The sequence below is a fragment of the Micropterus salmoides genome, unplaced genomic scaffold, assembly GCF_014851395.1.
Source record: "Micropterus salmoides isolate LMB-PRFRI ecotype aquatic unplaced genomic scaffold, ASM1485139v1 Ms_hic_scaffold_7, whole genome shotgun sequence".
NCBI classification, from domain to species: Eukaryota; Metazoa; Chordata; class Actinopteri; order Centrarchiformes; family Centrarchidae; genus Micropterus; species Micropterus salmoides.
Window position 1 is genome coordinate 32,109,822 of NW_024044459.1, and position 221,989 is coordinate 32,331,810.

The following is a 221,989-nucleotide window of genomic DNA, read 5'->3' on the forward strand; positions in this document are numbered from 1 at the left end:
TCACTGCCTTTACGCCGGATGCTTATATAACCCATTGTACAGTTTTTCACCTCGACCGGAGTGGATATACAACTTTATTTTAGTCCACTCTCTTCCTCTCCCTCTCGCTGTGTTGCATGTGTCGGTGCGTATCAATGAAGGGGTTATACAATAATCCAGCTCTCATTCAGGACAGGATTAGACTATTTGAAGGGTTTGACTTTGAAAAGAGGATCGCTGCAAACCAAAAATACAGATTATCTGTCATCTCTTCTCTTCTTATCAGCAAGGCATAGTGACATTTCTAAAGGCACATCTGGCCTGGATTTGAAGTAGTTACACATTGACTGAAGTAGCAAACTAAATACATTGTGTGGTATCCTGAGATGTTTGGTGTTAAACGGTCCTGACATTGTCAACAGTTTTCAGGTGCATGCTCTTGAGAGCCACAAGTCTAGTCTTGAATCTAAGCAGCGGCAATTGACATTTGTCTTGACAGTGCTGTCAGAACAACAGGAAAACATGGAGACTTGAAAGCCATTGACTGCATATACAAATATGTAAACCATTTAAGGCATACATATCTGGAATATTGATAGATAAGGAAGCATAAGAAGCATGAAGTTATCAATTTTAATATTTGGCGGGGGGGGGGATTCAAATTGAATTACAAGACCTTTTCTATTTGCCTCACTTTCAAATCATTTTTGAGAGTTTAAAACCTATGGTAGAGAGTCCTCTCTGGTCTCATAAATTTTCAGAAGTGTAGTAATGCTTTATCCCGGAGGGCATTCAAGTTCCAGCGTCAACCCAACCAGTTTTAACAGTCAAAAGCACATGACTCACAACCTTTATGTGGCTGAACCAAAGTCAGTCAGTGTCTATTGATACTCTGAGTTGCAAAAAAGGTGTGAGTGCTTCTGAGAGCTTCAACAGAGGCCACCTGGATAACAGCCCCCGAGGTGTCTGGGAAGGCTGTAAATATAAATGACAGTTACCACTCCCCTCCAGGGCTTCTTCAGCCAAGCAGCCTTCACTTCTCTTCTTCTCCTCTCTTCAAAGGAAAAAAATCCTGCTCAGAGCAAGGGCAAAGTATTGCTGGCAAGATAGTTGTTTTTTGGAAAAAACAACACCCAACTGTATGTATCGCTAGATTTAGGCTTTCAAAAGTATAGATCTTATTTCATTAGATCGCAGTGAGGAGCGTCTCTCAGCAGAGTTAAACATCTTCCACCTGGTGTTGTGCTGATCATTAAATGTTGTTCCTTGTGATCACACATTTTATTTGGCAAAAATGGGGAACGCTGCCACAACCATGTGACTAAGGATCATGAATCTCAGACCCGCATATATCTTTAAATTCCACCAGGACGTATGCCGTCACCCCACACTCATCCACTTCCTGCCTCTTATTCTTTCTGCTGTGTTGGGTTACGATGTGTTGACAAAAAAACAGCGTCTGCTTGCGATCAGTGCTGTTGAAACGGCATCAAACCATTGATAATTCCTCGCATTTAATTTAATCTGACTGGTTTTGCCAGCAATCCAGGATTTTCAGTTTGACGTACTCTGTAACTGAGCTGTGTCTTTGTGGAACAGAGCAGTATTACAAAGATAAAGTTAAAATGACAGAATAATTAAGCCTCCTCTGCATGTCAAAGGCGGATTTGGGTTCAGTGGCGGCAAGTAAACTCATTACCACAGTCAAAACCTTGAAACTATGCTTCTGTGTCAATAAATTACTACACATTCTTCTCTATGCCGTGTTGTTATATGCGAGGCTGTGGAGGAACCTGTGCACCTTCACTTTGTCTGCTGTTTTTGTAAGCAGTCCTCTGACACAGTGACATAAATCAAGTTGCTGGGATGACTGGCGGCTGAGGCAGCGTCTCTTTGATCAGGCTTTGTGGAGACGCCCCATGTCTTCATCCTCAGCTGCTCCAGCAGCACCTGTTTACTAGTTCAGGCCTGTCTATTTGGAAAGCAGTGTTTAGCCTCTCAGTGTCACAGACTCATACATGACGCACACACACAACATCCACACAAAGGAATTTGGCTGATGCTCGGGGCAGGGTGGGTTTCAACCAACATGGATGCTCCTAATGCGCTAGACCCATACTGACTCTTGGCACTTGTTTCTCATATTCGACAGCTGCTCTAAATGTAAATCTGTTGCCTTTTGGAGAGTTCTGCCTCCTCTGGCTGTACCAGAGAAGAAAAATAGTTGGTGCATCATGACAAATGAAACAGCTTTGTTTCCCTGCTGAAGAAGTAACTTGGAGTAAGAGGGTTACTGAAGAAAAAAAACTTTCCAGAGAGAGCTGCAAGTTTCATAGACCAAAGTGTTATCAGAGGATGCAATGAAAGCACCTTTTCATCCCTCAAGTTTTTCTGGTACATAAATCCAGAGTTCTGAGGATTATGGTTGAAGGAGGTGTGGGTGGGCTTCATGTTCAGAATTTATCTCTATAGCAAAGAATCTAGGGCAATGTAAGAGTACAGTATATGTGCCCAATCTGCGATAACAAGCCACGCTAACAGCTCGCAGACGCACACACACACACACACCTCTGTCTGCTGTGGAGGCAGTTGTTCCCAGCCTCCACTGAAGGTGAGAGTAATTACATAAAAACCTGGCAACAATGAGTTCTCTGCCTGCGAGGCGGGGGCAGGGCACTTTTTCAAATGCATAATGAACTGCCTTGCAGGCCCTCTACTGATCAAACGAGTGTTTGATAGTGGCTTTGGTTTGAAAGAGGACTGAATATGTTTATTTGCATGTGGAGAAGTGAGTGACTTTGAGGTGGAGATCAGGCAGATTAGTGTTAACTGACATAGACCTGTGCAAACAGACACTCCCCCTGCATACAAGCAGGGCAGCGGCGCACTTCCTCGGAGCACTGGTTAGACCGAATGCAACATCAGACAGACCAGAGCGTGCCAACTCCTGCTACTTTTCAGATATTGTTCTCTCTCTCTCCTGCTAAGAGTTAATTGAGAAGATCGATACCCCTCTCATGTCTGTAAGCTAAATACGAAGATACATCCAACAGCTGGCTAATTTAGCTTAGCATAAAGGGGGAAAAACTAGCCTGGCTCTGTCCAAAGGTAACAAAATTTGTCAACCAGCACAGCTAAAGTGAGGATTTTGATACTTTGAAACAAAGCCAGGCTACACATATTTGTGTTGTAATATTGCTAAGCTAAGCTAACCATCTACTGGCATTAGCCTTATATTTAATGAACAGATTCAAGAGTGGTATCTAGCTCCCTGTCAATGGTAGCAAGTAGAACATGATGCACAGGTTCTCGACCATCACAGTGAAAGATATGCAAAATTCACAACAATTAGGAAGTGGGGTAGCGTTGGTACCCATGTGCTGCAAAGTGATGGAGAAGACAAGAGATTGTGTGGTTAGGGGGATGTGAATAGTCTGGTGTCAGCTGGAATCACAGGTTTACACTGTGGTAATTTTAAAAGCAGACTCTAATCTGCCCACCTTCCTTATCCACACTGCAAAGAGCTCTGATGGTTTTAAAACACAGCAGAATTACAGGAATGGTGGGTGGGCTTTCCTTTGTCAGTGGATATTCTCATATAGTTTGTGTGTCTTGTTTGTGACATATATATTGCTTTTATCTTGTATTGTTTTTGTATTATTGTCTTTACACTTGTTAAAGCACTTTTTAACTTGTTTTTGAAAAGTGCTCTACAAATAAAGATTATTATTATTATTATTATTATATACAGACGCACAAACTATTTTGTTCGTGTTGATGGTGATGTGTTTTTCAGGAAGGAAAATCATAAATTAAATCACATTAAGCACATACATGTATTTAACTGCATGTATGTGTGAGTGTATGTGTGTGAACCATACTCCTGTTTTGTCACTTGTAAGTGCCGTTTTCAGAGAAGCTATAAAGGCAGTGACAGGATTGATGGTGTTGTGGAGAGAGCAAGCATGACAGGATACTGTCTACATGTTTATATATTTTCATGTGCGTGAGTTTACAGACAGTATATGAGCTATAGAGACATAGACAGAGGGAGAGGGATGATGATGGATCTGGCAGGGCTCGTGAACACCGCTGGGAGAAAATGCCTGTGGTTCAAAGACACTCTCAGAAAACTTAACAAAGAAAGATGGCACAGAGGGGGAGAACATGAAAGGAAACTACACAATCATCTCTCACATAAACTTGGAGAAAACATCCTGGCCCTGCTGGCAGAATATACTGGATGCAGACATTGGACTATATTTACATAAACTCAGTGCAATGGACAGCAAAATACAAAATAACACGACTGCTACCCATTTAGTAATGATTTACTAACATAACTTTGGTTACAACTGTAAATTCTCCAAAACCTCACAACTGTCTTTTTTCACTCATAACCCACTTGCTATGCATACCAAATAAAACAAAACCTTAATTGTGGGCATCTAACTGGGCAACCAGAAAAGAAAACTATACATTATACTGTATTTAATGACTCATCTCTTTCGAGAACACTTTCTCTTATAACACCTCAGCACCATTTGCAAAGCAACAAGTGCTAGAATAGGTATGAAGATCCTTGACTTAAAAATAAAGTAAGTAAAGTAAAATAAATGCTGGCAGGTGTATTTTGCTACCTTTGGACAGAGCCAGTCTAACTGTCTCCCCCTGTTTGCAGTCTTTGTGCTAAGCACATACTGTATGAATCAATTTGCATATTTACAATTTAGACATGGACAGTGGTATCAGTCCTCTATGAACTCTCTGCAAGAAAGTGAATAAGCAAATTTCTCAACACACAATGACAGCAGGAAGAAGCATGCAAAAATGATAGTGTCTGTTTTTGCATCTGGCTTGCACACATGTACTGTAAGTATTTGCGATTCAGAGTCTTGTTTTTAAAAAGTTGTAAAACACAAACTGCTATTACTGCTCACGTGGCCAAATATTCTTTGGTATATGTCAAAATATACAGAGAAAATATGTTTCTTTTTTTCTTGCGGCATCAAGTTAATATGAATGGGCAAGCAGAACACATACCATGTGTTGGTCATCAGCAGTCCAAGACAATGTCCCATTTTGCTCACAGCTTGCTTTATGTACTGATAGGACTGGAAGCAATTTGGGATAAGTATCGAGGAACAGTTGAGGAGATGATGAATTACTTTATTGTTGCGACTGTATCTGATACCAGCGCTTGTATTCCTTTGAGTAATCAAGCTATGGCATAGCAAAAGAATCTCGGTTTCCTGGTCAGTGGTGGGGGGCCAGATTGTCTGGTCCTGATAATATTAATGAGAGTGATGGCAACAGCAGCTAATCTACACAGAGCAGGGGTCAGGACCCACTTATCTGGACAGAGTGGAAAATAATGGCCTGCTTATAGGGCCAATCTGTGATTACAGTATGACAACCCATACACTGTTGCCCCACCGTCTTTGTTTACATAGTAACTTACTGGCTTGGTGACATTTTTTTCACACTGAAATGTTTTTTAAACTGTCAACACTTGGATAAAATGTACTTGTATTTATCGTTGCTGTGGGTTAGAAAAGTTTCCAAAAGATTTACTTTCTTGTACATGTCAGCATCTTGAAGAACAGATGTGCGCGTAGCCAGGATTTAAATGGCCAAATAAAAAAACAACTGACTGTAGTCCATAAAACGGCTTTCATAAGTACAAGAGAGGCCCACGCCAAGGGCATGCCATCGCACTCTGTGGTAAAGGATGTTCCACCAAAGCAGGTGAACTGCACAACACCTGCACAGTGGGCTTATGAATGCTCACAATGTAGTGACTTTTAAGCAAGAATGGCGGATATGGAAATGAAGAACTAAATTTAGCACTCGATTTGATCATTGCCTTGGGTCACAGACAACACTTTGAACCAACTACGCTAGATTCCCAAAACAACACAAAGACAAGCCTCTATTCTTCTGCTCTTCAGAGGAGAGAAAGGAGCACTGCTGCAGACAACAACATGTTCTATTAAGCAGGAAACACATGACTTGATGTGGATGTGAACTGAATTGATGGGTGGCGCTGCTGTAGGAATGCCTCTCTGGTTGCAGCCAGTTTGCTTGTGTGCCTGAAAAATGTGTTTTGTCTGCTATCAAAAATATTTCTAGGACAGTTGTTGTCAACCTTTTTTCATCTGATGTACTCAGATCAATATCAAGAATCCCTTCACTGACCCCACCCGTCATGCTCCAAATGAAGTTGTCATTAGTTTGCATGCTACTGGAACCATTTACCCTTTATTTTTAGGTGATTAGTTCAACAACTTATCCATTAACTTTAGATAATTATTTCAACTGTTTATCATTCTAACTAACTATTTCAAACATTGATCAGTTACTTTTAGATTACTATTTTGACATTTCTTCTTGCTTGCTAACTAGTTTTCATGAAGTAAATATATTAACGATCAACATCACACCAAGTCGAAATGCTATTTGGATGTTTATTTTTCTCCTAAACACAAATTTGTGGATATATTTCTTTGATTACATTCTCTACCCCCTGGCAGCTGCAGAGGTATCCCCTGGGGTACAAGTGCCTCTGGCTGGGAATCACTGCTCGAGCAGGCAAGAAATTAACTGAGTCGACTTTAAACTGGAAGCAGTAATGCGTGTGCACTCATTAAGTGTTGTTTAACCCTGAGGAATCAGTCTTTCTGGTCTGAATGCAGCAAGAGGCTGGAAGCAGGTCGGGAGAGGTCAGAAAGGACAGCGAGAGCTTCTTATGTGAGTCGGACACTTTTGAGGACCACTGCAAGGGGCACTGAGTCACTTCATTGATATTCAAGGATTTGACCTGCCGACAACAGGGATGTCACTGAGGTTAAGACAGCCGTGCCTCTCTGTATTGTGCCGGGCCGAAAAGCCAGGGGGTCCCCAGCCCCCCCACCCCCCTCTGCGCGGTTGTCATGGTGAGCAAATCAGTCCGGCAGCACTATGTCACACTCATGTGGGCACATTCTCTCTTTCTTCCTCTCTTTCTTTTCTTTCTCTGACTTTTTATCATGCTGCTTCACCGAGGTGATTGCCAAAGAGAGCTTTATGTACACTGACAATCCCTTGTGTGTCACAAGCATCCCCATACATCTACAGAGCAAAGAAGAGAAGGATCTGAAAATCCAAGGGCTTCCCTTCCCAAAACGCATGGCAACAGACATATTTCCTCACTGTTGTGGGATCTGAGTGGGTGTTAAGTATCCAAGGACACATCGGGTCAGGTGGTGAATCCAAGCTGCTTGTCACCAAGTCCACAAAACAACAGCTGGAGCGGAGGACTGTTGCACCAGTTACACCTCATGTCAAGTGAGCATTATTACTTTGAGCTACTATTGTATCCTTACATTAGTCTGTTTAATAGTAAGGGACCACAGTAAAATGAAGTAAAGCTCACTGATGAGAGCAACGATCAATCAACAGAAATTCATTTGATTCACTCGCAGAGCACACGTTCTTCATAACCTTACTGTGTCTTATAATGGAAAACAATTGACTGATGTCTGGCGCTGCGCTGTCTTGTTGTCACACAAATATGTTCCTAGAGCCAATGTCAAGGAGATTAGGCTGAAGGGAAAATTGCAGTAGAGCTGGCGAGTTGTTGCTCTCAGGTGATGGGGCATGTCTGTGCTTCACCCTATCTGAACCTGACGGCTGCTGCGGTTGGCACTGTAATTATAGAGGATAGGCATAAATCACAGAGCAAGAGATTGGCGAGAGGGGGGGGGGGGGGGGGGGGGAGACATACAGAAAAAGTCCATAATAGCCTCAGGGCCACAGGAGGCCCTGAAACATACTGTTCCCTCCTAAATGCTCTCCCCCTCAGTCTCCTCAGTCCCTTCTTTTACTTTCTTTTCTTTCTTTCAGAGCTCTCACACACTCAAACACAAACACACACTTGCAGCCTGTCTCTCAGAGTTCACATCCGTCCTATGGCAGTTGGACAATAGTCGGCCCTTTACTGGTCCTGTGGGTTGCTGATTACACCATGCTCCTTCATCCAGCACACATTAAAGCAGTACGCACCAGACCACAGGAAATAATGGTTGCGACTGCTGATGTGGACCTATGCCACCCTTCTTGTTTCCACATCCCCCTGCAGGGAAATTTTATATTCTCTACAAAACGTGTCACAACCAGCATCATAAAGCAAATACCAGATTTAACCACATTTTACTTGGGGAATATACTCCTCTCATGTTTTTGGCAGACAGATGAGAGAGAAATAGTACATGGTATGCTGTACACCACTGTGGTTTTATAATTGGTAAGTGTTAGTGTAAAACAATTTAGTAGTCAGCACAGTGATTTAATAAAAAAAATAACTCTACTGAGTGCCACTCTTTAACCTCCTTTATATTTTAATTATTTTAGCTGTTAAACCACATTGGTTATATTTTAATAAGTCCCAGCCAGAATCAAGCTGGTGATGTTGCAATCAGCCCATGGTGTGCTTTTTAACCACTAGGTCCCAACATCAGTTTTATTATTGGGTGAAATGGGCACTTCAGCACATCCATAAAGTTGAGAGACAGATTTAAAAACAAGTCCTCCAAACTGAAAGACAAAAAACTGTACATAGTTGGTTCACAACATAAAGACATACAATAAAACAGACATAGACAAACACCCACTAAAAAATACAACTGAAAACAACAAAAGGGAAAGAAAGTACAGTATGTATGCTATAAACCCATGTATCTCAGTGTTTACAGATTTGCCTTTGTTTTGCCGTAGTATTGACAGCTTAGGAATCAGACAATTAACGCTGGGTTAGGCAATTTATTCCAGAAGCATTTTTTGTTATATTTGTTGATTCTTTTTACATCTCGACAGTAATAAATCAATCAAATGCATTGACACACAAAATTTTAAATCCGGTATCTGTGGCTGACGCAGGACTGTAATAAGCACTACATTCGGCCCAAATCTGCCTGCCTACCTGTGTGCACTCTGCCCACGCACTCATTGTGCATGAAAATATATTTTGGGGGAGTGGCTTTGGAGGGAGGGCTGTAGGTGGGATTTTTTTCAGTTGGATACTTTCAGAATCTGTCTCTAGCTAGTTCTAGCTAGGCCTTGCACTAAAAAAGAGCGAATGTTGTTTCGCGTTTTGCTGGTTTTCAGTCTCCACTAATTGCTCCCCTTGTAGTGCAATTATATAGTATCATTTCCCTTGACCAGTTCTGGGGCAAGGCCATTCACACACTTAAAAATCAATTTTAGAAATGAGAGACTGATAAAATTGTAAAAGCTTAATAAACTCAACTTTTTCTGACATTTACTACTACTATTGGCTAATTGGCTATAAGTTAGGGAACGCATGCAAAATCCACGCTGACTGCCATTATGAAACGGTAAACAAACAGTGGATTCACATGTTAAAGTCAAATATTTTATTGACCCAAACTTCCACCCCTACCTCCTCCTTCTGGACTTAGTCTCTATAACAAAGTGACACTACTTGCGTCTTTGAGAGTCATAATTTATACAGCCATTTCACTGTTAGGCATTTGTTAGATGACAAATGCTCTTGTTAAGTCAGGAGGACGGTCTGCCTCATGACAAGCAAACTGAACTTCATCTCTAAAGTCAGTGGAGTGCCCCTTTAAACAAAACAAAGCAACAAAAAAATGTTTCACAAATTGTTATAATCACCAGGGGGAAAGCACTTTTATTCATGCATACATGCGTAGTAAAGATAACCAGCATATAATCCTCATTGTATTCACAAAGGAAAATACCTCTTTTGAATACATCCCATAAAAGCAGCAAAAATGCTTAATCAGTCAAATACTGTAGCATTAAAGAAATGTCTAGAGAAAGTCTTTGATCTCGATTTCTTCATGCCTCCCATAGGGGAAAAGACTTCTTCCAAAAAATGAGAAAGAAGAAAATACATATCCTGACAAGCTCTAAATGTGATAGTAGCAAAGAAGCACACTGCAGGTCTCAAACAATTACTGAACCGTTTGCTTTTAATATAGCGTAATTGGTAATATTTTTATTTGCCTGACATTAGATCTTTATGGATATTTACAGTCAACAATAAACAATATCCAGTCAGCTGTTATTGAAGAACATATCAAGATATCAGGAGAACCAAATCTTTCTGATTGGCATTGTCAGTGGTACTATACCTATATGTATATATATGTATGTATCATTAAATCTGACATTACACTTCTGTTCAACAAGCAGTATTCAACACTGAAGGGAAAATCTACAAAATCAAGTGAGTCTGAATGATTTCATCCTTTGAGCTGTGACAGAGTGAATTGTGGAGTCTGCAGCCACTCGAATTAGGACATGTGGAAATGAACATATCTCTGCCGCAGCTGCAATACGCTTTTACTATATCAGACAGAGATGTAGACACTGCACTCAAGGTCAGTGCTTTTCATGTAAAGATAAGGTTGCTAAGAAGACAATCAACACTTCCCATTGCATTTAGAGCCAAATACTATAATGTGGCTTCCACTGATCCATAAAATCATTAACAAGTAGCTTTTAACAGGTTCCAAGGACCACAGCTTACTTTTTGAATAAAATATAAACAAGGGAAAATATCAAACCCATTAATCTTTCATTAAGCTCGCCGGATAAAAAAGAATCGCTTAAAGTATCATTCGTTACCATCACTGCAAGTGCAAAAGCCCCCTGCTAACATCAAAGGCTTCTCAAAGAAACAGAGTGGGAGAGAGTCAGTTAGCTGAATTTGGCTGAGAACCAGCTTGTGGTTTGGTTTTAATTTCGACTGACTCATATTGGCACTGAGGAGGAAATGAGGACCCGGCCCATAATGGTTTTTGTGGCATCAAGGCCTTTTTGAGCAAACACTTGCATAAACAATGCACTGCCGTTATTAAAAGAGCCACGGAGTCAGACTGGATGTTGACAAAGGTTGAAAGCTCATCCTCGTCTTTGTGTCATGGAAAGATCAGAGGCTTCTCACGGCCAAAGAATCGGGAGACTCCATTTCAAATACATGTACAACACACACACACACACACATGCATGCACTCACACTTGTGCAGCAGGAGTATCGGGGAGTGGCTGGCAGGTTTGTGAGGGCGATCTAACATCACTCTTTGGAAGAAGACTTCTCCTGCTTTGTATGTTTGGGCAGGGCATCTTTGCACTGCAACTATTTTGTAACAGTGGATGATCGTAAAGCACCACAATTGTGGTTCATGACACATTCAACACTTGTACTTTAGAACTGGCCATTGACAGACAGATAAGCCACTGTTTACCTGAAAATAACACAATGATGTTCTTGCTGGCACCCTGTCTTTTCCATTAGCTCTCTTGCTGTCGTTTGAAAGCACACAAACAGCCTGGCAGTAATGCCAAGTAGGTTAATAACATGCAGTGGATTAAGGTTTTAGTATAGCTCTGCACTGCTACTATACTAAAGAACTGATTTACCAGGAAATAAAATAAACCTATCCCAGTGTTTTCTCCTGACCTGCATCCTCATGCTGAGGTACACAACCGTCGAAATGCAGTGAAACATTTATTTTCGTCTACAGTACACAAAGCCTTCAATTGATTTCAGAGGCCCAATGTATTACATGAGTTAGTCATGGCTCATACTGAATTAAACATGGGAAGAAGAGTTTCTTTTTATCTACAGCCAAAGTGCTAAATATGACCACTGCAACTGATACTCGCCTACTTCAAATCCTCCCTTTGATAGTGAAAGCGTAGGAGCTTCAAATGTATCAGTTTGTCTTCATTTTCTAATGGGTTTTAGTCGCAAACACTGGTTGATGTTTGCAACTGGAAACTAAATTTTACAAAGCACTCTTTTCTGCCTTGTTCCCTGCAGAGCAAACATGTCATAGTTACATTTTGGTTAGTCTTTCATTTCTGCATTTATTCTTTGTTTCCTGCGCAGGTAGATTTAATCAACCAACAGCAGGGTGACAGTTTCCCTCCAAATCATCTCTGTTAGGTGCAATAATAATTACACTGGACATGAAGAGACAGGCTTTTGTGATCTCCCACTGTTCTTTGGAGTTAGATGATAGTTAGATAATGCTCTGTTCATCTCAGAGATGTCACAGACGTGTGTTTCTGGTTGTGTGGGACTCATCTTTGCTGGTGTGGAGTTGTGATATTTTTGGACAAGCAAGGATGAAAGCCCGGGGTCCTGTGGCTAATGAGATACCGAGGCAGTGGGAATGATGGTTTTAATTACTGCCCAGGCCTGGTCTAAAGGGGGTGATTGCTGAAGAGCATGCTGAGTGTCCTAGGTTGGGAGTTCAGACCGATGCCAGTCATGCTGTGCCTGGCTGCCTTTGATGCTCACTCCCCTCTGCTTTATTCCCACATTGTGCTTATTAGAGTCTTTGCTGCTGATGCTTCACTGCACCTTTGTTTAAACCAATGCTTCGGACAAAGAGAGGCATAACCACCGAGATTTCAACTTCAAACCCCCAGAAAGTTTCAGTGATGCAGAAGACAACTTAATCTTTTGGGGAAATTAAATCTGCAGCAACTCCCATTGTGCGGTGGCTCCCTGGCACACAGGAGATAGATTGTGAGTTTGCTCGCCGGAGATGGTGGGAGATTTGCTGTTGAATAATCAAAAGGAAGGTGTCCGAGGGTTAGCATCCAACAAAACATGCAAACTAAAGCCGCTAAAACTAGGAATTGCTTCTGAAATGATGAAAATGAGAATATTCATCTCAGCTATCTGCTCACATTTCAGGTGGAGAAATCTACAGTATATTCACAGGCAGGCTGTGAGTCCTCCATCTCCTTGGCTGCTCCCAGCAGGAGGGTGTTGCTACGTGTTTGCTCTCTGTTCTCCGGTAGCCCAGCTGTGGACCAACCCTTGTTGACTTTGCAGAGATCACATGGCATCCTCACTGTGGCCGGCTCCAAGGGGGCGCTGCCTCTGTAGGATCCTTATATGGTCAGCACAGGTCTCCTGCTCCTTCTCCTGCTGTCTTCCTTTACCCTCAGCCTCTCCCAAAAAAGGGGGGGGGGGAGGCTTGGGCTGGCTAGCAGAGCATATTCACAAACAAAACATTATTTTTTTTATTCTTTCATGCAACAGCTAAATGTTGCCATTTCTTCCTCTTAGCAAACTGAAAAATGATTGTTCTCTTCTTTACTTCACTGTTGCAGTTGTTTACTTTAGCAGACAAATTCAAGCCCATTGAATCAAAATCTTTTCTGCCCAGATTTCCTGTATCTGTAGACACAAATAATCTTAAACAAGTCAAGGCCACCAGCCAAAGGTTTTTGTTATCAAATGAACAGGAAATGGTATTTGCCAAACAAATGAAACCTGAATGGCATATGTCCTTGGTGCTCAAGCTTGCAGAAAGTGTAGATAAGAGGTTGAATCATGATGATGTGTGAACCCAGTTGATGTTTTGGTTTTGTAACAATTCAGCCATAGTGTGTGTATATTTTTAAGGATTATTTTTGGCTGTGTAGTTTACAAGAATGCGTTCCTGAAAGACTTGGAAGAGAAAGAAGCCATCATATGTGACAATGATTATGAGTCTGATTCAAACCCTTAACATCACATGTACATTCTGTTCTCTGGTCCTGGCCTGTAGCCCCTGTTCAGTGTCAGTCTGACCCACAAGCCCTTATCATCTTTGCTGCTCGTAGTTTCAGCTTCCTCATCAAATACATGCGGGGGAAAAAACAGTCATTAGTAAAGCAAGAAATCTGAGAGCTGAGCCAACATTACTTTGCCACTTAGATTACAATATTAAGCTTCCTTGTAAATATAAATATACCAGGACTTCAAAATGCAAAGAATATACTGTTTACAATGTGTATAAAATGTGACAAATGAAATACTTGATTTACGTATTGGTGATCATAGTGTTAAGATTAAGATTAAAAACAGCAAATTAACTGAAATCTGTTAGTTTTGTGCACAAAAATAAAACATTTTACTTAAATTGTGATAGAATAGAAAAATAAATTTTCCTCTTTACATTGGACGGGAAGATGGTGGAAGAATTAGAGACTGTGCCAAAAAATGTTTAGCATGAAAGTTCATTCTCTGACTTGGAAACAAAATAAAAACCCAAACTCAAGGTCCACTTACAAGCTTTTTTTGGAGCTTTCAATTGCATCTTCCTTAGTGAATGGAACTTACTTAGCTGCTTGGTTGATAACTTCTTCTTCATATGTCATAACTGTTGGCAGCATCAGATGTATCCACTTAATACTATTTTATATTACAACCATACCGTATTATTAAATTAAATTTATTTATTAATTAATCATTTAGTCATCAGTGAAACTTGAATGTTTTGGGGAAGAAAATCATGTCTTGTGCTATTTTTAGAATCTGCTTGGAAGTTTTCTTCTCCTTCTGATGCCAGACTGCTATTGGAAGTGAACCTCAGTGATTTTGACAATACCAACTGTGCGCCGTCGCTAACAAAGCAGGAAACCGTTGTGGTGTTTTCAGTATAAATAGAACACCAGTTTGTTTGAGATTGAACGTACTTTATGCTTGGTTTGACTGATTATTCTGCATGGGCTTAGAAACTCCATGGTGCAAGTGTGTGTGTGTTTGTCAGTGAGATGCAGTGCCTGTGTCTTTTTTAAGGGGAACACGCTGATGCAGAGCAGATTAGGTTCCACGGCAGGCGGGAGAATAATCTAATTTTCCTAACCCGCTTACTGATATCATGGCATGGTAGATCCATATTATTTAGAATCCCCTCTTGTTCTAGTTTTCAGTTCAAGCTAAATAGAAATCCTGTGATTTGTGTAGAACTGAAGCTTTCATCATGTTTTGCCTTTAACATTTCAAACGGGAAGTGAGGTTGAATGCTATGGATATTTACCAAACTGTATTAATACAGGCACATGTTCCTGACAGCGATGGAGGCGACGATGATGACATACTTGGTCATGATGATAATAATGTAAGAATGAAGGGTGTGTATTTTGTGAAAGTGCAGCCAGTTTGATATACTAACTGTGATGCATGTTTCCTTTCATCAGCTTTGGGCTGCAGTATCTCACAGAGCGTGATTAGCGTAAGCGTGGAATCCACACCACTGGGGGCTGCAGGGCAAGCTTGAAGCCTGAAGCGTATTCATCAACGTCCCCGGCAGGGTGCACCTTTCTCAGCCTCACACCGCTCAGCTTGCGGCCCTCTCCCTGGCCACATTTTCGTCTTTTTCTTTCATTTTTACTATTTTTTTCTAAGGCCTTTGTTGTTTTTTTAAGAGATAGCATGATTTTTGAAGAAAACTTTTTTATTATTACAGCTTTTACCGTAATATGCCATTTGTGTCAGGTGCATATTGTTCAACATTTTGACAACATAATAGTACTATGTGTGTATGTGTTAAATTGCATCTGTAACTGTTCACATGCTCAATGACAGATACGCCCTAGTGGACTTCTGTGTCTTATGCGACTCTCTGTGTGACTTTCCCTTTTTACCCCACAATCAGGCTTGATGACACTGATGTCCCTGCCTTTTTCTTCTTCTCCCCTCAGTCTTCTTCCAGCAGGTAAACAGTGACTGAAGCAGGTCCTCCTGGTCCCTCAGGTCTGAATCTGTAATCACTCTTAGATCTCAGACATGAAAGACTTGCGTACATCTTCCCAAAATGCCCTTTGAGGTGCCAAGCTCTGTTTCAAATGGTAGAATGTGGAGAAGAGAGGAAAAGTTTAGGAAGAAATAATAGCTCGTGATCAGGTACCTCTTAAAAGGAGTGCATAAGAGGACTTTCACATCTGAATCATTCATTTTTCATCATGGTCATATATTAAACTCGACAAAAAAGAAATTGAATGATCAACTCCACACACAAGGCCATCTTTCAGAAAGCCATCGTGCTTTAATTAATTGTAGACATCATCATAAAAGACATACATAATCTATTTTGGTCTGTCAGTCAATAAAAAATCATGGTGATACTTTATATTCATTCATACCTTCAGCCTGAATCCATTTAGGCCTAACTTACAGGCCCGTGGGCCCCCTTAGGCTAATTTCTTATCTTACCATTTATACCTTCACTTGGTTTACACATTGTTTAAACCTGACAGACACTGTTATGATGTAGATTTACTATATTATTTTTCAAAGAATTGACATTTGATGTTCAGTAACCAGAAGTTATCCTTAATCCAGTCAGTTGTCTTCTTCATTACTAATTATGATTAATGACAAGAAGTCAAAGTGATATTTTAGCTCAAAGTTCCTGCTTTTATTGTAGTTCATTCGTCATTTTGCTGTTGATTTATAAAAATATATATATGTGTGTGTGTGTGTATCAGAGTCCTGAGTTTCATCAGAGACTCGGTGAAGTAGGTGTTGGTAACCCAGACAGCCCGAGTCTGTACGAGCTTTGCTGCCATCTAGTGGTCACAATTGAGACCACTGTTAAAAAGCCCACACAAGCACTAGGTCAAACGGATCACTGCGCTTAGAAAAGTAGTCCTGAGGCTTTTCTGATTAAAATGTTCTGCAACCTTTCGGTAAGGTCGTTATTAGTGTCACTATCTATTACCACGGCACTTGTGATAAATACTGATGCTTAATGTAAACGACAAAAATGGCTAATGAGAGGGCGGGGAATTGAAGCGTATTAATTTTCTCAGTGAAGAGGCCTATAACTAAATTACCGCAAGTCTTGCTCAGTAGCTGTCACCTGTGGTATTTCTTTCGGCGTGAATAGTGAGTTATAAGAAACTTTCTTCAAAAGTGAGTATGTTTGTTAAAATGTATAAAACATATGTTGAATTAAAAATCTATGCGAGAATCTAATTTACAGTTTAGATGTAACCAAAATGAGTCCTTAACCAACATTATGTTAAGTTGTAGTTATTTAATTAACGTTAGCTTTTTATTTAGCTAGCAAATCAGTTAACGTTACTCACTCGGAGGTACTGTAAATTAATCTCGAGTTTAACAGATTTAATTAACTCTTGTAACACTTAAAATGTAATATCTTAGTGGCAGTAAGGAGAAAATGGGTTTTATTTGGCGGCAGCTATTGTTAGCTTGGTAGCATCCGCTAGCTAAACTAGCTTGACGCAGGGTCAGCATAGGCTCTGTTAGAGGAAACCACTGGCTGTTAAAAGCACGTGGAACTTAAAAAATGTTATGTAATTTTTGATATCTAGAAAAGTTTTAATTAAAAAAAAGTCTGTAGAAAAAAAATCTGAATAATTGATAAATACTTTGGTTATAAAAGGTTTTAATTTAGTTTTTTTTGTTTTAGCTGTACCATTTGAAACTGTGCTAAAATGACTGGTCGGGCACGATCTCGATCAAGAGGCCGAGCACGTGGTCAAGAGACTGCAGCACCTGGAGCGGTAAGAGCAGCCTTTACTGTAATCAGTTAACCTTTTTATATCTCCTTGATCCTCCTTTTGATGCAGAAATATGTAGAGCCATGTTCAGGTTAGATATCATTACCGTAATTGAATCAATTACTTCTATATTTAACCGTAGTGTAACTTGGATGTTTTTTAGTTGTATTTGTGCAGGCTTAGATATGTCTATGCGATTTTTGTTTCCATCCAAATTAATTGGAGGTGAATGCAATTTTGGTGCTTTTGCAATGACATGTGAATAGTCCCTGTTCCAGTGTTTTTACTTACAAGGCCTTGTTGCCTGTGCCTTTTTTGAAGACCTCAATTGGCACCAAATGGCAATCAATAACACACCTCCAGAGGTTCATATTTATAAAACCTTTTCAGATACTTTTTCTTGTTGTTCCTATGTAAAATATTTGAGAGGAGACTCTAATACCAAGAGAAAAAAAAGACTACTTTTGTTGGGTGAGCAACCTTTACCTTTTTAATTACCAGTTATCTTGATACATTGATGCCTTAATTCTGCTTGGAAGAGACTCTTGCAATGAAACCATTCAAGGGAGGACACAACACTGTATTGGAAATATGTTGTGCAAAATGTAAATGGACAATTAAAATTTGGCATATTGCGTCCGAACAGCCCCTCTTCATATATGCAACTACAAAGAAGAGAGATGAGTAATTGAAGATACTGAAAATGGGTCAACAGCTTTCTTCCCTTCCAAAGAAAGAGAGAGACAATAAAGCTATATTGTATCTCCCAACATTTATTTATTTTTTTTTTTTTTGAAGAGCCAGGCTCGAGAGCCTGCACCAGCAGCTGCCCCAGCCACTGAGGGGGAGCTGGTTGGTAGAGGGAGACAGAAAGGTGCTCCAGGACCCTTTTCGGCAGAAGGTACAGTCAAACACAAAATCAGGATATATTAGTTTATTATTTTAATGATCTCTGCTATTTCTGGCCTTTGAAAGTATATATGGAATATGGTATATTTAATGCTAGCCAGTAATGGTTGTAGTCATTTAGGATGATATGTCTGCTTCGTGAGTGCAGGTATCGGCTGGTGGTGATTTATCTCGAAATGTCAGACCGGTTTTTAGCACATTGTCTGCATCTTCCCACGGGTCATGAGTCCTGGCGGCAGCTTTTGGTATCAGGGTACCCGCGGGGTCTTAAAAGTATTAGTCTTAAATCTCATATTCCAAAAATAAGGCCTTAAAAGTATAAAATTTTGTTTAGCAATGTCTTAAATTTGTTCTTGTCCTTTTTAGTAGGATTAAATAAATACTGTAATGTCAAACAGTTTTTGTGTGACTTTATAATTTAGTCCGTTTGGTGTGACTCTGATGTTATACGGCAGTACAGGTAACGTTACGGTTTACGTCAGTGTTCAGCTTTACGCTCTGGACTGAAGTATTCGCGGTGCATGAGCTCTGGCATCCAAGCTCTGCGCGAATCAGTTAGTAAAGAAAACAAAAGATCTCTGACGGGCTGCTAACAAGCTAACGCTAGCTCGTTGCCGGAGAATGGCAAAGTGTCTGAAATTCAGCCGGAGACACGGATAAGTGGTAGTTGAGGCCGAGGACAGTGGTGTTGGTATCCTAGGTAGTATTTAAAAAGGTCTTAAATTTATCCCATATGATACACCGTTTGAAAGCTAAAATCCTTGTGATTCGACCAATGCAAACCATTTCCAGATACAATCACCACAGCGGGTACAATCAGCACTTCCGTCAGACCAACCAGTACAAGCAAAATTGACGCGACTCACCTATGAAGCCTCATAGTAATCCACTGATATTTTTTATTATTTTTATATTCCAACAAAAACAGTCTTGTGAAAGGTCCAGATGATCCAATCCAGTAAAAACATTTAGTCCAAAACGCACTATTCCATCAATAAATCCCCAGGGACTGCTGCGGCATCGTTTCATATCTGCTGGCAGACGTGGCTCGTATGTCATTATAACCGTAATAACGCTGATTTGAATGTAAACAACTACGATAGCTTAAAATTTGCTGCTAAACTTTCGAGTGACACCAAATCCAACCCAATAGGAGCTCACATGTCCGTTTCAATAGCCAATGAGAGCCCGCGCTGTAAGGAAGGGTCAGCCCCTATTTCGTGGGTAGGCCGAGCCAATTGCAAGCAATTGTGCCGATGACTGGCACTTTGAGTAGCCATTGAAATTCTGAAAATAACGATATCCAACTTTAAAATGGAATTTCATGATCTACCAGCAAAAAAACACGTCGAGCTACTGGCTAATACAGAGTGAGGCAGCCGCCTGCTACAAAGGGGCAGTGCTGTTTTTAAAAAAGAAATATGCTAAGACATACACTTAGTCATTTTTCATGGTATTGGTATGAAATTTAAACTTGGACTAAGTAAGGCTTTATGCATTGTTTACCAGCTAATAAGTCTCAGCTGTGGTTGTCTGCATGGATTTGTTAGCAAGCATTTTCAAGCGGAAATGAAAAATTAGTTTTAGTGTTTAAACTTATTAATCAATTCCAGTAGCACTTACAATCATTTTGGGTTAGAAACTCCAGGGATTCTCTTTCAGAGAAGCCCAAAACCATGCATATTCTCCAAATGGTTCAAGAACTACATTCAATTTACTTAGGAAATGCCTTGAATAGGTGTTTTGCATGAATATTACAGGAATGTTTAGAGGTTAAACCAATAGCAAAGTTAACTTGCAAAGGACTGCAGTGCAGGTGAACTGGGAATTTCAAACCAAGAGATGTTTAAAAAAAAAAACATACAAAAGTAAGCGTGCACTGGGCTTGGAGAATGAACACCATCTGCACTGTGGTGATTAGGTAATTTTACTTGCCAGTCAATTAAACATTTCCTATGCCAATGGTAGTTTGATTTTGTTTATTTTTTTTCTCATCGCAATGTACGCAACCCTGTCCTGACAGTCTAAAATCTTTTTATTTTTTTAAGCTGTTATACAGATTTCAGCTGGATTTCAGCAGGTGAAGCTGGGGGAGAGAGGTGGACGCCGCCGGGATTTTCACGATGCAGGGATTAACACCAGGCAGGCTATGGAGCATGTTAAGGAATCGAAGTCTGGTTGGTCCTGATTTGAAATTGACACATACTCAGCATATATACCTCTTTTATAATTTGTGTAGAGAATAATCCTAAAAATTTTGTGTACTTTCGCAGGAATATCCGGTTCTGTTATTCAGTTAACAGCGAACTTCTTTCGTATCCTGTCCCGCCCTCAGTGGGTTCTGTATCAGTACCATGTGGACTTCAATCCACCAATGGAGTCTCGTCGCCTGAGATCTGCCCTCCTCTTCCATCATGAGGAAGTTCTTGGCGCAGCGCGAAGCTTTGATGGAGCTCTGCTTTTTCTGCCTCACAGATTGCACAGCAAGGTGATTTGCTTGGTACTTAGCGAAAAAATGGGTCGCCTGCGTGATTTGTACAGATCCGATGAGAAATATTTGGGGGGGGGGGGCATTGAGCCCTACCAGTTAAATCTACACTAGAGTCCACTGTGGACCAATTGTCACCCCTAATGCCACAGCCAGCAACAGCCGATCAGAGGCAGAGTAGGGCTACACTGCAGTCTAGCTGAACACGTTAGGACGCTGAGAAACTGCCGAACGAACAGTCCGACAGAAAGCAAGCCTAATTTTGGACAGTAGTAAGCTAGCTTACAATGCTAACTGTCCTGTCTAATTTAATAATGTTGCAAAGTTTATACACTAGCTCACTGTTATTAACCAATAATGTTAATTGTTCATTTATGGAGAGCCGTAGCAACAACCTGGATGTAATGTAGGCTAAAGTCAACAGGACAAAATGTGTTGACATTGGTGTCATTTACATCACTTTTTGAAAGAATTTCTTAAAAATGCAACAAGAAAACAAACAACTTGTTTCTTTTTGTTCAAGTTTTCCATTCTCTCCCTGTGAACATAACAAAAGAGGGAAGACTAAATCATTGCTGCATGTGTGCTGACTCAGCAGGGATGATATAACATGAGAAGTTTATCTACAGGAGAAACCTATTTGAAAGCAACACAGAATGTCTGAGCTTTACTGCATTATTAAAAGTTGCCCTGTTTATCATCAGCTTTTCTCTGCTTGCATATCCTTCTCACCTCTTTACCCCTGACCAGTTTGCATGCCTGCTAACAAATTTAAGACCCACAACTGTCAAGAGTGAAAAATTTAACAAAGTACAAGAAAGGATGCAGCTAATCCCACTGTTGAATGGTTACCAATGTATTGTAATTCCTAGAACTTTTTATTGTAACTTCATAGGGAGGAAAATCTTGATTGGTACATTTTGTAATTGTTTCCTTCCTTGTACTGCAATGTCTAATCTTGCGTTTAGGAGACTGTGCTCCACAGCAAAACAAGGAATGGAGAGAAGGTTCAGATAACCATCACCCTGACAAATGAACTGCCACCCACATCACCAGTGTGCATTCAGTTTTACAACATCATATTCAGAAGGTACATTTTCCAGTTTTCAGGTCTCCTTAAAAACGGAAACCACAGTAAGGATTGAAATATGTGATGCATCAGACAAATTAAATGAAATGTCCTCCAATAATTGGATTTGCTTGTGACTGGTGTCCTTGCAGTTGTGCGTGTTACACGTTCAAATAGAAGTAAATCATTATATCTGATTACAAAAGCTTAAATTCCATCAATATTTTCTACAAAATTTTGGATATTTATAAAACTTCTCACTAACATATTTCATTTTTACAGGATCTTGAGAATGCTCAATATGCAGCAGATTGGACGCAACTACTACAACCCCGATGATCCACTCAACATCCCACAGCACAAGTATTTCCTTTTGCTTCAGTATTGTTTTCGTTTATGCAGCTCTAAGTATGTAGATTTATAAAGTGTATTTAGCACGAAATGTCCGATCAACTCAAAATTGTTGCTGTGCAGTCTAATCCTATTGACGATTAAAAGTTGTACAAAAAAATCTAAATCGACGATTTGCTATTGAACAGGAAGTGTACGTGCTCACATCGGTACCAAATTTGAGATGTACATTTACACACCCGTCCTGACCATACATGTTTTCGGTAAACCGCATTTCCCTGGGGCAGCGGCGAAGTTCTATGCTTTGCTAAGACACAGGAAGATGTAACTTTACATGTTTGAGAGTCCCAGCCTGAACACATCTACGTGCAAATAGGTGTTTGACTTCATGCGTCACTGCGCAGCGCTGAATTAACATGATGCATGCTGGAGGTTTTAATGTCATGTGACAAGATACCATGTTAAGTCCAGCGTGCATCACGAAAGTCAGCGCTGTGAAGTGCCGAATGAAGTCAAATGCACCTGTTGTTCAGTTCATTCCAACAATCGTTATGATTTACATGAAATTTTCACAACGTGTTCTACACTTAACGTACTAATTACCGGGTTCTCTCTAGCACCACATAGGGGACACAGGAAGTGATGTTGAAGTCATTCGCGTGGTTCCCTGAGTGCTTGATCATTTTGAGCCGCGTCACCGGAGCTGTGGCATCTGCTGTGTGCCCAGGGCACACCCTGACACACTTTACATGCAAGGAATAATATAAACAAATTGCAGGGGTATATTAAAAACAAGTAAATGCAGATCATTCATATTTTTAAATTCACACTGCATTAGCCATAAGTTGTTCCTCATTATTTATGATTGTGTAAAGAAAACCTTGACAAATACAAAAGTATTTTTTTAAATTTACGCTACTCTCAATACAGTCTGACCTTCTTTTTTTTTTTTTTTTTTGCCAGTTTTATCAGGTACATTTTTGCTTTCTTACAGGGTTGAAGTTAAGGCCTGCTTTTGTAAATGTTAATTGTTTTAATAAATCAGGTTTACAGTATACTAGTTCTCCTGGTTTAAAGGCTAAAATTAGGGATGCACCGAAATGATGATTCTTGGCAGAAGTGAATATAACAAACTTTTGCGGAAGACTGAACAAGTACATTAACTTTTTTCTTCATTATTTTGCCTTTTCTTTTTTTTACCATTGCATAAATTAAATGGTCAAAATGTGCTTTTTACTCAATCTGACAGGATTTGGAGAGAATATGGTGGGTGGGTCCGAGGCCTGAGGGTCTGGTAAAGTAAATTACATGTCCATTCACTTTTAATGTACACATGTAATTTGTTTTATACTTTCTGTAAATATAATCCAATTACTCTTATTTCCATCCTGAATAGACACCTTTATTTTGAAAACTGGACGTTGTCACATGTGTATCCTCGCGCTAAATTCATTAAGTCCGACCCAATTGGAGAAATGTGGTTCTCGTATTGTGTAACATGAAGACTTCACAGCCTCTCATCAGGTAGGACTCATACTGCAGCACTTGTCTTTGTAAAGAGAGAAAATGACAGGATAAAATTGCCTGTCAGCTCACTCTGGTCAGTTTCAGTGGATTTAACATCAAGGTGTAGGTGCGACTATCGAGGGACAGAAACACTCAAAGCGGGTCAGACCGTTTTGTTGCCTTTTGTAAGAAGTCAGCCACAGATGGAGTGGATGTGCTAGGAGACAATTCAGCAGAACAGTGTCAGAGTTTTGTCTAAAATGCTTCCACACTGCTGACATGTCAACGTACTTGTTCAGTAAAATTTCTTCTGCCTTTTGACGCATTAGGCCAAACACCGAAAGTGCTATTTTTTTCAATTTTTTTTTGGTTGCAGTTTTTAGCCAATTTCGGTGGCCAAACAATTGGTGCATCTCTAACTAAAATCATTCTCCAAATAGGAGAGGCTGCAGAGGTCACTTAGCTAGAGTTGTGTTAATGGGCAGTCTTCAATGATTGAAACCAAGTTTTTTTTATTAAGTTTATAAAATTTATATCCTAGGCTGACCATCTGGCCGGGCTACACCACCACCATCTTGAAGTATGAGTCTGCCATCATGCTGTGTACTGACGTGAGCCACAGGGTGCTGCGCAGTGAGACAGTCCTTGACTTTATGATAAACCTGAGGCAACAGTGTGGAGAGCAACGCTTCCCAGAGATCTGTTCCAAGGAGCTTGTTGGACTCATAGTCCTCACCAAGTAAGATCAACATTACACACACGTTCTTGGAAAAATATGCAGCACTTTTGCAGCTTTATAGTACTGGGCTTGAAAGTGATGTTTATCTGCCCCACAAATGCATCCGTATGTAAATTGAACTCTTCTCTTTCTGCCTCCCTTTTTTAGGTACAACAACAGAACCTACAGGATCGATGATATTGCATGGGATCACACTCCCAACAACACATTCAAGAGAGGAGACACAGATATTTCCTTTAAGAACTACTACAAGACAGTAAGTGTCATGCACCCAGCACAAGTATTTGTGTAACTGGGCCTGTTTGACTTGCATTGAACTCTGTATTGGCACGTACTCTTGGGAAGGAAATGAGGTTTAAGGGGAATACTTGTGATGCCGTATAGAAGGAATTTTTGTTAAATCTGGTTTGGCACTCAAATATGCATGCCGTCTCTTATAAGCAATACGGCCTGGACATCACTGATGGGAGCCAGGTGCTGCTGATAAGCCATGTGAAGAAGATGGGTGCTGCTGGAGAACCACCTCCTGGCCCGGCTATGCTCATCCCAGAGCTGTGCTACCTCACAGGTTACTTATTTTCCTCTGTTTTTTCCTCTGTGTTCAGACATAGGTCAACAATTTAGGCATTTAGTGCTTCACCTATAGCATTGCTATCGTGTGTATCTTCATCCAAGAGTTTGCACAGACATAATCTTTGATCACATGACTAAAGTCAAGAGCAGAAAAGTGTTGACAGACTGTTCAAAACCTGTGTGGTTATTGACGGCAATTCCTGCCAAATGTCTGTCTGGATGTCATCCACGAAATTTGAAACAACTTAAAATGAAAATTCATTTGTGTTGGACAGGCTTGACTGACAAGATGCGAGCTGACTTCAACATCATGAGGGACTTGAGCGGCCACACCAGATTGACCCCAGAGCAGAGGGAGGGACGCCTCAACAGATTTGTCACTAACATACGGAAGTAGGTGATAATCAGTGGGTCCCAGCTACGTCAGTTAGAGCCGTGTTTTATCTGTCTACTTTGGCCACACTGACACAGACGGGACGTTGTAGCAGATCATTGCCATCGCGCAGAATAGGTCTAATCAAGACCTTGAAAATCCCGATTGCTCCTAATTTGCTCCTACTTGTGGTGGAGAAGTTGTCATCACAGAAGTGATTTGTCACATGTTAACCCTAATCCTGTCACCTACTTTCCATGCTTGATAAAATAAATGTTTGTAAATATTTATATTAATCTTTTAATCAATCACGAAGGCTCTTTACTGTCATTTGCCCTCATCTCAGCAGGTTGTGTAATTAGTCTGTTTATATGCACAGAAGTTAATATAGCAAATTTCCCTGTCAACATCTTCAGGCACCATAATCCCAGGCTTTGATTTTGAATGAATTTCAAATTATTTCATAGGAATGCTGAAGCACAGGCGGAGTTGGATAAGTGGGGACTCAACTTTGATGAGAAACTCCTAAATTTCACTGGCAGAGTTCTCCCAGGGGAAAAGATTTTCCAGGGACCAAGATCGGTATAGTGCTTGTGGTTACATAAATTTGCTTTTTTTAATTCATTAAATGGATTGATTCATGACCTTAATTGTGAGATTAATGTAACTATTTGTGTCACCTAGTATGATTACAACCCCATGTCAGCTGACTGGTCCAGAGAGATGCGTGGGGTTCCTCTGATCAGCTCATATCCCCTGACTAACTGGCTCATGTTTCACACCCGTCGTAACGGCAACGAAGCCCAGTCCCTCCTGCAGACTCTCAACAAAGTCTCAGGTCCACTTGGGATACGCATACAGAGAGCTGTCATGTGAGTCTGAGCATAAGAACAATGTATCCTACAGTCAAAGAGAGGGTTTCTGCACCACCCACCCAGTGATGGGAAATGATTGCAACATGAGTTATGATGCTCAGGTGCCTGAAATTAGTTGGGGAAAATGTGAGTAGAATACATTATAATGCACTTTGTTCCCAGTTTTATAGCTACAGCTCATGCAGACTAGTACATGAAGGTTATAATATTCAGTTATTGTTGAAACGGTTTGAGAGGTGTTGAATTAACTTTGATTAGTATATTAACTCTACACTCATTGTTATAAATGGTGTGGACAAAACCATAGAAACAATTTAAACACCATGAAACATTTTTCCCCGCAGGTCCTTAGAATATTGTTTTCGAATTGTTTGTTTAGTAATGAGATTTCAATATTAAGGATTTCCTAACCTTAGTCGTCCTTAAGCGTATTATGGTTATGTTTAGTCAAACATAACCATGTTTGTGGTTATGTAATTTAATTTTTGTAAACTGTCCTTTCATTCAGGATCGAGTATGAGGATCACCAGGAATCTCTCCTCAGAGCCCTGCAGCACAATGTTGGACCCCAAACACAGATGGTGAGTTACTGAAAGGAAGGAACAAAACCCTCACCTTCTCAAGATTGACTTTTGCTTATTACTTGTGCTTTGACATGTCTTGTGAACAATGTATGAACTTTAATGGTTGCATTGTAGCTGTTTACATTTGGGGTGTGTGTTTGTGAGGCAAAGAGATGGGTCCCGTTAACAAAACAGTATGAGACCTTCCACTCATTTGTATTTCTTAGGTGGTGGTGGTCCTCCCCAACAACAGAAAGGACAAGTACGACAGTGTCAAGAAGTACCTTTGTGTGGACTGCCCCACTCCCAGCCAGTGTGTGATTTCCCGTACCCTCAGCCGACCCCAGGCACTAATGACTGTGGCTACAAAGATTGCACTGCAGATGGCTTGCAAGATGGGAGGAGAACTGTGGAGTGTGGAGATCCCTGTAAGTCACGTTCACACTAATTAGTTTGTATGTCACAGAAGTTAAAAGTTAAGGTGTGCTATGGGAGAACAAGAATTGTAGTAGTCATTTTGTAACAATGAAAATGGTACTGTGTGTAATGTGTTGTGTAATTTTAATCACGGCACATTTGAACATGACACTAAACAGCATTTTGCAAGTGGATGAATATCTTTTGGAGTCTCTGCAAATCAAACCTGATTCAAAGACTTCGACTAACAAATGGCAAACAAAACATTCTTCTTGTTTGCCATCTTTGCTTTATCTTGTTTTGGAGGCTTTATTGGCTGGAGATGTACAAATGTCATTCTCTTTGTCTTTGTGTATTGTGGGTATTAATCAATGACCCCTGTACACATTGCATTGAAATTTGTCTTTTATCCAGATTGTTTCTAGATATGATTTTAATCTGATTACAGAAGTTTACAGTGGGATACAAACGGATGCATTAAGTTCACCAAAAACACAAGTGTTCAATGAACAGCATGTTCACTATGGACACACTGTCTGGATGCACAGTCATGCATTTGGCGAGTGCTACTTTCATTCTCTGTGTGACACTAAAGTTTCTGTCATGTCAGCTTCTGTCAAGCTTAAGGCCATTGTACAACAAGTCAAGGTACAGCGTAACGTGCAGTGTAATTGCAGCCTTTGGGATGACAAAATCTCATTTTATTTTATCACGATAATTAGCCCCACTGCTAATTAACCTGAGATCACAAATTATTGCCAGTTAGCAGAACATGAAAAAAGACTGGAGGTGACCACACTCGCATGATCTTGATGTTGAAGAGAACAGCATATGGCCAAAAAACTTGAGCCCTGTTACAGTGTGCCTTTACAGGTACAGTTGATCAGTCTTTTCTGGCTGCCCTGTATAAACACATGCAAGCTGCAGATCAGAAATTATCAACAAATCAGTTAATGATGGAGCATTACTGATTGTCTTTTTTTCTCTTTCACATCACACCAGTATTTGAGTGCCTTAACTCTCAGTAAGACTTAGGAGGGAAAAAAATGTGTATAGAAATAAAAAAACATTGATGCATCCAGATGCATGATCTCATCGCAACCCTCAGAATCAACTTGTGAGGTGCCTAAATTTTCACTATTAGTTTCCATGATAGTTTGAGCCCATTCAAAGGTTTGGGGTAAAAACACAAGTTTACAAATAGGAAGTAACATAAAACTGATGCATACTTGCTACTTGTCCCATCTTTGCGCAGCTCAAACAGCTGATGATTGTGGGCATTGACTGCTACCATGACAGTGCTGCAGGGAAAAGGTCCATTGGCGCTCTAGTGGCCAGCCTCAACCAGAGCATGAGCAGGTTAGTTTCTACAACATAGCTGTAGAAACTTTGTGCCTTGAACTGTACAGTTATCTTCCACACCGTCTGATTTAGGCTTCACATGTGCACAGGTCTGCTTTACGGCAGTAAAGTCGTAGTACAGCTAATAAGTTGTGTGATGCTTCTAATTTCTTTCAGGTGGTTCTCAAGGTGTGTACTGCAGCACAGAGGCCAGGAAATCATGGACGGACTAAAGAAGGCTTTAAGTGGCACGTTACTTTCCTAAATTTTGCAATTATCTAATTTATGTAAATTTTTATATTGACAATCTGAGCATAACTGTTTTAACTCTGTTTTCCAGCTGCACTGAAAGACTATCTGAAGATAAACGGCTGCCTGCCTTCGCGCATCATTGTGTACCGAGATGGAGTGGGAGACGGCCAGCTGCACAGCGTGGTCAACTATGAGGTTTCACAGATCATGGACTCCATCAAGTCCATGGGGGAAGACTACTCGTGAGTTGCTTGTTCAGAGTTTATATCTTTAAAAGCATTAGTTGCTTAGTGGTGGAACATCATACACCAAAATAATTTAAACAAAGCTCCTATTAATAAAGTAAATTTCCCATTTTTCATGGAGCCTCTCAATCTGCTCATCATAGGCCCAAGCTGAGTGTGGTGGTGGTGAAGAAGCGCATCAGCAGCAGATTCTTCGCACACATGCAAGGCAAGGTGACCAACCCTCCCCCAGGAACCGTCGTTGACTCGGAAGTCACCCGTCCAGAGTGGTATGTTGGGGTTTTTGGTGTGTGTGCTGTTCATGCATCTTTTCATTCATTAATTTATTTAGTTGTAGTTAACTGTTGCAACCTTCGCTCGCCAGGTATGACTTCTTCATCGTGAGCCAGGCTGTCCGCAGTGGAAGTGTCTCCCCAACCCACTACAATGTTGTGTACGACACCAGTGGATTGAAGCCTGATCACATGCAGCGGCTTACCTACAAGCTGTGCCACATGTACTACAACTGGCAGGTAGGCTGGATTTGAATCACTGTGTTTATGTCCTCCCGGATGGTCGTACTCGTGCAGTACTTTGTGCTGTAAAAGTTGTAACTGCGGTTGCATTGAATGTGTTTCAGTACAGGAGTAGGCTTTTTATTACAGTTAGGCACAACCTGTTAAGTTACTGAGTGTTTCCCATCAATTATGAGACCATGGAGCCTGTAATTTGTTCCGAAATGAACCGAAAATATTTTAACACATCTCACAATAACATTACAGACCTGTGTTTGTGTGAGCTGCTCCGTGCTGCGCTAATGTTGCGTTCAGACCAAACGTGAATTTAATCCTTTCACACTTTCCTCACGTCAGTACATGGGCTGCAAGTGTTCACACACAACGCAAGAAGACTATTAGAACCCGCGCAAATTCGCTCGAGTTGGAAATTTTCAACTCGCGCGAAGTCCTTCGCATCGCCCGACAGGAAATCGGGGCTCTACCCGTCTTTGCATTGACTTTGTATGTAAACTCACCGCCCCAAACGCTCGCTTCACTTTTGGTCTGAAAACACAGTAAACTGGCAAGCTCACAGACTTTGGCATCCGATCAAGAAAACCAATTTTATTTTAAGGTAACTACGGTAATGTTGCCAGTCTGATCCGCTTTGAGTGTTTCTGTCTCACGTTTGTGAGGTGGTGATTAAGCTAGCTGCACCTAAATTAGGAGTGCACACGTATTCAAGCCTTCCGTGTAGGGATGAAACGGTATGAAAATTTCATATCACGATTATAGTGACCAAGATTATCAGTATCATCACGGTATTGTTAAAATGTACTGATACACACAGTGAAACCATTTGAACAAGTTTTTATATTGGAAACTACAAACACAATTGCCATTTTTGTTTGCATAAAAAAAATTAAATAACAGCAACAGATTTTATATTAAATGGGTAATACAATGACTCTGTGGACAATTACATGAAAACAAATGAGTCTTTAGAAGATGGTGACTGCAATGATCCGAAAAACTGACAGGAGTCTGTAGCATTTCTAGATATGCTGGTTGGTTGACTGAACTGCATAACGTGTTATCATGTGCAGAGAACGAATAGAATCTGCCTATATAAACAGAATTTAGCGTGCAGATACACGTGACAACGGCAGGTTTTCAAAATAAGGTGTCTATACAGGATAGAAATTAGATTAATTGGATTATATTCACAGAAAGTATTAAGCATATTACATGTGTCCATTAAAAGTAAAAACAAATTTTGGGAAATCACTTATCCTATTTTCTATTCTTTGATTTCAGGTTGCTAGATAAAACATGAAATTTGTTGCCTTTTTTTGCAGTTTCATCACAACTTATAGCTAAACAATGGTTTATGATCAAATAGTTTACTAGAGCACAACATTGTTAACGAGTGCAACTAGGGATTAAACGAATAACGGTTAACCATGGTAAAATTCCCGGTGGTTATTGCCGTACACATTTTAATTACTATGATAACCGGGTATGGTTACCCGTGCTGTTATAATCTCACGGCAAACACTGTCCAGCGTGTCTCAGAAGCAGGCGCGGATGTGCAGAATGCAACATGGGTTTGTTTGGGTCAATGACGGCGGAGATTTTTCAGTCACTCTGAAGTCTGGTCGTATTTTAGTTTTTGAGTGCTGAGGGAAACTTGATTGAAGAAAATAACCTTTTATAGTGAAGCAGGGTGAGTTAACTTTAAGCTTTGGTTTGTCTCTCTGACTTGCTAACAGTGTGTAAACTGAAGCTCAGTGTTGCTGCTCTTGTAAAAACGCTACACGTTGTTCTACTGCTGTTTGTCGGCAGAGTCTATTTGTGCACTGATAATACTGATAACCGTGATAATTTTGGTCACTATAATCGTGATATGAAATTTTCATACAGTTTCATCCCGAAGTGCAAGATTCTTCATAGATAGCCTCTTAATCTTGCACCAAATTAATGCATTTAATTTTAAAATGTACAAATCTTGTGGGAAATACTGAATCACTGATATTAGAATAACAGATTTAGCCCAATAAAGTAGTAGTAAAGGCCAGAGTGATCATGGAATTGATGGGCTCGAGTTAACTTTCTCCATCTGTGCTCTAGGGGATCATCAGAGTACCTGCTCCCTGCCAGTACGCCCACAAGTTGGCTTTCCTTGTGGGTCAGAGCATCCACAAGGAGCCCAATATCAAACTAGACGACTTCCTCTACTACCTATAAGGATGAAAAGACATGCGATTTGTTTGGCTCTGACTTACAAACTGTATGTTAACTCGTTATACTCGTTAAAAGTTCTCTTAAGTTTTAAATTAAGTTTTGATGATGCCAAGAGTGACTTTGCATTTCTGGCATCAGATTGAGACATGTAGCCTTGTGTGTTGAGTTAGGCAGTTTAAGAGGTTTATATTGCATATTGGAGTTTAATGAAAAGACAAACTCACTTTTTCAGAGGTCAAATACAAGCGCACATGATAAAATATCAATATGCACCCTGACTATTGTTGGAAATGCACTTAAAGTTTGAAAGGTCATGTGGGTGAAGATGTTGAGAGTTTGTGAATTCACATATATAAAAGACTACATGTTTTTCATGCTCCCCCCCCTCCCCCTGTTGTTTTGAGATGGCTCATTAAACATTTCTTTGAGCAGTATGTTATTCCTGGGGTTTAAGTTAAGTCACACATGCAACCATTACAAAATATCAAATTTATTTTTTTTATATAGAAAAGATTGCACATGCACACCCACACAATAATTTGTAACCATCAATATAGGCTGATAATTCTTATCATAAAGCTAGCACACAATTGCAGACTTTTAAACAATATGGTCTTCCAAGACACCATGGGGAAAGCTTGCACTGTTTGATTATAAAGTTAATGTACAAAAAAGGCAGTTTGAAAATCAAGTATAAACATTTAAAAACAATTTTACAAATGGACAAAGTACAAAAAGAGCAACAGTCACTCGAAATGAATAGAAGCAATGTCTGAAGACATGGTCCAGAAATAGGAAAAGATGTACAGTTTACAGTTAACCATAGGTTAACATGGCTGTTCGGCCGAGAATTGTACAGAAAGTATTACAGAATGTTTTGCATACATTCTTTTTTGGCAGTTTCAGTTTAACTCTTGTGTGTGTGTGTGTGTGTGTGTGTGTGTGTGTGTGTGTATATAGAAAAAATAGGCTAGATCTCAAGATACATGAGGATGAAATGGAAAACAGAATGGTGTGAGGAAATAAAAGGTGGACTGTCTCATTTCACGCACAAAGACGGACATCTGCACAATCCTTTTGGGCAGCTTTGAAAATACATTGGCTTTCAATTCATCATACATTCACTACTCTACATTAAGGTGTAGATATATAGATACACACAGATATACAGTACTTGTATCCTGCACCAACATAACTTGGGACACACTAAACAGGCATTGATGACAGATTGGCTTGAATAAACATTTCAGATCTAAGATTTTGGGTTAGAAGGGTAGAGGTAGCCTTGTGTCTCACTGTGAACAATAAAAGGGCTGAATTTGCTGATATCACACAGTAACTACTTCTATTTGTTCTTTAATCTGTTCATGTAATATTTTTCTTTGTAGAATATTCATTGTTTTAAATCATGTGCATCTGTGTGGCATCAAAAACAGTGAACTCAAGTAAAAAATAAAATCCCTTTATTTTACTCCGTAGCCCCAAACAGTACAGGGAGAATTTTTGTCCTAGTCATCTATTTTCCAAGATATACTTCTAAAATAAAAATATTTTGGGGACATGAATATGCATGATTTTGTCAACACAGGAGTCTTGGACAGATGTTTGTAAGCTCTGGTCTTACGGAAATCACGACAGTCATACAATACCCTGCACATCACAAGTCAGGATTAACAACTGCAAACATTTCTGGTTTTATGAAGTAACAACAAATGAATAGTAGGCATGGAACTGCATGCTCTACTGGACATAGTATTTACCATTGTGCGATTATAAGGCAAAATACATGGAGGTTGGATCTACTAGGCATTTCCATTCAGGCTGATTTTACTGCAGAGACCCTGTTGCAGGTACAGTATGTGCTTATTTAGTATAGTAAGTGTGAAATGTTTGTTGTGGTGATGGGGGGGGCTCTTGCCTCTATCAGGTGTTGAGATAGGGCAGAAGAGTAGGAGTTAATTTTGCTGATTTGACACAGTAATACTGCACAGCAAGTCAGCCACGCTGTGTTAAAGTACTGCTCTAGGTTCCATACTGAGCCCATCACAATGCATGCACTCTTGAGGGGGTCAAGAGGGAATGTGCTGAAGTAAAGCATGCAGACCTCTCATACTATTTATGCGACAGGCTGTTTCGAACAAGCTCAAGTCGAGGCCCTCCAGTCCATCTCTTTCTTCGGACTCAAACTGGTCTAACTGAGCCCTCGGCGTTTGAATGACATTCAGTTTTTTGTACACTGGTCGGACTTGTAATGTGGTGTATTAAGTGCCATCAGACTTGATCAAGTGCAAAATGGAGAATGCCCTGGGCCCTCTTGGAGGTAAGATACTCAATACTACGTTGGCCGACACCATTAGGTCTCGGGACCATAATATGAAATGTGTTATTGAATAAAAGAAGTTCATACTGTTAACAAAATACAAATATTCTAGTATACAACAGATGTACAAGAATAAAGCATTTGCTAAGCTCACAAATGCCACCTGTCTGCTGTTGTATTTTTTTTTTTTACATGACAGAAGTAGATGACTCTCCAAGTATGTCAAATTATTTTACAGTGCCAAGTCTTTGCAATAGTTTCTTCCCTTTGGAGAGCAGTCCCTTTTTCTTTTTGGAGGAGTACATGTCCAGCGGGACCCTGATGGGACTCCCGGGCCCCACGGTGGCAGGGCCAGAGCCAGGGATGTGTGGACGCACTGTGGGAGAGGCTGCTCTTCTGGGCGGACCCGATTTTTCCAATGGAACCTAATGGGAGACCCGTAAGGGACAGTTGAGGGTGTTAAAAAGCCAGCGGTCTCTCACACCTCAGTCACTACTCCCCTCCTTCTCTTAAGTCCTTTCTGTCTCAGAAGGGCCACCATAGCTTTGAAGTCTACCTCCCTGGATGTCCTGTGCACTCAGGTATCGATACACACTCCCTCCCTCCACCCCTCCCCATCTCAGGTAGAAACAGTTGGGTTTTTTTAAACTATGAATAAGCTACAACAACACAGAATTTAAGCATGACATTGACTAACTTCCACATCAACATAAAGGTGACAACATTTCCCAACAATGAATATCAAAGGCAGGGCAGTTTCTCTCACAAACATACATTTGCATTTCAGGACATTAATATCACGTTCACTTTCCTTCCTCTTAAATATATGTAGATATTTACTGATACACTTAGTTACAGAGAAACTACTAGTCACTACTCCTTTTCTGTAATCATGAGCTAAAAGGCTCCTTTAAATTGCACTTTAGGAAGACAGATGGTTAAAGATTCCATTCATGAGGCTATATTTATAGATATAGTATGTGTGTGTTAATATAATTTAAACACCAGGATGTGTAACATATCAAAATCATTGTGCAGCATATGGTATTTGATTATACTGATTTTAAAGCCAGACTATGTAACTTTTGAGAGAACAAATGAATCATTCTTCTAATTACAAATTAAAGGTTAAAATCTTAAGAAACAAAACGCACCATTGCTCAGTTCAGTTCACTCGGGCTTTGCTGCTACAGCCTTGTCTGGTTTGACAAGTAGCTTATGGTGGACATTGTTGGCAAACCTTGCGTAAATATTGCTGTATAATGGACATTACTGAGTGAGTTCACTGACTCTTCACCACTTGTGCTACTGTTACAATAACTTGGCATTTTTGTTGATGCTAAAACATAGTGTAGCAACTTAGCATTATCCAATAATTGTCATTTGTAGCCATACTTTCCACTTCTTAGCAAAAGTTACATAGTCTCACTTTAAATAACTATTAGTTGGTAATGTAATCAGTAGTTCTTGGTTCACTAAATTAGTACTGATTTGAAAACCAAAATGCTAAATGATTTGACCAAAACATTTGTTGTATTTCATAAATGTATATCTTTTTACCATTTCACATTATTCTTTGAATACAAGAAAACCGGTCCCAAAGTTTGCAATAGCAAAAAGCAACTAGCTACATTAGAACTGTAAAACCAAATGAGAACTTTTTTAAAGCTTTATGCTTTTCTTTGGGTTTTTGCATAGAATTGGTGGGTTTTCTGGATTTCTTTCTAGGATGTCAGCATGTCATACTGCACTGAAAGACGTTAATTTTAACTGAACGTTTTTGATAATCGAGGGTTATTGTACATCAATGGCCTTTTAGCTTACCATGAGTTACAGCAGGAGACTTATTGCAGGAGACGGACATTGTCATGTACAACACTCAGAGAAACAACTGAAGATACCATACTTCTTGTCTAATGCATTGGCTAGGGTTTCTATCTCCTACCAGCACACAGTATTGAGTGTTTTGGTGGAACAAAGTAGATTCCTAAAACTACCTGAAGGCATAGCAGCACTAAAGGAAAGTCATATAAAGTATACATGTTTCATACCAGAAACTAAGGGTACCCATGTCATCTGCATTAGACGAGGGGAGCGTAATCTTGGTATCCTCAGTTGCTCACTTACGTGACGGAAACAGAGCCTTTAAGGTGTGAAATGAACACTCTTCTTCTGTTTTTCCAAGCGGGTGAGGAAAAGAAATAAAAAAAAATATATATGGTGATGGCATTTCAATATTTTGCACTATGACAATGGCAAATTAGAACACAAGGAAATAAATATCTGATGACACCTATTTATATTAACAATTGCATTATTTGTTAAACACAAACATCACATATTTACATTTAGTAAATAATTTACTTCTGAAATTATTCTGATTGCAACATAGGCTAAGTGACCTTTGCGTGCTACTTTACAAGAAAGCAATATACAAAACAAGGCGTTCAGGAGCAGATACAAAAGTTACTACACTAGACTTATCTTTATATAAAATGTTCAAGAATTCATGCATCTGGACTATAGAACATGCTGAGCTACAGACTACATAGTTCATCTTTCAGTACAACAAAACTATTTACTCTATTAGAAATTATTTTTGAGTTCAAACACAGAATATATTCATAAAGCATCTGTTAGAATGCTAAATATGCATGTGCAAAACGTGTTAACTGCTGTTTTTCAAGACATGACAGAACAGGTAAAAAGTCACAGGAGCTCCCCCTCCATTTTACTCTCATTGAGAATGCTTTATGAATACAATAGATCCATGTATTATACAATGCAGAACGTCCCCCCTTTCACAGCAGTAAACATGAAAAATAAAAATACCTCTGTCAAATATTAGTCTTAGTTTTATTTTCATAGATCTTCTAGACATCTATTTATTTACAGTGTAATGCTCCAAAGTCAGAAATCCCATTGTACTTCAATGAGAGACACGCCCGCACACACACGCACAGACACAAAACTAAGGAGATAGCGGGAACTGAAAAGAGTAAATGGATGACAGAGGGCTAGTACTGCGAAGGAGCATGTACCCTTTTGGTCTTTATCCGTGCTGGAGTGTCCTGGGGGTATCGAGATGGTGAGTCAGTGAGAAAAACCTCTACATCATCAGGCACTTCTTCTAGAAAGTTGGAAGGAACAAGTCCCTTGTGTCCATTGAGCTCACCCTAAGGAGGACACAAGGACAGTGAGACTCCCTGACATGCTGTATTGAACTCTAACTGCCATAGTTGTGAAATTACCCACATTTGACCCAGAATTTAAAAGTGAATTGATTTAAACTCCTGCTGTTTTCAGTTTTCGCAACACCATCATCTTTAGCTTCCACTCGCCATTAGCAGTGACTGAATGTCTCTTGGCAAATTTACCTCTCAAAATTCTCCAGTTATTTTAAAGAATAAGATTGGGGCTTTCATTTGAGACAGAGGTAGGCAAAGACAGGCTTGTCATTTTCTAGCTGGCGACCATTGATTTTGCTGGCTGGAATGACGTCTGTCGCTAACATCAGCTTCATGAGTTGGGTAACTTTCAACCAGCTAACTCATTTTAAAATGAGAAACCTGTAACTGAGTCTTAAGTATGCAGTTGATGCTACATACATGATAGACTGAGGCTAAAGCTATCGCAAGTGAATTCAGCATCTTCACAGCTGATGATCCATGTATGACATGACATTGAAATACTGTAAATAAATAACATTGTTTCAGTGTACAGTCAGTCTTATATTATATGTAATGTGGGGAAAATGTAAAATTAAATGATTTCATTCTAACAAGACCCTGTTTAGCTGCTTAAAGAGTTTCACTTTTGACATTACAGGAGAAACAACTTTGAGGACTAGCCAATGTGTTTGGCAAAATAGCCGTTTCTCATGCAAGAACATAATGCTTGATAGGCATAGTGCAAAAGTTTCTTTTAATGAAATCCTCAAGCTTCCTCAACTGGAGCAGTTTTAATTACTTCTACTTTGTTTCTGAGATATACATGTTTTATAATTGTTATATAGTTGCCAAACTTAACCCAGAATTTGAAAACTGCTGAATGTATTAGCAGAATTCTACAAAGCATAATTCAGCGTGCTGTCACCGGGAGCACACAGCAGGCTTTTAAGCAGCTTCTTACAGAAATGCTTTTTAGGAATTGTAGTTGACTGATATATTTTTTTATGTACACAGGCTTATACTTTTGTCTTTTTATCAAAGAAACATATTCTTTCTGAAGAATTTGTTCATCTTTTTTTACCGACGATCCAACAGGGATGCATATCATTTTATGCACATACAAATCCTGGGAAATGCTCGAAGTAAAATTTTGTCTATGCAGAAAATACACGTTTTTACGACAGGGACCATGGATACCCAAATTGAATCCTCCCACTTCACAACTTTGAGTAAATTTGCACAGATGTGTTTTTTTTTTTTTTATGTAAATCTGTGCAGTAGTTATCTACTGCCAATCAGGTGTACTGTAGTACAACTACAACTAAAGCACTCCATTGTGTTCTAAATAGTCAGAAATAAACAGAAACAGATGCCCAACACATAGAAATAGAAATGTGTAATACTTACGTAGTAAAAGCCATCTTCATCTATTTCACCGAAAACTGTGATGACGTCACCGGCACAGAAAGTCAATTCAGCCTGTCAGAGAAGAAAGAGCCTTGAGATGCATGTGGCCTGTTGTACTTTTCTTGTTTAAAGCAGTTTAAGTGTGCCAAGGACACTCCAAAACATCAAATCTACTGGGGTTTGATGAGTTTGAAATGCTGTGCTTCCTTCTCCAAATCAATGTGATGCATCTTAAACACGAGTGTCAATTCAGTCTTGGCAGACAGACTGTTGCAACTGTAAATGCATCAGATGTTGGAACTTTGAAGACAGGATTGCAACACACTGGGCACATCTCTCCTTTGGGATTCTCCAAAACACAACAAACCAAACAGCGTATGTAGGAGACAGGTCGACACAGAAGACCAAACCGAGGAGGGGAGATGCTGGCTCGGGCAATGCATGAGGGGCTTTATTCATGACCACCGGGGACAGAAGGCGGTGGCCCATCATCCAAAGCCCACCTCCTCGTTTGCACTCCAACAAACGGGGAAGGAAACACACATAGAGCAGACAGTACCGTACCCTCCTCACCCTCACTCACCTCCTCATTCAGTCTGTTGCCCTCATACTGTGTCGGTGGCAGTGCCAATAGAAAGGTGAGAGTAAGTGAACGGGGGGAGGGGCAAAGAAACAGCATGGGAAAGTAATTCAATCCTCAAGCTTACAAAGTGCTAACTGTAACTTGGCAAGGCTCAAGTCTTGTCATCACAGTTAAGTTGCCCGATAACCCGCTTTAAAAACCCAAACTGTCTTCCAAATTTTTGCACGGATTAAACAATGTACAACACATTCATTAGAGTGCTTTAGAGGTGGAGAGAGGATTTACTAAATCTTTAGACAGACACACACTAGCTGTTTCCTCTTGCTCCCCGTCCTCTGGCTGTCGCTTATTATTTAACAGACAGACACAAAAGTGATGTCGATCTTCTCCTCTAATTCTGCAACAGAGTGAATAAGTGAAATACATCTTCCTCTTTGCGCCTGTGCAACTCAAAATATTTTGTGCTTTGGTTTTATGCACTTGTTAACATGATGGTGGTGACAGAGAATGGTCAAGACAAAGTGAATAGCTGGAGCCACAGGAGGACATGGCGGACAGTACCTCTACATCAACGTTAGGGGAGCTCTCGCGAGGGTCGTAGTCGTACAGAGCCACCATTCTCCGTGTTGACATCGGATGCTGACGGCCACTCCGCCTGTTCCTCTCTATGGAGAGGAAAAGTAATAAAATATAGAAGACTGATCAATGGGAATAATGTAAAAACTTTACAGAAGAATGTGATGACCAGTGATGATACATAGGCTGTGTCCGAAATCCCCACTCATTCATTACTCCCTACCCCCTATGTAGGGAGTTGAATGTAGAGCACTATATAGTGAGCTCACTCGCATTATTAAAACAACACTTTTGGACACCACTCCAATCGTTATTTCGGCACCATTAATTACATCATTGCTGTCGGACAATCAGTTTTTTCTATCAGCACAATGCATGATGGTATATACGGCTTGGTTGGTGACCATCGGTTGTACACTACTTTTCAAAATGCATTTTGGGTACATTGAGTGGACAATATAGGGTATAATAATTATCACTATACATTCGGACAGCACTACAAAATGGCAGTGGGAGATTTCGGACACAGCCATAATGATCCATGATTCCTATGTTCATAGATCGGGAAAGCTTAGTTACAGCAAATATAGTGGGAGTTCGCTAAAAGCAGTTCAGATGAATAAGGATGGTGAGAAGTAAAATAAAAAGCAGTAAAGACCAAGCAGGGAGCAGAAGAGGACACAGACCTCTCTTGGACTTTCTGGACCTGCGATTTATTGAGCGGCCATCTTTGAAACGGTCACAGTTCACTTTACAGGAAAGCAGAAAAACAATTACGTGGGGAGAGTAGAGGAAAGTCAGTAAAAGACAGTTCAGTAGAGCATTGACTTGATCAGATAGACACAGAAGGTAGAAGGCAAAGTAAAAAAAAAAAGACAATAGAAGCAGAGATGGTCCCTGTAGGAAAATGATATCTCACCCAACTTCTCCACAGGAGTGTTGAGTGGCAGGAAGCCCTGTTTGAGGAGCTGGTCCATCATTTCGTCATCCTCTGTTTGGATCTCAGAGACCATGTTACAGGGGATCAGACCCACTCGGTCTCGGACCTCTGCCCTGTAGAAGCCATCCGTGTCTTTGTTCCCGAACACCTAGAGGAACAATAAAGTGTCAGAAAACAACAGACAGATAACACAAATACTGCAACTCGGATTTGCAACTACTACTATTTACATGTAATTCTAGGCATTAGCTAAGACAACGGTAATAAAATACAGATAAGAAATCTAGTAAAAGCTTTCTATTTAATCTTTAGTGAAGTATAAATCATATCCATCAGCGGGTCACAGTGGTGTCTTAGAGTCAAGCCACCACCTTGATAATCTGGCCTTCCTTGAATGGCAGCTCCTCATCAGCAGCGTCAGGGTTGGGAGACATGGACATGGGGTCATAGTCAAACAGAGCGACAAACACACGGGTCATCTCCTCCGGCTCCGATTCCTCATAGTAATCTGGGGAGCGCCGTCCCCGCCCGTGCCTGCGCCCGCCATAGTCGTCTGAAACATAGAGGAGGCCTCTGCTGCTACTACCAGCCTTATACAGCCACGCTGGCTGTAGAGGCAATGAGAGCAGAAGATGTCTCTTTGTTAGAGCTGACAGGGGAGAGGGCGATGAGATGCATGTGTGAAAAAAGAGCCAGCAATCGAATGCGATTTAGTCATAATCTCTTTCACTTTGGAAACGATACTCCCGTTGTGTTCTCGCAATAAAAGCAAAGGATGCTTTTAAATTAAACGCTCGGTACAATCGTATAGCACACAGCGGGGTTCTTTGTTCACACATCTCTGCTTGCTGGCGTGACAGTCACTAAACATCATAGAGCACAGTACAACACAGCACAGACAGGAAACACAAGCAGTTTTTGGGGTGCAAGGGAAACTCAATGACTGCACACCAGGAGGACACAAGTAACACTGCACTATTGTTCATTGCTGTTTCACTGCCTTATCTCACAGAGGCTATTGACATGCATGCTTTCCCGGGATTGGACATGGCGAGGCGAGCATTACTACTTCAAATGCAGGTGTACTGTCATGCTTTTAGGCCACATCTGGAAACAATGTGCAGTGAAAAAAGGAGGCACGTTCCCAAGGGACATAACACATCAAATGCCCCAGCAGTTTCTGGCAACGCAGATATCAGCGACAGTGAGGGGGAAGGGATGAACCTGATATCAGTTACCCATGCTTCTCATGTATCACCATGTTGAATGTTTCGATGGCAGATTGTTAAGTCTGAATAATGGCTCAAAGATACTGCAACCAGTACTAACTAAGCAACTGAAAAATATTTTTTGGAAGATGTAAAATGTGTTTCACTGGTGTAAAACGTGATTTTGATGGCAGCACAGGTAATGAATGTGCAACCGAGTGATACCAACAAGGCAAGAATGCACCAACTCATCCAGTAATGCGTCTTTCCTTCTCACTGTATTGTAAACAGGTCATGCAAAATTAACAAAGGAAACAGGCTTCTGGCTCATGAAGGCGTGAGGAGAAGGAAAAGAGAAGGTGGCAGAGAAGCTGAGGAAGAAGAGGGCGGGCCAAGTTGCAGTGGGGTGGGAGAGTAGCCCAGATATGGAGGGTGAATGGGAAGAGTGAGTGAGTTGGGGTTTCTTGGGATTGAAGGAGTAGGAGTACATACAGGGAAAGGATTTTCATTCTCCAGCAACGGGAAAAGTGGCCAGTCTTGTCTTCCCCCGTCAGCTTTATTCAGCTAAGCTAAGCTAAACTAAACAAAACAGTTAACTGTCCAGCACAGAACAAAGACCACCATGATATCAACGATTCTTAGCCTTTTCTGACATTGTCAAGGCCAATTGTCATCTTGGAGAGAAGCTGCACCACATACCAGATTGATCCTCTGAGGACATAGATCGCCATATCCTGCGCCGAGCTACACTGCCATAGTAAACATCCTCCTTGACGGGTGAGAGGTTCCCCTCACTCCCCTCACTGTTACTGTCCATGGTGATCTCTATAGAAGACACCAATCACAACGTTACGGTCAGAGATCCCCCGCACACACACTCTGCTCTACCCCATGGCCCATTCACTCATGCTGAAACAGTAGGATGATGAGGTTGCCCTGAGGTGGGGGGGGTGTACAAGGCAACAAGTTTCACTCTGGAGTCACTGGGTGTAAAACAGCAATGCTTGCACTGTTGCGGGGAGGTCAAATTGGGTGGTCATGTAAACATGTTAACCCACAATAAACACAGGCATAGGGAGTGTATCTGGGACAACTTTACTGAAAAACTGCGAGTGAACATTTGGTGAATCCAGCTTGTGAGGATGAACAGCTACAGGGTGAGCAAACACCCCACAAAGTAAGGGTCTACGTGGTTGTTAAAGCTCTATGGGAGAGATGTACAGCTCGGCTCACATGGGTAAGGGAAACACATGGTATAAATAGCACAAACATCAGTGGCCCTGCAGGTGGGGGATGAGACGTCTCCTCATGTGGTGACCTCACTAACCAATGGATGGGATGGGCCGTTGCTGAGGGGGGGTGCCGATGTGAACCAGCCTCCTCCCTGAGTGATCCATGCGATCAGCGCCTCCATGTGATGATGAGTTCCCAATGATCTTTAGAGTAAAAAACAACAGATTCGAGGTTAGAACAGCAAACCGCCTGCATTGCGAGGATAAGTAAACATTTAAAAGAATCCCACAATCCTGTTAAAACAACTGAAAAACCATAAGAGCAAATGATGTGACTTCCATTTGTCCTTAGGGAGGCAAAATAATAAAAACAAATCCATAAAACAATAAAGAAACCCAACAAACCATCAAAACAAGTAAATCAAATCAACCCCAACACAACAATATGGACTGGGGGTTTGGAAGGGTCAGATGTTTAGCTAAAGACCATTTGTTTGGTTTGTTTTGTTCTGTGCATGTCAACTCCTCGATGAGAAAAGAAAGCAAATGACGGCACAGGAGACACAAATGATGAGTAAAGAATAGAGAGAAAGAGTGGATGAGAAGAAAAAAAGTGGAGGGTGTGTATGATTGAGAACGGATAAAGATGTGGTTAGATGAGCAAAGACATTCTAGTTTAAGCCTGGGGCTTTGTATTACAACAATCAAAACTTTCAATACAAGAAAAATGATGATGAACAAGAGAATATTTGCTGAATCGAGTGAAAGAGACAAGCAAGAGATAATGAGTATGGGTTAAAGGCTAAATGAATCACTGCAGGCTTAAAAAGTCTTGCTTTGGACTTATTTGGTATGTGAAGCACTGAGAGGTAGGAGATGCGGAAATAAAGCTTAAAGCACAAAGTGCAGCTCTAGAGGGCGAGATATGGAGAGCAACAAATGAAGCCGGCAGCTTGCAAAGAGAAGGCAGAGAACAGAAAAGATGGAAGCACTGCACTGCACAGGGACTTTCCTTTAAATGGAACATTTCCTTTCAAAGACATGAGAAGTCAAAACTTAGTTAAATGGCCTTTAGGTAATTGAAAGCTTTACTTTAAAATCCACCTGACATTCTGAGTACAAGCAAAGTAATTCACACAAAATAAAACATCAAATCAGACCAACCATGAACATGTGATAGCTTGTTACAAAATGAAAAACAAAATGCCAAATAAAGAAAGGGGGTACTCATAAATAAAAACAGACAACATTAAGAAAACAGAATGGCTGCAGCTTGCTGATGGAAAGTACAGCAGAAAGCCTGAATCACACACCAGCGGCTGGTCCCGGTTGAGCCTGGACAAAGACTGGGCCCTAGCCTCCCTGTGGGGGCTGTAATAGACACTGTCCAGCTCGTTCAGCCTGCCCTCGCTCAGGGCACCTTCCCTGGAGTAGTTTCGCTGCCCAGACTCCCGACCAGGCCCAAAGTGCTCCCTGTTCCTAAAGTCACCCCTGTGTACCGACTTGGCTGCGGTCACTGGGAGACTGTCAGAGAACTCCTCCTCCACGCTGCACTGACGGGTCAGAGTTCTTTTACGGCCCATAGCCAGCGCCCGCCTTTCTACCGGGCCTTCACAGTGGATGATTTGCACAGATCCCCGCATGGGGCTCCCATGAGCATAGTACCCTCGATGACCCCGGCCTAGAGAGCCTTCTTCCTCACTGCCACAGTCTAAACCACTGTCAGGACTCTTTGTGCTCTGGCGGTTGGGTCGTCCCAAGCTGCGGTCGTCTGGGTTGTAGCAGTAGCGGCTGTCAGTGAAGCGAGGGGAGGAGCGCTGCCGCTGCAGGTGGCGGGAGTGCTTGCTAGGGGTGAGATGTTTGTGTGTGTGGGGGTCCTGGGGGTACGTCCTGCGCTGAGTGTGTGGCGTTCCCGGCCGCCCGCCGTCTTCAAAGCACAGGCGCTGGCCCATGCCGTCCACGCTTTCCAACTCTTCCTCAGCCACCTCGGGGATGCTGTGGAGACGCTTGCTACGGAGCGACTTCTGCTTCACCACCTCCCTCTGGAGGTCCCAGCAGTCTCTTTCCTCCGCTAAGTCCTGACGCTTATAATACGCCTTCAGTTGTTACCAGAAGGCAAAGTTCCACATTTTCACAGTTCAGTTAGAGTTCAATTGAAAAGGTTCAGTTTAGATTTTTGTGAGGGGGTTTGAAAAGTTTTTCGAAGGTTTTAGAACAGGCAGGAAACAACACAGTATGTGAATAGAACAAATGGGGGGAAAGACAAAATAAAGACAGAATTAGTCATTTGTGGCAATGTAGTAAGACATGCAGTCTCATTCCGTGAGGAGGAAATGGCATGCTCTGAAGAGGAATCTGTGAAGGCTCAAATATGGAGTGATAACTGATAAACTGAGTATAGGCACGAAGGTTAAATGTGGAAAAGGGAATTTCATTTGTGAGAAATTAGAAATATCCAAACAAAAAGTAAGTGAGAGGTTTAGTTAGCGATATGGGTGATCAATGTGGATGAAATGAATAAATAAATCTTTAAAAAGCCAAAGTTGAGTGAGTAGAAGAATCAGCTGCTAAGGACATAATTTATTAAGACACTTCTTTAGATTACAAATGTAGTGATACATACAGAACTTCCTTATTTGTACTCACAGAAAACAATAGCAGAAGCAAATTTGACAATTCATCTGTAACTATTCTATATACTATTATATAAGCATTTAAATTAGTTATTGTTAAATATCTAATTAAAATGCTTATATAATTACTATGCATATGTTAAAATAATACAGAAACATAGGGGGATGGATAATGTGCAATAGTGATTTACAAATAGATGGCGATGACAAAAAGGAGATGCAGCATTAGTGTATTTAAAGACTAAATACACCAATGAATGCCTCTCATTAACACCACATTACTAAGTAACTGGAAATAAACAGGGATAAGCAACCTAAGCAAATTTGCAATTATTCAGCATTAATTTTAATACTGTATACTATATCACAGAGGACCAATCAGTCACTACAGTACCTCTCATAACATGATGCTTTTTTCATCATGTCGTCACACGTGGCTTTACATCCACACATCCCCACTGACAGATCAAATGAAGACAGGATCATGTACCGACAATGTTAACATCTACATCGACAACAGAAAAACTAACATTAGGACGTGACAGACAAACAAAAGTGAATATTTCCATTTAAGTACTCACTTAAATGAGATTCCCATATGCACTTCATATGCCATGACCCTTTGATACAGTACAGTATATTAAAATTTGCACTTCAATATCACATTCCAACATCTGACTTTTAACACTTGTAACACTCCTTTGGTGCAGTATAAAAAGCATCAAAATGCAATGCAAACCATAAAAAACTGTGATTTTTGTTTACAGCCTTCCCCTCTAGCATGCTGTATAGTTATGTATACACAGCCATTCCAATGAGCTCAGCCTCGAATGAATAAAGCAGTGCTGGAGGGGCGGGGTGGAGGAGCAGGCTGGGGTGGCGAGGCTGATTCAGCTAACGCAAGGCGGGGGAGCTCAGCCAGGCAAAGCCACAATGGGCCTGGTTGTAGAGCCTGTTAGAGAGAACAGGTACCTCTGCAGGTGGCAAGACCCTCCCTCCCTCCCTAAACTTCTGGCTTACTACGGACTGAAGGTGTGCAGTACGTACCTTAAGACTGTTGTGAGAATTGATACTGCGCCTGCGGCCCTCCTCTAGCTGCATCTCCGAGTAAAGATCTTCCTCGTCCTCCTCCATTATGTCGGACAGGTCAGAACCCCGGCTACTCTCTGTGTGGTACTCCTCACTGTGGCTGTAAGGGTGATGATGGTGCTAAGGGAAGACAAGACAGAGCATGTTAATAAATTCATGGTTTGATAATCTTTTTAATTTGGTGACATCTTTGGTGCTGGATTATGTGGCAACAGTCACCATTACCAAAGAGATGAAGGAAAGTACCTACACTTCAGAATACCACAGCACTGACTGATTAGCCCCAATGATGTCACCAAGACTTGGACACCTCCATACAAGTGCAGAATCAGCTATAAATTCTCATTGGCGGGCCAGCATACAGAATTTCCTTTAGCTGTCAATATGTATGTAAACAAGTCTACTGAATGGAGACTCCAGCTATTGGTTGATTTCCAATCAAAGCCAGAATGTATTTTCTACCAACAATTTCAATGTAGAACCCTAAACATTAACATTAAGTGAACACTTCTTTCTCCTTCCCTTATAAGTGTTTTTTTTTTTTTTTTACATGAAGGACACAAAATTCTAGAAAATAAAAGGCTATAATATTGACACAGTACAGAGTACAAGACAGGCTTCAATTTGATCTGATTTGACAGGATGTGATTTGATCCAGTTTGATTTTGCCCACATGTAGGTAACAGATTCCGTGCTCTTCTAGAAACAAGTGATGCACACTCACTGATTGGCTGAGCACAGCTTGTTGTGTTTTCTGTAAAGTACCTGTCTGCCCAACTCTGAGCCTCTGAGGAATTCGTCCACCGAGGCTCCTCTCCTCCTCGCATGAGGAGAGTCATAGCCATCCTCCTCCTCATCAGAGTTGAGTGGATGCAAGACGTTACCTCGCTCGCTAAATATATTCCTTTTCTCAACCTAAGAGAAATGAAAAGATAATTTTCCACTTTTTGCCTATGTAGTTTCATAATAACTTTCAAGAGACAAACAGTTCTATTTTGAAACCAATATTTGCTGTGTTAATAGTTTTTAAGTCAAGCTGATTTTCAGAAACAAGTGACAGATACATCCATTAGCAAAATAAATAAAAATCAGATTTCCAGGCTTGATACAAAATTATATCACATGGTGAGATGGATGCTGTTTTATAATTAAATCCCCACGCACCCGGTTGCCCTCTGCAAACACTCTCTGGGCAGCTTCTCTGGCCATGGCCTTGGCGATGGTGTTGGGGATGGGGACTCCCTGAGGCTGCGGTAGGATCCTCTGAGGAGAGGGCGATCGCCGTGGCTGGAAGTGTGGCGGCTCCAGGTTGGATCCACGCATGGGAGGCAGCGGAGAGGGAGACCGCTCCCAGGGCTGGGCTGACTGCAGGCCCGCCGCATGCTCTTTGGTTTCTGGCTCTCTGGCACTTACTAACGGTTTGGACTTGGGCATGGGGTGGCGCTGGAAATGAGCCTGAGGATGAGGAGGGGAGTGGTGGATGGGCTGTGAGTGCGGTTGTGCGTGGGGCAGCGTGTGGGGCTGGACTCGAGGCAGAGGCTGCACCTGGGGCTGAGGGTGATTCGGGGGGTACGTTGATGGGTAAGGAGGATGAGTTTGTGAGTGTACCGGATGGGACTGCGGGTGGGGGATGGGGTGGGGAGGTGCAGTGGTTCGGTGGGAGAGGCGTGGAGACCCCAAGAGATTGTGCGGGATGATGGCCACGGGCGAGTCCTGGGACTCTCCTTGTGTTGATAACGTCCTTACAATGACTTCCCTGGCCTCCAGGCACTGAATCCTGTTTAACTCCACGGTCACATAGTCTGCTGTGGGGTATAAGACCTCTGCTATCTGCATTCACAAAGGAACCAGAGAGTCCTTACCAAAGGGCAATTCAGAATGTCAACATACAAAAGTACTTACATGCATATCTACATGCATTTATAGCTCTCTTATCTGTTGGCTGAAAAACCTCATTTTCAGAAACATCATAAACACAGATTTGTGAATGTTGGACCTTCAGCACAATAAACTGGACATGTTTTAACTTTAACTATAGCACCCACTTCAGGCCTGTTGGAATATTGTCACATGATTTTTCCTCTGTCCAGCGTGCTGATTTTGGTTTTATAATAAAATGAACACTGTCATGGTTGATAGGCACATTTGCACACACGCAAACACAAAACAAAAACAATTGCTGCATAGTGACACAGCACCATGGAGCCTGTTACAGCTTATTTCTTAAGTAATGCTTGTCCTGAGGGGCTGAATATAGGCATTGTATCATTTCTCCAGGAGATGGCAATAGAGTACTACTCATAGTAGTAACCACTGAGGAAAGAAAAGGCTTTTTTTAAGAACTCTATTGTAAGATTAAAAAAATAAACGTTGTTCTGACATTTGGTACCTTTTGTCCCTTTGTGCACACGGCATAGCCAATCACACTGGCACCGTTGGAGGTTCCTGAAGACGACAGAGGCGGAGGCTTCCATCTGACCTGCAGGATCCCGGGCGTCTGACCACACTGGACCTGCACTTCCTGTGGAGGAAGAGGGGGCCCTGGGGAGCACAATACACACACTGGATAAGGAGAGAGAAAAAAGACAGCTCAACAGTGGCTGAATATTTCTGCCAGTCTGATCAAAAAAGAATGTGGTGACCTCTGTACCATGGACTTACCGCATTCAATTACCATTGCATGTTTCACATCTAAAGTACTGTATACAGCCTAACCTTGTGGTATTACCAAGAAGTGTATTAAAAACATAATGTATAACAAATTCTAAAATATTCTAAAAGCATATTATTTTGTATGTGGTCAGTGACAGCTGAATGTAGTATTTATAAGTAAAAATTGGAATTTGTAGGATTATTTTGTTGTCTATATGCTCATCTCTTTGCAGGTTCATGGTGTGTTTCCCACGATTTATTCATACGTGTATCAGGCGCAGTCAACCTTCTGACTTTTGTTGTATGTTCAGCAATATCCTGTTGCCAGATTCTCACTGGCAATATTTTATGGAGCATCAAAAAAAAAAAATTCCAACATCTGTAAGTGCTGCCTGCATACTAATCAACATACCCATCTGTGCAGTGCTGCTGCTCCCCTGCAGTCACACAGTGAGAGAGAGTGAGCAGATGCAGTCAGCAGTATCTCAGAGCTGCAACGTGCAGCTGTTTGTGTCCAAGAATCTACATCAATTCAATCTTAATCACATTTCTACACTGACTGTCAGCAGACAACATGCACAATCTTGGAAAAGCAGCAGTGGCTGTTTGGAAATTTCATTTCCTCTTGTCATTTTTAAACTATGCTTGTCATAAATAAGCTCCTCTGAGAACTGAAATGAGTGTTTAAATTAATATTTTAGTGGAGCCACTTTCATTAGTACTGGACACAAAAAGCAGACAATGATATGCAGGCACAGAAGTGGAGCCTGCTCCATGTCACTAATATTAATAAAAATGTATTACTACGAGCTAATGAAGTCACTTACTTGAAGAACACATGCTGAGTGTGAAAGCCTAAAACAGTTCCTCCAGACACTGTCCTTCTTTACTGACAACAGTTATCTGCCACCAATACTGAGACTATTTCAGACATCTCTAATTAATATGTTCAATAGATAGATAATTTAATGCTAACTCAAGTTCCATTAGTTCGTCAGGTGCCAACAGAAAATATCAATTCAAACTTCAGCCTCACTTTCTCTCTGTCCTCCCCTCTCTTTGCCTCTCACTTACTCTGTGTCTTCCCTTTCATCCTTAGTTCTATTCATTACTTGACTTAATAATCTCTCTGTTATGTCCTGTTTGTCTGTAATTTTCAGAACTACTTCCACTTTATTCTGGTAATTCACAATGGGAGTTTTGGTCTCATTTCCATGTTAAATAAAGGTTAAATAATCACAATCCCATCCCTCTCAGCCCTTTATCATACAAAAAGCAACAATATGACAGTCACTATATTATATTTATATATATATTTATATATTTTCTGCACCCACAATCGGCTTACTATATTGACTGTACCTATACATTTACACACAAAAAAGTGCCATAAATAAATAAATAAATAAATAAATAAAATAACTCTTATCACATTCTCACTTTTAAAGATTTCCCATAGCATGATAGTCAGGCTGTGAGACCCAAGTTAGTGCTGGCAACAGCAGAGCATCAACAAATCCTCATGGGAGAAGAAATCCCAGAGATCTACACTCACTATTTACACTAATTTGGCTTTGAGACACTCCCGTGTTTCAAGTGTTATGTAGCTCCATTCAGCAAATGCTTTTTATTGATGGTTTCTCACTACATTTTTTCTCTCTTTTTTTCTTTCTACCATGCATGTATCTTATTGCAGCAGTACACACATAAACCCTTGAGGGCAATCTTAAAGTGGCTGGGGAAAACTGAAAAGGGCTGAGATGTTTGTCATGTTTGTAAATGTAAAGGGCTCGAAGCTCAGTGTGCTGGGTAAATAAATAGATTGCTGTGTTGGATGTAAATTATCAGATGGCTTTCATTGTGAAATATCAGATGACTTTGAAACAGAACAGAATATTAGACTACAAGAATGGCTATCAGATTGGGGGGGACAGGAGAACAATGCTTCCCCTTTATCAGAAATACACCTTTTACACAAAACTTACAAACTGACTACATTTTCAGAACTAAGACTTTGGTTTGCCTTTTTTTCAGCCGCAGATGCCTATTTTTTTCGATAAAATAGCTCTCTGATAAACCCACTGTACGCCAAAGTACAGTGGCCAAAAATCAGTTAATGTTAGTTTAGGTAGGGCTCTGCTTTGGACTAAATGCTAACAACATGCTGATGTTAAGCAGGTATAATGTTAACCTTGTTTACGTCTTACTTTATCTATATTAGCTTGCTAACATTTGCAAATTAGCATTCAACGAAAAGTCCAGCTGAGGAATTGGTCATTAGCAACAAAAGTAAAGGACAAATTAAGATTTTGAGCCAATGATTGTACTAAATGAAAAAAATCAATAAGATACATTCTTGGGGCACTATGGATACTTGTACAAAACAAGAAGAAAGATCTATTTGCTATAGTTCCAACAGGATTCGGTAAGTTTAATTTACCAACTAGCTACATCTGACCACGAAGCAGTGGATGAGAGTCGTGCATGTGTGATGTAATGTAATGTACATCACACATTTCGTTGCTCTGATTGGATGTCTATCTAATTGCATCCAGAGCATGAATGCATTATTATAAATGGATAATGGCCCCAAAGGTGGTGACTATTCACTCCGGTGAGAATTGCTCGAGGCATTTTGGTCTTTGGAGTCCATTGACCCAAAGACCAAACAGAACAGAAAATGAGCTATACAACAATACAACACATAGAAAAAAGTCCCTACGTTAATGTGGTTTACTAAACAGATAAAAGTACTAATGTGAGTAATGTTTTGGAGGCTGACCTGCAGGCTGAGTGCAGAACTCCACAGAGATTTCCCTCTTCTCCCTTTGATCCATCGGAAGCTGCCAAGGCACCTGATGTGGCTGCGCCACAATCTTTACCTTGTAAACGGTCATGGGCTTCAGGTTGAAGAACTTGTACTTATAGCCCCCCGCCTTGACCATGTCGTACTCTGCACCGTTGAGGAAGATGATATGACTGTAGTTGCTGTTGCTGGGCATCCAAGAGAGCTCAGCAGAGATCTGCGTGATGCTGTCCACCCGCAGGTAGTAAGGTGCCACCACAACATCCTTTCCCACGAGCATAGTGCACCGGAGCTCGTCCGACGGGCCACGGTCAGTAATGCTCTGCACTGAGATACGGTAGGTGTTGGTGACCAGATTGAGCTTTTCAATAAGAGACTTTGTCCTGCCCCCGTAGGGGACACTCATGCGGACCTCCTTATCCACCAAGACATTGTAGCCACTGATGGAGCCCCAGCCTGGTGGGACCACAGGAGGATCCCAGCCAATAATCACACTCTTGGCTAGTTGTTTGATCAGGTTGATGCGGCGGGGATAAGGCACAATGTCTTCACCAACCTCGTCAATGCTGACATCCAAGGTTCCTGTCCCATTGCTGGAGGAACCAAGGAGGTCCATGCCCAAGCTGCTGGTCCTTAGACAGTCTAGTTTACTGTCAGACAGCCGACTGCTTATGCCTGTTCCCGTTCCTGTGCTGACCCCCACTCTCTGCAGCCCCAGGCTACTGTGGTTGAGGTAGCCAGGTTCTTTCGTTACTTTGTCCCTGTGTTGGACGGAGGATGTCTCCTCATCTTGGACAAAATCCACAAAATTGGATGGGACGAGTCCCCGCTGTCCATCCAGCAGCTCTCCTAAAAAATAAAAAGGAGAAGTTTGTGTTGTGGTGATATTAAGGACAAAAGATTAAACAATACCAAGGCAGGTCAGACCTTCGTAAAAGCCATCCTCATCCATTGTCCCGTAAACGTAGAGGTACTTCCCGGCCACCAGTGGAAGCTCTGCCTCAGGATGCTCATTAGGTCCGTCATAAGGATTGTAACTAGAGCAAAAAACATAAATAAACAATTCAAACGGCAAAGTGTAATATTTTACTTTGTTTTTTACAATTACTCTCCACCAGGGTTTTTTTGTCAAAAACTCCAATTTTCTAAAATGGAGGTCGAACGAAAAAAAATGATTTCCTGAGTGATGCTTTGAAAATATTATGTTTGTTTCTATTTTTATTTTGGGTGTTTTTTATAAATATGAGGGTGCTGAGGACAGTGTGGCTTGAAAGCTCTGCCCCTGTGCTCTGAGGATTCCAATTATTTTTTTGTGCTGACGGGTAATTGTCTTTAGAGTTAAAAACACTGAATCAGCTTTAAGACCACAGACTAAAGCTCAGTGAGAGAGCTCAAAAAGATTTGCCAATGACTTGTCTACACTGAGCAGCCAGTTCAGTTTACTGTTAAGAGGTATGTAAGGGACTTTTGGCCACCTCTCTTGTTAATTATCACCCTGTTAACACTTAATCTGAAAATGCAGTAAAACCACAAAAAATATTTGTAAGGATTTGAAAGAACTTGATGGAAACAGTAAAAGTTTCATCCCACATTGACCTGATTAATTCCACAAAAGGTTGTATTGTTTTTTTTATCTGTTTGACACTGTTTATAGTGAATTAGCAATCGTGCGCTGTGTATACGTACCTGTACCGGGCAATACATAGACGAACCTTCCCCGTGAACCTGGGTTTAGACCTGGTAGTTGAGCTGAGCTCTTTGTCCATCTAAAGGAGGCAAAAAAAGGCCCAAAAAATCCTATTTTCAACATGAAATGTTCCTTCCTTTTGTCTTCCACCTCATATTTAGAAACTCAGAGTGGCAAACTTTTTATGTTTTTTGCATCTTGTGGAGAAAGAAACCATTAACTCAATTTAACTTTTTGTATAAAAATGCCAAGCTGTTCGGGGAAAAAAGTTATTTCAATCCAGGTGCTTGTGCTCTGTAATACAGTGAAATTCTTCCCAGAAAAAGATCTTCTTCAATTTAACCTGACATCTTCAATATGCCAAGTAATTCAAAAAAGTACTTAATATACATGATATTCCTTTTGTTTTAGTTTATTGCCTCCTGTGCACTAAAAATATTTTGTTCAGTCCCAAACAGCCAGCATGCATGAGTAAAACCAGGAAGCCTCCTGCATCCCTGCTGTGTGGATTTTCTCTTGTTCGGCCAAAACACATTACTTAGATTAAAATGAAGCACCATTTATTTTAATAGTAATTGTTACAAAGTGCTGTCTATCCTAAAAAACTGTCATTTAAGATGTTTAGATTGTCTTGCCTTGGCAGCTTTAAGTGTGTTAGACTGATTTTTTTATATAAAAGTGTAAATGGAGTAAGGTGCAATAAAGCAAAAGCCAAATGGGATAGAAACAGAGACTATCAGATACCTCAGAGAGGAAAGCCCGTGCTGGGCTGCGGGCTCGACTGCGAGTGAGGAATGTTGGCTTGACAGAGAGGAGCTCGGGCTTGTCTCCACTGATCTGGAGTGGTCGGATGAACTCTGATATCAAAGATCTGCTTGTTGGACCCTCATTGCCTGTGGAACAAACAGTATTATGGTAACAAGTCAAGTTTCTCTCTTGACACTCTCCTTTAAAAAGGTACTACTACTTAAATAAATGTTATTTTCTAAATATTTCTGTTAAGCAGGCTATCTCAGTACTGTATTCTTCTGTTTCTAATACTTCTTAGCAAGAGTTGAATGATACATACTACTATAATTAGTGAAGCATTTGTGCATTCACAAAAACAAGTCATAAACAAACAAAGAACAAGTTTTGCCAGCTGCGGGCTATTTCTCACCATGATTGATTATTTCATTAACAGTCTGTGTTTACTGCAGATTAAATCAGAAGCCTCCCAGACTTAGCTCTCACATGGCAGAAATTATACATGTATTCAATTGCACAGCGCTTTAGGAGGAGTTGGCTACATCAATTAACAACTACAACCATTAACTTCAGTCATAAATGAGATTTCAGCCACTTGAAACAATGACAATCATAATTACTATTTTCTTTGCTAAAAATACTTAAACATAAATGTATGACTTAAACATATAAGAGTAAAAATACAAGCACTGAGCATCAATATGATTCCACACATACCTTTTCCTATGGGGGCAGCAAGTCCATTAAGGAGCTGTGACAAAGATTTGTTTGGCGACCCAGGAGATTCACATAAAGTTAAGGGTTCAGTGCTGAGAATATCAAACTTCCCAGCCTGGAGCCGGAACTTCTCCAGCTCTTTTGACAGGAGGTTGAACTGCTCACTCTGAGTCCGACATTTTTCCTCCAGCTCACGAACTTTGGCCTGATGATGGTTAAGGAGCACGGTCATTGATAGGGGAGTGAGGGACACAGGCAGACAAACAGACAGAAAGAGAATAAGAAAGACAGACAGATAGACATTGACAGGGTGATAAAGGAAAACAAGAAGACGAGGAAATTAGGAAACCACAGGATGCGGGACTAAATATTCTTCACACAGAAATAGATTACACACGTGTACAGTAGGTACGCATATGATGCTATACGTCTACGGTCTACACACAGATATAACATGGAATGAGATTTACTGAAGGAAACACGTGGATCAGTCATTACAGAAAAAACACCTTGTTATAATAACTTTTTAACTACTCCTGACTGTACTGTATGAAAATCACATGCACAACTACAGTTAATGCTAATAATTCTAAAAATAAAAAAGCCTTCAAAGCAGTATGCATACCCACACTACACAGAGGCTGATGATATTCTATATTTTTACTTACTGTCAATTATTCCGTTGAAAAGACCAAAACCAACAATAATTTAATCCTACTGACGCGTATAGCCTGAAATAGCTTATTCCTCTGTGCCATAGAGCTCGATTGGCTTAACGTGGACAAAAACTATGAAAACATGCAGCTGCACTGTTGCACTGAGTGACACGTTTCGTCGTTATTGTCGTGAAAATTGTATGTAATAGCAATAATAATAATAGTAAAAGAAAATAATAAATGTAAGAGGAAACAATTTTCTTCCATAACAGTTATGATGGACATGGGCACTGGAGTTTATGAAAGTCAATCCCACATACACAGTCCTGCTGCTGTAAATACTCACAAGAGGACCAAATGTGTATTAATCCGCAGCTGAAAACAGTCCCACGGAAAATGCACTTGCTTCCACTTTGGTAATGCTTGCTTAAAAACTACAGTGTACAGAGTAAATAAATAATATATATATATATTTATTTATTTATTCTGTATAGTCACAAGTGTTTATTTAAATTTTTAAAAAAGGAAGTTATTTTCAAAAAAAGCTTTGCACTGTAGTGTGTATATATATATGTATGTATATGGCGTGAGAGCCGCAGACAGGAAGCTGGTTGGTAAAAATTGTTGGCTGTGGTCTTTTCATGGGTAACATAGTAAAAATATGAAATAACGCCAGCCGTTTACTCTAAGAGCAGAAAACTTCATTGCACAAACTAACACTGACAAACTGAACGTAATTGTTGGGGCAGGTATAATGAAAATTCATTAGTGCTAGAGCATGATTTCTCAAGTTGAATGATCACTTGATGATGCTGAAAATCACTTCTCAATCTCAAACTGACAACAATCTGAATCAGCAATGCTAAAGCTACCATGGAATTTCTTAGCACTGCCCAACACACAGAAATGCCCCCTAGTACTTCTTCAGTACGTTTTAAACTGTTCGTTGTCCATTTCATGCAAACAGGTTGTTGCTGGATAAAACATGCTGTTAGCAGAAGCAACAGAGGAATTCCTGCATTTGTGAAAGAGAATTAGTAAATTAAGAGCTACTCGTTTTAATTAGCATCATACAGTCATACAGTGAGCTGTATGGCAAGTATACAGTTTTTAAAAACACATGCTGGATAACATACATGCAATGCTACAACATTAAAAGGATCACATTCATCCCAGTTTGGCAATGTGATCCTTATATAACAACAGTCTTATACACTCAAAAAGCTAATATCCACTATATGCATCAATATATAGCAATATATAAATGGAATGATTAATATTTATCTACTCTGAAAAACTAGAAATTGTAAAATATCTGCAATACATAAAGACTGTTTATTCTAATTAATCTTACTAATAAAATAGATTTTCTGCATTCATTTATTGTCATATGATCTTTTTGTTTGTTCACAGCTAAACACACACTTTTAACACGTGTTTGGTTTTATAAAGTTAAATTTGCTCGCCTCAATATGTTGATGGGCTTTGATTATGTGGAACTGAGGTCGGTCACTGAGGCCCCAGGCATTCGTCTTTAATTGAAGTCGATCCATATTCGGAAACTTGATTTTACGAGTAGAATCTTTCATCAATTGATAAGCGAGTGTAGCTGAATTTGTCTTTATGTTCAAGTCAGAAAGACCTCCAGTTTATGCTGTCAGTCATGTTCCAGACTTTCAAAAAGCCCTCCACTGAATGGGAAATGTGAAACAGAGCTCAGTGGGTAGTAAAGCCCAAGAAAAGAAGCAGCCCTGAATATTTCTGAAAACCAAAAAGCAAAGATCACACATCAGATTAGTTCTTAACTGATGTATGCTTTATGTTACCTTTTACCTTTTGAGTACCACTTGTATGTTTATTGTGCTCATCAATACAAAAGTTTTGATGAATCATTTGGTTTGCATCGTGGTGTTACATCACCATACCTCATGGATCAAAGCAAACATTGGCTATAGTGGAAAGGTGTAAAACAAACAAAGTAAATAAATAAAAACAATTCTGAAATACCTGCATGCTGTCCAAGTGGTTCTGTATAAGCATATACACACACCCATTCAGTAAAAAGAGATGCAGGAAAGAAATAAAGCACAATTACACATGTGATCACTCATACACATCTTGAAAGCACAACACTCTTGAAACAATTTTGTTGTTTATTCACCTTTCTGAAAAAGGCCATTTACACAACTCTGTTAAGTTTGAGATGTACTTCACAAGTAAATTTAACAATAAAATAAAAAATAATATCTACTCAGCCCAGGATTTGTATTTCAAAAAAAATAAAAAATAATAAAAGATCAAAAGCAAGAAATTTCAGGTAGTGAGGTCAAGCAGAGCAGTAATGGCTCTAGGCATTAATAGGTGTGCCCCGAGGCTGAATAGTCCCCTATCCTACAGCAGCAACCACATAAACACACACAGTCAACCCCCGCCCCACAGAGTCCAGACCCTCACCTCTAACAGATGGACAGCGCCTTCATGTTCCTTTTTAGCCTCAACCTGAGCCTGGGAAACACAGGGTGCAGTGTTTCAGTTCACTTTCATTTATATTGCAGCTTAGTTTCAGTTTAAACACCAATGAAAGACCTTCACACACAAAATGGAAACACCTTTTCATTCATTATTGCTCAGGGTGTAAATGGTTGAAAAGAAATCCACCATCTCTGTCCACAGTACATGAGGCCACGGTGAAGGCTATTGGCAGATTCTTTTCATCACATTTAATATTTACCAGCAGTACCTTGATTTGAGCAGAACTCAGTCACTACTTAACAATAATTGGCTCTGAATGGTTGCCAGACAGGAAGTTACTGGTGCCAAGAAAGAGTGACTCATAAAACGGCTAAGTGTTGTTCGCATTAAACAAATGAGATATAATGTGTTAATTAGTGAGCTTTAGACACGCTGGTAGCTGGAGTGTGTTACCTTTGGACAAAGCCAGGTTAGCTGTTGCTGTTTTTTAGTTTGCATGCTAAGCTAAACTAACTGACTGTTAACTGCTGTAGCCTTATAGCTAAAGGACACGGTGATCAAGTGCCTCCCCCCACCTCCTAGAAAATTACAGCGTGGCCACTGCCCCCCAGGGAAATTGAGTTTGAAAAACCTTAACTACGTAAACTGTCCTAACATTGTAATCCCAGAATCGGAATCAGCTTTATTGCCAAGTAGGTTAACACATACAAGGGATTTGCTTTGGTATTTTGGTACATAACAATAAAAGTGGAAAATATAGGAAAGAAGAAGCAAGTACTGTAGATATCTCTTACTCTGACCGAAACCAGATTGGTTTGTATCTACAATACACTCACCTAAAGGATTATTAGGAACACCATACTAATACTGTGTTTGACCCCCTTTCGCCTTCAGAACTGCCTTAATTCTATGTGGCATTGATTCAACAGCGTGCTGAAAGCATTCTTTAGAAATGTTGGCCCATATTGATAGGATAGCATCTTGCAGTTGATGGAGATTTGTGGGATGCACATCCAGGGCACGAAGCTCCCGTTCCACCACATCCCAAAGATGCTCTATTGGGTTGAGATCTGGTGACTGTGGGGGCCATTTTAGTACAGTGAACTCAGTGAAACCAATTTGAAATGATTCGAGCTTTGTGACATGGTGCATTATCCTGCTGGAAGTAGCCATCAGAGGACGGGTACATGGGTGGCCATAAAGGGATGGACATGGTCAGAAACAATGCTCAGGTACGCCGTGGCATTTAAACGATGCCCAATTGGCACTAAGGGGCCTAAAGTGTGCCAAGAAAACATCCCCCACACCATTACACCACCACCACCAGCCAGCACAGTGTAACAAGGCATGATGGATCCATGTTCTCATTCTGTTTACGCCAAATTCTGACTCTCCCATCTGAATGTCTCAACAGAAATCGAGACTCATCAGACCAGGCAACATTTTTCCAGTCTTCAACTGTCCAATTTTGGTGAGCTCTTGCAAATTGTAGCCTTTTTTTCCTATTTGTAGTGGAGATGAGTGGCACCCGGTGGGGTCTTCTGCTGTTGTAGCCCATCCGCCTCAAGGTTGTGCGTGTTGTGGCTTCACAAATGCTTTGCTGCATACCTCGGCTGTAACGAGTGGTTATTTCAGTCAAAGTTGCTCTTCTATCAGCTTGAATCAGTCGGCCCATTCTCCTCTGACCTCTAGCATCAACAAGGCATTTTCGCCCACAGGACTGCCGCATACTGGATGTTTTTCCCTTTTCACACCATTCTTTGTAAACCCTAGAAATGGTTGTACGTGAAAATCCCAGTAACTGAGCAGATTGTGAAATACTCAGACCGGCCCGTCTGGCACCAACAACCATGCCACGCTCAAAATTGCTTAAATCACCTTTCTTTCCCATTCTGACATTCAGTTTGGAGTTCAGGAGATTGTCTTGACCAGGACCACACCCCTAAATGCATTGAAGCAACTGCCATGTGATTGGAAATTGAACAGGTTCCTAATAATCCTTTAGGTGAGTGTATATTGCAATGCAGGTCTGACCCTGATTATTATTTCCCTTCATATGATGGTTACCTACTGTAGATGGACATTTTAACAATGAACATGTTGCCAGGGTTTATGTTTAAATGGCTGTTAAAGCTATATCTAAGAAAAATGGCTTAGACAGAAGCTTTGTGCAAACAAACATATTTTTGCTCCATCCATAATAAATTAAGAAGACTAGCACATTCAAGCGAAGAAAAAAGGTTTGGGTATTATAGAAGCACTGAACTGTATAGAAACGTAGCATAATACACTCCATTTTTCTTATGGGAACTAGAAACATCTGTTGAGAAAGAAGTGTTCCACATGAATGTGAGAGCATCTGTGGACTTTACAATTTCATAAATCTACTTTGCAGGCAATTAATTTAGGAGAATGCAGAGAGAAGCCAGTGTCTGAAGGAAGATAAGGCAGTAATGAGCTTCTGTTAATGAGAGAAAAAAGCTGAGAACTCTGCCTGTGAAAGGCTGACTGTGAAGTCAGAGCAACACTGCAACAACAGCAACACTGGGGTACACACTGTTTCTAGAGAAGGCATTGGTGACAATTCCTATCACGTTCACACTATCAGCAATCTCAGCCATTGCCGGGCTAGCTTTGACATTACAGTCAGCTCCAGCGCACAGAGGAGGAAGCCCGACCATCAAATAGCCTGGGCTAGCATTTTTGTTTAAGCAAGCCTCTAAAAAGTGTCATATCTACTCTGGGTTTTGAATGTTTGATTTGCTTGCTTGTAACAAACAAGAGGAGTGCTCCTGAAATGTTGAGCACTCAGGGCTTAGAGAGTGATAGACAGCTGAAGGATGGGGTTAAGAGGATGCCCTGGGAGAGCTCTAGTAGCGCCAGTTAAGTGCGCTACCAGAGGTGAGTGCTAAAGCCAATAAAGAGCACTATTCTTTGCTGTGCTCTCTATAATACAGTCTTTGAGTTTACTTTTTCCTTTGTTGGACTGTATGTATCGCACCGGTGACCCTAAAAAAAGCTCTCTGATCCATGACACAGGCATAAGCTGGACAAACAAGAAGGTGCTGTGAGTGTTAAGTAACCCGAGTTCCCTTACCTTCTGAAGAAGGTCAATCTCCTGCTGCTTTGCATTGAGTACAGCCAAGGCCTGTTCATGCTCCAACTCTAGCTGCTGCCTCCGCTCCGCAGCCTCGCGCATATGCTGTCCGCAGGGGGTGCAGGGGTTGAGAGCCGGGGTGAGGATTGTGGGAGGGGGTGGGGGTGGGGGGTGGGGGAAGCATAGAGAGGGCTGCTGTTAGTGGAACTAAAATCCAACGACACTGAGCCAACACAAAATGCATCTCCAGTCTTCTACTCCACACTCAGAGACAACACAGGTGTTACATGTGCACACATATCACACATACAGAGGCTGGTTAACAGTGTACTGACCTTTAAACCCTTCAAAACAAGAAAGACATAAACTATGCCACAGCAAATACCATGTGAGAACAGTTTATGTCGAATGATCTGCTGGAGGGATCAGATCAAATTTTGCACAAAAGGTGCTTATGGATGAGGACTAGAGATGCTTTGCTGTGTAAACAAAAAAACTAACATCAATCCACAGCCAGGTTTGCTGCCCCCTTTAGGTAACACAATACCTGTTAGAAGTCTGGTTACTGGGACTGTTTGAAAAGCTGTCCTCAGCGATGTTGTCTTTGCATGATCAATCCAGGGTTTTACGTTACATGAAAAGGGTGAGCAAACTCCGTAGCGTGCTAACTTGTCTGTGGTCATCCATAACAACAAAAGAAGCCATACAATACAAGGGACTGAATGCTAGGCTCTTCATAACACAATATGCCCGTGTCATCCAGTCACATCACCGCACCCACTATATGTGAATACTTGCGACGCTGTCAGGTGAAAAAAGCAAATGACATCTTCATGCCAGTAAAAATTAAAGTCTAAGATAGGTAATGTCATCAAACTTGAGGGTGACATTATCATCGTGAAGGGTGACCCAGTCTCTCTATCTCCTCTTCCTCCCCCTCCCGTCATCATACAGCCAAACTCTTTGTCCTGCCTCATGCAAAAATCACATTCCACAGTGCTGTCGTCATATAGCCAGGTGACCATTCGTATGTTTGGTAAGCAGCCCACGGATAAAGGGAGAGATAAGCACAGCCACTGAGGTGGACAGAAAGCATTCAGAATGGGACTGAATAGGACTGCTCCCTAACAGACGGACATAGCAGTGATACCTTATAAATCTAGCAAGGGGAGAGGGGACAGGGAAGGTGGGAGGGGAATGGTTAGGGAGGGTAGGACAACATGAAAGGGTGAGATAGGAAAGGAAAGGGGGGCAGACTGCTCCAAGCTTCTACTCTTTCACAGCTCCTGGTCAGACCTCCCAACACGACACTGGAAGGCAACAGACATGTCAGGGACATTAGACAGTATAGCTGAAGATAACCAGATGGCGGCAGTGCAGCACAGGTAGGAGAAGGCGTATTGGCAAAGAGTTAGGCTCCATAAAAACACCCGAATTAGGATCCCAGGAAAGACTGACCACTAGAACTAGAACTGCACACAGTGTTGAGGGGTCAAGTCTGCCCTTGGAGCTGGCTTCCTCACCTTGAGCACCTGCTCTAGATTCTCCAGTTTGTCTTGGAGCTGGTTCCTCTCCCACAGGGCTAAATCTCTCTCCTGCGTCACAGCACCAAGGGTCTCTTTGAGCTGGGCATACTCAGACTTCACCTGTGCAGACAGAACAAGCAAGGAGCAAAGAGACTGAGTTTGAGAGTGCAGCTGTGCTACCGTTTTATTTCCTGTGGGTCAGACTGGGCTGTAAAAAGTTTTAATCTGTCGCATTTTTATATATTTGGTTGTCACACTGCCCTAAACTGATTTTTAGCCTTTTAAGAAATACTGGCAGATACGGGAGAGGTCATTCTCTAGCTCCCCTACGAAAGAGGTTGCTTCCAGGTTTTCTAGTCTGCCCATTTTCAACTGCCACTCTAAAGTTTAACGAGCCAAAACTCTCCTAAGTCTCCACCCTCTTTGTTCACTCGTAGAAAAAAAACAGATCTAGTGTTCACCTTACGACAGTGATGAGAATGTAGGCATAGCAAATGGGTAAGCCGATGGATATTTTCTAAATTCACTTCTCTCTTTGTCTTTAAACCAAGCTGTTATTTCACTGCATGGAGAAACTGAAGGTTTCTCTTGAGTTTTGTTGTAAATAATAAGTACAGTGTTTCATCAGATTCTGTGTCTACAACCAAACCGTGATCTTTTTTTCCTAAACCTAAACAAGTAGTTTTTGTGCCTAAACCTAACCAAACTGGGACTGTTTCACAAGCCTTTCTGGTAGAAAGGCTTTATGACAGAAAGCCTTGAGGGCTTAACTTCTGATTTGGGTCACAGAATCTGATGGGTCACAGATTTTGGTGTAACATCAACGAATTTGAAATGACACATGCTGGTTGGCATAAAACACATCACTACCGGTATGCCAGCAAGAGAATATTGCCACAGACACCAGATTAAAAAATTCTGGTATAATGCAAAATACATAGAGATTTACCAGGCAGTGATAGGCTTAATCAGCATTGTCTAAATTTGTTTGGCAAGTTCTAAAATTTAAAGGACGTTCATTTATATACGAAAGACCCACACCCTTTAACAAAGGGTAGAACCACAAGCCAACAGCCGCAAAGTCCATCCCCCCCAAGTGAATCTCTACAGCATTTTGTAAAGGAAAAAAAATTAAGAAATGAACATGAGCTAGTTAATGTGTGAACTAAACTTTGAGCTAGCTCCTATGAAGTGTAAACTTCTGAACAAATGATGCATTTGCTAATTAGCAGATATAAAAATATCGATTGATTCACACTAAGTAACTAAAGATGGAGAAGCCAGTGTTACAGAGTCAGCATCTTAGTAAAATAACTACTCATTAGGTTGTAGGTTTAAGTCATACAACCAGCTGTCTTATATTATTAAATTGTTGTGTCTTCTTGAATAACATGCACTTTCAATAGTGGCCCACTTGTTTCCATTTTTCAAAATGGACAAAATAGAAAAAATTTCAGAAACACCATTCAGTATAATCCAATCCAATAACACCTCACTGAAAATAAAATGTTTTAATGAAGTAGAGCTTTTGCTTTGGATTGACTTCAATTATACAGCTGCTGTTGATTATTTTAAGCAGTATGCTGTAAAAAACAATTTGCTTTAATATCACCTAAAGCATTCCAAGCTTCCACGCAAAGACCAGGCGTGGGAGCTGGCAGTTTTTGGTGATAAAAGGCTTTAAATATTATAATAATGCATGAGTAACATAATTCACTGACTCCAACAGCTGTAGACCAAAACATAAATAATTGATTCATGCTTCATTGTTAACCAAGCACTAAGCATTAAATTGACTGAAGCAATTGCACATTATATTAACACTGTACACCAATTCAACACCAATGAGGTCTATTTAACTCATGACCAATATCTGAAAAATTGGACTATTTCTATATTTACACATTCTTCATAATCAGTCTCCCATAAACCGGTTGCATTGTTTCTTAAGAGACTGCTTTTTAAAGGCAGCAAAAAGAGTGGTTCCTGCAGCCGTAATGTGGCAAAGACCCTTCCACAGAGCAGCCATGAATGACTAATGATTCCTTGAGGAGGGCGTTTCAACAAACACCAGCAAAGCAAAACACAAACAGAAACCAGTGAGTCTGCCTCTGAACAGCCCGCCTCCACACAGCAAAAACTATCCCCATGGATAAGAGCACCTGTCAGACTTAATGTAGATTGATCGAACAAAACTATATTGGATTCAGCAGAAGCAGGTCAATATTCTATTATGGGTAGAGGGAGGTGCCATTTGTAGCCCCTCCTAGTTCATTCAGGGACGATTGGGATCAGAACACAGGGGTGTAAGAAAGGGCTAATATCCGCACTGCCCTGCAGAGTGCTGTTCTCATATCCGTCAGTGTGATAACAGTTTAGGATAGCTGCTCCAAGAACCACCCCAGTCCTGATAAGGCATCTATAACCAGCATCCTGCCGTTCTTCACCCCAACAGCAACTACCTGCCAATCAGCTCCTTGAGGAAATTGCCTCCCTGTCCATAGAGAGAGGGCAGGTCCTCTTTGTTGATCTACTTTGACTTTTTGTTATCGGCTCTGAAGGCCTTTCAGGTCTTGGGGCTAAAAGGAAGGTGAGGGTGTTTTAATAGAATTGGAGGCTTGTTGCTTTCATATGTATGATGGAAATTGGGAAAAAAACTGCTCAATATCGCAGTTATAGTTCTACTGTGACCCAGGAAGTTATCTGATAGAGTATTCATGTAAAGACCAGACAGGCAGTAGTCTATAAAGAAACAAGACTGAGAGTCTAACTGTAAATGCTCATGTCAGCATGCTAACATGAATAACAAAACCAATATGTTTACCAGATGTATTAGCATGCTAACATTTGCTAACAAGAATGTAGTCATAAACCAAAGCATTGAACACACTGAAAGTTTGACCTGATTATGGTGCTAGATTAAAAGCTAAGGGATCACCAAAGCTACTACAATTCATCATGAGAGGAATATGAAAGTCTGTACAAAATATCATGATAATCCATTCAGTTGTCGAGATACATCTCTCAAAAGCTCTTGGTGGAGGAAAAGTCGGGAGATCACCAATGTCATTAGGCTACATCATCTGGTAACCATGAATGCCTGCACCAAATTTCATAGCAACTCATCCAATAGTTATCAAGATATCTCAACAGACCAAAAATATCAACCTCATGGTGGCGCTACAAAAAAAGTCTGGGATCACCAAAGTCTGTAGGATTAATTCTGTGGTGACAATGAATGTCTGAACAAAATGTCATGGAAATTCATCCAATAGCTGTTATTTCAGTCTGAACCAAACTGGTTGGACCCTGAAACTGAAGCTAAAAGAAAGACCAACAGAGCAACGCCGCGAGCTAAAAGCCTTTGCTTACAGTACAGATATGAGCTTAAAATGATCTGTGAAGAACTAAGATGTATTGAGTATATGGTCAAAAAGTCAAAACCAACGCCCATTCGCCTCTTACCTTCTCATTGTCAAATGTTTTATGGCTATTGTTGAACAGCTGGAGATTCAAGTGCTTGTTCTCCTGGAGGAAATCTTGAAGCTCATTCTCCTAGGGGGAAAAGGCAGAAAGAAAACAGTGTTTAGAACCCAAGAAGTCACCGTGATTAGCCCAGAGCACAGCACTCTGAATGAATAATAAAAAACAATGAAAATGTTCTTCTTCGTCGCTCTCTGTGAGTGGATGTAAATCAAACATGCATTCAGATACACTCCTAAACACACACACAAAGAGCTTCCTTTCCCCACTATTTCCTACCAAGAATTTTCAGAATCCCTTCATTGCAGAGGAGGAAAACTTAATTACATTCAATCAACAGTCATGAGGCGTGTCGTGGATGCAATTTGCAGTTTCAACCTGAGAGTTCTCTGAGATGTGCAATTCACTAATGCTACAGCAGCATGTAGGCCAAGTGTTGTTCTTGTCGGGGAGCTAAGGAACCTACTGGCTCATGATACATTTACAGTAAATACAATGCTTCTTAATGGCCAGCGGTGGTGTGCCTGCTCCTGCTCCAGCCGCCCTATGATTTACTTACTCAGAGGGCAAATGGAGACAGAAGTAAACATAAATAAATGGTTTCTGAATTCCATTTTGCTTCAGTTTCAGGGTCCTGGTATTGGTCATGGCATTAAGCCTTTTTCACAGAAGACACTCTGACATGTCACAGTAGAAAAATCACAGGCGTAAGTAATCAAATGAACGGTGGCTGAATTCCATTTAGTTACAGTTTCAGGGTACTGGTATTGTGCATGCTGGCTCACTGGCACACTGTCACTCAGACATTTTAAAAGAACTGCACCATCATTAACGTTATTAGTAACACCTGTGCTTTCCCTTCTATGAGAGAGTCAAAATACCTGCTGAGAAAAAGACCTATTGTTTTTGATGAACTGAGATGTACCTATTGACTTATTGATGATGTCACCAGTTGATTGTAGATTGCTATCAGCAAGGTGTTAAATAAAATAAATGAAGCTTAGTGTACAATCATCATCTTCATACAGAAAGATCAAGGTAATATAACCAAATGAGAATATGACAGCTAGATGATGGATCATATGTTCTGACATTGCTATAAGTTGTACAGATTTTTTCATGAGAATGTAAGACTATGAATCGCACTGCAAATTAGAAAAATCTATCAACATTAAATCATTTACCAATGCACATACTATACTGTATCAAGGGGAGAGTCACAGATATTATATACTGGCCTGTACTGCATACATATGCACACCATAGAGGAGAAATGCTGTCAAGGACAAGCAGTGATAAGTAAACAACAGCCTGAAGACAGTACCAAAGTCAAATCTGAGATCTGCTGTGTTTCCATTAATTTCATTTCTGTCACGTCCCAAAAAATTATTGCCATTTAAACCTGCATCAATTGTGTCCAGTCAATTTTAATGCTTCCCGTACAAGCACTAGATTGCATTGGCATTCCTATTCATATCCATTGATCCTTCAATTCAGAGCTAATATGGGCTGGCTAAGCCTCCAGGTGTTCATTCTGAAGGACAAACTGCTTCTGGAAAAAACAGAGCGCACACATCCACTTACTCCATGCACACTGGTGAGAACAATAGACTGAAATACTTTTGAATTTCAAGCTTGTTGTTGATTTAAGCATTTCAACATGATTGCCATCCTCATTTCAAATCCTTTTTGGAATTTGGATGTGACGACACACGCGTATTGATGCAAACCAAATTGTCTTGAACACAGAGAATCAGCTGTTTCTTTGTCCTGTTTTGTCAAAGCGTTAACGCTTTAAACAGATCAGTATACGTCATAATCCCTTGGCAAGACACATTTTTTATGGAGCGCTTGTGAGCCCTGAGATGGAGAGAATTACATGCAGAATACATTGTGGCCTATATTGAGATGCCTCCAACATTATTCAGCTGAAAATATTTTCTGCTGAGGTGTGATTTGCCATTTGAGATTGGCTTAGAATACAAACACTAATTTACACATAAAATGTACACAGAATTAATTCTGTTTGATAAGGGATTTGTAATGCTTTAGAGACTGGATAATTGCTCAAATGGCTCAAAATTAACAAATTAAAACATCCACGACTAAAACAGTGAGTGAAGCTGATGTAAAAATAAAAGTTAATTGACCAACACAGATGTTATTTACTGTAATATACTATTTTCTATTTTTAATATTACGAAATACAATCTAACAAGCAAACAGACAAAACAACACAAAAAATTAAAAACACATGATTGTGAAAAGATATATTTACACAGGATAGTTTGACGAATAATACATTATGGAACGATATTATCAGGCCTGGGGCAGAGTACCTGGGCTACTCCTATGTTTAAAAGCAGTGTAGTGGCAGTCGCAGGTTTTGTCCTGACATGGTCCGACTCCCCCTGGTGTGCCAGAGCTGTGTGTTTAATTTCAACAAGTCTGACAGATGAATCAACTCCGCCATTTAACACATGAGCAAAGCAAATATTTCACCCACATACTCTCTGCTCTGTAGACTCAGTGTAGGCAGAATCATGCGCTCTTGTTCAGTATAGTCGACAGCCACTTACACTACTGTACTAATAATCAGCTAAACCTTTTCAGCCTTGTATTTCTTTACCCAGAACATCCGCACTAAGGACTAAATGTAAACCATTCAATAGGCACTATGAAAGCACTGTGGCGCTGAACCTTGGCCTACTGACTACTGGCTGCTTGTAACATTGACGGCATTGACAGTTTTCGAGTGTACAGTTGAAATGTACTGACTTTAGCCGCACTGTGTAGTGTAAAAGTTCATACTGTATATCCATTGCACAGGGCTTGTGGTTCTCTGCGCCATCTAAATACAAATTCCGCTTAAGCACTGCACACCATGATGTACATAAATAAACATACCACAAACATACAGTACAAGGCCATCTAAAAGAGGTGCAACACATTTACAGAACAAATGCATATCTGAATTTACTGTACTGTGTAAAGTGCCCCCACCCAAATATAAAGAAACAAGTCATGTCTTGAGCTGTCAGTCATGACTTTGACAGAAGGTGTTTGCGCTTACAAACAGCTCATAATAAAAGCTAAGTTGACCGCAGAGACAAGCCCTTTACACTGGTGATTGAGCACAGCTCCACAGTCCAGTCCCTGGATTTGTCGGGCACCGCCTCAGTATAAATCTTCGATTAGCACTGATACATATTCGAGCAACGTTGGCACAGCAGATGGTTGTCACCATGGTAACAGGCCTTAAATGCTAGCGGAGACATACTCCTCTGATGGTCTGTAGTTAAACACCCGATACCCAGGAAGGTGGAGGTGCCAGATGGCTATGCTAGTGTTTACTGTCACTCACACACTCAGTGTTTATATACACGACAGCTGAACTAACTATGAGGAGACATGACATTAATACCAGCTGGAATTTCAAAGACTTGGAAAGAAAAATCAATGTATATTCCTGTATATGTTGTCAGTGTTTGGTAAATAGCCGAGCACGCGCTAACAGCTGCACCTAATTCTGTATATGTGCAAACTTTAACATGAGAAGGAGAGGGATGAGAAGGGGAAAACAGAGAGACAGAGAGGTAAGCCAATTTAGATCAAACAGGGAGTGACATTACTGTCAACTCGCCATCCCCTCACAATAGTGCTCATTGGTCTTGTCTGTGTTTGTGTCTCTGTTCTCAGAGCTCAGTGCAGGAGGAGATAAGAGCTGTGCTGCAGTCTGTGGAGACCAGTCTGCCATTTCTGCACGCTATTTGGGGACAGTTTGTCCTTTGGGTAGCTTCCCCAGGAGTCAGCAGGCTGACAATGGGTGAGGAGGGAAGTGCTGCTCTGGCCAGGGAATGTGGAGGAGGGCAGCAGAGAAAACAGTCCTAATGGAGTGTTTATTTGGGGCAGAGAGCCACACACAAAGACAGTTCATCTAAAGAAGAGGGCTTGGGGGTCTGAGGGAATGAATTCAAATAGTCTAGGACCAAACAGTGCCATTTAAATCACTCCTGAAGCCCATAAGCTCCTGCCTTTCATGGGAAAAATCTCACTCCAGGCCATCTGCACTAATCATGTGCATACTTCTGCTTCTACAGTTACAAACATGTATCATTTTTATGTAGTACTAAACTTGAACTTTCATGAGGCAGCTTTTATGTCAGTCATACAACACCCTGTATTGTTTTGTCCAATTCCCAAACCACAAACCGTAGGCAGACAGTGTCTACACATACACAGTCTCTAAAATTCTCGTGAATTCAACTTAAATTAAACTCAACATTTTGCTGCACAGCCCATGGGGACCTCTCTTTGAGAATGACTACGGCTGCATCAAAGCTGTAAGGATTTGACATTCTCTTTTACAATAAACTTTAACAGAAGATGAGCAGTGCTCTCCATCTCAGTAATATAAAGTGATTAGTTATTCTGTTTAGTGGGGCTCCCGTAACTGAAATGGTAAAACCCTCAGACTAAAAGCATTCACTTGAGCTCTATTTTTGATGTGATTAACAACTCTGATGTCTTCAGGTTGTGACAGACTGATAGAGCCTGATTATTATAGAGCCTCTTATTTAAGGTACAGTATGTTTCGCTACTAAAATAAATACAACAGAGCAAGGTAATTGCCACTGCTGGTGAATGGTTCTTTCAGCATACTTGGCATTTAGCCTGGCTCCAATTGCAAATCCTCCACTCCCCAGCACCACTTAACAATAAAAGTTGAATACACAGAGTCTTATGTGACCTGCTGACATTCCATCATTTCAGGCAAACACACTGTTCTTAACAGAAATGCCAACAGGGCCAAAGTGCCCCGTGTCAGAAAGTTGCATAACTAGCCGAACCAACAGAAAACATTCACCGATGGCCGTGAGGCATCAGGTCATCAGCACTTTACTTCAGTCTATCCTGAACTCTCCAAATGCTGAAATAGATGCATTTCAACTTGTTACATACATTAGCCATGCATCATTTACATCAGCTTCCAGTCTTCTTCTTTTCTTTTTTGGTGCATTTCTATGGTGTATTACAATCTTTTATGGGACACCACTTTCACTATGGCAGCCCTCTGCAGCCCGCCAAAATATGCACTATGCCACCCTCGTGTTCTGGTAACATGCACAACACACAAACAATACAGGCACCACTAGTGCTCACACAGGGTACCTTTAACTAACAGCTCGCTAGTAGGTCAGTCTATAGTTCTGATAATTAATAACATCACATCAACATGTGAGGTTACATTGCTAGCCATTGGGCAATTCCCACCATCAAAAGAAACAAAAATACCACAGTATATACACGTTACCAGTGATTTGGATTAATTTGTCATATTTTGAGAAATCATGAGCAAAGAAGACTAACAAAGGACTAATGCACAGCCACTATTTAGATAGCCCATAGCTAAAATGTCAAGATGAGGCCTTCTCAGCAGGTTCTCTCCACCTTATCTTTTTTTCCCCTTCTCTTTGCCTTTTGTCCTGAGTCAAGGCCACTCCAGCTGACAGAATGACATTTCTGGGGCATTGTGAGAAAATGTCTTTCAAAAGACACCAAACATCATATGAAAATACGGGACTTGTGTATCATATTGAGCATTACACATGGTACTGTGTACAGCTGTATACTTAATGTATTCTTAAATAACTCCAGTGTTGTACAAAGCTCCATGAACTTATGTGTATAGAAAAGAAACCAAATAGCCACAGCCTGAGGATACCACTTGAAATGTACATCATTGTAAACTGTATTTCTTCTGTTTGTACATGATCACACACAGCAAATAATTGCTGCTGCAAAGTGTCTCTCATTCTCAAATGTATTCCCCATGCTAACAAAGCCCAACCCACAGAAACTGCAACTTGCAGCTAACTGCTGCCATTTTTCAATTTCAGTCATCACAGCCTGAGAACCAAGCTATCATTACAGTAGAACCGCCACTCAGTTTCTCAGGAGACGTTTGTGTGTGATGATAGCAGGCAAAGTCCTCAGGTACAAATCAATTTTACCCTCCGTCCTTTTGCTCAGAGGCCAGGGTATATTTTTAGAGCACTTACCAAAGTCTGACATGTTTGATTCTTTTTCTTCACCTCTGCCTCAAGTGCTTCACACTCCTTCCTTTTGGAGCTGATCTCAGTCTCCTGGGGAGAAAAAAAAAGCAGAAGCCAGCTGCTATGGTTTGTCAGGAACAGAAGCTAAAACTAGGCAGAGAGAGAGGGAGCTGGAGCATTTCATTATTCAGCAATATTTAGGAGTTTGAGTGTACGCGTGTGTGTGTGTGCGTGCGCAACAGAGAGACAGAGAGAGCTCCAGACATTATTAGGGGTCCAAGCCCAAGTCGGGCTGGGAACCTGCGAATGCAACGTATCGCGGGTTCCCAGCATATTTACCCCGAAAGATTTGATCCTGTATAACCAGAAGTCACATTGACATGAAACTTGAGCCGAATTGTTCAGCATGGTCTCCTCACCACAGGCACCAAAGTTGAATCAGCTGTTATTGCAGATTAAAGAAAAAAAATCTTACATGCATTTACTCCATAACCACATATCAAATTTGAGTCATTTGTTCCCCCATGGGCTCCTGATGACACCTGAAAAATTGGTGCAATTTGGCCTTTAGGCGGCGCTATATTCGACGCTGATATACCGTGGGACAATCCCATTCATTTGATTTGTATTTTGAACAAACCATAACTACGCGCCACTACACCGCACATTCATAAACCTTATATCTACATGTTTCGGGAATAGTGCCAATTCATAGGGTATAGGAAACTTGGCACGGACCATCTCTGGACCAAGCTGATGAAAGTCTGCAGAGGAAATTTTGATCTGCCACAAAATGCCCCAATTATAAGATAACAAATGTTTACATAAAAAGCTAAAAACAGGATGTGATGTCATATCTTAGGTTTGGAATGGCCGATCTACACAAATCTTGGGGACCTTATCTGGCACGCCTTCCCGAGGGGCTGTATGAAATGTGGTGTCAATCGGCCTCTAGGTGGCGTTATTAATCATATATCAAATAACACTCCCATAGACATACATTCATTTTATGTCTCCGTAACCGCAAGTCCCTTTAATTTCAAACTCTGTTCATTTATTCACTACGGGCCCCAGGAGCCACGGCAGGGCGCCCGGGTCGACCCGACCTGCCTCCGCAGGGCAAGGGGGACGGCTAGCGCTGGGGGTCTTGGCCCCCACTTACAACTGCTTGCAGTTCTAGTTCATATTATTTCTTTTGTTGTTAGAAAACAGACAGAAGACTAGAATGATTCTACAGTTCAAATGTTGAGGATGAAGGGTGTGGTACTCCGGGAATAATATGATGAAAAGGATTAAACAAATCTGAGGGTGATGAGAATCCCAGTTGTTTTGAAAGTATTCAGTTATAAACTAAAGCATTGGACAAATCAAGATTGTGCCCTAACTAAAGCTACACTAAAGCTATGCTAGTTGGACAGTATGCACAACAGCAGAGCCATTGAGCTGAAACTCCTAAATGGAAAGCAGACATTATTAAATGCTCCATATTTGTATAGCAGCTTTCTAGTCTCAAACAGAAATCATTCATACACATTCATACGAATAGCCACCAGAGGCAATTCGGGGATCAGTATCTTGCCCAAGGACACTTCAACATGCAGCCTGGAGGAACCAGGGATGGAACAGCCGATCTTTCGATTAACAGGTATGTTTGGACATGCACAGTATACTATTGCATTTTCTATCATTGGTCATAATATTAGGCTCCACCAGTACCTAGCTGCCGTTCAAGGTTGAAATATAGATGAACTCCCCAAATCTGAAAAACAAATCTTTAACTTACAACTTTAACAAGCTTTGGCTTGAATCTATCTTTTTATCATTATTCACATATTGTGAGTTGTTGAGTCTATGGACTGTTTTCGTAGCAGAGTTTTGTCTTGTGCCTAGCTGACACTTAATATTTTCTCCTAAGCTTTTTGAATGCCTGTTATGTTTCCATCAAGCAGCCGTTATACTTAGCTGACAGCTAAATACTGTGTTAGCTGGAGTTACAATGAAAAGAAGTTCAGCTTTCTACACAATGTGCGATTAGCGAGCCGAAACATGACTAAAGTCTGCCACAATTTCCATGAAGATGACTTGTTTAGTCTATCGGTGGTATTTAGAAAACTCATCATCACTGGCTTCTCAGAAGGGACAGACAGCTAGAAATGGGATATCCCCATCAAAGCTGCCTGTGTGTTCAGCCCTGCTCTGGAGGTGCCACATATTTTTGTGACTCCACTCTAATCAGGAGGTTAACACTTTCTGACAGGCTTGGATGCATTCAGTAGTGAAGGGTATGCCCATGTTAACAGAGAATACACATGGCCTTTATGGGAATTAATTTAATGCACAGACAACTACTGCAACGCTCTTAGAGTACAATATAAACGAGTACTGCGTTAAGTGTTACATCACCAACCAGATCCTATGTTTATCAGTGTACGAGGAACATCCTTGCAATGGATGGGAGTGACACTGCAGCTGGATGTTCCAAGATTAGGGTATAGAATTAAACAGAATTTTATCTGTGTCAATGGGTGTTACCAGTGCGCGCACATACACACACACACACACACACACACACACACACTCTGGTGGTATGGCACCACGTGTCCCGGAGCAAGACTATAATAAGCACCAGCGGAGCCACCAGTTAGCCCACAGCACACAATACATGCGACATGTGGGAATGCATGAACTTGCTCTTCATCACAGAAATGCTCACAGGTTGGTTTGACTTTGAATATATATTGGAATCCATTCAAATGGAAGACATTTTTGCTCTGCTACATCAGCTGCTTCCCCTCTTGACCCACAAGTGCCGACAATATTTAATAAGAGAGTGAGCAATAAGGTCAGAGAACATGACATGCAAATGGTGTTGGCCTTGTGGCGTTTTACCCTGGGCAAGTGACAGTTGGTATTATTAAATCTTGGACCCCTTATCTGTCATTGCTGGTCGACCAGGGATCCCTGCAAGACTGTATGTATGTTTTAGCATGTTCTATTCTTTGGAGGACTTAAACCCTCACATGGACAGAAAGTTGAGGAAAATGAATATCCTCTGTCTGAGGATTTCATGAATAAATACCCACTTACCCACCCACAGCTTTACTGGTACACACATAATGAATTTGAAGTTTTTTTCATTGCTTTTAATGTACAGAAATAGACATAACAGCAAGAATAAAGACAACAAAGCTGAGTAAATAAAAGGTAAAAGAATAGACAGGACTTTTATGTAAAAAATATGTGAACAAATAGCTGTATGTATAAATATATATAAAAAGCACAAATAACCATTAAGAAAAATAAAACGTCTATATACATTTTGTTTTTGTTAGGATGAAGAGTTAAGATGAGGTATGGTTGTGGTTAGGATTTAAAATTAAAATTACGTTTTTCTACAAAACTGTACAACTCTACAAGTGTGGACAGTATCTCTATTAAAAAGTAGGAAAAGACTGCAAGTGTTTGTTACTGTAGTTTGTATAGAATTTTTAACAACTAAAACTTTACTGTTCTTACTCACTTTACAGTCAACCCAGCACGTGCAATGATGAATGAAATGTTGAAAACAGTAAAAAAGACTTGACAATAGACAAAAAAAGTCTACATATGTACAATATATGCCACCATGTTGACTCTAAATGATTTACTTTGAGTGAATCACACAGAGCCCCCGCAGACAGCTTGCCATCTCCTATGTGGGCTGGTATCTAATGTGTACAGTTTTCAGAACCAGACGGCTACAACACACATGATGAATATTTCACTCACATACTTGCACGCACACACACACACACACACACACACAGCTCTCAGGCTTGTTGAGGCCCATTTGTTTGGAGCACATTTGCCAATGTTCAATTAAAAATCCCTCTGATAAAAGATTCAAATGGCTGCCATTGTGAGTAATGAGCTCCTGTATAAGTGAAGAGGCGTTTACTGCACAGCAGATGAAGACAGATGAGAAAGACCATTCCTTTAGGTTGGATCTAGCATTCGTGCCTCAGTGGCACTAATGCAAATGCATGCACAAGAGAGGTGCATCCACATTAATCTATACTAAGTTCCACATCTTTTATGTACTATATACAGCAGGAATGTCAAATTCTGTTTTATGGCAGAACATCTTTTAAAAATCAATATCTTAACACCTTTTTTACATTTATTCATATAGCTGACGCTTTTATCCAAAGCGAGCTAGCGAGGTCACACGCCCCTGGAGCAACTAGGGGTTAAGTGTCTTGCAGTGGGGGATTGAACCCGGGTCTCTCACACCAAAGGCATGTATCTTATCCATTACGCCATCACCACCAGGTTATAAGGTCTCCAAAAAAAGGTTATGGTTTGGTTCTAGGTCATACTAATATTCTGAATGATAAAGGACAAAAATACTGATGGATAACGTTAAATTCATCTATTAGAAGTATTAAAAGCTGATAACATTTAGATTTTTACCAAATCTGAAAATATTTGATGAATAATCGATAAGCCAAAATTAATCAACTGTCCATCATTCATCATTGTAAAGCTTCTCAAATATGAGGGTTTGCTGCTTTTCTCGGTTTCATATCATCCAGACGGTTGGTTGGACAAAATGAATGTGTGACCTCTGGGAACCTTCGATGTACTTTTTTTCTAACATTCTATAGAATAACCAAAAACAAATCTTTGACATATTAATCAGTATTGAAAATAATCATTGCAACTTTACATATCTCACTCATCTAATTTTCCCCAATTCACTCTTCAGCATACTGTTTCCATGTTGATAAGCTGTCAGTTGGTTGGTCCACCACTTTGGTCACTTATAATATCCTAATTTTGTACAATCATGGTCCCCAGATAATGAATGTACTGACTCTGCATCAACAGCATGTCAAATTTTACACTTATTTCGTGTGATTTCTCAACATGTATAGGATGAAATGTCACTGTAAAGTATTCATGGTCCCTTAGTCAATGAACATAATGACTTTGCGGATCATCTATGAGTGGTTTGTGAGCCTCAGTTGTACTGCTTCAAAATAATGATAGTATGGTTGCCACTACCTTTGTGCAAATTGTACAAGAAGCTATGTGCTTTACCTTTACACACGTATGTTTTTGCTTTTACAAATACATTTACAAAACACTGGTTTGAATTATAAATATTAATTGTACATTTTCATCTACCAGCACTAATTTAAGCTATAAAGGTTAGAAAATGTTTGGTAAACGAGAGCAAGAACTGAAAACAGCAGAGCCTCAGCTGTGAGCTCAAGCACAGCCGTCTTGCTGTTCAGCACCATGGAGAGTTCCCCTGAGACAACACGTAGCAGGTGGTACTGTATATACGGTTTACTTCAACTATTTTTGTTGCTGCTGACTCTCCACTGTGAGTTCAATGCACATCACACTTGATGAAATGCACAGCACACTTGATGAAATGAGATTCACACATTACAGTATAGTTTCTGCAATGACTAATTAACACAGAAGGCTTTCCCCATCCTATTCTCAGTGTTCGGTCTTCTGATCTTTTGTAGTTGGGAAAGCTCTGTGTATAATCTCAGGCGAGCAGGGGTAACCTCATTACTCTCTCTCTCTTTTTCTCTCTCTTTCATCCCTTGTTGTGTTGAATATGCATGGTGCGTAATGATGGGTAATAATCCTGCCTATGGCTAGGCGGAAAAAAAACTGCAAACGTTTTCTACCACAGGGTGCAATTCTATACAAACAGCAGATATCTGATGGACGTATCAAATACATGTACAGCATGAGTTTTAAAGCAGCTTCAGTTCTTCTTGCAAAATCTTTTAGGTTAACTTTACATGTAATCATGACACTGATTGCTAATCCTTCAAGAAATATCCAGGTACACGTTGTGCTACAAATCAGCTAATAAAACTGATGGCCACTCTAACGAAAACTGTTTTCACTGGGAGTAGTTCAGAAACAAAAAGCACATCACCTCTAACTGTGGCACATACTGCAGCTTTACAGCTAATTTGTTGGCTCTTAAAATGTCAGCGGTGCTCCCCAAGACACATATTATATATATCGTCAGTAGACACTTTTTTCTCGTTATGTGTTATGTTTCTTTTCTCCAGCCAAGCTGCAGCTAAAGCCATTTAGGAGGCTGGAGGAAAGATGCTGAGTGTCGGCAGGGTCTTTAAGAGAGGACTCCCCTCTGTTACTCAACACCCAAGCACCAGTTCCACTTAGCATCATGTAGTATATCATGACTATACTGCACATACTGCTGGCTCAGACAAACAGTAATCTAGCCCAGCACAGCAAGCACTTGTGATTTCAAATCATTTGAAATGGCAGAGTAAGTTGCATAACCCCTACAGCTTAAGTCTGTGCACGCAGGCACAGATGCTTGCGCTCCACTAATACTGTACTCGTCTGCTGCCTGCAATTGTGTCTCTGAATGCATGTGTCTGTGTGTGCATGCATGTGTATACAAAGCAACATGCAGGCTGATTGCTGAATCACAGGTTTACAGGAAAAACATGTGTAACTCCACGAGGTCAACATATACACTCATACATCAAAGGAAAAGAACTAAAAAGCAGAGAGGGGTAAAGAGTGATACCAAATGAATGTATGATCATGAGGGAGGTACCTCAAGGCAGCGAGGCCTATATATGAATGCAAATAAAAAAACAAGGGAGAATGGGTATAATGAAAAATGGGATGGAGGCAGGATTTACCGTCTAAGCTCCTCAGCTCTGCAGCATTTTCTCCCGGGTATAAGACCTCAGCAAGGCATCCTCTATCAGGCATATTAAACATCATGCAGCAGTGGCAAAAGGAGTAGCCTAGTCTGAATTCCACTTCCTCTCCTTCTGTCTCTCTCTCTCTCTTTTTCACCCAACCAGAATCCACAAGCATTGGCGAGCTGCAGAATCTGAAATGAAGCTGCCACTAGCGCCGGGGTCTGACCTCTCTGTGCCACCAAATGCTACTTTACCTGCCTGCTGATGTCTTATTAGTCAAACACACTACTACTGAAGAGGACAAAAGGAAGGAGAAGGAGAGAAGAAGGGGGAATACTTTAGGCTAGTCAGGGTAGAAGAGATTAAGGGGGGGTGGGGGAACAGACAGACAAGAAAACAGAAAGAGAAACTATTCTGTTCCTATCACAGGCACTATAATAAAAAGAGTAATGAAAGGAGAGTGGAGGAGCAGAACTAAAAGGATCAACTAGTATCTATACTAAAATGTAAAAGGTTATTGGAATAGGGGGCTAATTTGAACAAGCAGGATCAGTGTGAATGAGAGGCTCCAGAGAGAGGATTGTAAATCTGATAATCCCAGTGCATGAACACAAAGATGTCAGATGAGACTTTTACCTTAATGGAAACTAAACAATGACTCATGCAGCCACAACAGACTCCTACAGAGATAGGAGGGTGCGGTGCAGAGCTGTGATATCTATTCATTTCCCTATGCTGGATTCAACAATACACTGCTGTATGGAGAAACTACTGTATGATCAGAGACTTAACAGGTTTTATTTTCGTGTTTTGGCAGGTGAAACCATTTCGCTGACTAAAGGTCCATTTCTGATGATTACTGCTGCACCCAAGCAAATGTTGGAAGCCTACTGCTGTAGCCCACTCAGAGGCTTACTCATCCCCAGCTGGATTTGCTGGTCAAGCTTGTGCAGACTGCCTTTCAGTTCACATGGTAACCTTCATCTCTCATGGCAGCACAGTAGCCCACCTTTCTCGTAAACACATATCACCTCTGCAGCTTTTATTGTGACTGTTGTCTAGAGAAAACCAAAATATCAGTTACGCAGTACACAATGCTAGGTGATGTGTGTGTGGGCAAGAAGTTATTTTATTTATATAGTGTGTAAACTTTGGGGAATGGCTCCCTGCACACCACAAAGATGAAGTTTTCATTCGAGACGTTGCAGTACACGGTGCTTGCATAGACAATAGTGCAGAGATCTATAAAGCATCAGTGGTCTACAGCTGGCTTAGCCACAAAGATGCACACACAAGCTGAATGTTGTAAAACAGGGAACAAAACATGCCAGGGGGGCATCCACGCATCTATATTTCAGTCTCTAGGAATTGTTGATCAAAGGAAGAATTATTGCAAATTCAGTGTCCTGAATATTTGCAAGAGCTTGCAAGTTTTTCCAATGTCCTTAACATTTCTGCAAAAAAAGGTCAAAATGGATGAATTACTTCATTTTTTTTCCACAGCCATTTTTCATATAAACTACTATCTATTCCTAAACTAGCTTTCTCAGACAGCGATCACTCCCAGACTCCCAGGCTGGGTATCAATCCCAAACAAGCACTAGTGTTTTTCTTTCTAACAAAAAAAAGCTGCAGATTGTCTCTCGGTTTTTCTAAACAATCCCTGCAAAATCCATCACTTTTGGCCAGATTCACAATAAGTGCTGTGACATCCTGTTGGGACTAATACACTGCTCAAAAAAATTAAGGGAACACTTAAATCACTGGATTCAAAATCACACTGAAAATCAAAGTTAAAAAATGTAATCACTGGCTGACCCAACTTGCATGAATTTCATCATGGCAACAGATATTGTGATGTATAAATAATGTATGGCCCCCACATGCCTGTACGCACCCCCGCCAACATTTGGGCATGCTTCTGATGAGATGGCGGATTGTGCCCTGGGGGATCTCCTCCTAGACTTAGATCGGGGCATCAGTGAGCTCCTGGACAGTCTGTGGCACTACTTTGCAGCGTCAGATGTACCAATACATAACATCCCAGTGGTTCTCAAATGGATTCAGGTCTGGGGAACTTGAGGGCCAGCTAATGGCATCAATGCCTTCGTCATCCAGGAACTGTTTACACACTCTGGCCCCATAAGGCCGGGCATTGTCCTGCACTAGGAGGACCCCCCCAAGGCCCACTGCACCAACGAAATGTCTGACAATGGCTCTGAGGATTTCACCTCGGTACCTAACAGCAGTCAGGGTACCGTAGGCTAGCATATGGAGGTCTATGCCAGCCTCCAAGGATATGCCTCCCCAGACCATCACTGACCCACCATCAAACCGGTCATGCTGGATGATGTTGCAGGAAGCATAATGTTTTCCAAAGCGTCTCCAGTCTGTCACATGTGCTACGTGTGAACCTGATTTCATCTGTGAAGAGAACAGGGAACTCCATTTGCACCAAAACAGGTGATTCACAATCACTTATACTTCCTAACTGAACAGGTTGGTATCCCTGAGGTCTAACTGACTTGATGTTATACTGTGATGATTATGATTTCCCTTATTTTTCCGAGCAGTGTATTTTAAAATGACAACAACCTAGCAAGCATTTTATAGAAATGAATTCTTTGTGAATGAATTTGGACAACTGCAAATCTGTAGTGAACTTTACAGTTTTCAGCGGTGCTACATGACATGAATTACTTAAGTAAATAACTTGAATAAATATGCATAACTAAAATAATGTTGAAAACTATTACAAGAGATGTGTAGCATCACTTTGTCTGGAAGGACCCAGATGGCCAGTGTGTAAACACACAGAGTTTCACGGCTGGCTCACTCTCATTAGAGTGGCCAGTAGCTGCGCAGGTAGATGAGCTACCGAGATGACGGACTGTTCTCTGAGCGGTCCGGACAGAGTGTTCAACCCTCAGGAGGCAGTGTCAACATTGGAAACTGAGCAGGGGAGCAAACAGGAGAATAAATTAACCATGAATCAGGACCCACTAATACGATGCAAATGTACACACAGGACATGAAGGTACTTGCGGAGCGCAGCTAACACATAAGCGACAGTAGAGGCCTCTGTTTATTCTTTTCAGTCTTTTACTTAAACTACTTACATATAATCTTATGTTAATGTATCTAACATTTATTCCCATTGTCTGTAATGCTAATACATAATTTGATTAGCTGTAACTTAAAATGTCCATGATATAAATAAGCTTTTAGTATGTTCACACACACATATGTATATATGTTTATTATATAAATATGTTTATTATATACTATATTTAAAATTCAAATCTGCGTAAACATATTATTGATCCAAAGATAAAAGTACATTCCTCTACAATGTATTTGGGTTGTATTTTTTTTTATCATTTTCCAAAAGGCTAATGGCTACATAAAAATTTAATATAAATGAGTATATATGAGCAGTTTGATTAGATCGGACCAAACAGCCACAAAGCTCATCTGGCAACATGTGTCTGGATTGCAAAGATTTTGTAATGCTGTCTGGCAGATATTTAAAGGGGTGGTGATGGCACATAGATAAGATGCTTGCCTTTGGTGTGTGAGACCTGGGTTCAATTCCCACTGTGAGACATCCACCATTGTGTCCCTGAGCAAGAGACTTAACCCCTAGTTGCTGTAGCAACGTAATAGCAATGTATAGCAATTGTAAGTTGCTTTGGATAAAAGCGTCAGCTAAATGAATAAATGTAAATATCCTGCTGTCTAATTAGATATGATCATTAAAAAAGATATACAGCAATAGTTTTGATACAAACAGAGGGTTTGAAGTTCAACCAGACAGATAAGAAAACAGTCATGTCTTGGTAAAAAAATAAAAATAAAATAACAAAAAATATCAGTAAAAGGAGCAGCCATCTTTCCCTTCAAGCTGTCACGACTGACGAGTGACCAAAATCACTCACTCCATCTAGGGGGAGTTGTGCTCTCACATCTGCGCCCCTCTCAGTCAGAAGCCAACAGAGAAAGAGAATCTCACAAACCTGCCATGATCAAATTAATTCACATCGAACCAGGCTGCCTGTTTGTCTGCACACTTGGGCCCCAACCAGATAAGCTGATTATAACACAAAATATTACATGCTGTCCTATTTGTTCTGATCTAGTGTTATCCCGATGTCTGATAATGCAAAATCACTGACCTATGAAATGTCAAGTTAGACTAAGGATGGATAATTACGAGGTATATACAGTGATCCTTCAGGTGAAGCCTTCGGCACACATAGGACTGTTTCTGATTAGCTGGAACAATTATGTCCAATAATTTAATCTACACCTGAAATTTATAAAATGATAAAGGAGTCACAAGTGCACAAGACTTCCTCTCCCACCCACTGGATTACCACCTGTGCTCTACTGTATCAGACAGCAATAACACCTCTGTGTTGATGCTGGTGTGATTTTGTGATTCACAGCATTTTGATAAACAGTCTGCACTAACCAGCACAAGCTCTGATGGTGCATCCCCTTTCTTTGCCTCAGCTCAATTCAAATAAATGTAATGATAAACTCTGAGCAAAAGCTTATTTAACACTGGCTGCAGCTAATTTAACCATCTTCCTGCTCCACACAGTGAAAGCTCAGGCTGTTTTAGGTGAAGGGGGCGTCACCAGCTGAGGTGGCTCGTCTCCCACTTTGATCCTGAGCCAGAGCCGCAGACATATGCTGCTCCATCCTGCAGGCAGGAGCTGTAGTGTATGCAGGGAATAGCTCTCCATCGCCTTTCCATTCATTAACTACATTTCAACAGCTGGTGACCAATTAGTTTGTTCTCCAGATTGTGAAACCAATATGAGTACACCTTAACTTTTATATTCACTGTCAAAGGGGAACTTATCGTTGGCAAAATGTAGCTTATACAACGCCGCCGTAAATAGTAAAGAACTGGCATGCATTTTCAATTTAAATCAGGCGGAGACTAAGCAGATCCGTGTTTTTTCTAACCTGAATCTCAACATTCAGCTTAAACATCCCTCCCTCAGCCCAATCTTCAATGCTTGCCAAGAGCTGCTGTCAGCATGGCCCCACAGAGGTGTCAATTAATGGGTCTTTGTTGCCCGAGAAACAGGACAATGGAGAGGAAGGCCGTACGTGGCCTGGTGTAGAGGATCATCTGGAGTTAGAAAGGCTGCCTGTCTGTGAATTGATTATTATGAGGTGTCTTGGCTTTTGGCCTCAGCAAAACCAGACAGACTGTGATGTGAGGAGTTTTCACATTAGGGTATGGGTGAAGTGATCCTGTGTCCAGTAATGGGAGACAGGTGGTGCCTAGGAGGAGATAAAGAGTGAGGCTCTCACCCCACAGGAGTCTGGCACAATCACAGCAGAAACAGACGCCTTTGCCTCCCATCTGTGGGACACTCTCTAACCATCACTGCCAATTTACAGGGCACTCAATTACTGGTCATTACCTGAGCGAGAACTTGCTGCCTACAGCGTCCACGTGCCAAATCATACAAGTGATCAGATGGAGAAATTAAATAATGCCAGCAATGGATACAGATAAATTCGATTTAGCTATATTATTGTCATAATGTTTGCAATACAATCTGTGGGTAAGGTACAGGCAAACAGAGCAGGCAAAAAGTTAAATAAAGAGACAACAAATAGATCAGATGAAGAAACAGTGCAAGAGCTTACACGTGTGTTTTTCCATGTGTGTGTTATTTCATTGTGCCATCAAGGACATGACAAAGAACCACAGAATTACACATTCATAAAATATAGTATATTTGTATTGTCTAAATGAGACTCTTTGAATCTGTAATGTTTAACATGTTCCTCAGCTTTGTTTAGTGTGTTGGCATGCAAACATTTGTTAATTAGCTATAACACAAAGTACAGCTGAGGCTGGGAATGTCATTATGACTGTAATTAGTTTTGCTGGTACTGTATGTGATCATAAACCAAAGTATTGGACAAACTGAAAATTTCACCTGATGATCGCACAACAAAAAGTCATTAGTATTTGTCATTTGCCATGAAATTTTAATCCAACACATGGAAGAACATCAGAAAAAGGTAAACAGATTTTTACATACACTGCCAGACACTGTGGTCACACAGATATAGTAGCTTAGAACAAATGGGGAGGCTCAATTGAGAACAAATTACTTATTTTTACAGCAGAGAGCTCTGTAACTTCCGGGTAAATGGAGACTGCAAATCTGAAACTAATTCTGTTTCGAGCCTGTGGCTCCCTAGAAGCCACAGTGAAGTACATTTTGTAATCAACGGACCTTTGCTGGTAAGCTAAATTTAGCAGGTATGGTGATCTCACAGTTGCTCTAGACATAAGAAAATCACACCTGACATTTTTGTCAAACTGAAAAGGAGTTAAGATTAATATGAAGCCTGCTGTACGCGACCAACAGCATAACAGAGAGTGAGTCGGTCGTGCAGGAGTGAGAGTGTCCAGCATTAGCATATAAACAACAGCCTGGAGTACATGGCTACTGCTGCACAAGGCTCGACTGTCAATATGCTTGCTGGTCCTCATCCAGAAATCAGAGAGGGGCTGTCAGGACTTTTATTCCTGCACACAGGGGAGAGGATAAACAGCAGAAAAACAACACTCCAACCTGTCAATCATTGGATTCTCCATTTCTATCACTATGTACTTCAATTTGAGTATTCAGGACAAAAAAAGAACACCGATTTAGCTTTTTGCTTTGGAAAAAAATAACACAGAATGGTCCAAATCAGACAAGTGGGAGGGAGACAGAGAGGTAAGTTATTATTCCTTTCTGTATTCAGCAAACAGAGGAAGATACACACATCAGTGTGTGTGGTTCTCAGAGGACACTACTGTTGCACCATCAATTTTAGCTGCTCTCACTCAGCAGGGGGTGAGTGATGCTGGTTTGGAGGGTACAGAGCTGATCCAAACAGTACAGGTTCACTAGGCTAACTTTCACAAGCCCACATATAGTTGTACTGCTAGTATGTTTTAAAAGTCTGAATCCAACAACCATGTCCAGCTTTTCTTTTCTTCACAGACATTGTATCATCATTTAACATAGCTGCTAGCATACAGAAACAAATAACACAATGTATAGTGTACGATGGCTGCTTTTATCAAAGTACAGTCCAGTACAATCAGTGAATACATAATAAGCCATATTCTACCCTATGTGTAACACAGCATCACGTTAATTATCTTTCCACTGAGATCACTTAAGCAAACGTTGCACTGCTCTCAGCAGTTACCATGGCATTTATGCTGGCAAAGCAAAAGTTTTTATTTGAATCTGAAGAGATGCTGTTTGGCAAAAGGTTTCACAGACAAGTTGATGCAGAACTTAATCGTGCTGCGATTCCAATTTCTCCACACAGATTATAATGCCACTGCACTGTTGTGAATTGTGTAATCATACTGAATGGCATTATTCATGCTTTGAAATGAACAACAGTAGTAATGAGATGGACTGTATGCGTGTGTGTGTGTGCGCGTGAAAGAGAGCGTGAGAGGGTCAACATACCTTCTCTGATATCCCAGGTAATTTAATTAAAACACTGAACTACTTCAAATATCCATCTGAGGTTCATTTACCACCTTAATAGAGTCTCAGTTAAATGTTGATGTAACTACTCGTTATAGTGAGATAGGTTAAAAGACAATTTAACAGCTATACACCAGTATCTCTCTAAGGAGAATAAGTAAGAGACAATTCTACTTTGTGAAAATAGACACAATACATTTACTCCAAATAAAACAAAACCCACCTTTTGATTTTTTGCTAAATGGAACAATTTAGACCCTTTAATATAAAACCAACCAACTTAAATTGATCCCTTTTTGTTTAGAGCTTTTATCCAAATACCAAACCAAGAAAAAGAAAATAAATTAAATTGTCCACCCTTCAGTTCCTGTTAATACACATTCACAGTTCAATACATTCTCTTTAATCCTTGTTTATTTCCTCCTCAGATGCAAGTTGTTTTTTTATTCCTTTGAAGAAGTTTAATTCTGTTCAGTCAATTCAATAAAGTTTTTTTTTCTTCTTAGTTTTAGAAGTTTTAATAGTTTAGTCCAGTTAGGGACCCCTAAATATTTTTTAGTTAGTGTTTATCTGTAAGCCAAGTGGGAATCGGGCACGTCCAGGGAGCGTCTTCTCGACTCCTCCACACGCTGCAGAGGTGCTTGCTGCTCAGACAAACAACCTGCATATCGTACAGTTTTCTCTCTTCAGATTCAGTGGTTATTATGATTTGTGGTACTTAAATTGCAGAAGAATACGCAGATTTTGGAGAATTTTTACTAGTAATGGACAATTTCTGTTGTTATGTCTCTTTGAACTACTAAAAGCTTCTTCCACCAGTGTGTTTGCTTTTGCAGTATTTGAATAATCTACACCAATTTGCAAATCCTATAGCTACGGTACAGTACACTTCACAGATAATACACTGATTTTTAAATACAACTGTCCTGAAAACCATCACACACAGACACAATGAAATCTAGCTTGGTAACAGTAAATTTCAAGCTACAGTTTGTTTTTCATAAGAATATAATAATGATCTACATGTTACACTTTATCATTATCAGTAGAAGGCATATCAGGAATTCACATTCAAACCTGCCAAGAGCACTGTGCAATATGGCAGATCAAACAATTAATCCAGTATTGCCAACTATGTCCATTCGGAGGTCTGATACTTCTGAAAATACAACACCCTACTTTGCATTAAGATGAGGCAGAGCACACAGGAAGCCCACTGACAACAAAGGACAGATCATCCTCTCTTCTTCCGCTGGCCTCCACTGACCTGCCTTCACACTCCAGTACACTGAGAGAGAACCACGTCGCATGCCAGCGGCGATCCAAAGCTTTTACCAACTCCCTAAAACATAGACTGTTGTAATTTGGTATACAAACAATTCAGTGCACCATGCATTCTCCTTTACCTCGAAAAACAAGAACTAAGAAAGGAACAGGGTGGTGGGGGTCAGGGTAAAACAGAGAGACAGAGAAAGAGAAAAAAATGGGAGAGAAAGGGAACATGAGCGGGAGAGTGATTGCTAGCTGGCTGCCATTCTGGCCCGGTGGCCCCTCGGCTGATGCACAGAGTTGCGTAATGGGTCTGCATGCAGTGTGAAGCACAGCAAACAGGGCTTCAGCACATGTAGCTGAAGAGACCACTCAAGCCTTCTGGGGAAGGGAAGTTATTTCAGTGAGCACATACATACACAGGATGAGACAGCCGTGTTTTGACACAGTGCGCTAAAAATAGCACATTCTTAATAGAAAAAAAACAGAGTGCCAGTCAAATCCAGACTGGCACGAGAGGGGAGAGATAAAACATTTCTTCCAAAGACAGTCCTGAGAGCTGAACCAGGGGGCATGGTAAATAAGAGGAGAGCGATCCGTTGCAGGGCAAACCACTCAGAATCTGAAACCTCGCACATCTTACTGAGACTGTGATCCCACCTGACATGCGTTCATCGCACAAGGCCACGCGGCTATAATCACATACAATAAACAAACTAAAGCAATTAAGAATCAGCATGAGCAACTTTGCAGATCTGTTATGTAATTCTCAGCCTGTGGGGCAATGTGTTAGGAAATGGCGGCAGACAGGCCTGTTGTGTTTCCTGCTGCACATATATGGCCATTAATCACGCTCGGTCTCTTTGCTCTTTTTCTATTTCCAGAGAAGCAGAAGCCTGAGGGTAGTGGACCTACGGCACTGCAGCACGTGCAAGCTGGACTTCAGCATCACTGCAAATGTCACACAATGTTAGCTCGCTCACTGGAGGGCAGCCTACGGTGAGAGGATCACGAGAACAATCTAAAAATGGCACCTTTGCACCTAAGTCTTTATGGATGCAATGTTTGCTAACACTCTGATCTGACACTCAACGTCCTCTGCTAAAATACTGACCTCAAATGTGGGCTTTCTGTGTGTTCTCCTTTTCAGAGGTACTAAATGATGAATGTAAATACACTACTGAAGACCCCTCTGTTGTAGATAAGAGGATCGGTTGCCCGAAAAAATGCAACATACACTCAAGGTGCATAATCACCAGCTGCATTTCCACCCTACAGGGAACCATAGGGAATACTGATGAGTACATGTATTTCTGTAAACAGACAGAGCAGGTAGATCAGGGCACATGAACAGGTATTGTGTGTGCGTGAGCCATATAAAAGAACATATTCCTCTCTTCTTTCCCGCTCTCTCTCTCTCTCTCTCTCTCGGGTGCATGAGGAGATTTCTGCAGGGTGTGTTGGAGTGTGAGTCATCATCAGTGCAGAGAAAGAAAGAGGGGAGAGGCATTCTTTAAGTCGAAGGCAGTGCTTATGGCAGCAATGCAGCAAGGAAATACCAAATGCCCTGCCTCTTTAATAGGGTTAAAATTAGAGCATCAGACACTGTTGGGTTGGGCCAAAGCCTAATCTTAAAGGAGAACTTTGGTATCTTTAAACCTGGATCTTATTTTCCCATTTTTTGTGTCTATGTGATTAATTGTGACATCTTTTTAAATTTAGTCCAGTATTGAGCGAGCATGCTGCAGTCGGCAGCAGCGAGACAGGGCTGCGGCATATTTTGCGCGAGCAATTGCAACCCATCAAAGTATGTTCACTAAAGTGCTTTTTTTGCCCCTGACAAGCTCAGATTGTTATTATATATATGTCTGACAACATTGTGGAAAGGATTTCTACAGAGATAAAGCTTTTTCTAAAGAGTAAGATCCTTTTTGTTTAACCAGAAACAGTCTCTATATCGCTCTCGTCAAAGCCACCAGACTCCCATGACAAAAATAGTAAGTTTACCTCTCTGGTTTATTGCTGCCTCAGTCGTTAGTTTGTGTTAGTGTGTGACTTTGGTGTTTTAAACACTTTAAAAGTAACACAATAACACAAACAAACTAACTGATCATAGACCAGCAACTCTTGTGTTCTGCGCAGTTAAGACTGCTGTTTTTATCAGTGGAGTCTGGTGGTTTTGACAAAGCAATATAGTGACTGTTTCTGGTTAAACAAAAAGGATCTTACTCTTAGAAAAAAGGTCCATCTCTGCAGGGTCTTTTCCATAATGTTGTCTGACACTTGTAATAGCAATCTGAGCCTGTCAGTGGCAAAAACAAGCACTTTAGTGGGCGTATTTTGACAGTGCAAAATTGCCCGCAAGGATAACATCATAGCCCTGTTTCGCTGCTGTCGACTGCAGAACATTCAACCCTCAATATTCGACCAATTTCCAAAAATGTTGTCCCAATTAGTCACACACAGACACAAAACATGGGAAAATAAGTTCCAGGTTGAAAAAGGCAGAAATTACACTTTCATTTTTGAAATTCTAATGACTTTCCATTGCGGTCATGATACTGTAACAAAGACCCTGCACACACCACTGTAGTTCACAAGTAATGAAATGGCATAGAGTGTGGGGTAAATGTAAAATATTCTTCCGAATAAATTCAGTAAATCGCATCTCAAAACAATTATTCAATAAAGTGATGAGTTGATTTACAGAAAATAATCAGCAACACTTTTGATAATTGTTTTAGCTTTTAAGTCAACTCCAAATATTATCTGGTTCCAGCATCTCCAATATAAGGATTTGCTGCTTTACTCTGTTTCATATTATTGTAGACTTACTACTTTGGGATATTGGACTGTTGGACAGACAAAATAAGACATCTGAAGAAGGAAACTTGTAATGGATATTTTTTACAACTTTCTGACGTTTTATAGACAAAAAGATTAATCAAAATAATAGTCAGATTAATCAATAATGAAAATAATCACCAGTCCAGGTCATTTCCTTAAAGTTGTCATCAGAGCTAAAAAAGTGGAGTTCTAACTAAATCCTATGTCTACTGGAGGAATCTGCCTTCTTTGTGCCATGTTTTGTAGTAAAAGAATGATGCGTCTTTCTAGAAATTTCCTGTGACGTTAAGAAAATTCCTGAGGGACCGCACTGGAAAGAGGAGGAGCAACATGATCTCACACCACTGGCAGAATATCTCAAAGAATAAAGAGACTAAATTACTTGTTTAAGTCAACATTTTCCACAGTAAACATAAAATTGAATAAATACTCACATTCTAAAAGGAATTGTGATTTTTATACAAAAAGGTCTTTTTAACTGTAAAGCAGTAGGATTCCAACAATTCCTTTTTGTGAGGCTATAATAAAAGAGTAATTGCTCTAAAAAAAAAAAAACAGGTCAGAAGACAAAGACTGGCTACTTGTGAAAACATCAAACACACACAATTCAATCCACTTGCCTGAACCTTCCCCTGACCGCTTGAATTTTCTCACCCACACTGCACAAAAGTAGCTTTTTCCAAAGCGCCCTCACTGGCCCGGCCTTACCTTCTCCCACACAGAGACGGTGCAAGCCTTAAAGACTAGTTCCCTCATATCCAGAAAAGCAGCAGGTAACAAATGGTAGAGTTTGGTCTCCACAAGTCTGTCCGGAGTGTGGAAGGGATGGCCAGGTAGACGAGCCTCTCTTCACAGAATTCTGAAACCGCAGCATAAGTCTGCAACCTGATCCTGAACTTCAGTTGAAGTCCATGCTGCTATTCAAGCCTGTAGATTAAATTACTGCAGGCTGCAATAGCTCCAGTTGCCCAATAATACACCATCACAGACTCTGAATATAGGTGATAAGCAGTGTGTTTGACACAGTAAATTAATATTAACTCAAAGCTGACTACATGTCCTAAAGGACAACCTGTTTATTCAGCAGTGGTAAAAAAAAAAAAATAAAAGAAGCTTGTTTTTGTACAATGTCATATCTTGTTCTGTAAGGCCTCTGTCAGACAGAGTGTATTAAAATGCAGCTCCCAAATGCAATATTTTTTGATTGCTAATAAAATACACACAGTGGATGTTTAATCACTGTGAATTTGCTCTAATCGGCACATTCACATGACTTTCCCGAGCTTGCTCTCGTTTCACTGGAAAGCAGTGTGATACCTCAAGACATCAACTGGAAGAAGAAAAAAACAACAACAGAGAAATAGAGCGAAAAGAAGAGGGAGAGAGATGCAATCTAAGCAAATGACCCAGAAAACAATCTTTTTCTGGTGAACTCATTGTACAAAAAGTCATGTCAGCAGTGTGAGTCATCCCAAGTCGGTGTGTCAGGACCACTTGCCCCTCACACTCATTTCAAACTACCTACTAAGAACCAAACCCCAATGCAGGGAGAGGCCGTAGTCTATACAACCAACAAGCTCAGAAAAGACACATAACTGCTGTACAAAACGCCAATTCGAGGAAGCAAGAGAGGGTTATAGTAACAACACTCCAGACACAGACACAGCTCATGACAACACTTCTGACACTGAGTGGCCAGTTTATCAGTCAGCTTCTCTGTCTGTATGAGAAACGCTGGCAGCGACCATTGGCCTTTAATTCCACCCAGGCACCAGTCTAATTAAGGGGCACTAGACTGAGCACAATCACCACTCTCCTGATGATTTACAATTACACAGCTTTGAAAATAAACCGGGTAAAACGTTCACCATATGTGCAACATTTGCACAAAATGTGCTACAAATGTAAAACCACATCATATATTATGGTGGCCTAGTGATGAAGGCACATACCATGTAACCACACCATCAACAGTTTGATTCTGGCTGGGGAGTTTTGCTATACATCTTACCTCTACACTCGCTCTCTTCCCAAGTTAGTTTTTGCTGTCACTGTCGACTGTCTAATAAATGTTCATACAGTGAAAAAGAGGACAGTGGGCCGTGTTTGTAGTGCTGTTGCTGAAAAGCTGGTCACAGTCTGTGGAAATACTGGTTTTAAACATTTGTTTTGCCCCTGGCAAAGATGTTCTCATCCTGGGCAGAGAGTGAACACTGCGAGATCATGAAGATACCTTTCAAGATGCAAATCTCTGTAGGATAACAAAAAAAACAACAACAAAGGTTTGTATTTCCCCCTAAGGTTTGCGCTAGCAGGTCAATGTTACAGAGTCACAAGTTAGTCACTGCTAGCTAGTTTGGCTAAAATGCAAAACAAAGAAATTAATGAATAAACAGCTCTAGTTTTGATTGATTGTGTTTAGGTGTGAACTGTCCCTTTAAACTGCTCTTTTACTTGACAGTGCAGCTTGGGGACTTCAATGACAAGCATTGTAATTAGCCACCACATAATGGGAATGACCTTATTAAGCTGCTGCTGGGTCACAAGCAGATTTAGGTTTCCAAAACACATGAGCTATCAATTGTTCATTTTTATCAGGTAATCACTTCTTCTATATCTCAATTGCCGCACGAGTGCACAAACACACGCAGATACATAAAGTCGGATCTTTCTTTAGGAGAGAGAGTATCAATATTTATGTACTGGTTGAGTCCATAAATACCAATGGCCAGTCCAAAAATCAATGCATGGCCGCTACATATTTCAATCTCCCTATGAAGGTCACATTACTCCAACAACGCCTGAGAGGATGAAGCACACTGACACACCAAACTCAATCAGCCATGAGCTTTTTCATTCACGCCATCCTACCCCTGCCCCAGTTCAACTAATGTCACTGAACTACATACTGTATTAAAGTGTAAAAACAGAGAGAGCTCATCAGCCATAAATGGATTTAAAAAGCCATTACAAGGCAGATGCTCTAGCGGCATCTGAAAGGGCTGTATTTTCAGGGTTTAGCCCTCTGTAACTCATGTACATTATAGATGAGGCAGAGGAGAAGGGGAGTGTTCAGCGGGACACTATCAGTTACCAGAAGGCCAATCTAAATCTCCTCCATCATGACTAACGTCTATTTCTGAGCCATCGGGGTGACACAGCAACAAGCTCAGCCTTCCCTGCAGGCAGCTGTAAACTTAGTCTCACCAGTCTCCGGCCTCCATGGAGCTGCACCGAAAAAAAAAAAAAAAAAAGGGTTCTCATTTCTAAAACTGAGGGACTGCCAAAGTGATTCCTGCCATCACATGAATTTGTCACTTTGCTAACAGGGCTTATGAAAGTTAGATGAACATTTTACGATCTTGTTAAAACCGGTTACATTATTAAAAGGGCACATTCATCCTGCGAGGCGAGAAAGAGAGCCTGTAGCAGATTGAAATTTTAATAAGCTCAATGCAGTGGCTACAGATTGAGAAACTTGGCAGAGATTTAGCTTTGAAATCCTGAATATGGGCATGAGATGATTTAGCCTCATTGTATCATGCATGCACTCAAGCGGGTCAAAAGTCAGGGGATTCTGCAAACCTGTGATAAACCCATTAACAAGCTTAACTTCAGACACTTCCCCTAGCATTTTAATCTGTGATATGAGGCAATGTTTCTACTGCTATTTTTAATTCAGCATAATAAAATACTATTAAGACAACATCTATTTTTACATTACATTATATTTAATTTACATTCCCGCACCAGCATGTTCTTATGTCAAATGAGCATGTTTTTTTCTGAATGAGAGAGAAAAGTATGGTGCTAAACCAGACTGTAGATGCAGGACGAGACTGGAAAGGACCCTCTCTCTCTCTGGTATCTTTGATAAGGCTTTGGATAAATGTTATCTCAGCATCATAAGTGTACCGTTATCTGGTAAGGTAAAGGACTGACTACATACTGTGCTGTGTATGTATGTCTGTGTGTGTGTGCATGGGTTTGGCCTTGTCTGTGTGTGTGCTGGCACCAGACACTCTGTGTGTTAAATCATGCCATACATCCCACCAGCTCCTTGCAGACCTGTTACAGCAGAGAGGCAATGGGCCTTGTTCCAATATCAACACAGTCTTCCAATTAACATTCGAGGCTTGTATCTCAGTCAGGAAATAAGACACGACTAAGAAACATGTTTACTGCTTATGAATATTAACACGTTTTTTTCTCTGTTAACTCATTAGTCATAGTGATAATAATTAGTGATTATTTTATTATTAAATTTAAATGCATCAATCTCAGTAATGTTTCAGTCATATCTAAATTAAATAAAGACTAAAAACATTCACCGTTTACAGCAAATTTTCAAATCTTTTTCTATTAAATATCCTTGCAGGATGAAGGAAACGGCCTACGTTTGGAACGATCTACGTCTGCACATCTTCACTGTCAGTTTTTAAGTCTCTTCTTAAAGCCCACCTCTTTTCCTTGGCCTTTGATAACTGAAATTGAGATTTCTTGTTTTGATCGTATTGATTTTATTGTTTTATTGTATGGTTGCTATTATTTTTACTTGTATTTTATGCGTCGTGTGAGCTTTGTATTTAGAGTCTTTTATGTATTCATTTATTTATTGTTTTTCTGTTCAGCACTTTGTGTCCACTTTGGATGTTTAAAGTGCTCTATAAATACATTTTGATTGATTGATACAGAATTTTCTTTTTGTGTTAAATGATTTTCTACTGCCACTTATATTCCTTACATATATATGGAGCCTAGAGCTTTAGCTCATCATTTTCATGCCTGGATAATGAGGTAAAATTAACACCTGTGCAACATTAGTGAAGCTTTATCCTGCACTGCCCAACAAATCTGGTGAAGATTGGTAAAACCTTATTAAAGGACTTCCCTGAATGTCTGAATATTGAAACTCTATTTAAACTTAAAATCTACACAACAATGTTTAGCTTTTAATGTACGTGTTGGTGTCGTAGTTCCTTCTTTTTGACCAACAATCACAAAATTAGTTGATATTATAAACTGCCTTCCCTATTACTATTCCCTCTTTAGCTTTATTTATCACTGCCATCAGTGTAGCAGAGACTGGGGGCTGCTACTACAGTCAACAACGTCCGATAACTAGTCAGTCCATTGGAGGAGCAGGAAACCGCTGCTGAGTGAATGCTGTGTAGCTAAAGCAGTGTGCAGTCCTGGGTCAGCCAGCAGCATCTGAGCGTTAATAAGGGGGGTAATTGAATTAGAGGATCAGTGGAGGCCTGTAGTGTGGGTGCCACGCAGCTCTAATTTCATTACAAGTGATGTAAACATGTGGTTGGCCCCCAGCACAGGGGCCTCCCACGTCAAAACATGCACAAACACACACGCACACACACAAAAATACAATGATCACTTCCAATAAATAAATTACAAACCCACAAACCTGCACCTGTTTGTCATGTAACAATCTGTCCCACCATACAGTTATTTCAACCTGTGTGTGTTTGTGTGAGAGCTGTGAGGTTACACTAATGAAGTAATAAAGATGCATCAGGGGGGAAGTAATCAGCCTTATGTGGCACAAGAAAAACAGGAACACAGTGTTTGGGCAGCGTCAGCTATTCATGGTGACGTATTCACCATATTTTCAAGATTTAGGTGTCATTAAATCTGGTGCAGCACGGTGGCTCAGAGATTAGCACTGTCGTCTCATAGCAAGAAGAGGATCGATTGCTAGCCCTTTCTGTGTGATATTTATGTTTTATATATACACAAACAAATATGAATAAATGATCAATCTGGCATTGATGGTGGAGAGAGTACATGATACATTACTTTGACACCAAGGAATAGTTTAAGTTATGTTTGTTTACAAGAACATAATGGCTACCCACAGTCTATGATATCCATACTGTGTGATTTTTCCAATCTGCCTGATGCATATTTAGGATCAGCACACTAATGTGCCTTGGCATGATGATTCACTTGACCATCAAACTGAGCGCAGCCCAAGAAAACCCGTAGGCATAACTGTAGGCCTGTTGAATAGTTATGAGGGCAGGAGTTAACCAAGGAGAAACTATTCACATCCTTCATAAGTCTTTCCCCTCGCCATCTCAGTTGCAGATGTCTGAATGAGACACTTTCAGAGACAGATGGGTAATGGGTCACATCCTCAGCTTTTCAATATGCAGGTGGTCCAATCAGATCACAGGAAGAAAGCCGACAGATATGGAGACAGAAATAGTCTAAAAGATAGAAAACCAAAACATCAGACATTACTGCATTGGGCAGTAAATCAGAAAATCTTCTCCACTTTAAATTACACATCTGCAATGCAGCATCAAATGCTCAAACCTTGCTTTGACCAGTCTTTTGACCAGTGAGAGATGCGCCTGTTTTATTTTTTGACACCCTGCAAGCCTGCCAATTTACCTCACACGTTTACCCCAGCAGCAGAGCACGTGGAAAACATGGACGAGGACAGACTTTTCAGGCAGAGAAACATCCTGCCTCTATGGTCGCTCCTGCAAGAGAAATGAGTAATAACTGCTCTTGCAAAATGAAAAGTTGAATTCATGGGCAAAAAAAACACTTTTGCTCAATCAATTACACGACCTTGCTTGGCCTGGTATGACCAGTAGCTTATACCGGCTAAGGCTGAATTCAAACGAGATCAGGCGCTGCAGTGAAATCGCAGGTCCTGGGCGTAGTCGTTTCGCCTCGGCAGTGGGGACCACTGTGGATGTCAAAAAAAATGCTGCAACCTGCGGCGGCAAACAGAAACCACTTTTGAGAAACACAACCCGAAGAAACGCAACCTTGTGTAATGCTGCAATGGCCACAGAGCTCCACAGAAATATCACTGAAACCAGGCGCTTACCAGGTGGAGTTCATGGACCAACTACAATATTCTCCCAGATGTGTGCTCATTTATTTTGTGTACCCAGCTTTGATGCCTTACAGTTTTTGTTGACAAATAGTGATGCCAAGAAGCTTCCTTTTGTTTGTGTTCATTTGTCTGAGAGAGAGAGAGAGAGAGAGAGAGAGAGAGAGAGAGAGAGAGAGAGAGAGACGCAACGCCTGATGAGGGCTGTGGTCGAAAAGTCAAAAAAATGTCCTTTCCTAACCACCTTTCCTTGACCTCGATGGAAAACGTCATGAGGTCAAGGAAAGATGTGAAGGTGAATCCGTAAGGACTTAGGAAAAGAGGACGGCGGGTCTAAGAGAATCCGACTGCTCTTTTCTAAGCAACGTAATTATGTGACGCCGGATTTTACTGCCGTGACCTGCCGTGATGAAACTACAATGCTCTGAAGATGGACTAGAAAAAGCGCATCTTCGACACTGCGCCACATGTTGTTGTAATGCAGGCCATCTAAAGGTGGAAAACACGGTGGAATATATTACTTAATAACCAAGATAGCAAAAAGGCAGATAAGGTAGCCTACTAGTCACTAAATAATGGACAGGGTTGTCAAGTTGAGAATGCTTGCTTACACTCATCCTCCTGCCCACCCATACGGGTATCAACATGAATCCCAATTGTATGTAAATACAGTTTTTCCCACAGAATGACAACGCAACCGTGCTGAGAGATAGAGAGAGAGAGGGAGCGACGGAGCGAGAGGAGAATTCTGTGAGAATATATGCGCTGTGCAGCGCTCTGTCATCAAATACGATTTCAAATTTTTTTATTGTAGAAAACACTTAATGGCTTATTTTTACAACCCGAAACGGTGTTAAAACAGTATTAGATTACAAAAAAGCCAAAAATAAAAAATAAAAACAAAAGAAAGAAGGTAATTGTGAGTCTTATTAAAGTATCATAATGTGCGTCTGTATTGCAAGGATCTTGCTAAACGTGGTTGATGGATTTTATCATTTGACTTTGAGAACGTGCGCCGCTTTCAATGTTGCCGCCGCAAGGAATTGTGGGACGGCATTCTCTCCTTTCCTTTGGTAAAGGATGGTCTGGTGTACCCTATGCTAAAGGAGATATGAAAGGAAGCATTGAGGCACCTTTCCTCAGCTTTTATAGAATTCGAACAGCTCTTATAATGGCTGCCACTGAAATACCGGTTCACTTCACTCAGTGAGGAACCTTCCTAAGCGAAAAAGACTTTTCGGACGTAGCCTTGGTCTGAATATCGCCTAATGCTAGCTAATGTTAGCAAACTTTAGGTAGATATTGCTGTATTAACGGAAGAGTAATTTTGCTCCCGTAATAACTCTTTCCTGCGTGTTCTACTTTTTCACCATTATTAGATATTAGATAACCGTCACTTTTAGCCACAGTGGCCGCTCTTTTCAGAAAGAGAGGGTTTTGGAGGGCAACGGCTATGGAGGTGAACCTGTGCTGTGCTTATGTTTTCTTGCTTTTTACTTTACTCGCATTCTCGCGAACAGCTGCAAAAAATCTTACATCTCACCCTCTACCAAGTGTACAAAACAAGCTAGTTGTTTGTCTATTCTATTGGTTTGGATGCTCTGATTTGACAACAGATCAATCAGTGCAGTCTGAGCAGGTTAATGCTCAAAATACAACATGGAGCACTGCATGTTATACCTAAATGTGATTATTTACATTCCTCTTGACTGCATTTTCCAAAACTGTGAATGCATAATTTATAGGCAGGAAAGTGACTGGAAATAACTACTTGTTCTTTCTGCCAGTTTCCTTGATCTCAAAAACTCCTGCAGTCACACTAAAAAGTCCCATAACACAGAAAAAAGGTATGCAAATGTCAACTTTTGCAGAATAACAACTATAACTCAGTATGTGTAAAATTCCCTCTTCAGCACAAACCTGCATACCTAAAAGAGAACAAGCAGCAACTAAAGGTAAAAAAAGAAAAGGGGGGGGGGGGGATCTCTAGGTTTAAAAAACATCATTTTTATCAAGATTGCTCACAGGAAAACACACACTGCATAAGATGGAAAGATGCAACGGTTGCAGACAGCTGTGTACTCGAGGAAGATACCTTTACAAAGGTGAGTCTGCGGTTTGTTGATTGCCATCATAAAATAACAGAGCTTCAGGCTAATGTAGCTTACTGAGGAAGTGCCTCATGCTCCATCAGTTTTTCATTACCACTTCACTCAGGTCTTAGGACCAGTCAGTACTGGTAATTACTGATGCCACGCTAATCTTTCAAGATCCATAATCAGCTGTTTTTCCACTTGAGGAAACTAACAACACCACCTCCAACCCACCCACACACACCCTTAGCAATACCCCTGTTCCTCCCAGTCCATTTCTCTGTTGACTCAGCGGTGCAAGCCACCATCTTAATGACACGATCGGATGCACGTTGACTTCAAAAGCCGTCGTCTCCCAGCACAAACCACAGGTACGAGGGAAGAGCTTTATGTGACCAGATTGTCCAAGGATGTTGTATCCTTTACACAGAATTGTTGTAGGATGTTTGGGAATTTGACAGACACATTTATTCATATTCCACTTTAAAAAAAATATTATTATTGTTAAATGTTATTCACATTTGGTTCCTTTGAAAATACTGCTGCACATGACTGAAATGGCAGGCGATCCCTTAAGAAATGTTGACAAGCTAATTATCGAGTAGCCCTGTCACAAGCGGGCAGAGTTTAAAAATAAAGTTCACACCACCCTCATTATGCAAACAATCGCAGTCAGTAGTGCAAACCTCGCACCCCTATAGACTACAGCTGGCGGACTTTAACACAACAAGGCCACGCTCTCAGTGTGTGAGACAAGAAAGTTTGAGGGTTGTGAAAGGCGTGTGAGAATATCCTGTCTAACAAATCCAACGTATCCAAACCAAAACCAGGGAACATAAAATGAGAAAGATGATACAAACAGCCTCAGATCACTAGGAAATATCAGTTACATTAACTGTTCATTAACACGCAAGAAGATGCTAAAAACAAAGCTTCTGTTTATGCTTCAGCCAAAAGATGTTACCCATGACGTTGCCCTCTGTGAAGACAACAATCTGGTGCTGAGGAGACACAGGACAGAAAGCCAGCAGCCCCACCATCACCACACACACACGCGTGCACACACACACACACACCTCATCTCCTTTGCACAAGCACCACACTGAGGTCCAATCGATGCAGCTCATTCATATTGAACCACAGACGTCAGGGGAAGCCGGGGGAATTACAAGCAGCCTCCGCTGTGAGATATCAGCCTAGAGGAAGCCTGAGGACGACAAAGCCAGCTACACTCTGGAAACCTGCTGTTTACTGTCCACGGCATCTTCAACAACCTGGCTACTGGGTCTCGACACTGCATTTTTGCCCCGAGGTGAGGAGTACTGGAACCAGACTGTAAAAAAAACAATCTGCCACGTTTTGGGGATATGTATTTGAAGTCATTTGACTGAGAAAATTTATCATTTGACCCCCAGTAGAAAGCTTTCTACAGTGCTTTATAGTAGCACCAATATACACTCTGTTAACATATAGCAGAAAACAACTATCCAAAATAACGTTTTGTTTGATTCTTTTTTAATTGCATCCATATTTCTTCTGAAAAACAATAACTTACCAACTTAGGATAACTGATAATTCACTGGTACTACTTCAGCTGAGCAGCGGGGTCCGATCGAACCACTGTGGGCCACCACCGACCTCCCTCCTCAAGTTTGTTTGTGATCACTTGATTACATTCAGATTTATTAAAGAATATGTCCCGTGTAAAAATAATACAGAAATGCTAAAAGTATTAAAACTTTTTTTTTTTTTTTCAACATGTAGACTTGGCCACCTCCTGAAACAGGGATGAGGTGAATGCACAGGCCTTAGTTAAGAGGCACTGTCTCCTCACTTTCCCTGACACAGTCACTTTGACCTCAATTAATCCCAATGATGGTTCCACATGAACACAAACAGAAGCAAGCACAGCCCATTTCAAAATTAAACCAACAACTGGAGGAGAAATATCTCATGGTTCATAAATTCACAGTCCAAAGCAGGGAGAGGAAACATTAAAAGCCAGACAACTGCTGAAAGCAAATGCCCCCACAAGCCTTCAACTGCTCCTAATGGTCCATGACTAGTCCAGCATCAACAAGCCTTCATCTCTCTTTCACAAAGACAACTCACCAGTAACTTCTGCTTTACCCTTTCTTGGCTCAGGGTGTTGGGGCTGAGTCTCAGAGGTGCGCCGTTGTCCTCTAGAAGATGAAAACTGTCCAAACGCTGCACACCTGGGTGCTGGAGGGGCAAAACATCATTTCTCAGCTGTGGGGGGGGGGGGGACAAAATAGCAGAAAAGCGGCAAGTCAATTAAAGCATTTCAGTCAAATTTAAATAGTAGTATTAGTATTAAAATAGTTAATATATTTTCACAGTGTAACAAAAAAGTTATACTATGTATATATCACTATAACTATGGCAGTTGTAGATTTTGATTGTGCAGTTTTCGGCTAACTTATTCCAAATAACCCTTCACCACTGCTGCTGGTGATGAAATCTGCTAGCACACTCCCTTTCTAAGTGTAACTGAGTGGCCGCTCACAGCCAGCAGGTGGTCTGAGTGGGAAAACAGCTAAAAGCTACACTCCTGCAGTGCAAACAGTATGTCCTCCCTTCACCGATCTTCACAGGTTTAGTTTGACAATACAAGGAATAAAGTGTCTACTGGACTACCTGCCCACCTGCTGCTTTGAGCAAATGTTGAACACAGCACTTCAATAAACTTTGATTGGAGAATAAAGTCACTGGTGTGAAATTAAGTAAAAAATCACACTCACACGATAAAAATAAAAATATCTGTAAAATCAGATAAAACGTCCTGACAGGCTTGTTAATCTGTGCATGAAACAAGACATCAACTGATGGGTATAGTAGTCAGATGCTTCACACAGCTCTGTTTACTAACATCCCAAAATCTGCAAACAACCAAGAAACATGTTGACCTAGTGTATCAATGAAAAATAACACTTAAGCACTCATTCAACCAGATACTTACAAACCCACACAAGTATAAGATGCCAACAAGGTAAAATAACATCCTCTCTCCATGTTCAACCACTTAGCCAGCAACGCTGATAGCTCTACCTAAACTGCTTGTTATTGCCAAGCTAGTGGAGCTGGCTGGAAATAATAATGCCCCCTATTAAATTATTCATGGCTCCAGTCAGGTGGAACCAGATGCTGCTTTTGTGTCAGAGGGAGAGCTGTAACTCGACTCAAGCATGGAAGGCCATCGCTGCATGGAGGTAAAGACCTCATGGAACAAGCATGGATGCTGCTGGGGCTACAAACAAAAACACAGGATGCCATGATACACACTTTGCTGTTCACATGTCTCCTGCAAGTGTTCAGACAGAGGATGATGGTTCACTAGGTTGGTCCAAATGTGGGCGAGGCCTGAGGTGCCGCTTACAGTTCACCCACCCTGTGTTGGTGTCGCTTTGTACCCCACCCTGACATTTGTGGCTATGGCCAGAAGATGACCTTTTTTGTCCATGCCACGCTTTAGTGCTGAATACTAATGCTATGGTGCTGTGTGACCGCCACTCATGGGAACAAGCAGTGCTATTTTTAGCCACATGTCCCCAGCTGCACATCGCCAACCTGGGGCCAATGGACAATTAGTGTTTGTTTCTAATGGCGGGAGGCATTGCCGTAACCTCCCTAACGCAAACAGACATCTGGACATAGGCTGTCTCTGTCCTGCCCCATACCCCTGCCACAAAGCACGGCTCCTAAAGCCATGTAGTCCTTCACATCCACCTCAACCTTCATGCTCTTAATTGTCAGAAATTTGTGAGTAATGCCCACCACAATTTTCTGAAGCCTACTGTGATGTCTTCAAATTGCTTATTTTGTCTGACCAACAGTTTAAAATGAAAAACTATTACATTTACAATAATACAAATCAGTGAAAAGCATCTAGGTAATGTTCACGTCAATGAAAAATTACATTTAACTGATTTTCAAAATAGTTGCCTTTTTATTTTCTGTTGAATAACTAAATCAATTATTTGACTAATGATTTCGCTTACAGTTAATTATGAGAAGAAACATTCACAAACATTTCATCTCTGTGTACTTGACAGGCCAGCTCAGACACGCACACAGTATCTGCTTGACATTTCAGAGCTCATTATTTGTGATAATTGTCAGGGCCGACGGTAAGCTTTCTGTTTTCATCTATATTAGGACAAATGTTCCATGCAGGCATGTCTAATTAAGCAGAATTAGACACTGTTTGTTATTCCAGCATACAGGCATTTGCACAAATTCATGTTGGGCTGTAGTCCTGGACTGTCAGCATCTCAAAGATAATACAGTATATTATGATATATATGGCTAAGTGGATATAATGAGCCAGTTTGGGAGTCTCTATGTCATGACGCTCTCTTTAAATCATTTTAGTCAGGGCAAAGCTAATTCAATCCACCTTATTACAGCTTTTTTATGCAATTAACCTGTGCCCCTATTCATTGATGGGCCAGCATGGAGGCAGTGGATTGGACAGCAGGCTTACAAACTCCACAGAGACCTATAACATAGAACAATGTAGCGTGCCCTATCATACAGTTAACAAAGATGACTTACTGCAAAAAAAGGGAGTCACTGTGCTGCAGCACCCACTGCACAGTAATCTGTGAAATTCCACTTGATCGGAACATTAGAATCAATTACATCCCCACATAAACACAAAGCATTAACTCTGGAGCACACTAGCATTACATTAATCATCCTCAACATCAAAAGTGCTGTAGAAACAGAAAGTGTGCCTTGTACTGACTGGCACAGTGTGTCTGTAGCACTGCCTGCCAATAATATGTTATCAAAGAGTGTGCAATTAACCTCCAACATGGTGGACAATACACAGAGTAGAGTGTGTCTCGATAAAGGACATGAACATTGGACATGGTGTTCAACAGCCACCTCAGACATCAGAGGATCCCGCTCTTGTTTCCTACTGTTGTCAACTGTAAGCTGAACAGATGAAATTAAACAGTGTTCACATTACTCTGTATCTTGGCTTTTTAGCAAAATTTAACTTAACAAGTTATATTAAACGATGCCACATTAAACTGAACAAAAATAAAATATGAGAGCAGTGTGAACATTGCTAACACAGTAAGCATAACCTGTAAGCAGAAAGGTAGAGACAGACAGAGGCCGAGATTGAACCTGTGGAGATAAGCTTTTTTATTACAAAGCAAATCCCGACAAATAATCATCACTGCCTGTGGATTTTGGCAAGATCCACATAATCATCTCCAACCCCCGCCCTCTGGGGTGATCGTCCACCTTTCAGTACGGATCCAAACAGCCCTCCACCTCACTGAGCGTACAACAAACACAGACTTACTGACAGCTTAGAGAGAGACATAAAAAAAATTCTAAAATTATCATAAATAATTATGTTTTATATACTTTGGGTTTTACAAGTTTTGTCAGTCGAGCCTGGCTAGTGCAAACTGAAATCCTGTTGGTGTGAAAGAAAGGTGCTTTGCCTTAAGAGTCCTACTTCTTCTCCTGCACTGAAATCCTATAAAGACAATCAATTACCTGTCCATAATAGTGTAACACCGATCAAGTTAATGCATCAGCGAACACGTTGTACTAGCCATGCAAATGTCAACTGCAACAAATGAGAAGTTTATCACATCTGTAGATTGGAGCATAAAAATAGCATCACACTAACAACAAACCGATACTACTGACTTCTAGGGGCTCATCTAATCTCATGCTGTTTAAACCAGATCAGTGTTGTCCATCTGACTGAGTGAACATCTCTGATCAACTCCAGGAGCAATCAATTATGAATGCAGTCAGATCCCTGAGGTGATTACTGGCTACTCTCCTCTGACCTCCAGTGAAGTCAGCTGCCAGTCCCTCACCCACCCCCACCCCCAGCCGTCTCAGCCCGACCACAGCAGTCAGTCAACCTGCTGACATGACGACAGCTGGCACTACACCTCTACTTACATTACATTTAAGCTATGGCACAAACATGTACCTGCATGTAAGCATACACACGGACATATCTAAAGTTACAAACTGCAACACTCAGACACTGCTGTAATGACACGTGCAAGTAGATACACTTAACAACGTAAACAAATATACTGAAAATTTGTGTCAAATCTTGTCTAGAGGCTTAAATAACACACTGGCATTAAATCTGCCCTCACACGAAAATACCCTCAGGACACACAAGAGACACATGCATGCTTTGTCATGCACAGGACAGTCCAACAACCAGAGCAAGTGATGCAGATGCTGACAATGATAATGCACTTTCACTCTGCTGTCACTGAGTCTCCTGGAGCCATCTTTACAGAGATTTCCCAATGAAGATGCTGTTATGTAACAGCGGCCGTGGACCCTGCTGTTCATATCACTAATGCCTCACACTGTGACGGGGTCACGTGCTTTATCCAGGCCACATCCAGGCGCCAGCAGCAGCAGTGTTCCAGCTGTTACTACAGCCTAGCTTCAGTCACTCAGGACCATGCTGAGCCATGCTCCTCTCACACTGATACAGTACATCCTCCACTGAGCAGCCATGTTCATGTAGCCGCTAACTGTGTCACCACCCAAGGTTACAAACTCAGTGTTGCACAATGTGATAACCATTTTTATATAGACCAGCTTCAAACAGGACTTGCAAATTACTCTTAGCATTAGCAACGCCACAAACACATGAGGTTTACATTAACAATGGATCAAATATTTACTGGTATGTGAAAGGGGCCACTTTTAGTGATGAACACACAGAGAATTATCACCCATCTCTGTAGTTCCTCTCACTTCTACTGAGTATTTTAGCGAGATTTAGCTCATTGTTTTGGTTGTACAGCCTACGGCTTTACTGGTTAGTGGTTGTGTCCACACATTTTTCTGACTGCCAGTGTCTTTTATCAGTCGTTCACAATGAGAAGAGCAGCATGTGGCTGCCTAGAGAAAAAGTGTTGCACCCAGTGTCTTTTTTCAGAGCCCTTCAAGTTCGTTTTGTGTGGCCACTCTGAGCGCTTCTGGTTGAAAATCTCTGATATGATAAAGAAAATCTGTATATGGCCACAAGCCCTTAGTTCACTCTCAGTGCTCCCGTCAGCGTAATTTCCAGACACAGCAGATAATTTCCAGCAAGACTATGTCTAGTGGGTGTGTAAATAAGAAACTGTTCGGTAGCAAGCTCACCATATTAACTAAAAAGGTGAAAATATGTCAGTTTTGTCTTCACATTGTGTTTCCACGGCCCCAAGTGCAGTAGCCAAAACAATTAGTACATTTTTTAAAATTTAGTATAGTTTTCTGCTACTAAAAACAAAATGTCTTAAATCCCACTGCAGCAAACCCCTTCCATTTGGTGCTACCAGAAGAAAGAAATAAACACTTAGAATTTTATGCAAATATTATTTGACCCAGGGCTGGATTTTAAAAAAATGCTCTTCTTCCCTCCTTGATCTCCCCAACCCCACCCTCCTCTCTTGCAATCAACTCTTTGCAGAGCAAACGAAATTTGGTTAGAAATATGAATAACCGTCTCCTGTGCACAGTGAAGATGAAAGTCACTTGCTGGCAGCTCAGGGATAACCAGTGAAATGATGAATGGCCATGCCTGCTTGTCAAGGTGGGCAGGAGGTGCTACAGTATGAATGGGAGCTTGTCGGCGGAGTACTCTCTCATATCCGAGGTGTGGGTCGAGACAGTCGAGACTGACAGCCTTAATTATGGACACTCTTTCAATGAGTGACCTTGGGAGGCAGCAGAAATATCCGTACCTGTGTGCACATGCACGAACACACAGAGAAAACATATTTTTTCACAGTGAAAATCATAGTTCAGCCCTCACTGTGTATTCCCACTGCCAGCCTGTGCTCTCATGACTGCCACCTATAGGTTCTTGTCACATTGCAAACTGAGCTCTGTTGCTGATGACACAACATACAGACATCCTTACATCTTTTATATTGATGCCCCTTAAAATGCTCACTCAATTTATAATGCACACACACACAAGCACACTCAATGACAGCTTTAGTGTTTACACACACAACACTGATGGATAAGCTGCTCAAATGCTCAGACAAAATCCATGCAAACTATGTGATCAATATCAGACGACTGCTGTCTACCAATTAGCATTAATTTATCTAATTTATGAATTCAACTTAATTTGCCCTAATACCTTTTTTCAACTAGGATCTAACACATCTCCACTACATGTAGATAGAAAGCAACCAGAAAGCGCCTTCTGACAGGCATGGCAGTGACAACTGGAACCAACATCAAACCCAAAAACCATGTTCACCCACAATAACTAAAAACCCTGCTACTGCTGGGCAGACTGCAATATTATTTTAAACACACTGCAGCACAATTTCAGTCAGGACAAGAAACTCAAACAATATAACAATTTGTCAGTTAATCCTTACTGCATGCAAATTATGTGCAATGTCCTCTGGCTCTTCCCAGTGCTGCCTAACCTGGATAGTCTGTACTCCTGTGCAGCACAGCTCAAAACAGGCTGATCCATCTTTTAAGAAATATATAGCCTATAAGGGTAGTGGGCTACATGTGTGATAAGCAGACGAGTGCATTTCAGTTATCCTAGCCGCTCGACTCTGAGACATGTTATGAGCATCCTTATTCCTCCAGCAGTGGCAGCAGCACAGAGATCCTGCAGCAGAGGCAGCACAGCATTCCCGGGCTCAGAAAAACACCAAGACAGTAGATGGTACAGTACCTTAGCAGCAGCGGTTAAAGGACCGATGCAAGTGTTTCCTACTGTGTTGGGCGGACAGAAAAGCGGCCACCAGCAGGACCGGTACGATGGCTATGGCAGCTCTGTAGCATAAAATGGTTCATCAATTCTCGGCAGAAAGAGGCACAGTCAAGCAGCGCAGAGAGAGAGAGAGAGAGAGAGAGAGAGAGAGAGAGAGAGAGCATCACTCAGCTCACACTACCGTGTCTGTGCAGCAGGGCACACATATCAACACGCCCCCTTTCTCTCTCTCTCTCTCTCGCTCACTTTCCCTCACACACGCACACACACGCTTAGTCACAGACACAGGCACGCACGGGTGCAGAGGCAGTGCAGTGCGCAGCAGGACTGAGCAGCGCTCCCTCTCCAGGATGGCTTTCGTCTTCCTTAATCGGAATCGGTCGTTCTCGGTCTTATTCTCAGCAGTCACAGACAATCCTGTCAATAACCCCGTCCAGCCACGTGCTCCATCACACCGCCTGCCCACCTAATCGCCACAGTTGAGCAGCCATGACCGAAGCTGGCAAGGTCATGTGAGGTTTTCTGGCGTCCCTTAAGGTCTTTTGCTCCCCGTTCTGTTGCAGTGCTTCACAGCTATGTTTTTTTGCAAGCTGGGACAGGGACTCTGCCTCGTCATGGGTCATTATGCACACAGAGGTTCCCGCTCGGCTTGACAACCCCTCACTCACCGAGTGATGGGCCAGGCCAATCAGAAGGCTATCAGCAGCAACAACATTACCATCCAATCACAGATCGGGAAATCAAGTGCAGAAGGGTATTAAAGGGGATTATTTGGGCCATCCTGGGTTTTTGTTTTGCACTATAGGGAGATGTGGAGGAGAGCAGCACAACGTGTGCAGTATGGCTGCCCTCTGTTGTGGGAAAAGGAGAGAGGAGCAGAAGGGCCCGAAACAGATATGCTTTCCTGTGCGTGGATGCCTTGCAACCACAGCAGCTCCTTACCTCTGTTTTATAGTTTTCCCTCCCCCCTCCAGCGGGACCCTCTCTGCAATCCCAACTGAGAGTTTATATTTCAGAGCGGCTGTTTAACACTGAAGGCACCTCGACATCACACACGATGGATGTCAAATGTCCTCTACCTGGTGTGTAAACACTTAAGGGGGAGGAGCTGAGCTGTGACAATGAGCATGAAGCACACCTGAGGTTTTTACTAGGGCCTATTATCAGCTGCACTTGAGATTTTTTTCCCCCCTCCTATCCTCAAGGGCCATGCAGCTACTCCACTTCTTTGATCGTTCTGATGAGGAAACTATTACAATTATGTTTTTATGCTATTTGTGAATGTAGATGTAGTGAATGACCTTTAAATGTCTGATTTTATGTGTCTCTTTGAAGGAGAATAAAGTAGTTCTTTGTTTCTAGGTTTATTTCATTTTCCCACCCATGACACATCAAAGCTGTCCTGGTCAAATACAGTAGCTTTGTAAAGTTTGCATCAAGAGGGAAAGACAAAACATTTGAATACAATCATTCATTGTCAAAGTCAAGCAGCAAATTGTGTCTGCGCCAAGTGGGATAAAAGCTTTTTCTATCTCTTCACAATAGGGAGGACTATGTAAGGTGCATCTGCTAGTCTGCTGCTGGTCGTGTGTTCGTCAAATTATTATTTTTTTTTGGTTGTTGTAAATGATTCAGAGGATGCCTGCCTACCTTAGAATGTTAAAGGGAACCAAACCTGTTCGGACAGCTGTCAAAGGATGTCAGAAGTCAGACCAGGAGCTCCAGGCCTGCCTTAACTCAGCGGGCAGAGACAAACTTGGAGGTGTGAACAACTGTTTTGACATTCCCTTTTGTGAGGGGTTTCTGCAGATTAACAAAAAAGGTGCAACAACAACGCAAAGGGCTAAGGTAGTTTATAGGCCTACATCAAGAGGCAGCAAATAAAAAAGGAATAAACACCAGCAACACCAATGTTTTGGGGACACATATTGATGTAGTCTGACAAGATTTATACAAGGTCTTCTGAGACAACAAAAACAATAATAATTTGTAAATGATGATCAAACATGTTAAATTCACAATAGCCTGATTACCTAAATTTCAGATAATATCTAGTCTCAGTGATATAAGGATATGCGTTAAATATCAATACAAAAAATCCCGCTGAGTTCATCACATCTATCTTCTAACTCATTCCAAAGTGGGGCATAAATGCCAGCCTTTGTGGCTATAGTCATAATGAAGTTCCTTGTACAGCAGGTCCTGTCCTGCCTCCTGCTGTCTGCCTGCAGAGTGAACTACTCTGATGCTGTCCATACCAGCCTCCACCGAGCAGTTGCACGCCTCTTGTTTGTACATCATCATCCTGTCTGAGGACTTTGGCTCCACTTTCAAAATAAGCATCTGTGAGCGAGGCGAGTCTGCTGAAATGACGCACACTCATTTCTCAGTGGACTGTGGATTTTTCTTAATAGGCAACGGCTGTTTGTGAGAACAAACCCCTGCTACTCACTTAGCAAGTATCTGTCCCCTCTGGCGATAATTCTTAATAAAAAGCTGTTCAATTTTGTGAACAGCAGCAATATGGCTATTGAGAGGCACTGAGAGGATGGTGTGCCAATAACAACCTTGATCTAACACTTTTTAGACAGAAGAGACGAGTACTGACTCTCACAAGTATACATGAAAAACGTTCTTCTTGGAAAAGTTGTGGGATGTAATCAGCACCAAACAGAGGATGCTCTTCCTGTGTCACAACATAATTCCTGTCAAATTGTACAGTTCTACTTTGCATCCTCACCTCATCCAACAATACATGCCACAACACTCACCCCTCCAACAGCTTCCTTCTTACGCTTTTGTCCTCACCCTATACCGTAAAACATCATACAGGAAATTAATGGAATCAACTAATGTTTTCTTATTAACTTGTATGCAAGTTCAGTCAACGTGAAATTTCTATTCTATTCAAATTTCTTTTCATACCACTACCAAATTTCAACACATGGATTCTTCTGACTTTGTGTCTTTTGACTTGACTTTGCTGGATGAATGTACTGCTGAGAGTTAAAACTCTCCAGAGACCCTCTTTTTTTTTGTTTGAAGAAAACAGACATGATGGAAACATGCTGTGTGCCTCTAATACAATCTAAGATAAGTCGTGGTTGTTCATTTCCATAATAATGAAAACAATGTGAACCACGATAGAGATTAGAGTCAAATTCAGTCCTTACCATTTGTGCACTTAACAGGCTTTACTGTTCTTTTGACTCCTGACTTTGTATTGATGCTGGTGCAAAGAAGCTCCATTAAGAGCTGATGCAGCTGTAAGTAAACAGAAAGCTAATTTGTCAGCGTGACTGAACAGTTTATTGAAACTTTCTCAAGTGAACTTAACTTAGTTTAAATTCTCTCAGCTCACGAGGTGACTTTGAATTGATTATTCAAGTTACTTGTATTTTTCATGCAGCAGGGGAACTTACATTTTTAAGTTGAACCAGCTTAAAATGATTTACGTTGTACCTTTCTAAAATCCACCAACCACCATTCCCACATCCCTAAGCAGGGTCACACAAACACACACTGACTGTTCATCTGCATTCAGCACATGGACACTGATATAAGATACTAGGGCTATTTACCAAACCCAGCTGCATTTTGAATATTTGGAAAATAACTGCATTCATTTTTGTATAATCTGATTTCAGCAATTTCAAATCACTTCTGCTCTCTAAAATTGACTCTTAATTGAGAGTCTATTGTACACAGGAATGCACTACCAGTAGTTCAATGTCACAACCATTACTGTTAAGATATCAGCATTTTTACACTTGAGTAGCCCTTTAGCTTTTTGTCTGTCTTTGTGGTGTAATAAGTTAATTTTTTATCAATCCCTGACATTCATATGCTCCTATGTCATATTATGGTATCAAATGTACTTAGATGTTTACTAAACTTACACGTTTACTAAATAAGTAAATAGGTTTTTGACAAATAGAAAATACATGTTAGGTGTGAGTATCTACTGTTATAGACCAATGCAAAATGAATGCAATTATTTTTTTGGCACTATGTTTTATTTAGTAAAATGCATGTTACATAATGGCATGTTGGGTAATCCCCTTATAAACAAGCAAATGGCACTAATGATAAAGCATTATGATATCTTGTTTGTTTGGTGGTTAAACCATGTGTTTAAGAGATGAAAATACAATCACTGAGTGCCACATATGGTTGCATTTGTTAATAATGAGCCTTGGTGACAGTAAAGAGCCTTGGCTGAGGAGTGCAGAGTGAGGTCAGATTATGGCTGCAGGCAACAACAAGTGCTGAGCCTGCCAGTGTCCAGACACAGCTGAATCAAAGCTTATTCATCGAAAGCTTTACAAACAACACACCACGCTCACCTTATCTGTTCCTCTCATCCGGCTGTTCTTCTTTACTGTGGTTAACCTTTGTCTCTGGCTGCACACTTCCCTGTGAGACTGTTTCAGGAGTTTCTCCACCTTGCAAGTCTTCTGACAACCCATTGTCCCCTGGCACATAAAAATAAATTTAATAAAAAGTTAAGCCACGCATCAATCACATTACATCTTACTAATACATTTCCTGTTTGTTCCAAGCAAAAACCTACCATGACAGAACGGTTTGCATGCTTCCCCAAATGCTTGTCATGTTCAGCAGCGCCGGATGATGTCATAACTCCAGCATGTTCAGATTATAAATATCTGTATTCAGCAGAGTTACATAATAATGGATGTTGGATTAATGTCAGTACCCACTGACAGAAAAGACGGTGCAGCTGCCACAGGAAATATATAAAACTGTAAACCTATCTAAAATTACATCTTGGTGATTTAAGGAAAAACAGGCAAGAGCTACGTGTGAGAAATGTATGTTTAAAAGATACTTTGTTTATTTTCATGTTTTTCTCATTATTGTTCATGGAAGTAAAAAGATTATTGTATCATGTGCATGAAAAGTTAAACTGTTTTAAATTGCGTCACTACAGAAATCATAAATAATGTAGGTTTTGTTTATACTTTGTTAAAAACAAGTTTTTTAAAAAGCATGGCTGGTTACCATGATGTTTTAAGGTGAGAAGACATTTAGCTTGTCTAAATAATTGGACTACAGCTTACAATTCAAGTTTCCACTAGTCTTGTGATTGTGACTCACAGTAGCTGTGGCTATAATGAGACTACATACTGTAAAAAAAATCCAGTATATTTGCACTGTAAACCCAAATAAGTTCAGAATACTCAAAATATTTGTGGAAAGTGATTACCTCAAAGCTTTATAGTAGTGGTAATAATATTTTGAGTAAACCTTAACTTAAATATAACACATTTTTTAATAAACATTTAATTTCTGCACACTAAATTACATTGATTCACTGATGCTTATTAAAATTAAATTCCACTAATTTACTCAATAAATGTAATTGTGCACAACTTATATTCTGAGGGAAATCTACTCAAAAAAATTTATTGTGCTAGACTCAAATACTAATGGAAACTCACTCAACTAAACTACTACTAGTAAACTTAAAATTTACAAAATGCCCATTTTCAGATAGTAGTCCTGAAAATTACAAATACAACTCCATTATTACAATTCAAGTTCCCTTTATTAGTATCAAAACCTTAAACATCTTCTGTTTTCTATATTTTTACATTTGACACAAAATAAGGCACATCTTGCATAAAGCTGAACAGACTTAGTAATTGACTGCTTGATCAGATAATTAACCTGCAACAATTTTGATCATCACTTTGTTTTCATTCTCTATTTTCAGATTCTTAATGAGATTTTTTTTGGTGTTAAGTGATAATAACTTGAATCTTGAGCTAAATAAAATTTCCTTTCACTACTTAACTTTACTGTGTTTTGTGGAAAAAGTGACTATGCATAATTTTATTCAATCAGCAGGTTTTATGGAATCATAAGCAAATAAAGATTGTTTAAAAAATAGAAGTCCCACACAAAGCAAATTTTTAAGTCAGGTAAATGAGGTAATGGAACAATCAGAGTTTCTGCAGATTTCACCTGGTCAAATTTAAGACCATTACGAATGAAATTTAAAACCTATATCACGACTTAAAAGAAGAAACGCACAAAAGCAAATGCAATCACAAAAATAGTAAATCAATGTATTCAAATTATGGTTGAGTGATTTCTACAAAATTGGTATTGGACAATGTCAACAATGAAACACTGGGATGGAAAATGACATTAATAAGCTACATAATTAACTAGCTGGCATGGACCCTGCTGACGTGAAAAATTTACCTACTGTTGATGGATAAACTCAGGGGAGCAGACAGGGAGACAATAATAAACTACACCCCAAAAGCTAAACTTGTTAAATAAATCTACTGGGGTCGAATTACCATTAGATCTGGGAAAATTCGTTTGGTTAGTTTTGATGCTCTCCAGTGATTTTATATTCATTGTGTTACTGTAGCTTAATGATAATCATTAACGATCGTGTGAAATTTTAATAGTGGCGCTCATTCATTAAGCAGCGACAGTAGGCTTCAAATACGTTGCTAGAGACTGGTTTTAAGCCATCCAAGAACCAATAAGGTTGCACTTCCCCATAGCTGAAAAATAAATAGTTTTTTTTATCTGTGGTACAATCCGAAAGACTTGCGGCAATAACACGAAAGATTCCTTTTGATGTTTGTAGTCATAATACAGCAAATTATATTTGGACCGATTTGGACTATCGACAGAATGAACTACACCACCACAGGAGGAAAAAACATTCTTGAGCGCTGCGGGGCCATTTCAATGAGCATTAGAGGTAGCGTTAGCGTTACATGGACGTTGGAAAATAAATACCAGTTTAAAATTATTTAACACCTAGAACACAAACTTCAGCAAATTTAAGACTTTTTACGGCCTTAAACTTTGATATGTTAGACTTTATTAGACTTTTTTTGGACCCCGCAGAAACCCTGCAGGACGTCTGCCTGGCAGGTGCTGTTATCAGAGCAGCTCCTTTAATCTGGAGGTCTCAGATTGTTTGATTGTCCAAGTGACAGAAAGTGAGGGTAAATCTCAGAGGAGGAAAATGTTCTGGCAGTAAAAGTACACTGTCGGTGTGTCAGGTAATAAATGCTTCAGCTTCTCCAGACCAACAAAAGTCTGTTCCCAAACGGCTGAAGAAGTGAAGCAGGTTAACAAACATCTCCCCTTCAGACTGGAAGCTAAGCAGGAAGCTAACAGAACGTCTTTTAGTTCAAATTATAGAATGTAACGAGCAGCTGTATTTTATTCCAGCGTACCTGTCCAAGCTGAGAGAAAAGAGGTGTTCCACTCCGTCCTGAACACAGACACAGGATACCATATTTGGGTCACACATAGCGACTTATCAATCACAAGGTAGCCCCGCCCTGAGTCTCTCACACCAAAGGCATAAGAGAAACAGACAAATCCATCCACAGCCACCTTTCACTTTGGCTGAAGAGGACTGCACCAGGAGCATCAGTGTCAGTGTCCACAGTGAGGAGTGTCAGCAATGTCTGGTTCATCTTTTCACTGCAAAATACAAACAATCCAATTATGAGGATAATTATAAAGATAAGCTAGCACTTAAAGCATATTTTTTATTTTTTCCAAGCCTGTCCTGATACAATACTCACATGCCAAAATGTTAAGAGTTACTGGTGGCTGTTATGATTCCTTCTGTCTATACTGACTCTATAACGCTTTCTCAATCTGACTCAACTGTAAGAGAATGAGGACAAAATTCTTAAGTTCATTAGAAACGGTTATGAGACTTCAGTAGTCTGACTTAGACAAGCCACAAAACATATCGTAAGTATTTTTAGAAGTTAGTCTTTGTGTGTTTACTTGCTGAGCTGCAGCAGTGGGATATTTCCTTCCAACATTAAATCTACACAATGACCTAACAACAACAACATTTCATTTTTTAACTAGACTGCTTAACCCTTATTTAGCTTCAACTAAACTTAGCCTCCTAAAATCCTATATCCTCATATGGGAAATTTAGGTTTTGATATCCATGCACCATATACCTCATTCTGCTCACCTTAGACCTATTGTCCTCCTTAGTGGGCACATGACTGTGCCCTCTAGGATCACTTGCCAGCCATGTTCTGATGTCCTTTTCTGCTTTGTTACACATTGGGTACACATACTCTTTTTTTCCTAAAAGTACACCTTGTACAAAGACAATGCTACTAATATAAATACATAAAGAATCAAAGCCCAGGTCTTGGGAGGTTTAGGGTACATTTTTTCATGAAAGGAGAAGAGTCCCTAATTTCTAACAATTTGGCAATCCCTTTGAAGGGGATGCTAATAGCCAACAATAACCTTTTCACAGTACACATCATATTTAGCATTGTTTTGAGATAGACTACAAAAACACAAACCAGTTGATAGAAGAGGTATTCGAGTTGGTTTTCCGTAGTACATTACATATACATTTCATATTACTTGTCGTCGATATTAACATTTCTGTGAGTACACTGAGTACTTGCATTGCAGGCTTTGAAGACGTCAGTCATCCGCTAGCAGGTTCACTGGGAGGCCACGGAGGGTCGGATGGCATCTCACGTGTACCTTGTGTTGTTCCTAGATTGACAATCAAAATAATTATTATTATACAAATATTGTTACAGCACATCAAGCCATAAAGTGTAACAGTTCTACCAATGTAATTCTAAAATAATAATAATAATAATATTGATAGCAATAACAACAAATCCATCCAGCTGCAACTACTAAAAGACAAGTCAAATTTAAACAAACACCTTGACTGGGTCAGAAATAGAAGCTAACTATAACCTTAAACATGATGATGAAAGAGATTTGGAAATCAGTGCAGTAGGGCTGGACCCAAATATTCGACTATTCGTTCATTGGGTTGGTATTCCACTCACGCTGCACACACACCAGCTTGCACCACTCTTTTCAGTTTCTTTCTTGCTGTAACATACAGCGACAGACACATACAGGCTGCTATCTGTCCGCTTTCAACTTTCATTGTCAGTCGTATGTTTTACTTCCCAAAAAACACAGCTCCCGTTTTTGTACTTTTTCACCCACGATTCTGTGGTAACAACTGCAGGTGAGCTGCTTGTGGAGAAGGCCTATAGTACATCTCTCTCTGTTTGTGTCTCTGCAACTTTCAGAAGACCGTATTGCAACCGATCATGGATGGAGTTGGTCTCTTGGACGGATAGAAAAAAAATAGTAATGCTCAGCACATAAAATCTGAGTGAAATTGAGGATTTTCTGTCTTGGGTTATGTGTTCAGGGCAGCCCAAGAATTAAAAAAAGAAGTTTGTAAATGGTTTTTAAAGTAATCATGTACCGGAGAAATGACAATTGAAAGTAGATGGCTCTATCCTCCTAGTCATCACAAGGTTATATCATAATCAAATTTCACTATTATATAGTAGAGAGGTCCCAATCTGTATTGACTGACCATTATGTGATCAACATTGTTGCTACGGCAAATGTAATCTTAAACTCACCTGAAGGTCATAAATCCTGAGGATCTCTGCAGGGCCTCTTCTCTCTTGGCCTTCTTCCTGTACAGGGCAGTAAGTTGTGGTGTGTATCTCTCAAGCTCGCAGAAGAATTGGTTGCATAGGTCCAACATTTGTAAAGCAATGAACTCAGCAAACACACAAATGTATGCAGGTTAATGGTTTCCAACTTGGGCCTTGACAGAAAAACATAATGCATCACTTACTTGTTTTAAGCAGGATGGCTGACTATATGACAAAAAGAATATAGTTTTTACCTGAGAAATGGACATTGATCACTGCACTGAAAAGAAGAAGATAGAAAAGAAAAGATAGTGCAGGTTCATCCTGCAAATTTCTTTAACCTAACTTAGGTTTTGCTGCATCAGAATGAAAGATTATGTGGCTAAAAATTGAGTTAGCCAATCAAATATATTTTAAACTAGACTAATTGTGTAATAATTCATCATTTAGCTTCAATCTGAAGCAACATTCCCACATCAATACAGACCCTTGTGTTGTTTTCTCAACAGTGCCATTTTTGGTCTGAACAAGGTTGAGACAGAATTTCAGTCAGGTACTACATAATTTAAGAACCATAAAGGAATCATTCAACCATCTCATCATAAGTTTATAACAGCCTTTACCAGAGCCTACAGTGAAAAATGTTTACACTTAATGCTGTAATAGATCTACAGTTTTCTCGGCTTGTGATAGCTGCCAATCATTTCTGAAAGAAATCTATGAGAATTTTAAATTGCTAAATATACATATTCATTATAAAATCTCACAGCTGGACTAATACACTTTTCTAAAACAGTACAATATCCCCCCTACGTCTCAAGTCAGGGCTAAAGTATCTTCTTTCATGTTAAAATGTCATCCACTGTGAAATGTTGCTGGCTTCAGTTCTAGCAATGTAGTATTTTTTATATCCTCAGTATGTCTGATTAGCAAGCCAGCAATTGATGCAGAAATATCGAAATTGATAACATACCTTGGATAGCTGTAGTGCCACTCTGTTATATTTGCTCTTGCAGGATCAAACAGAGTACTAACAATATAAAGATTAGCCCAGTCAACAAGAACATCATCAAATGCTGATTTTCTTAAAAAATACATCCATCCATCTTCATCCACTTATCCGGGGTCGGGTCGCGGGGGCAGCAAACAAAATATTTTATATATTTATCTGACTCACTAATATCAGAGCTGCTTTTGCAAGTCAGGTGATTATGGGCATGATGAAATTCCTTCAGCAGCACTCTCTACAATCCTTAATGGACACACAAAATATGAACACCAACTTTTGATTAGTTTACAAAATAAAGGCCATGTAAAAACTTCTCACAAACGTGTGATATGTGCAGAGTTTATTGTTGTGATAAATGTATTTAGTCTTTAAGACTTAGTTCCCAGTTTATTTGGTACATCTAGCTAAATTTAATGCAGTGTAATCCAACATTTCTGCAATAAATCCTCTCTTCATAAAAATGATAATGTTCTGTTTTTGTATGATCATTTTGGATCACATGGACCGGCGTTTCTGATATTTTGTCTATCCCATTTATATCAGTGACAGATACAGATCACAACAGATATACAGTATATATGGAAGTTAAATATGTACGTATTACTAATACTTATCATACAAACATAATAATTACATAGTTCCAACTGATCTGATTTGAAAATCTCCCAACTGGAGGGGTATTCATTTCATATTTAACTTATATCAGTGAAACTAGGCTCTATGATTGTTCCACATTATGAATGTTTACTTTTTGATGAACCACAACTTACATCTTACTACAAACACAGTGTTCAGAAACCGCTTGTTAACTTACATGAAGGCAGAGCTTGACTGTCTCCACAGTAACATTATAGGACTAAAGTAACATTAATTAGGTTAACTGTTATGTTAGCTTACGTTAGCTTTTGTTAGCTAACGGTTGCTAATGTTAGCATAACAAGAATGATTCCACATGCTGCATCCGGTCATCCCAGTGTACGGTTATAAAATAAAGACACAGAACAGAAAAAAAACACTTTCACAGCTCTGCAAAGAAAACTAGTTAGTAATACGAATTCATACTTCAGCATCATTTGGCGCCAAAATTTCGTGACGTTTATGGTTGGAAAGTGAAATGAGGTCGCCGTCGCGTTAACAGTCCAAATACAATTCGATGTATTACGACTACAAAGACTAACACAGCTTTCATGTTATTGCCGCAAGTCTTTCGGATTGTACCACAGATAAAAAACAGATTTATTCTTCTATAACTTGAACTAAAAGACATTCTGTTAGCTCCCTGCTTAGCTTCCAGTCTGAAGGGGAGATGTTTGTTAACCTGCTTCACTTCTTCAGCTGTTTGGGAACAGACTTTTGTTGGTCTGGAGAAGCATTTATTACCTGACACACTGACACTGTACTTTTACTGGCAGAACATTTTTGTCCTCTGAGATTTACCCTCACTTTCTGTCACTTGGACAATCAAACAATCTGAGACCTCCAGATTAAAGGAGCTGCTCTGATAACAGCACCTGCCAGGCAGACGTCCTCCAGGGTTTCTGCGGGGTCCAAAAAAAGTCTAATAAAGTCTAACATATCAAAGTTTAAGGCCGTAAAAAGTCTTAAATTCACTGAAGTTTGTGTTCTAGGTGTTAAATAATTTTAAACTGGTATTTATTTTCCAACGTCCATGTAACGCTAACGCTACCTCTAATGCTCATTGAAATGGCCCCGCAGCGCTCAAGAACGTTTTTTCCTCCTGTGGTGTTGTAGTTCATTCTGTCGATAGTCCAAATCGGTCCAAATATAATTTGCTGTATTACGACTACAAAGACCAAAAGGAATCTTTCGTGTTATTGCCGCAAGTCTTTCTGATTGTACCACAGATAAAAAAACCAATTTATTTTTCAGCTATGGGGAAGTGCAACCTTATCGGTTCTTGGATGGAAAAACAGATCTTGGTGCTTAAAACCAGTGTCTAGCAACGCATTTGAAGCCTAAAGTTACTGTCGCTGCTTAATGAATGAGCGCCACTATTAAAATTTCACACCATCGTTAATGATTATCAGTAAGCTACGGTAACACTCAACGCATGGCTGTCTCCCTCTCCTAGTTCTTCAAATGACGAGCGAATGTGACGGAGAACGGCAGAAAGTGCAAACTAGTCCTTTTAAGCTATTGAGATTATTCTGTTGGATTTTGATGTACAAATGAAATGCTTGTAGAGATGGTTCTTATGTTGCCAATTATGTTAATGTATAAAGCAGTAAATTAAGACAAACATGAACTGGGATTGCATATTTCTTTATTGGATAACATAATTTTCTTGGGAGGACCTCCCATTACCCCACACAACATACCATCCTAATTTTTTACATGTTTTAATCCCCATGGACATTTCTATTTGTAAAACTCTTTGTGCCTGCCTGACTTCTCCCTTCACTCTCACACCCCTCTACCTGTGGTCTCTCACTGCAAACACACCTGCTTTCCCTGCTTCTCCGTCTCCCTGTCTGGTCCCCTGAGTTTCTCCATCAGCAGTAGGTTATGTTTTATAAAGTCACCGAAAAGACACATGATCAATTTGAATACATTGATTTACTCTGCAAGTAATTTTGTGACTGCATTTCCTTTGTGTGTTTCTTTTAGTCATGATAGGTTTTAAATTTTATTCATAATGGTCTTAAATTTGACCAGGTGAAACTTGCAGAAACCCTGATATTGTTCCGTTACCTTAAAAATCTGCATAGTGTGGGACAATCTTTATTTGCTTATGATTCCGTAAAACTCCACATTTGAAGCTCCCTTTTATATTATTTAAGTAAAATTGCTGCAGATGAAATAAAATTATGCATAGACACTTTTTCCCACAAAACACATTAAAGTAAGTAATAAAAGGAAATTTTATTTAGCTCAGGATCCAAGTCATTATCATTTAACACCAAAAAATCTCATTGAAAATCTGAAAATGGAGAATGTTCAACATTATTGCAAAAAAGAATGAAAACAAACGATCAAAATTGTTGCTGGTTAATTATCTGATCAAGCAGTCAATTACTTAGTCTATTCAGCTTTATGCAAGATGTGCCTTATTTTGTGTCAAATGACAGAAGATACTAATAAAAGGAACTTGAATTGTTGTAATGGAGTTGTGGTTTTGTTGACTATCTGAATATGGGCATTTTGTAAATTTTAAGTTGACTACAACTAGTAGTTGTAGTGTAAGGACTAGTTTCCATTAGTATTTGAGTCTAGCAAAATAAAATAAAATTGAGTAGATTTCCCTCAGAGTATAAGCTGTGTACAGTTACTGTTATTGAGTAAAGAATAAGTGGAAATTAATAAGCATCAGTGAATCAATATAATTTAGTATGTGGAAATTAAAGTTTTTTTTTAATGTTTTTATATTTAAGTTGAGGTTTACTCAAATATTATTACCACTACTATAAAAGTTTGAGGTGATCAGTTTCCACACCTATTTTGAGTTTTGGGTTTACAGTGTGTTTAATATTTTACAACGACCCACCTCTGTGACGCAAGACAAGCCAGGCTCCCACAGAAATTAGACTGCAATTAAAACGTCCAGTGGTCTTGTCATCAGTTACAATACAGTTTCCGCTGGGTCATCCAGGCCAGCGTGAACCAAAACAACTGCAGAAGAGACTTATAGCTGTTGGATTTTCCTTCCCTGTCAGCTCCAATTCCAGTTAGACCAAGTACTCTCTTGAACTATGCAATTCACTCTTCACCATTCACCATTTTAAGAGCAGAGACATCTAATATAGTGCACACAGTAACAGAAAAATTTACAGTGCTCATACAGTTGGTCAGACAAATCTTTGGTGCCTGTTTAGTCATTCCAAACAGTATTTCATTATCTAAGTGTTTTGTGCAGTTTTTAATATATGAACGCCTAGAATTTGCCCTATGTTGCTTTTATCTTTTCTATAAAGCACTTTGAATTGCCTTGTTGAAATGTGCTTTACAAACTTGCCTTGTCTTGTATTGCCTTGCCTATATGGTTACAAATGAGTGATGTTTTTGTTTTTTATATTGCTGATCAGCCACTGTCTCGACGGCATGCACAACAGCAAGATTGCACAAATTTATGGGTGCGGAACCGCTAAGTAGCACATCTCGATAGGTAGCATAAATTGACAGAACATCTGGTATCGATTCCCAGTCTGTTCCCATACATGTAGCAATTGTATCATATATATTGTCATTTTGCATAAAAGCGTCAGCTAAAATGAATACACCTAAATGTAAAACGTACACAGACTTTAATTTGGGATCCATGCCATGATTGCCACTGGCCATGACAGATATGAACCACAGGTTGGTAGAGAAGCTAAAAAGTGTATCCAAGTAAAAGTACTGTTACTTTGTAAAACAAGTAACTCGATTAGATGTAAGAGTAGTCATTCAAGTAACTGGATAACTTAAAGTACAAAAGTATCCACCGAAGAAATTTCCTGAGTAGCGAATAACTTAGGTAAAAGAGAGAAGAAAAAATACCGGCACTCCACTTTCTTGATGTACAAATTATGATCCACTGCAGCTTAAGCCATTATAAACTGAGCCATGAGGGACGTGACTGCAGTAGAGTAGGACAGATTTCTCTAAAAAGTTTTTGCAAAAACATTACCTAACGGAACACATGTAATTCTACTGCCTACCTCCTATCCTTATTGAAATGCTAATTACTTAGTGTAATTACTGAAAAGAATGCATTTTATCAAGCTACATTGGTAATATACTTGGCAAACAAGCTAGCTAGCCCTGACCATGTGTGCTGGGTCTGAACCATGGATGTATAAGACTCAAAAATACATAATTCATCTGGACTAAATAACTGACCAGCGCTTCCTAGTTACAGAGGGCAGCACAGAAACAGCTGCAGGCTTCCCTTGTGTAGGGGGGAAAGTTGAACCGAAAAATCATTAGAGGACAAGTTGTAGAAAGTACGACTGGGAGATGGAATCTTGCTAAAGCTGAAGTGCAGATGTAGAAGGAAAAGTGATTAGTGTTGGAAAAGTTAAAGAAGGCAAAGTAGTAAGAGAGGGGGTGCAAAGGTTTGGCAGTTGCAAGTAGGTGACAGAGTATCTCTCAGTGTAAAAATGAAGGAACTAGTGTAGAGGGTTTGGAATAATTCAGTAAAAAGTGCTAAAAGAATGACAAGAGGAGTTGAGGAAAAGGAGACTGAAACCGTTTTGGTAGAGTTTGCATAACATTGTGAGGGAGTGACAGAACAGATAATAATGGTCAGGTAACGGAAAGATGAGAAGAGTTGAGTGTGCTTGAACAATGGAAATAATAGAAATAAAATAAGGTTAAGATAGATGTTATTACCGGGTAGGAATCTGTGCTTGCTTTGTGCTCTGCACCTGTTTCCAATAATATTGCACCAATATGTGATGTGTACCAAGAAGGAGCCATAGCAAGTGACCATTATCCACTCTGTCCAAAGTAAATATTTCTACATCAGTGACCACAGAGGACAAGGGTGGGAAATGGATGTTTGAAAGAAATGTGATAGATACCTGATGGATAACTGCTGGCTGTCAAAGTTAGTGCACTCTCACAGACAACAACATGGTGTATCCTAATGAATAACATCATAATAGTATTATTCAAAACAGAAATATGTTAATTAGAACAAACAAGCCTACATACAGCTTCACTCATATTACTCATCCAAATAAACTGATGTGTGTCCAAGTTTAATCACAGTTGATAATATCACTCAACTTGACATCTAGGATGTCTTGCTCAGTGACCCGAAAACACCCTCGTGCAGATTTTAAGGACATTCACTGGCATTTCACTTTAAGTGCACCCCTGAAGTTTCCTTGATCTAATTCAAGACAGAAAAGAACTTGCCTTCAGGGGACCTACTTCCACTTTCTTGACTAATCTTGTTTGGTTGATTACACGGATGTCAAGCGCTGTGTGCAAAGTGCTCATTAGTCCTGAAGTAAACAGCACCCTCTGTTTCTTTCTGATTTCCTGTAAACAAACCAAACCTCCAAATGTTTGGAGTGTTAAAAGAACAGACTATTAACCTTAATTTTGTCTGACAAATTCAGACTTGTCAGCAATTTAAAATATCTGGAGTGATCCTGTATATGAGTAATAGGTTCAACTGTATCACCTTCAATGTGAAAGGAAATAAACAATAAAAAAAACATTCTGCAAGAAGACTTTTTACTCTTTATTTTTTAATTACATGACTTAATTTTCTGTTTCAATATAAAAATGCAGGATATAACTTAAAAACAAAAGAATCAAAATGAAAATGTGTGCTCTTGAAATAACTTTGTCCAAGAGTGCTACCTTGCAGCAAGACTTTTTTCATAACTAATATTTCAGTCATCGCACACCGCAATCATGATAAAAACAAATCAGTAAGTTAAGGTTTCAAATGTCAAATCATTCTGCATTTATTCGTGAATTGTGTTTTACAGACACAAGTCATGTGACGTCACCCATAAGTGGATTGTGTGTAAAACAGCATGGTAGAAAAGAATCCACACAAATAGGTGGAGATGCACAAATATATTTTCATTGAAAAATGCTACGGTGAATGCTCTTGAAATAACGCCGTCCAAGATTCCTATCTTGCAGCATGACTTTTTTCACAACTAATATTTCAGTCATTGCACACAGCAATCATGATAAATACAAAGCAATAAGTTAACATGTCAAGAAGGCACTTGTTACTGATTTAGGCTAGAGTTGTTGAATGGAGTGATGAATTCCATGAGACACAGTTAACTAGGAATGCTTATAGTGAATATATGTTTGTTTTTTATATATATTTTTTATACATTTTTAAATTTCTCCTGAGCTGTAGTAGTTTTAAATTCAATTCACATAACTTACAGTAAGTATACAACATGACAAGATAACATACAGAGCATACACTTTAACATGTAAACACAAATTATACAATCATTTTAGAAAGAGAATTACAATTATCACAATATAATTTTAATATACAAATACTAGTTCACCATTTTGGGGGTATTTGCAGTAATAGTAAGATGAGAAGACTGATACCACTTTCATCTCTATATGCTAAATATGAAGCGGGTTATCTTAGCTTAGCACAAGCTAGCATTGCATAACCCTGAAAAAGCTGATCTCCATTAAAAAAAAAAAGAAAAGCATTGACGTTTTACAAATCGGCATCATGATGTAGTTATTTTGGCATCTTTTTAATCCTTCTATTACCAATAAATCACAGCAAAATCTGTTTATTTTAGATTGATACCGCTGTAGCAAGACAGATTAAGAGGTTTTTCTCAAGTTTTCATCTTGCCTTACTCGCACAAGATTAACAGCTGGTTTTAGGTCTTTTAAGAAGGAGAGCAATTCAGTGGAACTGTAATCAGTGCAACCGTGCTTGCCTCACACAAACGCATGAATTAACACATATAATCACACAACTACCACATTATATCTTGTTTGTTTAATCCGTACACAAATAGAAGTGTAAAAATTACACATTTTGGTTTTCTAAAAGGTTATGTGCTGGGTGTTGGCACATAACACCCTGTTAAACCTTAATGTGTCAACTTTGGACAGAGCTAGGCTAGCTGCTTTTCTGTTTCCAGTCTTTGTGCTAAACTAAGCTGCTAATCTGGCTGCTTGTGATAGGTTCATATTTATCGTACAGACATGAGAGCTGTATCAGTCTTCTTCACATCTAACGCTCGGCAAGAAGGCGAAAGAGTGTATTTCCCCAAAATGTCAAACTATTCTTTTAAAGTCATTAGACCAAGAAATGTCTGAAAGTGATGGCAAGTGATGAAAAAAAATTGCAGCAATACAGAACGCACACCAGTGTATAAATCTGACATGCTGTCAGCGTTCATCACTGCGAAGGGGAAGTGAGATGTGCTGACAAGGCGCTTAATTCTAGCTGTATAGAATTGCTCCAGAACAATGTGTCATGGAGGTCTGATGTTACTGTTGCAAGAGTGGATCACACACATCATACTTACATCACTGGGTTCAAGAGATTACCTCTCTGTAATGCTGCTGGGCAGACAGTGAATGATTTCTAATTATCTCGTTATGAAGCTGTTCAAGTGTCATCACTATGGGAGCTGACTACATCTGACTGCTGTGAGGTTGTGAACCATGAAATCCATCACTCATAGATTCCAACTATTATGATGATTAAAAGGAGCAAACCTGCTACCCCAAACATGGCAAGGCAGAGAAGTTTCTGTCAAAAAGAGAAGAACAGGAGTCAGAAGTGTTGCTTGTGGAGAACTGCATTACAAATCCTTTGAGCCATTCAACAGCTAAATGAATGATGGATTTCGTGGATGCATAAATAAATGAATGGATGGATGGAAGTTCTGGATGAAGTGTTACCTCAGGTAGTAGTTCTCATACAGGGGGTTTGGTTAGTCCAACAGACAGGCCAACAATTAGTGCAATGACAGCGAGAAGGATCAACAGAGCAAAGGCAAGAATAATGTATTTCTGCCAAGTGAAGAAGAGGTTGTTATTTGAAATAAAAGTAGTGTATCATTTCAAAAGCCAGATATAACCAGATTTTATTATATTCACAATCACATGGGACAAGTTTGTCATCCAAATTGGATATCTTGTATAACTGACATTTGCAAATGTTTTTATTTGTGACCATTTAGCAACATATAATTAGAAAGGAACACCTACCCTCCGGGATTTTTTCTGGTATCTCACTGCTTTTTTGGTCTCTTCCTTTGCACTATAAATATATTCGGCTGCATTGGAGACATTCTTCTCAATGTTGTTAACCATATCCCCCTGTAAATAAGAGGATCCGAATGTTTTTATTTATTGCATTTTGCTTTATAGTATTGATAAAGAAACACAGTGACTACATGCTTGTGCACTGTGAAGATGTATCACAAGCCAGATACTATTAGACACTGACTCAGAAGCTGTTACCTGAGTTTCTACCAGCATTGCCATGTCCATGAACATCACATGGAGCTCTCTGATGCTCGACTCCAGACGCATGATGTCCTGGTGTCGCGACTCTATCTCATTTAGGGCCTGACGTGTGATCTGAGAATCAGAAATTATCTGAGGGAAAGATAGAGAGACACATTAAAACAGCGCATCCAAACATATAAAAAAGGAAATGCACTGCCTAACCCCAAATGATTTACTCCCCCACACCACTAGATGGCAGTAACTGTTCTTTTTTTACCCTGCAATGACATTATACTGCACAGTAAAGCATGAGAAAACTTACATCAGATGTGAAGATTGAGGGATTTCCACTTTCCAACATGTCCTCTAGTTCTTCATTGGTGGTCACTCTTCCAGCTAAAATAATAAATAGCAGGCAGTGATTCTCCAGCAATGAACTGACCCTCCCTCCAGTTGATTGAATGAATATGACTAGTGGCATGCAAAGGCCTGGGCTTAATGAAATCACACAACTGTAGGTGCTGTTCTCTACATACTGTAAGTCCACGTATTTGTATTCTGGGATCAAAATGACAAGAGCATTAAAACTCTGAATTCAGGGTGCTTATATATGTAAGTGTTTTAGAGAAAGGTTGTTAAGTACTCTTGTCTGTAATGACCTATAAGGAAGACTGGATGCTAGATCCAAAAATGCCCCTGACTGTATATCATGCCATTTTTTAAAGTGAAAAAAACTGTAGTCTCCAAAACACCTAGAATCTGACTCAGAGACATGATGAGAAAATAGGACAGAATTTACAGGCATTGAGTAAAGATTCAATTTAGTGAAAAAAGGCTGCATTTATTGATAGCTTAGTCTAGAGATTATTTTAACATCACACCACTACCTTTTATTTTCGCTCTGGACCTTTGATTCAGTATCTGGCATTAAAATATGAATGACCAGTGGACTGAGCTCCCTTGATCCATTATTGATAAGAAGACTAGTTCTGCCTGATGATTTGATGATAGTTTGATTTTAACAGCCGTCTATAACTAAAAAGATTGATTATCTGACACACCCTGTTGTAATTAGGGACTTGTGTTTATCATTCTTGTGGCATGCTTTAACAACACAACTGACATTTAATAGACAAAACTCCCAAGAGTACTGAGGGTTGCACTCATGTCAAGAATGAAAACAACAAATGTCTGTGCTTAGCCCTACTATATATACTGTTGTGTGTTTAATCCCAGGATAATACATTTGTCTGGCAGTGTTGTGAAGCTGCTGTGTATACAGCCCGCTGTGTAAGGAGAAGCAGACTCATTGCAGCTGTATTGATTGAGCAGAAAAATAATGTTATCCAACCAGGGGACACTGTTAAAAAGAAAATGCATACCTAAAATAAAACAACACATTAAGGCTTCATTCCAAATGCGATATCCCCCTCCTGAAAAACTTATAATGTGTTAATGTGTTAGATAAGGGCACACAGGTGTCACTGCATGCCGTTTGTTCACATGTTTTTAAGAACTGAATGATTTGTGAGGAAGAGTGCTAAACATTGATTGCAAAACATGCTGCAATTCAACTACAAACCTCAGTGCAACCGTTTTAAACAATGCATTTATCAGTGGACCGCTAATTTATATATTTTAATTTAATAAAATATTTAATATTTATATAAAATTTTATATTTAATATTTTAATTTATATATTTTGATTAATAAAGTATATCTTCTTTTCTTAATGTTTAATTGTAGTGAGTTTGTGCTGTAGTTTCCGGTTTATTTGAGGATAAGGGTTGTACTAAGATTAGACATGTCTGAGGAACAAAGTAACCCAGAAGGCCTCATAGAGAAACACCTGCTGAAACTATAAACAGACAGCTTTCTCCTAAAGCAAAGCCTCCTGTTGTACTCCCTCCCTAGAGAGACCGATATCTGTGCAGATGCTTACTGCATGTCACAGACCTTTTGCAATGGCTATTCCTCAGAGATACGGAGCCAAACACAGCAAAACGCACCACCATTACAAATCATCAATGCACATTAGGCAAAAAAAAAAACAGAGCATCACTTCTGAGGGATGTGAATTAATGGTGTAAGTCTACGACAGCACAGAGCGAGGTTCCTGTGGCCGTGTCAAAGACAGGTGAACTACTGTTACACAGGCCACCGAGCCCTCTGCCAGTTTCCTGGGCAACACAAACACAGCAAGCCGTCTCCAGTATCAGGCTCTCTGTCTGCACTGTGGAGAACCAGAGCCTCTCATTAACGCTGGCCGCAGGGACTGTGGGAGACACTCCTATTTTGCCTTTCACTATTGTCTCGTATTACTCATATGTGCATAATAAAAGGCACCTGATACACACCGTCTTTGCATTTGTAACTGTAATTCTGAACAGAGATAACTATATACACACCTGTATACTTATTTACACAGTACCTTGCATGCTTTTCATTATATTAAATCCCATGTTGACGCAAGTTGACTAGATTCTGCAGCGGCATACATTAATGCTGTTTTGTCAGCATCTCTTTCCAGTTGTATCTCTTTATATAACCAGCTGGTGCTCTATTGTATGTCCTGTTCTTTGATTACCCTTACTACTACCACTTTTGCTCATTAAGGTCCCATCAAAACTCACAAAACATTCCAAATGTAGTGTTTGGATGTGATCAATTGTGACTTTGGTATGTGCAAAAGAGAACTTTGAAGGAACCTGAAAAAATGCCGTCCCGCTGCTGGTGTCTGTTTATCAACAGTTTGGTTAGTGTCCAGAGCGGCAGAGAGGAAACCGGAGTGATCTGTTTCCTGTCCTAACAAAGCTTCAACATTTAATTTGTCATTATTTTATCTCTTAGTATTTCATGTTTGTAGTAGCAATTTGCATTTATAATTATTATTTTAAAGCTTCAGAGACTACTCTAGAAATGTGGCCCACAGTTCCAGGGTCCAGGGGATCCATTATTTGTCACTTACTTATCTCTAGCTGTCTCTGGATCCTTCCTTTGCTTCGTTCCCGAAAGGACACTTGAGTCTCATTATACTGGGTCATGACCTCCACAAACTTCCTGGACAGCACTGTGTGCTGAGGACAAGTGGGAACACAAAGACAAAGGGTGAGAATGCAGACATTTATAACTTAATACCCCGCAATGCAGTCCTGTACCAGATACTTACATCGCTGGAATTAAAAGTACACTTTAATAGGTATTTCAAAGCAAGGTTCAAAATTACACTTGATTGGTTTCCTGACCTGTGTTTTCTGGATCCTTGAGTCAAGAGAGGATCTGTTTGCTACATCATCTTTGGGCATACTTTGCTCCATGGCTGCAGAGGGAGAGAGACATGATACAGCGTTACACAACAGCAGTCAACATCAGCTTTTGTTTGGTGAAGTCAATAAATATCTAAGTGTGACAATCATGTCATGGTTCAACTCACATTTTAGTTTAGCTCTCACCACATTGGCGTTGCATTTGATATCGTGGGTCAGTGCATCCAGTTGATTCTTTGTTCCTTCACACGAACACAAATAGGAAACACATGGTTTGCTGATGAGGAAAAATAATGTCGTCCAGCTAATCACTGTGACTCTCTCTGTCCTGTAAATATTGAATTTACTTTGATTTCATCTTGTAACTTAGCAACAACTCTGTGGTAATACTGCAGAGGTCACACAACATAAAGCACAAGCCCTTTTGTTCCTTTCCCTGATGACCAGTTTCCACATAATGGATCTAAAAAAACTTGTATGTTACACTAAACATAATCACTGAAGATGCCATGGCCCTGTAAAGTGACTCTTTGTCTTGCGCTGTCCTCAGGCCTCAGCTCACACACTGAACAAAGCCAGGAACTGAGTAACACTGTGCTACATTCACAAATATCAGTACTCATTAGCTTTAAATCAGAAAAACTGTATCTGCTTGGTAGGAGAAAAATGCACATGTGCACGCAAACATTTGCAAATGGCAGCTGACTGTTTAAAGGTTCCTTATAGGACAAGCCAGAGCCCAAACTACAATGGTTTGTGACTTTTGGGGCAAAAGAGCTGTTTCCTTCACAGGTTTCCGGCCAGGCGGTCATTCATTTCCAATGAGGAAAGGAAATTAGACATCTGTTGTATTTTCACTTTGTGCCTTAAAAGTCAAACTCCAGCCAAGCAGCTCATATTAACCCTTAAAAACTGCAGACATGTCAATATTGAAATACAAATGTTCTCCTTTACAATCGCTATACATGTCAGAGGTCACACACCTCTGAAGTGTCTTGCTCAGGAACACAATGTTGGGTGGGTCACAGTGGGAATCAAACCCGGGTCTCTCACATCAAAGGCAATTGCCTAATTTTTGTTATATAAAGACACACTTACTGCAATCTGAGTTGGGCGCAGAAAGGATCATGCTGTGCATCTTCCTCACCTCCTCCACTTGGTAGGCGATCTTATCAATGAGTCCTCTAACTTCCTCCACCTAAATCGACCAACAAATCAATCAATCAGTAACATATCGGTATCAGAAATTATCCCGGGTCTTCCAAACCTCTGCACATCCAGGAAGCTGTAGTGATACCTACCCTTCTGAAAAAGCTCTCCATGAAGCCATCTCTGTCCACTGCCACAGCGACATCCTCCACTACCTGTGTCCTATTCTATACGGAAGAAAATGTGTTTTGAGAGACTTTCAGTGCAGCCAGGTTGTTTACCTGTCCAGGTATACACAGTTAAAGCAAGAAAACACACGTACAGCAGCAGTCAGTTCAGCCAGTCGATCCTTCATCACACCGACCAGCTCGTCTCCTGCCCAGTTAATTTTAGCAAAACGTCAGCCGGGTCATCCTGTAAGTCTCCATGTGCAGAGTAACACAGGGCCTCCTTACTGTGGACTGAGGTCGAGATGGTCGAATTGAGGTGAGATGAGATGAGCTGAGCTGAGAAGCACCGTCTACATTAACGGCGTTATTTAGACGCTGGAAATATGAAGACAGCGCCTCAGGTCCGAAAGTTTAATTTGTATCAGAACTGTCTGAAATACAGCCCTGAAAAGTGAGAAAAACCTAAACAAAAGTTAAAATTAAATTGTGTTTCTACTCTCTCGATATCTCTCATCGTACAAGCGCGAGGAACATGTCCACAATGTCTCTTTCCCGGGATCCGCCTTCTCTCTCTCTCTCTCTCTCTCTCTCAGCCTCACGGGGGATAAACGAATCCACCGTCAATAAAATTTGATCGGACCATTATGACAATGGTAACCTCGATTTAAAAACTTCTCTTAAGTGGCCTATATATCCGCGTGACACAATAGGCAACACAGTTTTTGTGGTTTATTCTATCAAAACCACAGTTATTTTTCTTTATCAGATGGTGGATTTTACTTTGACTGAAAACACACCACCAGGCGGTCATACGAGAGGGTTTAATAAATAATAGATTAGCACGACTGGGTGGCAGCTTGGAGCAATCGGCCACGTGGCCACGCGGTGGCGCTGTTTACCGTGACATACATGTAAATTGACATTGTAGCCTGCAACAGCACTTGTGGTACTTCTGATGGCTCTCAGGAGGATTTCACTAACAAGACGAACTGTGACCCACATCCCACTGACACATATAATATTCTTGTGATATTTCTTCATAGACGTGCAGTGTGAGGTAAGTAATTTCATTGAATACACCTTGAGTGTGTGACATGTAATTAACCAAACCCATTAGGTCACTAAAAAGTTGTAATTTGTGTCTGTGTGACTCCAGTGGTTTCTGGGTCTGCCTGCCTTTCAGTAAACAAAAACCACCCATCCTCAGCAGCATATCCCTGTTGTCCCCAGAGTCCAGTGTGTTGTTCCAAAACTAGTTATGAGACCACATGTTAATAGGTCAATTTTATCTAAACACTCGGCTTTTTGGATTACACAGTGCACATCCTGATCCTTCCCCGCGCAATCTCCAATTACGCAAAATAATGGCATTTACGCACAGCTTTAACGCCCCTCCTCAGAAGATCCAAAAATGACATCACGTTTTGCAATTCCCACGTTCAGTCCAACAAACCAGTACGCCTCCACGGAGCTTCTCCACTCCTTGCAATCTTCAGAGGCAGACACAGAAACTCAAAGAAGTACTAGTTCAATGTAGGAATAAAGAGCACGGATTATAGTTTTCTGCGTGGAAGTGGAAGCTGGGCAGATTTTTATAATGAAAGGGCAACTTCTGAAGTTTATCTGCCTCATGCCAGAACATTAAATTTATTATTTTTTTGTTCCAATACTGTTTTTATTATCATTTATATATATATATATTTCTATTTTGAGTTTGGACACATGGACTGAAGAAGTTTTCACATCTTGGAATAATGAGAGACTGCTCTTGGATTCATCTTTATTTGGGCATTTAACTGTTGTTTTAGATAATACTTGATATGGTACACACAAAAGCTATGGAAATGTCTTTGCGAATTCACCTTTTTACAGCTTTTGTCTCCTGTATTAAGGTAAGCTCTTAACAAACACATTTTAAAAACTATAGTCCCATCCTCTCATATAATAGTCTTACCATCTGTATAGTAGCCCTTATAGATACATTTGATTTATTTACAGGTTTATGCTGAGCAACCTGTGAAGCATCCAGGTAGTACTGAATTTTTATATGGGTGGTGTGATTCATTTCATTTTTCCATCCTGTTGCCAGAATTAAATAAGCTGACATTGTACTGCTCTATATTGGATCAGAAATAGGCAGCGAACTGTATAAAACATCTGCTAATTTCCAATTTATTGATTTGTTTACTGCTCTTCTCATTATTGAGAATAGACTGTATACATTTTACAGCTGTTGAGTTCATTATTATAAATCTTTTAATTCCCCCAAAATCCAAATGGAAAGCCAGGAAAATAAATTTTGAGCAATGGGACAGAGCTTGATTGGGGGAAAAGTCCTTTCTGGATGCTTATTTACCCGTGAACTCTTTGTCCAGGCCTGCAGGTGTTGGCCACGGCCTCACATTATTGGCCTCTCGATGCTGTGGACGGAATCCATGAACTGTGGGACCAGATTGGAAACAGACCAGGTTATGTTAACGGAAGTAACATAAGTATGTGCATACATAAACAGGCTCTATATGCTCATGGGAATGCACCATCTAAATGTCTTTTTCTGATTGCTCGCTGCATGGTTCTCAAACTGTTTTTCACCACCCACCTTCCATCCACAGCCATCATGGTTATTAAATGTGCTGCTGTGTTCAGGGTGTTTGTATTGGCTGACTGATTTGTCACTGGTTAGAACAGAATATCTGATGTGTGATGTATTCTTATAATTTGAAATGCTGCAATACTTTACATACAGTATCAATGATCTGGAGGTGGTAAAATATAGGAAATTATTCAGCATTTTAATTAGTGAAGAACTGAAAGACTGTTACTCCTTTCACATGCATTGAGTTTTCAGCCATGTTGTCACTACATTGCAGTTTTCCAGTGCAAGCTGTCAAAAAGAAAAAAAATTAAGTTGAAGAGGGATCAGGTATAGACTTGAGTATGATGTGTGGAGTCTCCGCGTTAAGGAACATCCTCAAGTTATGAGGAACAGAGCTGAACATCTTTGAGCGCTGCCACTGTGCACTCAGCATCACTCTGTCTCATACCTGCACACCACGTCCCTCCTATTGTCTTCCTTGTCACTGTTCTCTTGTGTCTTCTGTTATGTGTCTATATATGTGTGTGTGAATCACTGTTTTTCTCTGTTGTCTTTGTCCAGCTCTCAGAATCCACAACCACACTGTGCTCCCTTCCTCCCATAACTCTTCCTATGTGTATACCAATGACTCTGCCTACACTAACATTTCTGCAACAGTAGGTGAGGATCAATCACTTTCTGCTCACTGAAATTCATTTGTGCATCACTGACTGCTCTCCATTGTCCTCTCTGAATGTACACACGTTTGCGCTGGCCATTTCACACTTTTCACCTTGTTCAGTCTTTTGTCCGTGCAACACAAGACGAGGAATTACTGGCCTTTTAATAATAGATTTTTTTTGTTCATTAGCTTCAGTCAAACCAGAATTGTAAAATATTGATCTATTTAAGTCTTTGTATTCTTTTACGGGAAACCAAGAAAGCTGCAAAACCCCCATGTTCATCAGTTGCTAAAAAATGTACAATTTGTCTACTGCAGTATTACATTTTGAATATTCTGGCACTTACGTGGACCTCCTGGCTAGCAGACAATGCTCCTAATTTTCTAGCAAAATGATGCCCTTGATTTGTGCTGTGCTGCAGATATTGTTGAAGGAATGGTCAACAAGGGTATCTTTCTGAATGGAGATAATGGCGGCACCTTTCTCCACTTTGGAAACTACCAGAACTCGTGCATTAGTGACCCTACTTTGTGTGGTCCTGATGGTGAGTTCACTGCAGTTTAAGCATACGATAATATGGCAAAACACAAATTATTTTCAAACCATTTCAGGAATTGTTGGCTACAATTTGTTTTTCGTCATTTGCTAGGGATTACCTTCTCCTTTTTTTGGAAAAACCACGAGGCAGAGTCCCGTTTTGCCGTAGCCTCTGGTGGCAAAGTTATCTCCAATGGCTTCTCAGTCTACACCAATCCCTTTGGAGGATATGTGGAGTTTTACACTCGAGGCAACAACCACAGGTGGAAGGCCAACATCAAAGTTCCAGGTACTGTGTGTTCTTTTAGTTAAATTTCCCATAGGCACCAATGAGGGAAAGATATATATTTGTTTGTTTTCAAGCATAAATTGTTAGTTATGTAATTGCATTCATGATTAAAACCATATGCAGCCGCAGAGAGTTGATTTGGCAAGTCAAGGATGACTTTCATAAATCTTTTGCTGTATCACAAAACATACAATTATCATGGATGTGTAATGACATGCAGTCATTTCCCTCTTAAATAAAATAATGTTTGGGGATTAGAGAAGATGAAATTAGATGAAATTTGAAACACAGTAGAGGTCAGAGTGTGACCAATACTCTGAAATCAAAGCTAAAAACAAAAAATGTATTTAAATGAGATGAAATTATTTGGTAAACTGTTTTGACAAAATTGGGAAACAAACAAATGGCTTAACGTGACATGAAACTGTTACATATCAGTGTTATTTTCTCAAATTATTTCTGTCATCTTTGCTTTTGCTGCAGTGACTCAAGGTTGTGTTCACAGGGCGTCATAACTCAGATTTAAGTGTAGGCTACAGTTACAGAGGATTGAACGCCATCTGGTTCTCATTCAGTGTGACATGTTCAAGTTTCAGGACACTTCTCTCAGTAAAGGCTTTGAGGAAGGTAGCTTAAACGTTGAGGTGCCCAATGACCAGTGTAATTGTCAGTGAAGGCTGAAAACATTATACGCTCTCCTCATAAATAAGTGAAAAAGAGAGAGTTAAATGTTATGTGGGGGTTGTTTTTAGCACATATGGTTTATATTCTAACTACTTATAATATGTGTTTTGCTTGTTTTGCTTGTTTTGCTTGTTTTGCTTGTCTTGCTTCTGGCAGAAGTGTTTTCAGTATTGTCTTTTGGGAGTCCCCTTATTGTCAATTTATTTCAGAAAAATAAGGGGAAGTAAGTTCTTTGTATTGTCAAATTGACTGAAAAGAGCTTGCAGGACCAGAACAGACTCTGGCCTGGAGTTCTTGTGGAAACACATGATTTACAAATAAAGACAAGTTAAAGGCTTAGAGCTGACACAAAAAAAAAGATTAATTCATTAGATCAACAGAATCAGAAACTATTTTGATCAGCAATTAATTATTTAAAGCCACTTGTAACCAAAGTAGCGTTGGTCCAGATGAGTCATAGCTTAATAACTTTGGTGATCCCTCAACTTTTCATCTGGTACATCAGGTCAAATTTTTAAATTGTCCTATACTAGACATGTTTTTGCCCAAATACCTGCAAAATGAATGAACCTCCTTTCAGCCTTTGTTGTACTTTGTGTTTAGTGCAATTTATTAATAAACGACAGCATGCCAACATGCTAAACTAAGATGGTGAACGTGGTAGCATTTTCACTGTGCCACGTTAGCATGCAAGCATCTTAGTCTTGTTCAACCTAAATGCAGATATTTCCTGGCTCCAGCTTCTCAAATCTGTTGCTTTTCTTTATCATATATGACAGCAGGCTAAATAGATTTGTGTTTTAGACTGCTTTTGGGAAAAAACACTCAATTTTCTGACATTTTGGAAAATGGATTACTTGAACAAAATTAAGAGTTAGAAAAAAATAATCTTTAGTTTTGGCCGTGAAGAATTTAGAAAGCAGATGTTCCACTATGTCACTATCAATTTGATTTTAGATGAAAAGCCGTACTAATACCTGAATTTCTGTCTTGCTCTGTTTGTGGTCATCTCTCCATTCTCTTTCTTTTGCTCTAAAAATTTGCAAAGCTTATTTTGTGAAGCTGCAATTTACAACTCTACAGAAATCAGTAATACTGTAATATGTTTCCTCTTTTAGGGCCTTACTGGAACCACATTCTCTTCACATGGACAAAAAAGGATGGTCTGAAGGTCTACATCAATGCGACCTTCACAGCTAGTGACACAACTGGTGGCCCCTCAGAGATCTATGGCGACCAGTACTCTGACCTTGTCATTGGAACCGGCAACGACAGGGCATATGGTCATTATGTCACAGGCGCCTTTGATGAGTTTGTCATCTGGGAAAGGGCCCTTTCACTCAGCGAGATCTTGCTCTACTACTATGCAGCCATAGGTAGGACATTGTGCTATACTAGAAAGTATTTCCTGTCATTCTAGCACTTGGCATAGCTGTAATGTTCAGGAAACAGGGGTTAAATAGCAATTTCCGTCCTTGTCCGAGAATATTCCACCCACAGCATTCATGCATAACAACAAGATATTAAACTTATATAGCCCAGGTCCTTGTCAAATGGCTCTTCTTGCACAAAACATCTTCTTGACCTTCCACCATATACGTGCCACGGCTCAAATAGTTCTGCCTTATAAGTATTTATAAGAGTGCAGAAGCATGTTGGGTTGCAGGGGGCAGATTATTTTGATTAAATATGGCAGGTTATAACACGCTAGGACAAACCCTCAGACTGTTTTTGTTCTTACTGTTTACCTCCTTTGGTCAGTAGAGTCCCATAAATGGACAAAAATGTTCTCATAAATGTTAACTTTCATGAGAACTTAATATAATAATAATAATATAAATCTGCTGTGTGATAATCCGTATTACAAAACTTCATGGTAGGCGGAGAAAAGCTCAAAGTCTGATGAAAAACCTTAGCAAGTAGACTGAATCACCTTTTGTTATGTAGGAAACTTACTGATTGGTGAGGGTGCACGCTGTCTTCTCTATTGTGTGTCTGATAATTGTCCTGTATATGAAAACTATTACAGTACTGCTAAACTGTACTGTACTGGTAAACTATTACTGTACTGGTAAACCTTCAACTCGTCACATGCATGAAGCATAAAGTGTAGACATTCTTACCGTGCTTTGATTTGTTACCGAAAGTAATATATTCCACAGACATTACCAGACACAACGGCCTGACTGTTATGGTTACAGAAAAATATTTTTACTTCTCCAGGGCACACATATAAAATGTTGCATTGAACCAAAGAAGAGCAGGAATGGTTCAGACTGATACCTCTAATGTACATCCATATATGGCAATTTTCTGGCAGCTAGTTAGTGCTGTTTTTATTAAATGACAGTGAAGACATGAAATGTATCATATACAGAAGCTAGTGACAGAGAATTATGTGGTTGATTATCCCAGTTTTTTGGAGGTTGTAATTTATCTTTCATGACTTGGTATGATCCAGCCTCATAAACTGTATGCTGTATGGTGATAAAATCCAGCTACATTACAGCAGCCTTGCCTGGTCAGGTTCAACAAGAGCCTAACAACAAAATAACAAACACATTTTTCAAATGGCAAGCAAGGGATAGCCAAAGTAGAAAATCAGTAAAACAATCTATATGTCACCACTGTGGTTTTTAATCTATAACCGAAAGCCCTTTGTATTGTCTTTTTTAGGTCAGGCCATGGTTTCTGCCACAACACCAAGAGTCTCCACAGAAGTCACTTCAACTACACCAACAGTCGTACGTTTGTCAACTATTTGACTTTGCAGGCCACTTTGGTCAACAAAAATAGATGTGGTACCTAAATATAAATGTATAAATTACATGTGTGAATCATCTAGGTGTTCTTCATAAATAAAGCATTCAAATAGAAATGGTGTGAATGGTGTGCATACAGTTTTGGAGCCAAAATATACACAAAGATTATCGCGTTTTGCTTGGTTAGCTTTAGCTTGTCAATTGAAATGCAAACAGTTTGTTTCTTATTAAGCTATTGTTTCCTTTTGAAGATAGAGGAGCTGGAAAAAGAGGATATTGAGAGCACATGTGATAGAGTCATCCTGTTTATTAAAGGGCTTTGGAGGTAGAAAACGGATAAAGAAAGTGGAGACAGATGCTTAACACTACACACAAAATGGTTCCCTGTAGGGCACCAGGCTGAAAAAGAGCAACACTGAATCACTTCTCTAAAGAGTATTCCCCAAAATCAGGCTTTCACTCACTAGACATCCTGTGTATGTTGGAACTTGCTGCCTTCTGATAGTAAGCCCGATGTGTTGTCTCCCCAGAGAGCCACAGAAGTGAGCGCTCCTGTCGTCAGCAGTCAGCGTGAGGAGGTCCAAAGCTCCCAGGAGCCGCAGCCCATGCCAGTGTTGGGCTTCCTTAAGGCGCTGCCCAACAGGACCATTCCTCACAACACTGCCAACAACCTCACTCAGGTCTTGGAGCACAGTCCAACACATACGCACACATACACACACACACACACTTGCAAAACCAGTTCACACACAGACACAATGCCCACCCATGTGCATATGATGCAACAGTTCTGTGATGTCCATTTCTTCCACCCAGGCTTTTCTCAAAAGTGTGGAAGAAGTGTTGTCCTCTCCAGGGTTTCCAGAGGTAAATGAGTTCACACTGTTGTTGTGCAATGTTCAAACATGACATAATGTAACATATGCAATTTGGTTGATACTTTAATCCGAGACACTTAAGAGATCCATGAGTTTGAGATTTTAACACCACGTATTTTTGGCGCAAGTGGTGCCAGCAGCAATAGCAGTGTCTGGAAGTGTACCCGCACAGGATTAGAGTATGTAGTCAAATATAGTGGTGCAAACTGTATAAGACAGTACCGCTCACTAGAAAGTGAGAGACTACCCAATGCTTTGAGTGTAAATTTGCAAGTTCCTGGACTGTACACTCGTCCTGGCCAAATCTTCGGGCTCTTATATACAAACACATTGCAGCCAGAAGAAAGACATTCTGAACAAGTGTGTGGTTTCAGTACATTGAGTGCTCAGAACAAGTATGCTTGTTTTTGTAGGAGCAAGCTGAAACAGATGTTCACATACAAGGACGCAAAACTGGGACAGTAGATACAGTGTACAGCAAAGCCCATTGTGATTAACTTTCCTGATTAGATTCATGCTTTCAGTCTTTATAAAGGTTTTGTATGGCTTTTAATCTAACACTGTATTGTTTTTATTACCATTGTATTGCAAATGTTTGTGCAGTGTAACACATGCATTATATTTGTAACCAATACAACGTAACTTTTGCGAGAACAGATAATACATTCTTTCACAAATGGAAAGATGAATTCATATCAAACAAAACACTCAATTCAATACTTTGTCTGGTACAACTGGCTAATGTAAGCTAACTTTAGGTAATTATTTCTGTGTAACGGACATTACTACATCCGTTCCCTGACTTTATGACTGTATTCCACTTGTGTTACTGTTACATAGATTAGCATTATAGATTATACATTATAAAGATGTGACACCAATTAATCGTTTAGCATGATGCAACGCTGGACATTGAAAGCAGCAACTGTAGATTGATTGTGAACATCTTTCTGTTGGGTCATTGTTGAGCAGCAACCCACCCCTGTGGTCAGCGGTCTGATCGAGACGACGGACAGAGTGATGGAACATATGGTGACTAACCTGGAGCCCAGCCCAAACTCTCTCATCTCCCTTGGAGGAACATCTTTTGTTGCAGGTCAGTATGCTGTCAGCTCTCCATAAGGTGACTCACTGTTTGTAGTTTGTGTGGACGCTGTTACTGCAGAAGGGCATGGAGCTTCAAGCTGACATCATTAGTTTTCTTATTCAGAGGGCAAACGTAGGTCAGATAAACAGAGGTTAACCCTCTCCACTCTCACGGGTGTGGGTCTTTTTTTGCATAATATTTTGTTTGCTCACTACGCTTTCCTAGCTTTAGCCAAGGGCCGCTTCACATCTTTTATCCACCCCGCTAAAGCAGATGTGTCTTGTTGCTTGCTTCTCAGGTCTGTTTTTCTCAACAGTTCTTTTTCTAACCTCTGACCCCCACAGATTACTCTCTGATGAAATTCCCTCAGAACTACAACTTGCCGCATTACCGCTTCCCCACACAGGGGAAGAACTACATCTCTGTGCCTGGAGAAGCTTTCACCATGCAGTGTAAGTGCACACATTGCAAAGCACAGACATTCAGTGGCAAGACTTGAGTGATGCACGAAGTAGACCTGTAGCTTGAGGATTCTCTGTATAAAAAGTGTGAATACTGCACAGTAATTGTGCTCAGATTCTGCCAAGAGAAAATTATCCAGCTGGGAGGCTTTTGTTATTGGCCAGTAATTTATTATGCTAAGATTTAAGACCGCTAACATAGCATACAGTGTAGGACAGTAGTGCCATGAGAGCTTTTGTGTGACTTAATGGTGCACTGTAGAAATCCAGCTATGACTTTAATGTTGGCAGTTACCCTTTTATTCAAAACAGAAAGAACGAGAGAGAGAGAGCACTTTTTCTCCACTTTCCTCTGTCATTAAAAAGAATGGACTCACATAGTGGAGTGAGGGAGAGCAGTAATTACGGTGGGCATTAAAACCCTGTTTGTTTGACTTTGTGTTCAGGTCAGATTCCCTTGGCTCCACCTGGCCACTGCATGCACTGTGTTGACATACAATCAATGGACTAAACCATTTTAATAACTCATCAAGGACTGCCATCAGAAATGGAATATATGTTATAGCTTGACACATTAGAGCCAGGACCAAATGAACTCACAGCTCTGAATACCTGGCTGTAGGACATGCTCCAAGGGGAGGTTTTTATATGCTAATCAAGCTAATCAAGTGCATGCAACACATTGGTGTGTTTAGATATTTTATTATATAATTTGTATTCTCTCTCTTCCTTTGGAGAGTTGTACAAGCAAACTGGCCACCTTGAGATCTCTTGTGGGACTTGCTGGGGGGCATTCTGTCAAAATAATATTTTTGGGTGGTTAAAAACTCTCCAGCAGCACATACAACGCACATTTGTTTGACATCAGTGAGCGTTTGTTGTCACAGTCAGTGGGAGCCCGTGTAGAGGGCCTTTGAAAGGAGGAACAGGACTATTAAGGGTTTCCTCCAATTTCATTGTTTATCTTGAAGTATTGAAGTGAGACAGTGCCAGATGATAGGTCAGATTAGGGGAGGGGGACCAGACCTCCTGCTCTCCTGGTGAAGTCATGTCGATGTTTCATAAAATTTCCCAACATCCATGTGGTTTGCAGGCCTCTCCCTTTCACCCTTGTGCGAGTATACGGCCATCCTATTAGCCTGCTGGTGCCAGCGTGAGGCCGCAGGGCAGCGTTAATTAACTTCCCTTCAGTGTGAGCATTTTAGCAGCACTGCATTACATTCCCAGCCCAACTGCCCATGCCGTTCACGTTCCACTACTGTACTGTTCTTTTTTTCCCCTTAGCTCAAACCACCATCGTTGGCCTCTTCTACCACAACATGCACAGCTACTACAAAGAGATCAGCCCTGTCAAGACCAGGTAAGAGGACGGGACAACACCCAATGTGAAAAGTCACATACACTGTACTTTTTTCCAGTCCAAGTCCAAACCAATCATACCACTTTGGTTTTCGCATGGGAGTTATCCAGGAAAATGTATTTAGATAAAATCGTTTCAAATGTGAGTTCAAAGCATAAAAAATAAATAAATAAAAAATCTGACTTCTCTCTTCATGTACTTCATGTGTGGGAAATCAGGTCCTCTGCTTCCTGAAACACAGAACGGCTGATGCCTGGGGCCAGGGCCTTATCAGTCCTCTCTCCTATCTCTCATCTCAACACTCAACCTCCACTGATACACCCTGCTATTAGCTATTCATATCCATTCGCTCGCCATTATTGTCTCATCACTGGACCAGCTTGTTCCACTCATTCTCCGAAGTTTTTTTTTTTTTTACCAAACATGACATAACAGCAATTAAACATCCTGTTTTTCCTGATAGATTGAAGTACAAAATGTTAAATATGTGACATGAGATGTTTGTGACTTATTGTTGTTAATATGACTCTCCCACTGCCCTGCTTCTCTGTGGGTGAGAATGTCCTTTCTGCATCATATTAGAGAGGTGATGCTTGTACGATCCCAATGTCACATATCAGATTACCTTGAAAAACTATTGATGCAGTGTTGCTGGTTGTCAGTGTGATTAATTATATAGACAGGTGATCAAATCCCACTTAAATGCTACTGCTCTGGGCCCGTGTGTAACACCCATGTGTTGATGTGAGCGCCAGATTACAGTGTTTTTTAATGATTTATCTGACTGTATATGTTTATGTTTTTCTTGACCTCTTTTTTCTTTGTCTCTTTCTTTTGAAGTTGTATCTGTGATTCATATTTCTGCCTCTATTTCTTCCTTCTTCCATTCTTCTTTTCTTACATTTTTGTGTCTCTTTCCTCTCTTTCGTCTCTTTTAGGATTAATGAAGCAGCTAATTTCAAAGATCACAAAATCCAGGTAGCAAGCTGTTTAATCTCTCTCAAAGTGGAGCCTTCGCCTGCCCTGTCCATCAACCTCTCTGGAGCGCCACTCATCAAGATTGTCCTAACCCATGTCCTGGTAAGAATCAACAAACACAATGTCCCGGTTTCTTCCCTGTTTGACTCATACCCTTATCTTCCATTTACTTTCTCTGTGAGTCAGTCATACTGGGAAAATAAAGTGCTTTTCCAGTTGCCGGGCACTGTTGTTGGGTGTGGGGCACCCACCTTATCAGAGGAAAGAGGGCCATGGTTTGTCTGTGGTTCCAGTAGCAGGATCTCCCCCATATGAAATCTATCAGCTCTATTTTTGGCGTTTCTCTTATGTGAGAAGATGAGGGTCTATCACTGACCGAGGCTTGTGCAGCTGGTCACTCACCAGCGCATAGAGCGAAGCCTATTTTGGTTTTCATTAGCCTGCCTAAATTTTTCCTCGTGGAGCATGTGGCTTCCAGAAAGCAAACTGATTATGGACATTTGAAGTGCAGGCTAAGGGCGTTTTGAGAGGAACAATGACTTTCTTTTATGAACCGCTATTTTTTCTTTGCTGCTTTATGGCAGGGGTTGTGCCAGTTTTCCATGGGAAATGCAGTTGAAACTCATAATGAAAATTAACTTAAAAATGTGTATCGTATTAGCTTGTTTCCCTGTAAAGTCAGATGTGCGGCAGTGTACTTCACAGCCATCTATTTTTTATTTTTTGCACATTGACAGGTTTTTGAAGGCATTCTTTTCATCTAAATGGGTTGTGTTAATAGCCTATTAGACTATCATACAATAGTATTAATAAGGCGGTTAACAAAACCAGTTGGCCAAAACCCTAGCAATGTAGTTCTGTTTAATTTAGTCATAATCCTACAACAATTATTCACTTTCTAATGAAGTGATTATACTTCTATTTTTTCTTCTCACTCATAAAAGTACAAATGAAACCCATGCAGCTTCATGAAACCATGGCAAAATAGCTTTGTTTGCTTTCATTTTTCCTGGTGAAATAAATGTTTATGTTGCAATCATCTGGCTTTGTTCCTGTGACAGTGATTACTGTGTTTGTTTTAGCTGACACCATGGGAGAGAGCTTATAATCCCCTTTGTTATGGGACTGCTGGAGATGCTCAGCAGCTCTGCTGTCTGTTGAGTAAAGGTGTTTCTATTTTAGTTTGATTGCCTTTACCTCTGGTGTAAGGATAAATCGGGTTTCTTACATTCTTTCCCCTCTACCCCATTACAAATAAGCTGTTATACTTATTACTAAAGCATAATGATTTGAACGCACCATGCCAGCTCTTTTCATCTTAACTTAGGCTGCATAGCTTTTGACGATGATTTATATTTAGGAGCTGCATCGTAATTTGGAACATGGCGCTTTTGGCTGTGATTGCTTCCAGAAAAAGGGTTGTCTTGCTATAACGGGTTTGCTGCACAGACCTGTAGTTGGATTTAGTCGAAAAGTGACTATTTTTGGAATATTTTTAATGCCTTTGGCAGCTGGTGGATACTTATCACCTCCCTAGCATGGAGGCAGGGAGGGCAGCTCACACAGTATGAGGCAGACCTTTCCCATCATTGTTTATGTTGCTCTTTACTGTCTGCACAAGTTAAACCTCAAAGATGTCCTCACATGGCACCGGTTCAGTGGCCTAGAGTAAGTGATTTGCACCTGACCTCTCTGTTTATCCTAAGAAAGTAGACAAGCACCCAGTGACTTCATTAAAACCTAGCGGGGGGACTGAGTGTGTCTAAAGAAGAAATGTGTCATCTGTCTTTTCATTGCTGTCATGGTTACAACAAGTCCTGTGTGCCATCCCTTGTACTGTACAAACAGTCACCTACTGTCATGGCTCAGACCCAAACGTCATCCATTTTCCCTATCTGACACCTGCTACATGATAAAACGTACAGTACTGTGGATTGATGGTCTCACCGACTTGTACAGAACCTTGTATAATGGCAGGTACCGCTCACTGAAGGTCAAAGCCATGTAGTCGTTGTCTGAGTGACCTTGCAGTCTTGATTGATGCTGTCTGAGTACACTGAAACAGCCCAGTGAGGTCATGCCATTCCCAGCTGACTCAGTCAGAGCCGAGGTGCCGCCATCGCACGTTACATGGCATGGAGCGGGTTTGATACCCAGACGAGGTGTTATCAAGGCTGCTGGAGGCCCACATGCTTTCTCACGCCATTCCGCTGCCTTTTTGATAGGACCCTGGCTCCATCAGGGATTTATCACAGCTGTCGGACTCAGGTTCAGTTTGAGAGAGCCTCAAGAGAGAAGAAGGGAAGAAAAGAGAAGGTGGGAGGCACTGGGGTCTGTAGTTAAACATTAATGCATACATAAAAAGGCCGACACCTCCTCCCTGTCCTCTTCTTCCATCAAAGCATCACACTGTTGGTATGAATTGAATGAATGGAAAGATTCATGAACAAAGGCGATTTATAAGGTAAAAACTGAGAGGATTTAGAAAACAGATTTTGACAAGGGGCCTGAATTTGAGTGTTAGTTTGGCGGCTCCGTAAGGAGGGTGAAGCTGAAGTGTCCTTCAATTTACATCTTTTTCATTTAATTTGTGATGTAATGTACAAATCAGTAACTTAAAGAAATAGTTGTAGTATTTGCTTTCAGAGAGTTACATGAAAAGACCAACATGTAATATAAGGAAATGAAACATAAGGCTACAGCTAGCTGCCAGTTCGCTTAGCTTGGTTTAAAGACTGGGAACAGGGGGAAACCGCTAGTCTGACTCACTAATTAACACCTTTCTATCAATTCAGTATTGACAAAGGAGGGGGGTTATGTGCCAGACTATTTCTTATTGGTTTCTATTAAATTGTATCCATCAGTTCCCTTCCATAATTTAAAGAACATGGTGGGTAGTGACTGAAGAGGCCTTGGGCAGGAAGGGAAAGTGTGCGTAAACTATGTTTACAAAGATGTCTAGACTTGTTGGAGCTTCCTATACGTGTGGGAAAATAATGGATGAATTGTTCAGCAACTTTGAAAATAAACACGCAAAGGTTATTTAACTCCTTCTGATACCCATACTCTCTGTAGTCGTTTAATCACGTATGCCAATGCTGGTATCAGTCCTTCCTGCCACAATAATAACCACTCTTTATTGCCAGTCTTTTTATAACTCCCAGCACACGCCCAGCTAAAACCTTGTGGGCAAATTCTCTCCTCCGTCTCTCTCTCTCTCTCTTTCCCAAGCACCCACACCCATCCATACACCAAAACACATACAAACACAAGCTGTGCGAGCCAACATACTGATCAGTCGCAGATGGAGACCTGGCTATTGCTATTCCTCTCTTGCCAAAAAGATTTAGAGTCTCTCTTTACGGCTCCGCCCATTTAGCACCCCCTTTCTATCACAACTCCAACCTCACGACCACCACCTCTCGCTACGAGCTGAACAGAGCACAGATTAAGCACAGAGAAAAGTAGAAAATATCCTGGTGCCGATTCTGTCTATGAGTCTTTCTGTGACCGTAGATTAGGGTAAAAAGTCTTCTAAATCTCTAATGTCAAATTAATGTTATATAGTGCTAGAAAATACAAAAAAATGTGATATGATAATTAGGGCTGGAATGATTATTCATTTAGTCGATCAACAGAAAATTTATCTGCAACTATCAATTAATCATTTAAGTTTTCATTTTTCAAGCTGACGTGCCAAAAATTTAGTCTTCTGGTTTCAGCTTCTTAAATGTGAGAATGTTTTGCTTTTCTTTATCCTATCTGATAGTAAATTGAAGATGGTTGTGTTTTGGCCTGTTGGTCGAACAAAACAAGCAATTTGAAGATGTCACGTTAGGCTGTGGGAAATTGTGATTGTGTTTTAGGCAATCGTCCTTACTGTTTCTCTATCATACTTTCATTGGCCAGTATGATTGTGAAACTGTTTTTAATTTGCATTCTATGTGGTATTACAAAGGTCTTAAAAAGTCTTCTTAATTGTGAACATCTGAATACTGATTTAAATCAGCAAACATTTCTTTTCAAATGTAGATTTAAAGTGCAAAATTCGTTACACATCGTTTGGGAGCTTTGAGTTTCTCACATCTGGACCAAAATTTTTGTTTGACATTCACAATCTTGAATATCTCATGCCAAGTTTTTTCACAGGGTGCTCTCCTAAAAACTGCATTTACGCACATTTGATCCCATATATTTGTCACATTGGAACTTCCCTGCAAAGGCTCAAAATGCAGCCCTCAGGAAACAGGCCAGAGAACCAGAGAGTTCCAGTGGCCTCATATGAAAGCCTTTGGGAATTCAACACATGAATTCATGCATGGAGAACCTCTCCCGTTGTCATCTGAGTTTAGTTCTAAAAGGAGAGAAACACTTGTCGTGTTTGGGTTTTGAACCGAATAGCCACAGTACAGTATTTTTGTTCACTGCTCACCTTATCAAAAACAACTAATTTGTGGGGTTCTTTAATTGTCTCCAGTTTTCCTCACACCCTGCATACCTATCAACACGTCTCGTTGTTTTCAGTGTCTACCTCAGAGAGTGAGCTGAGACCACAGCTGCATGTCTTATTACATGTCCCCAGACAGCATGATCTCACTCAAGGCCAGTTGTGTTTTGCTGCATGGATTCAGACTTATAATCCACATGCTGTATGTGGAGCAACTAAAGTCTGACCTCTGACTGTAAAGCCCTGTTATAACAACACTGAGATCTGTACTCCATCAGTGCCACAGGTCACGTCAGTGTGATGCTTTAATATATTGACTTTAAGGTGGTTCAAGTTTACAGCTGTGGTTGGTCTCTTTGAGCCTGCTGGACTGAGTAATGTTACACCATACCTTGGTGTGCCTTTCCCAGACATATTGCAATGAAGTGTTTCCTTCCGTTACTAAATTTAAGAGCAGTCAATGTAGCTTTTGAGAAATGCATGTATGGCCTCTCTGCTGTTATGCAGAACAATTGAGTCATTGTCAAAACCTGGCTGTTGACTCATGTTTCAACAAACACTTTCACCTACTGTACACTTCCACAAAGATAACAAGATGATGGGAGCTTTAAATAATGTTTTGTCATGGTGTAAAGTGTGACTGATGAGTTTCAATGCTGTTGTGGGCACTGCTGGCAGCTGCACTGTTACAGATTGATATCTATACCAAATGCAGAAAGTGAAGTCCAAATTACACCCTGGCTCGCTGTGCTCTTAAATATTTGGAACTTTTGAGGGAAAAGGAGAAGATTGCTTACTTCTTCACTCACACTGTGGTGTAATGTTTTTCCTGTATTTAGACTTATTTGCCACTTTTTTTGCTGCTTATTGTTGTACCAGTGTTGGATGGAATGAGTGGGTGTTTGCAGGATTTTTTTATTAGTGAGATTTTTCAAGGTCCACTCACTTTCCCTTTCTCTAGATATCTCATGATATCAAGCTCTGGAAAAAGCCAGCAAATGACCTCATCATAATGTCATGCTCTTTCAATTAGAACTCATTTATAAATTATTTTAAATGATGCAAGTTAGAAAAACTGAAATGCTGGTGATGGATACAAAGTTGCAAGTTAATCAGTTTGAGAGTTTTACTTAAATAAATAATTAATTACTTCAGACAGAAGTGTGTGTTTGTGTACTTCTAAGTCTTTGGGTTGTAATTCTACCAGCACTAGCCTGTCTGTTTGGAACTGACTGTTGAAACAATGATGACGAGTGGTGTGTAGATTTCTCCATCTTTTCTTTATTTGTGCCTTGCTCGAGAACCAGCTGTCAAAAGCTAAGATTTAAATTGGCCCTGAGTTGCCCGATGTCTTGGGATTTGCAGAGACATATGCTGTCGGCGTTTACTGAAGCTAGCTGTAACCGCAGCAAGGCTCCGGCTTCCAGCTCTGTCAGTCATGGGAGGTCTGAAAGACATCACAGAGGACAGAGAAGCTTGCGTTTCTACAAATTGCTGGGTTTTGTGTGTCATCTACTACTTATATGCTTTTGTGATGCATGAGAGTGTTTATTTTCATCCCTCATCATCTTACCCAACAGGCTGAACACAAGTCATTAAACAGCAAAAGCATTAGGTGGGCTTTGGGTTAGGGGAATATACACATCCATCAGAATACACCATTAAATATCTATTATGTTAAACATTAATCATATTACAGGTATGTTATGATGATGGCATGGCAGCTAAGTGTTTGTTCTCTGCAAAAGTGTTTCATCATGATTTACAGTGCTTTTATACCCTGCAACTGTCTCAAATGAAATGCTAGTTAATAACGCCCAAGACTCACTCGATGTATTATAGCTGCAAGTGGTGGAAATATTACTACTTTCTCAAAGGGAAACATTGTACTTTTAACTTTGCAACATTTATTTTAAGGCTATAGTTGCTTAGTTTTTTAGATTACGATTTTACATTTATAGAAATTATAAAATTAAAAATACAATATATACACCTGAACATTAAACCTTTAGTTCTAGTAGTAGTAGTCTAGTTGGGTCCTGTTGTCACCTTTATGAGGTTTAACAGTTCCACCAAGGAGACAGTTCTACCCTTGAAACATTGAAATAATTGAATCCCAAACACGTAAAATGACCCAACATTTCACAGAAAAAAACAAAACATGAATACAAAATTTGTGAAGCAGATTCCTTCTTTCTTACTAAGAAAGTAAACTTTATCTATGTTAAAGTAATCACTGTAGGTGGAGCTGTTGTTAGTAACATAAAGCACCAGAAACACCTTGATTATCTTTGATTGATCAACCTCTCTCTCTCTCTTCATCAGCCTGTCACTCTGTATCACTCTCCTGTCACTAGCTTTCACCCTCTTCTTCATCTCTCCCTCTCTACATCTTTTCTCCATATGAGGCTCACAGTGATTTCCAAGGCGGTGTTTGCTGGCCTTCTGTTATTAATAAAGATTTTGAGCGCCAGCTCCAGCCTTGGCTGGTGGTGAAGGCCCCAACGGCGTGTGCGCAAAACTTGGCCAGATCTCCGTGTGCATTTTAACACTCACCAGTGACTTTCAGGTTCCTGCACCTCTCCTTAGATAACACATGCTGGATGTACCACAAACAGACAGTTGCTAGAGAGGAAGCATGGCCAAACAGCACTCCTAATATGTGGGATGTCTATTAGTCAATGTATATTTTAACTTATGTCTGGTACATATCATGGTTTGATAATGATGGATTGTTTCCCATGAGCTAGGGTTTACATTTTAGGCTTAATGAGGGTAATTAGTCTTCCTTCATTACAGGAATATTAAAGGTTCAGCGACTGTAGAGAGCAAATATGTCCCTGTAAAGCCAGGCTTACAGTATGCCAGTTACAGTTTGTCTGTCTTCCATCTGCTTTCATTTACACCCAACAAGAAATGTGAGTTATTAAAGTCCACGGGGGAGCAGTAAATTCACCCACGGGGTTGCATACAGCTCCTCAAAGCTGGCGGCCGACTTGTGATGACGGGGTGCATGGTTCTTGGAGCTATTGTGCTGCCTTCTCTAATGGGCCACATGAACATCTATCCACTGCATTCATCTCGAGATTCACAATATATGATGACTAAAGAGCTGCATGTGCAAAACAGACAGAATGAGAGCAACGATTTGGTTACGCAATCAAGTCAATGTATTGTGCTATGCTTTGTAATATGAATCACTGAGCCTATGGGCCAGGAAACAGACAGCCTGACTGTCAGTTTCACTCACACTCTCACTTTTTCCAGAAGGAAATAGTGCAGACACAGTCCATCTAATCATATACTTATTCAGTCCTAGAGTCAAGGCTTGGGGAATGAGAAGAGGTGTGCAGGCTCTCAGTGTACACCCAACCAGCCAATGAAAGTGTTGTTTTCTTCGGATGACAGATTGAGGAGGGTAGTGGTTTGACCTAAAACCAGGGCCAAGCCCCAATTACTGCATTCTTGCACTGTAGCCATTAGCTCACTGTCTCCGGGGACTCCAAATCTCATATTAAGGAATGACACGGAAAAAGTGAGTTATAATCAAATAAGATTCTTGAAGACAGCAGGGATTTTCGCTCAGTGTAATAATCACCTTTGCTGAGTGTCGATCTGCGTCTTGTCTGTCCTTTAGTATGATCTCACGCCTCTTTAGTTGATGTCTTCTTTCATTGGCCTTTAAGCACCAACAGCAAGCAAATAACAAGTATTTTTATTTTGCATTGGAACAAAAATTAATAAAGCGATTTACTGCTGTTTAGTTACGAATTGTACAGTTTTCACAGTCTTAAAATATCTAATATATTAAGCTCTGATGCTTCTGCTGAGCATATGGATGGAAAGAAAGCGAAAGAGCATTACGGAAAGAATGCTGCTAATTTGTGTCTAAAATATTCCACATCTTCATGATCAAAGCACAGTTTCCGAACAAGGTTGCTCTGAGTTTTGGGACAACAAAGCTTGTAATTAAGTGAGCCACTACAGTCAAATGTTCAAATGTTTTCCGCTATCACATACTTTTCTCTCGCAATTAAAGATCTCCATTTTCTTTTTCAGACTAAAGAACATCAAGAGCAAATACTAAATCAGAGCAATAAAGTCTTCCTCTACTGTGCCTTCTTGGACTACAGGTGGGTCTGTGTTTATGATTTAGATGCAGCATGTCTCAATTATTCATTCAGATGTAGAGCCAAGGAGATTTTATCTCTCTTGATTGTTGACTCTATGCATAGTTTTTGTTTAAGTCTTTAAGTCTTTAAATCATAAGAAATGACCAATGATTTGGGGGGAAAAGGTGCATTTCCCCTTTTCTCATTCAAATCAAAAACATGCAGTGTTACATGTGTTGCTGTTTCAGTTTAGTGTATCTTGAGCAACAGCTCTCAGCAAAAAAATGAAAACGGTGATCTGATAAGTGGAGCCAGAAGGCTATTTAGACAGCATAAATAATTCTAAAAGGGAGTGTGTTTTAGTTGGATTCAAAGGCTTCCTGTCCTTACTCCCCTTTGCCCTGAAGATTAAGAAAAATGTGACTTATTGGATTGCCCTGTCAGATTGCCCTGATAAATTCAGCAAAGAAAGTTCTCTGTGTGCCTACCACAATGGCACCACTCATGTTGAATAATCCCTGCCAGCAGGGTTCCAACACTTTATTTTTCTGTACACGTGTTGTTCATGCTAGCATCTTTGTATTAATATATCTTTATGTATTTTCTCTTTGAATAATACCTAACTGTCTTCCTTTTCAGTTCAAAAGAGGGAGTATGGTCCAACGAAGGTTGTGTGCGCACAGATGGAAACATGACATACTCTGTGTGTTTGTGTAACCACCTTACCAACTTTGCCATACTTATGCAAGTGGTGCCCTTAAAGGTATGACATTTTGGCTACTCTTTAAAGCTGCTTTAATTTATTTTATTTTAACAATTGATCAAAGCAGGTATGATGTTATTAGTGAAAACTGTACACTACCTGACCAGCACAAAACAGAAGACAGGTATTTAGTAGCTAAAGAGCCCTCAGGGGTTGCTGGAGACTATAACAAAGCTAAAAGGAGAGTGAAAATTGGACTTAATTTTGCAGAGTGGCCAGAAGCAGCGCTCCAAATGAATGCTTACTTGGCTACATATCTGCTGGATGTGTGTTATGTCACCTTTATGAGGTGATAATACATTAACGGATGTCAACATTGTGTTTTCAGCTTGTTGTGTTACCCCCAAGTGGTGAAAACATTGATTATCATAGTTTTAACACTGACCTCTTTCACAGAATGCATTTTGATATGTCACAGTTGGAAAAGTACAGGTGTAAAGGATAAAAGTCACGATGAGGTGTTGACAGGATGCCTCAAAATGCAAACATGATGAATTATTGCTCTGAACAGTATGAATTTTTAATGTATGAGGGTTTCATATTTGTAAAACTTTTCCGGAGCCTTGAAAACCGTGAATTATTTGCACAATGTCTTCCCAATATAATGTCTACAGGCTGAGCAGGAACACGCAGGAGACGCCAGTGGGCCAGAAAACTTTTTGGCTTATGCGCCCAAGTAGGCAATTTTTATCCAAGTGCATGGGCGCCATCTTTGAGTCTAGTATACAGTTTTTACAATACATCTGTGATCCTGGTATTTTGCATGCTAATTCACTATCAACTTACACTAGAATTACACTAGAATAGAAGAGAGTACCTGTGCTTTTCCTGCAATGGGAAGTCAAAGTGTCTGCTGTGAAAAATGCTGATTATTGATATTCTCCACAGTGTGTTTGATTTAATCTGAAACTTCCAGAAACTAGTAAGCCTCCCACTAATTTTTAGAGGAAGGTTTATTACTCTACACTAGCCGTATTCAAAAGTGTGTCCCTCCCTCACTGTTTTTGTCACAAAATAAGTAGATTTGTAGCAACATAATTAGACAGGAAGTAGTGGTTTACCACACAGCAACCCAACAACCAGAAGCCCCCGCTTCAGCCTTTGGGCAGTTTATTGTTCCTCTTTGTAGGTCAATTGTAAGCAGACCTACACAATCACAATGTCGGTTTTACTTGTGGTTTTATACAGAAGTGCTTTGGACAACCATGATTAAGTGTGGTTCTTTTGGGTCGCTGCACAGGTCAGTGGTGCATTCCTCCACGACCACAGTCTCAAGAGAAAAAGAGCTCCTCCAAAAACTGTCCCTTTAAAACGTCTGGGCGAATATTAATACTCTTCTCTGAACACTGTCCTGCACACAAATTGCTCTACTATCTGCATGTAGAGCTATTTTGAATGTCAAACTTGTATGCTTTATCACCGCAGTCTAACTCTTTGTTATCCAAGAATATGTGCCATGAGATTATGGTCCGCATCCACAATAGCTCCTTTAAATAGAAAAGAGGACTTCTTATTGCAGCTAAGTGGGCCAGTGCTGTATTTAAGGAGCAGAAGTCTATTTGATGCTATACTTTCCCTTAGCCAGTCTCTAATTAGTGGGCTGCCTCATCCCCCAGCTGCGAGGGAGCATCCCACGTATCCCTTTTCTGGAAGGCTGAGACTTCGCTGCCCTCATAATGACAAGGCACATGTGAAGACGGTTAATGGAGAATCAAACCCAAATCCTCAAAATAGCCTTAACTCCAAAACAACATCAATCCACTATCCTGTACGCTATGAATGTGGGCATATGGAGAAAGTTATCGCTGTACATTTAGTTAAAAACAGCTATTTGACTGTACTTTTACGGTGACTCCATACAAGAGAAAAACAACAATACATAAAAAAAACTGTTAAATACAGTATATAAACACACAATATGTACCTATCATTTAGAAATGTTTTTTTTCCAACATCTGTGGGTTATCATTTACAGGAGGATTTAAACCATTTTGCTGAAGCTTTTATGACACAATGCTCAGTCTTGGAGAGTAGCCTGCGTGAGAAATACTAATGAGAGTCAGTATTGTGTTCATCATCTTAAACTCAGCGTTGCCCATTTGAATTTCCTGGCTAATGATGCAGGCCGAATGAAACAGCCTGCACTAGCTTTGCATGTGCGTTGGTGGCTCTATTTACTGACCCACCATGTTGACAGAATATTGCTGTTTTTACATATTGTTTTGTCCATTGTTAATGGTAATGTCTCTCTTTACACAGCTCACTACTGGCCACAGGGTGGCACTGTCAACCATTGGTTATGTTGGCTGCTCAATTTCCATCTTCTGTCTTGCCATCACTCTGGTCACTTTTGCAGTTCTGTCGTGAGTATAATCACATGAACAACACAGATTTTTTAAGAATATGCCACACTCATTATATTTTGTAGTGTATGTGTATATTTTATTTCATAAATCTACTTACATGGTAACGCACTGTACATCAATGTTCAAAACATACAGGTTTTATGTTTGTATACTAAGTTATTATTACCAAAGTACCATATAAAATTAATGTGATGTTGCCTTTTTTGCTCCTGTGCAGGTCAGTGAGTACCATCCGCAACCAACGCTACCACATCCACGCCAACCTGTCCTTCGCCATCCTGGTGGCTCAGATCTTACTGCTCATCAGCGCTCGCTTCGACCCGGGAACGGTAGGCACGCAGTTAAGATTATGTTGTTGATGATGATTATAATGGTTGTGTAAATGATTAAGATGATGTGGAAAAAATGCTTTTTAATAGTATAGCGTACATAGATAATCATGAAAAGAGAATGTTTTGATGGTAAAAACCTTATTTTGTCCCTTTCCCCAGCTGCCTTGTAAGATTATGGCTGTCTTGCTTCACTTCTTCTTTCTGAGCGCCTTCGCCTGGATGCTGGTGGAGGGCCTCCACCTCTACAGCATGGTGGTTAAGGTGTTCGGCTCAGAGGGCAGCAAACACTTCTACTACTATGGCATTGGCTGGGGTAGGCAGCAGTCTTTAATTACTACACTTAGATGGAATTATATATCTGGCATAGTCACTTCAGAATATAACAAACATATCTGTCTTATAGCTTGTGTGATTTCTTTCCGATGTCATTTTTTCGTCTGTCTGTGCAAGAACACACTGTGTCATCTTATGTTATTGTCTCTGATTTCACCCAATGAGGCTTCTACCTCAAGCCAAGCCATTACTGCAAATATGATTTGGCAATATTTAAGTGACCTTACTGGTCAAATTGTGGTAATGAAAAGTAAATAACTATGACCCTGTTAAATAAATCTGCTTTGAGTTACATTCCAGTATAACAATTGCCTCTCCTGATCTCAGTGAACCGGAGTTTGACGGACAGATAAAAAGAATGTGGGACATATGTATAATGTCTTTGACTGCTGAGGAATGCATAGTCTCTCCTTCACATGCTGAACCCATTAGTGGAAAAACGATCCCGTTTTTTATGACTTCCTTTCTTCTGGCCAGAGTAATTTTTCATTTTATGTGGCCAACTGCAAATTATGTGCTGGAGAATTGTCTGACATATAGCTGTTATACATAAAAAAGTAAATACTGATTTTATAATGGATTGCTGTTGCTATTAGCTGTGATACAAGCTGTTGACTACTTTATCTTTCCTTTCCTCCTTCAATGTCAAAGTTTCCTCGTAGTATAGCGTGCTATAAACCTTTGGGCTTGACAAGCCAAAAGATCAAGGCACCAAAATGAAATGAGTTATTTTCAGGGAAATGAGCAATTAGCAGCACATCAGACAAATAAAACCACCACTGGGTTTAAAAGTGTATGTAAAGACAGGCGCTACAATGGGTGGAGTTTAACAGATTGGACGACAAGTATAAAGCATGTCACAATGTTTAACAGGGCCACAAGGTTTAAATTAACCGAGGCATACTTTTGGATGACACTGTGGAGGTTAAAATAAATCCAATTAATAATATTGTAATATTTGGCCCCAATCTGGCATAACCTGTATGCCTTGGTCAAAGACTTTTAGGTCTAATAGGTTGTAGATGATTCCAAAATCCTCCTGTTAATCTAAGAATATGAGATATATGTTGGTAACTTGTGTTGATGCTGTCATTAAAACAGGCTTCATTATTAACCCTGTGATCTCTGGCCCAGGTCCACAGGGGCCTAAAAGGCTCAGGTTCAGTGTTTTGCAAGTTGTGGTTTTGGTACATAATTAAAGGTACCCTGTGGAGCTTTTGACCAATATTTATTAGATTGGGTCCCCGCTGCGACAGTTGGTGGCGGCAATATGCCAACAAAGGCTGGGAAGAAGAAGATTCCTAGCAAGCAGACATGGATTAAAAATATTTTTTTATATCGATTTTGCAAAACAATTTTAAAGAAAGGAAATGCATTCAATACATTTATCAGACCTCAATGATAGACACAATGTGTTTTGTTGATACACTGAATGCAAACTTTTGTTTTTTTAAAAGAAAACTCCACAGAACAACTCGACTTGATGCGTACACTGTAAATAAATGTGTATGTAATACACTGTTGTTAGTACAAGCTAATCAATACAGGGAATATAATTAAGCTGCCATGATATGGTGTGTTGGCTCTGTACTTGATTGGTACTTGAACACAACAGGGCACAAGCACAGTGCAAGGAGAGCGGGAGAAATCACCCCACACCCCACATTTTTAGTAAATGTGTAACATGTGCGTTTGTTTCTTTCTTTTTCAGGATCTCCTTTGGTAATATGTGTTGTGTCCATGACATCAGCTCTGGACAGTTATGGCGAGGTTGACAAGTAAGTATGACCAGCATTATATATAGGCATTATATGGAATTCATTATACTCCATTAAAGCTTGATGGAACTGCATGAGAATTACATCACCTGAAAGAAACTGAAAACCATCAAATGTCTTCAGTGTTATTCAAAAGCGTTTATGTAAAAACATGTCATTCGATATTTACATTAGTGCATTATAGCATTTTACTTGAGATGTAATTTTTTTCCTTTTTACTCTCGCCCCTGCCCTTGTTTTCTCAGCTGCTGGCTGTCGCTGAAGAATGGAGCCATCTGGGCATTTGTGGCACCAGCTCTGTTTGTCATTGTGGTGAGGAAGTTGCAATAATTTGCAATAATTTGGGGTGGTGATGGTGCAGTGGCAAAAACACATGCCTTTGGCATGAGAGACCCGGGTTCAAATCCACTGTGAGACACCATTGTGTCCCTGAGCAAGACATTTAACCCCTTGTTGCTCCAGAGGCGTGCGACCTCTGACATACTTAGCAATTGTAAGTTGCTTTGGATAAAAGCGTCTGCTAAATGAATGAATGTAATAATTAGCATTTGTCATATTAATGTTCCCAAATTTATTGCATAATTTAATTCAATCTGCATTCATTGTAAAGTTGTATTCTATTCGAGGAGGAAATAAATAAAATCATATTTCCTGTGCTACTGAGTCAAATGTATTTAACCTCCTCTCTGATTTTCAGGTGAACATCGGCATCCTGGTATCTGTGACCAGGATCATATCTCGAATCAGTGGAGAGAGTTACAAGATTCATGGAGATGCCAATGCAGTCAAGTGAGTTTATTTGTTGTCATGATCAGACCAATGGTTTTGTATTTATTAAATATCGTTCTCATATTAAATGCTAATGATATAAACATGGTTGTCCCCTGCTTTGTTTCAAGGCTGACTGCAAAGGCAGTGGCTGTGCTCCTGCCTATACTCGGCATTTCATGGATCTTTGGCGTTCTTGCTGTCAACACACACTCTCTGCCATTCCTATATATATTTGCTGTATTCAATTCGTTACAAGTAAGTACTTGATTAGGGGATTTATTCCTTTACAAAATGTTTGCAGCCATTTGTGAAAATTCTACTAAAGTTTGAATTTTTTTCCTGTGCTTCAGGGGTTCTTTGTCTTCTTGTTTCACTGTCTTCTCAACTCTGAGGTATGTTGCTAAATATGATCAGTGTGTGTTTTAATAAGAACAACTAGAATTTAATTTAGCTCTAGGGTCTCAATTAGTGGTGATATTTATTGTACTTAATTAGCAGGGAGGGGGCGATTTCTGATTTAGGGTGACAAGATGTATTTTGCCTCACATTTCTCACCATTGTCTGTCATTGTGCCTTTATTTCTTTCTGCAGGTCAGAGCTGCTTTCAAACACAAAACCAAGGTGTGGTCTCTTACCAGCAGCTCCATCCGAAACATCAATGTGAAGCCATTCAACTCTGACATCGTGAGTGCTGGCATTGAAGATTTGCTCAAGCAAAAATGAGCCGTTAAACTTTTAACTGCCTGAGTCTTAACATCTCCTTCCCATCCTGCAGATGAATGGAAACAAGGAGGGCGTGTCTCCCACCAAAATGAACACATGGGACAAAAGCACCAACTCAGCCAATCGTATCGACCTTTCCGCCGTGTAGAACCGCAGATCATGGCTTCTGTCTGCTGCAGGAGAGCAATCTGAAGCTCACTAGTGTAGAATGACAAACACTGGTCAGAGAATTTCCCCACTATGTTATGTAATAAATTGGACACTCATCTGCTCAAGTGAAAGCGATACCGAAGGTCGCGTGGTGTAGCTGAATAGTAGCTTCCCCTTCAAAGACAAACAGACTCTAAGGACTGCGCAAGGATTTCTGAGGGGACAGTGAAGTGACCGAGAGTCTTAAGATCCATGGTTGTAGTTCAGGGTCTGGCGATGACCCCCTGTGTAGTGGAGCATCTCGATTTGTCAGTTGCATCCTCCATCTGCATGTTGCAGTTGATTTACTCATTGACAAGAGTTTATTTAACAGAATAGTTCAACATTTTGGGTAATAAGCTTATTTGCTTTCTTGCTGAGAGTTAGATGAAAAGATTGATACCACTCTCTGGTCAATATAGTAAATATGAAGCGACTCCCAGCAGCTGATTTCACAAAGCTTAGCACAGAAACTGCAAAAAGGAAGAAAACAGCTAGCCTGGCTCTGTCCAAAGGTCACAAAATCTGCCTACCAGCATCACTAAACATCATTAATCAACATGTTATATTTCATTTATTTAATCTGTACTAAAACAGAAGTGTAAAGATGACAGATTGTGGTCTTATGGTTATGTGTCGGACTAGCTAGCCAAGCTAGATGTTTTTCCCCTGTCTTCAGAAGTTAAAGTAATCTGCTGCTGGCGGCAGCTTCATATTGACATGACAGTGGCAGCGATCTTCCCATCTAACTTTAAGCAAGAAAGCAAATAAACAAATAATTCCCAAAATGTCAAAATATTACTTTAATCACAGTGATGTGTTTTGACATATAATCTGTCTCACACTATGAAATAGTTCAATAGCTTTAATTTAATGCAACATATTACAATCTGAGATGATAATAGGTATTTTCAGGGTATCGTTGGGTACAAATGCATAAACTTGGATAAAAAAAGACAAAGGAAAGCAGTATATTTTCCTTAAATAGAGTTAGATGCATGCCTTAAAAAATGACATGATGGTTTTACCAGCTGTTAACAGTTTTCACACACACACACACACACACACACACAATTTGCTTATTTTACCAGGATGAACGTCTCCAAGATTCACTTGATTAATACAGCTTTAATCCATAAACACAAACACAGTGAAACACATAAACTGTATAACAGTGGATGAACTAGCAGTGAATTAGACCCTCTGCCATTCTGATATAATGTATTTATTTATTTTGTGATTCTGAGTTCTGTATCATGTATTCTGCAGAGTGTCGCAGCTCAACAATCAGTATGTTCTCATGTTAAATCCTGTGTCTATTTGTGTGTTTTCCCTCTCGAAATGATCTGACTGGTATATTTCCAGTACCTCACATCTTAGTAACCTGCAGTATGTTACGCTTTTTGAGGAATAGTGAATACTGGTTGTGTTTTGGACACAATCCTGTGAAGTTTTATGTTGTCCTTAGATATTTCTGTTGCTAATTTCTTTTACGTTTTCATATTTTGTGTACATTGAAATATGTTCTACAGAAGAGGGACCTGAATGCTTTTTCACCCTTAACATACTGTGAGAATGGAGAGAGATGACATATTTTAAAATGTTACTGATCTTACACTGTACCAACATTAGGTTTCCTAAAACAGGATTTACTGTAAGTCACTCTGTGCTCACTTTAAGTCAGATTTCAAGTTCAATATTTCTATGCTTTTATGGCCTTTAATTATTGTTGTCTTATGGTACTATGGTTTGTGATTCCAACTATCTTTATTATAAAATGTTTATAACAAGAAGTCAGTGTCATCATTATTACATGGTTTTCACCATCACGTTCACATTTGTATTTGTTGTAAGCCAATACGACTTGAGCTATAGAGGATACTCCTGTGTGTGTGTGTGTGTACCTGTGAATAACATTATTATCAATCAATTTTTGGTAAGGAATACTGAGACATCCTGCATTATGCAAACTAATAAACGCAAAAACTGTTTGTGCATGTACATTTTAGTCCAATAAAAATATAACAGGGATCATACATACATGGGCTGATAGACTCCTGAAATAAAAACACCTACCACCATAAGACTACTTTAGGAAAATGACTTTGATACAGCATTTAAAAATAACTCTTACTCAAATCAAGACATTGAATTACGAGTTTCCGAGCTGTCCCTAAAGGCGTCATCATCAAGCAGCTGCTTGTTTGCGCATGCTCGCCGTGGGATATGAATAACTCGAGCTTATGGGCAGAAAGGTGAGGAAGACAATAATATCTGAGCTCAGTGTCTGAAAACAAACAGCGATTAACAACACTAACGTGAGCTTTTACCTTCAGCCGGTTCTAGGAGAGTTACAGGGACTAATTTGAGTCGTTAAATAAAGACAGCGGGTCGCTAACAGTTTGTTTACATAGCCTACAGTGGTTTATTCCTACGCACGTTGTTTTAACTTTTTGTTTTGACAGAAACTTCGCAATGTTGTCAGCGATTATAAAGCTTGTCACGTGTGAAAACAGTATTTTTCTTCAGTGAAATGGGATATACCGGCACGAGGGAAGTGTCGTTGGACTGTACGTCTGTTTCAGTTGGAAAATCAGCCTCTTGAACGTGCTCGGATACTTTTAACGCGTTTATTTATTTATTTGTTATCATTAATGGAGTCTGTTGGGAGGTTTGAGTTCAACAGGAAAGACTTGATTGGTCACGGTGCCTTTGCAGTTGTGTTCAAAGGCAGACACAAAGAGGTAGGTTTTATATGAGAGATAATTGTGTATGTCATTGTTGATAAAAGTATGGCTGGTGTATTTATATCCTGCTTCTTCTTCTGTTTTTTTTAACTTTAAAGAAGCGTGAGTGGGAAGTTGCTGTGAAGTGTATCAACAAGAAAAACTTGGCCAAATCACACTCTCTGCTTGGCAAAGAAATAAAAATACTGAAGGTAACACTTTCACTTTTGCCATAAATTCTGCGTTTCTGGACCTTTTTAACTGAACATGTTTTTCCAACCTCTTCTAGGAACTCAAACATGAGAATATTGTCAGACTACTTGACTATAAGGTAAAGATGGTTTACCCCCTCTTGTCACACGCATGCACTGCTAGTGTAGACTTTGCTGCCACATGCTGCAAATGTTGACACAACAGTGAACACCATTTGCTCATTTCGCTAGCAACCTCAGTGATCTGAAGTGGAGCTGTAGTTTATGTTTTTCACAGAGGTCCTTCCTTTTCTTTGAACCCTTATTTCTTTGATTCCTCTGTATGTCATCGACTAAATAAATATCCTTAAACTTTTAAACAGGTCACACATACAGTAGCACAGCACATGAACCATTTCCTTGGTTATAAGTTTGCGTGAGTGTGTGTGTGTGCGTTCTTGCCTCTCCTCCCCTTACTGACACCTGCCAGACGGGTGAGCTGATCTCTCACTATTTCTAACAGATGGCAGGGTGCAGCAGGTTAAACAATGGCTTATAAAACACACAGTCTGAGTAGTGTCTCACAGCAGGCACACACCAGCACACAAGGCTAATGACTTTAGATGATACACTCACTGGGTGAGGCTGCATGAGTCTTTTGTAGACAGCAATGTGTGAATTTACCCGGCATAGATTTAACTTGGTGACGTCAAAGACAAACGCAACTTGCTCCCCCACTCATTACCTCCCAGTGAAGTCAGGTGGGACTGACACTCTAAACTTCTCACCCTTTTACCCCAGCCTGTGTCACCTCCGCTCTGGGACCTTTTCACTGGCAATGAAGCAGGGTACCGAATTTGGGAGGGGTCCTGGTTGATTCAGTGCGCCCAGTGCTAGACAGGGACCATGACGGGGTTAAAGTTTCAGGCCCCCGAGTTAGCTGTTGTCAGGTGGCCCAGAATTTCAAGAAGCTCAGCTAGTGACGGGCCAAAAAAAGAGTCCTGCTTAGTCTAAGAAATGAGCTGGTGTCATTTATAATGTAATAGTGCACAGCTGATAAGACACTGATAGATTAGATAGATTGTTGGTAGAAGTCACAATTTAACATTTCTCTATGTGAAATAAATGAATCCAGTAACTTTTAATCTGGTTCATACCATTACTGTATTTCAGTTACTATTCCATTGATCATTTTATCTGGTTTTATCAACAGGAAATGGGAGGATGTGTGTATCTTGTCATGGAGGTAGGTTGTTGGAGAAATGGGAATGCAAATCACATTCACTTACAAGGCCGCATTGTCAAAGCTTCTATCAAGACTTATCTCTCTCGTCTTTTCAGTACTGCAATGGAGGCGACCTAGCAGAGTATCTTCACTGTAAGTTTGCTACATCATGCAGGGCTTGCTATAGTTTACATACATACATTTCACCTGTTGTCAAAGCAAAAAAGTGGACATTCACATCTCCCTTCACTGTTACACTAGAGGATCACTTACTTTAGTAAGTTACTAGTAAACTCTGTAACTTGTAAACATGTTTTGACCAGCTTACTGTTCTGGCAGGTCCGTTGGGTGTTTAAGAGGCTTGGCTGAGCTTTTTCAGTGTTTTGAAGGAATAATAGGATTTTTAGGAAGCAGAGCAGACGGCCATAGAATTCAGGTTTATGGTTACGACAGGTCAGTAGGTAAATTATCACTAATACTCCCAAGTGCTTAACCCAGATATAATTAAACCCCTAGAATTAGCTTGTGGGAGTTTCCTCCACAAATTATGTAGAGATTGGTACAAAATGAGTGGGGAAAAAAACAACTCCCAGCTTTTATTTATTATGTCCTTGGCCTTCTGTGTACCTTGGGATTTCAACACCTTTAAATTCTCAGAATGATGAAAAACTTTTCTCACTAGACTGTCACGTTGAAAATCTCCCCCCCGCCTCAAGTTTCAAACCCTGTTTCAAAATATGATGACGCGGCTGAGGGCATGGAGTTGAGTTATCTCACTCTAAATTTACGTCCTTGTTGGTGTCGATGTGTCTATTTAAATGCTAGGCTGGAACGCTGGTCTGATTCTGCCGCCGTGCCAGCGTCTCTTATTTTGTAGCCCATTCTGCTTCTCTACCAAGGTGGCACAACCAGCCAGTCACACTTGGCAGAGTTCACCAAGCACTGATGTCACTCACTCATCCGGTGGAAAAATACTGCAGGTAGAAATACTAGATGTACTTTAGGGGTGGGACTTGATATTAATATCCAATTGAAGCCCCACCGTAAACAAAATTCTCTTCCACGAAGTATGACAGCAGTGACGCTGATGTGTTAACATCTTCACCTCACATCATGTGTTAAAAACAAACAAGGTAAATACAATTTGTAAATAAGATCAAGGGCTGCAACTAACAGTTAACTTCCCAGTTAAGAATTTGGTCCATAAAATGTCAGAAAATAGTGAAACATTCTCATTACAATTTCCCAAAGGCCAAGCTCATTATTTTTGTTTTGTCTGACCAACAATCCAAAATCTAAAAATATCTTGTTTGACACACATTCACATTTATTTGTAATTTGTCATTATTTGATATTTGTGTTTAGAAAGTGACTTGAATAAGAGATCAATTGTCAAACTAGTTACGGTTAATATTCTGTTGATTGATTAATCAACTAATTGATCTGGATGCTAATAGGCTAATTTTAATCAAAGTTCTGCCATGCTAACGTCCTCCTGGATCATCTTGTTTATTTCGTTACTCTGACCCTTCAGCTAAAGGCACGTTAAGTGAGGACACCATCCGCGTATTCCTGCAGCAGATCGCTCAGGCGATGAAGGTCCTGCAGAGCAAAGGCATCCTTCACAGAGACCTCAAACCCCAGAACATCTTGCTCTGCCACCGAGAGGGGCGCAGGTCCAGCTCCACTAATACCTGCATTAAGATCGGTAATGACTTTACTCGGCAGAGTATTAGAAGATCTGAATGCACAGTATGTCTGTAAAAATGTGTTGGTATAAAGAAGATAGTGGAGTTGTTTTGTCCTTCACCATCTTTCTCTCACAATCTAGCTGACTTTGGGTTTGCACGTCATCTCCAGACAAACACTATGGCAGCCACACTGTGTGGCTCTCCCATGTACATGGTGAGTGTAAAGGCCTCTTACTCTGGTTTCCCGTTCCAAAAAGGTGTAATGTCACTGTGTCTCTAAGCTGTAATCTGTGTTTGCCTGAAACAGGCTCCTGAGGTCATCATGTCCCAGAACTACGATGCCAAGGCTGATCTGTGGAGCATAGGGACTATTGTGTACCAGTGTCTGACTGGAAAGGCGCCATTTCACGTGAGTTGCACTTCAAAGCACACACAGACACGCAGATACAAAAACATCACACTTTCTAGGTGTTAAGGTAAATGGATTTAGCAATTTGCAAACAAATGCTCACTAAGGTCCCTTACATTAAACATATATGAAACTGTTCTGCTTTAGCTCCTAGGAAGAAAGACGGGATGAGTCTGACAAAACATGAGTGTTTGACAATATAAAACTGAACATGAGGCATCCCTTTCGCGCAGAGAAACGACATGACCACCAAAGCAGCCCTTTAAAAACCACCTGCCTGCTTAGTGACACTCTCCCTTCTCTCCGGTGTTGGAGTAGTTGGAAAATGCTGGAACAGCTTGTTAGGCAAGAGCCTTGTTTACATATGGAGGGCATGTGGAAATGACTGCGAGCCACTTCCCTGGACCCGTAGTAAATATTGTTTCACAACGCTCAGTATTACTTTCTACTGTTCACGTGGCTGCTCAGATGAACCTCTTGAACTGTTTGCTCAGTTTTGTTCTATGTATACACACTTGCATGTTTTGTCTCCTCTTTGGTCCCTTCCTTGTCTAAAGTCCATTTTTAGCCCCATGTGTTAGCAGTTAAAGAAGAAATATTCCATTTGACCTTTTGTACCTGAGGTTATTCATCTTGCAGTTTCCATGAAAGTATTTTGGGAATAGGAGAGAGGCAGGTAGACTTTCATATCATCCAAGCAGGTTAGTGAGTTGAGATAAGTCCAAGGGTCAGTGTGAGGTCAGCTGCTGCTGCTGCTGATGATGATGATGATTATGATGATGTTTACTTTGCTGGCTAAGCTGGCATCTCCAAGCATTCCACTTATTATTTATGTTTGGATTATATGCACTGTGGTATAATGTTTTTTATATTTGTAATAATGTTAAAGTTTTCACTATCATTCATTCATGTGTACAGGCCAGCACACCACAGGAGCTCCGTCTGTTTTATGAAAGCAACAGGACCCTCTTACCCAGGTCAGTGCACCCCTGGATGACACCACGCAAAATACACACACACACACACACACACACACACACATAGGCTGACGGTGTAAACATGCATCACAGGGAGATCTGTCTCCTCTGCCCTCAGTTTGCTGATTGATGGGTGACTGTTAATCTGCCATGTGCTCACACTCACGTTTGCATGTATGTGAATGACTTTGACGAAGAATAATCCTAATGTGGAAGAAACAAGAGACACATTTGGGGGCTGATCATTCTAGACCTTTCTGGATAAGCCACTCTCACACAGTAGATTTTTGAAAATCTAACAAATGTTTGATAATCTAGTGTCCGGCCTACTCTGTGAAACTCAGTGTCTCTGCCTTGATATCACTTGACAAATGTAATTTTGAATGCTGAATCTCTCTTGTTCAGAACTTGGACTAGGGCTGGATGATATGGCCAAAAATGTTATCACGATAAAAAGTTTCATATCTTTCGATATTGATAATTATCACAATAAGTATCAAATTGTTATTTCCTTCGAGTTTAAAGGCTGATTTTTGCTCCTGAGTGAAAGTTGAAGAAACCTGATGGTTAATTGTGGTTTTAAACTCTTCTTAATGGTCAGAACATGACAAACACTTGAGTGGATCACTTCACAAATCTGAGGTAGAACATTCAAAACAATTATGATAAATTCTTTGTCAACAAATATGCATGAGTAAAATTAAGTAAAAGCTTTTTTCAGTCCTTTTTCTTCAACAAAATAAACATCTTAATAAAAAAAAGTCCAAATTTGTGTATGATTCAAGTCAATACAATCAAACATTTATTGAAAATGTATTGAAAAATATTATATTGCGATAATTATTGTTATTGTCCAGCCCTAACTTGGACCTGGAAGGTGTTCAAAAGGATTTATGGATTGTTTGCCCACTGGTGTACTTTGCCAGCCTGGGTATGTCTCTTGGCTATGGCTATGCTTATCTTTTCATAGAGATAAAGCCATGTGATAAGACAGACCCTGTTTGTGTGTGAGGACACATGGCTTGTTGTTTTCTAGTCATTCTATATATAACCTGCTCCGAGCTGCCAGCTAGTGGCCTGTGCGGCAGTCATTTTCCACATGACCCACATAGCTCCACACAGACATGCACACACATGCACACAGTCTGTACTGACTCCAAGTGTCATGATGCCCTGAAGTCTTTCACTGAAACCATAAATTAGATTAAAGATTCACCTATTTTATAGCTCACTCTGAGCTTATGAAACATAAGTGACTTAAATATAATTTATTAACACCATATGTTGGCAACAAAATGCTGAGATTAAAATGGTTTTCCCTTCTTCCTGGATTGTATTTTATATCCAAAATTAGTGAGGTGAGCCAGTAATCTGACTTAAATCATGGTTCCTCTCATACATCTTGTATAGGATTGTTCAACAGCAATTATTTTTCAATGATTTTTGGAAACTTTTGTATTTTCTCAGCATCCCAAAGGAGACTTCTAGTAATCTAAGACACCTACTGTTTGGGCTGCTGCAGAGAAACCATAAAGAACGGATCAGCTTTGGTGAGCCTCTGCCAATTAACATTCAGAACCTCATTTCATATTTACATATTTTTAAAAGCTTCTCTTACATATAAATCTTTACATTTACAGATGAGTTTTTCCACCATCCCTTCTTGGAGACAAGCTTGTCCACAAAGAAATGTATGTATCTTGCTTGCAGCTTAGAATCAATAAAGGTGCTGTAGCTGGAGTCCAAACACAACAGTCCTAACACAAGCACATTTATGTTGTTTTGTTTTTTTGACAGGCTCTCCAGTGCCAGTGCTTTCCTACCCCATTTCAGGCTCAGGCAGTTCCTCTAGCAGCTCCTCCACATCCCATCTGGCCTCCCCTCAAGTATGTACACCCTTCTTTTGTCAATGTTTAAAAAAAAATGTAAAAGATGGCGAGCTAGAGAGGTAAAAGATGTGAATTTTAAATTTAAAAAAAATGAATACAGAACACTCCTATTGTATTTTCCCTTGTAATTTATTGTTTTATTTTATATTGTACTTTATTTTACGCTTTCTTAGCATTCCGATGGAGAGATGCAACGTCTTCAGCCCAAAGCACGGTATTCCCCTACACAGGACACCCCCGTCTTCCTGCTGAAAGAAATAGCCAATCATGACAGTAAAAACACCTCATCTTACACAGAAGACTACGTCATGGTGCCTGCCCAGTTTCCCAGTAAGACATCAAAGCCTCACGCTGTAGATATCTTTTATCCACATCAGCACAAGGAATCTGAATATTTATATTTTACTGCTTTGTAGGTGAATACACATGTGAGGTGGAAGTTGGGTCACCCATTGAGAGCTGCCTGATATACAGTGGGTGAGTAGTCACTCCTTGGGATGCACAATATCATGTCCGTTAATCAGTATCAGGTAATCATTGTTGAGAATATGTGAAATTTTGTCTGACACATATCACACTGATTTACTATGTGGTGTCCACACATTTTAAACATGTCTGTTTAAATGCGGTTAGCACAAAATACTACGACTGTGGCTCAGGAGGTAGAGCATGTTGCCTATTAATCGAAAGATCGGCGGTTCAATCCACATAAATTCACAACTCAAATTCTTGCTATAAACTTGGGTATAAGAGACAGATATCTGCTTTTTGATACGTACAAAAACACAGTGACAGTCACCATCTTACAGGGAACCTACGTATAGGGAAGCTACAGTTCTGCTGTAGAAAGACCGCAGAACTGACTTGTCTGAAGATGCAAAATTAATGTTAGTAAATGTTATTACTTTGTCTAGACAGCACTGACAAATGTCTTTCTTTAGGACTTCACTACAGGCTGAGAGAGGTGCCGTAGTTGCAGCAAAGACACCTCCACCACCTCCCCTGCTACACTCCCCCTCCAAGCTTGTCAGGTAAGAGAAAGCCAGAAGAGTTTAGATTGTGGTGGTTTGAAGATCACTGTTCTGAAATAGATGATTAGGTTGAGCAGTGTGAGAAATTACGGTTTTAGAAATGTACATTAACTTTTTATAAATTGCACTGCTATATTTTTTTTGGTTGAAAATCACTCTTAACTGTGTCTAATTCCTTTGCTTCCTCTCTCATCCATGCAGCAAGCCTGTTGAACTCGTTGGCTGTAAGTGCAGCCAATCTGGTCCCATTCCTGTCCCAACTCAGATCCAAAACTACCAGCGCATCAAACAGAACCTGCAACCTGTTGGCTTGCATAGCCCCACCAGGCATGTACAGCCGCTCAGCTGTCTCATCTCTGCAACCACCTCAGGGTCTTGTTATGACCCCATTCTCTTCTGCCTTTGTCTGACAATGTTTTGTGTCATTCAGGATCACACTCTGCTGTGCTGGCAGTACCCCACAATGTAAAGGCTGTAGATCTCCAGGTCCAGGATTTGCCATTAATTCCCCAAGGCTGGAAACTGGAGGAGCCCAACCACAGCAGTGCTCCCCTCTAGGTTGGCATCTCAATCTGCTTTTGTTTTACTTATCTAGGGAGTGTTTGCCAGGCAGAGCTCTTTTGTTGCATCTTTCATCGTCACACACCTACAGTTTATCACACTACATGGGAATTTGTCAGTGCAGTGTCGCTAGCTGTTGGCCACCAGGGCCATTTGGGCGTTTAGCAAAAATCCTGCCATCTGAAATATGTCATGTTCAGTACATTCACATAGTTGTTTTGTTATTTTATTTTCCCACTTTCGCTCTGTCTGAGTCATCTACTTTTATGCAGACTTACTAAGCAGATCTCTGCTAATGGTTTAATCTTTATCAAACTCTGTACTCCAGTGGGAATGACCCCAAAGACCTCTGAACAGACTCTCCCGCTCAGCACAAGAACTGGACTGCTCCTCGGCTCCCCTGACATGCAGGACACATCCCGCCCCAAGGTCAGCTTCTAGAGCTTCCATATATTACAGAAACAGGACATCCAAAAATAAATGTAAACACCATCATATGAGTCAGTCATGTTTGTGTCACAATGCTGCTCAGCAGCTTACCTACTGTGTGAGCTGCTGAGAGGTAAAAAAAAATAATCTGTGTTCTGAAACCAGACATTACCTAACTGAACAAGATACATGTTAACAATTAAATTAGGTTTCTGAACTTTCATATCCTTTTCAACAACAGGTTCAATCAAGAATGCCAAACCGAATCAGGACAGTCCCAGACCTTCAGTCCTACGACCCATCACCTGCATCCCAGACCCACCTCAGGAGGAAATCAGCCAATAAAAAGGGCCATTTTAAAAGGTCACAAGAGCGTAATATTAATATATTATTGTTAATATAACACATATTGTTATATGATAATAGAATAATATCCTCCAAAATCATATTACAATAGAGTGAAACTTGAATTTGTTTTTATGTCAATAATCCGCACCTAATTGGGGCATTAAGATGAAAACCTGCTATCTGGCACCTAGAGATTTCACACAATATAAAAGATCTGCCATCTGATCAATTATTAAATGCTCTTGTGGTGTCTGTGGCTGTATTGAATGTCCAGGTCACTGAGCACAGGCAGGTTGTCTGACATACTACTGAAAGCAGCCTTTGGAGCGCAACTTTTGGAAGGAGGAAGTGACGAGAGCCTCAACTCTGAGAAAAGCATGGATATAACAGGTACACGTACTTGTAGTAGAATTAAAACCTTTATGTAATAATGGCATCAACGTCTATTGTGAAATAAACACACACATCAATGTGGAGGCAAGGTGAAGTATTACTGTATGTTTGTAACATGCAGAGGTGACAAGGCACCTATTTTTAGGTATCCACTGCCCTCCTCCTGTTATTTACTGGCCTGCAGTTCAGCTGGACCACATTTTCGAAACACATCTTAGCCATTTGAATTGAACTCTTCTTATTTGTTCCTACAGCTCCACCTACTGGTTGTCATAGAGGCTTTCAGTGCTCAGACAGCCCACCTCCTGTTGTCTTCACAATGGGTTCTCCGTCCAAAGGAAACACTCCTCCTGACACCATGGCATCAAGGGTGTTCTCAGGTAAGTGTTCTAACCACATTGAATATTGCTATATTTATTTTAGCTTGTGTTGCAGGATGTTTTCAGAAGTCCATAAGTAAGTACATTTAAAAGCGATCCAGTGAGGCTATATTTTAATTATGGACTGCTTTCTCCACTTTAGTGTTCATGTAGACCACTTTTAGTTTACCGCAAATTAGGTTAGATGTAATTCTCCAATTAAAAAAAAAATCTAAAGCAGAGGATCGCCGGTAGCTCACTGGGTTGAGTGTGTACCATGTATCAAGGCTTATCCCTTACTGCAGCAGCCTGGGTTTGACTCTGACCCAGGGCCCTTTTGCTGAATGTAATCCCCTGTCTCTCCCTGGCCTTTCCTGTCTCTCTCTACTGTGTGACAAATTATTAAATAAAAGAAATCTCTAATACGGAGAGCCCTTGTTAAACTTAAAATTGTGAGATAAACCATTTGAACATTGGGCAAGTAAAAAAACAAACCATGATTCTTCACATTAGTCTGGTGACCTATGTCATGACATGGTGGCACTTGTTTAAGGTGCATGTGTTTTAATCAAAATGATAATAAAACAACACATAATAAGAGCCACGTGATTATTGTTAACCTAAATTGTTACTCTCATGCTCTCTTCATTACTCGTGTCTCATCTGCTCAGTGTTAAACAGTATTTGTCTTAAATGCAGGCTCCCCGAGTTACATAAATTCAGCCTGGCTACTTAACAGTCGCCTTCTCCATGGAGGAAGCCGTAGAAACAGTGAGACTGAAGCCATGGACGCTACTCCACACAGCAGTCTGGTCTTTCACCCACCAGAGCTCCCTGAAGATACACTCATGGAGGTACAGACAAATACTATGATGATATTGTGAGGTGAATTCTCCAGGTTGTTTTGAATTTACTGACGCAATGTACAGTTGTAGACTCCAGTTTCAGTATCTGTTCTTTTCACAGCAGGCTCATACAGATGCACTCAGTGACCTGCGTTTCACCTTGGCTTTTACCCACTGTGTTATGGAATTGGCTTCATCTAAGGACCCAGGGCTGGATACCATTAGCAGTCCTGATGTGTCCTTTCTAGAGCAGAGCTTGGTGACAGATCAGATCAGCCTTCTGAGTAAAGAATGGAGGTGAGAGGCATGAAGCTTTCTCTCATTGTTTTCAACATGTACATTAGCTCCCTTCCTTCATAGATCTTTGTGGGAATGACTTCTGTTTCTTATGTGTATATTTCAGCTATGCAGAGCAGTTAGTGTTGTATATGAAGGCTGAAGAGTTTCTGTCATCAGCACTGCACACTGCTAAAGAGAATATCAAACAAGGCCGACTCCTTCCCTCTGCTACAGTCAAACAAGGTGATTTCTGGTTTTGAGTATCAAGCACTCATCTTTTGTAGACTTGAAAAGGTGTCAGATAAATCTGTACAGTTTGTATTTGTTCAGGAAGAACAAGAGCTTTTGGGTGTTATAGTCTCAGAAATTGTGCTGTGGTAGTCTAACATGTTGAAGCATGATGATAAGGGTCAGTTTATATGTACTATAATAATTAAATGTATTTCTATACATTTTCTCTGTGCAGTGATCAGGAAGCTGAATGAATTGTACAAGAACTGTGTAGCGTACTGTCGCTCCCTCAACCATCGGCTGCAGACCTTCTTACTTGACAAACAGAAGCTTATGGACCGCTTCAATGGACTCACAGCAGAGAAGCTCATCTACAGCCACAGTGTGCACATGGTAAGCTCACCTCACAGCAGGGGATGTTGATATTATTATATTCTCCAGTGCATCTTTATCTTAGCCTTAACATGTGTGTTCCTAATGCATTCAGGTACAGTCTGCTGCTTTAGATGAGATGTTCCATTGTGGCACAGCATCAGGCCAGCGCTACCATAAAGCCCTTTTGCTTTTGGAGGGTCTGTCCCGAATCATCACAGAGCAAAAGGACATTGACAGCATAGATAAATGTATGTGACAGCACTATGACACACAAACGCCACAAGATGGTAGCTTAAAATGCCAGAGTTAGATCACATATGAATGAATTCCCTTGGTGATCTTGCCTAGATTTTATCCTGATCTAATCTGAAGTTTTCACTCTCTTTGTTGTTCTCAGGTAAGCAGTGTATTGAGCGACGCCTATCCGTTCTGCAGACTTGACAGTATTTGTGAGCTGTACAACTGCGTCCCATGAAATTGCATTCTCTTTCCTCATTCATCTGCCTCAATGTAGATGGATCCTCCTAGACTGTCAGTACAAACAAACATTTTGATCGGTCTTAAGGGAAATGACCACTGGAGCATCCGCTCCTATCCCACCGCCCAGTCTGTAATCTTTACATAAATGCACAGAAAAGACTGATAGTTGTGTTTTAGAGAAGTTCTTTGAAGACAGATTATGTTATGGTTGTTTGAATACTTTGATCACGTATTATTTTGTTACAGACTGAATTAGTGTGTTTTGTGTTTTGCACAAAAGAATAATCAGATTATATTATAACTGATTTTAAATGTGTTGTACTTGAAACAAGGGTAATTTAGTAGTTTCCTGAATTTGAAGTGTTGGTTATGTGTATAGTAGAAGTTCACTGGCCAACAGGAGTCCGAATATTTTGAATGAGATGACCAAATATTGCCAATGTGTAGTAAAAATGTGCCAGCTTTTTTGTACAGATTATCACAGCAGAGTAGTGGATTTAACGGTAATGAAAGTAATGTTTTGACCTCATACAGAATAATTGTCTTACAGTCATATAGACTTACATCAAAGAAAGCAATAAGTATTTTACATTTGAATGAGATTTTAGTTTTACACTGATCCAGCAATGTCCTTCTACAGGGTTATGTACTCAGTCATGAGGAACTTTAAGTGACATTAACTGCACGCTACATTGGTGATGTTTATCTGCTGTTTGTGTGTAACCTTATGTGTGCACATTAGTTTTTGTATTTTTCCGTTGTTTGGATTCATGTGAAAGATTGTACTAATTTTTGAAAGAATGTGTTCATGATTTTTGCCTGATAGTACAGGAGTTTAATACAATTGCATATTTAAAATTTTGTGAAAATGTGTAGTGTTACAGCAAAAGTTTGTTAGAATTTATCTAATTGTCTTTTCTACTTGTATTTTATGACTGCTTGTCAGATTTGCCAAAATGAGTTGTTACACACTGTGTGATGGAAAATAAATATTTATTGTTAAAACTATGGATTCTCTTTTAGTTTACATGCTTAATCAGTATGTAAGTCTGACTTTAACAAACAATTATTAACCGTTATACCTTCTCCTGATTTCCAAGATCAAAATAATGTATCTGATTTGTGCATTTATATGTTTATAAGCAATAACTACAAAAAAAATAGGCCCTTTGAAAAGTTTTGACTTAAATATTTCTCTTTTGCTAAAAATCTACAGCAGGTAAACAACACCGTCGATTCATGGTAATACTGCTTCCTGGAGACTGAACGACCTCCGGGTTACACAAAAGGTTGTGGCAGTCGCCATGTTGGTGAATGAAATTAGCTCCAAAACATTAAATAGCCGCTAGCAATATCGAGATTTTATTTTTTCGCGGAGTAACATTTGTTACAGCATGTGATTTACTGTAAATATGACTTAGGATTTATGAAACTACTACAGAAGGCGCATTCCCTGTAAGTAACCCCGCTGAGGTGATAACATTTATTTATTCATTAGCAGCTGGCCTGCTAGCAATAACAAGCTAACATCATTAGCATGTGCTAGCACGCGTCCCGTAGCAAGGGTACTTGTAATTGCTCAAATAGCACAGAAATCAGTATCGCATATGTTACAGTATAATATTTGTAATCTACGTTGCCTAAATTTATTACCCAACCCTACACCCACGCTTTATTATTTTGACAATTGCTACTAGCTAGCTAGCTAAGTTGCGCTAGCTAACGTTACGCATCGGAGCGAAAATGGAAATGGGACCTAACGTTAACGTCGTAACAAACAATGACAATTTAAGCCAGTACTCTGGAAATACTGCTGTGTGTAGGTAATTTTGGTTGTAATTATAATGTCGTTATTGTGTAAAAACGAGGAACTTCGTCTAACGTTACAACAAACTCGAGAATTTCTCAACGCTGTAATTTACTGTAACGTTAATATAGGCCTAAAGTAACGGTGCAAATCAGCATCACCTGTATCGGTAACGTTATATCGCCTTTGTTTAAGATGGTTGATTCACAGCGTAACGTTAGATGAGACTAGATCAACCCCATCATTTCCATTACAGGTCAATGTGTATCTGGCCATATAGCTGTAGATTATGTGGCGCTCACTGTGCAGGTGTGAAGATGATTGTAGCTAACGTTGTATTACGTTAAATATGTCCTGTTAACCTCTTACATTGGGGAAGGTGTGTGTTTCAGGCGTTGACAGCCCTTACCTGTGTTGCCATTAACACACCAGCTCTGTACCTAATAATCACATTGTGATTTGATCTGCCAGCTGTCTGTCATGAAGTGTACTACCCAGCAGCTGCCCTCTATGTTTCAGGATTACTTGGTATAAATGTATTTCGACATGTTGGTGTGTGTGTATGTGAATTTAAAATTGGGAATGTATAGGGTTTAAGAGAAAGAGTGGGAGATGTGGAGAAATTCCTCTGTCACAATGTATGTAATAAGATATTAAGATATATATAAAAATACATATTAGTTTTCTGTTAAATCAATTAAGAAATCATTTGTAGATAAAATAACCACAGGGGAATGTCTGTTTTAGGTGAATCCAGTAAATCATCATCAAAACAATCATCATTAATATCAGCACATTGATGTAAAATCATCTGAAAAAAATCCAGTATTTCCACAAAGCACCGCTGCTCATTAATTTGCAATGACCTAATACATCCAGAGATATTAAAGGGTCACGATCAGTAGTTAAAACTCACTTATTTTTGTGCTTTGCTGTGCCTTTCCCACAGATTATTGTGGTTAGACATAGTAACAGTGTCACGCAATGCACCATGGAAGTGGATCACAGAACATGCAACGACAGCTCCAGAGATCCAAGTCTGTCAGTGGATCTGAAGCAGAGGAGCAGCAGCAGCAGCCCACCATGGCAGTTACACAGCAGCAAGCTACAGTTAACCACCCTCAATCTCCTGTGACCACATTTTCCTCTGCTGCCAGCCCTTCAGCTCCCCAGTCGCCCAATTATCAGATAATCATGAGTCGGAGCCCTGTCACTGGCCAGAACATGAACATCACTTTACAAAATGTGGGACAGATGGTGGCTGGTAACCAGCAGATCACCCTAACCCCACTCCCCATCCAGAACCCAGCATCCCCTGGCTTCCAGCATACCACACCTCAGTGGAGGTTTGAGCACGCTCCATCCTCCTACATCCAAGTCACCTCGCCTGTACCCCAGCCCATGCAACCCCAAAGTCCCACCCAGCATAGCCCAGTACCTTTGCAAGGTGTGACAAGGCCAGGAGCACCTGCAACAGCACTGGGTGTGTGTGGACAGAGTCCAACACGATTTGTTGAAGCTGGTATGTTGGTGCGACAAATCAGTTTAGGAAATCCATCGGGAAGTGGCCACTTTGTTTACCAGGAGGGGACAGGACTGGCCCAGATTGCTCCTGCCACACCTACCCAGGTACAGCTGGCCTCTCCAGGAGCACCAGGCTCTGTGAGGGAACGCCGACTCTCTCAGCCTCACTCACAAACTGGAGGCACCATCCACCACCTTGCACCTCCAAGTCCAGTAGCCACCAGTACTGCTCTCCCCAATCTGGCCAGCCCTGGTCACATCACCACTTCCAACCTACCTCCACAGATCAGCAGTATAATTCAAGGACAGCTGGCACGCCCTATGATATTTGAGAAGTCGCAGCAGGGTGTGGTACCTGGAGTAGGAACCACAGCATCATTCAGTATACCCTCCTCCATTCCACCATCTAGCCCATCCCTCACCAGTCCACCCCAAGGGATGCCCAACAATCCTCTTGCACCCACCAGCATGGCTATGGGCACTATGAAGAAGCAAGTTCCCAAGAAGTTGGAGGAAATTGCTCCTTCTACTCCAGAGATTGCCCAGCTGAGAAAACAGTGCTTGGAGCACCACACCAAGAGGATGGAGAGCCTGAAAGAAGTGTTCAAAGAATACCTGATTGAGCTTTTCTTTCTGCAGCACCTCCAAGGGAACATGATGGACTACCTAGCTTTTAAGAAGAAGCCCTGTGTTCCCTTGTATACTTACTTGAGACAGAATGATTTGGACCTTGAAGATGAAGAGGAGGAAGAAGAACAGTCTGAGGTCATTAATGATGAGGTATTATATTGTCTGGCTCTTGGTGTAAGATCAAGTAGGACTTTACAATTAGATTACTGTACATTCATTTCATCCAATGCATATTGTTCCTCTTTCAAATTTGCGGCTTTTTCAGGTAAAGGTTGTTACTGGAAAGGATGGCCAAGCAGTGACACCGGTTGCCATAGCAACACAGCTTCCTCCCAATGTTTCTGCAGCGTTCTCTGTCCAGCAGCAGTTTCAGGTGATAGAGGCAACACTTGTTACAATGAAATTGTGAATTCTGTTGAGAATCTTTTGTAAGAGGAAATCCCCCACTAATTCTTTGAGAGGTTGTTTTTGCAGGGACACCAAGGGGCTGCTGCTGGGACCATGACAAACCCTGGAGACATGGATGCCTTCAAGAGGCAACAGGCTATGGTGCAAGCAGGTAGGACAAGGATCGTAGACTCCTGTCTCTCTTATGTTGCTTTGTTTCCTCCCCGTTTGCTTTGTTTTCTGTTTGTTTTCTTTTCTCCCTCTAATTGCTTCTGCTTTTAGATATTTGGCATCCTCTACTAGCGCTCTGTGTTGAAAACCCGAGGAAGGAGAGGTGACCTGTAAGGTCTTCAGAAGATCATTGCTCTGTGCCTAGTGCTTTTGTTTTGCGTTATGAGGGTATTGTGTGTTTTAAATCCCAGATCAGGCTAAGAGGTCCCGGATTGACGTTGGTCGCCATGGGCTGATTTTCCAGCATCCTGGTGTAGGTCCTTTAGGATCACCTGGCGTTCCACTCCAGCAGCTTATGCCAACTGCGCAAGGTAGGAGTGCTACTACCAGGCAGTTCTGTGTTCTGTTCGATGCTGCTGGACGTACCACCTTCCTCAAACTAAGGAGATTTAAAAAAGGGAATCACAACATTCATCTTCTACAAACAAACTTCAAGCAGCATCAACAAACAGATCTTCATCCCTCTGCTGGATTTCTCAGCAGTCCACAGGAAGTTCAGGCTTAGCTGTACCAGCACCAGCTCTCTCTGTCAGGATAAATGGGGAAGAAGACAATCCTGAACAAGTCTGAAGAAGAGTAGCCACTCAATGGGAAGATGCCATGTCTTATGATTTTCCTTTTTTGTTTTAACTAGTGATCACCCGTTGTTATCCATCTTATCTTTTTTGAAGTTTGTTCCTGTTAGTCATCTTTATTTGGACAGACCTTCCCGTGCTGATGGATTTTCATCTAATTTGGAGGTGGATCACAGAAAGTGGGAACCCTGTGGGAATAAATTCATTTCCAAGGGGTTTTGCTTGTTTTCCCATTTTATGAATCCACGTGTCATGCTTCTTTTTGGTTTCCCATTGTCATTCCTTCACAAGTCTTTCCCTGTTCGATTGTCCGTCCTTGCATCATCAACAGGGATTCAAAATCATCAATCTTAAATTCATACACATCTTCAAGAGTGTCTTTATTTATCTCATGTTCACATTTAGTTGATTTCCTTCCATGTTATTTCATGGCATTTTGTTCTGACTTGGCTTCTTTCCCTCAGTCTAAGTAGGAGGGGAATCATGTGGAGGAGTTGCGTTCGCGGGCACAGGTTTTTGCGATTGTGGTGGTGTGGGTGTGTCAGGGCCAGGTGTTGATGGCGTCTAGGCAAGGTGGTGTGACGTGCAGGGAGGTAAGGCAGGCGCTGCTTTAGTGTGCACAGCTCCGCTCAGGCCTGCTGTCTGCAAGACCCCATGTGTGTCCTTGTGCTCACCTCTGTGCTTTGTCGCTATGTGAGGCATCCAGATGCCTTGGTTACTGCTAGAATGACATCGCTTCATGCATGCCAAACATATGGTGTTTTTGTGCGTGTCCGCTCTATATTTTTATTTCCCCTTTCTTCTCCCTGTCTCTTTATTTTCAAAAGGTTTTTTTTTTTCATTTTCCTTTGTAACATTTGTATTTGTCCTCTCTAAAAACCTCTCTTATTGCATGTATAATTTTTGATGTTTTTAACCACATTCTCTCAACATTTGAAATACAATGTTTTGGTTTTGCATTAATCAAAGTAGTATTTTATTTGAGAGACATGTAGATTCTCACATTGATTTCATTTCTTCCGTAACCATTTTGCTGTATGACTTTCATTAGTTTCCGCTCTGATCATCAGGAAGTAGTACACTACTGTTGATTCATACAGTACATCTAGTTCATTAAGGCAAGGTTCTGAGGATCTCTAATAGCTGAAGCTCAAACAGTCATTTAGAATTTAAAAGTACTGTTTCATTATCTACTTATTAGCTTGAAAATATATAACTTGTTTAAAGGGGTCTCTCAAATATATTTTTTTATTCTAGCATGAGTACAAAAAGACATTTACAAAACACTTCACTTCAGCTGAATAGATTGGCAACTTGATTTTTACTGTCTTTTGTGTTGCTTTCTGTACTACTTGTTTGTCCTATAATTTGGTTACTATGTGTACAGGCGGGATGCCGCCTACTCCTCAAGCGGTCCAGATTGCAGGACAGAAGCAGAACCAGCAACAATACGACCCATCCAAAGGACCTCCAGTGCAGAATGCAGCGAGCTTACACACCCCTCCTCCCCAGCTGCCTGGCAGGTTGCCCCAAGGTGCCCTCTCTATGGCAGGCCTTTCCATGACTCTCTCTCAGCAGGCTCAGTTAGTGGAGAACACAGCTCAGCTCGGCGGTCAGCTCCAGGCACAGTTGAAGGTGCAGGCAGGTGGGCCTGTTCTGGCCACACAAAACCCCCACACACAACTCCAGGCCCAACTGCAGCAGCAGATGCAGCCAGGTCTTCATCTCCAGTTGCAGCCCCAGCAACCACAATCCCAGGCTATATTACAGTCAGGACAAGCGGTCAGTGCACCTGAAACAAAAAAAGTTTTCATGTATGCTTGTGACTAAATAGTGAGACTGCAAATTGTCATATTAAGAATATTATTTTCTCCCTTCTTCATAGACGGTGGCACTTGCTCGCCCTGGTACAGAGTCAAACCAGCCAGTTCAGAGGATTATGACCAACTCAATATCCATGACGTCCATGTCTCCTGCTCCTCTCTCAGTTCCCAATTCTGTTCCAACCCCTCATACAGCAAGTCCACTCCGGCCTCATGGCTCAAACATAAACCCAAGCACCCAGTCCAAATTGACTGGAACCAATGGCATATCCACGGTCAAAATTGGTGCCTTTGGACAAAGTGCGACCATGCAGTCCTCACAGGAGGGTTCTCAAGATAAGCAAGTTGAGCAGGCCAAACTGGTAAGTTCTGCTTATGATCTTGGCCTGAATGAACCGTGCCTTTTTAAATGCCTTAAATACATGTATCCAATGAATACTGTCTGTATTGTTTCTTGAAAGTAGCTTTTCCACTTCCTCATAGTCATTTATAATGGCTTTTGATAAATAAGAATAATCGACAGCGAGTGCTCAATAATTTCAATAATCTCTTTATTGGAGCATCTGAAACTAGAATGAAGATTGTTGATTTCTATTCTGATATCACATGCTGTTTCTATTTCCCAGGAGAGTCAAGTGCATCAACGCATCTCTGAGCTAAGGAAGGAGGGCCAGTGGTCAGCCAGTAGGCTCCCCAAGCTTGTAGAAGCCTCACGTCCAAAGTCTCACTGGGACTACCTCCTGGAGGAGATGCAGTGGATGGCAGCTGACTTTGCCCAGGAGAGAAGATGGAAAGAGGCTGCTGCTAAGAAGGTATGGCAGGAGGGCTCTACGCTAACCTTTTTCCAAAGGAGCACATGTGCTAAATGAAAAAATTGAAAAAAGCACAGCGAAAAATTAGTATAGTAAATATTGATTGGTGCTTGTGTAGTTTTTGAACCAGGGACAGATTCACGATACACCAGCAGCACCCACACAACACACACCACACCTGTAAACAAGGCTAATGAACAGTATTACGATAACTTTAGTAAAACAGATGTAACACACAGCCAGGGGAATGTGTTGCTCTCAGGAGGAGGCTAGAAGGAGCACATACTGACACACTGGCGTCCTGTGCAGTGGAAATCTGCATCTTTCACAACATGGAGGAGAAACTAGTTTAAATGAGTGTAATATTATAACATTATATAAAAAGTATAATTTTAATCTAATAGTATACTGTTAGTATGTTAATACATTAATTATTAGGGCTGGGCACGTTAACGCGTTACAATTTTTTTTCTATATTTTTCCACCCGCGATCCGTTATCACGGCAGGAGGTGAGCCGCTTGCTTGTTAATGAAGCAGCCTATCAAAGAAACTCAAACAGCCGAAACCAACATCTGCACTCTGTGTTCGATGTTGCTTTACGTTTACCTGGTCTGTGCTTGTAAAATATCCACCGCGACTTGTTACGTCATTTCAAGTTTTAACCGAGTGAAGTCTGTGTGAGTGAACACACGCACCGACCCCACTTCCAGTATAATATTAATTCCAGTTGGACAAAACAGCAGTACCATGTTTTTGAGTTGTTTTCAATTACATTGTCACTTAATTTGTTAATGCTAATATCTCATCAACAATCAGAACCATTCATGCAGAAGGAGTTCAACATTTGAAAGTTCACTGTAGCACGTCAAACTTTTTTATGTCCCGCCCCACCCAGGCTGTGACTTTACTCACAAGTTGTGTTCGGAAATCATTTTTCCGGTTGGCACGTATTGATTTTTAGGGGCATATGCAAGCAAAATGGTCGCACTGTAGAGCCCTGGGCAGAGAATAATTCACAGGGAGAAATGTGAAATTACACATTGCACAACAAACGGGGGACTCACTGCAGAAACTGATGTCTTTCTGAAAGGCAAACTGTCTCATGTGTCTCTGCTACAGCTTGTTCGCACGTGTGCTCGTTACCATCAAGAGCAGAAGAAAAGTGAAGAGAGGTCAAAGAAAGAAAGGGAAATTCATCTTCGTCACATTGCCAGCACAATTGCCAGAGAAGTGGAATTCTTCTGGTCAAACATTGAACAGGTTATATATTTATTTATTTGTTTTTTCTAATCATGAAACCTTGTCATGATTTATGAATGATAACAGTGTTTTTACCAGTCTGAATGAGTTGTTTTATTCTGTCAGGTTGTGGAAATCAAACTCCAGTTTGAAATTTATGAGAAGAGGCTTAAAGCACTCCGCTTACAAAAAGCCTCAGCCAAAGGTACGTCCCACTGAGCAGCTACAAAATATAAAACACAACATGTTTCTTCTATATCATGAGCTTTGACTTTCCCTTCAAGTGGATCTGGTTCCAAGCTCAACTGTGTAGATCTACCTCACCCGTAACTACTTTACTAATAACCAGATTGTTTTGTATTGAACTTTAATTACTTGTGTTACAGTACCTGGTCAGTCAACAGGAGTGAAAGCTGATAAAGAGGTAGGTGCTGCTTCAACACTCTTAATGAATTATGATGCAAATGCACCTATTGCATTCAATTCATTTAAAAAAAATATTTTATAGGAGGCGGCAACTTCAACCAAAAAAAGAAAATCAAGTTCGTCCTTGGTTGATGAAGACGGTATGTGTCAAACTATTGAGGTTCATGTGGCAAAAATACAATAACATGGATGTTCAGTTCACCATCTGTACAGTTTTTGTTGTACAGTTTCCTTTACTCTGCAAAATGATTACAGCTTTTCATTATATCACTGTCTTTTCTTGTAGTCCAAGATGAGGAAAGCACCATAGAGGAACAGGAGGCCATGGAGGGGGAAGCCGACCACAAATCAGAGTTGGTTGACCTTGCCAAAGATGGTACTTATTTATTTTACTTCTTTGTGTATGTGGAGAGGCAGGATTTTATTTATTTGGGGGGGGGGGTTAAATTTTTTAATAACCTTCCATTACGCTGTAATACATTATGCATTTGCCTAGAGTGACCTTATCTGAACTGAAAATTGCTATATACAGGTGCTTCTTAAAAAAATTTAATTTTGAATTTGAAACGTGGATAAGTTCAGCACCGGAACCAGATTGAAGCCTAGTTCACACTACACGATTTTTAGCCCAATTTGCTGCTCGGCGAGTCTGGCGATCGGGAGTGATTCAGCAGTTGATCGGCGGTCGCCAGTTGTTCTGTGTGAACTACTCAACAACGCATCAGAACGGCTTCAGGACACATTTCTGACATATCGCCGACGTCTGCCATCCAGCATGCCAAATATCTGGAGGAAATGGCCGACTCATCATCCACATCCAGCCAATGAGAGCAGGCAGTTGGCAGAGCAGGCAGCTACTTTTTCACCGCAAAACACTTTTTACTCACCTCCTGCTCTCTCTGTCTTTATAATTGTAATCTTTATAATAACAAACAGCTGTTTTGTGTGTAGGTTCGCGTGATTTCCCGTTTCACATTTCACGTGTGTTTTCTTGACAAAACGTGGTTTGGAGACAGGGTGACACAGTCACTGTCAGCTTTGGCTTTGGTGTGTGAAGCTTTGAATTGAATAAATTAATGAATGATGTTTGTGATGCCAATACATGACTGATTAGCTTTTTAATAAGGTGTCTGTCTTTATGATACAATGACAGTCAAAAGGAAAGTGGAAACAAGGGAGAGGGTTATGATAACTTGATTTGTGACTTTAGATAATAGAGACAACATTTTATTTGTCTTTATTTAAAAATAACACTTCCACAGTGCTTCAGGCGGTTTCTTTTTTGGAGATGATTTTACCTGCTTTAGAAAATAATTATTAGTGTAATATGGGGTAAGAGTTTAATTCTTACCAAAGCACAATTTTTGAAGTTATTTGATCAAAGCAATTCTTACATAAGTTGATAAACTTTTTTAGTCATTTAAAATGAGCTGTAGATAAAATCTAATTGTGTTCAATTTCAAGTTCAAAAGTCCACTAAATGTTGAAGTGGGTCCATTGCATTTTGCTGCTCCTTTCGAATCGCACGCCAAACCTGCAAAGCATCTCCTGAATCGGTCAGGTACAGCCGGCTCGCGAGGCTTCGAACGTCATCAACACAAGCCTCGATATGCGCTTTACAAAAATCATCCTGCGTTACTTGACACATGCTTTGAAGCCTCGATACAGACTGACACATCACTAACTTTTAGAGCAATCGTGCAGGGCAACGTTGCCGTCAATGGTAATGAGTAAAGAATACTACCGTAATCCCCTTCCGCCACCCGCACCGCCATTATCCATTCCAAACGTAGTCGGACTTGCCGCTAGCAACATTGCCCAGCAAGTTGCCCCATGTGTCATCAGCTTCAGATCTTTTAGTTCAGCTCATAATGAATGGGGGCAACAACACAAGTGTTGCGTTTATAATTTTGTTCAGTGTATATACAGAAAGTGTGGGAAATAATGTAACATGTTAATTATGTTATTGCAAGGTTGCAGGCAACCTGCTGTTCACTACTGTTGGTCATAATGTTGAATTATTAATTCGTGAGATAAACACATTTGGCATTTATACTACGAAAATGTTCTCGGGCACTTTATCATTTTCTTTTCTGAACACATTACAAATAATTTAATATACCATTTAAGTACCAGAATTAATTGTCTTCGACTCTGTATTGCTTAATCAAACAGTTTTGTATTTTACTTTTAGCTGAGATGCCTCTGGATGCTTTGATGAAGCAATACGCTGGAGCCTACGTTGATAGCTTCGAGTGGCCTCAGCCGAGCCGACACAGCGATGAAGAGGATCTGGATGAGACTGAAGGTGACTTTTGTATTTTAAATAAATCAAGTCGTCATGTTCATCCACAAACCCGTTAGCTAATTGTTGTGAATGATGCGACTTTAAAGCTGTCAATTATTGTATTTTCCAGAAATGCGGTGTCCTGCAGGCAGTCCACCTGAGGCAGTGTTGATTGACTCCCTGCTTAGTGTGGACCAGTACCGTAGTCCTGACAAAGCCTCTTCCTCCAACTCTGATGGGAAGCCTGCCAAAGACATAGCTGAAGTGGCTGCTGCCACAGAGCTCATCTTGCCCAAGGGTAGCTTCAGGACAACTTCCTCAGTAAGACACTCACACACAAACACACAAAAGAGAAATATGCCTTTTATCATTATTATAACTGTTCATTTATATTACTAGACCCGCAGCCCACCTCCTTTTCTACTGCATGGGTCGCTGCGAGAGTATCAGCAAATTGGTGTGGACTGGCTGGTAAACCTTCACAAGAAACACCTCAATGGCATTCTAGCAGATGAGACAGGCCTTGGCAAGACCGTACAGACAGTGGCTTACATGGCCCACTTAGCTGGCCAAGAGGGTATGCGTCTGTTCAAAGATATACATGATTTTTTTAATAGTGGAAGTTGTTTTGTTGTTGTTGTTGTTGTTTTGAATGTCATAAAGAAATGGTCTGTTTTTGTCCACAGGCATCTGGGGACCCCACCTTATTGTAGTAAGGACGAGCAAGTTGCTAAATTGGGAGGTGGAGTTCAAGCGCTGGTGTCCTGGCCTTAAGATCCTCCTGTACCTTGGCAACAGAAGAGAGCGCAGATTTAAGAGAATGGTAGTTTTTGCTGTATTTAAACAGCGCATATTGAAGACATTACTCAATGTAGAAGGTCATTTTTTCCCCACAACAAACGGCTGTAAATCTGATAACATATCATCTGATCGTTGATCTACAGTGGTGGGCGGAAGCCAACAGCTTCCACGTATGTGTGACATCCTACAAGCTGCTGATGAAAGACCAGAGCCATTTTCTAAGGAGAAGGTGGAGGCACCTAGTCCTGGACGAGGTGCAGCTCATCAAAAACATGACTGAGAAACACTGGGAAACAATTTTTGCTCTCAGAAGGTAAGCTAGATTATAAATATGTCATTAAATCCAGTTTATTCAGAATCATGATTAAAATTTTTCAGGTTTGTTAATTCAGTCAAGATCATACATTAAGAGTTGTTGGGGAGTAACAGATACACATGTGCATATGTTCGAGTAGTATAGAGCAAATTATTTCACTGATGAGATAATTTCCATGTCAGGGATTTTTGACTTTCTCTATAAAATCACTTTTAAAATTCTACCAGATGTTTCTGCACTACATGTCTCATTTGACTGATTAAATGAGATGTTTCTGTGCGTCTTCCAGTGAGCAGAGGATTCTCCTCATCAACACTCCTCTACAGAATACTCTAAAGGAGCTCTGGACCATGATCCACTTCCTTTTGCCAGGAATCACCAGGGCCTACTCTGACTTCCCTGTTAAGGCAGGCACAGACCAGAACCAGGACTACTGCCACAAACTGGTCATCCGCCTGCACAGGGTGGGTATTAATGTGCCACATTAAAATTCAGAAACTTGATTGATTCACCTCCCCTGCAGTCCTTAAATAAACATTCAATATGAACTCCTTTGAATCTTCACCCGTAGATGATCCAACCTTTCATCCTGAGGCGCTCCAAAAGGGACGTGGAGAAACAGCTGCCCAAGAAGTATGAGCACATCCTAAAGTGCCGTCTCTCCGGCAGACAGAAGAGCCTTTACGAGGATATCCTCACTCAACCAGGGTGAGTTATTTGCACCACATGGATCATTATATTGTGATATCAAAGTAGGGTTTTCCCTGGCACTGAGAGCAATAGTTGATCATTTCACTGCGGATGAATTTGGCTTCATCAACATAAGACATGGATACTGGAGTTTCAAGACATTAACACATTATATTTTAAATAAGGAAATGAAATGAAATGGAAATATACAATTAATCACTTGACAGCAGTTTAATCTTAATTACAATATGTTTTATGGCCGTGCGACAGTCCAAATTAGCTTAACACATTCATGTTTACTGGGAAAGACCTTTTATTATCTATTCTATGGGGGGGCTAATGTGTCATGGTGTAAATGTTTTATGATGTTTGCTGCTTCTTTCATTTGTTCTGTTTTTGTAATTATGTCTTCTATCTGGGTGTGATCCCCTAGAGCTCAGGAGGCGCTGAAGACAGGTCATTTTGTCAGCGTGCTTCAGGTCTTGATGCAGTTACAGCGAGTGTGTAACCACCCTGAGCTGGTGGCACCCAGAGAGAACAGCAGTTCCTACTTTTGCTCCTCTCTCCAATACAGCATCCCATCACTGGTGCTGGGAGCTCTTCAGAATGACTCAAGCAAGGTATACACTTGATTGCCAACTGTCTTCATTCAAAGATTATGTGTTTACGACGTACTTTACTTTAAAAATGGAATCTGGAACAATTACAAATTACTTGGTAGAAAATGTAATCAGTAATGTAATCCAAGTACCACAAAATAAAAGTAATGTAACCACTTTTGGATTACTTCAATGCCAAATAGGCAAATGAAGACATTGATGCGTTGTCTGCTCAGTGTATTTTTTTGAGAAACATGTACAAAATATTCCCTTCCCATGAAATCAAAACCCATGTTTGAATTTTTTTATGATATGCTTTGCACTATGGCATTAACTGGCCCATCAAAAATGTGTTTCGTTGGTAATCTTGATGATATTTAAGAGTTGGTCATTTGGAAAAGCATTTTAAAATGTTGATGACTCATTTTGCACTTATTGTATTAATTTAGCGTCCGATGAAAAGATTTCTCAAAATGATGCATTTGCACTAATTACTGTACAAAAAAAACTTTTTTCACTGGTTTTGGTGAAACTGGATCATATTAGATGGAGAAATATTAGCAATATGGAGAAAATATTTTTCTAGTTTTCTCTCTGATGTCCCCCGGCTGCTCTGCCTCAACTCTGTGATTCACAGAGTTTTCTGATGGACAGATAGCTTTACTTGTTGCTGAAGTTAGTTAACAGCTAACTAGCAGCTGTTAGCTCAGTTAGTTGTGCAATCACTGGTCAAATTAGCTCTGGGAGCTCGGAGCATAGGGGGTGTGTTAGTGTTTACCATAGACTGTAAGGTGTTTACACATTTACGCAAGCACTGAAGGTTTTTAGAACAGGGGCGGGGAGGCCAGCAGGGAATGGAGAGGTGCGGCGCCTGATTGGGAACGAGAGCTGGGTGAGCGGCCAATGAAACCTTGCTCAGCAGCCTCCCAGTGAACACGGCATGAACAGGACCGAACACAGCCTCAGAGACCAACGGGGATTCCAGTATTGAGATGACTTACGCAGAGCTTCCCGGTGGATAACTTTACTTTTTGCTTAACCGCTAACCGTAGCTTATCACCTGCATCTGTGGCTAGGTAGCTCAGTCCGTTAGCCGTGCTGCTACCAGTTCTATTAGCTCACTCAGCCCCGGGTGCCAAGAGCCAAACACGGCAAGAAGACCATGTCAGGACTGTATTCCCGGGGTCAAACTGGCCTCTGTCGGTCTCGGAGGCTGTACTCGGTCCCGGTCCAGCTGCCGTGTTCACTCACTGAGAGCTGAAACCAGTCCTCACAGAGTCTACATGACTGAGAGGTGGTGTGAACACACATTCGGCACTACTGGCGACTGTAAACGTCAATCAATGTCAGAGACACGTCCCTCCCTAGCTTTGTGTTTTTACAGAAACACATACTGTATAGCCTGTATATAAAAAACATACGGAGGCAAATAGCACTGCGTTTTCTGTTTCATGGAATCTTTCTGCTTAAAGTAATACCCAATTTTACAAAATGTACCTGTAATCTGATTACGTCTGTTTTTTCTGTACTGTAACGGAATACACTTTTTTTGTATCCTGTTTACGTAACGCCGTTACATGTAATCCATTACTCCCCAACCCTGTTGGCAAGCACCCTGAACATGCTACAAAGTGCTACAGAGGATTAATGTTTGGTGATTAACAGAAAATGAATCCATGAAATAGATACCATGGTTTATTAGTATCATTGGACGAATAAGAACTTCTTAAGACCAAATGATGAATTGAATAAAAAAGTTAATCCACTAATTGATGATAATAAAGGTAATCATTTGTTTGTTCTTTGCTTTATACGCTGTCCTCCCTTTTAGAACCTAATATTCTATTTGTTTGCTCTCTGCTTTCTAGTTTAGACCCTGCCTATCATTTCATTTTTTAATATTGTGTAATTCCTTCTTCGTGATTTTGAACTTAGTGCATGTTGAATATCGTTTTTTGTTACAATGTGATTATTAGAAAAAGAATCTGTTTGAATTGATCCCCTTCTGCTGTTGTCTTTTATCTTATCCTCGTAGATTGCAAATATGTCCATTTTTGATCTGATCAACAACGAGAACAAACTGACTCGGTATCAGACTGAAGAGACTGTACCCAAACTGAAGGTCACTCAGCAGCTCATAGAGGAGATCTACACTGGTCCAGATCCACCGGCACGACCCAAGCCATGCCCAATAAAACCCATGAGGTCAGTCAAGTAACATGCATCGTTGATGGTCAAATAGTTCTACAATGTAAACCTAATATTGATAATCTGTCGTTGAAACAACGTGATCATTGCATTTTTCCTGATTAGATTGTTCCAGCCGGTGCAGTATGGGACAAAGCCAGAAGGTCGTCTGGCTGCCATCACAGGTGCAGCAGGCCAGCGTCCTCCAACGAGCTCTCCTGTTACCAGCACCTCTGCTTCCACCACCAGCCAGTCAGCCCAGACCAGGGGCAAGTCCCCTGTCACTACTGCAACTACTACAGCCACATCTCACGGTAAGACCATTTCGGGGAGGACTCAGTAAAGGACAGGAAATTTTGTTTTCACAGTGGCTAAAGGATTCCAGGTGGTTTCAACTAACATCAAAAGACAAACTTAAACACCAATAGCTGTTTTGTTTGTGCTTTTATCTAATGTGCTTATATTAGTGTTGTCTTTATGAAATGTGCAAGGTTATGCTGCATGCTTGTGATGCTGTTTTGGATTTAAATTAACTTGATTTACTGTGTCATGCTTAAAAAAAAATAATTTACACTGTGCCCATACTGTTATGTATTATTATCATTAGTGCTTGCAGTGCATTTTAAAAATATGTATACAGTGTGTACATATTTTTGGACTGTGCTGTGTGAATTTTAACTTTATGGAGAGGTTTGGGACACCTTTACTGGTAGGTTTCACTGGTCACAGAGGTTTCATTTGTTTACTTTAATAAATCAATGCAGCAGTGGTGGGCAAGCCACATTATTTCCTTTAACAGCAGCGCAGCCATTCCGGTAATGGCTAAATTAAAAGTAGTCATTGTGAAGCAGCTACAGCTACTACGCCATAAAGCGACTACTAGCTATGGTCCCCTATAACTGCTTTATGAAAAGTTGTCCAAGTGGCAATATTAATTAAAGAATCACAGGCATAGTAAACTTGTTAGTTGAACAGATGCAGGCAAAAAGTACTGAGTTTTGGTGAAGTTTTGCTGCCTCAAAATTCACCCACTGTCACACCAACTTCATTCATTGTCATGTAATATATTTCTCATCAATAAAATTGTTAGCAGTCATTAACGTATCAGTGGTAAATCAAGAACATCCCTTTCTGTGTTGGCCCACCACTGCTGAGTGAGTATATACAGGTGTTGGTCATATAATTAGAATATCATCAAAAAGTTGATTTATTTCAGTGATTCCATTCAAAAAGTGAAACTTGTATAATGTATACATTCATTCCACACAGACTGATATATTTCATTCCACACAGACTGATATATTTCGTGTTCATTCCTTTTAATTTTGATGATTATAACTGACAACTAATGAAAACCCCAAAATCAGGATCTCAGAAAATTTGAATATTGTGAAAAGGTTCAATATTGAAGACACCTGGTGCCACACTCTAATCAGCTAATTAACTCAAAACACCTGCAAAGGCTTTTAAATTGTCTCTCAGTCTAGTTCTGTAGGCTACACAATCATGGGGAAGACTGCTGACTTGACAGCTTTCCAAAAGACGACCATTGACACCTTGCACAAGGAGGGCAAGACACAAAGGGTCATTGCTAAAGAGGCGGGCTGTTCACAGAGCTCTGTGTCCAAGCACATTAATAGAGAGGCCAAGGGAAGGAAAAGATGTGGTAGAAAAAAGTGGACAAGCAATAGGGATAACCGCACCCTGGAGAGGATTGTGAAACAAAACCCATTCAAAAATGTGGGGGAGATTCACAAAGAGTGGACTGCAGCTGGAGTCAGTGCTTCAAGAACCACCACGCACAGACATATGCAAGACATGGGTTTCAGCTGTCACATTCCTTGCGTCAAGCCACTCTTGAACAAGACACAGCGTCAGAAGCGTCTCGCCTGGGCTGAAGACAAAAAGGACTGGACTGCTGCTGAGTGGTCCAAAGTTATGTTCTCTGATGAAAGTAAATTTTGCATTTCCTTTGGAAATCAAGCTCCCAGAGTCTGGAGGAACAGAGGAGAGGCACAGAATCCACGTTGCTTTAAGTCCAGTGTAAAGTTTCCACAGTCAGTGATGGTTTGGGTGCCCTGTCATCGCTGGTGTTGGTCCACTGTGTTTTCTGAGGTCCAAGGTCAACACAGCGGTCTACCAGGAAGTTTTAGAGCACTTCATGCTTCCTGCTGGTGACCAACTTTATGGAGATGCAGATTTCATTTTCCAACAGGACTTGGCACCTGCACACAGTGCCAAAGCTACCAGTACCTGGTTTAAGGACCATGGTATCCCTGTTCTTAATTGGCCAGCAAACTGGCCTGACCTTAACCCTATAGAAAATCTATGGGGTATTGTGAAGAGGAAGATGCGATACGCCAGACCCAACAATGCAGAAGAGCTGAAGGCCACTATCAGAGCAACCTGGGCTCTCATAACACCTGAGCAGTGCCACAGACTGATCGACTCCATGCCACGCCGCATTGCTGCAGTAATTCAGGCAAAAGGAGCCCCAACTAAGTATTGAGTGCTGTACATGCTCATACTTTTCATGTTCATACTTTTCAGTTGGCCAACATTTCTAAAAATCCTCTTTTTGTATTGGTCTTAAGTAATATTATAATTTTCAGAGATACTGAATTTGGGATTTTCATTAGTTGTCAGTTTTAATCATCACAATTAAATGAAATAAACATTTGAAATATATCAGTCTGTGTGTAATGAATGAATATAATATCCAAGTTTCGCTTTTTGAATGGAATTACTGAAATAAATCAACTTTTTGATGATATTCTAATTATATGACCAGCACCTGTAGAGGAGACTGTTTGATCTTACTAATGATTTGACTAAGTATTGGGTTACCCCTAACATGTAGTCCCATACCCCATTGCCTTGTACTTCACAGCGTTTGGATCAGCTACTCTGAGAACCCAGACTACCCCTCCTGTCAGCAGCAGCAGCAACACTGCCACCTCCACTGTAGCCTCCTCTGGGAACAGTGGCATTGGGCAACATGTGTTGGGGGCTACCTCTGTAGCCTTGGGCCAGACATTAGCTGGCACAGTTGTGGGACCTATAGCTCCAATCAGCCAGCCAGGATTAGCACAGTTCCCCAGGCCAGCTCTAGCCCCCACCCATGCCATCCAGCCCAGCTTACTGTCCCAGAGGCTGGTTCTTACATCCCAGGCCCAGGCACGGTTGCCTAGTAAGTGGCCACCCCTCCCCTCCCTTCCCTCTCAGCATTTCCCCTCCACCTCTGGCACAACAGTATGGGATGCTCTACACTGAGGCCTTCACTTTGGGGTACTGCTGATATGTGTTCAGTCTTAACTCCTCCAGAGAAATGGCTTTGGACATTGACTCAAGCTTGCAATCATAGCAGCACTAGTGGTGCAGCAATTTTGGTAATGGCAATGAGGTGCAATATATCAATAGTTATACAGCTCATGGTAAAAAAATAAATGTAGCCATATCAGCAGCAACTCCATAGCCTCAACATTCTCCAGTTTCTTTCTCGAAACCTGCATGTACACTATGAACAACCCGCTTATGTTACACCACACATCACTACACTATTTAACTTAATTATTATGCCCCCTTCTTCTTCTTTTTAATATTTTTTCTCCCAGTTTACTAATATTCTTTTGTCTTTTGCATCAGCCCAGCTGCAGGAAGAAATCCCTTTGGTTGTTTAATTTTTTCCCCCTTTCCTAATGTTATGAACTCCCTCTGATGTTGAGCATCACTGCAAAGCATGTGAAAAATGTCCCACAAATTGCCAACCCTTTCTGCCTCAAATGTGAACAGAGAAACCTTTTCAGTAGCAACAAACAGAATTTGAATGTTGCTGAAATCCTCTGAATGGGATTCTTGAAGTTAATACATTTGAAATATAATTTTAGACCATCAGGTGTCAAGAGACATTTTTGCAATTTGTGCACATAATTCAGTGGTATGTAAACTCAAGCTAATGACTCATGCACACTGATATGCTGCGGCCACTACTTTGTGCCTAATTAACGGAATTAGCAGAATCAATCTATTAAGGGAGCTCAAAAACAACTGTTGTTTAACAAGCAAAATCTGAAATATATCGAAGGTATACGTGAACTATTTTGATCCACAGGTCCACAGCCTGAAAAAGTTTACTGTGTGTATTGTCTCTGCGATTAAACAGCACAATGTGGTGTTATCACTATTACTAATTTGTGAACATAAAATGTATTTTTTTTTTCCCTCTGAAAGCTGCTGAGTCCTGTAAATTTTATAAATTGAAATTATTATTTCTGCATTGCTTTTTCTTCACACCACAATTGATATCTTCAGGTTAAACCAGCATTGAACAATACAATACAAAATTATTGATTAAAAAATGTATCCTCCTCAATTATATAGTTTAAACTGACTGGCAGTCAAGTGCAGTGCTTTATTTATGTATATGTTTCAGGCTCTCTGTGTCATCTGAGGACTGCCCTTGTAGCAATTTTCTTTCCCCTTCAGGGTTTGTAAAACTAGGAGCTGCTCTGGTTCTGTTGTGGAGGGCGGCTGTGCTCGTTCCTCTGATTAATCCACCCCGGTTCTGCATGTCTTGTGTCTTTTTCACCCTTTGACTAACTGATGCAGAGTATACTGTTTTGTTAACTGTTAAAATGTCATGACTTTTTAATGCTGTCTTTGATGAAGTGTCTGTTCCTCTCTTTCCATTGAAGGTGGAGATGTGGTCAAGATTGCCCAGCTGGCCAACATAGCAGGCAGTCAGAATCGTATAACCCAGCCAGAGACCCCTGTCACTCTGCAGTTTCAGGGTAACAAGTTCACTTTGTCCCCCAGCCAGCTCCGCCAGCTCACGACTGGACAGCCCTTGCAGCTCCAAGGTACACTCGGTAATGTACATCCCGTTGTCACACTTTTTCTCAACTTAATACTCATTCCTTCCTTTGCATGCTTTTGGCATTAACATGTAATTCACCTACTCACATAGGTGTGATCCTCTTTTTAGACCTTTTATATCAAATTATGGATGCTTATTCTAATTGTCTGCAAGCCCTTAAGGCATGTCACCCTCACCTCTCTCCACGTTTCCTGTCTTTCTGTGATCAGCTGCCAGTGAAGGCTTGGAATTAAATGCAGTTTAGATAAACATTTTGTCTGTAAGTCCAACTGAAATTAACTTGCATTTTTGCCCTGTGCTCTGTAAATCACTTTTCACTACTTTTTGGTTTCATGATGGCAACCAGTAGTTTTGTATTAATTTCAAAGAATACTGCTCTGGTATCCATCTGTGTTAATGGCGACCTTATTTTGAAACAGCCAATATAATCTTGCATAAAAAAAGTAACCTCAGCTTTGTATCATAGGCAGAGGACACAGTTGCACTGAGCCAGACAGCAGCCTGTTATACTACACAAGAGCCACAGACTCTGAACAACAACCCACATTGGCTTTCTCCTTATTATCTAACTTACAAACACATGTCTTGTCCTCTACAGTAGCTTGTTGAATAAGCCACCAAAAAAAACATTCACAGATGAAAAGTGCTCTGCGAATATCAGGTCGACAGATACATAATGTGCTCAGCTGCAGCACATTGAACAGCATGTAAACATGCCTATTAATGTCATTCTGGTCTGGTTACAGTGAGTGGGGGAAAAACTATTTGATCCCCTGCTGATTTTGTATGTTTGCCCACTGACAAATAAATGATCAGTCTATAATTTTAATGGTAGGTTTATTTGAACAGTGAGAGACCGAATAACAAAAATTTTTAGAAAAAAAGTGTTAAATTGATTTGCATTTTAATGAGTGAAATAAGTATTTGACGACTCTGCAAAACATGACTTAGTACTTGGTGGCAAAGCCATTGCTGGCAATCACGGAGGTCAGACGTTTTTTGTAGTTGGCCACCAGGTTTGCACACATCTCAGGAGGGATGTTATCCCACTCCCCTTCGCAGATCTGCTCCAAATCATTCAGATTTTGAGGCTGACGTTTGGCAACTCGAACCTTCAGCTCCCTCCACAGATTTTCTATGGGATTAAGGTCCGGAGACTGGCTAGCACTTAATGTGCTTCTTCTTGAGCCATTCCTTTGTTGGCTTGGCCGTGTGTTTTGGGTTATTGTCATGCAGGAATACCCATTCACGACCCATTTTCAATGCCCTGGCTGAGGGAAGGAGGTTCTCACCCAAGATTTGACGGTACATGGCCCCGTCCATCATCCCTTTGATGCGGTGAAGATGTCCTGTCCCCTTAGCAGAAAAACACCCCTCTGTGTTTGACCGTGGGGATGGTGTTTTTGGAATCACAGGCAGCATTCCTCCTTCTCCAAACACCTCCTGTGTAGTTGTGGGCTGATTCCTCACTGTTCTCATGATCATTGCAACTCCACGAGGTGAGATCTTGCAAGAAGCCCCAGAACAAGGGAGATTGACAGTTCTTTTGTGTTTCTTCCATTTGCGAATAATCGCACCAACTGTTGTCACCTTCTCATCAAGCGGCTTGATGTTGGTCTTGTAGCCCATTCCAGCTTTGTGTAGGTCTACAATCTTGTCCCTGACATCCTTGGATAGCTCTTTGCTCTTGGCCATGGTGGAAAGTTTAGAATCTGATTGATTGCTTCTGTGGACAGGTGTCTTTTATAGAGGTAACAAACATGATTAGGAGCACTCCCTTTGAGAGGTTGCTCCTTATCTCAGCTCGTTACCTGTATAAAAGACACCTGGGGGGCAGAAATCTTTCTGATTGAGAGGGGGTCAAATACTTATTTCACTCATTAAAATGCAAATCAGTTTATAACATAATGACATTATGTTTTTCAAAATTTTTTTTGTTATTCTGTCTCTCACTGTTCAAATAAACTTACTACAAAATAGTTTTTTCCCTTACTGTAGATGCTGGTGTGGTCCTTACCGTAACAACACACTGTCTGTAGCAGCCTGACAGCTGCTGTCAGTCAAACACTGACACACCCCTCCAGGCTTGGACGGAATGGAGCATTGCAGATATTTCCACAAAGACCCCTATTCTTCCTTTTACCAATAAAAATTATTAACAATAGATTTAAAAAAACACATTGAAAATATTTTGACAAAAAAAAGATGAATAAATGTGATTTCAGTTGGACATTTGTGTTTCCAGACTATAACCTCTATTATGTTTTCTAAATTATAGAATTCAAAATTTCTAAAAACAAATTCATGTGCAAGCAGACCCCCCCAATGAACTGTGCCATTGCTGGGGAATGGTCTATTTTTATTCTGGTATAGTGGAAAGATGCTCTGGCTTGTTTGTATTTCTTTAAAACCAGTCAGAAGCGATGGTGCCCTTGCAAAATAGTGTTGCTGGGGAACTTGTTTCTGCTTAGGAGTGTGGACTGAACGGCTTTTGTGCCGCCATATTTGTTGCCAAATGTAAAATACATGTTGGATTTTAAAACTATCAATATACATAATAAACATCTAGCTATTTGTAAATATTAAGTATAGTCTGAAAAATCTTGAGAGAACTCTGGAAATTTGAGTCCCGAAAATTAGTTATAAAATGGAAAATGTGTGGGAACCCTGTCAGTAGTTTTATTGCTGTTGCAATTTCCTTGATGTACTGTTGTTTCTGCCTTGTCATGTGAACCTTTATTCCGATACCATGACAGTTAATTTTATTTTTTACATTTATTTGAATAACCAAGTGTGTCTTAAATGCTTATATTGGTTTCTTTATGTGTCATGCATTTAGGCAACATCCTGCAGATTGTGACAGCTCCAGGGCAACAGATCATCAGGCCCCAGGGATCCATGGTAATGCAAACAATGCCACAAGCTGTTCCTGCCTCCAATGCCTCAGCTACACCTGGCACACATAATCCTGCCCTGTCAACAGCCCAACAAGGTGACTAATTCACACTGAATATATTGCATTAATATCTTTGAATAACTGTCACTTGTTCAGTTATTTGTTAAAATCCTCCTGTACCAATATATTATAATGTTGACAGTTAATACATTTTTGTGGGACATAAAATGCTGCCTTGTTTTCCTCATCACACCTCTTTTCCTGGTCAATATATTTAACACTGTTATTGGCAACATCACTTATTGCAGCACTCATTGTAAAATGATAATATTAATTATTCTGTTGACATTTTTTATTTTCTTTTTAAGCTTTGGGTACGAATGCTACATCAGCCCCCACCAAGCTCACTACTGCAGCTCATGCTGGTTCTCAGGTCAGTACATTTCTTTCAAACAGGGTCACGTTTGTAATGCTCAATTTCACTTAACAATCTCAAGTAAAATCGTTTTTACAGCATGCAAACATGTATGCATACCTTTTTGAATAAAAATTGTGATTGTGTGTATCATCTCTCATTGTAATGTTCAGGAGTCTTCAGAAGAAAAGACTCAGCAGCTGAAGGAGCGTTTGAGCCGCCTCTTTCAAGCAAATGAGCGACGCTGTAACCGCAGAGTGTTGTATGGGTCAGACCTGCTGCGGGCATGCACTTTGAGCTCAGAGCCTGGCCACACTGCCCTGACTGCTGGAGGCTGGAGGTGGGTGGGCAGAGAGAGCTGCCTCAGGGCCCAGAGAACCTGCGTGGCTACTGTCTCTACACTACAGTCCACTCTGCTTTCTGTGGAGGACCGCCTGGAGGCCGCCAACGGTCTTATCAAGAGGTACTTCAGCTCAGTATATTAATGCCTCCTTTATTCTAAACTACACATGTTTTTCAAAACCATCGTAAAGTACCTTATGAATCCATGCATTGTGGTTATAAATGTTACTTACTTGCATTACATTTTGATGGAACTGCATTGGTTGGGTAAAGTTATTTTTTATGCAGTATTAGAAATAGTTACTATCTCTATCACCATTTTTGTTAAAGATGTATACAATTTAGGGTTTATCACAATGCACTTCCACATGTTTTATTTCTTGATCCAAATAATTACTGTCTGATGTACAGAGACTGTATTTTACTCATCGGTGTTGACTACCATTGTCCTCTTTTAGGCTCGTATGTGTGGTGCCTCCAGCTGTAGCCCCACCTGCTCAACTGTATGCAGCCAATCCCCCAGTTCCCTACAGCCTTGAGCACAAGTCCCTTCAACGCCGGCTCCAGGAGGCCTCTGCCCCCCACAGTGCTGACATCCACCACTTGGCATCCAGGCATCTCTTCCATTTTCCTGACCTGCAGCTAATGCAGATGGACTCAGGTTAGCCCAGCAACTTTTTAGATATTTTGTTACATGCAACAAGCTGGTACTGCAAAGCGAATACATTCAAAACATTTATAAATAACTACACTAACACAACTAGCATAACTAACTAATGACAAATATGTGTTGTGTGTAGCACAAACACCACTTTAATCCTTCTGCCTACACAGGTTGAATGACTCTAGAGGTCGACCAATATGGTTTTTTTCATGCCGATACCGATATTTTGAAATCCGGGTCGGCCGATGGCCGATTAATGCTGCCGATTTATTTTGGCTGATATTTGGCCGATATTTGCTTGGTTTTTAACCTCTATTTGAAAGATAAAATGTAAAAGAAATGATAATTACTTAACATAGACAAACTTTCTCAACAAAAACATTTATTGAACACTTGAACAATGAACAATCTGCATTCTGCACTTATAAATTAAAAATGTATAATGTAAAAAAACATATATAAATAAATTGTATAAATGTAAAAAAAAAATTAAATAAACAAAACGGGTAAGAAGAAAATAAACTGTCAAATATACTTTTCAATGAACGCGTTCATAATTTGGGCGAACATGAACTGAACGTACTGTATTACTGCCTGATGAACGTTACTGTGAACGCGTTCATTCTGGTGTCTGTGAACGCGCTCTCTGTCAGTTTAACTTCGTACAATAGGGTGCCAGATTTCTATAGAGCCTTCCAGGCGAAAACCCGGCTAAAACGCATGTAAACAGGCCTTAATATGTAGCGAAAAAACACCCAATCTGGCAACACCAGCCAGCAGTGTTGCGCCGCGTCCGCCGTCGACAAAGCAGCGAGCGTCGAGGACGCGTACGATCATTTAAACGGATTTTATGAGGAGGTCGGTGAGGATGGGAAAAATCTTACATTTATGTGCAATCTTTGCCCGTCGATAAAATAATTGTTGTCTATGTTTGTATATGGGCTGTGGCAATAATAATAATTAAAAAAAGCTCGCAACATATGGAAAAAAAGAACTATGAATGAACTAGTTCATTTTTTGAAGCATGAACTATGAACTGAACTAGTTCATTTTAAAATGTGTGAGCTGAACTTTGAACTAGTTCATGTAGAAAGCGAATTTTCCCAACACTGCTAACGGTATGTAAAGCGATGTTTCTGTTATTCTAACGTCCGTTTTCTGAGCATCCAAGAGAAGCACTGGCATAACAGTAGCACCGAACTGAAGCACAGAAATCCGCGTTGATATTCGGTGCGGTAGATAACGGTCGTTAAGGTTCCAGTGCCGTATTAGCACCGGGTCTGTCAGTAGCTACCCGTTAGCAAAGCAAAGCCAATCTGTCACTAGCCTATAGTGCGTTGGTCTCTTTTTTATTACTTATTTCTCTGCATTGAGTGACAACCCTCTCAAATATAAGACACACAAACAGAACAAAGTTTTTAATTAAATATAAAGGAGTAATAAGAATTGAATCCTTACCGTTAGCTCCTTAGGCACTGGATGAGGTCTGCTTCTCACTCGGCTGGAAAATGACTCTAGCGGCAGCGCGCGTCAAACACGTGTTCCACAACAACACTAGGCTGCCCACAGATGCGCCTGCCTAATAATCGGCTTGATATACTTGGATATTGGCCGATGCCGATTATGGTAAAAAATGCCAAAAATCGGCCAATTAATCAGTCGACCTCTAAATGACTCATCCCACATTTTGCTTAGTATACATTTCTTCACACACAGAACAATAGGCTCTCCATCCCTAACCATACAATGTCAAAGACAATGCAAAATGCTCACATCTACTATGCTCAATCAATGGAATATTAATTGCTAGTGTTATAGAGAAGAACAATTAATTTGTATAAATCTACCTGTCATCTGGGAAACATAGTTACTGTTACTATAAAACTAAAATAAACCTCTCTGCATCTAAGGTTAACCTTGCTAAATCCTCAAACTGAAACATCTGACGATGCCAAGAATAATAATAACTTTTGATATTTTTCTTTTCCAAAGGTAAACTGGAAGCTCTTGCCATTCTGCTGCAAAAGCTTAGGACAGACAGTCGTCGTGTCCTCATCTTTACACAGATGGTGAAGATGTTAGACATCCTGGAGACCTTCCTAGATTACAGGCAGCTCTCTTACGTGCGGGTTGATGAAAGCTTCACTCCGGACGAACGACAGGTAAAATCGCCACCATATTAAATTGGTACCAGCATCAAAATTTTGCATAAAATCTTATGACACTGGAAATGCTATGTATTATTAGAGCAATGAGTGAAGTTTGTCGAGTCAGCATTGAACCGCAAAAAAGCATAAATTGCCACTGCAATTATAGCGGAGGCACTGAGCTCCTGCAGTGGGAACGGTATTGTCAAATCTCTACTGGTGGACAGATTTCTACCGTTGCATGGTATATACCGTCATATCGTCCAACCCTAGCCTGAACTCAAATTTAAATCTTAAATACTTCTGTCCTTGTTTTGTCTAACCTATGGTCTATTATTGAATCCCTCATGTTTCTGGGTCAGTTGTTTAGACCTGGTGTTGCTGTAAGAAAATGAAGATGCAGAAAAATAAAGATGAGATGAAACTTCAATGACCCTTTGGGGAATTTATATAAACTAGTACAGTGCCCGTTCCGAGGGGCCGATGTGACGCCTCCCTGCGCTTTTTGTCCAGAATGTGCGTCTCACATTGACTTCACCAACTGCATGATGACAAAAACTCCGTTTCAACAATTCACTACCACATCGGAGCATATAAGCCCTTTCCCCGCGAGCTTACCCCACTATCGCTGCTGCAGAGCTCTGCTCAGCGCTGTTCTCTACTGTATTTATTAATTCAGAACCTGTTGCGTGTTCAAATTGCACTAAACCCAACACTGCACTCCCATGGGTCTGCAGCAACACCCTCGCCATGTTTAAAGTTAATTGGATGAACGGTTCCGGACATAATCGAACACACAGATATTCTGTTCCTTTATTAGAGAGATAAGGATGGGAAAAATGTACTGTTAATAAACAGGGAAATATTTGGATTACATTGGAGAGTGTTCAAGGTATGCAGTTTGCAGTTTGTCCCAGTCTGTTCATGTGCGCTCTGTTTTGTCCCTGCAGGAGAATATGAAGAAGTTTAACAGAAACAGGAAGGTGTTCTGCAGCATCCTGACCAACCGCTGCTGCTCTGCAGTTGGGACTGTGTTTGATGCAGACACCATCATCTTCTATGACACAGACCTCAATCCCAGCATGGACGCCCGCACCCAGGAGTGGTGTGACAAAATAGGGCGTTCCAAGGATATTCACATATACAGGTGATATTTTTACTACAGAGAAATCTGTTTTAGTTTTGTGTTCCTTAACGGATCACTGTTAAAACTCTAGATGTAACTTACTGAAGGACTTTGGTGCTACTTCTGTTACTTTTTGTGTGTTACCCAGGTTGGAGAGTGGGAACTCCATTGAAGAGAAGCTGCTGAAGAACGGCACCAAGGACCTGATCAGAGAGGTGGCCGCCCAGGGTACTGACTACACCTTGGCTTTCCTCACACAAGTAAGTCGAACTCAAAAAATCTACACACTTCTTTTTAATGTCATTGAAGCTACATGTATTGAAACTATAAAAGCCTTTTGTGCATGAATCAGTAGAGTTTTCATTTTCTCCACCCATGGAACCCATTATTTTAATTCAACCTGGAACATACTGTCGTAACTAACCTGAATTTATGTGTTTATAGCGAACTATCCAGGATCTGTTCGAGGTAGAGGCAGGCTCAGGGGAGAAGGTGGAGGAGTTTGTGGTTCTTCACCAGGAGCCTTCTGCCTCTGAAGCCATCTCTCCCAGAGTGGCTAGACCCTACATCCAGGCTCTCCACAGCATAAACCCGGATGCCCTGACCAAGGAGGAGGATCCGCAGCAGCAGGAGGAGGAGTTGGCAGACAAGGAGTCAACAGAGGATGACCAGGAGTCAGAGAGCCAAGCTAAAGAAGAGCCTTCTCAGAAAGAGGAGCTGAACGCAGTCATGGAACAGGTAGCTTTACTTTATTAATATACTGTTTTATGGAATCGGAGAAGAACAAATACAAGAATTTAATAAAAAAAATAAAATGCTGTTTTTTTTGGTCTTGCCGAGTTTATTTGCATTTACTTATCCCTCAAACAGCTCACACCAATTGAAAGGTATGCCCTGCATTACCTGGAGTACCTCCACATCAGTGATGATGAAACTGCTCTCAAGGTAACTGAAACTGTAATGTAAACACAGATTTGTTTATATTATATAGGTTTGAGATGTATATTTACAGATTTACTGTTGTATAGATGGCATTTCGATGCATTATTTGTCCTAATAAAGTTGACTGACACGTTTATGTGTTTATTTTCCACAGGAGCGGTTGGAGTGCTCTAAGAGAGGCTGGGAGCTGCAGCAGCTACAGAAGCTGAAGGAGGAGGAGCAGGAGGAGCAGCAGCAGATGATGGAGGGAGATGAAGATCTCTTCACCTACACCAGAGAGGATGCCTACAACATGGTGGGTGGCCACTGTGATCCTCTGCTAATCAAACAAGAAGTGGTGTGTGGTGTGTTGCACTGTTGTTGAAATGAACCTTTTTTTTTCTGCATTTCAACAGGAGTATGTATTTGATGCAGAGGACGGCCATACAGAAATCATGCCAGTAAGATGATTTAATTATGCTTAATATTTTGAGCGGTGCCTAATAGTAGTCCTTTTTTAGAATATCATAAGTAACAATGGATCTTGTCCGTTATTTCTTCGACAAATCATTGTATTTTTTGGATCTTCCCGAATCTCTTCTTAAATACTTTTTGAAGCTCATCATTAAGCTCTTTCCTCTGGCTTTGTTCTGCCTTGTGATTTTCCAACACAGCTTTGGACTCCACCCACGCCACCACAGGATGACAACGACATTTACATTGACTCTGTGATGATGCTGATGTATGACACCACACCCATGCCAGAGTCCAAGCTGCCTCCTATCTACGTCCGCAAGGAGCACAAGAGACTCAAGATGGACCCCTCAGGTGAGAGAAGATTTATCATGAAGGCCTTCATTAACCCCTTTATACAATATTGATTTTTGCTTCTTTTTAAGGGAAAGACTTTTAAAAGACTTTTCAATAATAGATGCATGCCAACGTGTCTTTGCAGGGTGTTTTATTCCTCTGTCCTTACTCAAATATGTTTTTCCAGCAGCAGCCAGAAAGAAGAAGAAGGGCCACGGGGAGACGGTCATTCCTCCACGCTCTCTTTTCGAAAAGGCCAGCATGCTGAAAGTGCGCCGCGAGGGCAAAGACCAAAAAAAGAACTTCTCCCTCAAGCAGCAGGCGCCTTTTGCCAAGCCCCTACCCTCACTGGTTAAACCTGCCATGGAGGCTGGACAAGACAACCCAGAGTGGCTCATCAGTGAGGACTGGGCTCTGCTTCAGGTACTGGCTCCACTAACTGCTCCCATGATGATCTGTCTTTCAAAGCTACGTTGATGGAAATTAATACATCTTGAATCGCATATCACTTAATGAAACAAGTTATAGTATATGTACTCCAAATATCATTCTGTGTGTGTGTGTGACAGGCTGTAAAGCAGCTGCTGGAGTTGCCTCTGAACCTGACAATCGTGTCTCCCGCCCACACTCCTAACTGGGATCTGGTGAGTGATGTGGTGAACTCCTGCAGCCGCATCTACCGCTCACCCAAACAATGTCGAAACCGTTACGAGAATGTCATCATTCCCAGAGAAGAGGGCAAGGTAATGGACACAGAGTCACCCTACTCTGCTTTAAAACCGGCTTACTCACCTTGTACTTGTTTGTCTAAACTATATCTAACCTTTTTTCAGTTGGTGTATGAGGCAAACCCCAAGAAGAAAACCAAGAGCATATATAAGGTACCATACCCTGGTCTTTATATTTGATAAATGTTTCTTTGCTGTTGAATTCCTGGCCTCACTTTTGTTCTGTATTTCTTTGTTTTGTGTGTATGTGTACGTTCAGTCTAAGAACAGTCGTCCTCTAAGGACCTGCCAGATTTACACACAGGATGACAACGCCACTCACATTCAGCTCTACAACAGCCGCTTTGAACTCATGAAGATCATTGCCAGCAAGAGGAGCCCACCAATCAAACCACTGTAAGTACAAAGCACTGATGATAGTTTGGTAACCAAGGAGCTAACACCAAAAACAGGAGATTTACAAAACTGTAGAAAAGCTTTTTAGTGGCATGAAATGCACATCCTAAAAGTATGGCATGGGGAGACGGTCATTCCTCCACGCTCTCTATCTTAACAAAATAATGACACGAAGTTCATGTGGGATATGTCCTTTTAATGTATTAATTTAATTTATACTACTTACAGGCTCGGCATGAATCCATTCCAGAAGAATCCCAAACATGCCTCGGTCTTGGCAGAAAGGTGTGTTTTGTTGTTGCCATTTTTGTCTAAACATTAAATCTAGAAACAAAAGTATGACATCTGTTTTTCTTTTCTTCAGTGGAATCAGCTACGACAAGCCCCTACCTCCCATTCAGGTGGCATCTCAACGTGCTGAAAGGATTGCCAAGGAGAAAAAGGTAATTTTCTGCAGTGTGTATATATGAAACAATGTGCTATAGCATGCTAGGAGTACGCAAGTCATAATTTAAAAAAATTAAGATAGCCTTTGGTTTGACTGCTAACTGTGCATTCAGACCAAACACGAAGTGAGGGTTTGGGGCAGCGTGAATAGATACAAAGTCAATGCAAAGACGCAGAGAGACGCAGTTTCAAGGCATTGAAATTTTGAACTGGAGCAAGAAAGTTGCATGACTTTGTGTCGCGATAGCATATCACCATTGAGATTGTCCGGACGTAATCAACGGCTTCACAACTATGCTGTTTACCTGCAGGAGGAGCTCAGAGTTAACTGCCTTTTATTAAATAAACTTTTTTCTTAAATTTTTGGAAATAAAACGATGATTTATCTTTTCTCGCGCTTCTCGGCAGCGAGGTGCCGCGTTTCTGGTTCCACAGCTGTTACTGGCGTCATTGGGCACCCAGAAAAGAAAGCGAGGAAGTTGAACTACCTGGGGAGTTCAGAAAATAAAAAAAAGTCTGTTACTTGATTCCAGCCATTGTTGTGCTTTACTGTGAAGAAGTAAGCTTAGCATAGCCATGATCGATAAAAAGTTGTTGTCCTGCCAAAGAAAAAAATTCATGTGTTTAACAAATCAACATCATTTTGTAGTTATTTCAGCATCAGTTTGATCCGTTTATTGCATTTAAATCACAGCAAAATATCTACTTGGGTTCATACAGCTGTGGTAATTGTGGATTGTGTTTATTTGCAAGATCGCGTTGTGTGTGTGAACACTCGGCAGTAGTCCAGCGAAAAACTTCCGCAAAGAAAACGTTCAATTCAGTTCAATTTTATTTATATAGCGCGAAGGATGAGGGGAGAGAGGCAGCCTACACAATATACACACAGAGGTACAGACGTAAAGGTGATGTTGCTATAGACTGAATGAATAATGGTACCGATATTTATAGTAGTGTTAATGATTATAATACTAATAACAATAGGACTAGTAACAATAGTTGTAGCCGAGGGTGTCGAGCAGGAACACGGGGGCAGCAGATGACTCGCAACCACAGATCCAGACTCCACAGCTCCAGAACCAGAAACACCTGCAGGAAGTGATAGGAGGAGAGAGGAGAGGGACGAGAAAGCACATGCAGTCATGACTACCGGAAAGGGGAGAAGTTGTGTTAGTAACATGCATTAATGGGATGAGGTTGCATACAGAGGGAGAGAAAGTAGAGGAGAGAGGAGCTCAGTGCATCATGGGAAATCCCCCGGCAGTCTAGGCCTATAGCAGCATAACTAAGGGATGGTTCAGGACTCACCCGAGCCAGCCCTAACTATAAGCTTTATCAAAGAGGAAAGTCTTAAGCCTACTCTTAAATGTGGAGATGGTGTCTGCCTCCTGAACCCAAACTGGAACCTGGTTCCACAGGAGAGGAGCTTGATAGCTGAACGCTCTGGCCCCCATTCTACTTTTGGAGACTCTAGGAACCACAAGTAACCCTGCATTCTGGGAGCGCAGTGCTCTGGTGGGGTAGTAAGGTACTATGAGCTCTTTAAGATAAGATGGTGCCTGACCATTAAGAGCTTTGTAGGTAAGAAGAATGATTTTAAATTCTATTCTGGATTTTACTGGAAGCCAATGCAGAGAAGCTAAAACAGGAGAAATGTGATCTCTTTTCCTGGTTCCTGTCAGAACACATGCTGCAGCATTCTGGATCAGCTGAAGAGTCTTAACGGACTTTTTCGAGCAGCCTGATAATAAGGAATTGCAGTAATCCAGCCTAGAAGTAACAAATGCATGGACTAGTTTTTCAGCATAATTTTTAGATTTTCGCAATATTACGTTGGTAAAAAAAGGGGTTCCTTGAAATTTGCTCAATGTGAGACTTAAACGACATGTCCTGAACAAAAATAACTCCAAGATTCCTCACAGTGGTGCTGGAGGCCAGGGCGATGCCATCAAGGGAAACTATATCTTTAGATAATGCGTCACGGAGGTGCTTGGGCCCCAGAACAATAACTTAAGTTTTATCTGAGTTTAACATTAGAAAATTACAGGTCATCCAGGTTTTAACATCCTGAAGACACATTTGAAGTTTACTTAACTGATTAGTTTCTTCTGGCTTGATCGATATAACGGATTATCATCTGCATAACAATTAAAGTTTATGGAATATTTCCTGGTAATATAGCCTAAAGGAAGCATATATAAAGTGAAGAGGATTGGTCCGAGAACAGATCCTTGAGGAACTCCAGGACTAACTTTGGAGTGCATGGAGGACTCATCATTAACATGTACAAACTGAAATCGATCTGATAAATAGGACTTAAACCAGCTTAGAGCGGTTCCTTTAATGGCTGACGTACTGCGGTAAGCGTGTTGACTCATTTCCGTTTCCGGTGCTTGTGTGTTGGTAGTGTGTTGTGTTGCTCTCGCTAAATATCAGTTAAATTCATTAGATTAAACACTTATTCTTACAGTAATTTTGCCTAAGCACTCACACTTCTTTCCATCTTTTGGTGACTGCTGTTCAATTTCATAGTTGTTCAAAAGTTTTGGTTGCTAACGCTACAGTACTTTAGCTTACCCGTTAGCAACATTAGCTCAGCAGCTAGCGATGGCTTCTCCTTCTCCCTCTCACTCTCCTACTTTCTCCTGCTCGTTGTGTCAGATGTTCAGTTACTCTTCTGCCTCCTTCGCGTTGCGAAGATTAAATTCGCATTTGTCTGAATTCACCGTAACACAGTTCATTAGTGAAATCTGCTGTTGTAGTTTTAACTTGTGAGTTGAAGTGAGGTCCAGATCCAAGTAGTGCTTGTTTTCCGTCTTTACTGACATGTTCGCATTGTGTTTGATTTTGTTTGTTTATGTGTGCAGGCCCTTGCAGAGCAGCAGAAGGCTCAGCAGCTGGCCCAGCAGCAACAGGCTGGAGCTCCCCAGGCCCAGGCTGCACCCGGCCAGGCGCAGGCTCCTGCTGCTGGCCACGCTCAAGTCCCTCAGGCTGCCGCGGTGGCCGGAGCTGCTGCTGTGCCTAATGCAGCTGTTCTGGTGAGGATCAAAACATGCTCCACCAATATGCTTATGTAGTGGGATTTAAAACAAGCCTGTGAAGCTTCTTACACACGCGTTTTAATGTTTTTCAGGCTGGAGCCATAAAAAATGCCACTGTGGGCACAACCATCCAGGCTGGTACGTTGTCACACATATGGTTGACATTACAGACCTGTTGGTTTTCCAGTAGTTCATTCATTTGTCTTTGTTTTTTCCAGCGACTGTAGGGGGGAATGTGATTGTGAACACAGTAGCTGGAGTTCCTCCAAGTCCCTTCCAGGCAAACAAACGCCTGGCATCTCCAGTCATACCGGGCACCCTTTCTGTGAGTCATGTTAATTTTTTCACTGCTTCTCTGGCTTAGCTACCTACTGAGTAACAGGAATTCATGACGCAAATACTCTCTGGATTGGCATGAAGCAGAATGCATATACAGAGTGATCATAACAAGCTTTTGCTCATTGTTTTAATGTAATTATTGTTGTTCCAGCCTGCTGGTACAGCCGGAGCCCAGGTAGTCCACACACAACAGAGGGCCGTTATGGCAGGCCCTGCCGAAGTGGTCGCCATAGCTACGAGTCAGGGTGTTCGAGCCGTTAACCCAGTAACGGCGTCTGCAGTGGTTTCTACCACCCTGAGCCCGGTGCAGTCACAGACTCGCCCACTGGTCACTCAGGTCACACAAGGTACTCAACTGAGCATGGGCTTTAATCTGATTAGACATCCCTCAAGTAGCCATCAGTGTTTTTAAAGATCTGACATATCTGCTATCCTCCATTCAGCCACAGGTATGCAGTTGCAACAAGGAAAGCCTCTCAGCCCAGCACTCACCCCAGCCAACTTGCAGATGCTCCGACAGCAACAGCTGCAGCAACAGCAGGCTGCTTCCCCACAGATCAAGGCTGTAGGCAAACCCCAGGTAAACCACCAGCATCTTTATAGCTACACAAAATGCAATGATATGAGTCGCAATAAGAAATGTTAGTTACTGCTTTTCTCTGTTGGATAAATCAGGCATTAGAAGCTGTAACTGATATGTTCTTTGTTAGTATGATTGCAGTCATGGCAGTGTTTCAGATGTACCCAGTAAACAGTACAATGGTTATATAGTGTCAGGGTTCTAATAACAAAATGTCTATAATTAACTTTAACTGGTAATCTGTTTGTTTACAGGAGTTGTTAAAGATGCACAAGCATAAGTTGCAGCTGCAGCAGCAACAGCAGCAACAGCAGCAGGTGGCTGCAGCAGTGGCAGCAGCCCAGGGCCAACAGGCTGCAGGGGCCCAGCAGACCACCCAAGTGCAGACCGCACAGGCTTCCCAGGCGAATCCCCAGCTAGCAGCTGTGGCACCCAGACCTGGAGCCGTGCTGACTGGCACCACTGTGGCCAACTTGCAGGTGGCTAGGCTGGTAAGATTGTGAAAGGCATCATTTGAGTATACATAAATACATAATTTTGTAACACTCACAAAGGTTAAGAAAACTACTACTAATTACTATAGACTCTCACCAATTAAAGCAATGGACAAGTAAGACTGTATTATTAACTACTACCTACTAGGGATGAAAGGGTTACCGGTTAAATGATAAATCATGGTAAAATTCCCGACGGTTATTATTACAGGACATATTTTAATTACCCTGATAACAGGGTTTGGTTACAGCGCTATTATAAACTCACGACAAATACTATCCAGCGTCAACCAAAGGTATCAACACCTTCTCCCAGAAGCAGGTGCGCAGTATGCAGCTAGGGGTGGGAGAAATAATCGTTTCTTAGATACATCGCGACGCGGACGTGGAAGATTATGAATTGATTAACAAATGTCTAAAAATCGATTATTAAATGTTAATTGATAACGTAATGTTGACAGAACGCAAAAAGCGGAACTAACAGAAGTACAGCGCCTGGACCGTATGTGGAGCGCACAACAGAGACAACCAGTGTTCCTCTGTATTCCACACACCACCGCTGCAGAATGAATAACCACCCTACTAAAATGTCACACAATCATTAATATCAGTGCACAAGTAATGTTTTTAACTCGCAAGCATGGTGACACTCGGCGCTCAGCAGCTCTCTGTGTGACCTGTGTGTGAGGCCGAGCGAGTGAGAGAGAGCGAGCGGCGGAACGTGACACTGAAAGTTAGCGATGAAATATATTAGCAGTGTGTCTGTTAATAAAAGTCTGTAGTTTCCCCAACGGCTGGAAAAGTGAAGGCTGTCAGCGCTAGCTAACATCTCCCCTGTACAAGGGCCTGCTCTGTCCTCCACACCAGACTCTGGACTTTAGGGCATAGAGCCTTCAGCCTCACAGCCCCCACCCTCTGGAACTCATCCTCACAGAGATCCGAAATGCTCCCTGTCTGGACACTTTCAAAAAATCTACTAAAAACCCAGCTCTTTACCAAGTCACTGTAACTATGTGTAAAATGCGCTAAAAATATTTATTTATTTATGTAACGTTTGCTAAATTAGTAACAAAGTAATATTAATTATCGGCTGTATGTCATTACTAACTAACCTACTATTTAAGGGTTGAAAACATCTGGTATAAGCTTAGACTAAACTGGTGTACAGCCCTGTCGTGTATACAAACTGTACATCCTGATAATCATCAGTTTTCAGAGGAGTCTGACAACTGGTTGTTAATGAAATGAGGGACCAAGGAGCTGAGGTTAATAAAGTAAATTAGGGATGCAAACTAGCCCTTTTAAGGGATCCAGATACAGAAAAAAATCATCAATATGCATCGATAATCGTTTTATAATCGAATCGCAGCCCTCTAAATCGTAATCGAATCGTGACGTGCCCAGAGATTCCTACCCCTATATGCAATATGGGTTTGTTTGGGTCAATGACAACACAGTGAAAGACAGCGCTGCGGAGATTCCCTCTGAAGTCTTTTAGTCTTATTTTAGTTTTTATGAGAGCACTGAGGTAAATTTGATTGAAGAAAATGATCTTCTAGTAAAGCAGCGAGTGAGTTAACTTTTAGCTTAGGTTTGTCTCTCTTACTTGCTAACAGTGTTAGCTGCTCTTGTAAAAACGCTACACGTTGTTCTGCTGCTGTGTCTGCAGACTGTTCATCCACTGCACTTGATAACACGTTACGCAGTTTAGTCAACCAACCAGCATATCTTGGTCATTTTAAATCCAGCAGCTATCAAATTAGTTGTGTCAGAACAGGAGAAACGCTACAGACTGCTCTGTATCTATGCCAGTCCATCAATATCACTGTCTTCTAAAGACTTACTTGTTTCCATGTAATTGTGCATAGGGTCGTTGCATTACCTAGATAATATAAAATCTTGATAATGATAATGCACACTAAGATGGTTTTCGTATGTTTACAAAAGGTATTGGCTGTTGTTTTAATGTTATGCAAATATAATATCGATATAAAACTTGATGAAATGGTTTCCGTGTGTGTATCGGTATATTTTAATCTTTTTCTGCAATACCGTGGTAATACTGATAACCGTGAAAATTTTGGTCACTATAATCATGAAATTAAATTCTCATACTGTTTCATCCCTACTACCTACATAAATCTTAAGGTGTTGTTCATGTGTATCATCAGGTTATTAGTGTGGCCACAGACAGTCTGATTCGGTCCTCCTCAATACTGGTTGCGTTTCCTTTCACAGACTCGAGTGCCCACTCAGGGCCAGATTCCTACCCAGGCAGGACAGACGGCCCAAGTGACCCTCACCAAGCCTCCTGTGGTCTCTGTGCCAGCTGTGGTCTCATCAGCTGGCGTCACTACGCTGCCGGTCACTGTAGCAGGCATCAGTGTGGCTATAGGTCAGGCCCAGAAAGCAGGTGAAGTTTATCGGCTGTCTTCTGGATCTCTTCTCTCTCTGACAGTGAACGTTTTTTCTATGACTTTGACTTGATTGTTGTTCCTCATGTCCACGTAGGCTTTACGAGCCAGTTAACTGTTCCTGTAAACACATTTTTTAATCATGTTATGGATCAGTTGCGGTTGTTCTTGCTCAACCACTGATTGGAATACAAATCAAAACGGTCAACAGTATTTGTTTTTTTACTGGACTTGAGAAATGACAGAAATCATTATCACTAATATGTGCTCAAGTTCCAGTATGTTCTTTCTCCTCTCTGTCAGGTGGGCCTGTGCTGACACAGTCCTTCCCCCAGATGCAGGTCCAGCAGCTGCTTCAGTTAAAGAAGCAGCAGCAGGCGGCAGCCGCAGCCCAGCAAAAGGCAGGGCAGCCGCAGCAAGGACAGGCCTCTGTACAGCAGAAGGTAAACACACCAACAGAACTGTATTGTTTAGTCGTGAGTGGAGTTATAGTATAAAATGCAGTTTTGTTATAATCTTGCATCCACACCCAGCAGGTGCAGGGAGCACAGCCAGCCCAGCAGCAGCAGCAGAAGGTGACCTATGCTGCCACCACCCAACTCCAACCAGGAATCAAGACCCAGTTCTTTACGACAAACATCGGCCAGGCTCAGAAACCTCCTGGAGCGCAACAAATCCAGGTACATCATCAGTGGCAGTCACTACTGCTAAATAAATATTAGCAGATAAACATTGGGGTTGAGTGTTGATAGGAGATGTTCTTGTTTACTTTTCTTATCAGGTGGCTAAGATCCCACAAATAGTGCAGCAGCAGCAAACCACCGTGGCTAATATTCAGCAAATCGTGTCTTCTCCTCAGCAGGTAAGGCTTTTAGCATTGCTCCTGAATATAACTTGTGTATGACTGATCACATGAATAAACATGTGATTAGATCTGTGCCGACGCTGTATCACAGACTTCCCCTCCTTATATGCCTCACATTCTCAGGCATAGGGCTTTATTAACTCTTTGTAAAAGCACCATAAAACTTTTAAATGCAGTAGAATGGATCCCCCCCAAACCTCCGAAACGGGACAAACATTTTGTGGGTGTTACTTCTCTTCAGATTCAGGCCCAGCCTCAAACTGTGACTCTGACCCAGGCAGCCACGTCTGCTCCTGCTCAGGTGCAGATGATTCCTGCTGGGACAGCGACAACCCAGGTAGTCCAGCAGAAGATCATCCAGCAGCAGGTGGTGACTGCAGCCACCTCTCCCCAGATCCAGACGCCTCCTCCCCACAGCCCCGCCCAGCAGCCCACAGCACCCTCTGCTGCAGAGTCCCCGGTGCAGCAGCCCGCTCAGCCCCAACAGACCACCAAGGGTCAAGCTCGCCAGGGTGGCATCAGGGCCAAAACTCCTGCCAAGCCCAGCGGGGGGAGCAGCTAGAGGATGCACACTAATAAAAAAAAAAAAAAAGAGTTTTCCTGCAGTACTAAAGTTGTGCTGAAGCATTCTTATGGATCCCACAGCAGCTAACGCCTGAGACAGACTTCCTGTAACATTATTAACCACACCAAACCTTTACCTCACCCCAAACATCTCTAACCTTAACCTGATTATAACAAGATATATAAACTATGTTCAACATATAACACATAACCATTTCGGTGTTCATACTGAAACTATTTTGGCAGATTAATCACAGCGCTGCTGCCAGTGATTCTGGTGGGATCCATAATTGTGCTTTCCTGAGTCAACACTGTTACTTCCATTATTTGATTCCTGAAATGTGGAATGTTTCTTGAAATTACCATAACTTCAGATTTTCCCCTTCAACTACAGCCCAATACATCAAAAGACAGACATAACAGTCATAATGATTATAACATTACTTAACAGATAGCTGAGGCTTATGGGTAATTCTGCATTGGGAAACAAGCTGCCCATTACAATAAGTGTATTCATCAATAGTCCCTTTTATGTCTAATTCCCTTGTTGTCTATAGATACTGAATGGAGAATAATGCACGTTCCTTTAGTCATTTGTTTTTTATTGCAGCAAATACACTGTAAACATGTACTTTAGTATTTTGTGTTTTCACATAAATGGTCTTTTTTTATTGATGTCAAGGAAAAAAAACTGTAAATATCAATGAAAAACATTTGTACTTGTAAAGTAGTTGTGTTTTCATTGGGTTTTTTCAGCCTAATTGTAATAAAGTGTTTTGTTTTTATACACAGATTCATCTTTTTCCCCTTCATTTTTGTCATTAAATCCGTTGTAAGTACTTGGAAATCTTGTGAATTCTTAAAACGCATTCCCCAGTTTGTTCAGAAGTTTGCATCAAAGGCTGCAGCAGATCTTCAGTCGAAGCCGTTTGGTTTGGCATGCAGTTCTTGCGTTTTAAGCATCTAGCCTTTGGACAGTCTGAGGATGGCATTCGAGACTAGAAAGTGCCTCTCAGCACTCTGCTTGGCCTGGCTGCCTGCTGACTCTGGCAGATATGTCAGCGGAGTAAGTCAGACACAAGGGCATAGGAGCTGAGGATTATCCCAGCCAACAAAAACATTATGACATTTTGTCTTTCAGTCCTTGCCGTTTGCAAACACACTTTACTAAATCAGGGAAATGAGAACATCTCTGAATATGCACTCAATTTTACTTGAAGGGGTTGCAGATTTGTATTTGTCCACATGGGGACACTGTTGTATTAGTACTACCCCGCACAATTTCTGCAGAAGGTCCACCACTATGAATTTTCCAGCTCATTGAAATTTCCCATCTGCTCCTCAGTGTATACCCTGCGACTCTCCTCTCCACTGGCACTCGGTGGCCAGACCACATTCACTACTAAATGAGTGAGACAAGGGAGGTGAGGTGGAAGAGAGGGCTAAGAGAGGAACAGATGGGCAAAGCTGGTTCCTTTGGCCTGGACATCCCTCCAGTCATGAGCTCAGCCTCTCTTATTTATACTCAGAAACACTGCCCATTGTAAACAGTAGTTATGGATGGAGTTTTTACTGTGTGACATGAAGGTCAGAAACAAGAAGAGCTGTAATTGACTCCTGTACATTTATTAAAGCTGGAGGGGGGACAGCTGGCGGGCTTCAGAGTATATAGGAGCTGTCATGGTGCAGTAACAGAGAGTAGATGAATCACACCACTTTAATTCATACATCACCAGCTTCACACCTCTCTGAATGTGTGCAGAGGAAAATGGAAATGTAAACACTTATGTTCTCCACTTCTCCTTCCATCCACATTTTATTCAAATGCCGGTTTACAGCAGATAGGGGTGAGTGTAAGTGCACCTTTTATGCACAAATGTAAACATGCAAGCGCAGTGTTTCTGCTTTGATTTTAAACCAGAGGAACAACACAAGCTCTGTGATCCAGGAACTGAGAGTAAGACGTTTAAAGCTGGAAGTTCAGTGAGTAGAAAGCCCCCATGGCAGCACTTTGGATATCTTTCGTTTCATTGAAAGTCATGCATTAGGAGGGGTGCAGGGTGAGCAGTGCGGGGTAAGGGCTGCTGAGGCTGTCAGAGTCTGTTTCATTGTTCTGCTCAGACACCAGCCTTCCCACCATGTGAATGTTTACCTCAGGAGCCTCTGAACAATGCCAAGTGTGAGCCCGGGATGAGGGCTGCTGTTTTACTCTTGTGTGTCTTCCTCCGTTTGCACAAAGCCGTGAACAAGAGCCCCCTAAGCATGTCGGAAAACAGAGGAGCCCTGTGAATGACAGCCTCTGGAAACAGGGATGATTCGATCATTAGGCTACGTGTGTTGATATGACAGCAGTGAAGAGATCAACGCGGTGAGGGCTTTGTTGTTGCCTTAGAGACAAGCAGGGCTGAAGGCAACAGATGCAGAGAAAAGCTCAGCACGTGGGGGGGGGGGGAAGCATCCAGGTACAAAGGAGCCCATGGAGGTTCATTTGTCAGGGCTCAGCCCTGCTGCACCCTGCAGGTGATAGAAGGCCAGATCCCGTCTATCATTGTCTCCACACTCTCTAATGTCGTGGCCAGGCACTGATCACACAGCCTCGGGGGCTCCCTGCTAATGATGCTCCTCCAATGATGCTGATGATCACCGCTATTGGAAAAGAAACACGCCATCTATACTGAAAGGTTTCCATGGCAACCCACTGCGACCCCTTTAGTGCAAATCGCAGCGCTGGTGGAACAATTGTTTATGCAGCAACACACTGCCAATTCAGTTTCTCTTTGAATGAATGACTCACATTGATAAACTGCAAAAACTTAATTTCATACTTTGCTGTCCTGAGGCTGCTGATGTGCCCTTAAGATATAGGTGTTTAACCCTCAGAAAATGGATACAGCAGCTTTTAAAGGATATTGAGGTGCTGCCTTTCAGATAAATACTAATAAGGATAGAAGGTGAGCCGTAGCCTACGATGTCCTCCCCCCTGTAATGAGACCACATTGCTCTGTTTAGACTCTTACAAGCGGTCAGACTCTTGTAGGAGCCAATACAGGACAGGCCCATTACTCCAAATGATGAGTCACAGGTCTGCTGGGCTGATTTCACTGAATTGCAGGGGGATGATAGTGGTGGTGGTGGGGGTATGCACCAGCGGTAATTGCTCTGCATGCAAGATGGGGTGAGAACTGACACGCTCCACTTCCCTCAACGTAGTGATAGGAAGTGTCATTCGGCACTTTGAAAGCGTACCACAGAGATCTACAGTATAAGTCTGCCAGTCTCTGCTCCCACCTCCCACTCATTTTCTCTGAATATTTCTCTCTCTCTCCTCCTGTCTTCTCTTTCTTCCCTGCTCACCTCTTCCTCCCTGCCTGCTTCTGTCAGCTCACTACGCTCAGCCGCTCTCATCTTGCACGCAAGCGTCTTGTGGTATGACAGTCATGTAAACGAGTGGCTGTGAACCACAAAGGGGATCTCTGTCTGGCATCTGCCTGTCCAATGTGTCTTGTATGTGCCTTGTGAAATATTTATACACTCTTTACAAGGCGAGGGAGGAAAGCCAAGTCATAGTTTCTCCTTTCCAGGTGCATGCCAATTTCTGTCATCCGCTGTAATTAAATCTATCCACTGTTCCCGGTTGGAGTATAAATCAAAATCTCCTCTTCAGCACTCATGATGTGTTACAGTCTTAGGCTGTCACTTCTTGTTTATTGTGGTTTATTTTAGATTTTTATCAACTATGACCTGGATTTGGCGAACAGCTAATTACTGAGAAACATGAGTCATATTGCAACATTAAAGTGACGCTCCAGCAGTTCACCATTGCACTTCCATAAAGTTGTGGGACTTGTGAGATGTGTCTGTCTCTTTCATTAGACCTTTCAAAAACCTCTTGGTAGCACATGATTTCTTTGAACAAGACTCTACAGCAATGCTGGCAGCTCTGTGAGCAAGGGCCGCAATTATTATAACATATACAAACCCCCCAACCATGCACCAGTCTCTGTCAGTTGTGATACTCTGATAGGCTGAGCTTAGTGAGCTGACAAAGTATGGAAATAAAATAATAATTTGCTAAATCCCTGGTCACAATATGTGGACTAGTCTTCATATGACAATGAATAGATTTCTGTTAAATGTGATGATGGTTATGGCTGTATTAATCATTAATCTCTGCACTTACATATAATGAACCCCCCCCAAAAAAGCAATGTAATACAATTATTGGAAAAAAATAAATATTAAATAAATAAAAGCTCATCCCATTTAGAATGGCAGGAAATTATTTTTTAAATTTTGAAACACTGATTTGGTTCTGACTCCTAAGCAACGGCCTTACTAAATGCTAAATGCTAACATCAGCCTTCTAACATGTTCACAGTGAGAAACATGAGAACTAACATTCTCATTTTTAGCAGGTGTAATAGTTCAACGTGTTAGCTAATTAGCGCTAAATACAAAGTACAGCTGAGGCTGTTTTATTGTAAGCAGGCATTTGGCCGTGCAAATATTCCCATGCCAGGGAACAGTAAGGACTGTACCAAATTTCTGGCAATACCCATCAAATTGTTGTCAAAACATTTCATTAAAAAACAAAAATGTAACCTGTTGGGGGCGCTAAAGCAGAAGAACATCGGGGGATCACTGGAGTCAGTAGGATTCATCCTCTGAGGACCATGAATGTCAAAATATCAAGGCAATCTTTCAAATTGTTCAGTCCAGAACAAAGAGGATCTGCCCAACCGATAATGCCGTACATTAATTTTTAGCCACACCGCTAACATAGCTAAAAAATGGTAATCTCTAGCCACACCGGAGTTAACCCTGATGACATCATCAGGGTTGTTCTTACAGACTTTACAAAGAAGAAGCCATTATAGGGCTATTTGTACAGGCTGTGTAGTACTAATAAAACCTGGCATAAAAGTGTCAGGCAGAACTGTTGCTGCTGCGTTGCAGCCAGGCTGGTAGAAGACAAGCTCCTTCTCTTCTTCTTGGCTGCTATAGAGCAGAAACCAAAGTGGCTAATGTTTAAACCACCCAACTCACCCAGTGAAACCACAGCGCAGAGTCTAGTGGTCTGGGATGGGGGGGCAAGATAGAATATATAGAATGGTGTTTAGGGGGATGGGTGTGTGTTAGAGGGGAGAAGATGTAAAAAACATGGAAGACCCCCCCCCCACCACCCATCTTTCCACTAAGCCACCACCCCCTAAACAAACTCACACACATGCTGAAGGATGAATGTCCAACAAATGGAGCAAGAGGTGAGTGAGGGCCCCGTATGAGAGGTGTATTGTGCAGCCGGGGCCTCCATCCCCCTCTTGGAGGCCAGTAATCAAGGGGGCCCAGTCGGCGGGGCCAGGGGGGTCAGGGGTGGAATGGGGCAGTGGCGGCTAAGGAGGAGGCAGTTGCTGTCTCACTAGGATGTTATTTATTGGCCTACTTTGAATCTCCTGCTGCCTCTTGCACTCCCTGTCACTCCCATTGATCTTGTCCTGATCCGCCCCCACTGATGGCTCTGCAGACTCTCCTCCTCCACCTTCTCTCTTCCTCTCATCATGTATATTGTGTAAAAAGCCTTCTGCTCATGGCATGATGTCCAGAGGGGATTGAGAAAGTGTTTTAGCATCACTTTAGCCCATTTGACTACAGGCAATATATATGTTCAGGGTTATTAAAGGTGAGTCATTGTTTGCACGCCATGCATGGCCTCTAGCTTTATCATGGGATAAACTGCATTTGCTGTTCACAAAGTGTGTGTTAGTGGGTTAGTGGTGTTAAGTCAGGGCTTTTTATTACCTGATTGTGGTGGACTGAAATAGTGGTATCTAACATAAAACAACAAAACAATAGCATGAACCTGTTGTCCCCAGTTCCAGACATTTGTTGCATGACTTCCTCATCTCTCTCTTCTCTCTCCCCTCCTGTCGTCACACTATTGTGAAATCTCTAAAACAAGTTTAATTTCCCCCATATATAATTATAATTGTTCTGCATAACTAAAAATGAACAAAGAGCATTGACAAGCCACGAGTAAGGAGCCAGGCATGTCGTACCACAGGACAAATCAGTTTGTGCAGTTCTCTACGTGACTTTTTGTAAAAGCAGCACTGATTTATGAAGATTGATCCATTTGGCTACATTTTATGAATACAAGTTTGCTATTAACATAGTGGTTTGATTTC

General features: G+C 40.7%; 6 protein-coding genes across 18 annotated transcripts; 4 read left to right on the forward strand and 2 right to left on the reverse strand.

Annotated features, from left to right (window-relative positions):
* Positions 1–16,618: 16,618 nt before the first annotated feature.
* piwil1 (piwi-like RNA-mediated gene silencing 1) lies at positions 16,619–32,174 on the forward strand. The gene is made up of 21 exons (XM_038703748.1): positions 16,619–16,708; positions 17,229–17,322; positions 18,118–18,220; positions 20,277–20,405; positions 20,502–20,716; positions 21,685–21,806; positions 22,068–22,148; positions 24,184–24,381; positions 24,529–24,637; positions 24,823–24,949; positions 25,230–25,347; positions 25,795–25,909; positions 26,012–26,199; positions 26,711–26,783; positions 26,993–27,193; positions 28,438–28,541; positions 28,701–28,771; positions 28,864–29,017; positions 29,164–29,289; positions 29,385–29,532; positions 31,627–32,174. Exons 2-21 carry the CDS (start codon positions 17,254–17,256, stop codon positions 31,741–31,743), a joined length of 2,568 nt encoding a protein of 855 aa, XP_038559676.1. The 5' UTR covers positions 16,619–16,708; positions 17,229–17,253; the 3' UTR covers positions 31,744–32,174.
* On the reverse strand, positions 31,894–102,356 carry rimbp2 (RIMS binding protein 2). Of its 6 annotated transcripts, XM_038703746.1 has the most exons (26): positions 102,223–102,356; positions 72,804–72,887; positions 66,724–66,813; positions 63,256–63,378; positions 61,733–61,837; positions 58,618–58,668; positions 58,171–58,191; positions 55,508–55,712; positions 54,788–54,936; positions 54,043–54,122; positions 53,284–53,393; positions 52,333–53,205; positions 49,288–49,439; positions 48,063–48,728; positions 47,664–47,813; positions 46,857–47,018; positions 44,490–45,272; positions 43,272–43,380; positions 42,644–42,769; positions 41,108–41,289; positions 40,716–40,884; positions 40,483–40,545; positions 39,782–39,885; positions 38,638–38,709; positions 37,102–37,236; positions 31,894–34,485 (listed from the first exon to the last, which is right to left on the reverse strand). In XM_038703746.1, exons 5-26 carry the CDS (start codon positions 61,832–61,834, stop codon positions 34,288–34,290), a joined length of 4,662 nt encoding a protein of 1,553 aa, XP_038559674.1. In that variant the 5' UTR covers positions 61,835–61,837; positions 63,256–63,378; positions 66,724–66,813; positions 72,804–72,887; positions 102,223–102,356; the 3' UTR covers positions 31,894–34,287. The 6 variants fall into 6 exon arrangements, with proteins under 6 accessions (XP_038559674.1, XP_038559673.1, XP_038559668.1 ...); XM_038703745.1 differs by lacking the exons at positions 42,644–42,769; positions 44,490–45,272 and having other exon boundaries at positions 31,894–37,236; XM_038703740.1 differs by lacking the exons at positions 42,644–42,769; positions 44,490–45,272; positions 58,171–58,191; positions 72,804–72,887; positions 102,223–102,356 and having other exon boundaries at positions 31,894–37,236; positions 66,724–66,732.
* Positions 102,357–125,533: 23,177 nt separating this feature from the next.
* Positions 125,534–133,410, reverse strand: stx2b (syntaxin 2b). 2 transcript variants are annotated; one of them, XM_038704469.1, is made up of 11 exons: positions 133,010–133,410; positions 132,840–132,914; positions 132,637–132,736; positions 131,706–131,780; positions 131,518–131,591; positions 131,241–131,349; positions 128,595–128,668; positions 128,285–128,422; positions 128,030–128,140; positions 127,721–127,831; positions 125,534–127,568 (listed from the first exon to the last, which is right to left on the reverse strand). In XM_038704469.1, the coding sequence occupies exons 1-10, from the start codon at positions 133,040–133,042 to the stop codon at positions 127,736–127,738; spliced, it is 885 nt and encodes a 294-aa protein (XP_038560397.1). In that variant the 5' UTR covers positions 133,043–133,410; the 3' UTR covers positions 125,534–127,568; positions 127,721–127,735. The 2 variants fall into 2 exon arrangements, with proteins under 2 accessions (XP_038560397.1, XP_038560399.1); XM_038704471.1 differs by lacking the exon at positions 127,721–127,831.
* An 888-nt stretch (positions 133,411–134,298) lies between these two features.
* On the forward strand, positions 134,299–162,956 carry adgrd1 (adhesion G protein-coupled receptor D1). Of its 2 annotated transcripts, XM_038704072.1 has the most exons (26): positions 134,299–134,749; positions 134,856–134,886; positions 135,233–135,349; positions 136,015–136,113; positions 136,537–136,659; positions 136,765–136,941; positions 138,744–139,001; positions 140,302–140,369; positions 140,918–141,067; positions 141,204–141,254; positions 142,238–142,361; positions 142,697–142,804; positions 144,098–144,173; positions 145,112–145,253; positions 153,658–153,731; positions 154,350–154,473; positions 156,733–156,836; positions 157,057–157,168; positions 157,331–157,484; positions 159,216–159,282; positions 159,528–159,594; positions 159,980–160,071; positions 160,182–160,308; positions 160,404–160,445; positions 160,645–160,737; positions 160,829–162,956. In XM_038704072.1, exons 1-26 carry the CDS (start codon positions 134,678–134,680, stop codon positions 160,922–160,924), a joined length of 2,748 nt encoding a protein of 915 aa, XP_038560000.1. In that variant the 5' UTR covers positions 134,299–134,677; the 3' UTR covers positions 160,925–162,956. The 2 variants fall into 2 exon arrangements, with proteins under 2 accessions (XP_038560000.1, XP_038560001.1); XM_038704073.1 differs by lacking the exon at positions 136,015–136,113 and having other exon boundaries at positions 134,300–134,749.
* Positions 162,957–163,164: 208 nt separating this feature from the next.
* Positions 163,165–176,412, forward strand: ulk1a (unc-51 like autophagy activating kinase 1a). Of its 2 annotated transcripts, none has more exons than XM_038704081.1 (27): positions 163,165–163,709; positions 163,811–163,903; positions 163,981–164,022; positions 165,096–165,128; positions 165,224–165,260; positions 166,642–166,815; positions 166,939–167,012; positions 167,106–167,207; positions 168,126–168,184; positions 169,652–169,734; positions 169,825–169,875; positions 169,982–170,070; positions 170,247–170,403; positions 170,490–170,550; positions 171,015–171,104; positions 171,306–171,431; positions 171,535–171,662; positions 171,994–172,094; positions 172,336–172,457; positions 172,717–172,832; positions 173,090–173,215; positions 173,894–174,048; positions 174,164–174,336; positions 174,443–174,561; positions 174,785–174,942; positions 175,037–175,172; positions 175,322–176,412. In XM_038704081.1, the coding sequence occupies exons 1-27, from the start codon at positions 163,620–163,622 to the stop codon at positions 175,363–175,365; spliced, it is 2,739 nt and encodes a 912-aa protein (XP_038560009.1). In that variant the 5' UTR covers positions 163,165–163,619; the 3' UTR covers positions 175,366–176,412. The 2 variants fall into 2 exon arrangements, with proteins under 2 accessions (XP_038560009.1, XP_038560008.1); XM_038704080.1 differs by having other exon boundaries at positions 163,166–163,709; positions 174,161–174,336.
* Positions 176,413–176,687: 275 nt separating this feature from the next.
* On the forward strand, positions 176,688–216,597 carry ep400 (E1A binding protein p400). Of its 5 annotated transcripts, none has more exons than XM_038704074.1 (53): positions 176,688–176,859; positions 178,161–179,515; positions 179,631–179,738; positions 179,840–179,924; positions 181,946–182,340; positions 182,444–182,743; positions 183,008–183,193; positions 184,314–184,454; positions 184,560–184,638; positions 184,820–184,857; positions 184,942–184,999; positions 185,146–185,235; positions 187,054–187,167; positions 187,277–187,467; positions 187,546–187,723; positions 187,833–187,969; positions 188,091–188,260; positions 188,553–188,727; positions 188,835–188,971; positions 189,387–189,573; positions 191,588–191,757; positions 191,866–192,053; positions 194,630–194,929; positions 196,434–196,607; positions 199,455–199,607; positions 199,880–199,944; positions 200,100–200,389; positions 200,727–200,929; positions 202,925–203,094; positions 204,030–204,226; positions 204,354–204,465; positions 204,650–204,943; positions 205,076–205,150; positions 205,302–205,442; positions 205,543–205,587; positions 205,801–205,954; positions 206,124–206,359; positions 206,506–206,679; positions 206,770–206,817; positions 206,924–207,060; positions 207,289–207,345; positions 207,425–207,503; positions 210,375–210,545; positions 210,641–210,686; positions 210,767–210,873; positions 211,039–211,234; positions 211,331–211,467; positions 211,722–211,958; positions 214,200–214,374; positions 214,679–214,818; positions 214,909–215,055; positions 215,157–215,237; positions 215,482–216,597. In XM_038704074.1, the coding sequence occupies exons 2-53, from the start codon at positions 178,196–178,198 to the stop codon at positions 215,800–215,802; spliced, it is 9,309 nt and encodes a 3,102-aa protein (XP_038560002.1). In that variant the 5' UTR covers positions 176,688–176,859; positions 178,161–178,195; the 3' UTR covers positions 215,803–216,597. The 5 variants fall into 5 exon arrangements, with proteins under 5 accessions (XP_038560002.1, XP_038560005.1, XP_038560003.1 ...); XM_038704077.1 differs by having other exon boundaries at positions 215,542–216,597; XM_038704075.1 differs by having other exon boundaries at positions 206,127–206,359.
* Positions 216,598–221,989: the final 5,392 nt, after the last annotated feature.

Coding starts and splice junctions, on each gene's coding strand:
- ep400 (XM_038704074.1), top strand. CDS start 178,196: ATGCACCATGGAAGTGGATCACAGAACATGCAACGACAGCTCCAGAGA. Junction 194,930..196,433: donor GGCCCAGGCACGGTTGCCTA/GTAAGTGGCCAC, acceptor TTTCCATTGAAG/GTGGAGATGTGGTCAAGATT. Junction 204,227..204,353: donor AAGGATATTCACATATACAG/GTGATATTTTTA, acceptor TGTGTTACCCAG/GTTGGAGAGTGGGAACTCCA.
- adgrd1 (XM_038704072.1), top strand. CDS start 134,678: ATGGTACACACAAAAGCTATGGAAATGTCTTTGCGAATTCACCTTTTT. Junction 134,887..135,232: donor GCAACCTGTGAAGCATCCAG/GTAGTACTGAAT, acceptor CTCTTTGTCCAG/GCCTGCAGGTGTTGGCCACG. Junction 136,114..136,536: donor TAACATTTCTGCAACAGTAG/GTGAGGATCAAT, acceptor GCTGTGCTGCAG/ATATTGTTGAAGGAATGGTC.
- piwil1 (XM_038703748.1), top strand. CDS start 17,254: ATGACTGGTCGGGCACGATCTCGATCAAGAGGCCGAGCACGTGGTCAA. Junction 21,807..22,067: donor TACAACATCATATTCAGAAG/GTACATTTTCCA, acceptor TCATTTTTACAG/GATCTTGAGAATGCTCAATA. Junction 28,772..28,863: donor ACTAAAGAAGGCTTTAAGTG/GCACGTTACTTT, acceptor TCTGTTTTCCAG/CTGCACTGAAAGACTATCTG.
- ulk1a (XM_038704080.1), top strand. CDS start 163,620: ATGGAGTCTGTTGGGAGGTTTGAGTTCAACAGGAAAGACTTGATTGGT. Junction 170,404..170,489: donor GGTGCCTGCCCAGTTTCCCA/GTAAGACATCAA, acceptor ACTGCTTTGTAG/GTGAATACACATGTGAGGTG. Junction 171,432..171,534: donor GGCTTGCATAGCCCCACCAG/GCATGTACAGCC, acceptor TGTGTCATTCAG/GATCACACTCTGCTGTGCTG.
- rimbp2 (XM_038703746.1), bottom strand. CDS start 61,834: ATGCGCGAGGCTGCGGAGCGGAGGCAGCAGCTAGAGTTGGAGCATGAA. Junction 54,937..55,507: donor TGCTGCCCCCATAGGAAAAG/GTATGTGTGGAA, acceptor TTTGTTCCACAG/GCAATGAGGGTCCAACAAGC. Junction 48,729..49,287: donor TGTGCACAAAGGGACAAAAG/GTACCAAATGTC, acceptor TTGTGAATGCAG/ATAGCAGAGGTCTTATACCC.
- stx2b (XM_038704469.1), bottom strand. CDS start 133,042: ATGAAGGATCGACTGGCTGAACTGACTGCTGCT. Junction 128,423..128,594: donor CCTCAATCTTCACATCTGAT/GTAAGTTTTCTC, acceptor TCTTTCCCTCAG/ATAATTTCTGATTCTCAGAT. Junction 128,141..128,284: donor CAATGCTGGTAGAAACTCAG/GTAACAGCTTCT, acceptor TCTTATTTACAG/GGGGATATGGTTAACAACAT.